The sequence below is a fragment of the Ammodytes marinus genome (assembly GCF_949987685.1).
Source record: "Ammodytes marinus genome assembly, chromosome: 11".
Taxonomy (NCBI): Eukaryota; Metazoa; Chordata; class Actinopteri; order Uranoscopiformes; family Ammodytidae; genus Ammodytes; species Ammodytes marinus.
In genome coordinates this window covers 10,866,930-11,118,797 of record NC_137215.1, presented here as the reverse complement: position 1 = coordinate 11,118,797, position 251,868 = coordinate 10,866,930, and the positions used below count along the sequence as shown (strand labels likewise).

At 40.5% G+C, this 251,868-nt stretch overlaps 9 protein-coding genes across 12 annotated transcripts in view; 5 read left to right on the top strand and 4 right to left on the bottom strand.

The window, feature by feature from the left end:
* Positions 1 to 928, bottom strand: part of olig3 (oligodendrocyte transcription factor 3) — a gene marked incomplete at both ends in the record, with an annotated part of 1,944 nt that extends 1,016 nt beyond the window's left edge. Inside the window, one exon of the mRNA XM_080036859.1 lies at positions 846 to 928. Coding sequence (XP_079892985.1) covers positions 846 to 928 — 83 coding nt within the window. The remainder of the gene's footprint in view (positions 1 to 845) is intronic.
* A 15,963-nt stretch (positions 929 to 16,891) lies between these two features.
* LOC307257431 (uncharacterized protein) lies at positions 16,892 to 26,463 on the bottom strand. Of its 2 annotated transcripts, XM_080036661.1 has the most exons (3): positions 26,405 to 26,449; positions 22,976 to 23,082; positions 16,892 to 19,437 (listed from the first exon to the last, which is right to left on the bottom strand). In XM_080036661.1, the coding sequence occupies exon 3, from the start codon at positions 19,329 to 19,331 to the stop codon at positions 18,474 to 18,476; it is 858 nt and encodes a 285-aa protein (XP_079892787.1). In that variant the 5' UTR covers positions 19,332 to 19,437; positions 22,976 to 23,082; positions 26,405 to 26,449; the 3' UTR covers positions 16,892 to 18,473. The 2 variants fall into 2 exon arrangements, with proteins under 2 accessions (XP_079892787.1, XP_079892788.1); XM_080036662.1 differs by lacking the exon at positions 22,976 to 23,082 and having other exon boundaries at positions 26,405 to 26,463.
* An 894-nt stretch (positions 26,464 to 27,357) lies between these two features.
* Positions 27,358 to 50,172, top strand: ifngr1l (interferon gamma receptor 1-like). Of its 2 annotated transcripts, none has more exons than XM_080037435.1 (7): positions 27,358 to 27,559; positions 34,357 to 34,474; positions 38,674 to 38,849; positions 39,659 to 39,870; positions 43,453 to 43,624; positions 44,866 to 44,981; positions 47,866 to 50,172. In XM_080037435.1, the coding sequence occupies exons 1-7, from the start codon at positions 27,427 to 27,429 to the stop codon at positions 48,226 to 48,228; spliced, it is 1,290 nt and encodes a 429-aa protein (XP_079893561.1). In that variant the 5' UTR covers positions 27,358 to 27,426; the 3' UTR covers positions 48,229 to 50,172. The 2 variants fall into 2 exon arrangements, with proteins under 2 accessions (XP_079893561.1, XP_079893560.1); XM_080037434.1 differs by having other exon boundaries at positions 43,450 to 43,624.
* A 5,539-nt stretch (positions 50,173 to 55,711) lies between these two features.
* il22ra2 (interleukin 22 receptor, alpha 2) lies at positions 55,712 to 61,148 on the top strand. Its single transcript, XM_080036409.1, has 6 exons — positions 55,712 to 56,070; positions 56,753 to 56,867; positions 57,505 to 57,701; positions 58,266 to 58,408; positions 58,857 to 59,005; positions 60,238 to 61,148. Exons 1-5 carry the CDS (start codon positions 55,863 to 55,865, stop codon positions 58,995 to 58,997), a joined length of 804 nt encoding a protein of 267 aa, XP_079892535.1. The 5' UTR covers positions 55,712 to 55,862; the 3' UTR covers positions 58,998 to 59,005; positions 60,238 to 61,148.
* A 2,799-nt stretch (positions 61,149 to 63,947) lies between these two features.
* map3k21 (mitogen-activated protein kinase kinase kinase 21) lies at positions 63,948 to 91,394 on the bottom strand (the record flags this gene model as incomplete). The annotated part of the gene is made up of 10 exons (XM_080036257.1): positions 63,948 to 64,711; positions 65,245 to 66,114; positions 66,502 to 66,596; positions 66,907 to 67,057; positions 68,947 to 69,069; positions 69,909 to 70,149; positions 72,377 to 72,552; positions 72,808 to 72,956; positions 73,087 to 73,267; positions 90,596 to 91,394. 10 exons carry the CDS (start codon positions 91,392 to 91,394, stop codon positions 64,338 to 64,340), a joined length of 3,159 nt encoding a protein of 1,052 aa, XP_079892383.1. The 3' UTR covers positions 63,948 to 64,337.
* A 3,805-nt stretch (positions 91,395 to 95,199) lies between these two features.
* Positions 95,200 to 130,836, top strand: pcnx2 (pecanex 2; the record flags this gene model as incomplete). 2 transcript variants are annotated; one of them, XM_080036519.1, is made up of 40 exons in its annotated part: positions 95,200 to 95,352; positions 96,869 to 97,071; positions 98,605 to 98,722; positions 98,821 to 98,860; positions 100,395 to 100,891; positions 101,663 to 101,851; positions 102,619 to 103,149; positions 103,633 to 103,807; positions 104,774 to 104,924; positions 105,138 to 105,280; positions 106,153 to 106,231; positions 106,540 to 106,675; positions 106,956 to 107,098; positions 108,231 to 108,384; positions 108,718 to 108,750; positions 109,141 to 109,312; positions 109,420 to 109,530; positions 110,119 to 110,210; positions 110,605 to 110,714; positions 111,127 to 111,235; positions 111,718 to 111,810; positions 111,944 to 112,094; positions 112,679 to 112,820; positions 112,945 to 113,122; positions 113,776 to 113,884; positions 113,997 to 114,126; positions 114,806 to 114,864; positions 115,214 to 115,429; positions 116,144 to 116,397; positions 118,691 to 118,924; positions 119,477 to 119,580; positions 120,256 to 120,400; positions 120,943 to 121,173; positions 121,999 to 122,156; positions 122,428 to 122,544; positions 123,741 to 123,919; positions 124,224 to 124,390; positions 124,495 to 124,569; positions 126,300 to 126,476; positions 130,663 to 130,836. In XM_080036519.1, 40 exons carry the CDS (start codon positions 95,200 to 95,202, stop codon positions 130,834 to 130,836), a joined length of 6,432 nt encoding a protein of 2,143 aa, XP_079892645.1. The 2 variants fall into 2 exon arrangements, with proteins under 2 accessions (XP_079892645.1, XP_079892644.1); XM_080036518.1 differs by having other exon boundaries at positions 101,657 to 101,851.
* Positions 130,837 to 137,305: 6,469 nt separating this feature from the next.
* On the bottom strand, positions 137,306 to 154,167 carry rgs17 (regulator of G protein signaling 17). The gene is made up of 6 exons (XM_080036317.1): positions 154,034 to 154,167; positions 150,301 to 150,651; positions 146,313 to 146,443; positions 140,915 to 140,989; positions 140,576 to 140,807; positions 137,306 to 140,075 (listed from the first exon to the last, which is right to left on the bottom strand). The coding sequence occupies exons 2-6, from the start codon at positions 150,301 to 150,303 to the stop codon at positions 139,887 to 139,889; spliced, it is 630 nt and encodes a 209-aa protein (XP_079892443.1). The 5' UTR covers positions 150,304 to 150,651; positions 154,034 to 154,167; the 3' UTR covers positions 137,306 to 139,886.
* A 55,232-nt stretch (positions 154,168 to 209,399) lies between these two features.
* oprm1 (opioid receptor, mu 1) lies at positions 209,400 to 236,110 on the top strand (the record flags this gene model as incomplete). Its single annotated transcript, XM_080036858.1, has 6 exons — positions 209,400 to 209,514; positions 232,098 to 232,447; positions 233,241 to 233,416; positions 234,080 to 234,258; positions 234,764 to 234,947; positions 236,105 to 236,110. Exons 1-6 carry the CDS (start codon positions 209,402 to 209,404, stop codon positions 236,108 to 236,110), a joined length of 1,008 nt encoding a protein of 335 aa, XP_079892984.1. The 5' UTR covers positions 209,400 to 209,401.
* Positions 236,111 to 244,281: 8,171 nt separating this feature from the next.
* sf3b5 (splicing factor 3b, subunit 5) lies at positions 244,282 to 246,420 on the top strand. The gene is made up of 2 exons (XM_080036318.1): positions 244,282 to 244,377; positions 245,111 to 246,420. The coding sequence occupies exon 2, from the start codon at positions 245,139 to 245,141 to the stop codon at positions 245,397 to 245,399; it is 261 nt and encodes an 86-aa protein (XP_079892444.1). The 5' UTR covers positions 244,282 to 244,377; positions 245,111 to 245,138; the 3' UTR covers positions 245,400 to 246,420.
* The last annotated feature ends 5,448 nt before the right edge of the window (positions 246,421 to 251,868 follow it).

The following is a 251,868-nucleotide window of genomic DNA, read 5'->3' as shown; positions in this document are numbered from 1 at the left end:
TGTATGCCTCCTGTCCAACGCTTCTCTCCTTCTTATAACTTGTGTGTGTGTGTGTGTGTGTGTGTGTGTCTGTGTATATTTGCGCTGAGAAGGACACTGATAGTGGGTATTTATACATGCAGGCAGACAAAAGCGGCTTTCCTATTCATAACGCCTAGTTAGGAGGATGACGCGCCCGTTAGAAAGGGGGCGGTGTGCTTTCACTGTCCCAGTGATCGCGGTGCGCAACCATTCATTACCATTGTCAGGACACTGTTGGGGGGCACAGCGCGCCTCTCTTCTCTTCTCTTCTCTTCTCCTCTCCCTCTCTCCTCCTTCACCCCTTTCTTTTTCTTTCCTTCTCGTGGATCAGAAAGTTTCTCTTCCTCGGAAAATCTGGTCAGTTTAAAGATTACTTTTTTTTAAACGACATTAATTGTAAAGGTTATACCTGTGGTAGAAGTTGTTATTAGGGCCACCTGCACATGATTTTGCAAAAGCCACCGAGACAACATAGTCGTTGTGGCCTGCCTGCCATGCCGTGCGTAATGCGCATTTTACGCACACAATCTTTTCTATAACATCGCGAAATTTATAAATATATATATTCAAAGCTTTTCTCTCACACAGCAGTCCACAGATTGATGATCAAACGCTTCAGGAAGTGGAGAGGTCATGATGTGTTCTCTTGAATACAACTTCATCAGACCCTCACGCGCAGTGTTCACTTTGAACATTGTTTATCCTAACGGACACGGACAGTCACATATTAAAGCAGAGTCTCCGCGGTTCGGCCGTTGGTTGCCTGAGGGAATGAGGAGGAATGGAAAAGGGAAATTACTTTCCCATTCAGCGGCTCTTGGTACTGCGGGGGAGCACGGCCTCCGCTGGGACAGAGGTAACATGCCCGCTCCGACACTCCGGCACTCTGCTGGCCGTATGTCAGCATGTGGGCGTCAGAGGTTGGAGCTTCATGACTTCACATCGCTTCCAAGTTCCATGTTTACTGAAGTTTACTGAAGGAATCATTTTATATTTTATTCTTTTCAGTCTAGTTCTAATCTATTGGATATTTAATAGCTTATAACGGTGATTATTTATTTTACAATTCAATCCCTAAAAATAGATAAATAGAACAAACCCAATTCCAATCAATTATATTCAGGATTCAATGATTTAAAAATGTCTAGATGAAAATCAAAATACCAAACAAAAATAGTACAGTAATAATTCAAGCACTTCCAAACTTACATTCAAAATACTTTATTTCTATATATTCTATACTTTATATCTCTTAAGGTGCAATTTCAGGAAAATGCAAAATATTAATAGCGTTGGTGACGTTTTAAAAAATAAATACAAAACGTCACCTAATCAACTTTTATACATATAATCAGCCATATTCTTATGGCTTATTTTCTAAATTATACAGTTAACCCTTTTATGAAGTTAACACAAAACATTTATCATCATACAACATATCATTTTGATTAGTAAAGGGAACAGAGAGATCTCTATTGGTGTTTAAATATCAGAAGAATACATTAAATTGAGTCAGTCTTGTGTATATTAAGCTGCTGAGAGCGCTCTCTCCACTCTGAAGAGACTACTCCAGATCTGTTTTGTTGAGGTGGAGTGGAGGAACGAGCCACCAACAATAACATGTGGAAACAACTGAAGCCCTTTTCCTCTGACCACCACCTCAGCATCCCTCCATCCCTCCATCCATCCATCTGTCCGTCTGTCTGTCTGCACACCCACCCACCCAGCACTTCAAACCCACATAATAAAGTCTGTTTCAAACTCTCCTCGGTGCTCTATCCTTCGCCAACGGGATCCCCATGGTAGAACAGTAAAAATGTGTATTCACGGCCCTCATTGTTGGCCCAGCAAAAGAGCCCTTCTCATAAAGGTGCTGCCAATGTAAAGAAAAAGCGCCGGGCAGGCTTTGCTCTCTCTTGGTGGCATTTGAAAGTGTAAAGCTTTGAATACCAATTGCTTGAACTGGACATATGTGAATCCGCTGTAAGCCTACTAATCCTGTCCCCAAGTGTTTCTTTGTGTGTATGGGGGCAGCCTCGCACACCCAAGAGAAAGTGTTCCTAATCCGGCCAATGTGGAGGTATGTGTGAATGAGAGGGACATAGGAGAGCACGGAGGAGGTATGTGTGTGTGTGTGTGTGTGTGTGTGTGTGTGTGTCAGGTATCAATTTGCGCAGGATCACATGCTTTTGAATTAGATTATTTTGCTATATTTTTGTATTTTGGGTGTTTTCTGAGTGTGTGTGTGTGTGTCCATCTGAGGAGGCCCCTAGCTCCACACCACCAGGACACTGGTCTAAATGGAGGCAGTTATTCACCGCTCCCTACACTACTGTCGCAGCAGGTTGCCCCTAATGTGCTCTTTTCACTGCGTAAGCTCCTCGCTTTCCTTTCATTCCTCTGCTGGTTTCTTTTTATCTCTCGTCCTCACACACTCTGTCTGGCGAACTGTCTCTTCTCCTTCTTGTCTCTGCCTGCTTCTCCTCTTGCAGCCCTCTCTCTTTTTTTATCTCTCTCTCAAAAGTGGTGCCTCTCACATCAGTATTTTTTCGGGGCAGCAAAAGGACAACTTGAAGTCACTGAGACAATATTGGGTTAACTTTACGCAGTTCCCATTGGAAGAAAACCGCCTAAGACAATGGCTTGTTCTGATTCAGTGTTAGTTTTACATTACGTTTATGTTTTTTATGGCTCTTTTTAAAAGTAAATATTTTTGAATGTGAAGATACACATGCATGTATATATATCACAATATCACTTCATATTGTGTACAACTTACAGTACATGTGTGACAGTTTGATGGTAAGCTTGTTATGTATAACACTTGGTCATTGGCAAAGTTAACCCTAACACAGATGAGTCAGAGTGAGCATTTATTTGGCAAGCTAACTTGAGAGTAAAGCAAAGTCAAGTTGCTTGACTCATTAGAGTCGGAGTAGGCCTAATCTTTTAGGTGTTTTCCTTACTCGTGTGATATAAGGCATTATCCACTGATTAATTGGAAAAAAATAAAAGATCAGAGAAAAAAATTAATAAAAAAAAAAGTAATATGGGGCAGCATAAATGTTTATTATCTGTTTATTGTCTCACAATCCCTCAGATTTGATCTTGTGAGCCATTGGTGAGGTCACTCACGACCCCCAGGTACTGTACAGGTGGATTGCTTTGTGGCACAACACAGAAAGAGATTTTTTTCAACACACATAGATAAAGTCCTCTTGACAGGATTGGTAAATATTGATGCCAACAATACTTTTAATGTAGAGATGTTTGCCTCATTAATCTGCGTTTTTTACTTCAAGATATCAACAATAACTCCTTATTGCTGGATAACATTTAATCTTATGAACATGACATGCACTTTAGCTTGTTAAACGAGCCACCCAACAAACACACATCGTGTAAAAGTGCACAGCTAACATCAGATTGTAGGCGAGATTGCTGTTAAGCGATTGAACTTCAGCACATAAAACATCATGCAAACTTCCCTGTGATGTTGGTGTGGTTCTAACATAGTGCTCAGTCTGCCAACTGCTGTCAATCAAACACAGACACGCCCCTCTAGTCAGTTGATAAGAATAGGAGAATTTCGGATATTTCTCCATATACTTGTTTTCTTTTTCTTTTTCTTTTTATCAATTCATTTATCAATGAAAAACTATTAACTGTATAATATACTGTATATAAAACACTTGGACTTCATTGTTTGATTTTAATGAAAGTGTTTCTGAAAATAAAGCATAGTTACTGTTGATTCATGTGCTGACTAATGTGTGTTATCTAAGAAAATAGATTAAAAGATATCAGTGAATTCTATAAAATTATTTCTAGTTTTTTATCATAGTTGACGGAATGTTCTAAAAAGTTTACAAGCAATCCGATTTAAATGTTGAGGTCCGTCTGTGTCACAAAAGGTATATAAAGGTATCTATATATTTTATTTTCAAAGGATCCATACATTTAATGTTTAAGTACATCAGAGAAGTGAACTTATGTTCCCCAGAAGCAGCTCATCTCCTCTCTGTCTCTCCCTCCTGGGTGGGCCAGGCCATTAGAGACCCTTTCAATAAGCTCAGGGCAGTAAACGGCCAATGGAGGCGTCCCTCCAGCAGTATGGGAAGACAGTTTTTTTTAGCAGTTGCTCTCTCACTATCATTGTGACACAAACTGTGTCAGTGGAACATCTCTGGTGCTCAACATGAGACAATACACACTTGGGCAAGTGTCAAGGTCAAGCTCACAGAGTGTCACCCATCGGAAAAAAAATCTGTAACTTTATCTGTTACTTTGACAGTAGTAAGGAAACGATTGTCTCGTAAAATCAACCAAAATTGAGGATAGAGTTGGTTCCTAAAATCCCTTTTAAAATCCCCTCCTTTTGTTCCTTTGGCAAAGTAAATGATACTGGGGCTGCTCCCTCACACACACACACACACACACCAATTAACATGTAAAATAGGATTTACATACAGCAGATTAATATAAGAAATGACAAGTTACATGGACCAGATACAGTCAATTTATACATGTTATTAAATACAAATGGTTGTACTAAATCACATGTTCCAGACATTTGTGTCAAATGCATGAATAGACAATGCAAATGAATACATTATTGACTGTGATTTGGTGAAAGGCTATTGAATGTATACACTTAAAAAACGGAAATCTGTCTTGCAACAAAAACCTTGCCTGTTTTCTTGCACAGTGGGGGTTTGTCTTTTGTTATTCCATTGGATGTGGATTGTTCAGTGTGATAAAATGAAATCATACATTCATCATCATACATTACTATAACATCATTGACATTATTGTTTAACTTTATTTGGATTCAGGCTCTGTTTCTTTTAGGATTATTTGAAATATGAATTTTTATTCTGTCATAAAATTATACAGAGCAAGTCTTCAGTATATAATGCAAATTCCACATGTAACTGCTGATCACTACTCCTTCCATTTTGCCGATCAAAGATGCCATCAAACCACAGTTTAAAGTCTCACCGAAAGAGATTTCACAAAGGTTGAAACGTTCGAATGGCAGATGGAAGATTGGAGAGTGAAGCCAAGCAAAAATATTCAGCGTCCGTCCAAAGTAATTCAGAGATTTGTTTTTATTTGAATATAAAAGCTTAATATTTGAAAAGTATGAAGATATACCGCACCTCCAAGGAATGTTTGGGTAACTTTACAAAGCCTTATTTTTCCGTCTTGGGTTAAAGAGAATATCAATAAGATCTCTGTCTTTCTCGTTCCCGATTTGTGAAAAGTAAACAAACCTTCAAATTATAGCAAGCCTTTAATTAAGGAGACGATCAAACAATTAAAAGCTCGTTAATTACAGGCCTCACGACTATCTCCGCCAGCATGAATATTGAGGTCCTAATTAATATTTTTGCGGCTGTTTTGTTCTTGGAAGACATTGGCGTTAATTAGGCAAAAAAAAACAAGTCAAATTAACATTTCAGTAATGAAGAAACATACCTTCATGTTAGTTCTCTCTGTCTGAACGCGCTCTGATACAAATGTGGCGTCTCAAAGCTTTGTGAAGCATGTTGATGATGAGTTCTATCAAACGGAAAGCAATGGAGTTTTCTGCCCTGGATTTTTCATTCCGATGCACAACTGCTCAAGGTGTTTATTTTCTTGATTGTCGTTTAAAAATATATATATATTCACTGATGTGTGAAAAGTCACAATTTAGTTTTGAATCTTTACTTTGGATCCAGATTCCAGGTCAGATTTGACACCATTCGGTCAAAGGAAAAATGTTACCTAAATTATTTTCCCTTCATTCTTAAAGTGAGTCCTTGAAGGCATAGACTTGTTCACTTTTTTTTGCCGGGAAGTAAGAGGGCAACTAGGTAACTTTTTGCACTTCTTTTTTGTTAGGATTGCATTGAAATGTTCATTGGTAAGCTTTATGGTGCTGGTAGGCAGATTCTGTTACCTTAGGACAATATCAGTTTCCTGTATGTATGCTAAGCTAACTGGCAATCCATTTCCACATTATGTCAAACTATTTCTCTCAGTATTTCCTCACGGTGGTCATCAGTCATCTTCCTCCTTCTCGTTAGAGTCACTCAGACACACACACACACACACACACACACACACACACACACACACACACACACACACACACACACACACACACACACACACACACACACCAGCACTTTACCAGACTCCGGCCCAGCCCACCAGCTTTTGCAACAAGGTTCTCCTTTTAACAGTCCCTTTCAGTGTGGGATAATCGGACACCTCCCATCGCCCTCCTTTCAGCTCAGCCCCCTCTCCTCCCCATACTGCTCCCTGTGTCACTTTGTGTCCGCTTCGCCCCCTCGCAATGGGTTCACATGACCAGAAAATGAAGCAGGGGTCTCTGCAAGTGGAGAATGAAAGCGGGTATGTTTGTGTGTGTTTGAGAGAAAGAGAGAGAGAGGGAGAGAGATTAACATGGATTTAAACTGGTCTGATGGAATAAGGGGCGGGTGAGCGGCATTACATGTAGAGAGCAAAGTCTGGATCAGGTCTGGCTGGCCTGTGTGTGTGTGTGTGTGTGTGTGTGTGTGTGTGTGTGTGTGTGTGTGTGTGTGTGTGTGTGTGTGTGTGTGTGTGTGTGTGTGTGTGTGTGTGTGTGTGTGTGTGAGAGAGAGAGAGTTTGTGAGTGTGTGTGTGTGTGTGTGTGTGTGTGTGTGTGTGTGTGAGAGAGAGAGAGAGTTTGTGAGTGTGTGTGTGTGTGTGTGTGTGTGTGTGTGGCTGACTGATTACTGTTCATCCAGCTAAATCTTATTGTTTACAAGATCATCACACACTCATGGATTGTAAACATGCACCTTCACCATTGTAGTACACGCATACAAACATACAGTATGTGTGTAGGACCCGAGACACACACACACATATTCCATCAGTCGGAGGCCTAGCTCCTGTTAGAGAGATTATCACTTCATTAACCGCTAATGAAACAACAATTCAGACGGATCTCCTCTGGCGCTCTGTGCCCACTCTCAGATCATCTCCATAAGAGGGGCAATAAAACCTAAACGGTCCATGCTTCTTGGTTATTTTAGTCGATAGTCTGGACTGACTTTAGCCAACAACAAAGTGTAGATAGAGCATGGCACAGCGGGTTGGGCAAAACATTAAATGTGACAGGACAGAAACATTGATTAAGGACCGGTTGTTTTATTGTTGAGGGTGAAACTGACAAGGGAAGATGTTAATGAATTAGCTTATTTGTTGTCTTATTTTACATGTATGAATTTCCTGCGTTCTATTCAAATTGGAAATGCACATACAAAGATGTCTCTCAACCTCTTTAAATGAAATGAAATGCTATGTGATAAGATGTAATATTTAACCATTGCATAACCTTTACATTTAGCCATCACTATTTTTTTTCAAACCACGAAGATTTATCAAATGCTGCTCATGAAGACTTCAGAAATCCAAATCAATAATCAATTATCCAGAAAAGGCCTCTTTACATTTTCCCCAAATGCACTGATGGTGAGAAGGGAACACAACTGGTGAAACGTCATCTGCAAAGGAATTGAAGCACAGCTCTGTGTTGATGGGACAGTGCTGCTGATGAGGCTGAAATGAATGCTCAGGTCAGTGATGGATATATCACCAACATGGCTGCTCCAGAAAGAGCTCAAATGAATGAATAGCTCTATGAATAGCAATAATAACAATCACGTAGAACAGGACATACATACTGTACATATATGCACAAAATGACTACTCACGCAGGCCATGCAAAAACACATGCTTTATCTTTTCCTGTTCCTAATCGGCAAGTCTCCTTTTTATGTGAGGAAGAGTTATGTTGTTCAGTCCCTCTCTGGGATTTTTAACTTTGTTTATGAGCTGTTACATCTGATAGAACGATAAACATGTAGTCTTTAAGCTGGATTGATGTGCAGATATCCCGCCTACACACAAAATCCATAAAACACTGCAATATTAAAGATCCTTGTGAAACTTGTTGAAATTTGACAGAATAAACTTTTTCAGCTAGCGGCTGCAACGTACACAATCTTTCCTCTGCACTTTGCATTTACATGGAGGATTAAAAAGACAAGAGAAATTGGGGCCAAATCTTCACTGAATGATGCGCTTCTTTTGCACAGCAGCAACACTTCTTGCAATCACTTTGTTGTTAACGTTAAGATTGTGGCAGAAAGAGCTGTAATGCACATGTACTGTAGATAAAAGGCTAGTAGGAACTCCATGTATATACCGTATACATATATATATACATTAAAGCGTGTAACATTTTCTTGAATAATTTTTTCAACAGTTGACCTTTTGTTCAAACCATTTAAAAGGTCATTACTTAATGGTCGTTGCGTGTCAGAACTGAACCCAGGCCTTCTTTCTTCTGGGCTGGAAGGATGAAATGAATCGTCTGCATATTCTATTGCTCTGAGAGAAAGTTTACGGTGTGAGAGAAAAAGAGATGGAGAGAGTGAACACACATCATCTGTGCTGTGCCTCTTTGCCTTGTGACATCAGTTTGCTCCTGTGTACAGCAGCTTTATATTTATGTGTCTGCTCAGGCACACTTTCCTGTCCATGTTTGAAGGCACGTGTGGCATGTGTATGTGTGTTTTGAATAGCAATAATAAAAACCACACCAGCACAGGCCACATTTTTCAAGTTTGTTTGACGCATTTAAAATGCTAATAACCCGTTTATTATGTGCTACATCAAATGCAAATGCTCTGTTTTACTGCCGTGAAGTTGGGCCGACGTTAACATTTGCATATCTTATGTCTGTCTCCTTAGCATGCACGGAGGAACTGGATAGCGGGCAGACTCCCAATAAATAACATTAACAGGCGCGTTTGATAAACAAGCTCCGTTGATGCTGCTATTAGGGACTGCAGAGCCATAGCCCGCTCAAATGTAGGTGTGTGACACCGCAGCATATGGTGTGCAAATTCCCCCAAATCAACCTAACGCCAACGCTATCTGGAAATGTCAGGGAGAGCAGACGGATTGAAAAAACATCGCTTTAACGGCAGACGCTTTACGATGTTGAGAAAATGCTGCAGAGGAATTTGCCTCTTTAAGACCAACTGCCGGCTGGTGCTCCATGTTTGTGTGTGTGTGTGTGAGTGTGTGTGTGTGTGTGTGTGTGTGTGTGTGTGTGTGTGTGTGTGTGTGTGTGTGTGTGTGTGTGTGTGTGTGTGTGTGTTTGAATGAAAGAGACAGCAGTTAAAGACCATAGTTCAAATTCTAATTGTAAATGAAGAACTTACTCTGGTTTAATGATTGTTTCACTTTTTAGTCTTAATCACCTTCAGGCTATATTCAGAAAGCCACTAAGACGTGAAGTAAACATTCCATAAAGAAAGTCGTATATTCTCATTACAGCAGCTCTGACTGCAGCAATTCATTGGGAATATGAGATGGGACACAATTGACTGTGGAATGAGGCATGTTGGCAGGTGTTTTCTGATGTGTGTTAGACACTGACAAAGTGTTTTAAAGAGACACACAGCTAAACGTTGGCTTTATGTCTCTACAAAATAGTCAAACATGAGCAGAAGTGCATCACAGCAGCAACAGAATAGTCCTACAATATACTGTAGTATAAAGCAAGATGGTCCCTGTGGGTACGATTATAGGTTGGACTGATAAATACCTAAAGCTGCGATACTACCAATTCTACAGAGATCTTTGTTTATCCACTAATGTTGTGTGCATCAATGCAACCAGCACCAAGTTGGTTCACACACAAAAAACATTTGTTATCTACCTTCGTAGAAATACTTTTGATTGTGTTATTTACAACTTGAAAGAAAGTAAAACGAAAGGATGTTTGGCAAAGGGTTTCGATTTTCAGAAGAAGCATATTAACGATGCCTTCACTTGAAAAATAATGGCGTATTGTCTTCCCTTACATGTCGGCACATTAGCAGCCTTCAATCATAAATTGGCTTTGATATTACTGGTTCTGTGTTTGTATTTCTTGGTAGTGGATAGGACCAAATATGGTGGTATCTCTTACCTAATTCCTGGGGTGCCGCTAAGCGTCCAACAACACATTTTCTGTTGCACCATCATTTATACAATATTTTTTAAACTTAATTTAACATGCTGCATGCTTAAAGGCCTACTTCACCGGTTGGAATATGAAGGTGTATTGAACTCGGAGATTCTGTGACATCTCACAGACATCTCTTTCTGTGACATCACAGAAAGAGAAATGTAGGGTTAGACAGTGAGACCATAAAACACTCTTTCTGCCTTTTCTCAGGCTAGGATGATCCGATTTCAATTTCTTTTGCACATTTATACTTCATAGGATCTCCGAGTTCAATACACCTTCATATTCCAACCGGGGAAGTAGGCCTTTAATTAGCAATAGTACTGATGCCTCTGTTGGCAATCCCCTACCTTAGTGTTTTACGAACAAAATCTCCAAGAAAAAAAAGAGCGTGTTTTAGAGGATGCATTTAGTTCAGTCAATCCGAACTTAAATTGTCTAAATCAAGTGCTTTGTAAGTATTAGTTATATGTTTGTGAATTCTTTTAAAACCAAAAAATATGTGTATAGTAAATATCAGAATAGTGGTTTAGCATGATAAAACCTACGTAGTCATTGATTTAACCTGATAGTTGGATGGAAACCCATTTGTCTTTTTCAGTGCCGTGCCATTGTGTAAGTATGTCATTTTAACTGTGTTAGGATAGTCTCTCTTTAACCCAACATTCTCCTCTCGTTTCTCCCTGCACCTCCTCTCTCTCTCTCTCTCTCTCTCTCTCTCTCTCTCTCTTCTTTGTTGAAGAGGCCACTTGTGACGAGACGCTATAGCGTTCACTTGTTTCTCCATTAGTCCTCACTGTAAACCCAAGCACTCCGGATGAGTGTCAGCAACACACCACAAACAAACGCTGAAGTGTAGATCCTAATGCTCTCTTTCTGTGATTCTCTCCTTCCTCTGTACAGCCTAGTGCCCAATAATCTCTCCTCCTCCCCCCCCCTCTCTCTCTCTCTCTCTCTCTCTCTCTCTCTCTCTCCCAGCTCCTAATCCGCTCCACAGCCGTGAAAACTTCCCATGGGAGAGAGATGACCCGTTCTAATGGGTGGAGGCAACCACCCACACACACAGCCGTGGAGGGTCCAGCCAAACTGACACACACACACACACACACACACACACACACACACACACACACACACACACACACACACACACGAAATTTGCTTGGTTTATCTAGATTACCCAAATAAGATGTACCGAGCTGGAAACACACTACTTGATTTAAACCCCCATGATAAACCTTAACAACTGATCTTCAAGGTTCTGTAAGTGTGGTCTTGTCTGGCACTGAAACTATTAGTTGATAAATTGGCAGAAAACTAATCACCAAACATTTTGATAATCAATAACTGGTAAGTATATGTTTCCAGTTTCAAAATTGTAAGAAGAGTTCTGCTCTTCCCTGATTTCTATCCTTGTAGATTGCTTGTCTCTAGGTTTTAGGACAGCTAGAGTAAAGGCAATGGTTGAAACTGTGGTATATTCAGTTTCTTCATTCCTGTTAACTACATAAACATGAACACAGCAGCAGCATTACATATGAGAAGGCTCAGGCAAAGATCTGTTTGGCCCTTGTGTGGTTATTTATCAAAGCATCATGTACAACAGAGTGACAAAGAGTTTTTGCATGTTGGCTTTTGCTATTTAATAAAAAAATTTAAAAAACATCCAAATGGAGAGTTTCATCTAATCGTACATCTAAACAAAACTAAAAAGGCAAACTTATCAGGTTTCTGTGGCCTAAAGACATTGTAGTCCTACAGAGTCAACAAATATCAATGGAGCAGATCTCTAGGAGAGTGAGTCAGAACAGCTGTCTTGGTGAGCTGAGTGTGTGCAGGTGTTGAGCTCTCACTGGGATCGTTCAGCCATTTTCCTGCTGGTTCCTGTTCACTTGTTTATTGGACCGCTTAAAGGACCATACAGCTGGTTTTCTGAATGTTGTTGGCCAGTTGCGTATGTATTGCATATGTTTTACATCCCCGGCGCTGACCACTTGCCAAAGCACGGCACAAGTTTTAAACTCTGATCTTAGTCGATAGTTATAGCTCTAAACTACAAAGGTTTTGGATGCAAAACTTATGCCAGAGAAGCGATCCATCACAATAAAAATGTGTCCCCCTTGATTATTGTTGTCAAATGGTAGCTGAATATAAAATGCTATGCTTCACTTTTTGTGAAAATAAGTGAATATCTCTCCTCAAGATCCTCTACCTGTAGGACTACATACTGTGTGTGTGTGTGTGTGTGTGTGTGTGTGTGTGTGTGTGTGTGTGTGTGTGTGTGTGTGTGTGTGTGTGTGTGTGTGTTTGTGTGCACTTTTTTTTCTCAAAAATCTTCTGCTCTGGTTGCACAACAAGGGTAAAATATATGAGATGATACATCTTCCCAACAATTACATGTTTTGCCAGATAAACTGTTTTTTTGTGCATGATGATTGAGGTAATGCATTTAGTACGGGCCGAATAGCACATTCAATCTCTATCTGTGCATTTTTAACCTTGTGCTGCTGCAGCTTTCACGCTTAATGTGATTACATTCAAGACTTCAAAATTGTTAGGGAGCAGATTTAGACATGTTAAACTGTAAACTGACATAATGAGATGCATGCCTGAAAGGAGATTGTACAAACACATTAGTGTATTGTATTAGGATGGTGTTAATCACTAATCAATTATGAAAATCCCCCCAAAAATGCATAATGACCGTCTACCATCTACTGCCCTGACACACACACGCACACACACACACACACACACACACACACACACACACACACACACACACACACACGTAAAATACCCCTACTAGTTAGTGACACAGCCATGCTATTATAGCATTTCCTCTAGACCAGCTCCTTTGGTCCTGCTTCAACAGATGGGTCCCTGGAAAGGCCTGCAAGGTGGTGGTGTTGTGTGTGTGTGTGTGGGGGTGGGGGGGGGGGGGGGGGAAGAGGGGGTATGGGAGTTGAAAGGGGATGGAGGGAGGTAGCTGGGGGGTTGGCACCCTCTAGGAGGACTGAAGGGGGTGCAGGGTGGGTGAGGAGGGGAGGAGACATATGTCCACAGCACTGGCCCCTGCTGACGGACTGTCTCTGCAGGCTGCCTGGTTGCTGGCTCACTGTCACACACACACACACACACACACACACACACACGCACGCACGCACGCACGCACGCACACACACACACACACACACACACACGGAATAACTTGTTTTTGTCACTAAGGTGGACATTACTCTGGCTTGCATTTATTCACTGGATATAACATGTAAAACATAGTCCTAACTGTAACCACAAACCAAATCTTTATTCTAAAATGTTTCAGTTTACCTCGTAGGGACCAGGTGTGTGACTCTGTGAGTACATTTTTGTTCCAACAATGTGAGTAATATAATGTATATTCACACACACACACACACACACACACACACACACACACACACACACACACACACACACACACACACACACACACGCACACACACACACACGCAGTACAGCTCCTCTCCCTCTCCATCTGCACCCAAAAGACCCACGCGCCCCGACAATGAGGTGACCATGTCACTGCCTGAGCTGAAGCAGAGGGATGGAGAGAGAGGGAGAGAGAGATGCAAGACGAGAGGGGATAGAGAAGAGGGAGGGGACGAGGGAGGGACACATTAACAAGCTATAATCTCAACTGCCTTATCCATAATGCATTGTGTGGGCCAATTTACATGGTGCTGGTCCCTCTGGGAGAAAGGAGATCATCCATCACATTACTTTATGAGCTCCCTCACACTCTCTCACAGATGCACACAGACACACACAGACACACACACACAAACACACACAAACACACACACACACAGAGACACACACACAGACACAGACACAGACACACACACACACACACACACACACACACACACACACACACACATCATTATTTGTCGCTGCCTGTCCATCTTTCTCGCTCCCTCTGTTTTGTGGGCCTGTTTTGTCATGGTTGTTGTTTCAAACTGCTGCTGCCTCTATAAAACAACTCCAGACCGGGTCGTGGTGTGCACACTGTGACATTTTTTTGTGTTCTGTTTTTTAACACACAGACACAGTAGTTTATTTAAAAAGATGCATCCGCCCCGTTGTTCAGCAGGAGTCACAGAGGAGTTTAGAGACAGAGGATTTGGGTAAATGATGCAAATCTGATGCTGAGCTTTGTTTTCCGAAGTAAACGTTCTTTTTTTTGTGTTCAAACGAAAAATTCTCACAACTTTAAATCCACAAAGTGTCATTAATTCATGTTTCTTTTTTTTTTGTCAAAATGAACATACAATTAGTTGTTAGTTAGAGGGGATTTGAGGAGATTTAAAACAAAGTGTACACATATAAACAGAAACCTATTTATGATTGTTTTAATGAAATTATGTCAAACTTTTCCTCGGCCCACTGTGTGTATATTATGTATTTAATTAAGTAAACATTTCAGACCGGAAATAATCATGGCTATTTGCAAAGGGGGAAAAGCACTTTTTTCCTGTGCTTTGTATTCAATCCAAACGTATATGTTCGGTGAAACGTTTGAACTGGAAATATCAAGTGATCAAACACTTCTCAGTGCATGATCAAAATGTTGATTGTTTCTCTTTAAAAGTCAGTTTAAGCTGATTCTAGTTTCATTTAATTGAAGTGCATTTTTAAAGGACCAGTTACATACCAGTTACTGAATATTTTAGAAACTTAAATCAGTATTTTAACTATAGTTCAAAATATGTCACAGTCGTGTAAGATGGAAAACAACTCGGACAAAAATCAATCATTTGTACTGTATTAGTGATTTTCAAAGTTAATGTCTCACATTTTACTTACAAATGAGCAGAAGATTGAAACTTCAGGCTTCAATAAAAATAACAATAATTTAGACCTTAATGTGATTATTGCCAGAACCTTCAATAAATAGTAAATAATAAAAACAGAAATAACTCAGAAATAACAAGAAATAACTCGAAATAAGATATTTCTTACTTCTGACTACCATTTCATTTTTATATGTTTCTGATTTCTTGATTAGGATAGTAGTTGAATGTGAGAATTTTTTTTTTTGCCATGTCTTATTTATAGCCCGAGTATTAACCAAAATCATCTCGAACTGTCAATTTACAGGACAAGGTTTTACCTGGGTCCAGCAGAGTCACAATAACATTGTCCTGTGTGCTGTGTTCTTGTTTTCCTATTACGAGCTTTTAGACTGCTGTCTGCGGACCCTGACAGTATGACCCCAGGCATGTTGTCCAGCACACAAAATCACGATGCTCAAAGTTTTCACATGCACATTGCAATACCGAAGGTGACCACCAGGGGGCCAATACTTCTCACACACATAGCGGTGGATTGGATCTCCCAGACCCACCAACTGGCTTTTCGATGGCCTGCTCCTGGCCCGAGATCTGACCTTTCAGATGTGATGATGAGTCACTAACAGAATCACCAGGCTGTACATTTAGATTGGCTATTTTTCTGCACAAACTTAACATTTTCCTATGCCATTAATATTATTTTTTCTTGTCGCATAAAATTACAATAACATTTATATGACAAAGGAAATCAATAAGTTGCCTTAATTTATTCATCTCATTCAAACAATAATAGTGATATAATTACTCTATAAGAAAATAAATATAGTCTTACAATGTTCGAGGGAAATTATTTCCAGTACAGATCTTAAAAAATAGGCTACATTAAAATTCCCATATAACCGAGTTTAATGTGAATATTTTGTGTTTGTGTCTGGTTGGATCAACTCAAGTCACCCGTGTAGGCTATGTGTCAGTGTGAAGTTAATTGTTGGCCACCTTTTAGCCACACACATGCACGCGCGCACACAAACACAACAGATCCATCAGGCTCCGCATTCACCCTGAGAATAAAAAGAGCTGTAATTGCAATCATATATGTGGAGCCTCAGCACTGCGCGCCATACCGCACCATTAGGATCACAAATAAGTAATAATTTGCTAATGACAACATTATGTTGAGTCAGTTTAGGGGCAATTAAAGTGAGTGATATTTACATATGCCCAATGAATCACCGAGCGTGGCAGTTCGGGCGGACTCTAATGAATATTCATCCAGGCATTTCTCCCCTGCGCGCTGCAGTTTATAAACTGAATTATGGCTGATTTGCCCTTTTAAAAAATGAACATGGGCGCATCTCCCACAAGGAGGCGGCGAACAATAACGTCTGATTATAAAAATGTTTTACTGCTAAACTGCCGGTAAGGAGAAGGCAGCAGCGTGGTTAAAGACTAAAGGGTGCAGAGGAGGGGGAGAGTCCACCTAAAATCAATCCAATGTAGTCTCGGCTTGTTGTTGTCCACCTTTTTTAGACTGACATAAATATTTACAGAGTGCATTCAGAGGTCTCTATACATCACGAGTATCAGACGGACACATGTAATTGATTTGTTTTTTACTGGGGGTAGTTTGTCTTCAGATTATCCCAAGTGGAGGTCATGGTTCACACCGACCTATAAGCTTGATTTCCATAAGGAGAGCGGGCCGTTCGGCTGCTGCCTCCCCCACCGCCGGCGGTGATTTCCCCGGTAATTGCCCCCCGTGTGTGTCGGGGTGGGCGCTGACCTCTCAGGTGCAGGATCAACAGGCGACATCAGTTTGCATTCACGGGGCGGTTAACAAGATGGGCTGCATGTTTATCATGCAAATAAGCAGCTCCCTGGCAGGTGTCATCACGCACTAAACACACACGAGACGTGCACGCGCGCCTGCTGACAAATGTATCCACAGACCTGACACATGCTGCGGTCGTTCCCTTTTAATGGCTAGTTGTGTTGTGTATTATAACAAGCAACAATTGAACAACAACAGAAAATACATTACAATTGTTGAACACACCTCAAGAAGGTGACCTTGGGTTTGTTTCCCACTTATTACAGAGCTGTGGATACCTCATGATGTAAATGTAAAATCTAAATTATAAACTATCGTATGTCCATAATATACAACTGCATCCTCATCCTCACACATATGGCTAGCTATAAAGGATATTTTTGACACAATTTTTTTGTAGAATTTTTCCGGATGTGTTTTTTTTATATTGTCTGATTCTAGTTGGTGATTTAATTTGGACAAATCAAGCAGAGAAACAAATGATATAAAATATAAACACATAATTGAATTAATACAAAATATAAGAATATCAAACATTATCTTAGAAATTCACAAGCCATGAACGATAATTGTATTTCTGCTTTTGTTGTAAACAATTGAAAGCAATGATAATTTACATTGTTCATTTAATTTGTTCAAACAAATAAATACAAGGCCATACGTAACGTTATTAATGCCTAACAATGGTAGGCTACCTCAATAAAGAATACCATTGCTCACAAGCCTTAAAGTGCTGAGATGCGTCATAATACATTTGTTAAATTTAAAGTATAATGTATTCTTTAAACATGTAGACTTAACTCAAAAAGAAAAGAAGAAAACAACCTTTGTTTCCTAGTACTGTCATGTATCTAGTCCTTCCTCAACACCTCAACAGTCTGCTTCGCACTCTTTGACCCAAATGTATCTGCTGCCATCTTGTGGTTCAATTTGGAAAGTAAACGTTTATTTGGGAATACCACTTGTATCACTAATAACAATGCACTGCAATTTGTAGATCTCAAAGGAGGAAGTCAGTTTGGATTTTACACACCAAAATAAATGCCAAAGCAGAGCTGGGAGGACGCCATGTTGCAACAAATTGCAAATGAGTGCATTGTCCTCAATGTCCTGCCTCTAACGTCTATCCTTTGAGTAAACTCTGTTTCTCAGCAAAGACTATTGACTATTGATTTAGGATGAACAGTGTTTGGGCTGTTTTGGTCCCTCAGAGGGTTTTTCATTAGTTGAAATGTCTTATCTAACATAATGATATACAGATGTGCAAAGTGTGTAGGCCACTTGGGGAACTAATGATTAAAGCAATTGGACAATAAACCAGCAGGTTTCGTCATGTGTATAAAATGTGTACTTTCAGAAAAGAGTGGTTTGCATCTTTGTCATTGTTTATTTGTGTTCTCTCTTACAGTTTTATAAGCCACCTTTACCGAGTAGCTCTGATTTAAACCTTGGTTAAAGGATTGTTTTTCCTCTCAAATGTCTGATTGAATGATTTGTAAACAAATTACCTTTTTATCACCCATAGTTAATATCATATTCTTACTGCCAAAATGTAAATCAGAGGTTTTAGTCTTGCAACAAAAAAAGACTCACAATTAGTACATTTGACCCCCAATTCTCAATCTCTATGAAGCATGAGAGTGATTGTTTGCAGGTCCTGGAACACTTGATAATTTTAAATGTTTTTCCTTCCCATACTCCTCAAAGGAGTAACTTTGGTTCAGTACACAAAGCTGACATATATGACGGACGTCTCTTGTAACTTTGGCAGGTGGAGGTCAGGGAAGGGCAGTACGCCATTGTTGTCTATGTGTGTCTGGACTGTGTACGCTTTGACCGCTGCCCCCCACTGCAGCACAGAGCTCTGGATGATTCCCAGCCGGGCCTGTTCGTGGTACTCTGCTCCCAGCTCTCTGTCCAGGAAGATGTCTTGGATCTGATGGGCCGAGGAGGACAAATCCAAGGAATCTCTGTTCAGGTCTGCGATCAGGTCCAGGTTTGTGTCTCTGTCTCTGTTGTTGTATCTATCGATGTCCAGGTGAGCACCGTTATCTTCGGGGTCTGGGTCCGTGTTTGAGTCCGTGTTTGGAGAGGGGTGGAGCGGCCTCTGCTGCACGGTCACCACCGTTAGCCTCTCCAGGTGCTTGACGGCAAAATGCTCCTCCACAGTAGAAGAAGAAGAAGAAGAAGAAGAAGAAGAAGTAGAAGAAGAAGAAGAAGAAGAAGAAGAAGAAGGTGTGCCGGTTCCTGATTGGCTGGGCCCACAGTGGATCAGGGTGAGGTGCCTGACCTCCGAGTTGTTGAGCAGACGTGACACGTTCAAGGGCGACGTGAACCAAACGGTCAGACGTCTGGGGAAAACGGGGGACGCCGCAGAGTGTGACTTCGGTGTGGGGAGCTGGACACATCCATAGTCTGTGAGCGAAGAGAAGCTGCAGGGCTGCGGGTCCCGGCTGCAGGTGTAGTAAGAGAGGCTGTTTTGGGTCACATAAGCCAGCTGGAGGTCAGAGCGCTGCAGAGCCACAGACACATACAGCAGCACGCAGAGCAGAGGAGAAGGAGGGCTGAACGCAGGCATCACTGCTGCTGCTGGAGGACACTCTCAGGAAGCATGTTGACTGGGGAGGAAGTGCTGCTCGGATGTGGCTGTTGGGGTGGAGCATCCAGGTTGTTTGTACCTGAGCCTAGAAGAAAGATCAGAGACAAGTAAAGATAGATTTTTTTTACGTTGCAGGAAATGATATGCACGCATTGGGTAACATGAGCTAGAGTATATTAGGGGTTGAGTCGATGATTCCGAGATTCTTGTTCTCTAGCTGTTTTTTTTGTTGGGATCAGAGAATGTCTTCTTATGACCCAATACCTGTCCATGATGTGTGTGTACTAAGGGGTTTACTGTTTACATGCTAGTCTGCAGAGCCTTGACCGTGTACTGACATTTGATTTATTATAATCTTTTTTAACATATCTTTTGTTTCTTCTACGGAAACATCTACGGTGTGAATCTGAATAATACATCGGGAAGATCTGTATGTATGTGGACATGTGTGGATGTATGTATGTGTGTATATGTATGTATAGGTATATATATATATATATATATATATATATATATAGGTATATATATATATATATATATATATATATATGTATGTATATACATGTGTATGTGTTTAGGTGTGTATGCATGTAGGTATGCGTAGATATATAGGCTACTGAGTGTATGCAACGATTCCCCCTTTGGGTGTTATAAATTGCCTTGTGACAATAAAAAATATATAAAAAAAAGGAAAAATACACACTATAGCTCTAATGGATACCTCTATGATCAAACCGCTAAACTCAGGACCATGTGTGTCCAAAGGCAATTAGAGGTGGGAGGATAACTATAGACCTTTCACCAGTGAGAACTAATGCCACATCATTTATACTCTATTGCAGAAATGCAATGACATGCAATTTCCAATGCAAAGGTACAAAAAAGGTGCAAAGGTGCAGCAAAAAAATAAACTTAAAGCATCTCAAGTAAATTAAAATATGCAGAATATCCTCTCCCAGGGTTTTATATTTTAATATTAAAGGGAACCTTATAGTCAGAAAAAAATGGACGAAAATAAGACTTAGGCTGAGTCAGACAGTGTCTTCCAGACGGCAACTTTTTTATGTAAAGATGCTGACCATATTATGTGCCCAGAGAATTCACCAGTGTTTTCGTTGCCGCTGTTTAAATTCCTCAAATAGAAGAAATTATTATAGGAACTGAATGAGGTCATCAGCAGTCACTTGACAAGTATTGTAGCTTATTAACTGACCTCAGAACTGTTTTACCTAAATTACACCAGCATCTCCAGACCCATGCCCACCAGTGGAAAACAAAACCGTGTTTGTGAGCATTCTTGGCTCATAGCCTGCCCCCCGCCTCCCACTTTGGAAAATCTGACCACATTTCCCTGTTTCTCTTGGCAGTTTTCTTCCTGCTGATTGAAAGGTTGAAAACATCAGGATAAACGGATTAAGTGTGGACAGATGAGGCGACAGCACCTCTATAGGGGAGTGTTCTGAGTGCACAGACTGGCATGTACTCAGAGAGACAAACCATTAAATACGATACAATATACTTTATTGTGTTTATTGAAAATCGTCTCGGATTCAAAAGCTGCGGACATCAATAAATGTTCTGACGGTTACACAAACAAAAAAACAAACAACAAATCAACAACCCAGATTAATAGGTTGTGTGTGTGTGTGTGTGTGTGTGTGTGTGTGTGTGTGTGTGTGTGTGTGTGTGTGTGTGTGTGTGTGCGTGTGTGTGTGTGTGTGTGTGTGCGCGTGTGCCGGCGTGTCAGTAAATATATGCATGTGTACGAATACGGGTGCAATTATGTGTATATACTATATTGTTGTGATTTAATGCTTCATTTTGTAATTAAATATGTATGATGTTATGTGTATGTATTGTGTGTTTTGTGTGGACCCCAGTTAGAGTAGCTGACTGCTGCAGCATCAGCGAATGGGGATCCTTTCAATAAACAATAATAAACAATAAACAACAACAATACAGCCCCAACTGTACCAATCACAACACTAAGTTGCACATGAAGTATTGCACACATCCCGTAGCAAAACAAATAAAATTGCACGTTACACAGATGCCACCATCCAGGAGAACGACACCCTTCTACACACCATCAGTGGCATCATGTGTCAGCAAATATGTTAATGATATGGTGATCCCAAAACCATTGCATCATTCCCCAACCAGAAAGCCTGGATAACGGGAGTGGTGAGGTTCCTGTCCATATAACCAAAACAAATTATGGCTTTCTGTCCAGTGACAAGGAAGAATACGGCAGTGCCAGAGCGAGACCGATAGGTATAGCATCGAGGAGGCAGAGCAGACACATCAACACCGACCACACCAAAGGCATGTGGCAGGCCATGAGCTCAACAACTTTTAACGCTTGCTCTGATCGACTCGACTACACAAGAAAGACTAGCGATCAGACACTCACATAAATCATTCGGATGAATTCCTATTCAAGCCACAGCTGCAATACCAAACGTCCGCTTTTAATGTGTTATGTGAAATACTTTTTCTTCCAGTTTGAATCCTGAGTCCTGTTTAAGCATTGACAGATTGTTTTGAACTACTTTCATTGGCTTTTTTCTTGGCAGATGTTTGACATTTGTTCATGGCTCAATTATGAAAGCTCTTGTTTTTAAGTACATCAGCCAAGACCTCCAGCTGTATAGGAGGACACTGACCTGTTAGCACAGAGTTGTCATCATTCAGACTGCCTGTTTGTGTTGTGAGGCTCTCTAATGCCTTCATGGGCCTGAACTTGTTATTCCGCCCTCTGTGTGTTTAGTGTAAATGTTTTTCTTCTCATGTCTTCATGTTAATGTTTGACCCTCTTGCATCCACACTGAGAAGTAAATATCATCAGCAGGAGACTTTCAGTGCCAGGGGAAGGAACTACGAGTACTGCAAAGAAAGAAGTATGTACTTAAGATAATTAACTTGAGTATTTCCTTTTTTATTTATGCAAATTTTCTGTGCTTTAGTCCACCGTTGACAGCTGAAGATACAAGTAATTTTGCAGAATTTGACACATATGCAACCAAAAGTTTTCAAAATAGTACAAAAAAATTAATTTTTAATAAAATCAGCTCATCTTTCACTTTTGATACCTAATATACATTGTGGTGATATTACTAATGCACTCTCACTGAAGCACGTTTTAGAATGCGGGACTTTGTCAAGTTTGTATTCATATATTTTGGTAAATTGCACTCCCCAGTATTGTTGGACTGACAGTTTAAAAGAAAACATCAAAATTGATACTGCAGAACCAGATTGACAGTCTTTTTTTATTCCTCTTGAAATAAAGGAACATATTCTGCTCACCATTGCATTCAAGGGGTGACTTTTTAGTTTAAGATTCATGTTTTGGTAGTATACAGTAAGGTTTTGAATGCATGGACTTTACTTTTAATAAAAGTATTTTGACATTGAAGTATTATTGTGTGTTACTTTTACTTACACAAAGGATTCTGAATACTTATCCCACCAGTATTGATTCAAATTAAAATGCATGGGGGTCATGTAAACTAACCAAGCCCTTGTTTAGTTCAGGTTCAACTTTCATGCAGTTGTTATTGGAGTAAAATGCTCTGAGGTCACTCCCCTGTGTGTTCCTCACCCAATAAGTATATTCTTACCAAGACGTGACGAGAGGGGATGTGGACACATTTACAGCTGGTTTGGATCTGTACTTTGTCACATACACACTTACTCACACACGCAGTCTGTGATGGGTGTGTACATCCTGTAATACAGAAAGAATACATGGTTTATAGCCTACACTGAATTTCACACACACACATTAAAACGTTTTATTTGTAGAGATCGCTTGAGATTCCAGGGAAAATATTGTTTTGTAATCTTGGCTTTTACGAAGGTCTGGGTAACTTTACTGGCTTTGGTTGTAATATCAGGCCAGAAACAAGACATTTCCGCCTCAGTTTGAAGCTCAGACAGAGTTGACCGCTAGATTCTTCCTTTGGCCTTGTGTGAAATTACACAGAAGTGAACTATCATCTACACTGCAGTTTATTTAAACATCCGGTTTCCCTTTTTTTTTTCTTGAAGTTTAGAAAATGTTCTTATAGGCTACAACGTTTCCCGGCAATGTTATACGTTCTCTGTAACAGTTTGTTTCAGCTGTTCATTGAACCTCTCCGATGTTTACACTGAGAGAAATATTCAAACCCAAGCTGGACGTAATGGGTTTTCATGGCTGCACCACTCCCTGAAATGGAAACATTGTCGATGGCGTGTGCATAATTTTTACAAAAACACAAAAAAAGTAAAAGAAAGAAGAACCATGCTGGTATATTTGAAACATCGGTATTTTCACTGGAATTTGAAACACAGTTTTGTGGGTTTGAACATTGTTTGGCTGCGCTGCATATGTACTCACTGACCCATCAGCGGGTTGGTGAGGTTTAAACAGGGGCATTTATGGTTCTTCTAGGGAGTTTTGTTTTTTGCTTGCTAAAAAAAACATATCCCACTGTAGAAAAAATACTTAAAGAGGGAATGTTAGATTAACTATTTTAAATGACTACAATTAAGCTATCAGACTCATAGGATGAAGCCGTTTTATATGCATCAACTGTGCAGGATGAGTCCAATGAAAGTCTTCAGTTTTCTTATTGCGAAAAATCCCACAAAAAGGCCAAAACATCAAGAAAATTGAGCCTACGAAAATGCGAGTGCAGGAACTACACTGTAAACAATTGCTGTAAATTTACAGCAGGATTTCAACAGCATTTACCTGTTATTTATAAAAACAGCATTTAACTGTTAAAATAAAAGGCAGTCTGTTAAATTACAGTCCTTTGCTGTTATTTTACGGAACGGTAATGTTTTTCAAAAATACTGAACTTTCCTGTTAATTTACCATCAAACTTGGAAGGGACAACTTGACATGAGCTGCCTGCACATGTGAAGCTTATACAGTTTTCTTCATTAATCCTCATCCATCCACATCTTAACTAATAAGTGTTGTTTACTGTATATCCTCTGGTTAAGTTTACTTAAAGTTGAGTTATATCTACTTGGAAATGGAAATTGCAGTTAACGTAATTAAACCAAGTTAGTCTTACTAAACTGAAGAGTTGTGTTTACTCAGTAGAATTAAGGAAACGGATTGCCTTAGATAAATCAAGTAAGCACAACAAAGTGTATTGTAGAGACGCCCCCTTTCCCACAATGACTTGCACTGGACTAAACGTTTGTTATGTTGCTATTTGCACCCTCAGTAAAGGGGATGTTTAATTCCATTAACTCACTATGCATTTTGTTTAAATAAAACATTTCTGTGTGAACTAACTGTTATTTTTGGTTATAACAAACGGTTTGTGGAAATCTTAAACAAGATCCCTAGTTCAACTAAGGAGACAATTTACAATAGAAATTAATCATTCCATTGAACTTAATATATTGTAAAAAGTGTCTTGAAGTAACAAGCAGAAGCTGCTCTCTGTGTTTAGCATTTGAACAAATAGGGGACATAGTAAATTTACATATGGAATGAAACACATCTGCCCAATGAAATATAACATCCCCTTCACTCACGGTGCAAACAACATAACAAACATTTAGTCCAGGTTCATCCCTTTTTTCGTTAACAGTATAATCCTGTCAATTTTAGTGACAGTCAAATAATGTTAATTTAACAGTAAGAAAATGGCAACCCTGCTGCCAGTTGATTACTGTTTTTACTGAAAAAACAGGTTCATACAGTTTTCTTCATTAACAGCATAATCCTGTCAATTTTATTGACAGTCATATAATGTTAATTTAACAGTAAGAAAATGGCAACCCTGCTGCCAGTTGATTAATGTTTTTTTACGGGGAAATTTCTTACAGTGTAGTTGTGGTTTTGGCAGGCCAATTCAGGAAGCCTCACCCGGCACTGGGCAGCCTGTAAAATCCTTACTATGTTATGTCACCAGTCTTTATGCTATAACCTTCGAGCTAACAGGCTTGTTGTCTGTAGCTTCAGAGAGATGATACCAATCTTCTTATAATCTCAGCAAGAAATACAAGAAGAATATTTCAACAATTGCCGAGCCACACTTTTAATAACATCTTAGTTTTCTGTAAAAACAAATACTGTCGATCATGGCCTCCCTCCCATACTCAGTTAGACTATTCTAAGCTCATGCACTTCTCCTCAAATGGCAACACTCAACCTTACATGACACTTTTTTTTCAAAGTAATAGTTCACTTTGAGATGGAAGGCATGAAGCTAAAGCTGATATAAGTTTGTTACTCTTGAAAAAAGCATAAAGCATGAATAATACTGTTATGTTGTAATTCCAACTAAACGGGCAGATAGGTAGATGAGGAAGAAGCTGACAGGCAGTTAATGAATCAGAGTGTATGAAAACATACAGTATTTTAGAAGTTTAATTCGGTTGACAGATCAAGTCCAGTCTCTAGCAGATCACCTCACTGATAACATATTCAAATGGACAGAAAGAGTAAGAATTAAGTTGGCTTTTTCCCTCAGGCCCCAACACTAATAACTCCTCACTCCCTTATGACAAGAGTACATTTCTATCTCATATTTATTTCTCTGTTCGGGCTGTAAAGGCTCTCCACCCACAAGGACTTCAAACGAATTGTCTGACCTCATATCTGGCTGAGCTATGAATCACATGAAGCACTTGGACTCACGCGGTGACTCAAAGCTCAAGTATTAGGTTATTCAATCATCGGTTTGGGGCATGCCTGGGTGAAGTTTGCACCGTTAAAAAACGCAGCAAGTTTTCCCCCAACTTCTACACTCTCATTTCTTCGTGGGAGAAAAAGCAGAAGTTCAAGGATGCCAAGTGACATCCTGCAGTGAAGCAAAGGATCCGTCAGCAGCTGTTTATCTGTGAACGCTTTTTACAGTTTTCCATCCAGACAGATTTTGCTATCATTACATAACACATACACAGGAATGCACAAGCTCTGTAATGTGATACAAGAAAACAGGCATACATTTGAACAGCTGTTCAAGAACACTAAATGGTCTCTAATGCTATAGTACACAGATGATACGTTTACCGGTTTTGCTGGTGTGTTAACTCACCCCAAGTTGCTGCTGCTGAGGAGCTGATGTGTGTGAGAGCGTCAGTTTGAGGCTGGGATGGGGAGGAAAAAATCCCACATCCAGTTGACGTCAGGATGGGGGAAGTATATATGGGCCCATCCCACAGAGGAAACTGTAACTCACATCAAGAGCGGGCTTCAGCTTTAAGTAGGCTACTGTGTACAGACACACTGTTTTTGTTCAGCAGAGGATCCCACAGGTGGTCTAGTGTTTCAATGGGCCATTTATTTGGTCAAAACAGTAGCCTAGCTTATATTTAGACCCAAAGATATACTTTAGGTCTTTTTGTTTTTTAAAGCAGTATTTACATTGGCATAGGTATGCTCATGATGACAACACAGCCAAAAGTAAGAAATATTGGCATTTTGTTAATAGTATGCTACCCTTTTTATTAAAAAAAAACATAGTCTAATTATGTGCAGGCCTATGTGAAAGTCACTTTTAGGACTACCACAATAACAGCACAGAATTTAAGTAAGTGATCTACTGTTAAAGGTAACACAATAGTTTATTAATCTAATAAAAGCATCAATATCTTTCCTGGTAGGATAAGGAGTTATTTTTCATGGTATTTTTAGGGAGAAATGAAGGACTGATGTAATTTCCCGTAACGTGACATGCATGGACACCAGCCAACATCTGATGCTTTCAAGTGCTATTGGACATGTGTAGACTCAAGCTTGAAAGCATGACGCCTAAATAGACTGAACCACGCTCTTGAAACATACTGTAGGCCCTATCCTTAGTGACAACTCTGTGATAATGCTGTATATAATTTTTTTTTAGCTTGTTGTTGGTTTTGTTTTTCTGCTCGCATAGGTTGTGTCGCACGGTTATGGACAGTAATTCGGCCTCTGCATCACAAGGAAGTTTCGATATAACGACGTTTTGTGAAGGCAGCATAGGGGGCGTCACTCAAGGATGTACGCGAAACCAGCCAGCCGCTGGCTTTGGGAGACGGGCTGACGTTGTTCTCCTGCTTCTTCGCAATGAAACGCTAGATGAATAACGAACGATATCCCTTTGATATAAACTTTGTAAAAAAGGAAGAAGGAAAAAAAGCAAACGTCATGGCTTCGGCAGGATTTTATCCCATTTTTCTCTTTCTGGGTTTACAGTGCGTTGCAGCCTATGGTAAGAAGAAGAAGCTACGTTACTACTATTCGTGCATTACCTAACTTCACTTTTTGCCATTTTATATATTTCTTTATAGGTCCATGTTTTATATACTTAATATTAGCCTAGGTCAACACGTTTTTCCTCACAAAATGACAAATGCAGGGCAGGCTGAGCGTCCGGGTCCGGGTAGAGTTCAGATGACGACGTAGTAGGCTACCTCTGGAAAACACGGTGAATCCCGGTTAACTAACTAGGGAGTGGGGACTTTTCCCTTTGATTTTATCAACACGTGGGCCGACTCTTTCATGGAAGTGGAGCAGTTTGATACACGAATAATGTCGTGTCATTGGTAACCTTTTTTATAGATTTTCTACTGCTAGAAGTAGCCTAGCTGCTATTGTGAAGCTAAGGTGGCCCACAATTTCATTACAGTAGGGCAGGCCTGAGCATGTACACAACTAGCCTATACACAACTTTATGATGTTCTGGAAAATCTCTTGAAATGGGACCCTGGATCCGCCTTGATCATGATACATGATCGTAAATAAACATCTTGATGATGGGTAAATGGCCTAGGCATATTGGTAATCACAATTATGGGTAATTCACATTCTGTTGTTTCTTTCATTCTGCACTTCCTCTTTGTACTTTCCAATTTTACACAATTTTCTATTTGAACCCAGTGTGATGAATGTCTGCAGAGTGGTCCAGTCACGATAGGCTTTATATTAGTAGCACATGTAGGGATCAAAACCCTGCAGAAGCCAAACATAGATAAATACTTGGGAATAGAATGTTGAGGGGGCTACTATGTTGCACCTGCACATGTTTATTTCTTTTTGGAAAAGGATGAAAATGGCTGGGATACAGCTCTATCTTTTTTCATTCATTGGACACTTAAGACACAGAGAAGACCATTTACAAGGGTGGGTCAGGAGGGTGCATTTGAGTGCACCGTAGCCAAGACAATCTTCAGACAATATCTTAATGGCATTCTCCTTACATCATCCTCTCAGACTTGATGTCGTGCCCTGGCCAGACTTATGTTATGCGCTATTGCCCTTTTAGTATGACTGTTGTTGATGGACGGCGCTAATGAGTGACCCTTTTTTGGAACGTAACCAAACAATATTTGTGGAAATAAAGAGACATTAAGTGAAAGCCTTTTGATCGTCTTCAGTCAGAGACACACATATTTGATGAAGCTTCAAACACATGGTATTAATGCACACAGACAGACTGCATCAAAATACGCTGACAGTGTGGATATGTGGTCACCGGGCCTTTGACAGCACACAAATGTGCGTTCTCGAGCTTCTCAGATTGCTTTATGCTTGTCTAATAACAACACTGCAACTATATTTCTTGAAATTCCAACACAATTACAGGAGGCAAACACAATTACAGGATGCCATGCAACAGTAAACATGTATATCCATCTCTAATATGGAGATGGCTGAATCAATATTTGTGTAGCTCAATGTTTCCGGTGTACTGCAGCAGCGCTCACAATTTCCCCACACATGAAGTGAAATGTGTGGAGGGGAATTGAGATCCCTTGAGAAGTAGCCCGGCCCCCTTAGTACATTTTTTTTGTCTCTCTGCTGAACTGCCGTTCTTCTAATCTGATGTTGTGTGTTGTTGTGTGACTCATTCCTGTTATGTCCGAACTTGGAATTATACAGACTCAGTGGGAAATCACTGACTTCCCCCTGTGACACATTTGAGTGATTTGCAGTTTATAAACTTCATCACCATCCGGTCATTCATTAGACATGATACTGTCTATGTATCGTGGCGAAGGTGACACTGTATCCAGTGTATTTTGGCAGAATCCCATATTGGTTTCAGCCAGGAAATCTAATTCCAGTAAAGAGTATTGTGTCAATCTGTTGTGTGGCACAGAGACCAGAGTAAGTACAGTACAGACATATTGTATTGACTGTATTCCCCTGAAGCCATGAGTCACTGAAATACAATTGCACAATTTGTCACTATAACTGCTGGGGCTTTCCTACAAAAATATAGGCGTCACCTCACCTTTTATAGTTTGCTTTCATTTATACCTTTTAGTGATAGATTTTCCCATTCAAAGTGTCACGTCTTTCTGAATATCTCACCACTCACTAATATCTCACCACAGTGCTTATTGTGGAGACGCTTAGCGTGAGAAATCAATGGAAAATCAACCAAGCACATATTGGACAGTTAACACAAAATAAAATGTCTTCTATTCAATTGATTCAAGTAAAATGCAAGCTCAAGCTGCAAGCATTGCAAAGTTGAAGCTTTTCAGTTGTATGTATCAGATACGTATGTCATCTCACAGTTGTTATGCGGGCAGGTGGGACGAGCCAGTGACAAAATACCTTCTTCCTTAACCCTTGTGTAGTCTCAACATTCTGTATACTCCCCTGGTCCTAATTGTCAAACATTACCCACTTTAATTAACCCCTATAGAGCATCTTAATTTGATTTTAAATCCCAAATCTATTTAGTAGGAATACAAGTCTGTTATTCAGCACACACTTGGTTAATATCTGGGGTTTTTCCTCATCATTGTGCAGAAAGACTGCATTTAATCAGTTAAATCATCTCTCATAAATGTTTTATTTAGTCCTGTGTAGAGGTTTATTATTAAATCTTTTATAGCCTATGACAGCATTACCAATCTCCAAACAATTCGTTCACAAATTTCTTTTTCGTCTGGGTGCTTGAGTCATGTTTGAGGTCATGGAGAGGAGATGCTGCACCTGCACAAGGGGTGGGTGGGTGGGGTGTGTGTGTGTGTGTGTGTGTGTGTGTGTGTGTGTGTGTGTGTGTGTGTGTGTGTGTGTGTGTGTGTGTGTGTGTGTGTGTGTGTGTGTGTGTGTGTGTGTGTGTGTGTGTGTGTGTGTGTGTGTGTGTGTGTGTGTGTGTGTGTGTGTGTGTGTGTGTGTGTGTGTGTGTGTGTGTGTGTGTTGTACAGCTTTCATGGAAATAATAACAAAGACAATTATTTACTTTTTAGATTTTTTTTAAATAAAGTCTTTAAATTTCACGTTAAAGAAAATATCATTTAAGGGGTATTGGTCTCTGCTCTTAAACATAGTGGGTCATTTTTGACCCATAAGTCAACACAAGACTTTTTCACTGCAGACTTTTTGGCCCCTTTAATCATGTCTGCCTGCCATTCCAGTGAGCTACTTCTGGCGCTTTGGCGACGTGCATTCCGTCTCACTGTGACACTTACTGGAACTGAGCTGTATTTATTTGTTTGTTTGTTTCTGTGTTTTTACAGCTGAGACAAAGTCAAAAAGTCTGGTGAGAAAAAGGGCAATATAAGAGGCCTGGATTTAGACTTAATGAAATGCAGCCATGTTGTTGTTATTACTTATGTGTATGCAAAAAGCCTGCAGTCTGCTGTGAGAAACCTCTATATCGCTCAGTTAAAACATCTGAGACACTGCAGAGACAGGAAAGTGTGGTCAAATGGTTGATGCATGATTTTACAATTTACTTTGAAGTCTTAAGTTTTTTTTAATGTTCTGTGTGAACGGTGTATGTCCACATCTTTATCGTCCTCTCTTTATTTTTTCTTTCTTTTCTGCATTTTGACGTGACTGTCAGAGGCTGTGGTTGATTTCAATTCTCAGTCTGGCTGCAAACTAGTAGGCCTATAGCGAGAGATCTTTGCACTTCTTGTTTGATAAGAGAAAAAAATCAAACGCGCAACAATAAATCATTACAAACATCATCGTTAACTTCTTGTACTTGCATGATACTACTTGTTTTTTTCTTTGTACAGACTTATTGCATTGACGTTGGACATACTTTCACATCCTGAATGTTCTGCCGCCTCTCTCTGAGCACGTTCATGTATTGGTTTATGAACTCATTTGGAAAGTGTCTTGTGTTACAGTACACACCAGTCCCTGTTAACTCCGATAGCATCTACTCTCTCTTCCTGCTTCTGAAAGAGCTATTTTGCTTAGTATGCACAATATCTGCTAAAGTTGCTCCTGTTTTCTGTCTTCGTCATGTGACACTTAACTGTGTGCTTCACTCTTATGGACTTTATCAACATATTACTTCATCAGGGTTGACCTCCTTCCCCAACCTTTTAAATTGTTTGATTGGAATCAGTCTCCCAATTTAAAATGAGCTGGGCAAATGGATGATAAAAAAAAGGAAGAAAAGGAACAAGCTTGTCAATTTATAGATAGTTTTGCTTGATTCAAAGTTGTGCAATAATGTTGAAAGTCTATGCTGTAAATCTTTAAGCAAGCTAGTAAAGTATTTGTAAATTCTTTCACAGATTATATTTATGAAGTCAAACTAATTTGGGTATGTTCCACGAGTGCCCCTTGTCAATATAGTCAAGATCTTCCGCACTTTCTTTTTGTGTTAAAAAAAAACATGGTGTGTGTGTGCGTGTGCGTGTGCGTGTGTGTGTGTGTCTGAAGCTATACTTTGTGGTGACATCCCTCAGCGACCAACTTTACAGTTGTGGTTATCACTTCTTTTACAATACGTATGCTTCCATCTGTGATTTCACTCACTCTTCACACCTCTCAATTTTGTTTTCGAGCCTCCGTTCGTGTGGGTTGTTGGTTCACAGAGGAAACGAAAGCCAATGTGTACTCAAGTTTTTATTTTTTTCATAAGCTGTATCATAAACATATTGGAGGGTGTGTTTTGAAACTTTTTTTTTATTGTCTTAAAGTTCCCGTCTTTCTTTTTCTTAAACATGCAAGAATTCTGCCTTATATGTTCGACCAGTCTGAGCTGGTGGACTCATTAAACCAACCTCCAAAATTGGTTGAGACAGAGAGATTTGAAATGAGAGCAAACCAAATATTTGCTAACCAAATACTGTTGTTTTGAATATCTTTGAAACTAGAAATTTGATATAAATTGGAGCCCTTTTTGGAGAATTTATATTTCATGTTTTTTTTTTTTAAAGAGGACCTATGATGCTTTTTGACTTTTATGACCTATAAACGTTGTTATGATGATTCATAGTCATGCTTAACCATACTAAATTATCAAATAATGACTTACATGCATTTCGACGTATTCCCTGCTGACCGTCTGGGGTGTCTGTGCAGAGCACTAAACACTATTCTAGCCAGTCGAGAAGTCACGTCTTCAAAGCGGTCTACCCTTTCATAATTGGTGACGTCGCATAAAAATTGGTGATGTGACCACGCGGATGTTTCCATGTATGGTAATGCTGTCACTTCCCTGTTCGCGTCTGCCTCGCGCCCTTATAGGTCCATGCTCGCGCTTCCCGCCACTGAAAGTGTTTCGGAAGCCAATCACAGCGGAGTGGGGTTTGCAGGAGGGGGGGAGGGTAGCGGAGATGGCCGATGCACAGGCGGAGGGAGCGGAGATTGCCGAAGCACACACACTCAAGTGTTGACAGGATGTGCTGGATCGCCAAAATAAGAGAAAGAGCTTCCCGAAAATCTACATAGTTTTTTGTGATGTGATTCGTGTCAGGTTGCTCTATAGCAGTGTAAAACAAGAAATTAAGACCAGAAAAGTAGTATAATAGGTCCTCTTTAAGAATGAAGAAAACTCAGAGCAAGCACAGGAAGCACTGGTGTGTGCATACGTGCGTCTCTTTGTGTACTTGTGTTGTGTGGACACAGTTACTGTGTGCGCAATGCCGTGACGGCAGGGTTGTGTAAACGTGCACTGGATGAGAAACAATGATTGTGATGAATATCTACGGAGCTAATCCTCCCCTGCTGTTAATATGTTTGGGTCTTGTTGTAATGCTGCTGAACATGAATACAACTTTGACCGTCTCAGGCGAGGATCAGTTACCAAGAGGGTAAAAGGAGAATGGCTTTGTGCTCTGCTATTGCTGCTTTGGATTTGAGGAAGCATGTGCACTTTAAAAAAAAAAAAAATCAGTGTCACAAGAGACATTACATCATGTTTGTGGCAGATCAATTTAAGAAAATCTGTTTTATATCAGGAATGAAGCTGCCATTTTGCCATTCATATCCATTGTATCTGCGCTTTGCCTGCACGGAAAGCTGAAATATTTGATTGATTGATTGATTGTCTTTATTTCGAACATGCAATAAAAAAATAGATGAATAAATAACAAACAAACAAAAGCAAAACAAAGAAATAGAATTAAAAAAAAACCAAAAGAAAAACAGACATGCTCGAAAGGGGGTAGGAGGAAGTAAAAAACTTATCTAGTCCTACCCCTTAACAGATCAATTTTGCTTGGATAGATTATGTTATTAGCATGTCAGTATAATAAAAAGCTATAATAATGCATATATACATGAGTACCGAATCATTTTGTGCATATATATATATATATATATATATATACACATACATATTACACACACACATATACATATATATAATAAACAATCATATATATATATATACTATAAACTATTTATATTACATTATAAATACCCATACATGTATATTGTAAGTTACTATACATATATAAATATTACAAATATAAATACAAATACCATGTATTCTACAAAACTACAGTCTACATATGTCCATGTTATAAAGGCTTTTCTAAATTTCTGTACTTTGTGAAGAAAGCTGAAATATTTCTTTATACTTTAGAGTTATGTAGGCTACTCTGTCTGTGTGTGTGAGAAACATATTGACCCACTGAAAAAGATTCACCAGGAGTATGTTGTGTAACAGTCCCCTCTTGTGGATAATATGTGGTACTGAAAAATACCCAGCCTCCTGGACTAGAATCTTAATTATATAGAGTGTAGAATTTGAACTCTTTAGAATATCTTCATTGTGACATCTGTGTCTTGTTTCCACAGTGGAGCCACCAACCAACGTGAGCCTTCACTGCCACAACATGCACAACATGCTGAAGTGGAGCTACGCCCGACCCTCGCCGGGGCTCAGGTTCAGAGTGAATATCCAACCATATTCAAGGTTAGATATTAACCTATTGTCTATTTCTCTTTGTACACAAAACCTCCTGAATATCGGTGCTTGCCAGCTTAAAATTATACTGTTTTAAGAATGATCTCTGCTTTTAAAATGCACACACAGCATCCAGTCAGTTGTAACACTATGGGCCGGTTTCACAGACAGGGCCTAGATTAAGCCAGGAGTAGGCCTTAATGTGGACTAGTTAAACTGGGATGTTTAAATCACTTTCATGGATATGGCTTAACCCTTGGGTATCCTTAACTTTTACTACGCCTTGGTTACCTTAGAGGACAAAAACGTCCTCTCCCTATAAACTGCCATAAAAACATTATACATTAATATTTTTTTCTACTTTTTTTTTTACAAACCTTTTATCTCACTTGACCTCTTCACATATATATCAAATATTCATTCATTTGTAATTGCTTTTAACCCTTTACATGCAAGTTTATGTGACGACGTGAGCCATTTTTATTTAAAAAAAACACAATAATTGAAAAATTTCTCATATAATAGATGCAAAGTGGATTTTTTTGAGTGGGATAATTAGACTCTAGGATATGTTAATGATTTGCAATAAAACTGCTTTTGATATATGTTTAGTATTTGTGCAGTCACAGATGCAAATAAATACTCCCTCTCATGACCTTAGAGGACAAAAACGTCCTCTCCCTATAAACTGCCATAAAAACATTATACATTAATATTTTTTTCTACTTTTTTTTTTACAAACCTTTTATCCCACTTGACCTCTTCACATACATATCAAATATTCATTAATTTGTAATTGCTTTTAACCCTTTACATGCAAGCTTATGTGATGACGTGAGCCATTTTTATTTAAAAAAAACACAATAATTGAAAAATTTCTCATATAATAGATGCAAAGTGGATTTTTTTGAGTGGGATAATTAGACTCTAGGATATGTTAATGATTTGCAATAAAACTGCTTTTGATATATGTTTAGTATTTGTGCAGTCACAGATGCAAATAAATACTCCCTCTCATGACCTTAGAGGACAAAAACGTCCTCTCCCTATAAACTGCCATAAAAACATTATATATTAATATTTTTTTCTACTTTTTTTTTTTAAAACCTTTTATCCCACTTGACCTCTTCACATACATATCAAATATTCATTCATTTGTAATTGCTTTTAACCCTTTACATGCAAGCTTATGTGATGACGTGAGCCATTTTTATTAAAAAAAAACACAATAATTGAAAAATGTCTCATATAATAGATGCAAAGTGGATTTTTTTGAGTGGGATAATTAGACTCTAGGATATGTTAATGATTTGCAATAAAACTGCTTTTGATACATGTTTAGTATTTGTGCAGTCACAGATGCAAATAAGTACTCCCTCTCATCCTCTCCCTATAAACTGCCCTAAACACATTATACAGTAATATTTTTTTCTACTTTTTTTTTAAAACCTTTTATCCCACTTGACCTCTTTACATACATATCAAATATTAATTCATTGTTAGTTGCTTTTGACCTTTTAATTCCAGTTTCTTTGATGATGTCAACAAAGTAAAAAAGTAAACCTGCAGCCACCTGAAAACCCACAAATTGCACATTACAGCTGCACACATATGCATACGCACAAAGACACACACACATACACACACAGTAATTTCACAACACACACACAGACACAACCCTAAGGTATCCATATGGATCCACACTTTCCATTAATTTCTCATATTTCTTATGTTTAGGCCTGCAACTCTAAAAAATTACAAAAAAGTACAAAAATGGTTTTAGGGAGCATATTTGATCCTCAAAAAAAACTGGAGGAAATAAATGATTGAGCTAGATAGGGCTAAAAAAGCAATTTTGGTGTCTTAAGTGTTGGATTATTGCCTAATATCATCACATTTACATGTGTTTGTCATCATGGCTATGGTTTGAAAAAATAAAGTTTAAATTGGGCCATTTTTTCCATACACGTTTGAGTTTGTAAAGTTTGGCTGTGTGTACACAAACACACACATTATATTTTCTCAATACACACATATGCACCACACACTAACATCCCTACCATCACACTCACACCATTTAGGTTGAATTTTTTTTTCTATTGCACTGTGGGGGGCAGGACCGAAAACCTGGAAAATTGCTTGTAATTCAACCCTATGCCAAATATAGGGAAATGGCTCAAAATTTTGATGGTGTTGAAAATGATCAATTTTGATGCTTTGTGTCTAGGATGAAAGCATAAAATCATTGAAAAAAATATTTTATGCTGTAATGACAGCAGGATCAAATTGGTGAAAAAAGGCCATTTTGAATGGGAGTCAATAGGGGACAAAAACGTCCTTAGGGAGCTGAGAGGAACAAAAAAGTGTACAGCCTTTATAATAGATGGTACAAAGTTGCTGAGTAGAAATAAACAAAATATTTGAAAAAAAAAATCCCTGGCCAAAAATATTTCAGCTAACATAAGCACAGCCAAAGTTATACACAAAAAAGAGCGTAAAAAAAGTGCGAAAGGACAAAAACGTCCCCAAGAGCACCAAAGGGTTAAGTTTGGTTTAGTTAGTCTGAAGTATGAAGTCCTGGAGTAAGGTAAATGAGCCTGATTGTAAACACCTGCCCATGAGCACATGCTGCTGGTCCAACGGTGATCATAAAAACCCGGAGTGGAGCAGAAACACCATTGCTTGTGAGAAAAAACAATGGCAGAGGCTAAAAAAATCCCGTCAATAAACTTTAATGAATTTGAAAAAAATATCTTAAAAAAAAAATTGTTTGAAACCATCTGGTTATTGAATCTAAAAGCTATACTGCTGGGACTGAGCAAATAAATAGTTGGGCCGCAATTTGCAACAAATTCAATTAATGAAAATGTTACTAAGACACCAACTTCAGGTTATCTTCATTATTATCGGTATTTCACATCTTTCTCATTTATAATTTTGACATTATATTTAATGATATCTGCACTGATAGACTCTGTGGAAAACCCGAAGAGCTTGCCACAACCTTTCTGTAAAGGACAAAAAAGATAACGTTGCATGAAAGTTAGCATGAGAATTCCATGAACAGAAAATGCAATATCTGAAGGAAGTATGACATGAAAGTGAAAATTCTACAGGTGGAATTGGACATTATTTAACCTTTATTTTACCAGGCAAAATTGCTTGAGATGACCTCTTTTCCGAGCAAGGCCTGGCCAAAATGGCAGCAGCTAGAATGAATGAAATATAAGACAAACATAAGAAGAAAGCACAGACATGAGAAAACTGAGACAAATATATTCCAGTGGGTGAAGAAGAAGAACAATTTTGAGGCAATGATAAAATACTATTCAGTGAAACATTGACACACTCAAAAATTTGCTATTTAAAAAAAACATGTGAGTCGAGTTTTAAAATCATTCATAGTGATGAGTTCCTGGAATTTGAGTGTATGACATGAAGTTGGAAGAGAGAGCTTTGATTCAAACAAGATACAGTACTGAGACAATTGTGATTACTAATCACAGTGAAGATATAAGTAGAAAATAAAAGGTGTTTGTGTTGTGTTTTGTCATTTTGTTATTCATGTGTGTCAGTATTTTAAATCACAACAACCACATTTGAAAAAATAATTGTTTTAGACACTCATTTTATTATGCTGAATACATCTTCAATTTAAATGCATCCATCTAATAAGCTCAAGCAAAGTTTTTATTTCCAGTGCATTTTCCATATTGAAAGCGGTCTCGAAATGGAAGTTCATCAAATAAATGTTTTGGATAAGACCTATCCACAAGTACTCTTCTGGCTGGCCTCTGCAGTGGGAGTTGGTCTTCATTTAGATATTCCAAGCCTTGTCTGTGAAACTGGCCCTATATTTAAAAAAAAAAACATTTCTCCAAATTACTTCATAGCCCTAGAACAGGCCTTGGTTCAAAATCTTTTTAAAGCATTTCTTGACGATTTACACACATGTACATCAAGCTTAAAACGACTTAAAACGTTGTTATGTGTATAGTTGTAGTCCCTAGTGTGGGTCCATTTCCAAAAAAGCTGATATTACATTTCCTCTAATGCAACAGAAAACATTCTCTCATTCCACCTTGGCTTCCTTGTTAACCCCAATGCTGTTTTCCCAAACACCTGCAGTTTGAAAAGCAGTCTTTCTGTTCATTCTTCAAGCCCAAGGTGATATTAACAGCTTTCTCTTGTGTTCTCTTTGCCCTCAGTCGTGGTAAGGAGGTTTGGGTGGACCCGCCAGCTCTACACGCTGACCTGTCACATCTCACGGTCGAGAGTGATGACTACGTTGTTTCTGTAACTGCTGTGATGGGACAGAATGAGTCTAAAGCTGGTCAAAGCATCATTTTCAGCTATTTAAAGGACACTCTGGCAGACAAGAAATGTGAGTAGCGAGTACAATGCGAATGCGAGAACATTTCACTGGGTAAAGCTGTGGAGCAAATGCTGTTTTTCCTTGTTTTAAGAGGGACATGCATAAAATATCCTGCAATGTGACACATTAATACACTGGAGATATATTTTTTTAGGGGCGACTGTGGCTCAGGTGGTTAAGCGGGTTGGCCAACGATCCAAGGGTTGGCGGTTCAATCCCCGCCCGGCCACCTGTGTCATGGTTGTTGTGTCCTTGGGCAAGACACTTCACCCACCTTGCCCTGTGTGAATGTGTATGATTGCTGTATGTTTGAGGTGGTGGTCGGAGGGGCCGTTGGCGCTGAATGGCAGCCACGCTTCCGTCAGTCTGCCCCAGGGCAGCTGTGGCTACTCTCGTAGTTTACCACCACCGGTATGACTGAGTGTGAACGAATTGAACCAGGAAAATGTAAAGCGTCTTTGAGTGCCTAGGCAATAAAGCGCTATATAAAACCTATCAATTATATGCTATGAGCCATGATAACATGGATGTAGACAACATGTTTGTAAAAGTTTCATGAGGAGGACAAATATTTTGATGCAATTTTTTTAGGCCTTGTGGACGCAATGCATTTTAGTGAGGACCTATGACTTTTAGCATTGATTGTGACTTATAAATGTCCAAATCCGATGACTTTAGCCCAAGTTTCTAACCAAGTTATTCAGACTATAAAATGTGGTAGTTGTTAGAGGTTAGCTGTTCATCATCGCAGTGTGTCTCAGTGTCTGACATTAAGAAGATTCAACTTGTGATAATGCCACGTCCATGTCGGTTTCCAGGTTTCATGGACCTCCCGTCAGTTAACGTCACGATCCAAAGAAATGAACTCATCCTGTTCCAGTTCACACATCCCTGGTTGTTGTACGAGGGACAGTTAGCTGATGAAGGTCCAGACAGTCCCACATCTCGGGAGAAGAGAAGCCACCACCCAACCCCCGAACTAATGGGCGAGCTCCCTGTATTCAGCTACGAGGTTAAGATCTTGAACCAGGTCAGACTGCACACACACTCATGCCTTTTAAAGTTTGTTATGACATTTATGAAACAATCAGTTCCCCCATGTGATAATTACCAAGTCAAACAATAATGAAATTTATAGTTGGTTTATTTAAAGGTGCTGTAAGCGGAATGGTTCTTTTAGCTAACTTCCTGTCAGTTACTGCAGTTAGCAATCCCCTCGCTCGTCCCTACGTCACCACATTAATGCACTGCGGTCTTCAAGCAGCAAGTTATCTAGCATCATCTCAGATCCATAAGTGTGATTAAAAACCATCAAAATTGGGAAGGATTTTTACCTGCTCCGCCATTGTAGGCGCATAAACATCCACCCATCTGTCGCTCTGGCGTGCACCGGCAGTGAGACCATGAGTGAGACGGGTGTCGGTTTGTAGCGTTCTCTCTTGTGATTGGATATTAAATTCGGGATCCCTGAAAAGTTTATTAGCCGATTACATGCAGAGCAGCTGACTGAGAAATCGGCTTTATAAAACGCGCACATTATCTAAGTGATCACTGTATGAAAGAGCGATTTAACACTTATATTAACATAAAAAAAACGCTTAATTCACCTTTAAGGTAGAAAACACTACTACACACAAAGAGTTAAAGGGGACATATTATGAAAAACAAAACATTGCAGGTGTTTGGGCACCCTTTTAGGTTATTGGGGTCTCTACCAGCACACACAAGCTTCAAAAAAACAAATGTGTCAGTTTCTTCAGGGATGCTTTTTTAGAAAAAAGGGGGATTTGAAGGTTTCTTCCAAAAAACACAGACTGGTGACGAAACCGGTCGGTTTTCATTACCATAAATACTCCCACGGGAAAGCTTACCAGAAACTCGGTAGTTGATTGGCAAATCAAGACGCCCCGTTGGTAATCACACACAGCTGAGCCTCCACTTGCTCATGCAACAACAGAGGAGAAGCAAGCTGCAGTGTTAGCTCATCCTCAAGCTACCATCACACCCCAGCCTCGAAGCAGACCGGGGCTGAATGGATTTTTTGTTTGGCTATGCCCAGCAAAGATTGGCAATCTAGTGTGATCTGCTGTTATACTGGAGTGTGGAGGAGATTGTGCCTGGAAGACTGAGAGACACCATCTCTCCTCTGGAAATGTAAGTAGTCCTATTTAAAAACAAATCTGTCCGTTTATGAGTTCAATGTGTGTAATGTGCTTTAATTTATCCCTCCTATAATAACCAACGCCGACTGAAACGAGAGAATGTCTCTGGGTTAAGTAGTTAGCGTTAGCGTTAGCGCCCGTTAGCTTTTATGCTAACGGTTAGATCTGTGAGTCTGTCCGTGACAGCCCCTGTGTGAAAACAAACAGACGGTGAAACCGTATGGTGTGTTGGAAACTGAAGAGTATTTGTTTTTTGTTGACAGTGTGTAGTTATGCAAGCAGTCGTGGTACATGCAGCAGTAGGCCTATTACATCTCCAGTGTCATATAATAGACAGGAATAGCCTACTGTAAGTTGCCTCTGCTGCTGTTTGTTTCCAGTCCATTATATTTCAAAAAGCACACAGTATCACTCAGAACCCGTTTCTTCTTGAGCAAGGGCTATACTGAACTTATTAGTGGCCCATCTTATTTAATAATGGAAGAAAAAATATATTTTCATTAGTTTGTAGCTTTGCCATAACTACAGATGTATCATGTATGTAGGCTACACATGATGTAACATTGAATGTGCCATGTTTTACAGCTATCTGGGTGACCTGACGGAGCGTTGACCCACAAGGACCGTCACACTATCTGTTCCATCAGAGGACTGTTCACTGGGTGGAACAGGTGGTCTTCTTCAGGGCCCACCAGCAACAACTGGACAGTTACATACAATATGGCTTTGCTTCTGTTTGAATTATGTACACTTTATATTTCCATTTCACTGGCTATGAATAAACTGCTTTATTTTTAAGTATGGTTTTGGTCATTTTAAAATGTAATGATACTGTTTTATAAGAAATCTTCAGAGAGATAAAGGGTTGAATTAAAAAACGTATAAGTCAATGCATGTAGATCGGTCTGAAAACTAGTCCAACATCCTGACTATGAAAATGTGAGTTTCAAGTAATCCTTTACTACACGGAGCAAACAGTGACAGTAAGCAACACAATACATGTTTTAACAGTAAAACTTTATTCTAAATGAGTGATCACAATACAAATGATACATTACCTACTAGATATTGAAAGGGTGTCAGATAATTTGCAGCTCTGACTGTAATTGTTTCTATATATTTTTTTTTTACAAAAGATAATGTCTTTCCAGTGGATCTTGACATGATACATTCCTTTCCTGCCACGTTACTGTACATTTACAGCATGGCTTCACAACCAAAGTTTTTTCACTCCACTGGGTTGTAGATCATTCCCCAGTTTAACCTGTAGAGACATACATACAACGTTGCATGTTACAAGTTTAGAGAGTTTATTCATAAATACTTAGCTCATATTCTGTTACTGACTGTGACATATTTAAACTGTATTTACCTGAGGATAATGTCAGGGAAACCAGAAATCTTGATGCAATTTTCACAGTTTTCAGCTCAGACTCCTGCCTGACCAGGTTCAGTTGTAAAGCTTTTGGTTTAGAAGTGATAAGTGTGCTGATATTTGCTGTAGAAATGAAGGTAAACATGGTAACATCGATCTCCATGCTGCATTGGCCAAAAGTAAACAAAACTGACAGCTGGGCGTGTGCCATGCCCATATAGGTAGGTATAGAGTAAATGAGCAGGGCGGTGCATGCACGCCCATGTAGATAGGAGGGGGGTAGATGTCAAAACCAAATTTTTTAGGGAGAGGCCAAAAAAGGCCTGAAAAGGCAATGAAGAAATGGGCATTGGTAGAAAACTAATGGGCTTTTTGTACAATAGACCATTAAAACCTTTTCTAGTAGACCTCGGAAATACACATTTAAACCCGAGTTTTTGCATAATATGTCCCCTTTAAGTGTCTGGGACACAGGCCTAATTGAAACACTCGCTAAAGAGCTGACGAGCGTATGAATGCTGTTGGACACATTTATGGAGTGCAACTAATGTTAGTTGGAAAATATTTAAGTGTGTGGGACACATCAGTGACACACACATAGTTAAGTGTCTGAAACAACTTCTTGAAAACTTGAATATTGTGTCAACTGCTATTTAATTGCCAACTCTCATCTACAATCGAATTTGGTGAAAGACACTTCAGTCCGTACAGACACGGATGTGATCAGCCAACATGATGTCTAATTGAAGCTTATCGTTAATCTTGATGTATTTTCTATGTTTTTAGTCATTCTTAAATGCAATTTTGAATGTCTAATCTTGATGTATTTTATTATTTATGTAAATCACTTTGAATGGCCTTGTGTCTGGATTGTGCTATATAAATAAACTTGCCTTGCATTACTTTTGATCTAGTATTTTTTTTAAGACAAAGTACAACCCCTTACCATTATACGGTCGCAGTACTGTGCTCTCATATTCCCTATCATTTTCTCAACATGTGTGTACAAATCACTATGAAATGATGTTGAGAAGGTAGGAGGAGCCTCACACTCTATCATTGTGTATCTCAGAAGATGCGACACCAGGACTTTGAGTGTGTGGACAGCATATGTGAGGAGAAGCTCGCGGTGGATGCTACACAGCAGAAACACTGTCTGAAGATCTCGGGTGAGATTGACGGAATATCAGTTAAAGCCACAAAGGAGCACTGCGCCGTGCCACTGATTACTACTACTCCACCAAACAGTTGAGTGAATTTATTTATCTATTTTTGTAAGTGGTATCTCAGACATCAAGTGAAATGTAGTTAAACCAGTGGTTCCGCCATCTTTTGTGAATAAAGGGAAAAAAAACTCCTTACCCTGAACACAGTTTAAAGCCACTTCGAGTAACATGGCACGTTGGCGTCCCCTTTGGACAAAAGCGGTAGTATTTTTACCACGCCCACTGTCGCAAAGCTGTTTTCTAGCTCGTGCCAGGCGTGCGAGTGTGAACTGAGAAGGGCGCAATGTAGTGCATGTCCGTGTGTTGAAAGTGTGAGGACTCTTTTCGGCTCTATGAGAGTGGTTTTGACACTGCATCAACTAATGCCAGTCAGTGCTACACACACCTGATTGCAATGAGTTGATGCAGCAGCGTCACCTAACTACTCTCTCTCACGGAGCTGAAAGATTACGTGTCCTCACAGAAAGTGAATGAACGAGAGACGGCAGTTAGTATGGATCACGATGAGGTAATGTGTTTGTGTTGTTGATGTAAATAATGACTATTTCAGATAATGGTTATCTGATGATGGTGAAGCAAAGCAAACTTTGTGTTAGTACCAACCGCTCATTCATTTAGGAGTAAACACTGCAGTCTAGTTTCGCTCTCGAGAAATTGTATACACATTGCTTGGCAACGCCCTGATCCCGCCTGTAGCCTATATCACTCTCCCTTTTAGCTTTTCTTCATTGCATTCTCTTTTTTTTCTTTGATGGTTCAGCCCCGTTATCAGTCATTATGACGACAAATAACTGTCTCAAACAAGGCTCCCGCTCCCCTTCCCTCACCTGGAGGGATAGGCTTCTCAAATCGCGTTGCAGCGCCACACTGAAATCTGCGACCAATACGGATATGTGACCATAGAGCCTGCACGAGCAAACCGAAAATCGGACTGGGTGTGCGACCAGACCAAAAGCAGTAATACAAACTATATAAAAATGTCTTTCTTTGCACTGATGGTCTCGTTTGCTGTTAAAGGTAATTTATGATTATGAGAGGAAACATGAGGCTGTTTAAAATATATTTAAATGTTACTCGTAGCCGCTTTAAGGCAAAATTAGCAATGTTCCTTAAAATGAATACAATGAAGAGCAACTTGTGATTTTCACTATGTCACACATTTACAAGTAATGCCTTTCTCATTAATGACAAGCATTCTCCAAAATGCATGGCTATTTGTCGGGCTGTAAATGTATTAATTGGTACATGTATTTTTTTCCTAGATAACGTCTACATCTACATTGTGGTGGCGCTGTTGGCCTTGTGTGCACTTGCTGCCGTCCTACTCGTGGTGTACAGATGTATTACAAATCCCTCCACTTCGTTACCACGGCCTTTGGTATGTTCATCCTGCCAACTCGGGACCTATTCGTTGTGCCTCATTTTAATACCAAACTTCCTTATTCATTTGATATGTGCCCCCACTGCAGTAATCCTGGACACCCACAGGGTCCTTACAGTATTAAAAAAAGTATTGAAATAATATTCTCACCGTCAAAAGTATTGAACTTCCTTACTAGTGTATATATATATATATATATATATATATATATATATATATATATAATATGAATATGAGACAGTAGATCAACATTTAAGCTTTCATTTCCAGGTATTTGCATCTGAATCTGATACACAACTGAGAAGATAGAAGTTTTTGTAAAGGAACACCACATTTTTAGGTGAGCAAAAGTATTGGAACAGATAGACTTAAAGTAAGTTAACGTGAATAAGACTTAATATGTTGTTGCAAATCCTTCGCTTGCAATAACTGCATTAAGCCTGTGAACCATTGACATAACAAAACTTTTGCATTCTTCTTTTGTGATGCTTTTCCAGGCCTTTACCGCAGCCTCATTCAGTTGCTGTTTGTTTTGGGGGGTTACACCCTTCAGTCTCCTCTTTAGCAGGTAAAATGCATGCTCTATAGGGTTTAAGTCTGGAGATTGACTTGGCCAGTCTAAAACTTTCCATTTCTTGCCCCTGATGAACTCCTTTGTTGTTTTTGCAGTTTTTTTGGATCGTTATCTTGCTGCATGATGAAGGGCCTTCCAATCAGTTTGGTTGCATCTTTCTTTAAATTGTCAGACAGAATGTTCCTGTAGACTTCTAAGTTCATTTTGCTGCTTCTATCATGTGTTACTGTGTTGTTGTCAAGATGAACCTTTACCAAAGTGATGGAAAGGCTAAAGTTTGGAGAAAGAAAGGATCTGCTCATGACCCCAAACATACAAGCTCATCTGTGAAACACGGTGGAGGCAATGTCATGGCTTGGGCTTGCATGGCTTCTTCTCGGATGGGCTCATTAATCTTCATTGATGATGTAACACATGATGGCAACAGCAAAATGAACTCAGAAGTTTACACAAACATTTTGTCTGCCAATCTAAAGAAAGATGCAACCAAACTGATTGGAAGATCCTTCATAATGCAGCAAGATAATGACCCAAAACACACTGCAAAAACAACAAAGGAGTTAATCAGGGTCAATAAATGGAAGGTTTTAGACTGGTCAAGTCAATCTCCAGACTTAAACCCTATAGAGCAGGGGTGTCCAAACTTTTTTCACTGAGGGCCACATACAGAAAAATCTACGAAGGGCCGGGCCACTTTGCAAAAATAACACATTTATCAAGAAATGTAGCTGCTATGATGTTTAGTTTCATAGCGTGTTCGTAAATTGTAATCCTTCTTCACGGCAACACTTTGCTTGCACATTAAACAGATACATTCCCCCTCTTGTTAAATGCCATTGATACACCCAGTATTTTCTACTTTTGCGTCCAATGTCCAGCTGGGTGAAAATAGCATACGGCATACCCCCCGACCCCCCTCCAAGGGGGCCCGGGGGGTATGCCCCCCCGGGAGATTTTTTAAAAGTTTTTAAAGTGAAATGCATGAATCTGGTGCACTTTGAGAGGGAAATTAAGAGGCTAAAGCTGAAGAATTTTGTATGAAAAAAATGGAGACACTGTGTCGGATGAATTAAAAGCTATTGGAGAAGGACACATGGATTTTCCATAATAATATTAATTTAAAATAAAATATTATGCAGGGTCCTCTGGGATGGGCTTGGTGCTCTTTTTCTTTTATGGGACATATTTCTCTGTAATATAACGAGTGCATTTAAATTATTTAAAAATTAAAAGGGCCATATTACATTATATTTTTAAAATGTTCCACGGGCCAATCAATCAGTTTTGACACCCCTGCACTAGTGGGTTAACTAAGACATGCAAAAAAAAAAAAAAAAAAAAAATCTTTTTTCTTTTTTTTTTTTTTTTTTTCAAAGGGCCATATTACATTATATTTTTAAAATCGGCCGCGGGCCAGTAAAAAGCGGGCCGCGGGCCGCAGTTGGCCCGCGGGCCGTAGTTTGGACACCCCTGCTATAGAGCAAGCATTTTACCTGCTAAAGAGGAGACTGAAGAGAGTAAACAAAAAGCAACTGAATAAGGCTGCGGTGAAAGCCTGGAAAAGCATCAAAAATGAGGATTCAAAAGTTTTGTGATGTCAATGGGTCAGAGGCTTGATGCAGTTATTGCAAGCGAAGGCTTTGCAACAAAATATTAAGTCTTATTCACTTCAATGTATTTTAAGTCTATCTATTCCAATACTTTTGCTCAACTAAAAATGTGGTGTTCCTTTACAAAAACTTCTATCTTCTCAGTTGTGTATCGGATCCAGATGCAAATACCTGGAAATGAAAGCTTAAATGTTGATCTACTGTCTCATATTCATATTTTGGTGTCAAACCCAAATGTTTTCAGTCTACAGCAAAACTAAAGGAATTGGCCTCACTGTTCCGATACTTATGGAGGGGACTGTATATATATATATATATATATATTATATTTCTTAAATTTCTTTTGATTACCCCTTTGAAGGATAAAATAAATACTTGGAATACTTGGTTTCGTTAGGCGACAAATAGGCACTGTTTTGATTTTGTTATAAGGAGTATAGACACACTTCACAAAGCTATTTGTTAGTTTATAAATGTGAGTGTATTAATGTGAGTTTATAAAACATTTTCTTTATTAAAAGTCCCCTTTTAAAATGCATCAGAATTTCCATTATATCCTTCCTACTTTGGCCTCGATGTTGGCATTCAATTTAATTTTGAGTGGCATTAAATAGTTAATAAAAAGTCTTACATTTAACTTGGATATAGCACTGAGGTTACCTTTATAATCTAACGGCTCCTCTTTGTGTCTCTGAAGACTTTCGGGAAAACAGTGAAGCAGTGGACGTTGGGAGTGGTTCATGAGCAGGTCTTCGTGCCTGTAGTGGAGGAGCCTAACTCCCCCACACCTCTGCTGCCCACCACAGAAGATCTCACACCTGCTGAGGACCACTCTACTGAGCTCGACTGTCGTTTGCCCATCGGGGTTTCAATGGAGGACGAAGGCATGTGTGAAGACGAGGAGTTAGGGGATGATACAGGGAGTGGGTACATGCCCGGCAGAAACCTGGAGGAAGATGTGACGTTGTCCGCTGGCGACGCCCCCTCCGGTTACGAGAAACGCGAGATTGTGATTGTGGAGTTAGCACCGGACGAACCAGTCGAGGGCTACCGCGGCTGAAGGTGGAACTGGCAAAACCCTTTAACAATCTAAAATAATTAAATGATATTAGGTCAATCTCGCAATCACCGTTCATTAATACTGAGAACGAAGTCAAAAGAAATCTCAAAAGCAACTTGCAGGGGAACTGCAAGTAAAGGATTGCCAGTGATCCTGTTTGGGTTCTTCTTTCCTTTTCAGACCAAGTAAAAGCGGAATCAGCAACGTCCCTCATGTTACTGCATTTTAACTTCAGTTCAAGTTTTCACAAAGCGAAATCAATAAGCAGTGTTTGTAAAATAAGCCTTTGTGCAAAGCAATGACAACTAGACAGTTACACCAGTCGAATGGCGTTCCATTTGTAACATAAAATAGATTGAAGTCATTTCAAAATGAAAGTGTAGTGATGTTGTCCATCTATTAAGCCTCAAGCTTTCAATTGATTCTGCTGCAGTCACATAGCCTGGCATTCCCAGACCTGCCACTAGGCGCTGACAAATTAAATTTGCGCCTCTATCGTTCAAGATATCAGGGTCTGGATTTCCAGGCTAGCAGTCACACACTTTGCACACTGAATGAACAGTGCAAGGAAGCTTTTTTGAAATAAGTGTATTCAACCGCCATATGAGAAGTGTACATACTGAGTTCCAGCATGGGGTGTTGAGGTAGCTACTGTCTGGATATTCAGCCATTTGTTATTGGAGTATGAACAAATAGGTGGCCTGGCTGAGTACAATTAAGCATTGTTTCTCTGCAGAAAAAAAACTAGAAGCTCCCACCTTGAGACACATCACATCTTACCTTGACTATTGCTCTTATTTACATTTTTTTTAACTGTAATTTTAACTGTTGCCAAAAAAAACCTTCATCTGTTACCTGGTCGCTTCATCGTGTAGTCTAAAGACTCAGCTCTCAGTTACTTTGCTCTGGGGTCAAACTGCTAAATTGTCTTTTGATATATTATGTCTTTTGAAAATCATAAATGTCATCTTGCTTATTTGCACTTAATCGCACCTTAAAGTCGCGGTGAAAAGAATTTGGTGAGGTGACATATTTCTGATTGAAATTATGATTTTGGTCGTTCCTTCAGATTTGTGTTGCTGTCAAAACACGGAACAATAACGATCTGAGGAGGATTGTTTGAGAAGAACGACAGAGAAATTGATTAAATTGTTTATCGTAAATGCAATCAAAAATGTAAATATTTCGCTCTGCTTGCTGCTGCAATCTTACATTCAAGTGCAGTAATGGAATGGGTGGGGTATTTTTACCCCTTAATTTGATGATTTATAAGGAATGATTTGGTGATAACAACTGGGTAAAAGGATTAGAATCAGCATTGCATAAAATGCATTAACTGCAATCCTAGAACTTTTCTCATGAAATGAGAGGCGATATTGCACTGAAGGATAATGTGACGTGGCGTATGTTACCTTACATTGTCTGTGAGACTTTTTTTATTGTGCCTATGACCTTCATACTCATACAAGGTCAGTTTTTGTGTTGATACATATGGTTAATTGATGTTTTACTTTTAAACTTTTGTTTTGAATAACAAATCAAAGAAATGTAAAGTTGATGTGATGCATCTCATCTGACAGTGCTGAGTTCACAGTATGAATACACTGCCTGATATGAATAAGTAACATTTCTCTAAATGCTGAAGAATAGGAATCTGCTGCTTTTCCTTTTCAGTCCACTCGTTTCAAAAGGGAAAATACCTTTTGTAATCTTCAGTTGGACTGTTTGTCTGGGAGTTATAAGGATGTTTAACTATGTTTTTAATGTTTGAATTTAAATATAGATCATTTAACTCAAGCACTTCTAATCCCGTCCTGCTGTTCATAACTCTTTGCCTCTCTTACGTCTGTGCCGTGACCTACATTTACTGTGTATACCACTACTGTCCTTTATTTTCTTATGTCATGTTTTTGTAACATAACACTGTTTCAATAAATGTGTAAATGTGTATATTCTGCCTCCCTCTGCTCTTATCCTTTTCTGAGGAAGGATGTGGTTAGAAACAAGAAGGGATGTTGTGAGTATCCCCAATTGTATGTATTGTGTTCACAAACGTACTGTATGTGAAATGAAATGTTACCCATTATAGGTAGGGAAGTTGGCATTTAGCTGTAGTCAAACAGTGGCTGCTTAACTGCACTGATACCAATATTTAAATCATCACAGGCCTGTCACATGTACCATGACATTTAAGCAATTCCCGTTGCTCCTTCCGCTTAAACCATGTGCGTTGATTGACGAGGGGGACCTCTATTGTGTGTGTGCGTGTTTTTGCATAGGTGTCTTTAAAGTTTCCTTCCTCTTTGCTGCGTGTGTAGGGATACCTTTTTTGTTTTGTTTCCAGTAACAGTCGATAGCAGACATCACTATTAGGTGAACGGATTCTTGGTATCTCTCTGGTTTGCAGGTAGAAGAGCTCAGGGTTTCTGGTAATCAACAGCAGTTCCCCCTCATTTTATTTGGTCCCTTAACTAAAAGCTAAATATCTTAATCATGTATCCATTACTTTTTAGCAATTTTAATGTTAATTCACTTAGCGTTTTACCACTACTTTCTATTTTAACCATTTACTGTACACAATACTTTAAGCTATAATTTTCAAAATGTTCCCTTATTTCACCACATTATTATTATTATTATTATTATTATTATTATTTTTAAATTTATACATTTTTAGCTCTACTACGATTATTTAAAGTGGAGTCAACGATTCCGGAGAATGCTTGTTGTCAAAATCAGAGGAATATCTTCTCACGACCTGTCAGTACTGTGTGCGCTGGAAAACAAATCTGGTGTTCATTCACAGCATACACTCTGTAAATTGGTACTGTATGTAAACAAAGAGTAGCCTATGTAAACCAAGGGGGCCCACCTTAACTAGCAAATATGCCAGTTTACAGAGCCATGGCTTTGTATTATCACAGGATTTATTTTTTTCGGCGAGCACAGCACACACAGTACGGACAGGTAGCGGATGTGAGGAAATATTCACGGATTTTGACAAAGTGATTTTGACAACAAGCATTCTCCAGAATTGCTGACTCCACCTTTAACTGTCTATTCCAACCATGTATCCATTACTTTGGGATAACGTTTGGACTTTGACCTCTCACTTTGTTTTTCTTTCTGGTTTTGAAGGACAGTCAGTGTGTGAGTGAGAGAGAGAAGGGTATGAAGCTTTGACATTGCTGTCATGTGATATCCTTTTTTGTTGTAGTAGTAGAAGGGCTTAACACCAATATATAATCTCAGCTTCTGTAAATATTTATAAAGCCATTAACAATATGAACATGAAGTACAAAAGAGAAGTAGATAAGTTGTCAGCCCTCCTCCTTTCCCTGCCACACATGCTGCTTTTTGTGATACATTGTGCAACACGTTTCCAGTACACTATTGATGTTTCCAGTGACATGTTTAGACAGGTGCTAGTGGTCACTCACATCACTGGTTCCAGTAACACATGCAGTGTGCTAATCCTTCAAACTGGCACAGAACAAACTAGACATGGTTCACGCAGAAAGGAAAGACAAAGGAGGAACAAGTCAAATGAATGATGGCTGAATTCCATATTAGGCCAGGCAAAGTAACCCATTTTTGGGCCAAAAAACCGACAAATTGTAAAATAATTTTTTTCAGCTCAGATCATTTCTATGAGGTGTCCAGAACAACATACTAAAAGTCCTAAGAAATCCTAGTTGAGGAAATATGTTTAATTCTCATCAATCCGAGGTGTGTGCCAATAAGGCGAGACACCAATAAATCCCAATAGGGCTATTTTTTTCCTTTAGTCCTATCAAAATTAAACTTTACACAATGAAAGTATCCATGATAATGAAAACATTTTGTATTACAAGTTTCTTTGAAAATTAATTTTAATATGCAAATGAGCTATACACTAATCGTACATGCCCAAAATAAACCCAAATAGGCTTAATTTTTTCCTTTACTCCTACCACAATAAAACTTTACATAGTAAAAGTATACTAGAAAAGTAACTTTTTTTGTATTACAAGTTTCTTTTTAAATTAATTTGAATATGCACATGAGCTCCACACTTATTGAATATCCAATCATCCTACTGCCAATGGGTGATGGCAATGCTGCTTTTAGACTGGCCTCAAACCTGAAAAACTGCCTGGCTTACCTGCCAGGGGTATAACAGGTGCCTCTCATGAATTAGATTTGTCTCTTCAAATGCCACTGCACGCAATTTGATAGCACTACAACCAATCAGAGCAATGAACAATGTGACGTATTAAGCCCCGTTCGTTTAGCGAACAGCGGGATTAACTGTTAAATTTTACTTTTGCCGTGGTCGTCTGCAAAACCGAACATTCCACTTACTTGCTAATGAAAGATTTGAGTGCCGTCTTCCAAATCGTTAAGGGTCGAGGCCAAAGCCATCTCAAACTCAAACAACATATCCGCAGCCATCTTTGATGTTTACTATCACGGCTTCGACGGCGCACTGTCGTCATCCGTTTACGTCCGCCCCAGAGCACCATACATAGGGCTCTGGCCCGCCCATATCAGATAGAACCAATTGAAATGTAGCTCAGGATTTCTTGACATATTTAATGAGCTTCAATGGAGAGTGCCCAGACCAACAGGCGCAGCACATTTAATTTGCCAGCGCCTAGTGGCAGGTCTGGATTTACAGGCTAGTGCCATTCCCTTTCCTATGCCAGATGTAGAATCACAGCCTGAAATGGCATGGAGAAAGAGGAGATTGTCACGCACCTTGGGACCAAGTAACTCCTTTGTCTACTTTATGCACCATATCCGTCTTGTTTTTGTTGCTTTCTTTGGTTCTTGTGCCATAAACAGCTTGTGTGCATTCAGATCAGCATGATGCAACAAGAGTACTAACAGGTCTGTGTCATCACCTACTGAGACTGTGTCTTTTGTTCTGGCAGAGGCAATGGCAGTTTGGACAATGAGCACATCTGCATCGTGCTTTGCATGGTTTGTGAAACACCATTTTTATCTTACAAGTTTCTTTGAAAATGTATTTTAATATGCAAATGAGCTATACACTTATCAAATATAGGCTACCCAAAATATATCCGCATAGGCTTAATTTTTTCCTTTAAAGATCCAAGTGACTGCTGCAGATATTGCTGCGGTTGGTCGCATACACATTCAGTACTTTATGATTCCTCCCATACGTGAACCTATTGAGTATCAGCCACTGGCTCTGTTGCCAGCAGATAACAAAACATTACAGCTGGATGTTTTGTGGAAGACAACCCTCCTCCTTCACTCTCAAAGGCCATCATGGTCTGGTATGATGCAGATCCTGCATCTTCTAGATGAACACCCTGGGAGAGCTTCAGTAACATTCCTTCCAATGATTGATCTTGATACCAGTGATGAATCCTGCATATACTCAACATTGAGGTTTGTGGCAACTCAAGCTCTGCAGCATGATGTGACCCCTGTTCTGACGTTCGACCAACCCCTTCTGGAAAGCCTTGACCATTATAAGTTAACTTCTAATACAAATGTTTTACTTTTCATTTAGACTTTCATTGTGTAAAGTTTTAATGTGGTAGGAGTAAAGGTAAAAATTAAGCCTATGCGGATAGCCTATATTTGATAAGTGTATAGCTCATTTGTATATTAAAATTCATTTTCAAAGAAACTTGTAAGACAAAAAATGGTGTTTCACAAACCATGCAAAGCTGATGCAGATGTGCTCATTGTCCAAACTGCCATTGCCTCTGTCAGAACAAAAGACACAGTCTCAGTAGGTGATGACACAGACTTGTTAGTACTCTTGTTGCAAGTCTGATCTGTGGCAAGTCTGACCTGCATGGGTTCAGTTTGGTGAGCCTACACTGACCTGGTTTGATCTCTGTTTTATCTAATGCCACCCAATTTCTTCCCTAAAGATCTCTCATTACATTGGTCCATTTCATCACTCAATTTGGCCCACCTGATTATGTTTACCTGCTATTGAGCAGGTAAACATAACCCTGAGCTGCATTGGTTAAATTGTTAACCAATGCAGCTCAGGGTTCACAAACTTTTGCACATACAAAAGTTGGCAAATAATTTTTTTTAATCTGTTTTAACAATTGATTTCTGGAAAATAAAAATGTTGAATTGATAAACAAAAATCTGTTATTTCATATAAAAATACTGGTATTGATAAATAAAATTCATAAAGGCTCAAGGGGTTCACATACTTTCAAGCAGCACTGTATGGTGCATAAAGTAGACAAAGGAGTTACTTGGTCCCAAGGTGTGTGACAATCTCCTCTTTATCCATTCCATTTCAGTCTCGTCTATTTGGCATAGGAAAGGGAATGGCACTGAAAAAAGTAAAAAAATTACACTAGCTAGTCTAAAAGCAGTATTGCCATCACCCATTGGCAGTAGGATGATTGGATATTCAATAACTGGAGCTCATGTGCATATTCAAATGCATTTAAAAATAAACTTGTAATACAAAAAAAGTTACTTTTCTAGTATACTTTTACTATGTAAAGTTTTATTGTGGTAGGAGTAAAGGAAAAAATTAAGCCTATTTGGGTTGATTTTGGGCATGTTCGATTAGTGTATAGCTCATTTGCATATTAAAATTAATTTTCAAAGAAACTTGTAATACAACATTTTTTAATTATCATGGATACTTTCATTGTGTAAAGTTTAATTTTGATAGGACTAAAGGAAAAAAATAGCCCTATTGGGATTTATTGGTGTCTCGCCTTATTGGCACACACCTTGGATTGATGAGAATTAAACATATTTCCTCAACTAGGATTTCTTAGGACTTTTAGTATGTTGTTCTGGACACCTCATAGAAATGATCTGAGCTGAAAAAAATTCTTTTACAATTTGTCTGTCGTAAAATGCTATTTTGCCTGGACTATATAGCTGCTTTAGGTGCAGGGTCCTGGTGTTGTTTGGCACACACAGCTTTCTTGGACAATTGGATCGAAAATTTGATCCATGGTTAATGTGAAACAGGCTTTTTGTGACATTATTTTACATGTGCCCTTTACAACTCCTTAGTCCTGAGAGGAGAAAAACGAGTATACTTAAAAGTATGAAGGAGCTTATTTTGCTCTCAGGTTTTCCTGGAGAGCTTTGTGTCAGTATGGGCAAAAAGCAACTTGCACTTTTTATTTGCACTGCACAAAAAAGTGCCGAGAGTAGCATGACAAGAAAAGTGCAATCTGTAATTCTTATGGATTTACAAAAAAGGCTTGCTTTGTTTGTAGGATCCCATATGAATTCAATATGTGGCCCCTGTTTTGTTTTTTTTACTCGCCAACTTTAATTAATTTTTTAAAGGTATGCCACTGTGTTGCGTGCCTACAATCCATAACAATTATACCTGACAGGGCTCTTTATTTATTTATTTCATTTATCTGTCAAACGCCTGATGATGGGAGCAACAGCCAAACAGTAACTCTTTCAGCTCCAACACTTCCAAACAAATTGAATGTTGGGAAACGGAAGGTAGAGTATTTCTTGTAACTGATGAGTCATTGGATGCATGATCATGTGTAGTTTTAAGTGTCAATACAGATAAGACTGGAACATAGGTTACATACGTCAATGTTTTGAAATGACACGTGTCAGTTGCACAAAAATGTACTTCTGCTGTATAATGACTTGAACTAATGCATCATGGAAGTAAATGGGGAAGTGGATGCATGTTAAAGGCGGCAGTTGTTATGTGCAGCATCAGTCCAGTCAGCGTGGCTTGTTGTGTATGTGTTTGTGTGGGCCCTGTCTGTCTGTCTGTCTCACAAAGTATCATCACCATGACCTGTCTGCTGCTCGGAGCCGTGCTGCTGGGGAACTTGGGTGTCTGTGTCACCGAGCAAGGTAAGCTATATTGATTGATTTAATGTCAAAGCCAGACTGATTTAGTTCAATCCAGTGTTTACTTAAATCTGCAAATTCTCTCTTAAGATCCCTGTGTTGAGTTTAAACCATCAAAACAAAGTTTTCTTTGCTTCAATTTATAGGTGACCAACTTATTACAAAACCTAATACACTAGATTATACAATAAAAGGCGACAGAACATGAGATTCAACAGAATGGGTGTCAATTAAGTTCTAAATGGTGTTAGATGTAGCATAATAGATTATACATTTTGTCTGTCCGTGAATCATTCTAAGACATCAGTAAACATGTGTAAAGCGTCAGTAATTGTCAATCACCAAAAGAAATTCTACATTTATATTACTCTTAGCCATGACCCAGGAGACAATGATATCTGTGGTCAGGTCTCAAACAGAGCAGTGAGAGTCGGTAAAACAAATTCTGAGTTGTCTAGGAACTAAATTCACTGCCAGGTTAAAAGAGAAAGACACAACCATGGTTTTCAGGAACAGTACCACACACTGATGACACTGCATTTTCAAAGTTTTTCTAAGAAGGGAAATAATTGAATTGTATCTATTTAAAGATACAGTACATCGCTTTTTTTGAAATAATTTTAATTGACGCTGTTATCTACTTGCAAACCACTACGTCATCAATAACTTCCTCCTTTTTTTCCAGTGATGCTCGCTCCACCCACCCACATCAGGTTTGACTCTGTGGATTATAAAAACATCCTGCGCTGGACTCCACTCACCAACAGCACCTCACTGCAGTACTACGTCCAGTGGAAGATGTGAGACATTACACACACACACACACACACACACAAATGGACATATTTTTTTTTCTTAGTTGATGAATGAATTATCTGAAGATTAATTTAAAAAGATAAGAGTTGTTTAAACAGTATACTCTTATTATCCAGATAAATAAATATATAAAAACAAAAGAGAAAGTGGCAGATTTCAAAACTTTTCTTGTTTAAACCTCTGCAGAAAAAGAAAAGAAAAAGAGAAAAATGTTTTTCTAACTAGTGATTAAGAATTTAAGTGTTAAAAACATCTACCCGTAAATTTATCTTGATGCTCATACTTTTGTACTTTTTACCCGACGTAAAATATATTTTTGAATATAGGACCATTACTTGTAACAAAGTAATTCCACGCTGTGCTCTTCCTACTTTTTCCAAAGTAGCAGATCTTACTACTTTTTCTTCCACTGCTGCTACTAACTGTGATCCCTGTTGTACAACGTGAAATGTCAAATCAACACAGTTTTTTAAATTATATATAGAAAAAATCTGAAGCCCCGCTCTGTCTGTCTGTCTGTCTGTCTGTCTGTCTGTCTGTCTGTCTGTCTGTCTGTCTGTCTGTCTGTCTGTCTGTCTGTCTGTCTGTCTGTCTGTCTGTCTGTCTGTCTCTCCTCCTTAGTTATGGTGAGCCTGAGTGGCTGGATGTGGCCGGCTGTCAGGGGATCCATAAGCACCACTGTGACCTCAGTGGCGTGACGTCTGTCCCCAGAGAATGGTACTATGCCAGGGTGCACACCTCCTCTTCCTCCTCCTCCCCCCCACCCTCCAGCAAGTCAGCCTGGGCCCTGTCCCCCAGATTCAGTCCGCGCTGGGACAGTAAGTCTTTCCCCCTGAACTGATGCAGCGACAGATACACACAGACCAGTACACAACCTGGAGGGAGACACTGATAGAAACTAGCTTGGTAATAACACTTTACAATAATGGTGCATTATGTTTGTTAACTAATGCTGTATTAAGCATCAACTAAGCAGTTATTAGCGGTTACTTAATGCTGAGTTAATGTTTAATAAGCTTTAAATAAGCATTTCCCAGCAGTTCATTATTGTACCCTTATTGTAAAGTGTTACCATGAGCTCTTTATTTAGAACTACCAGGGAAGTCCAATATGTGACTCTGAGAGAGGAGACAGAAGAACATCACAGCAATGTCATTCTAACTGTTCCTATAGTACAAGTTCTCATGTGTTGTTTGTTTTGACTGTGCTACACGTATTATAGTGCAAGGTTCAACTTCCTCCTTTAAGTTCAAAACAACTACAAACTACACACACACACCTACGCTTCCTCTCGTTTTTATTTGTTCTTTGTTGTGACTTTTATTGTGTGCTTTGTCATTGTGCGAAAAACAAACACATAAGCAAGAACCTCTCGTCTGCAGCCAAAATCAGTGCTCCGTTACTGAGGCTGAACGTGACAGAGAAAGGGATTGTGGTCCGAGTGAAGCCCCCCAGACTGCTCCTCCGCAAGATGCACAGTAGTCTGCACTACAAGATCTACCTCACACACACCGGCGGAGAGGAGGTACACACATAGAATTGTATTGTATTGTTATTATCCTTTTATTGCACACAAGCCATAGGACATGCCACCCTGTGTTTCGCTGAACATGTTAATGAAAACCAATGAATCGTGTTCAGTTACTGCACCTGCAATAAATGAAATCGACGAAACGATATGCACTTTCGGCATAAAAAAAAAAATCCTGAAGCCTGGAATAAATCCAATTAATTATAAACCAATCACATTTGAACAACAGCATCGACCGATACGAGATAGAAGAGGAAGACGGGGAGGAGGCAGAAGAGGAAGAGCAGAAGAAGAACTGCAACGAAGAACAAACAAAACAGAACAAATACAAACTTACCTCTTTGTTTAACCACAAGTCTTTCATTTCTTCAATATCATCTTTTGAAGTGTTGTTTTCATCCACATATCCTCTCCTGACTGATTTTTTTTTTGTCTTCTTCAGAAGGCATTTGAGATCAACAACAAGCAGATCCTGAGAGACCTGAAGCACAAGGCTGAATACTGCCTCCAAGCCCAGATCACGCTCCCTCTCCAGGCCAAGAGCAGCGCCCGCAGCCCTGTCACATGTGTCACTACACTCTGATCACACAGGTACTACCAACATGATGCAAATATTAATATCCAGTGGTGGAAAAGGGTATTAGGAGCCTTAAGTAACAGCACTAATACCACACTGTGAGGAAACAAGACAAGACACATTTGTAAAAGTACGATTATCAAAATGTCCTTAAAGTATCAAAAGTGGAAGTGCTCATTGTGCTGTAAAATGTTCCTGTCAGTGTTTTTATGATCACACATGATGATTGTGGATTAATATTATCGCCACATTCATGAGTTGAACGCATTTTTACTTGTTTTAATTCCTTAATAAACCGTTGAGTAGTTTATTCCACAGCTAGGCAACATATTCCCCAAAATCATAATGTGTTTTTTTGCTGACTGTCCTGTGAGAACCACTGAGTATATATCTAAATAGTCTTTCATGAGGAAAAAAGGCTCTTTGATGATGACATTTCCCATTTTTTTTCTTCTTTTTTTAATGAATAGTTTATTTGGTTTGAACACTTCATCCATCAGTTTATCAGAAAAAACTCCTCCCTCCCCCTAAATCTGGTGTCAATACACAGCTTAGGCCCTAGGCTTTGTACACCTGTGTGCAAACAAAGGGTATGTAACCAAAGGGGGCCCATCATAACTAGCAACATACCTGTTTACAGAGCCTATAGGCTGTGTATTAAAACTTGATTTTCTTTTCCTGCACGCACACACAGTAGACTACGGACAGGTAGCAGATCGTAAGGAGGAGATATTCACTGATTTTGCCCAAAAATTATTTTGACAAAGAAACATTCTACAGAATCACTGACTCCACCTTTAAGAAAGTAAAGTGAGGCAACTGGGGTGCAGATCACTGATGAAGAAAACGCAGCATCCTGCCATGAGAATAATAGGCTGTGTGTAACAAGTGTGTGATTTGCTGTGTGTGCTGCACTCAGACCAGGTGGCCGGGCGGTATCGTTAGCCAGTGACAGGTAAACCCCTCTGTTGTAACAAAAGATTATATCCAATGAGAAGTCACGTATCGACTGTCGCAGAACAATCGCCTGTGGCAGCGAGACAGAAAGAGGGAGGGACAATGAAACTCCTCGAGGAAAAGAGGTTTCTCCACAATGACTATAATTACCTCCGCTCACCCCACCCTGTAGCACTATTTTTAGACCTGAGACAGAGGTGCAGGAGGGTAGCAATGTAATCCTGGTCAATTCCTGTGTACTGGTCATTAATCTTCCATTGTCTTTTTTACTTCTCCTCTCTGGCTGTAGACAAACTCCACCAACATGCTGCACTGAACAAGCTGAGTTGTTGTTCAGCTTCAATCATCCATCGCTACCTCGACGGCCTCAAATCTCCGTGCCAATAAAAAAAAAGGGATGCACTTTATTATGAAAAGCATTAAGGGTCTGAAATGTGCTTTGAATGGTGAAGGGACAGCTTTCCCTTCAAAGCACAAGAAAGATTGTCTTGAATGAGTTCAGCCTCCAGGACACTGTAACTCCACTGATTCACTCAAGAAGACCTTATTTTATTCTTGAAGGTTTATTAAATATGACAAAATAATCCTAGTTAACATTTTTTTTTTTACTTAGTCAGTAATACGTTCACTCTAAAAAAACACTTCAAGCACAGTGAAGTTGAGCCTTTTTCAATTTGAATGTATGTTTCCAGCTGACTTTAGTAGCCATGTGATATGAAAATGAGGGACTTACACGAACTGAAACACTATTATCTTTGGCTTTGTAGCAGTTTTAGTTAGTAATCATCATAACATTTTTCTTTGTTTACTGAGAACACTAAAGGGATATCAATCATGCTTGAATTATATTCATCACTCCTTATGTAATGTTACAGGTCCCATTAAGTGTGTCAGGTACATGACCATGAGTGTAACCTGTCCTATATGCAGATTTTGTGCAGGATCAAATGTATGTTGCATTAGGCATGGACATATAAAGAAATATATAAGGTAACATCATTTGGCCACAGTTTGTATTCCAATCCACCCAGGAGGACCAGTGAAATTCCTCTGAACTTTTAGCAGAGGGCTTCCTTTAGACTTAGAACAACTGAACCAATATATCACAGGAGCTTTACTTTGCAAGCAGTGAGTTTACAATGTTTAGATGCACAGCTTCGAGAATGTATAGTGCCAAATGTATTTGTTGCAAGTGTTGTATTACAAATAAAAGCCACAGACGCAGTTTATTCTGATTCATTGTCTCATGGGTTTTAGATCAGAGGTTTAAAATCCAAATGGTATTACATTTTTTTATCGTCAACCAAAGGATGTACAAAGTAACTTGTAATGGAAGAGTTCACTTTGTGGTATTATTACTTTAATGTTATTTCAATGACGTAATGTTGCTTGAAATTGTAAAAAAATATATACATATGTTTTAAAATCCATGAAATCATTTTGACAGCCTGAAAAAAAAGAAAAAGGCAACATTATTCTTGATTTCAACTTTATTCAAAATGTTGATAAACTTGATACTTTTGATCAATCAGGCGTGAAATAACCAATACTGTAATGATAAAAAATAAAAGGTTCACTGAACACATGTACTCAAAGCTAAAACTTTCAGAGGTGTTGAGTGATTTCAAAAGGAAAAGTCTTGTTTTGATCAGTAGATGATGGGAACGAGCGCTGCAATGCACTGCGCCTCTTGAGGTTGTTTGTGAAAGTTTTTCGTACCGAGTAGATTTCTCTGTAAGAACACCTCACTAGCAGCTAGTTCATTTAGTGGTTTTGGTCCTGTAGAGAGGGAGAGAGGCCTTAGTGCAGCTAGAGCTGAATTTGGTCCCACAGCCAGGAGCCTGAATGCACCGTATTGATAACTCAGATCACAAATATTTTTTCGCTGCAGTTGCGTCAAATGTAGTGGAATGTTTATTTGTCGAGTCGTACTGTAGTTGACCGTAATACACAAAACCTTTTGTTTTAACTACCACGCCAAAATAGTTTGACTGTGGACGACCAACGGCAGACTTCGGCTTCAAACTGAAATACAATATTTTAAAGGCGGAATGAACAGCACCAGTGCATTATGGTATATACAGGTTAACCCCTTAATTCATACAAAAAGTGTAAATCCAGTGATATCTTGGCTTGTAATCGGCACCTTTAAAACCGCTCCATGATTAGCAAGGCCTTTTACAGTGTTGGTTTGTCAGTGGTCATAAAACACACAGAACATTGGGATTCTTCACATTCTAAAATCATCATAAGATGCCACAGTGGTATACACATCAGGAAACACAATTATATATTTACACCATTTGGGAGTCCTTATCCTGGCCATACATGAGCCTGTGTATTCGTCCTTTAAAAAGAAGGTGGGACACGTTTTCTAATGCACTTTTCAAAAAGCATACTGAAGTAAGACAGTAATAAAAAGTTTGGGGGGAAGGGGGAGGGGGATATAATCATAATTCAACAATTAAAAGTGGATGTTAAGGTAATTTGTTGGACTTTTAGAGAGCAGGTCCGGGAGTGACCATGGAAGTAGGTAAGTTAAATTCCTGCATAGCCAGACCTCGGTACTGACAAGTATACAGAGGTCCAAAGGAAATGTGTTATCCTGAGGAAAGCCATTCAACTGGCTTTAAATCTACAGTATAGTAACGAAAGAGTAAACTGTCGCTGTCTTGACTCTTCAGCCAAAACCCTGCTCTCAAATGTCTTAAGCTTGGCGAGATGGACATGTGGCTACATGGGGATAACATTTGCTTGTTACATGAAAAGAGAAAGCAACCAAAGAGTCTAGGCAGGAAAAAAACAAACAAATGTCAGACCTATTAGACATAACAGGGCAATTAGGTATATTCAACAATTAAAAGGCAATGGGGGGTTCAAATCTGAGTTGACTAATCAAGTCGGAGTTGAGCTTTAAAAAAAAGCAAATTTTGTTTGCATAAGTTAGAAAATAGTGTGCGCATGATAATAAAAATGAGAGCTTGAAGTCGACATAATGAGAGACTTTAGGATTTGAAGGCACAGGGTCTGTGTGGTTTACAGTATTGCTTCAATATTCTGACCTGTATCATAATATAAAAATCATCATTCTGTGTGGTCACTCCCAGGCTGTGTATTAATCCTTTCACGACTTAAACCTCAACTGATTCTGTGTCATTACAGTTTCAGCCAATCAGCTGACGTCAAGGGGATTAGATTATAAACTCATTGCTTTGGGGCCAGGTTTTCCTGACATGAATGTGACACTCTGCCGCAGTGTGCAGAGTATAGAAGAGATTAACCAAAAAAGGGTTTCTATAAATACTCATAAAAACAATCCATACATGACCACAAAAGCCATATTAAATTGAATCCAATTGTTAATTGACAGGGTTCCATGTTTTCTTGGTTGGACTTTCTGTGTTTTCCTACCAGCATCTCTAAAAAAAAAATCTTCAAGGCATTCTGAGAGGAGACATATTTGAATATCTGCTACGATGCAACGTGTAACCCGTCCCTAGAACACAAACTGTACTACTGTCATAATACAGCATATATGCAATACAAAACAACTGCCAGCATTTAGGCTGATAATAGGATAAAAAGAAATATTTACAAACAAAGCATTATCCTTTTTTTTGTTCTTTGTTCAACATTTTAAGGGTACACGCATGCATGATTCTCGATAAAAGTCGAAAAAAATAATAATCTAAAAGCGTGATCGCACAATCTGACATGGAATGTATGTCCTGCTGGTTGCTAAGGTAAGGTCAAGTCTCTTCATATTAAATTACCTATAAAAATATATATATAAATAAAAAGGTGAGGGTATTGTGTTGCGAAAGCTGCAGCAGCGGTCAACGTTGAGCTGCACCGACAAAACGAGAGAGTAACAAAAAGGGAGAGAGGGAAAGAGAGAGAGATGAGCGAATATAGATGGCAGTCGAGCACCAAGGCATATGCAGGAGAGCTTCTGATCCAGCTCTGGAATGTTCTGCTCAAATTTTGGAACTATGTGTATCTGTGTGTGTGTGTGTGTGTGTGTGTGTGTGTGTGTGTGTGTGTGTGTGTGTGTGTGTGTGTTCTAGAATGACACAAGGCAGTGTGTAGAAAGAAGGACAAGGCTGCAACGTCTAAGACCCCTGTGACACAGACATCTCATAGAAGTCTCACACTTGGTTACGTACCAGAAACACTGTCATCACTATGTTGTAGAACTAAGACAAAGCAGGTTCCATGTTTTAGTTATTTTTCTTTTTTTAAAGTAATATTTAAAAAAAAGAAAGAAAGAAGGCAGCCCGGTTCTAAACCCTCCAGGAGCTTTGGGCCAAAAGAACTCTCTCTGTATGTTCTGAAAGGCTCTAGATTTGACTAGGATGAACTATGAGCACGCCCACGACAGGTTGACTTCTAAGAGAGGAACCCTTTCTCCAGCTCAAAGACAGAGGGCCTCCCCGGGGAGCTCTGTATGCGGCAGAGCGGCACGGTGCAGTCTCTCTTCTGGCCCTCTGTGTCCATGTCCAGCAGGGAGCAGCCCATCCCCACCACATCATCAGAGGTCAGCACCACACTCAGGTTCTGTGCTGCCTTTTCTCCAGAGTAGTGGCCCAGGGAGTAGCTCTTGTTGCGTCCCCGCAGCAGGGCCCAGGCGTGGGGCTTGGCCCGGAAGGACACGGGCCGTGGTCTGGTGAAGGGCTCTCCTCCGGCCAAGGGCTTCTCTCTGTTCTTCTCTCTCTCCTGCTTCTTCTGCGTGGCTGGAGGAGGCAGGGTGGGTGCGCCGTTGGCTGGGAAAAACAAGACAGGGGAGATGAACATTTGGATGGTACTTTTTTTTCTTTAAGACCGTATCCACCCGATTTCTTCCCTTCCCCTTGGTTTTGCATCACTCACTAGACCAATATAGTTTTTTTGGGGCAGATGCCGATTCAGATATTAGGGGGTACAATTCCGATAGCCGATATATCAGCTGATTACATTTGTATTTAAAAAAAATATATGTAAAAATAATCTTATTTTTTCCTAGATAGAAAGATAGAAATTAAAGGAAAAACGTTGTACTTTTTAAGAAAATTTTCTTTCAAACATTGGTGCAAGACCTTTGTCTTAATTGGCCAAAAAATCATGTAAAATCGAATCATTCAAAAATGTATTTTTGAAGATCAGACATAAAGAATGAATATTTAAAAATGTACATTATTTCTCAGTTAAAACCAAGTTACCAGTTACACTTCATAAGGAGAAATAAAAGTGTTAACATCGGCGTCTATCGGACAACTTTTAAACCTGCCAGCAGACTAATCAGTCATGCTCTACTGACCATTGTTGTTGCTGGTGTATTTCTTCCTGCGCAGACGTGTTCCCGTGTTGTGGTTGCTCTTGTCTGGTGGCTGGCTTTGGGTTTGCACTGGCGTTAGCGTGTTAGCTGCAGTCTTGTTACTCTGTCCTTCAGTAGATGCTGCTGCTGGGCCCGGTCTGGGCGGCTCTGTGAGATGATTGACAGCCACCAGGTCAGCCTTGGCTGGGCCCGGGTCTGACACGGCCGCCTCAGACTGTACCAGACACTTGGTGGATTTGCATTCCATGATGGCTGACATGGAGATGAGATTGACAGGTTGGGAGGAGGTGGAGGAGGAGGAGGAGGAGGGGGAGGTGTGGTTTAACGGGAACGCCTCCTCTTTGCGTGGAGGGCGTCCAGTCGGCGGCGGTGGGGAGGTGCTGCGGCGGAATCGGGTGGCACGCTGAAACAGGCCCTCCTTCTTCTTCTTCTCTTTCTCCTCGCGCTGGGGCGGCTCACAGTCCTCCCCCGAGGTCTTGAGCGCCTCCCTGATGTCGTAACCGAGCACCACCGAAGCCAGCAGAGAGCCGCAGCCGTACAGTGCCGAGTCGGTCTTGCGGCCGGCTGACGCGCGCTTGAGGCTGTTGGTGGGGGTGTGCTGTGGGGTGGTGGAGGAGGAGGAGGTGGATGTGTTAGTGTTGGGGTCCTCTGGGCTCTCTGCTGGGGGGCCGCCCTGACCCGCTGTCCCCCCTATCCCCCCGGCCTCTCCCACCGCGGGGCTCTGAGGCTGCTGCTGCTCGTCCCTCCACAGAGGTAGATCGATGTACACCTGGTTGGGGAACTTGAGCTGCTTTGGCTTGGAGCTGCTGTCAGGACATTCCTGGGAGTATGGCTCGTCTTTACCGGCCCCTGCTAAAAAATAGAGAGAGAAAAAAAAGTTGAAATCCAGCGTTATCAGCAAAACACCGATGGACCGATGTACAAACAAGCCCGTCCTTCTCTGTCCCCTATACAAGCATCACTTGGTTATCTAAGAGTAGCTGCCACTTGACAATGAATTATTTTGCGTTTGTTTGATAAACCTGGAGTGTGAATAAAGGAAACGTAAACTAGCACTAAAAAAAACTGAGATTTTAAAACCTGCTGTGCCAAACAACACAAGTTAGTCACTTAAACAAACTGTCCATAACAAATGCTTGGCAAATGTCCACAATGATCTCTCAAATAAGTAAATACAAAAGATCATTACATCAATTCAAAATTCAAAACCTGCACCACCACAACGGATTTCCAGCTCACCTTGTTCAGCAAACAGTGCAGAGAGGGGGACAGACTTCTGCGACTTGACCAAACTGGTGGACCAGGGGTTATTGCCGTCTGACAGAGGACGCACTCTGAAAACAACAGATCAGAAAACATGACATTTCAGTGAGTGTGTGTGTGTGTGTGTGTGTGTGTGTGTGTGTGGGGGGGGGGGGATGGGTGATGGGGTATTTTAGTTGGAAACCTATTTCAAAGGAAAGTTTAATCGTTAACTATTATGGTTGGGGTTAGATTTAACTTTGGTTGGCTATAGGGGCCAGGGAATGAATAGTCACAATGAGGGTTCTCACAAGTACAGTAGTGTGTGTGTGTGTGTGTGTGTGTGTGTGTGTGTGTGTGTGTGTGTGTGTGTGTGTGTGTGTGTGTGTCTGGGCACAGTACCTCTCAGCAACAGCAGGCCTTTCTTTGCTCTGTGCTGAACTGGGGCCCCAGGTTCTTCCTTTCTTCTTGATTCCCTTTTTCACGTCATCAAACTCCTCTGGCCTGCAGAGGGTGCTGCGGCCCCATGTACGGTTGCTCTCATCTTGAGTCACTGTTAACACAGAGGCCACAAGTGTTAGCACAGACTTAAACAACTGCAGCTGTCCAAGCTTTTGTCTGGAATCTACTGTAGACAGTTAAGTAAAATAATAGAAGCCATTATGTAATGTGTAAAATCCCAGTGTAAACTCTCTGTAGGCCAATTTTTTTAAGTTCGCCTCTCTCTCCAGCTATGAAATCAAAGAGTTGTTAAAAAGTCCCAAAAATATATACATATAAGCCGAGTTTTATTCAGGAAGATTCAGAGTGAATTTTGGACAAACTTTTTAAACCCTTGCCCATGTAAAATCCAAAAGCTAAATAAATACGTAGACACCAAATAACAGTTGTTAAAAAAAGCTCTTTAGGAGTGGGTCAGTCACTGTGAAGTTGTTATGAAGGTGTGAAGGACAGCAGAGTCCACCAAACACATCAGGGCAACAGACTAGGGCCAACATTTAAGAAACTAGGAAAATATTTTCATTAGCAGCCAATTATTTAAGCCCAAATCTGTGGCATGAACCTCATCATGTGCCAGTCCCTCCTTTGATCTAAGGTGAAGTAGAGTACCTGTGAAGCAAACACCAAAGCTTTGTTATAATCCTCACCAGCACATACAATCCCCACAGACGGCAAGCTGTTAGACATCAAACCCTTTCAATTATCAAAGTTAGCCAACCATCCCCATAGTGTAGTCAACACCCATGCTGCCCTGTTGGCAGTCAATAGCTTGCCTTTGCTCCTGAGCCCACAGTAGCCTGTGAACTCGCTGGTCAGATCCACATCCTGTTGGTAAACATGCAAACTGTCCCTCCGTATATGGGACGTCACTGAGAAGGGAAACATATATGTTATCGCTAACCCAACATGAGCGATATGATTCAAGTCATGTAGTTAACAGGCTCCCAGCTCTGCCCTGCTGTGAAACAGACCATTGAATACAGGACCTTAACAACAAAGACGTTTTGTTTCATTTGCCTCAGCAGACCTGAATAGAATACCTTTTTAGTATTATATACCTGCCTCAAAATTTGCCCTTTGAGATTGAGTACAGAATACACAATATTGACTTGCAAATGTAGTGGATTCAAGTGTGCATGGAAAAGTAAAACTAGAACTGAGAAGTATGTATGGGGATATATTTAAGAGCATGAATGAACTAACCCTAACCCTATTTTCACTGGTATTGTGATGGGCATTGCATGTATCTATCTAGTTTTTAAATATAAGACAAGAACATGTACCGATTGTGAAAAATACATTTTCCGGGACAAAATAACTCACTCTCTATTTAGGAAAGTCTAATGGCTGTTAAAAAATCTGAAGCCGTTTTTCCATAACAAGTGTAGCGAGTGGTTTTCTCTGCATGGATTAAATCCATGTTGAAACGTTTGATCCATAATCAGGTAACTTTCTCTGGGGAACATATCACCTTGCCATACCTTGCACCTCTCCCTTGGATTTAAAGACCATTTTGCATAACTTTGATCACTGTCAATCACTTTCATCAGGGCTGATCGTGACACATGCTGGGATTCTGAGCAATAATCTGCACCCTCAGTCTAAAAATCAGGATCTCCCGTTAATGCTCAAGAGGAATTTGTTCCGGTTATTGCAGGGGCGTCGGTGTGTGACTAATAACATTATCAAACTGTTCAAACAACTGGCAGACCGCTTGTGCTTCTAGAGCTTTTGTTCACACGGCTCTTGTCATTGTCAATAACGCTGTTCCCATGAGACGATGGGATTTCTTCAGATTTATAATATTTCTTAAGTAAGCAGATTTGATTTATAATCCGACCAAGAAATACAACTGGACAAGTACTGACCGCAAGAATACTGACAAAGAAGTGGAGCAGGCCTCACATTAATATGAAAAGAATTCAAATAAAATGAACTTACGCTGAATGGCTCGTAGTCGGGGGATGAGTGTGGGACTGCTGGGAGGAGAGGAGCTGGTGCTGTGAAGACTTCGCCTCTTGTCCATGGAGGGCGACGCCTGCACTGTGATCTTGTGCTGGAAGTCTTTAACATGCACATAGATACATTAAGAGAGTTCACACAACAATATTTATATCCTTCGTAAAATGTTCCCCACACAATGCAGATGTTACACCACTGGAACAAACAATATACAGGCACACACTATACACCTTTTTTTTTAAACATATTTGATGATTTTAGAGTGCCAATTTTTCATGAAATTACTCGACAGATCTCTGAAACACAATGAAACAATGGAAAGGTTGTTTAGAACTGGATGTGTGAAGCGTTGCTAAGCCTTGATAAGAAGACAAGATTCTGAATTCTATAAATATGGATTAAAAATCACTATACTACTTTTTATTCCTGGAAAAATCCACTATGTTTTGTTAAGGATTAAGAATTATTATTATTTTTTGTATACAAATGTCTGATAATAGGATTTTCTTTCGCCCCTTTGTATTGTCGTTTTAAAAAGGACAGCAATATACACTGCATTCCTGATAGGACTTGTTTGACTTTGAGGTGTTGCATAGTTGTACGCATGAAACAATTACTAAAACTGAATTCATTCATTATTGACAGCATGAGCCACTTGATAGTGTGGTGTGTGGAAAACATGATTCCTCCAGTTCTGGAATTGACTTTGATTTTTAAGGAAATTAAACACAACAAATTTAAATAGTCACTAAGGAAGGCTTTAACACTGTCCTTTTAAAACAGTGCTTTTCATTGTTTGTAAATATTACTGTATCATGTCTGTTGACTTGTTTCATTGTTTTTCTGACCTTTGACTTTTTATCGAAATAAAAAACACATTTTCAATTTCAATTAAATTTCAGATACAAAGCAGAGTCCACCCATGTGTTAGGAGGAGTCACCTGAGGGCAGGCTGATGCGGTTTCCATCCTTCAGTTTAAGGCGGGAGCGTTTGAATTTGCCTTTCCTCTTCTTGACGTTGGGCTTGTCTTTGTTGAGCTGGAAGATGAGGATGTTGAGCTCTCTCTCCAACACGTTGATCTCGCGCTCGGCCAGCTGCTGCTCGCGGCGCTTCAGCAGCTCCTCCTGAGACTTCTGCTGCAGCGTGGCCCGCGTCAGCTCCTCCTCTCTGGAACGCAGCTCCTAGGAGCAACCAGGGGAGACAAGATGTTTGCTCAGACTATGGGCTGCTGTGGCGAAGTGGGTAGGCCCTCAACTACAGGGTTGGTGGTTCGATCCCCCATCCCCACCGCCACATGTCGAAGTGTCCCTGAGCAAGACACTTACTGAACCCTAAATTGCTCCCCCATAGTTAGCCTGCTATCGGCGTATGAATGTGTGCGCGAATGGACTCGTGGGAATGGGAACAGGGCTGTGTTCGAAACGGCCCTCCTATATACTACATACTGTCTACTTAACGATCGATTGTGTATGCGAGGTTCGTCGGACCGTTTACACTGAAGTATACAGAAGCAATACAGAATTTACGAAAGACATATTGATGTCAAAATGAGTATCCGGACACAGCCTGTAAATGCCGGAGAAGGTATGATGATGTGCATGCGTTTTTGTTATCTTGAACACCACTACATTGGCAAAGCAGAGAAAGTGAAATATTTTGGTTTCGACTTTATTGACACCCTTCAGACACCTTTTCTTTTAAAGGGGAACTCTGATTTGACTCAAGTCCATTCACTGGTCTTTGGGAGTTACTAATGCTAAAACAAGTTGTATCGAGTCTTCTGCAGCTGCTAAAGATGGAGCCTTATGAAGTCTGATCAATTGCCTTAAGTGATGACACTTGAGTGTGTGGGCGTCAAGTTAGAATGAAGTGAACAGATCTCTGTAGCCATTTCTATTGTCTGCTTGAGGCAGACGATATCTCTGGTTCTGCTGCGTGATTTTTTTTTCTAGCCAACTGGATAGCTATTTGACTGCAAGGTCATTTTACAGTGATGTTTCTGCTTTACATTTGAGCTTATTGTCAACATTTCCCTTCTAATGAACAGTAGCTGTCCTACACACACGGTCAAGTTAGATATTAAGGTATAGAAACTATTCTCTTTTAGGACACAGAAGAAAAAGCATTGCATAAAGACAAATGGATAGAACTACATCTTATAATTCCCTTCATATCACAGAAAGACATCCATAATGCGTATATTAGATAACTGTGTATAATGAGTTAGATTCCGGAGATTACTGCCTGCTGCTTCAGGCCGTTACATTGAGTAAGCCATGGGCGGAGACACGACTGTTTAGCTTTTCTTCATTCGCTCTATTTTCTCTTTAATTGCTCTCAGCTGAGTAATAATAATCCTTACTGGATGACTTCCATAAAGCAGCTTTACAGTCAAGCCGTTTCAGCCACCCACCTAGACACAGATTACTGTGGGATGTTTACAGGAAATCTGCTGACGTTGTGGCTAATTCTATAAGTAAGCTTGTGAAATCTGCGATGGGAAAATGTTAGCTAACGCTCAAGCTACATTACTGTTCTTTATTCTCTTGATTTATGAAAGATTTGTAGACGGCGCAAACTGTGCAGGGTTTTGTCACAATGCAGCCGTGCAGATTGTACCAATTTTCTAAGTGAATTATCTGGATGATTGGAAGTTGCACAACACAGGGGTACGTACTAAAAACTTTCATACTTTTCTTAGCAGTAGAATCAACAACTGAAACATTTCTTGGGCGCTTCCTGGGATTTTTCTGGGCTCCTTCGCCCAGTATTGGGGTGGCCATATATATAGTTTGTAAACGCTGCCATACTGGGAAATACAGAGATAGTTTTGTGGAGCTTAATCAACTTTATGTCAGCTTGTTTGGCGATGGCGTGAACGTAACAGAAATTATTTTTTATGAAAAAGTTACGCACTATAGCTTTAAAAACAAACAACAACAAAAAACACCTTTTTCAGTATACATGTCAATCAGTTCACCATTTGTTGACAAAGCTCTCTGTGTGCTGATACTGCTGTTTCTACAAACACTAATTAACCCCCCTCTCTAAGCCAGCAACGGGAGCCTTTTACAGGAAGCAGATTAAGGTCTTAACAAGGGGAAGTTCTCCAAAGCACCTCTGAATTAATCGCTCGTTTTGTTAAACGTGCGATTAGCTTGTCCGCTGAAAGTAACCAATTACCCTTTTTTTTGTCCGTTAAAGCTGCTGCCCCTATGCGATTGGGCAAATCTTAATAATGGAATACGTACACAAGCATCCTCCGTTGAAAGAAAAGAGAAGGAAATAGTGCATGCATGAAGGTAAGGAGGTTTGTTATATGGACTGTAGGTCATGTTTCCAACTTTCTGCACTGTGTGTGACAGAGGAGAGGGAGTTAAGCATCTGACCATCTAGCAGCCCCTTTACCTTCTCTTTGCTCCTGAGCTCATCAAACATCTCCTGGATCTCCACACGCCAGTCGTCCTGCATGCTGTGGAAGGAGTCCTGAGGCATGGTGGCCATCACCGCCTCCTCGATGGCCGACAGCTGCTCCAGGATGCAGGAGAAGGAGGGACGCACGTGGGGGTCCTGGTCCCAGCACTCTGGATACACACAAGACGGGTTAAGGGTTTTCTCAAAGTAGAAAAAGCTTTGTTTATGTCATTTAGGAGAGACTGAACACAAATTCCATGTTATGCTTTACTGTTATGTTTAATTAAAGAATAAGGAGTTTTGTAAAGTCTGATGCTTTACAAAAGTTGTTTTTTTGGTTGCAGATTTGACTGTCCTGTTTGTAATGTAATGTCATATGTAATATGTTATGCTCTTGTCTGTTGATCCTTCTCCTGTTAATTTACCTTCCATGAGCTTGGCGAAGGGTTCAGGGCAAGTGGAGGGGATCGGTAGGGTTAGTTTATTGACGGCCACACCGTAAGCAACAGCCAGGCCGTCTATTCCCCGGTATGGAACCTCCCCGGTTAAAAGCTCCCACAGCAACACACCATAGCTGGTTGATGGAATGAAAAGAGAAAGGACAAGAAAGAATTTTTTTATAACAAATGATGAAGGAATAATGTCAGTCAAATGAGTGAGAGTAGATGTTGTATTATTTGGTCTGTGTGTGTTATTTGTCATACCCCCAGACGTCACTGCCTTTGGAGAAGAGTGATGACTTGATGACCTCGGGGGCCATCCAGGAGTAGGTGCCCGCGGCGGACATTTTTGTGGTTTTGTGCCACTCCCTGGCCAGGCCGAAATCTGTGATCTTCAAGGTCTTCCTACAGATGTCGTCATTCTCAATCGTTTCAAATAATAAAACTGAAAAAAAGGAAAAGGGGAGGAGGAGAGAGGGGGGTTGTTATAGATAAGAGTGACATGAAGGCATAAAATAAGGTAAATAAAGCTAAGTTTCACAGACAAACATTGGACCTCATAAGTGAAAAATAAAGAGGGCCAAGAGTGTGAAAGGAGTGCGTTTTTAACATGGCGGAAAGTGTGTATCAAGCGACGAGTGATTGAAAGAAAAAGGAAAAGTGGAACGACAGGATTGGGAAGAGAGTTATAGATGTAAGGAAGAATAGAAGCCAGTGAAAGAGAAAAGGGAGATACAAAGAGTGGGGGGGACACAGATCAGGGGGACTGTGTGTGCAGGTGAGGAGATGATAGTTGATATTCAACAGGGCCAACAGAGGTATGCAGGCCATGTATTACTGTAGAAACACAAGGTTGACAGCACCACAAAGCCCTTGTCCTCAGGTCCTAAAAACTGTTCAACACATTAAAAGACAGCCGGAACCCTCGAAAAACCCACATGTAACACAACACCACCAGGCCTGAGAGTTCTGCCACAGTGAAGCCACAACCAAAACCCACTGACATTTTAAGTCAAGATCCACACAAAGCCAATCATGTGCTGAATTAAAAATCCATTTAATAATGTTACATCAAATGTGTCAAATCCATATATTTTCTTATATAATAATTTGGTAATCATATATTTTCCAGACCTGTTCCATTCTAAATATTATTAACCAAGTCATGTATGGGTAAAAATGTTCTCTTGCTAAAATTATCATTGTCATTATTGATGAATTAATCTGCCTATTGTTGTAATTTGTTCAATAAAAACAAAAATAATCCAATCATTTTTGAATGTTGTACTTTCTTGTTTTGTCTGACAAACAGTCAAAAAAAATTATATATATATTTGATTATCAATGAGTTACTGATTAATTGTGGAACATGTGCTAAGACAAAATAGCAAAACAGGAAAAACCAGCAACAGAAACTTAAAAACAATATGCCCTCAGATAACAGTAAAAACGGGTTCTATCATTATTACATACATAAATCAACCCGCCATTCAGCGCATTTGAGGTTTTTGAAACTTTGCCAGCCACGACCAGGGAGCAGTAACATCTTTTTACCGTGCAATCTTACTTTTACAAAAATCATAAACTCCTCTCCAATGTATTCTGATCCACCACCTGCCAAATACTTCCGTTATCTCTTTGACAACTAGAAGCAGCCTATTCCATCAAGTGCTGTATCAACAGCCAAGGCAGACTCTCTGATCTTTTCATCTTCTTGGGTATTATTTTCCAACATTTGTTTTCTGCCTCTGCCAAGTTCTCCTCACATTGCAAACTTTCCTTTGTCTCTCATTATTTACATGCAGTCCTACCACTACAGGTGAACGTTAACATGTCTTATCAGCTGTGTTTTATCTACAGAATGTTAAATCCAGCAAATACACTAAGACCTAAGGGTCTAAATGTCCCTTTTGGTGATTTGACTTAAGCAGCAAGGATGAATACAACAACTAAAGTGTATCACTGGCATCAAAAACTTGGTGGTTATATTCCCATGGCGAACAAAAGGATGTAATGATAAGACATTGGAGTTTCTTCACTCACTGTGTCACTGTGTGAACAGTGGAAAAAGTTCTGTGGTTTAAAGGCTATTTGTTTACCAGAGGCTCTCTGATGTCAGCTCCAAGCTGAATGAAGTAGATGCAGTGTATTATCACACACTGACCTTGGACTTACTCCTCCACACAGCAGCACCAAACTAAAACCTGCCAAGACACACGCACGCACAAACAAGCCTTTGCCTCCATTCTCAATCACAGTCATTTACCCATAATACACTTGTGTTTCCTTTTGTAACCAAGTGAGACACAGATGGCGTTTGTTTAACTACAGTAAGCAAACTGATATTCAATGCTACATAAGAATACTTTGTAAGCAGTTACAGAACAAATGTGTTCAGACTGGAACATATCTACTGAAAGATGTAGGAGGGGTGGGAAGAGGGATTTTTGTTGACTTCAGAGACATATCAGACTTGGAGACCTTGGGACTATGAAAATATACAATTTTTTCCTTTTTACATAATGTTTAAGTTGCATATATGATTGATTCCATTGTCAAAGTCTTTAAAAATGCACTGGCTGGTTCAAGCTTCTAAACTTTTTTATTTTACGTGATGATAAACTTTAATAACTCTAAGCGTCTTAAGATTGTTAGTCAGACAGAACAAACTTTGATCAACTTGGGTGTGAGGAACTTGTGCTGTTCACTATTTGCAGTATTTTGTAGAGCAAACAAACGACTAATCTATAATGAAAAGAAATACCTTGCAGGCCATTATGCAATTCAACACAAACAACACATGTAGGCTCTTTCTTTAAACTTCATCAGCGCGTGGTGTAGTGGTTAGAGCGTCCCCCCATGAGGGTCAGTCCTCGCAGCAGACCCGTTCAAATCTGACCCACTCTGCAGTCTCCACATGTCATTCCCCTCTCTGCTCCATTTCAGCGTTGTCTTTCTGCATTATAACATTTAAATATAGCATTGAAAATGCCCCAAAAAATTATCTTTAAAAAAAGAAAGAAGAAAAAAGTTCTGCGTGAAGTGGCATGATCAATGCATACAGCGGCATGACCATATAGACAGGTCCGGCTGACTGTAATGTCATTGTGAGCCAGTCAACAAAAAAAAAACTTGTGCAGAGCCAACCAAAACAGTCTGCAAGGCTCACTCGAAAATGTGCGTACCTCATTATTTGACTTTCCAACATCGTAACATTATTTACAGTGGCTTGCAAAAGTATTCATACCCCTTGAAATGTTCTACATTTTGTCACATTACAACCACATACGTACATTTATTTTATTGGGATTTTATGTGATACACCAACACAAAGTGGCACGCCATTGTGAAGTGGAATGAAAATTAAACGTGGTTTAAAAAAAATAAAAAAACTGAAAAGTGTGGCGTGCAAAAGTATTTAGCCCCCTGAGTCAATGCTTTGTAGAACCACCTATTGCTGCCATTACAGCTGCACATCTATTGGAGTATTTCTCTACAAGCTTTGCACATCTACAGACTGATATGTATTACCCATTCTTCTTTGCAAAATAGCTTGAACTACAGATTCAGCATCAGATTGGATGGAGAGCGTCTGTGAACAGCAATTTTCATGTCTTTCTCAATATTCTCAATTGTTTTTAGGTCTGGACTTTGACTGGGCCATTCTAACACATACCTATGCTTTGATTTAAACCATTTCATAGTAGATCTGGCTGTATGTTTAGGGTAGTTGTCCTTCTGGAAGGTCAACCTACACCCAGTCTCAAGTCTTTTGCAGACTCTTACAGGTTTTCTGCCCTGTATTTGGCTCCATCCATCTTCCCATCAACTCTAACCAGCTTCGCTGTACCTGCTGAAGAAAAGCATCCCCATAGCATGATGCTGCCGCCACCATGTTTCACAGTAGGGATGGTGTGTTCAGGGTGATAGTTTTCCACCAGACATTGCATTTTGCATTAAGGCCAAAAACTTCAATTTTGATCTCATCTGAACAGAGCACCTTACTCCAACCCTTGCCAAAAGCCATGCATAGTCAGAAGAGACCAAACGTGAAGTTGTTGGCCTGAATGTAAAATGCAATGTGTGGCGGAAACTAACACTACAAACCACCCTATACACACCATCACCACAGTGAAACATGGTGGTGGCAGCATCATGCTATGGGGATGCTTTTCTTCAGCAGGTACAGGGAAGCTGGTTAGAGTTGATGGGAAGATAGATGGAGCCAAATACAGGGCAGAAAACCTGTTAGAGTCTGCAAAAGACTTGAGACTGGGTGTAGGTTGACCTTCCAGAAGGACAACTACCCTAAACATACAGCCAGATCTACTATGAAATGGTTTAAATCAAAGCATAGGTATGTGTTAGAATGGCCCAGTCAAAGTCCAGACCTAAAAACAATTGAGATTATTGAGAAAGACTTAAAATTGCTGTTGACAGACACTCTCCATCCAATCTGATGCTGAATCTGAACCTTGAGCTATTTTGCAAAGAGGAATGGACAAAATATATCAGTCTGTAGATGGGCAAAGCTGGTGGAGAAATACTCCAATAGATTTGCAGCTGTAATGGCAGCGATAGGTGGTTCTACAGTGCGTTCCAAATTATTATGCAAATGATATTTTTCTCAGATTTTCCTAAATAGTCGATGCAAATGACAGTCAGTATCATTTTCAAGTCATCAACCGTTAGAGTATGATTCAAATGTTATTGAACAAACCTCCCAATGACAACAGTATTTTTTTCAAAAATAAAAAACTCAAAATGCACCGTTCCAAATTATTATGCACAACAGAGTTTCAACCTATAAAATGTTTCAAAACATTTTATAGGTTGTAAAGAACTAAAAATGGTGATTTGTTGAATTTGCAGAATGTGAAAGACTGTTTGAAAATTAGTCTTCATGTATTTCTGAGCCCAGTGCAACTGTTTCTGCTTGTGAGCATTGTTTAGGGGTGGCCGAATAATAGGTTGATGCACAACTGCAAACCTCTGGAGGATCCTACACCTTGAGGTTCGCGGGACTCCAGAGGCACCAGCGGCTTCAAATACCTGTCTGCTGCTCTGTAACGGCATTTTAGCAGCTGCTCTCCTAATCCGATGAATTTGTCTGGCAGAAACCTTCCTCATTATGCCTTTATCTGCACAAACCTGTGTGTGCTCTGAATCAGCCACAAATCTCTTCACAGTACGATGATCACGCTTAAGTTTCCGTGAAATATCTAAGGTTTTCATACCTTGTCCAAGGTATTGCACGATTTGACGCTTTTCAGCAGCAGAGAGATCCTTTTTCCTTCCCATATTGCTTGAAACATGTGGCCTTCTTAATAATGTGGAACGTCCTTCTTAAGTAGTTTTTCCTTTGATTGGGCTCACATGGCAAACTAATTATCACAGGTGTATGAGATTAATTTAAATGATCCAAGGCGTCCTGAGACACAATATCATACATGAGTTTAATTGAAAAACTAAAAATTCAATGTTTTTGACACTTCAATCCAATTTGCATAATAATTTGGAACACGGCGTACAAAGCATTGACTCAGGGGGCTGAATACTTTTGCACGCCAAACTTTTCAGCTTTTTTTATAAAAAAAAAAAAATGAAAACCACGTTTCATTTTCATTCCACTTCACAATGTTGCGCCACTTTGTGTTGGTTTATCACATAAAAGGGTATGAATACTTTTGCAAGCCACTGTATAGGTCGGATAAAAGGAATAAGTATTTTGTCTTCTTTGTCAAAAAGTGACAATTTTACTTCAACTATCAACCCACCGAATGAATTAACACACAAAACACATGAAAAGCGAATGTCTCCTTATTTTATGACAAGCCAATTTCTCCCTTTTTTCTGCACTGAAGACACTGCAGCATTTCAACCGTAGTGTTTGACTCCTAGTCTCCACTAATAACATGGGGAATCTGTGCCATTACTAGCCCAGGGCACAGAGGGGATCCTCTACCCAGGCCACAACAATGGGAATTCCATTACAAACAGGTTTCACTAGACCAGTGATATACTCCTACTTCCTGTTGTCAAGTCTTCTCTTAGTGATTCCATAGATTCCTCCCAGCAGGCTCTGTAGGTTTATAATGACTTATGATGGGTTGGTTACACAACCTAGAAGAACAGTGGTTTTGGGATAAACCCTGTCTGCCTTGATTGGCCTATAGAGTATCATGCCAAATACTTTCTTTGTGGCTTCATGGTACTTCAGTGTCAGCCCTCTAGAAATAACAGATAAAAGACCAAGCTCCTGTCTACATGACTCCACGCTGACGTTATGCCACCAAAACACCTTTCAACTTCAGCCCGCCATTTTGAGTCCATTGTACAGCACCACCAACAACTTCTGAAGGGAACCTTACTCCACACGTCTTGAATTCCAACGTTGTAAATGACAAGAATTGCTATACAATACAAGCAGTCTTAACCAATCAGAATCAGAATTTGTTTATTGCCAGGCACGTTGACTTGGACACATACAAGTGTTTTGCATAAGGCAAGTAGATTAACGTAAAATATACGTTAATCTGCATAGTGCAAAATATTATGAATAATATGAGCAGTTATATTTTCTTTAAGATAAAAAACAAACAAAAAAAAAACAGCCAGGCATCCATGTGCGGCACCATGTTGGAATCCAATCTAATTACGAGATACTGGCTTATAATAACATAAAGGTTGTAAAGATGAGACTGACTGATGTCTCACCTCTAGCAGCACATGCTTTGAAATCCACCTCCATGACCTTTTCACCCTGTTCTTATTTCTAAGGTTTTCAAAGAAAGGTTCATCTCAGCAGCTCAATGAGTAGCTCCATATCATAATGTATCCCTGACCTACAGGAAAAAGCTGCATGTTAAAAATGTTTTAGTTATAAGCTTTTAAGCTTTGAAACATCGCACTTAAATTTTACGTCTGTAACCAGGTAATAATGCAGAAAACCCTGCAACTTTGTCAAGGGGATAGGCGATACAACTACAGTATTACAATGGTTATCTCTGTCTATTCTTTTTATAGAAATTTAACAATTTAAAGATGAAAGTTTGATATCACAAAACCACCTGTACACCGAGAGAGGAGGGTCCTGCCGCTAACGCTAATGCACCTTAACTGGTAGTATCCACCTACCAATAAACAGAATTACATGAAAAGCCAATCTGTGGCAGGAATGGATAGGAGGCTTGTCTGACGGGATTGTAATCGAAGCAGAATACACAGGCATGCAAACTCATAAGCCATGAAAAAGGTGAGAAGTCCGAAAACAAACACCGGTAGGGGGGTCTGGATGTTAATCTGCAGTGACAATCCGCCAACCGCGGCCGTTAACCAGCATGCGCATAAATCAATGCAAATGGCTGTAAAACAACGGTTGGCAAACTCTGTGAATGTATTTAAAAAGTGATTCACATAAACCGAGTAGGCACTAGGGTTGCCACCTTGGATTTAGGAAAAAAAGGGACACTTGATGTTTGGGGCGGAGGGCTCGGCCATTATTAGGCTACCAGTTCAGACTGACCAGTGTAATGACCTATAATAACCATAAACATCTACAGTGCTTTTTACAGTAGGATATATAAGGAGACTGAGGTGGGAACCCTGTACCTTGTAGGGGGGTCCGGGGGAATGCTCCCCCGGAAGAAAAAAATGCAACCTTTTAAAGTAAAATTCATCAATCTGGTGTACTTTGAGAAGAAAATTGCTGGGCCCATTATCTCATAATCCGTATATGAACCAAATGGTTTCCACAATCTTTTTTTCTATTTTCGCAGGGAGCATGCACAAGCATTATTTATTAAAAAAAAAAAAAAAAAAAAAAAAGAAAAGTGGGGGCCCCACACTGGGTCTTGAAACGGGCCCCGAGATCGTTGAGACCGCCCCTGCCCGCTGCACTTTCTCTCTGCCCGGCCCCGCTCGCCCCTCCATTGAGAATGCATTAGTTGGCGCAACAAACGCCTCGGCCCGTGTGAAACGGCCTTAACTAGGCTACTGAACGAAGGAAACAGCTGGTGAAAAAAAGAGAACAATTCTGGGAAAAACGGGACGGGTGGCAACACTAGTAGGCACATTAACACGGTAAAATAATAATACTGCGGCTGCTTGAACGCTCCGATGACTCGGAGAGAATTTTTTTTTAACTTCCCTACAGACGCTCTGACTGACTGATGTCACCGCCCCTCAATGACAAACACTGTTCCTGATTGGCCAAATGACCGTCAAAGCTCATATGATAGGAGTTAACATCCGTCAATCATAGTTTGTCACTATGGTCACTCCATGTCCATGCTCCGCTCCACACACACACAGTGCTGGCCATCAGACCCCCCCCCCCCCCCCTCCCCTCCAAAAAATATTTTCTCAACGGATCTCCACGAATCACATAGATGGCCAATTTCGATTCCAAAACGGCGAATTTCGCCGAAAGGTGACGAGTTTGCATGCCTGAATACAGATAAAGCTACAGCTAGAAGCAGGAGGAAGCCATTATCAACAAGAAGAAAAGGTCACTTAATTCAAATAATTTGCAGATATTTTGGAATTTTACCATTCCACAAAACACAGAGCAGTGTGCACACTGCAAACTGTGGCTAAGATATGCACCAGCTACAATGGGCAACACCACAAACCGGTTTCGTAATCTAAAACAATATAACCCGTCAGAACACAGAGAGTCTGAAATGATTGTCCAAAACAAGTGTTGTTAGTGGACCTTCGACAATTAACTGTCTGGTTTCTACAAATATATACATATATATATTTTACTGTAAAAACATTTTAGGCTATAAGCCAAAATCCATATTCATGTCCACTACCTTCAAAATCTCATACATAAAGCAGAATAAGATACTCTGCTTGACTTGTATTTGGGGTCATCCTAAAAGTTGAGCCCCAGGCCAAACCCCACCCTACACTGAAACATAGATCCAGAGACTGTCTTTCAGTATAGTTAGCAAACTTAAAGCCTTAACATCTGAGCTAATGTGCAAAATGAGGCTGTGGATAAGTCAGTCTTGAGTATTGTTTTGCTCCTACAGACAATCTACAGCCTGTGTGTATCGGATATGTTTACCAAGGGGAGGTGGGGTAATTTTAACCTAATTATTATTTGTGCTTGTGATTTTGATCCAGACTAAATACAACATGCCAGTAAAAACAAGATTATAGTAGGAAAAGTAATGAATCCTACATCCTTAAATCTGTAATCTGCCGTACTTGAGTTACGTTGTTGTTTCCAGTGGCTGTACAATTAGGGTGTATTCACACATGCTGTGTTTAGTTCGGTTGAAACGAACTCAGGTGCACTTCCACCTTCGGTGCGCATCTTTCAGACAGGTGTGAATACAGCAATCGCACTCGGGGGCGGACCAAACAAACGCTCCGAGACCCAGCTGAAGAGGTAGTCTCGATGCGCTTCGAAACGAACTCTGCTGCAGTTCGTTTGTGGTGTGAATTTGGCCGGACTCGATCCGACCCAATTGCAGGAAGCACTGCGCCTTTTCTTTCTTTTATTTTTTAATAAATCGCCATCAGCTTCACATCATGGGAAAGTGTTGTTGTCGCCATTGTTAGGAAGATTAGTTGTGGTTTGACCGGGAGCCCCGAGCGAAAATATTACATTTGATAATGACGCGTGCGGCGTACACATGCTGATATGTTCAGCGATCAGATGGAGAGGAGCGTCTCCCGTAGCCTACAGTGCCAACAGGTTCACGCTGCGCTTTGCATGAAGTGTGTGTTTTTATTGTTCTTCCCAACGGGACCGTCAATACTGTCCCCGTGTCAGTTTGGTGCTGAACTGCGCCGAACTGACACCCAGCTGATACACAGCTTAATCAGCTGTGTTTCAGTTTGAGCCTATTCTTCACGCGAGCCGCGCGTCCAGCAGCAAAAATACAGTAAAAATTATGTTTCACATCGTAGGCTAGAAGCCACATAATGTGGCATTGTCATAGGGCTACATATTATAACCATATGAAACAACAATAATTTGATGTTTTTCTTCTTTATTTATAGGCTAGATGTAGGCATTTTTATTATTTTTAGCCCCATATTATATCAATGATAAATTCGCAGTTTTTACTTCGTTCTTCCTGCTTCTCTCCACCCCAGAATGTCTGTCCAATGAATGAATGACCTCAGATCACGTGTGGTTTTGCTTCGTAATGCTGGTTCACTTGCAAAAGGGGCAATATGAAAGTGGACCACATCAAAAAAAAAAAATCCAAATTCTATTTGGTCTGGACCAAAGCAAGTGAACTAACGGACTTTCCATGTGTGAATACACCCTTAATTGCAGGCGCTTCTGGACCAGAGTTTCTTTCAAAACCGAACATAATTGACTGTATGAAGTCAGTAGATTGGCAGTTCCTACCTGCACAACGTTTTTAGTGTGTCTTCTGGTCCACCATTGTGACCCAGAAGTTATGAGAAGTACAGACAGAGTGTCTGTATCGTTACAGCAGTGGGCACTCGGCAGTGACAACACTTGCACAGGCATGCCGGCTGTGTTCTGAACTGAAGCTCCTATGTCCCGAGTACAAGAGAACGCACTGCTGCAGCGCTGGAAGGTCAAACATGAGCACTCCAATAGTATAACAGGGCAAGCAGTAAATACAGACCCTTTCATCAGTTCCTTTAACTCACTATTTGATATATAGGAACTTAACAGACAATAAACTAGATGGAAATCGTACAGAAAACATCAGCTACAACATCAACATAACAGCTGGTACTAGGGTCATTTCCATGGGCGAAGCAACTTAACTTCAGCCTGGGTGAACCCAGTCTAGTCTGCCCGTGTTTTGATTATGCCCTGCAGAATCGTCTGGAACCAACCACTGTTTGGCCCAATTTACTTCCTTCGAAAGCTTTTAGCACCAATCACAAACGGGCTTCCTCCCAACGCGCTAGAGGCGGGCTTAACACGATGAAGACAGTGAAGCGACAGCGAGCAGCTTTTTGTTTTAAGGGATTTAAACAGCAAGAGTCTTTTCCGTCTGTTTTTTCCATAAACAAAGGAAAAACAAATCTTAACTTCTCAACCAAAGTCTAGCACCGAAATATTTTGCAAGGATACCTTGAATTCCTATAATTAACACATGCAGCTGTGTGTAGCCTCCAACTATGTCATTATTACTGTTGGATTATTAGGTGTGCCAGCTGCAAATGTTATGACAATATGTGAAACCTGTTTGGTGTTTTAATAAAGATTGAATGGAACATATTCTCCATTTTCTGCTTATTTTCAGGCTGATTTACTATCTGTTCCTCACATCTTGAATTGGTCATCAATTTTAGCTCAGACCGACTACTTCTAGTGATTTTTCTCAGTCTATATTTTCTCACCCTTTAGAAAAGAAAATGTTTTGAAGTGGACAACAGTGCACTGCAACTGGAGATGGCTATGCCTCCAAGGCAGACCCCACCCTCAGCCAAACCCCTTTTTAATTCCCCTTCCCAACAGTGGATCTTCAGGCAGCCCATCTTTCATGGTGGAACAGTGGGGACATCAGAAGCAGAGCTGCTGCCTTCAAAGTAGGTCCCACGCTTCTTCCCATTGCTCCCCCCCCCCTCTCAAGGTAAAATAAAAAAAAATGTTTGGGACAAACATGACTTTTTCATGACTTTTTCTTCTCTCTTCAACAAACGTAAAATAGCTAAAGTTTTACTCTCTGCAACTCTGAAGCAGCTGAAATTTCACAAACAGGTGATAAATTAAAATTACAGTCTTATAAAAAGACATGGATGCACAGTTGCAGGAAACATTCAATTAGTCTATTTTAAGTAAATCTGTATTAGAATTATATTTTTCACTTTTGGGGTTTTCCTGACTTAAATTGTCATATGTTTTTATCACAGTTTTCTCAATCCATAAAGGATTATATGCATGTTGAAGTATGTACAGTTAAGTAGGGAGGAGTAGCAAGACTGAGAAACGAACCAAAGCAAGTTACATCTTTTAAATTTCTCTTTTTCCCTGTAGCATCAGTGCTGTGAGAATGCATGCTTCTCAGACATGATGTTAACAATTAAATACAACTTTCAAATGTGTTAAATGGTAATCTGATACTAATGCAGTCCACTTTCAGCACAATCCTTGGGCTTTCGTTAGTTTTTTGAGTGGCATATCTAAACAATGATGGAACACATTTACTGTAAAGTGCAGCCTACTAACTTGACGTGGCAGTATTTTCTTAACTGTGCCAACAGACTAAACATTCCCCGACTGGTCTGTCTCTCACTGTTGAAATGAGAGTACCCCCAGGCATTCTGGTGGATGGGAAAAGGATCAGGGCTAATGGCTGGCTAAATCCATCCATCATGGTCACGTCTCTCCGGGCCACTTGCTCTTTGTCTGTCCTCTTCCTTCCCTAGTTTGGGGCAGTTACGGCTTGAATTAGCCCATAACAAGGCTCATTTAAACATAACAAATGTTAAAGGTGTACAGCTAGTACTTTTTGCTGTATTAGCATCTATCAATGTGCTAGGGAGCTGTGGAGGGGATTGGCTGATACAGAAGGCAGCTCTTCTCAGCTGTGGACCTTTTTCCTTTCACCCTGCCCTGCAACAATAGGTGCAGTCAGGGAGAGGTCATAAAAAACACAGTGAAAGCATCTCCACTCCTCCTCTCTCCCCTCTGCCCATTCTCTTGTCAGAGAAAAGACAGGCAGTAACTGTCTGTGTGTCACCAGGGGTAATTGTGGGAAGCCTGAGAAAAGTTGCACTGTGACACTTAGTCAAGCTTTGGTAACTTTTCCTCCTACGATTCTACTGATTCCCAAAGTAGAGCAATAAAACAGAAATATTACAGTAGGGGGAAAAGGATTCTCTTTAGGGATATTTTTTCAGAGCTTTATCAAGACTAACTGTTTTCTCTCCTGTGCTTTGCTAATTTTGAGCTAGTACTGAAAACAGGGTTCAAGAGGTGCTATTTTGCAATAATGTTGCCACTCAAGTGGGTCACATGGAAACCCAAAAATGTAAGATAACTGCATCTGTCAGGCAATATGAAATGGAAGATGCAACTACGCTAAGAGTCTGTCTATAACTTCTATCTTTTGAATTCATATTTCAATAGCACTTTGGCTGACCCTTCGCTCTGACCCTAACCCTAACCCCTCAGAGGGGATATATATTTCTTTATTATAAAATGAATTTTGAGTTTACAAAAGAAACCTAAACTTAACTTGTCATCTGCACATGCCATAGGACTCCACACTGGTTGCTGCGACTACCAGGATAAAATAGTGTCCTTAGTTGGCGTCATTGTCATCCTTTTAAAATCTTGAATTAACAAATGTTCTCTCCGCGTTTGACTTTTTTGTCTTGTGTACTAAATTCAGAGCAAGGATATGAAAGGAAATCCTCTAGGTGCTTTATAACTTTTTCCAGTCTTCAGTTATGCAGAATGATGTGTTTGCAGAGAGAGAGAAGAGAGCAAGGGAGAAAGAGAGAGGGAAACAGGGACGGTGTGATGAAGTCTAACAATAGCTTTAGATTGATGGGAGAATGCTGTTGCACACGCTCCGAACGGAACTGCCATCAGTTTCAGTGGCGTTCAAGCACACATTCCTGGCATACCATTGCACACACCAAGATGTGAAAGTTAATGTGGGTTATGCATGCTGGCTCAGGGCCAGGTTTCAGTAAGTTTTCTTTCTCTGATCTACTGGCTCTATGATTAACTACCAGTCCTAGTCCATTAAATCAAAGTTGATGAAAGATGGAAAAGACAGAAATGGTCAAACAAATAATGTAAATAATAAGTCTAGCTTTGATTGCTGCACAACATGTCTGTGTCAATATACTGTGTGTTGCTTGCACAGCTAAATGTATCAAACAGTGGATATTGGTTGTATATTGGATATAAGGTTGTGATGTGTTCTGTTGCTCTGCATGGAATGTACACTGTCTTGAAAATGATGTTTGTATTGCTCTCTTCAATGCGCTGTTTGTCATCGCCTCACTGGTTTTAAAACATTTTGCCAAAGGCCTGTTGTTGAAAATTTGCCAGCTGGCTAACCCCGGCATATTTACAGAAAAATATATGAATATGTGAAATGAAAGAAATGGAAAACATCAAACCCCCTTAAAGCCTGTTATCAACAAATCCCAAAGAACACCTCAATGATGAACACATGTCTCCTATAGTACTAACAAGTATTGTCTGCATTGGCAGAGCCTGATGTAAGTTAAGCATCTATGCCTCTGTTGAAAGTTAAAAACAATTAAAAACACATAAGAGCCAGGCTTTTGCATCTAGGGAACAAATTAATTACAATGAACACTGCAAGTGTTGTTTATTCCTCTTAGCTTATTATAGTCAAATAAGCAAAGCTGTGTAAACAACATGAAACCACAACTCTAGGCATGCTCAGTGACGTCTGCCTGTCATGGAGCCACTATCAAAACAAGCTACATTGCTCATGCTTATTCCAACGAGTGAATGTCAATGTAACAGTATTAGTAAACAGTGTTTTCTGCATGTCATTGGAGCTCTATGGCAAAGGCAGATTACATTCTTGATTTGGTTTGACATATGCTGGTGAATATTGAGAAATAGCTACTCCAGTGTTATTCTTAAAAGTTGGACATTTGTGTAGGCCAAGAAGAAGACATGAATAATAATAAAGGGAAAAAGGGGGCAAAAAGGAACGACGCATGGAAGGTAAGTAAGGAGAAAAATAACAAAGTAGGAAGGGAAACCCCCTCAGTTTGTGGCAATAAAAGAGTACCGCTGCTCTCTGGGAGATTAAATATGAACGGAACAAAACAAAACGAGGGCTTTGAGACCCTCCGAGTCCTAGCCATTCTTCTGGCCACAGTAGCCTAGCAACCGCTGCTTGACCAGTCCATTGTGCAAACGTATGTTAAGCTTTTATCCCTCATTAGCAACATTCCTCCCTGCAGGCTGGGATTTTACAGATTAGGTTGAAAAACACAAAAGAGATTGGACAAATCTTGCTGACTTCCAACATATTACTTTACAGGCTAATCATTGATCAAATAGCTGTATTTGTCTGTGTGGAGCATGTACTGCGAGTTGATAAATGGCTGGCCAAATAGTAGTTGAGTGAAGTTGAAGAAGTTTTGTTCTATATTATGTACCTGTCTATGTCCTGGTTTTATAAGGGGAGAACACTGGAGTGAAACAACATAACGATATGTACCAAGAGAAGACAAGCCGCCACACCAACAGAGGTTTTCCTTATTAATTATTAAAAAAGGGACAGATTGTTGATTAACAACCACTTATTTCAATGTAACAATTTTCTTTTGACCCCCTGTGAGGATAATTCTCACTCATTTGATCCTTTTAGACTGACTAACGCACACTAAGACAAACACTATAACAGATGCTACAACTTCTCTCTTAAGCTGCATAATTCTAGGTTGTTACTGGGAAAACAACCCAAAACACACCACAGGATGCCATTCGTGTTTAGGAGAGAGTCCTTTGTGAACTCACTGCCCTGGTTCAAGGCAAACACATGCTGCCTAGTTCATTCTCTGTTTATTTAGATAAGTCTGTATATTGACTGCAGATGCTCAGACTTCTGACCCTGGGACAATTTACCTGCAACTAGCAGTGCTGTTACAAATGCCAAGAGGTTAAATTGAATGTTTTTGTTGGTCACAAGCCTACAATCTTTGTGTAAAATGTATTTCATTAGAGCCCAGAACTGCACTACTAGACACATTGTGAAGTGTGTCTATTAAGTTTAGTTTTAAACCCCCACCCTTTTTACTTAAAGTTTAGGCTGTCTCTATGTCACAGTGAAGTGGCAGGACAAACAGTGACTTGTGTTTGCAGCACTGAGCCCGTTCGGGGGATTGTTTGTGTATGTTCTCCAAACATCCGATTAGCTCAACCAGTCTAAACAGCAGTTAAATCCTCTCTTTCCATCTGCCCTATAATTAACATCTTCTATAAGACTACATTTAGGGTTGGGCTCTTCCACTATGTTCATCACATGGCATCAGGGGCTAAATAAACACATACAAATGCATTATTTAAAAGTATTGCTTTTGAATAGTTTGAAAAATCCATCATCCCCCAGAGACAGAAGGACTCATTGTCCACATTCAAAAGTATGTGCACATTTAAAAAAACATTAATTGGGTTTAATTTTGCGCAGAAAAAAACAAACATCAACTACAAGCATTGTTTAACTCCATTACTGTATTCTGCATTATTGACATAAGGTCTGGATGGGTTTTTGGATTTACTGCAATGTACTGTTACCATTTTCTTGGCTTCATAGATACTTGTGAGGGTTGACAATATACCTTTTAGCCATGTGTGTCCACTATTCCTCCTTCTTATTTGCTGAATTTTTAGCCATGTATAAAAGGTCATGTTCCCAGGGAATATGTGTGTAGGACCGGACTGCACATGTGTTTCATTGTTCATCGACACAAGGCCCTGCTCTTTGAACATTTGACATGTTTTGTTTATATTCACACATTTACTCTCACAGCTGGAGATAAACAGACATCAGTCCGCCTAGAGCTGCTCCCCACAAGGCCCCAGGTTGATAAGAGCCTCTGATCACAAAAGAAAGTAATGGTATTTGGAGTCATATAACACACATAAACACACCTGAGTTGAGGTGGGCAAACTCTGTAAGTGGGTATATGACTCAGACTCTTTTTTTCTCATCAAGTCTCGTCCATTCATTATTCAGTCCTGGGAAACTAAGTTTGCTGGCCTGTTGTCAATTACAAGTCCATGAAGGAAATAGCACAGACAGTTGTTGGCCTACTGAACTGAACCAAGTTCCAACAACATGACCTTGCTATAACTAAGTTGCCAACAAAAGTCTCAATCTAATTTATTTTTCCAAACATGAATGCTTGTAGCAATCTGAAAACTATTCAGACAACCCCTTCTAAATAAGCAACTCCTGCCTGACAAAAAAAACTCCAGAGTGAATATTTGTTTCTGTTATTATACTGTGACTGATAGGTCAGTCTGACTTCGTCTTACCCCATGACCTCTGGTATTAGCTCTGGTTGGACGAGCGCATGGCCTGACAGTGTGGGCCGAGTGTGTCTGGTTGTGTTTGGTAAATCACTGACTTTATTTGAACAACATTTCAGCTTGGCATGGGGAAGGGGGCTGGGAAGGGGTGTGTGTTTTAAAGGATGGGGGGGAGGTGAGAGGGGGGGGTGAGAGCAGGGGAGGGAGGCAGGGCAGCCCAGCTGAGCAAACTTTGACTTTATTTCACATCCTCTCGATGGTATCCCCCACCACTGCATACAACCACAGACCTTTTAAAGCTCCAGGCCTGAGTAAAGGGCAGAGCTGTTGTAAAGTAGATGTGAATTTATGAGTATTCAGCAACCCCGGTTATGCAAAAATTACAAACTATGCTTTCCTGATAACCTATAAGCATGAGGTAAACATTTCCCAATGCCACTAATATGATGTTAAAAAAAATCGGTCTGTGTGACAGGTGTACACATGTGGATGGAGAGATTGTCTAGACTAAATTAATCTTAAACTAAATTCCTTTTTTAGAAGAGGTTACAACCGACCTGAAAATGCCTAATAGTCCTACTTAATAAAGGAGAATGGGCTGCATGTACAAAAGGTGGATCTCGTGGGGACTTTCTCCAAAAGTTAGTGTTCATCTAAATTTCTCTGTCCCAAGCGCGCGCGCGCGCACACACACACACACACACACACACACACACACACACACACACACACACACACACACACACACACAAACACACACACACAATTTCAATCTTTGCTTACTGTTGCAAGACTTTAGGTCCCGATGGATAATGGGTACCACGGCCTTCTCGTGTAGGTAGTGCATCCCGCGTGCGATCTGTACGGCCCAATTCACCAGGATGTGTGGAGGGATGCGCCTTCCGGTCAACGCCCGGTTCAGTGTCCCGCCTCGGGCATACTCCATGACCAGGCACAGGTTGGGCTCCTCCAAACACACTCCCTCCAGCTTAATAATGTTGGGATGCAGCAGCATGGAGAAAAGCTTCGCCTCCTGTCTAACACCGCCGGCGGTAGCCGTTATGTCCTCGTCTGGGTCTTGCCGAGCCGCCTTCACTGCGACCTCCTGATCGTTCCATGTGCCCCGGTAAACTTTGCCAAATCCGCCCACGCCTATGATCTCCTCTAGTACCAGTTCACTGAAGGGGATATTGATGGGCGAGCTCGGGACCCGCTCGGGTACCCCCACCACCACCGACCCACTCGTAGCGGGGAGACGGTAGATAGCGGGCTGGTAGGTGACATAGTTGGAGGGGAAGATCCCGACCCGGTGGTTGATTTTACCCGTCCACCAACCCTCGTCTCCGGAGATTGCTACGTCCTTGGACAGGACCTCCACCACGTCCCCTAGCCGGAGGCTGAGCTCGTCCTCGCCGCTTGCCTCGTAGTCATAAGCGGCTGTCCACAGGGACCGAGTGGGGCACAGCGGGGCAGAATGAGCCCACGCCCGCCCTGTAGGGGAATCTGTCCATGCATGCTCCCCGGTCTCACAGCCGCCCGGCCGCCCTTCACCGTTTGGGAAAGCGGCCTGCGAGACATCCATTTCTCGGTGGCCGTGGCGGCACCATAGGGTGCAGAGCTTTTAGAGCAAAAATTATAGAAAAAACTTTAAACCCGTGGGGGACAATTTTTTGAAATCCTCATGCTGTCACATCCACGAGACACGCAAGTGGGAACAGAGGGGGTTTCCCTGCTGCGTAACACCGTGTCCAAAGTCCTGCGAGAGAGTGTGTCTACCAGCCTGGATCCACGTCGCCACTCCAGCAAAACTGTATGAGGGTCAACAGGTTGTTGCAGGGTAACTGCGCTTCGCCGAAATACTTTTTTTTTGCTAATGTCACCACTCTATGGACTGGCGGTTAAATAGCACTATAAAGTTTCGGTTATTTCCCAAATAATCTTAAATAATCTCAGTTAGGAGAGAAGCATCAGTCCACAATATAGTCTCTGCTCCTGCTCCATGCTAACGTGGACAAGCTAAAGTTAGCTAACTACCGATGGAGCTAAGTTACCAAGTAGTCGCAGGTGCCGCTTGGAGGTGCACCTGCCCCGTCCGCTCGAACCAGACACCGCGAGGCTCCGTGGGACAAGTTTCTCTCCGACATTCGCCAGTAAAAAGCTCATGTAGTCACCGGAACTCGGAATATGAAGCTCACTTTCTCGTTTATGGACTTTTAACAGGAATTTCTGCTAGCGGGTTAGCTTAGCATAGGTCAGCCCGTTGACTGGTAAGGCTGTCCGAGGAAAAAAAGTTGCTCCTCACAGCTTTTAAGATCGGTTATTCCCAAAGTGTATTTCTCCCCCGGAGAAGCGATGAACAGCTGACGGTGGAGCGTTCAAAAAGCACATCAGACATCCTGGACTTCAACGCAGCAACACGGGAATAAAAAAGATACACGTGAAGGAAAAAAAAATACGTCAACTTTAATAAAAACAACCCCCCAGTTAAAGTAGTCGCCCAGACCAACTCGGACCCAGCAGTGGCTGAGCGGAGGAGTATCTGGGGGACACTGCTCTCGCTGCTGGCTATGCTGCTCTCTGATTGGTGGATTGTCTGACATGTGACCGCAGCAGCAGGGAGGGGGGAGTAAAGGGGGGTGAAGAGGGAGGAGCCACCATAGGAATGTGTGAGGATAGCGCGCCTTCAGGGAAATGATGGGAATAGTGGACCACATAGGATAGCACGCACAGTGTTTGTTTGGGAAGCTACATGGAAAGCATAGCTTTGCAAACTACCAAAAACTTCACACTGAAATGAGTTGAACTAAAGGGAACTCTAGGGACTCCGAGTCCTTACTCTGGAAACCTTTGTTCAAATTAGTAAAATTACAATAGGCTACACAAATAGCAAAATATTAAGAAGGTCTCATGCCAGCAAAAAAATGCCACTGAGTTTATTGCATCTCAGGTCTGTAGCCAGCCATACCTAAACCAAAAATAACATTTAAATAACATTAGGTAATAACAAATAAAAACTAAAACATGTAAAACAATTAGAATTTTTTTTTTCATAGGTGCAGACAATCTGGCTTCCTGGAAGTTGAATAGCTCTGAAATCTAAACATGTCCTAAATAAAACAGTCCCATCTGGACTTTTATAAAGAACACATTGGAAGCAATGTAAAATTTGTGTTGTACACAAATCTGGATTGTCTAATATCTGGGGCTCGAAAGGGGTTCAATAAGAGAAGCAATGGTCAAATTCAAATTCTTCTTACTCCTTTCAGAACACCAAATGTGAACAAAAGAGTGATTTTACTGTTTGAAGGCCTGGCTAATAACTATAACTGCTATAGCACTTCTACTGTAATGGTGTTGTAGCTAAAGGCTCAAAACAAAAGAAGATACACAAATATAGGGGGAGATAGATAGATAGATAGATAGATAGATAGATAGATAGATAGATAGATAGATAGATAGATAGATAGATAGATAGATAGATAGATAGATAGATAGATAGATAGATAGATAGATAGATAGATAGATAGATAGATAGAGAGAGAGAGAGAGAGAGAGAGAGCGAGCGAGAGAGAGAGATATAGATAGATAGATAGATAGATAGATAGATAGATAGATAGATAGATAGATAGATAGATAGATAGATAGATAGATAGATAGATAGATAGATAGATAGATAGATAGATTATTTCAGATGCAAATAATCAACCATCAAAAGTATACTCCTACTTTAATAGGCTAATAATAATGCAATAGGGGAGAACGGGGTAATTTGTCACATGGGTTGGATGTCACATTTGTTATATCTCGCCACCAGAGCGCGCTAGCTCTGAAATGTTGATATAAAAAAGGTCCAGAATTGGGATCAGAGGTCACATACATAGACTTCCTTGGAGTTAGACTGCTGCATTTCAGGTGAGAGGATGTTTTGTGTTTTTCATGTCAAATTCAAAATATTTTGCTTCTCAGTATTTTTCTTCTAGGCTTTTACACAATGGGTTTATAACAAAACACTTGTTACCCTCAGAAAGTGTGAAGGGTAAACTATAGTTTAGATTGTGGTTAGCAAGCTAATTAGTTGTCAGATGGTTGTTGGCCTTGATGCTAGCAAGAAATTCAAGTTGGGGTTGGTCGTCAAATTTTTTGGGGGGTTGGTTGTCACATGTTATCTCAAGGCTGCAGCCAGAAAAGGAACCCAATAACGAAAGAAATGGTCCAGCTGTATCCTCACTGACACCCCAGAGAAGGAAAGAATAGAGCAGGAAAAGGCAGCTAGCAAGCAAAAGAAAAAAGGGCAACACAATCAAAACAACCCAGTGCATCCCAAACTAGACCAGCTGCCAAGGCTACAGAACGTTATGTAGGCCTATTTGTCAACTTGACAATGCAATTAAACATTCAAATTTGGTTCTGCCTCCTTGCCTTCTTTTTAAGATTTTTCCCATTAAGATAACATTGTGACAAACAACCCCATAGTGTGTGACAACCGACCCCTTGATGGGGTTGGTTGTCACAATGTGTCAGAGTGTCTTTGATGGTAAATTACTTCTTCATTACAATAAGTTGGAAAAAAAGAGAGACACACATTTCTAGCCAACACCTTAAGCTTCAATTTAATGTAGGAATGGCTATTGACAGATGTTTTGGTGATGAGCAATTCTCACTAGAGTAAAAAGTGTGCCTACTTACCCCGTTCTCCCCTAATAACGATACAATGATATTTCCCTAGGCCTTTATATTAATGAGCGTTTCGTTATGGATTATGTTCTAGCCATTCCAACCGCATAGCCTAGTCAACAACACGCACACGCACACACACACACACACACACACACACACACACACACACACACACACACACACACACACACACACACACACACACACACACACACACACACACACACATCTATAGGTCAACATTGTGTCCTGATTGTATGAGTGAGTTTGCCTGTAAAACCGCTTGGCTGCGTGGGTAGCCTGCGCACATGAACACTGAAGGTGGGCATCGTATAATAGGAGAGGATGGAGACGGAGGGAGGCAGAGAGGGGGAGTGACAGGGGAGGAGGGGAGGCGGTCAGAGCTGCGCATCTGTACAGGCAGCGAGAGAAGGAGAGGGAGAAGGAGACGAGGAGCAGGACAACATGAGGACCGCGGCAGCAGCAATGGACGAATCGACTCTGGGATGGGAAAAGGCAGCAGACGAGAGGAAGACAACGCCGAGGAAGACCGACAAGGCATGAGAGAGAAGGCTCCCGATACGTGCTACATCGCCCCAACATGGAGGCGTAGCGACAGTTGCATGCATTAAGAAGAGATCACTTCATTGTAGCCTAGCAGCCGCGGCAGCCCCATCCCGTCCGTCCAACCTGAGCGGAGAGGAGCAGAGATGGTCTCCCAGGTTGTGCAGACCCTGCGTCAGGGAGTCTGGGCATCTCTGACCGGGGGCTGGTACCACGACCCGGACCAGAACAAATTCAACAACTCCTGCCACCTCTATCTGTGGATATTTCTCCTCATGTTGCCCTTGTCTCTCCATCTGGTGAGTTTATTTGATTTTTTTAAATGTATTTAGGCTATTAAGGGAACATGACGTTCAAGGCCGCGAAGGGGGTGTGAGGTGCACGCAGGTAGGCTATACCCTATAACGTTTTCTTGTTTTTCTTGCGTCCTTATAAAACCTTTCTTGGATAATCCCCCTGCTGCTCTGCGAGAATCTTACACCCTTCATTGTCTGCTTGCCACAGAAGGAGATTCTAGGCTATAAAGAAAACTGCACTGTCGCAGTGTTTTTCATGTTATGCGGTGACGGAACGCATGGCTGCTCCAGGATGTGGCAGTGGGAGAGCCATGAAGGCGTGATACTGTGGTTCACTAATATTTTACATCATGTCATGGCCTTTGAAATAGGTGCATTTCAAAACAGGCTGCATTAGTCCTATAGTGATAGCCTGTTATCCTGAATGGAGGAATTCCATTTGGGATTTGTTACAGCCCTGTACAGTAGATCATAAAAATAATACAGCAGGATGGTGGCACGAATACCTGACGGAGTTGCTCATAGGTCAAACACCTTGACCTTAGCTGTGATGAAGTAGCTTATGTCACAAGTCTCATTCCTCTTGAAACTAAAAGATGGTGTCACCACAGCCATTTTCAGGTCTCAACACACTAAACCAGAGCTAACTGTGTGGCCAATGTGTGATCAGATTAACCCCAAATTAGCTTTCCAGGAAAGAGTTTTTAAGGCAAAGTGTAGCATAATGTGACTGGAGTGTGATGGCTCAGAAGCCTGCCACTAAAGCTATATCAGACTCTGGTTGCCAACAGTGTTGACACTCTGTTTGGAAACACAAACTACTCCCCCACGCAGAAACACCACACAAAGCTTTCCCAGGAGAGATGTTTCAAATTTCAAGATTATAAGCATTTTCATCCGAAGGTCGCACACAACACACACACACACACAGTGCATGGTAAACAAGGGCAGAAAGTAAGAATCAAAGGTAAGCACAAATTACACTATGGGCTATACATTTAGACAATTTGCAGACATACATGAGGATCCATATCCAACACAGCAAGACATTTTCTCCCAGCCCAGCATTACTCATATATCAGCATGATGCAGACGCTTTTGTCTTTAATCTTCCTGTTCTTTTGCCATGTGCCATTTTACTCCCCTGGGGATCAATACACTTCATTAATCCACCAGTTAACCAATTGAGTTCCTGTTGTTCACTGAGCTCGTAATGCACTCGGCAAACAGCGTGGCTGCGGGACTTATTCTTTGCAGTAGGGTGTGTAATAATACACATATTCGTACCAGACCTTCACAATACAGGCCGTACCGTACCGAACTGTACCGTGCCATACTGCAATTGTAATTTTAGTGTGTAAATAGCGTCAAGGTGACTTTTGTGTACTGTTACACCCCTACTTTGCAGAATTTTTCCAATCCACATTCAAAAAGATAAGAAGACATACTGTAGTTAGTGCTTTTTCAGAGTGAGGCATATACTGGTGATGATGCAGCTCTTCTCCTCTGGTCCCCACAGGCCCTGCCCCCTACCACCATGGCACTGAGCATCTATTGCACCTCCATCACCGTCTTCTTCATCCTCATCAAGCTGGCCAACTATCGGCTGCACCTGATGTTTGATGAGGGAGAGGCAGTGGTCCGCAGCAGCCTCTCGGACCTCAGCAAGGCTCCGGAGAAGAAAAGCAACGCCTCCGACTCCTGCCTGCCCGCCAGCATCAGGTAAACCCCTCTCCCAAATTCAGTGGGATTTCTAGAGATGCACCGATCCACTATTTTTCAGTCTGTTCCAATTCCGATATCTGAGTTTTTGGATATCGGCCGATACTGTCTGATATCATAATTATTATACATTTCTTTGTCGGTGCTGATGTTATGTGTTAGGTTAGGAAGGATTATGCAACACAGCAATAATTTAAAAGAGGAACAAATATACAATTATGAATAAAGGTTTATCTTAACTGCTTTGGACGTTTTGAATACAGAACTCAACTTTTGAATTGCTAAATTATTTTAAATGTGCGCTATATCACATAGCAATAGTCTTTAAATTTAAGATTATTTCGTAGTAAAAACAATTTAGATTTATCAAAATGAAACTAAATAAAACGTTGTCAGTCCTATAGATAGATTGCAGCCATACCGGAAGTGATACCGATATTGGATCGGATCGGTCCCATCCCTGAAGTAGCTGAAAAGTTCTGGCTGAAAAAGACTGAATACAGTATGTGGTCTCAGCTCTTTCAGTGTGTTAGAGGCCATAAAGAGAGATCTGCAGTTAAAACTGTTTCTCTGACAGCGTAACTGAAAATATATTGAGTTAAGAGTAAAAGCTGGGGTATGTGATTTCTGATTGGTCAAAGTTAACATGAGCTGAACACATTGACCAATCAGAGCGAGGCTCCGATTCTCTGTTCTTATTGGCTGTTGGGACTGTCCATTCACTTTGGAACGACTTTGCTGGTGTAGAGCTTATCAGGGAGGGACCATAGGGGAGGGACCAAAGAGAACAAGTGGAGTGGTTGAGGTATTTGGATTCGAATCTCTATCCCATCTGCCATTTTCTCCCAAAATCCTGCACCCCAGCTTTAACGGCTTAATCATGACAAAAATGTATAACCAGAGAATATTTTCTTTAACATGATAATTAAGATTCCCCTAGAAAGATACTGCAAATACCACAAACTATTTAATTTTTGCTGCTTGTGTTTCAAGCTGCTACTATGCTAGGTTAGTCATTAAAAAAATCTAGGCCAGAGGGCTATATCCCTAATGATACAACTTAATTATTACCATGGAATTGTACATTTAGGCCCGCGGCCTCCTTTTAGAATAATGCCACTAATACTAAGTATAACCACTGTGATGGACACCCTCTTTCTTTACAAGTCACCTATTCTTCTCAGTCCTCTCTTTCGTCAAGATCAGATTGGTTTCACGATCAAATATCTCAAAGTGGGATAAACACTTTATCGTGGTCTGCACAAGATAAACCCATCTCTTCATGTTCTCTATATGACTGTGTTTTTGAAAAAAAAATTCTTTAAAATCTTTGAAGGGCTTGTAGTGATAAAACCAAAAAGAAATCCAGCCACAAAACACACATATTTTTAGTGCTTTTTCATCTTAATAAATGAGTGTATTTTAGTGTTTAAAACACCAGAAGCTTGGATGACTGATTATTATACAACCATAGAAGTCTCCACATCACTTCGTTCTCGCCATTTTCATTTCTCTTCTCTTTCGCCCCAACAGGAAGAGCAGCACAGTGCCGGACAGCGTTGCCATGACGATGTTGGGTAGGAAGCGTCCCAGTCCGGTGATCCAGGTGACAGTGAAACAGACTGAAACCGACCCGGGACTGATCGGGGTGGTGAGTGGCAATTTAAAGGCACAGTACAATTAACACCGCACTGACCTGTACGATGTCCTGTTTCCAATCCCATGTCTCTGAATTTGACTCTGTTATAGGACTGTTCCAAGTCAGACGAAGGGTCGAAGACCGTTGAAGGTAATGTTGATCTTTGTTTGGGGTTAACTGTGATATGGATGGTTAACTATCAAAGGAAAATTCTGGATGAATGGGAGGAGAAAAATAAGAAATGCTGATGAACAAATTGGGCAATTGGGGAAGTTTGATGAGTATGAACATGATGTGAATCCTATGAAGCAACAATTCATGTCTTCACTGTCACATTGGGTCAGTTTCATAAAGATTTACTATAGCTTAGAACTAACCAATAGAAACTTTGCATATCTTTGTTTGTAGTATAATTTGAAATCGCAAATGTAATCAAAATGTAGTCTATGTTTTATGATTCTGGGTACTCAATTAGGGGTTGCCATATCTAAAGTCAGAGAGATAATTTTTTTAGTTTTTTGAAGCATACCAAATTTTCTGTAAGTGGAGCAAATTCATTGTTATGGACATTTTAAGTTTGATACAGTCGTTTTTCTTGTGATTAAAGGGAATTAATGTTCTTTGATGGAAAATATGGAATAAGCATTAGAATGCGTTTTTTGTGCTATAGGAAGGTTTGCCATTGATTCAAAAGAGCTAAGGTTGATTTGTAGAGGTACTGGTCTGGTACTTGAATGCAAGACAAAACAGAGTTGGATTTAAAGAAACACATGGGAATAAAGCTTACAGTGGGTTGTGACTGATGATGGGAGGAACATAAGTATTGTGTAGTTTAGTTTTTGGAACAACATAGAGTCAACAGAAATGGGCCATTGACATTGGTGAAGTCAGTTTGGCTGCTGAAACTCCCTATAACCTGCAGAGATATTGCTTTTAGCCTCACACCAAGGTACCAACGTAATGGTACATGAAGCTGTTTTCTTATCAGTTGACTTAAAGATGACCCCTAGTGATTCTTGGGGGGATCCTAAAATGACACATGGTGATAAGTGATAAGTACACACTTAAAGAACGAACACAGGTTGTTGAAAGACAGCAGCTATACATATAACCACAGGTCAGCATCAATCCATCTCTTGTTATTGTAGCCACTAGGGCTTGTGTGTGTAGTTTGGGGGAAGCAAGTGTTCTGTGTGGTGTATTGACAGAATCAGTCTTTGCTGGAAGCCAACTCTTGTTCCTCCTCCCTAATCGACGACTTCCTTTTCTGCGAACACAGTGTTGTTGTAAATGTGCTCAGACAAGCGCAGAAAATAGCAGGGCAGCAAACAAGACCAGCTGACTGCTTCCAGTAAATGCATGATGACCTAATGCACTGGTCATTAGTCAAAACAGTCAGCTTGCTGAAGAAAGGCAGAGAAACACTATATTACATTGATTGTATTGTATTAATCGTATGACAATTCATTGTACATTTCTAAGACAATATTGGTACTTGTTTTTAATAGCAGCAGGATCAGGTCATTGTATTGCAACAATTACATGTCACTGGCCATTATGGCTAATCTTGCGCGTAGTCACGGCTGCCAAATAAGAGGCTAATATTTTCATGGCAGGTTTTTTCCCAATAAGAGCAGCTTTATTATGATTTTATTTTTTAAATGTGTATTTCTTTTCATTCCAGGACAGGGTGAGATTGCTGCAGAGGAGAGGCCTGTGGAGGGAGGCCTAAACCAAAGCCCTGAACCTTCTCCAGATGACCTCTCCAGCCCCAATCCAGACCAGGCCGCCCCGCTGCTGCAGGCCCAGCAGAGGCCCCCATCCCGGGCCGAGAGAGAAAAGATGCGGCCCAGGTCTGCCAGTGGCACGGGGAAAATGGATGCAGAAGTAATTGAAACTGGAGCCATGAAAGGAGGAGTGGACATTCAGAGGTCTTTGGCTGGGACAGACAGAGAGACAGAGAGAGAGACAGAGCAGGACATGACAGAGAAGGAAAAAGACAACGAGGAGAAAGAGACGAGGGACACGGAAACGGCCGATGAAGGTCTTCCTCCCTCCAAGGGAAGCGAAGATGTGAGCGAGGAGGAGAGTGAGGGGCAGAAAGAGTCCCCGGATGACAACAATAACTCACTGGAGACTCCCCAGGATGATTTCATCGACATCCCAGAGACTCCTGCCCTGGTAGGGTCTCACATATACAGTACATAAAACTAGACTATATTTATTATGTTTGGGAGGTATTAAAACCTCCTACAAGGAACTTTTAAATGTTTATGAAAGTCAACAATTTTTCTATGATGATCATAAATTAACTATAACAGCAATCGAGATAAGCGAAAACAACCTTTTTTATGCAGTTAATATAAATGCCTTTGCACGGTTCTGATTTTTCCCTGGAACTTTGACAAACCACATCCTGTGTTTATGAAAGGTACTAAATCAAAGTTAACTTTGCTTGACCGTTGTCATAGTACCATTATTAAAGGTGGAGTCAGCGACTCAGGATTGCGCTTGTTGTCAAAATCACTTTTTGTCAACATCTGTGAATATCTCTTCATGATCTGAACACACAGTATGGACAGGTTGTAGATCGTGAGGAGATACTCACTGATTATGAAAAAAATTGATTTTGACAACAAGCAAGGAATCAAGGAATCACTGACTGCACCTAACAATCTTACATAGTCACACATAAGTGCATTACCTCATCGCAACGCATCTGTATTCTCTCTTCATGGACATATTAACTTGCTTCCTAAACTCACTGCCATCACCTGCCTGGGTGGTGGTGTCGTAACAACACTACCGCCTTTGTCCAAAGGTGGCGCTGGAATCTACAAAAACTGAAAGCTCCTCGCAAGCGATCAAACTATCTTTGCATCGTGATTATTTTGAACGTTCTTGCGAGCTCTTCACTCTATCTGTCTCCTTTGTGTTGTTTGTCAGGTGGAGCAGTTGGAGGAACTGTACTGTTCTGATGAGATTGAAGTGGTTTTGGTGGACACCTCCGGTCCCGGGCCTGTGTCAGCTCGCCTGGACGACAGCGACACAGTCAAGATCATCATCACCATGAGCTGCGACCCTCAGACCGCTGCTCAGCTAGAGGAGAGCGTCAAACAAAGCCTGCTGGAGAACGCACAGGTAAAGAGTTCTGTTGGACCTGGAAACGCCTTTATACCTCATATCATCATATCATATCAACATGTCTGACATGATATTTAAGGCGAGACACTGCAGGCGAATAAGGTCAAAATGTGTTACTTACAGAATCATCTTGGAACCGTTGCCAGTTGATTTCTTGCATTAAAACAAAAATCTATTTTTTCAGATATGTTTGAATAAATATGCAAAACTGGCAATATCTATCATGTATACATTTGTTTAAATCTTTATATAATTTTTACAACATATTAGGGTTCAAAGTACAATGTTTTTACATAACAGATTTTGGATGCAGTTGAAATAATTTACTAAGCACAGGTCTTAAAAATGCATTTTCGTCATGTTTTTAAGAACAAAATGTACCATAAATCAGACAATCAACAACATATGACCAAATTCTTCTTAAGTAACCTTCATAATAGTGCTAAGAATGACTATGGAAAGTTTAGTTGATGTAAGAAGTGATTTAGAAGTTGAGATTTTTAGTGAGTTTTGAAAAGGTTCAGATAATGGCTGTTGAAAATGGTTGTATAGGAGAAATATACAGACGTAGTAAAATAAACACCTAAATGTGCATTTTGGTCCTTTTGTTTATATGAAAGAAGACTGAAGCGAAAATAGCCAACATTTCTCAAAATTGACCAGTGCTTAAAAAAACAAAATTTCTTTCTTAAGTTCATGTCTCTATAAGACAGATGTATGGTGTGTGTGTGTGTGTGTAACATGTCTTGATGTGTCCTTACCAGGCCCAGAAGGATGCGGGAGAGTGTCACATCAAGATCCCCGTCATCACCTTCGACTCGCCCGAGGAGGAGGAGAAGCTTGAGTCTGAGGAGGGAGACCAAGTAGTAGAAGAAGAAGAAGAAGAAGAAGAAGAAGTGCTGTCTGCCTCGGAGGACGACCCCACGCTGAAACAGCAGCAGACGACCACCACCAGCCAGAGCGAAGAGTTCCACCTGTGTAGAGAAACAACCAGCTCGGAGTTCACAGCACCAGAGTGTCCCGAAGAAGAACAAGACCAGGAACACTTTGATGATGACAGCGCGCCGCCCAGCCCGCTGCTGACCAATGACAACAGCTCGTCGGGTATCGATGTCCACTCCCACCGAGATGACACTGACCCTCTGGTTGAAGCCAACGTGGACTCACAGGGTTTTCTGCGTCTGCCACCAGCGTTCGGCCGCTACGGGCCCGGGGGAAGGACTCACATCCGGGGCCTGAGCATGGACAGTGGGAAAGACGCCGTGCTGCTGCTTTCAGACCGCTCACACAACACAGTACGTTGGCATTGCTGCAGCTGTGCTTTAACAAAAATGTTTTAAAGGTGCTACGAGGAACTTTTTAAATATTTTTGAAACAGTCTAATTTTTCCTCTGATGATTATAAATGACGTCTAACAGCAAAACGAGACCAGAGCAGTGCAGAGAATGCTATTTTTATATAGTTTTTCTTAATGCCCTCCTTTGTCATGGGTATACCCTCACCCAGGAACAACAGCTGGCATAGTAGAAACACTACCGCTTTTGTCCAAAGGGGCCGCTAGAATTAGCACAAACTGAAAGTTTTTCGGAGCACCTTTGATGAACATGTTAAAATAATCCAAACACAAACTAAAGTGTATAAGCAAAAAAAGAGGGATCCTTAGCAACATACAGTATAAGCAACAGATAAGTAACTCAAATAATATAGATTTGGTGTCTTTATCCCAGTTATCGCCATCCATCTGTCCATGCAAAACCTTTTTTGTCTCTTTTAATCAGACCACCATGACTAGCTCCAAATCAGATCTGGAAGCAAAGGAGGGCCAGATTCCCAACGAATCCAACTTCCTGGAGTTTGTGTCCCTGTTGGGTTCCCTCAGCATCAGAGCGGGAGCGGCCGGCTCACAGGAAGACAAAGAGGAAGCCGCAGAGGAGGGCGTATCTCAGAAAGACGGTGTGTTTCTTAACCTCCACCTCCTCTACCTTTTAAAGAATCAGAGTTAATGCAGATTTATATACATGAATGCAGACACGAATGCAATGTCAGCATTGTTTTTTTGTGATTCATTACATTCATACTTGTTCTTGGTGCATGGTCACACAGCTATAAAAGGTTAAAGCTCCATTCCATACTAATACTATCCTAATCTACATGTGATTTTATAATGAATCCATTTTAACAATGTCAATTTAAATGCGTTTTTAGCCACATTGTGCTCTAAATATGTTTAGCAGGGACCGCTCAGTTACTCATGTGAGTCAAGCCACTTAGGTTATATGGGCACGTGGACTTTTTAAAACTTTATATGTATTTTTTGTAGTGTTGAAATGGTTAATACTCGCGTTTTCGCAAGTTTTGACCACTTGGAACAAACTCAGAGCACGTAATCACAGCATTTTGCTATTAAGATATAATGGTGAACAACAAACAAGTGACAGTAGATGCGAACAGAAGACACGGCCATGTGTCAACAAATGTGTTTCATCACCTGATGAATAACACTCTCCTTTTGGTCTCCACCGAACCCTCAGGGAGATATGTATTTCACCTCCTCCTTCTGTTATAGTATCAGAGTTAATGCATCATTTTATACATAAATGCATACACGAATGCAATGTCAGCATTGTTTTTTGTGACCCGGGTGGCACAGTCAGCTGTTAGGTGTGGGGCAGGTAGCATACAGAGCTTTTTATGTGAAAATAGCTGCCCCTGCTCGCTGATGAGATGGCACTCTCCATAGAGCTGGTGGGAACTGCACAGTTAGCTGATCATTCTCTGTGGGTTCATCGCTATGAGCAACTCATTGCAACGTTAACAAAGAAATATTCTTTCAGTTTAGTTTAGTTTAGTTTAGTTTTAGCTTTAAAGACATGGGACAAGGGTAACATTTCTGTTCATTTCCACTTGATGTGTTTGCAGAGAATCTGAGTGCAGCCTCCAGAGCGGAAGAGACTATAACAGAGAGCAACGCGGACAAAAAAACAGAGAGACCCAAGCCCCCTAGCAGTCTGCCTACCGACACACGGCAGGCCATACCGCCCACACGAATCCCTATAGTCTCCCCTGACAGGTACACACGCCCAAACACTCACATGCTTCACACAACAAAAATATATGCTCTCAGCTGAAACTACTCTCACACACACACACACACACACACACACACACACACACACACACACACACACACACACACACACACACACACACACACACACACACACACACACACACACACACACATTAAGCCATACTTACACACACTTGTGTTTCCTTTCTGCAGTCCACAAACGGACAGAGAGAAGGATCCAGACTACGATTCCCTGCCCTCACAAACCTCCCAGTCCGAGAGCTCCATGCTGCAGGTCATCTGCAGACCAGAGGCCACCAACAAAGAAGACGCCTACACCTTCCATACTGTGCACAGTAAGCAGCAAGCCTTGAATAACTCCTCAATGTTTCTTGTATTAAAGTTGGAGTCAGCGATTCTGGAGAATACTTGTTGACAAAATCACTTTTTGTCAAAATCAGTGAATATCTACTCACGATCCGCTACTTGTAAGTACAGTGTATCTGGTGTTAATAAACAGCATAGGCTCTGTTAACTGGTATGTAAACAAAGGTTCTGTAAACAAAGGAGGCCCACCGTAGCTAGCAACATGCCCGTTCACAAGCATGTAATTCATTAATTCAGTTTCTAAGCTGTGAATTAACACTGGATTATGTTTCATCGCACACACAGGATGAACAAGCAGTGGATCGTATGGAAATATTCACTGATTTTGATAAAAACTAATTTGACAACAAGCTTTCTCCAGAATCACTGACTGGGATTTTTTTCATGCTGGAAACAAACTTCAGTCCAAGTCAACAATGAGGTGCTGTCAATACAGTCAGTCACCCAAATATTCACCCAGATATCGAATAATATTTTAACCTTTTTTCAGCAAACATACCATGTGTGTTTGCAGGCTCCACTGGCAGCTGCAAAGCTCATACATCTGCCAGATTGAATGAATTTTTTTCTGGAATGGCTCCAAGATGTTCAGCTGCTTAGCTACAGACTCAGATGTCCCTCTGTAATGAACGTTATAGACTTAAAGGTGGAGTCAGTGATTCTGGAGAACGCAACAAACATTTAAGGTTGTCGATCGTGAGGAGATATTCACTGATTTTGACAAAAGTGATTTTGACAACAAGCATTCTCCAGAATGACTGTCTTCACCTTTAACTACTCATCAGCCGGATATACGTTACCGGACATTTATGTATCTGTGTGTTTATGTTTGCCTCACCAGGAGACAGGCCTCGTAAGCTGTACGCAGAGAGAGCTCTCAACCTGCCGCTAGGAGCAGAGCTCATCACGGGCAACATGTGGTACTGCTGTCAAGTCTTTATTTCACTCTCTTCCTCTCCCTCCTCTTCATCTCCACCTCTACCTGCAACAAGATTTTTTCTTTCTTTTCCTGCATGTTCCTCTTCATCTCACCTTATTGCCTTCTTCCATCTCCACTCCTAAAGCATTATCATCACCTTTACGATCTGGTTTGATTGACATTAGCCTGTTGTGTGTGTGTGTGTGTGTGTGTGTGTGTGTGTGTGTGTGTGTGTGTGTGTGTGTGTGTGTGTGTGTGTGTGTGTGTGTGTGCTTGTGTGTGTGTGTGTGTGTGTGTGTGTGTCTTCAGTGACCTGCTGTCAACTTCTTCCAACTCCGAGTGTCAAGACGGCCTGGCGGGCGGTCACACTGACTGCCCTTTCCAGAGACGCATCATCCCCGCACACAGGCTCCGGCCAAGAAGGACGCACCCTGAGATCTTCCAGGTGTCTGTCCATCTGCTTTCACCTTTTTTTCTTTCGTGTTTTGCCTACCAATTTGATTCTCTCGATATGCTAAGACTGAAGAAAGAAAAAGATTTGAAGCTGTACATATGAAAGAGAGGGTGGTGTCTAGGATGTTACAATTGAAAAAAGAAACATCATTTTGTCCTTGTGTGTAATTTGCAGTTGAATTCATTGTGGGTATAACTTGTTTGTGTGTGTGTGTGTGTGTGTGTGTGTGTGTGTGTGTGTGTGTGTGTGTGTGTGTGTGTGTGTTTGTCAGGAAGAGGACTCTTTGGACGAGTCGTCAGAGACTTCCACTCAGGAGAAACCGACCAGAAAGATTTATTACAAACTCAAACTGTTTCCTGGGAGGTGGATCAACATTTTATATGACCGACTCACCCTCCTTGCCCTTTTGGACAGGTAATACGCACACACACACACACACACACACACACACACACACACACACACACACACACACACACACACACACACACACACACACACACACACACACACACACACTATTTAGATTTGACAATGGTACAATATTTTGATTAGTAAACTGGATTTTTCCCCCCAATTTTATACCATTCCATGTTCGTGCTGTCAGTGGTTAACATGATTTTCCGATGAAAAAGCTGAATTTACTTAGGCTTAGTTTAATTTAATTGGGCTTAGAAAAAACGATTTAATTTTTTTATTTAACCTTTATTTAACCAGGTAAAAACCTATTGAGATTAAAAATCTCTTTTTCAAAGGTGACCTGGCCAAGACAGGCAGCAGCACAATGAACCACAGTTACAGACAAACAATTACAGACAAACACACAGGGACCAAATTAAAATAGCACTAAAAAATGTAAAGCAAATCAATTCACACTGCAACAATTATTTAAAACACTGACATCTTAGGGAGTCTAGCTCAATTTCCTTCATTTTCGACTTAAAGGCGTTCAACGAAAATAATTCAACACGTCCTAAGTCTCTCTGCAGCGTATTCCACACAGTGGGGGCAGAGTATACAAAAGCCTTTTTACCCTGTTCTGTCCGTACATTGGGGACAGAAAGCAACACCAAGTCCTGTGAACGTAAAAAGTGTGGACCAGCACTTTTCCGCATAATAAGGGAGCATACATAGCTAGGTAGCACACCAAGTATTGCCTTATAAATAAATGTGCAATAGTGACTGAGCCTACGAGTGGACAAAGCAGGCCATCCTACCCGAGAGTACAACTGGCAGTGGCGAGTCCGAGCCTTACAGTTTGTGATGAATCTCAGGGATGAATGGTACGCTGAGTAAATCATATTAAGACACTGAACAGAGGTATGCATATATAACAAATCACCATAGTCCAGAACAGATAAAAAAGTAGCAGCCACCAGTCGCTTTTTTACATTGAAAGAGAAACACATCTTATTTAGAAAATAAACTATAAACCTTCAGTACATCTTACAGTATCTTTCCTTCCATTAATGTCATTTTATTGTTGGTACATTGTATATAAACACTACTTTGACATTCTCGTTTGTCTTTCTATGTGTACGTATAGAAACCAGGATCTTCTGGAGAACCTAGTAGCAGTCCTCATGGCCTTCATGGTTTCTTTCCTGGGATTTGTGCTTCTCAACGACGGCTGCTTCAAAGACTTCTGGGTCTTCCAATTCTGCCTGGTCATTGCCAGCTGCCAGTACTCATTACTGAAGGTAAAAAAAATAAGAAAATAAGAAAACGAAATCTCGGAGCTAGGAAGGAGGTGGATAATACCTAAACTTTACCTCCTGTTTGCAGCCAATAAATGATAAGCCGTGTAACCATGGCTTTGAACAGTTTACCTGAATATTTACTGTTGACCTGTTTGGACCGAACTGTGAGGAAAAATCAAAGCTAAGGATTGAATGATATGTGAGCTGAGTATGTGCACCACATTGACGTAATATACGGGAAAAAGTAAAACCGACCTTGTATTTGCCGCTTCTTATTTTTATCTACAAATGGATGGTGATTCAATATTGTCCCCTCTGTGTTTTGTTTTCCAGAGTGTTCAACCAGATGCAGCTTCACCAACACATGTGAGTTTGATGTTACTTTGTAACCGAGTCTCAGAAGAGTAAAGGCAAAACAAAACAAAAGGATTCTTCTTTAATAAAAAATACTTCTACAGCAATATCTTCCCTGTTGGTCAGTTAGAGCTTGTTCTTTTTTTACTGATGCATGTTGTCAGTCTTTTGCATATGATTTCATGGATTTGAAAACAGTTCCCTTTTCCCAATTAAACATTTTGCTGCGCTACTTAACCTGACCCAAACTTTCTACCAGTGTTTGTGACTGTGATTCCCACAGATATTAGTTTGGCAGATAATGACATAGTGAACTGCTGCATCATCCTTACCTGTGTGTGTGTGTGTGTGTGTGTGTGTGTGTGTGTGTGTGTGTGTTCATGTGTGTGTGTGTTTCTCCAGGGTCACAACCAGCTTGTGGCCTATAGCCGAGCGGCGTACTTCTGTATCTTCTGCACTCTGATCTGGCTGTTGGAGCAGCTGCTGAGGAGGAAGGACCTGCCCGTCTTCACCCTGTACGGAGTCACCATAGTCTGCCACGACGCGCTGCACTTCCTAAGGGACCTGCTAGTGGGTAGGGAAGAACACATTGCTATTGTTTATGATATGGCTTTTTTGTTATTCCCTGTTCAAAACATTCAGATACTAAGAGGTGTCTTCTGTTTGATTGCGTAAAAACAGGTTTTACCTACTGCTTCCCCATCACTTTCCTGGTGGGCCTCTTCCCTCAGATCAACACCTTCACCATCTACCTGCTGGAGCAGATTGACATGCACCTCTTTGGAGGGACAGGTTAGTACACCACAGCATTAAGTATGCATCTTTTTACATTGTCTTTATATGAGTCATGTTTATGTGTTGATGTGTTGATGCTACTCGACGTGCCTTTTTATTGTTCATCAGGGACAAATGACGTGTATTGAATTGAATTGAATGAATGGAGATCGTGCGTGGATGCTAATTATTAGATTTATTTTGTTATTTCTGTAAACTCTGAATGGCTCTGGCTTGAGTGCAGTGTGTGTAATTCGTATTCAAAGCCTAAAGCAACTTGATCGCATTCATTTTAAGTTTTTATCTATAACATCAAATAACTGAGAACAATCAACAACAAAAAACTTCTTAAGCTACTCAGAAAAAAAGTGAAATGTCCAAAACTCTTCAATGTCTATAATTGTGTGTTTATTTGTAAACACCAATTGCTTTCAGTAATAAAAAGCTGACTAATAAAATACAATATTCAGGGCCTTTAATTAACTGTGAATCTTATTGATTTAAAAAAAAAACTAAACGTTTACAGATTTACAGTACACGCTTAGCTTTGTTTATCATTTGTTTAGTTCTACCACATTAATTTCCCCCCACTTTTTGTGTCTCAAGCTGCCACCAGTCTGGTCTCTGCGGTCTACAGCATCCTACGCAGTCTGTTAACTGTGTCTCTGCTCTATGGATTCTGCTTCGGAGCGCTCAAGGTAAAAAATGAACCAGCTATTAAACAAAACAGAGCATAGGTTGGAGATGTGAATACAGCCTCCTTTTCTTCTGCTCGCATCCTTTCCTCAGAGCTAAGAAGTGAAAATGTGCTCATTCGCTTAGTTATAAATAGCAGGCAGCCAGTCGATGCGCTGCTAGTCATCCTTAAAAAAAAACGACTACAAGCTTTTAAGATGTGAAAATCTGAGCAGCTGACTCCGGCTGTGAAGCCGCTTGATGGTGTGATTCATACCGGTGTGTGTGTATGTGTGTGTGTGTGTGTGTGTGTGTGTGTGTGTGTGTGTGTGTGTGTGTGTGTGTGTGTGTGTGTGTGTGTGTGTGTGTGTGTGTGTGTGTGTGTGTGTGTGTGTGTGTGTGTGTGTGTGATTACAGGAGCCGTGGGACGAGCAGCACACCCCAGCACTGTTTTCTGGTTTCTGTGGCCTTCTGGTGGTCTTTTCCTACCACCTCAGTCGTCAGAGCAGTGACCCCACTGTACTAATGTGAGTACCAGCAGTGTGTGTGTGTGTGTGTGTGTGTGTGTGTGTGTGTGTGTGTGTGTGTGTGTTTGTGTGTGTGTGTGCTTGTGTTTGCATGCACACACTTAATTCCATGTAATTGTCTTTATACTGTATTAGAGATTAGGGAAATTTATGGAAAAAAGAGAGCAGAATATATCGGCATGAAGTACTGAATGGAAATATGGTGGATTACTATATTCTACAATCAATGAAACATTTTTACACTTTATTACAAGATGAGGTATTTTCACTCAAGTAAATTGTGACTAAAAAAAGTAGTTTCAAACACATTTTATCAAGTTGTCAGTTGTATTAAAGTTTGTAAAAAAATAAAAATAAAAAAATCAACACATACGATCATATCATTGTACGGATGTGCCGTTTTCCTTAACAGGTCTCTGATCAAGTCAAAGATAATGCCCGCTTTGGTGGAGAGTGAGGAAGAGGAGGAGGAAGACACGGAGAGCAAAGACCCGCTGCCTGAGAAACTGCAGAACTCCATGGTGACTAAACATGATTATGTAGACAAAATATGCAAAGTTCGATCAATAATGTTCTCATTGGGAAAAATGATGAGTACTGGTTCATTTTATTATGATCTATTTTGAGGATTTAGCTCTTTTCCAGTGTTCATTTGACCCCTGTGAGCATTCTATGCACCGTTTTATCTTATTGTTTTGTATTGCAGCAAACCCAGAGCCACATTAGCTCATGTGAGCTCACAATATTACATACAGCTTATCATATACAGGGAATTATGCATCATAGGTAACAAGGCCCCTACCGCCTTTTTAGACTATTAACAGGAAGTGTAAAGCTCTTAACTTTTCTCCAGCTACTGCCTTTTTGAGCTTTAAACATTGAAGGCTAAAAGAGATTAGCCACACATAATCACACACCTTAACTAGTCTGGTTAATAAATGCGTTATTCATACAGTTTGGATTATCATTGACTGCAGCTTGTTCTCTCCTTTGTTTTATGCAGAAGGAGATTCTGTTGTCTGATGTGGTGGTGTGCTCTGTTGCCTACATACTCACCTTCGCCCTCACTGCGAGCACCGTGTTTCTGTCGCTCAAGGTGAGATTCTACAATTCGTCCCCTTTCTGTGCGCTGCCATCTACACTTTTTGCTGGAATGCTGACTCCAGTGTTTTGGGTCTAATATTTCGTTTTCATCCTCTCTCCTTTGTGATGTATTGACCTGTGTCCAGCCCTTTGTCACCATTGTGCTGTACGCTCTGGCGGGGACAGTGGGCTTTGTAACCCACTACCTCATCCCCCAGCTGAGGAAGCATCACCCTTGGTTGTGGATCTCCCATCCGGTCCTCAAGACCAAGGAGTACCACCAATTTGAACCCAGAGGTCAGCATGCTTATTTCCTTTTAGCAGCGCAGTGTGGATCTATAGGGAGGGCAAGGGTCACTTTGTAGGTCCGCCACTTTGGCCCGGACTGAAATAACTATCAGGCTAAACTAAGTTGGTGAACATGGTAAACATTTGACCTGCTTGCATTGTCATTGTGAGCATGTTAGCACGCTGATATTAGCATTTAGCTCAAAACACTGCTGTGCCCAAGTAAAGCCTTGGTGGGCAGCTAGCGTGGCTTTAGACTCTGTCTGATAATAAGGCCACCAAGTGATGGCGAGTTATCATGTTGCACCACACACTGATGAAAATGCCATCACATTTAGCCAAAACTTCAAATCTCACTGAGATCTTATCAGTAGTTTTTGAAATATTCAGTTGACTAATAAGCAATGAGGCTAAAAAACCTGGCCTCCTTGACATGACCATCTTGTCTTCAAGTTCACAACGTTTCAGTGTCATTTCCATTACTAAACAGCCATTAATAACAAACAAAAACTTCTACAAACCCTGGCCTAAACTAGGTCTCTGTGTGCTTCAGAAAGCTGTGATTCTGATCTGCTTGTGGTCTTGTGTTACAGAAGACGCGGTGCTGATGTGGTTTGAGCGACTGTACGTGGGGCTCCTGTGCTTTGAGAAGTATGTGGTGTACCCCGCCATCGTACTGAGCGCGCTCACCAATGACGGCTTCGCCCTCAGTCACCGCAAGAAACTGGGAATCCAGTGAGTGGACACATGAAACCACACAGACACACAGCAACACCCCACGCGTACCATTTAAAGATGTCTGCAGTGTCAGTCTGAACATCAGAGTGCGTTTTGTAAAGTCTTTCCTCTACCTTCTCAGCTGTGATGTTCTCCTGACGACGGTTGCTGGACTGAAACTCCTGCGTACATCCTTCTGCGACCCCAGCTTCCAGTTCCTCACCCTGCTCTTCACTCTGGTCTTTTTCCATTTCGACTGTCCACACTTCTCAGAGAGCTTCCTGCTGGACTTCTTTATCATGTCTATTGTTTTCCACAAGGTGAGAGACAAAGGGTTTCGTATGTGAATACATTAGTGTGCAGATAGATAGATAGATAGAGATGTATCTAAAAGATAGATTGATTTAGAGGCATGTGATGCCTAATGGATACAGAGACCAATAGATGTCAACTAATAAAGTTGTGGAGTAGATAGTCTCACACAGCCACACCAAACCACAGCACGTAGTATGGTCCGGCAGCACGCTATATTATTTCTGAGACTGGGGATGTGCCGTGTAGGCAGCAAGGTCTGTTTTACAGTCTATTAGCTACATTATATACTATTGATCACCTACAAAAGCCCTAATATGTCATCCTTGTTGAATACCTCTACTTGCAATACCAAAGCAGTGATAAAGCTCAGTAATGAAAACTGTCTGCCATTGTGAGCTGGCTAAAAAGCAACCGAACCCTATTTTCTTTTTACTTTGTATTGGTGACACGATTTTATTTTTTTGTGTATTTATGTGTGTTGAACTAGCAAAGCCGACTGTTGACAGAATTAGGGTATAATGTAACTGTTGGAAAACATGAATGATGACACTGCCTTTTGTCTGTGGTTAGTTGAGTTAAGTGACAGACTCTTAACAGCAAATATTACAGTATTCATTTGATACAACTACTGCTTGGTTTTGTTGTTGTTTCTGTCCAGATGCGTGAGCTGTTGCTGAAGCTCCACTTCATCCTGGTTTACATCGCTCCCTGGCAGATCGCCTGGGGCAGCGCTTTCCATGCCTTTGCTCAGCCGTTTGCTGTGCCTCGTATCCTTCCTCTAAGGCCTGTGTGTGTGTGTGTGTGTGTGTGTGTGTGTGGATGTTAGTCTGATCAGCTTACCAGCTTTTCTTTCCTTAACTGATGTGTGTGTGTCTCCAGACTCAGCCATGCTGCTGCTGCAGACTCTACTCACCACCGTCTTCTACACACCACTGGCTCCCTTCCTCGGCAGCGCCATCTTCATTTCCGCTTACCCGCGACCAATCAAGTTCTGGGAACGAAACTACAAGTAAGGCCACATACAAAGGGAGTGAGTGAGTGAGAGTAAACAGCCTAGAGGTGTGTGGGGCAATCATTTGCTCATGTGTGAGCAAATGATTCATCACTATGGGCATGAGTACGGTAGTTAATGTTGACACAGTCCCGAACTAGCATAAATACTCAATAGCGCACCAAGTTTTCTTAAATTAATTTCACAGCTCAAAATAGTCCCAAACTATTGCACCATTTCATCTCCCTCCATATCTCGCTCACCCTTATGCAACGTTACCCCTCTGTTCCCTCTTACTTATTGATGTGAGACTGTTTGTGTGTCAGCTCTCTGAAAGCACACTCCAGAAATACTCCTGCACCTCTCTGTTGTGTGCAGACTTCAGTGAGTTCACATGGAGAAGTTTGGGACTATATTTAGACGCTGTTGTTTGTGTAAGAGCAGAAGGTCAGGGCATTCACATATATATGGCCATCCTCTCTTTCTGGAGACAGATCAATGTGATTTTAGACAGTAGTTGTCTGGATTGAAAATTATCTTTATGTCACAGTGTCTGTGGAGGTGTTTTTTATGGTACATTTTACAACGGTAATACAGTCCACAAAGGATTTGAAGTTTATTTTACATAAAAAATACTTCGGAATGCTTTACAGGCTTATTTTATGGTTTTTACTGTCTTGTCACCCGTCCCTTGCAGTACAAAGCGTATCGACAACTCAAACAGCAGACTGGTGTCCCAAGTGGATAAGGAGACAGGTGCGTTCTTTCTAACTACACTCACATCAGTAACATGCTGCATCTTTTCTTGAAACCTTTTCAAATCGAGCAGTCCTTTAAAAGATTATATTTAAAACTCTTGAAAAAATTAGGATTACTATTTGTGTGATAATTTATTTCTTAAATATCTCCATTGTGACAATATTGTAAAGACAAGATCAAAGCAGTTTTTCTTTGTGTTCTTAGCACTGAAGGTATAAATTAACGTGTAGTGTAGAATCAATAAGGGAAGAGAAGCAGCCAAACCACAAGTACTTTTTAGCTCTGTTTTAATCCTTTGTTGGCACCTATCCCATCTATCTGCCTGCCTGTACGCTGTCTCTCGCAGGGTGTGACGACAGCAACCTAAACTCCATCTTTTACGAGTACCTGACGCGCTCTCTACAGCACTCCCTCTGTGGCGACCTCATGCTGGGTCGCTGGGGCAACTACAGCGCCGGAGACTGTTTCATCCTGGCGTCTGACTACCTCAACGCCCTGGTCCACCTCATCGAGATCGGCAACGGCCTTGTCACTTTCCAGCTGAGGGGCCTGGAGTTCAGAGGTACAAGTTTGTACCGTCTCTACAAATCTACCCATCTCTCTCTCTCCCTCTCTCTCTCTCTCTCTCTCTGAATGAGTCACAAGCTAACTTAACTAAAGGTATTAATTAAAGGTAGAGTCAGCAATTCAACATTTATTTGTGTCCAAATCAGTGAATATCGCCTCACGATCTGCTACCTGTCCATACTGTGCACTGAAAAAAACAAACAAGTGTGCAAAGCCTAGGCAGATGTAAAGAGGCATGCTGCTAGCCACAGTGGGCCCCTTTTGTTTACATACCCTATGTTTACATACCAGTTTGCAGAGCCTAGGCTATGTATATACACCAGATGTTTTCCAACCTAGGAATTACTGCCTATTCATTTAGTGCTCCACATTCATGGAATACCCTGCAAAGCAATTTAAAAATGACTCCTCGTCCTACTCTTGCTATGTGTATAACTATGGTTTCTGAATTTTACACATCTCACTGTAACTGTTTTAATTGAATTTCTTGCCCTTTCATTAGTTAACCCAATTTTGTACTTTTTTCTTTATATCTCCGTTTTCCTTTGTCCATTATTTCTTATGCTTGTTTTATTGTGTTCATTGTATTTCTTCTTGCTTGTCGTCACTGTAAATGAGGGCCACCCTTAGTGTCTCACCAGTTGAAATAAAGGTCATAGAATTGAATTGAATCTAATTGACTGCTCCCCTCCATCCCTGTCCACTGCAGGTACATACTGCCAGCAGCGAGAGGTGGAGGCCATCACAGAGGGCGTGGAGGAGGATGACGCGTGCTGCTGCTGTGAGCCGGGTCACTTGCCCCACATGTTGTCATGCAACGCGGCCTTCAACCTGCGCTGGCTGGCCTGGGAGGTGACCGCCACCAAGTACCTGCTGGAGGGATACAGCATCAGCGAGAACAACGCCGCCACCATGCTGCAAGTCTATGATCTCCGGAAGCTGCTCATCACATACTACCTAAAGGTATGCTGCTTCATACACTCAACAAAAATATAAACGCAACACTTTTGTTTTTGCTCCCATTTTTCATGAGATGGACTTAAATATCTAAAATTAATTCCAGATACACAATTGTACCATTTCTCTCAAACATTGTTCACAAATCTGTCTAAATGTGTGATAGTGAGCACTTCTGCTTTGCTGAGATAATCCATCCCACCTCACAGGTGTGCCACATCAAGATGCTGATCTGACATCATGATTAGTGCACAGGTATGCCTTAGACTGTCCACAATAAAAGGCCACTCTGAAATGTGCATTGTTTTGCTTTATTGGGGGTCTGGGGACTCAGAACCAGTCAGTATCTGGTGTGACCACCATTTGCCTCATGCAGTGCAACACATCTTCTTCGCATAGAGTTTATCAGATTGTCAATTGTGGCCTGTGGAATGTTGGTCCACTCCTCTTCAATGGCTGTGCGAAGTTGCTGGAGACGGCTTATGGTGGAGAAATGAACATTCAATGCACGAGCAACAGATCTGGTTGACATTCCTGCTGTCAGCATGCCAATTGCACGCTCCCTCAATGCTTGTGGCATCTGTGGCATTTTGCTGTGAGACAAAACTGCACATTTCAGGGTGGCCTTTTATTGTGGACAGTCTAAGGCACACCTGTGCACTAATCATGATGTCAGATCAGCATCTTGATGTGGCATACCTGTGAGGTGGGATGGATTATCTCAGCAAAGCAGAAGTGCTCACTATCACACATTTAGACAGATTTGTGAACAATGTTTGAGAGAAATGGTACAATTGTGTATCTGGAATGAATTTTAGATCTTTAAGTCCATCTCATGAAAAATGGGAGCAAAAACAAAAGTGTTGCGTTTATATTTTTGTTGAGTGTATACAGTATGTGTGCATATAATGGCTATAGTGTGTATTTTCTGTCGCCCCCCTTGAGGAATTCTGTCAGCAAGCGACCACTCACTGCAGAGAAACATATGGACTCACTATTTTTTCTCTTCCGGTCAGAACAGCTGATCATACTCCTCCTGTTATCTCTCTTCTGTTCATTGATTTTAAGAGTCACTGTTATGTAGAAGTACCTACCCAAGTGCAGCTTTAATAATGCATCAACCCCTTGACATATTCGATCACCTTCTCTTCAGGGGCTGAGTGGAAATGGTATATTCCACTTGTCTCAACAGGCTTTTAAAGATTCCCTGGCCAACAGGTTAAACGGTTTGATTGGCAGATAAACGCTTATGTTATGCATTAATTATTATTACAAACGGCAGCCAGCCAAAAGTAACCGGAGGAGCCATTTATTTTTACTTTAGCTTTCCTTCTTTTAGAATGTCTGATTTTAGTCTTCCATACCCCAAAATTCATCCGATAAGATTGTTTATTTGTCATATGCACGCAGTCATTGGCAATGAGATGAGTCTCTGGCTCCCTCCAACAATGCAATATAAAAGAAGAAAATGTAGAAACACACCCTGAGACCTAAATAAACACAAAAGTAATGTGCAGACATACGACATATAGTGCAGATACAAATGTAAGTGTAAAGATATGGGGTGACATACTGTAAATATAAAGTAAAATGCAAAAACATGTAATGTTGACAAAATAGAATACTGTACATGTTAATACAAATAAAATAATAAGACAATAATAATAACCTTCCTAAGGAAATATAGTAATTAACTGTACATCATGGAATAGAATAATTTGAAACAAAAACTGTATATATGATATGTGCTGATGTGAATTATGAGTTATGAGTGGTTAGCATTATAAATATGTACTTATACATATACATAGTAGTTGCATAAACTGGTGGAGGTCGTTCAGAAAAAGCAACATGCAGAAACTAAATGTATATAGGCGTATAATGATGTCATGAGACTGCTCCTGAAACTGCAGGAAAAGATGGTGTAGTGCAAGCCAGATGTTTGTAAATGTTGGTGTGCCTAACTGTCCTGCCATTACAAGAAATATCATATATATCAATTTATGTGCATGTCGGTAGTTTCGGAAAACTGTATTGTTCAGGTTTCAGTCCACCCTGGGTTGAGCTCGGTCAGGTTTTCATCCAGATTGTGGAGACATGGGCGCTCCTGTTTGTATACTGCAGGTGATGGTTGATGACCTTCTAAATATATATAAATTGTACAATATATGTGTATTGTTATATTTCTGTATATTTAACATTTGTGTACTGTGCAATGGGCCATCCATTGTGTCCTGAATGAAGTCATTATTATTATATTAGTATACAGTATATTTCTTTCTTTCCCCTGTCCCCTCAGAGTATCATCTACTACCTGATCCACTCTCCCAAGCTGTCCACCTGGCTGAAGGATGCTGCCATCCAGGAGGCGCTGCAGTCCTACACCAAGTGGCACCACATCGAGAGAGACCCTCAGGTCTTCAGCGTGAAAATCGATGAAGACTATGTGCACTGTCTGCAGGGGGTGACGCGCGCCAGCTTCTGTAACGTCTACCTGGAGTGGGTCCAGCACTGCGCCGGCAAGATGGAGGAGGTATGTTTAAAGTTCACTTAAAGATTATTCTATCAAACTGCATTATGGGTAAGAGCAGCTGGGGGGAATTGTCTGTTTGTGCTGTTTTATCGGGCTGCAACTTATTATTTTTATTTTCGTTCAGTATTAAAATTCCTTATTTTGTCCTAACAACGATCCAAAACCTTAAATACTCTGTTTATTTTCAGAAAGTTAGGGAAACATTAGGGAGACATTTTTATATTTGAGAAAAGCGACAGTAAATGTATGACATTATTTCATATTAAATGATTTATCACTAAATACTGTAAATCTTTAATCTGCTAATTGATTTTTTGTCAATACACAATTTATTTCAGCTCTACTGTTTTTATGTATTCAGGAATGTGAAATGGGCAAAAGGAGAGAAAAGAAATTGCATCACAATAATAAAATAATATTACACCTCCTTTTAAAGTTGCAAATTGTCACACATAAAACATTTGATCACTTCATATAAATGCAGATATTTCTTATAAAATCTGTGGACCATAAGCCAGTTCATGCTTGCCTTCTCTTTGTGTTTGTGTCCAGCCTGTAGACAGTGATGAAGACTCTCCATTGGTGACTCTGTGTTACGCTCTCTCCGTCCTCGGCAGGAGGTCCCTCGGCACAGCATCACACAACATGTCCAACAGGTAAACCCTGTTCAAGCAAAAATCGAGACATCAGTAAATTAATGCACGGACTGAAAAAACTCTTTGAAATGTAATAGATCACGAGGACATGTAAACTCTCATTTGACTTAAAAAAAAATATATATATATATATTTCTAACTTCAGTTTTTTTTAAAAATTATATATAAGTGGCCTTATTGTTTTAATTGTGTTTTTATGCAATGTTCCCTTTTGTCTAAAGTGCTTCTTCAGCAGATAACTAAATATATCTTGTTCCTGATGTCATACAAATTGTAAAGCCCTTTGAGACTAGTTTGAGATTTTTTGATTAACAAAAATAAATAAATAAAATATAACCAGGAAAATATCCAAATGTTCTTCTGCAGTCATGATTACATTTAGACGTTGAATAGATAGTTTGAAGGTCAGTTTCTTGTTTTTTAATTGCATTTTTTACACATAATTGTAAATTTTAACTGTTTGCAAAGGAGCTGAAAAATAGGTTGTGTAAAAACAGTAGCATCAGATATTTACTTGCAGTTTGACCAATACACCATAAGGGGGCATTGACAGCTAAATCTTTAACCATACACATACATTCGAACACATTTCTGTCACTGCACTCGTGACGTTTTGTCTAAGAATACTTTTTAGCTGCACAATCTCTCTTTCTTTCTCTCTCTTGCTCCGTGAAGTCTGGAATCCTTTCTGTACGGTTTCAACACCCTGTTTAAAGGGGACTTCCGCATCGCCACCAAAGACGAGTGGGTTTTCGCTGACCTGGACCTCCTGCAGAAGGTGGTGGCTCCCGCAGTCAGAATGAGTCTCAAACTGCATCAGGTGAAGTGTACTATGCTTTTGTTGCTGGGAATGAAAAAAATACTTCCTGTCTGTTCGATGCAGTCAAAGCTACAGTGCGTAACTTTTTTCATATAAATTAATGTCGGTTACATACAAGCAATAGCCAAACAAGTTTATCAAGCCTATCAGCTCCACAAAACTATCTCTGTATATATATATATATATATGGCTGCAATTAAAAACTGGTGTTGTCCCCCCACACTGGCGCAGGAGTTCAGAAAAAAATTGCCAAGAAGCGCACAAGAAATATTTAAGTTGTAGAAGTAATAAAATCCACGCCTGATCACCAAATCATGTACATGCACTAACAGTGTTGATGTAATCACTCAGAAATCCTCATGGAGGAAACTGAAGTTACGCACTGTAGCTTTAAATTAGCTAAGTCTACTTTCCTTTTTTGATTTTTGCATCATATAACATTTTCTAAAAAAAGTATTTTCGCATCGGCCTTTTTTTTCTCATGCCCCTTACAATCTGATCCAATTCTACTTTGCTCTTTCATTCAATTCCTGCCCTTCCAGGATCACTTCACCTGCCTGGAGGAGACGGAGGAGGCGTCCATCTTGTACGAAGCCATCACCAACTACCGCAGCAGCCTGGTCATCTGCCACGAGAGCGACCCGGCGTGGCGCAAGGCGGTGCTGTCTAGCCGCGACACGCTGCTCACACTCAGGCACATGATCGACGACGGAACAGATGAATACAAGATCATCATGCTGTACAAACGCCACCTCAGCTTCAAGGTCATCAAGGTGAGGGAGGTGTTGACGTGTCCGGGGGGGGGGGGGATCCTATGTGCCGTTACCATGTCCCTCTAAGGAGAACTAACAAATACGCCAAATCCTTTATTCCTTCAGCGTATAAGTTATTAAACTCATACGGTAGTCATTTCAAATAACATTAGCCCATTACTTTTTTTGCCAGTTCCTTTTAATTGATAATACATGTAACAATGTCTATTCATTATCTATTTTATCTCTATTGATTTTACCATATGAACTTAATATGAGCCAGATACCATATGAGCTTAATCTCAAAGATGTCAGACTATTCTATCGTGTGAATGTGTATGACTGCTGTATGTTTGAGGTGGTGGTCGGAGGGGCCGTAGGCGCTGAATGGCAGCTTCCGTCAGTCTGCCCCAGGGCAGCTGTGGCTACTATGGTAGTTTACCACCACCAGTATGACTGTGTGTGAATGAATGGAACCTGGAACCCTGTAAAGCATATTTGAGTGCCTTGAAAAGCGCTATATAAATCCAATCCATTATTATTATTCTTTCAAATAATTTTTTCTTCAATGTTTGTGCAACACAAAAATAGCCCTGTTTATCTGTATGGGTTTCTAATCTTTCTCTAAGTAGGTAACTTTAGTAGAATTGAGATTTTTGTGCAATCAAATGTTTTGCCAGTCACCCTAGGAAGGCCATTGTAATTTTTTTTTTTTTGCCAATGGAGGAGGAAAAACATGAATAGTTCTTTTTCCGATATTTATGTTATTTCTCTTCCCTTCCTTGTTTAACTTCAAGCCTCCTGGATATAATCTGATCCTTTTTTTGTCTGGGCGGTTCCACACAGATCAATAAGGAGTGTGTGCGAGGTCTGTGGGCAGGCCAACAGCAGGAGCTGGTGTTTTTACGCAACCGAAACCCCGAACGAGGCAGCATCCAGAACTCCAAGCAGGCGCTGAGGAATATGGTCAACTCATCGTGCGACCAGCCACTGGGCTACCCCATGTATGTGTGTTTGATTCACTGCTATGCTACTGCCACATTGTCAGGACCAGATGGGTAAAGCATGGGGGCTAACAACATCACAAGGTTTTTAGGAGTGAATTCAAAGGTTTTGCATTAATGAAAAATGTCTTTGTGTTGTCGCCCGCTTCACGTTTGCAGCCTGCATGCTTTAGAAACTGTTTTGATTGAGGGATTTAACTTGACAATTTTACCTGTCTGCAGGTGTGCCTTGTTGTTGATGTTTTTTGCTTTTCTTTGTTTGTTTTTTTAGGTATGTATCACCACTAACGACATCATACGCGGGAACACACCGTACGCTCCGCAGCATTGGAGGAGGGGCTTTAAGTCTGGATGCCATTCGTTCATGGCTCTGCTCTAAATGGTTAAGGTACGTGCATATTTAAAAAAATATTTATATACTGTATAAATATCACATTATTTTCCCACATTCTAGTGTTTCATTTGTTTGGTATCATTCAGTGCACTGCATACTTGGAGTAAAAAATAAAACAACTTTTTACAAGCCTCAGAGGCCATATGTAATCGATTTCGGTTGAGGTTTATCGCCAATAATGTCCTTTTGTCTTGTACAAATACCGTTAAATGTGAGAAAAAGGTTGGAGTTGCTAAATAACACTGCAATATAATCTACTTTGCAGCAAACACTCCTGCGAAATAGATTGAATTAGGTTGAGTAACTGCAGAGTTTTCCAGCACACAGCGCAGTGCACAGTGTGCTCCTCACATCCACAGTTATCAGTTATCATCCACTTAGTTCAGCTGATAAAACAATGAAGTATGTTTTTTGAGCTATTAAAGGGGCTCTGAAAAAATCTGATTTGGGTTCAGATGATGTGCAACAGATTTTTTTTGGGAGTATGAGATGATGGTTACTCCACAGTGTTAACTTATTCAGTAAAAGTCGGCCAACTTCATGTCATTTTAAATGCATGTACAGGGTCAGCGGGAGTGCACACTCTTGGGAGAAGGGAAAAGCATTCCCTCATCTCTCCCTCTCTTTTGTTTCTCAATCGCACATTACCTTGAGCATAGCTTATCATAAAAGGCTCTGCATTAACCTCTGCAGGTCAGCTAATGTGCGGTGTGTCTTAAAGACCATGTGGCTTTCTCTTAAGCCTCTTAAGGGGGGTGAAAATTTCCCTTTCAGATTAGATTAGATTGTTAATCCTGTTTCAGTTAAAGTTGTCTCCTTAATTTTGCTAAGTAGCTAAGGAGCCAAGGAGATTGACTGTGCCGTGCCTCGTCAGCCAGAACACATTTAACTCATTTAAGAGGAAGACTGCACTGGTGTGTGTCACATACGCTAGCACAGTTACGTTACATCTTTCTGAGTGGAAGTTCATGTGTGTGTGTGTGTGTGTGTGTGTGTGTGTGTGTGTGTGTGTGTGTGTGTGGCTGTTTGTGTGTGTGTGTGTGTGTGTGTGTGTGTGTGTGTGTGTGTGTACTCATCCATCTTGAATATTCAGGCTTGCTTCACTTTTGATGGCCTTTTATGGGTCCCTTGCACTGATTCGGGCATGAATAAATAAATCAGAGCTGTGTGTGTGTGTGTGTGTTCTGCAGGGTGCGTAAGGACAACCTGACCAGCTGTAACAGTGGTGTGAACATGGAGGATGTGGACTGCGGTGCAGGTGGTTCATCCTCGCTGAGCAACAACCGGCCGTCCTCCGTCACATCCAACAGTCTGAGCCTCTACCAGCACAGAGCCAGGACCACACACAGCCGCAGACACCACAACGCAGGTACACACACACACACACACACACACACACACACACACAACTGTGTCCTTGACAAGTTTGAAATCTTAGTTGCTATTGCTTGACTTGGTCTGGTATGACCAGTAGTTTGTATTTACTAACCTTAACAGCGGTACAGCGGTTCCACAGGTTTGCTTTTAGTTTTGTGTTATCACTGTTTTATTTTTTTTTATACGGGACTCAAAGAGGACCACATGAATGTCTTTTAACAAGAGATTTATTAGCTTTGTTTTTCTTCTTTTAGATTATAAAAGTGTATTTGTGTTTGTCTGTGTGTTTTCTGCAGCCAGGAGAGAGTACCGCAGTCGGTCGGTGCAGCCTCAGAGTCAGCGTCCCCCCGTCACTAGCCAATCAGGGCCCATTCTGGACTCAGGCTCCACCCACGGGCTTGTCCAGCGTCTGTCCAACAGCCAGCTGTCCTTCAACACTTCCATAGCCTCCATATTCTCCCAGGTATACACAGAAACACAACATGCAGCCTATACCTTGCTAACCTGTACATCCTTAAGTGTGTTTTTTATTTTTACTAAGAGAATAAATATTTTCTCGCTCTACAGGTCCCTCGTCTGTCAGGGGCCGGTGGGATCAGCTCTCAGCTCCAGGCCGCGCAGCATCAGCAGCGCTCCAGCCAGGTACGAGCCAAAGCACTGCAACACCTTTGACGAATGAACATCTAAGGTCCTGTTCACACCTAATAGTTTGCTTCTTTGGTGCGCACCAGTTTAAAGCGGATACATTGTTTAGTTTTTTAGATGGTTTGGGATTGCGTTCACAAAGGCCAAACTCAAACGGACTATGCACTGTAAACAAAAGTCACGTGCACGGAAATGCTGATACAGTTTGGGGATTTCTACCATCGCCTACATTCAGGGCTGTACGCTTATTTTCTAAAGTGGTAGCACTGGTGCTAGCAAGCAAAAAAATTCAGTAGCACAAAAATAAATTTGGTAGCACACAAAGTATGATCGAAAACTTGCATGACCCTAACCCTTGCATTTAGCTCTAATTACCTTTGAGCATGTCATCTTGGTTTTATTTGAGATTCTCAATGAATATGATATCCTAGTGTGCAGTAATAATTGTAGAAAAATGAATAGGGGTGCACTGATTGCAATTTAGAAAAAAGAGTCTAACCTACCAATGGCAATTTTTTTGCTGATTCAGAATTATTTCCCCCCCATAGAACTATAAAATAATGTCTATACCTATATATTTTTATAAACATATCATTATTATATTAGGCTAATAATAACAAACATTTTTAGAACATTTCATTCTTTTAATGAAAACCATACTTTAAAACATTGAACATATAGCCTATTAAATAAATTAGTAAACATAGTTATACAATTTAGGCCAAGTTAAATAGGTTGTGTCAATCTTTGTTTAAATCATAGATAGTTACTGCTGTTAACTGCTTTCTTTATAGGTCCATGGTTGACTGCAGGGCTGAGAAGCGCTAACTTCCTGTTCTTACCTGCTTCAAAATAAGAGTCAACTCGCATTTGGCTAGTAACCAACTTTTATTGTGAAGGCACACAGGAAATGTTCTGTTTGCACACGCACTAACTTGACTGCGTTAATGTAAAGAGAGCCGTCTCCTTCCTGTTTTTAACCGTTGGTGAAGTTAGACACTATAATCGCCGCACAAGCACAAATCCCGAGCACTCATCTTTCACCAGCCAAAGTGGAGGGTAGACTTAATAACTTACTCGCCTAAGACTACATTCACCCGCATTTGGAGAGTGTTAATGTAGAGCCCTCTAAGCAGTATTGTGCAACACTCCTCTGTGTCTCAGACGGACAGCATCTGCTCATTAGCACTGGTGCGACTGGACTTGTATTCATCATCGCACGTGATCAATTTCAGTAGCAAATGCGATCAAAACTGTCGCACTGTACAGCCCTGCCTACATTACAGAGGATCGGATGGTTATTTTCATGATTAATGTCTTAATAGCCAGAAAAATGTAGTGCTACTTTCCTCTGTCAGCCCATGTTACAATAGCAACAGACTGTAGCGGGCGTAGCATATAAATAACTTAAAAACACGTGTATTAATGAAATACATTATGCAAAAGACAGCGAAATGATGATAATTGCTGATGGGGTTCACAACAGAGATGATCCGCTCCCGAGTTCACTTCTAAACTTAAGTGCGCACCAGTCTGGGACTGCTTTCAAACCAACCCAAATGAACCGCACCGGGGGCTTAAACGCTCTAGGGTTCGTTTCAACCGCACTAAACAAAGCTGGTGTGAACACGGGCTAAGGTCTTGAAGGCAGGACTTTTAGTAGAAGTGGATTATTCTTTCCACAGTATGGTATTAGTACTTATTAGTGCAATATGCCTTTCCCCCAGGTCTCCTCATCTTCGTCCACACTCAGCCTGCTGTTTGGGAAGCGTAGTTTCTCCAGTGGCCTGGTCATCTCGGGCCTGTCTGCTGCTGAAGGGGGAAACACCACAGACACACAGTCCTCATCCAGCGTCAACATCGCCATGGGGCCCTCACACAGGTCCAGCAGCAGGGCCACACAGGTAGACACGCCAAACCCCCATAATAGTTCAAGATAACAGTGAGATACTGTTTTTTTTTTCATCATTGCATTCGTAATAATAATCTAAGGTAATATACAGTATATTAGTATAACAGTCGCACTGGCTTTTTTCATGCATTTTCGATCAAAATGTATAAAAAAACAGTTAAAAAAAGAATATACATATATAAAATTAGGGCTGTCAAACGATTACAATTTTTAATCAGATTAATCACAGGATTCTGTGGTTTAATTTTAGCATTCGAAATATGCCCGAAAAATTCGAATTTTCTCTGTATATTGTTGTATGAACAGAAAGATAAAGGACAGAAGGTGGATATGTACATAGTACATTTAAAATTTGTATTTTTATTAATTGAAAATCCAAATGATGGTTTTAATACTGAAAATAAATTTAAATCAAACTAAAATATACCTACCACACCATAATTCAATTGGTCTGCCTCTTTACTATGTCTTTGGGCAAATATAGGCTATATACAGTGTCGTGCGAAAGTTTGTGAACCCCTTGAGCCTTTTGGAATTTTATTTATTTTAACCATTATTAATACATTTTTTTCAATACCAGTATTTTTCATATGAAATAACAGATGTTTGTTTATCAATTCAACATTTTTCTTTTCCAGAAATCAATTGTTAAAATAGATAAAACAAATTATTTGACAAATGTTGTATGTGCAAAAGTTTGTGAACCCTAAGCTGCATTGCTTAAATCGAGCAAGGTAAACACAATCAGGTGGGCCAAACTGATTGATGAAATACAGGTCAGACATGCTCAAAGGGGAAACAATCTCAGAGGATCTCAGGAATAGAGTTTTGATGTTGCACATTTGTCTGGGGACAGCTATACATTCGTATAAAAAAGTTTGAGCTCCATCGGCCCACCGTGAGGCAAATCATCTACAAATGGAGAGCTTTAAGAGTGACTTAACATCTGCCTAGAAGTGGACTTCCTTCAAAAATATCTTCAAGCACCACAAGAAAAGGGATTTTTCAGGTAAAAGCCAACCCACACATTACATCTGGAGATTTGCAGACCATTTGCCATCACCATTCTTCACTTGGGAGAAGGTTCTGTTGGTGGTAGGCAGAGTTGCGTTTTTGCCCAAACATGGCGGTTTTGGTTATGACCAAACAGATCAATTTTGGACTAATCTGTCCACAGAATAAGACTTCAGGTATCTCCAGGTGCTCTCTGGCAAAGCTGTGACAAGCAGTTTTGTTCTTTTTTGAGAGCAGAGGCTTCTTCAGCAACCCTCCCCTGAAAGCCATGTTGACTGAGTTTTCTTCTTATTGTGGAACCATGCACATCTGTCCCAGATGTTGCAAGAGAGGTCTGTAAATCACTAGATGTAATGTTTGGGTTGGCTTTTAACTAAAAAAATACTTTTCTTGTGGCGCTTGAAGATATTTTTGAAGGAAGTTCACTTCTAGGCAGATGTTCAGTCACTCTTAAAGCTCTCCATTTGTAGATGATTTGCCTCACGGTGGACCGATGGAGCTCAAACTTTTTTTGAATTAATTTATAGCTGTCCCCAGACAAATGTGCAGCATCACAACTCTATTCCTGAGATCTCCTGAGATTTTTTTTTCCCTTTTAGCATGTCTGACCTGTATGGGTTCAGTTTGGTGGGCCTAAACTGACCTGGTTTTATCCGTGTTTTATCTAGTGGCGCCCAATTTCTTCCCTAAAGATCTCTCATTACATTGGTCTATTTCATCAATCAATTTGGCCCACCTGATTGTGTTTACCTTGCTCGATTTAAGCAATGCAGCTTAGGGTTCACAAACTTTTGCACATACAACATTTGTCAAATAATTTGTTTTATCTATTTTAACAATTGATTTCTGGAAAAGAAAAATGTTGAATTGATAAACAAACATCTGTTATTTCATATAAAAAATACTGGTATTGAAAAAAATGAATTAATAATGGTTAAAATAAATAAAATTCCAAAAGGCTCAAGGGGTTCACAAACTTTCGCACGACACTGTATAATGGCATTTATTTGGTGAATCTATAGGTTGTGCATTCTTGAATATAACTTGATTACAGTTAACGCTGTGTGTGTGTGTGTGTGTGTGTGTGTTTGTACGTGCGAACACGTACTAGGGGACTGTTAATTTGTGCCAGGAAGCCGACGTTATGTTGATGTCTGATCACACACACCTCTGAAAACTGCAGACGTTTGTGTCCTCGCGGGCTCTGAACAGAGCGAACGATGTTGCTCCTCCTGTTGCTCCCGACATCAACTGCCAGCCGCGGCAGTTGATTTTATATACTATCTATGCCCCAGACACAGACGTGGCCGTTAGCAGTTTAAAGCACGGCATGGGCTAGCATGCTGTTATGTTTGGCCGCGCGCAGCTACTGATCCTGGGTCAGCCACAACGTTAGAGTGACTGTAGTACAGAGCCGGTGGGATGCATGTGGCGGATCATTCTGCACATGCGTTAATTGCGTTAAAAAGATGAACGCGTTAATTCCAGAAATTAATCACCCTGCGTTAACGCGTTAATTTTGACAGCCCTAAAAAAAATATAGGGGAGAACGGGGGAATCTGAGGCATCGGGTAATGTGAGCCACCCCCTGTATCTAGGCAACGGAAAACATTTGTGGTCATGTGAGATATATGTTTTCAAGCCCCTCTCATTTCCCCATGGCCCTGAAAGAGAGGACCTCATGGTGCTGTGGTAAGCATGTTTTTTTTCACCAAAATAGGTATTTTGCATGTAAAAGTACATTTTCTTGCTGTCAACTTAATCAACTGTTGTGCCAAAGCAAATGTATTAACGTAGAAAAACTTATATCATACATGTTGATGAACTACCAACATATGAAACCATGTGATGCTGATAACTGAAGATTAGCTTGAAATGCTGAGAGAGTTAGTTTGTTCTCAAATTGTGGTGGTGGGGGAAAGTGAGCCAAATGCTGTGGAGGAAAGTGAGCCACTGTCTCACTTTCCCCTACCATGAGGCACAAGTTAAGTTTAGTCTTAAACATATTTTAGTGTAATATTACATGACATATGTTTCATTTTAATGTCATACACATTGAAGAAAAGCCATCATGCCAAGGAAATACACCAGGAAGACGACCTGGGGCAACCACACGGAAAGAGCACCTTCTCATCTTTCCCTGTAACCTTCAGGGCTGGAATGTAGAGTAGGCCTAGTTGTAGAGTATGACAGGCTGATGTTATAATCCAGTTGGGTCTTCTCCTGTGTTCTGAGTCCCAGGCTGTTCTCGCTGGTTCTGATTTTCCTATGCTTTGACCCCCAGACACTAGCTGGCTCCAAGGGTCCTGTGTTCTGACCCCCAGACTGTGTTCTAATCTAACTGGTTCTATCTTTCATTTGAATCTTATTAAAACCTTTTGAATTATAATATGTTGTATTTGATTTTGTTCAGAGTTACTTTCAAGTGTTTAGAAAATTTGCTTTGCTTAATTGACCAAACCCCATCATTCTTTTACTAGTCTGACATTAGTTCAGGAATGTGTGGCTAGCTTTCAGGATGCAATATGTGTTGTTATGGTAGTTCCAGAGTGGAAAAAGTAAGTGGATCAGTTTACCCCACAGCTGGGGTAAAGTGAGCCACATGACAACTTTTTTTAAAACAATCATATTTTCACTGCCCTTTGTCTTAAACAAATTCTGCTAATGCCCATTTCAAGGAAACATCCTGAATTAATGGGAAATGTGTAAATTTGAGTGATAAATAATTTTAGCTTGCTTAGAGGGGAGCAAATGTAAAAAGTGTCTCAGATTACCCCGTTCTCCCCTATGTATAAAAATAGGAGAAATTCATTGCTTGATTCTTTTGTAAAATAATACTTTTTCAATGTGGTATTGTTACTTTTTCTTACTTAAGTAAAGGATCTGAATAGCCTACTTCATCCAACACTGCGTGGCTCCTGCAGCGTATTCATAGCGTCATCTGAAAATGTTTGCATTAAAATCAATTTAAATAGAGAGGATAAGCTGTACATAAAAAAATCTTATCAAACTACTGTAGCTAATTAATATAATTAATTTTGTACTGTTGGGGGGAGGAATCCTGCTGTATTTAACTTTACTTGGGATGCAACACTGTGCTGGTAACACACAAGGAATATTGAACTGACTTGCCTCTGCTCTGCCTATTCCTTTTCCTCTCTCAGTGGACGTCAGAGCCATACGAGAGTATAGACGCGTCCTATTCCCCCGTAGCCATCACGGTGAAAGATGGCGCGCAGTCAGGTGACCGAGGCTGCAGCCAGGGCTTAGACGAGACCCAGGAAGACTCAGCATCTGCCTCAACAGCTCCGGAGGCAACGGATCAAAAGACTGTTTGAGAGCCGGAATATGCACACACACACACCCACACACAAGAGTGCCCATACACATGCCCGTATACAGAGAGGACTGTATGAAAAGATACACATATACAAACACACATACAGAGGATTGTATGAGAGAGCACCCATGCACACCAACCTGCCTCCTGTCCCGTCCTCAGCATGTGGTCTCACCCTGTTGTCTGAATGTAAAACAAGTTTGAAAACATCATCTCGGATCCGGTTTATGAAATTAAAGACGTTTTTAAATGAGGCTGCCTCTTTTTTACCTCTTCCCATGTCACCTATGGTTAACAGGTTTTCTGTGTGTGGATGATGCCTTATTCGGTTCATGTAGGCAAAATACAAAAGGCGTTTCGTTAGTTTTTTTCTTTTGAAAGACTTAAAGTCTGGCAAGACTTGTTCTAGTTATTATTATTATTTCAAATCATACAATGAAGTTTCCATCAATTTTTTAATGAACAATGCTTTATATGTTTCCACTTTCCACAAACTTTGGTGGATGATCCAAGTATAGTTTGAGGTCAGTAGGCTATGTGTTTTCCATACGAGACCATTTGTTGCACCAGTCAGCATTTCGGGCTCCTGGCCTCCTCTAAACACTTGTCCATTAGGCAAAGGAAATGGGCTGCTTGACAGTACTTACCTATGATTTTACGATGCGGCTGACTGAAACTGAAAGACAATTCAAAAAACAAACGTGCTCCCACAGGCCTGTAGAATAAAACTCTGGAGGAACTATAAATGTATCATGATTATTTGTTTATCTAAGAATATGTTTGAGACGCAATTTGTTTAAATTTAACTAAGGTCCAAAAGAATAACAAATATAGGTTTCAGATCCGTGTATAATCCACTCGAAAAATGAAAAAAACAAGTCAATTTTACGAGCCACATGCAAAGCTTTGGTATTCCCCATCCCCTGCTGTGAAGGTTATACCATTAACAGGGTTTAAACAACAGTAGCCTTATATACGCAATACTAATAATAAAATCTACATCCATCAAATATTTCACCAAAAACACAAATATAGCGTAAAACTATTTTTGGAAGAAATTGCTGAGGAAATGTGGAAACCTTTCTGTTCGGAGAATGTCTCATGAATAAATGTAAAAAAAATAAAATAAAAAAAATGTATATCTGCTTGTTATCTCCAACATCTCTAGTCAAAAGAAAGACACCATCACAATTGGCAAAAATCTATTAAGTATTTATTGTAAGTAGTTATACATTTAGATTTATTTCTCTAGCAGCACTATTTAAATTACAGATATTGAAGGGCAGTTATCATAGATTTTTCTCTTAATGCAAGATGTCATTGTGTAAACAAAGACAGAGACTGAACTGTAGATCAAGATGTAGCACAACTGAACACACTGTTGACAGGATGGTAACTCATATCACGTTCAAATGCTGATGAACTTCTGAGATAAAAAAAACAAAAAAACAATAGTTGATTTTGTTCAAATAAATTAAAAACAGTACAATAAAAGGAAAAAACCCATAACTGTCAACAACTTTTTTTGTGTGTGTGAAACAGTTACAAGTTTCAGTGGTATCTGATGTGGTTGCTTGTATTCCACATCAGCCCCGCTTCAAAATGCTGCAGTGCCTGTTTTACAAAGTCTTCAGGCCTGTTGGTTACAAAGAAGTCGTTTACAACTGTGTGTGTGATTCAGGGAAAGCTGGCACAAACCCAAGACAGCAATGTGAAAAGACAAAGAACCAAAAAAATTCATTTTTTCATAAAGAACATTTTAAGTCCAACAGAACATGTGATTTTATATTCCAAAAGTTCCTTTGACCCCTTTACATTGAAACAAAGAGAAAGGTAGATTATAATTTTGGCAAACACTTTATCCACCAAAGAAGCATTGCTGTACTGACTGGAACATTGCATTGGACAATGTGTCAGATTTGACCTTGTTTTTCCTTCGTTTTTTAAAATATATTTTACATAGCTCAACAATTTTTTTTAAATGTTTCAAAGGACTAATCTGACAGGTGGGAAATACGCTAATTCGCTTGCCAAGAGTTAGATGTGAGTTAGAAGTTAAGAGACAACTCTAATTTAGTTTTTTGATAAATATAAAGCTTGAGCAAGAGGCCCGGAAAGTACATTATTACCCCAGAAATGGCAAACTGTTTTTGAACGTCTCTGCACATGTTAACAAAAGGTGAGTCTTTGAGAAAAAAAAGAAAGAAATAAAAAAAAAAACACTATTTTTAAACTAGACTTGGGTGTAATTATCTATTTTAAAGTTGATTCTACTGCCCTTGGTGAAAACTGCAGTCACATCTGTATTGTACTATCATGCAGAGAATTGCAGATACCAACATAAGTTTCTTACAATGTACAAATTCCCCAACGCTAAGTGCTGATAAACTTGTACTAGCACTGTCTTGAAGTAAAGATTTTTAACACCAGGCAAGATGACACAAGTCCCTTCTGCACTGTTCTACAAAAGATGATGTTATTTCGCCAAGGTTGGGTGGAAAGGTCCTTTTTAATGCTACAATTAAGGGATCGCTGCATCTCAGGCGCTTCAGACAGAATTTACTGATTGATTGATCAAAGTCATGCCGTAAAGCAATCAGATCCTTGGGCAGCACGACCCCGCGGGTTACGGACACAGTGCTCTGAGCTGAGAGGAAGTTGAACTCCTCCCACTGTCACTAGCTGCTGTATGAAAGTAGCTGTCATTTTGAATCTGAAAAACTAGAGGTCACTTTTGCATTGTGTGGCAAGATCATAGGCTAGGCTCTGCAGGAGAATTTCATTTACTCCACACAGCCTCATTGACCATCAGTAAAATGTCACCAGCCTCCATGTAAATAAGACAGTCAGGTTCTCAGTCATCGTCAAAAGTTGTCAAGCAACCAGTGAAAAATAGTCCAAAGTTGAGCTCAACTGACCAAACTCTATGATTTAAAAAGCACGCTGCACCAGCACCCTCCAGGTAAAATTGCTCTGCAAATCATGCACAGTAGAAGTAACCAACCATGGTCGATATTTGTTAAGAGGGTCGTTTAGTCATTCTAGCAATTCATAAGACACTCAAAACAAGAATTAGGAACCCATAACTGTCAATATTAGTGAAACATACTACAATAAAAATATGAACCTCTCAAAAGAGTTTCTGATATTCTTAATTGTCTGCATACTGCAGTACTTGAATACATACTCATACAGTATCATGTATAGCAAATAACTGAATTATTTCATTTAATTAGCAAAAAATTCATGCTGAATAGAAAAAAATCTCACTTTTTCTTTAATCGTTTAAAGTGACCATTAAAATTATTTGTATTTTTATTTTCAACTGCGGATCATTTTTCAACCACTGTGATCTATCTACAAAGGCATGACAATAACCAAGAGGCTTAGGCATCTAAATCAATAAAGAGAAAAGTGATTGCCTAAAAATGGTTGAAATCCAACTTCAACCGGTACCCGCACATATGGACTCTTTCATTAAGTACAGTAGCACAAACAAACAACCCTGAAAGAGGTCAAGAGACAATGTGAGGGGGGACAAACTGTGTGGTTTTTGATGTAAAACAAGAGGTAGTCTCCGCTCTAAATGAATAGCAATGATGAACCCCAAAGCAAAAAGTGTCTCAAAAGAGCTGAGTGAATTGCTGTATAACTAACAGTTGACTTTTCTTACATCTGGAATTGGAGTATTAGAATATAAAAAAATAAATACTCAAAAGAACACTTCTGCTGATGTGTTTATGCATCAACGCTACTATCAACACAGTGACTGGATGTGGCTACAAATGAAACGAGGAGGAATAGAAAAATAAGTATATGTTGTTTGCTGATGACATGGCACTGCACTCTTTTAATTACAGATTCACAACAGCAGTCCAGTGTCAACTTATAAACAACAGACAGATTATCACAATAAAATGTAAATTACTTAATGGAAATATTTTTTATTTTATTTTATGAATGAATGTACATCTCAAAAGGCAGAAACCATTAATGACTCGGGGTTGTTTCCAGGGTGTGCTTCAACTCAGCCCTATTGAAGTGAGACTGCACAACTTCTGAATGAAGAAAAGGTGGATGCACAGTCTCTTGAACTCTAGCGGACTCAAATTCATGAGCAGTAAAACACAGCTTTTAACGGAGAATAGCTCAATTTGATATACTGAAAAGGTTTTGTTTTTGGCGTTGCAGCCATACTTGGTGACCACTAGCTTGTGGTGGCTAATGTTAGCTTATGCTAGTAAACTAACTGGCATTAACAACTCGACTCGTTTACTCGTGCTACTTGTACATGTTATCATGTGCCCTTATCCCTCAACTGCAAAATTGACATTTGTTTGGCAAAAAGTTAGACCTAAATATGGTACTCTTAGTCTTGATTTAAAAATGACCAAACGTAAAAATGAAGAAATGTACAAGGACAAGCCCTCATGCCCCGGATACCTTATTTACTTTACAGACCGGGGACTGAAAACCAAAAGTCATGATGAGGTCACGCCTTAAAAAAACAAAGTTTCCCCATCAATTAGGAACTACTGCACAGGGTCAGCTACAAGTGAAGTAGCCAGAAAGATTAGTTTGATTCAGTCAGTAAACTTTATAGCGAGTCAGTTGAATTCCAGTTGTCTACATCATCTTACCAAGATTCCAGCACACAGCCACATGTCAGACAAAAACACATTTATTTGTTTTCAGCAAGGATTCTTTTTTTTTCATCACGAAGGCATATACTTTTTTCTCTGTATATTATTTGATAGATATATATATATACAGTACATACACACACACACACGCGTATGTATTTGTGTATGTATGTGTGTATATATATAAAATGTTAATATATAATATTTATACGAAATAAAAATAAGCGTACATTTTTTGCTGAATAAGATTGAAGAATATCAGCAAAGGGCAATGTAAACCATGGTCCATCTAAAACAGCTGAAAGTCGCGGTAGTTCGCCCTTTCCCAACTCACCCACAGTAACAGATTTGCATAGGCAAAAATGGGATTAGCCCTTAGACAGTGGATTCCTGAATTCTTTACAGAGATGCAAAATCTAGTTCAGCTCAACACAATTTAAAACAAAACATACATACATACTTACAAAACGAACAAACAAAAAATAATAATGTGGACTAGGTCAAGCTCTCTTTAACCTCTGGTCATATACATAGTAATTTTTCTGTGCACATTTTTTTGTTTACAGTGTTAGGCTTCAAGTAGATCTAAAAACAATGTGTACATCGACAACTAGATGTGAAATAAATTAACCAACATGAGAGGTAGTGAAAAGCCTACAGAGACGTTTGTTGTTTTTTTATACAAAGAAAAAAAAAGAAACGTGTCAGTAAGGCCGATGCTTCGCAAACCTCCTCCACCCCATCAGGACACTTCAGCTCTCAACCTTTTTTTTCAGTCAATAAAACCACAGCCATGTTTCAAAAACCCACTCACATGGTGCCCATGAAAATGTAAAAGACAAAAAAAAAAAAAAAAAATCAGCGATGACACATCACTTCACATCAACATTGCTTTTAAAATCCACATTTGAAATGCAGTTATTAAAAATAAACAAACGTGTACTTTACCTCTCCTCCTCCCAACTGTGTAAAAGTCACAATAAATTAAGAGGAAAGGACGTCGGCAGAAAAAAAAGCGGGTTTCTGCTTGGTCTGTCCTCCCTGAAAACCCTGTAAAGTGCTAACAGAGTCAGCACAGGGCAGAGCCAGAGCCTCACGCCAGCCACAAACCTGCCGGCTTCTCCGCTCACACTAATGACAGTTTCTACAAGTATTTTATTAAGGTACACACATCTCACAATTTATAAATGTAAACTTGGTTTAACTGCACCGTGATTTCATGATCTGGTTCTTGGTGAAACATTCTGGCGTTGATTACTGTATAGACTCAGCGACAAGGAAACAAAGCTGTATTGTACAGAAAAGAAGGTTTTGTCTGCAAGACAGCTTTGTCAGAGACAGTCATCCTTTTTCTACCGAGTCATAAAAGTTACAGCGTTGCCCAAATGCAACTTTTAAAATGCTTACGTTTTCCTGGAAATTATACTGTTCCAAGGAGTGAGTGTGAAAATTGACCCTTCAGCATCAGGATTGCTCAATTACTGTGTGTATTCCTCTGCTTCTGATCAACTGAGCACATGTATGCAAAGCTCTTCATTAAAGTAGCTAAGCAATATCAATCAAGTCCTTATGGGTATTAATGTGTATTCTGTGTGTGAGTACTGTATTGCCACAGGTTAGATATAATATATTCTGAACAAAGAACACTGAAAATATTTTGGCTGATTATTGGTTTAGACTTGCCTTCTTGACTTTACAGTGTCAATTCAACTGAACTGAAACAACTGAAAGCTGAATCCAGTAAGCATTATCTAACACAAGCAAGTGAAAATAAGTCTGGAGGAGAACTCAATATCCCATGACTCCATGGAGTCCTTTCCATTTAGGCTCTAGCAGAGGACTTGAATATATATATATATTTTTTTTTAAGATAATGTAACTTTCTGGTTTCTTATATAATTCATATTGCGAAAGTAAACCAGAGGGAGATTGTTTTTCTTGAGAAATCCTACAGAATATTTTGAGTATATATCAACTGTGTCATGTTTAGTCATTTATAATCCAAAACCAATCTAACATAGTGGGACACAACTTAAAATAGACTCCTATCTATATTCACAAACTAAATCCAATTGCACTTCAATAGTCTGCTAGATACCCTGCACCGTCTACTCTTTAATTGAATGTAGACCAAACTTGGCACGTGAACTTCAGGTAGTTTAAGGAGGCGGCAACGTGGATGCCTACATTTATTAGTGAGGAGTGGCACTGTTGCATTGACACTTAAAGACTGAACCAAACCAAACCAAGAGGTCTGTGATCCATCATATAATCAATATACCTGGAGGCCCAGTTATTTTATAAAGGAAAGAAAGAAAGAAAAGAATAGCATATACTGCAATCATGCACTTTCTACTGCACATCCACAGGCCAGGAACAGAGTTCATGTTCAATGTTTACATCATCAAAAAACTAAATGTCCTTTTAGATACTAAAAAAAATGTTAATGGGGACATTTGGCAAGAACCCTTTTCAAAGTTATTTTTAAATTTTTCTGTTAAGTGTGTAACTGTACCATACGCACACACACACACACACACACACACACACACACACACACACACACACACACACATTAGCCATTATCATAGCATGCTGTCAAAGTCAGATTAGAAAAAACAAACCAGAGTGTGAGGACTGGCAGTGGGGTACAGGATTAGCATGACTAGCACAAGCATGCTAACTGTTTGCCTACACTACAACATGCTGAAACCTAGTTAGCACGTAGCATGACAACGCAAACGTCCCCGCTAGCCCGCTACGTTAGGATGTTGGCATTATCACACCAACCCTCGTCACTAGCTCTGGTAAAAAAATGTTTTGAGTTAGCAGAACCTAACTGAAGGACCACCATACACTCCTCCAGCCTCGTGTTCTGGAGAAACAGACAAAATGGCCGCGAATGCAGCCTGGTGACAAGTCACATCTTAGATTTCTTTACAGCATCTTTGACATCGTGTTTGGCAGCCGGGTCACATATCTGAAGTGCGGACAGTAATGTTAAACCTACAGCATCTAAAGCCGAAGCCAAGCTGAACCAGCTTTCCCATAATGTACAATTCACTTAAAAACACTAAAACGGTAAACCCTCTTTTTCTCATCAAGAACTTCCAAAATGGTGAACATTTGGATTCAATGTGGGGTTGTTCTTTTATTTTCTCCAGCTGTGTCCCCCTCCCTCCCCACATTGGGCACCTGTGCTTGTCAGGCTGTGATGGTCTGAGTTGAAGGGAGGATGAGGAGGCGGAGGGATAAAAGATGGGAGGGAGGGAATTGTTCGACAAACTGTAGTTGCTTTCCAGAAAAAATCTCTGGCAACGCTTTTGCCGCCTTTCCTTCCACATAAAGGCATTGTGATTTTCTCAGGGGAGAGATTTTTTTGTTTGTTTATATTTCATGAGTAATAGTCATAGATGTAGCTGCCCAACCACAATTCTAGCCCTTACTTCTCCCAGTTAAAGAATCCTAAAGAAAGAAAGTGCTTGGACGGACGGACAGATGGACAGGTGGATGGACGGGAAGGTGTTGCTGCTGCCCTTACTGCAGAAGCCGTCAAATCTCCTCAATAAAAAAAAACTGCAGTTAGCTTTAAAATGGCAGAGGTGTACTTTTTTTCCCTTCAGTGAACATAAACAGCCAGACAGAGAGACAGGTCCCCCCTGTCTTCTTAATACATCTCAATATTCAAATCAACGGTTGCAGTCCGCGGCTAACATCGTCAAGCTACTGTAGAGAGACAGAGTTACATGCACAGCCTTCTGCTGGCTGAACGGATAGAGACGGGCAAACTCCCACCAACAACTGGGTATCATGTTTGAACAATCAAGAAATGAAAAACAAAAATGTATCACATCTGAGGAATGGGACAGAAGTGGAAAAACAAAGGAACAATCTGAAAGTAAATAAGAGAATATTGAAGTGAGGGTAGAAAGCATGAGGTCTAAATATTACAGTACAGGAACAGTTGGCTTGTCCTCTTTTGTCTCTCTCTCTTTCTCTGTCCCCATCGCCTGAGGAGTCCTGGTCCACAGTTAACCAACAGCTGGCCGTCCGGTTGGCCATTTCAACCAATAGCTGACATGTGTGGTTGGCCACTCACAGCCGTTACAAACAGCACAAACTGTGAGCATCAATCACAATCACTGGCCAGCATTAATGGTCTTAAATTGACCAATAACCAACCAGCAAAGGCCGACGTTGCTCCAGTGCAGAACTGGATAAAAACTGCTTTAAAAAATATTAATAAAAACAAAGAAAAATTAAAAACAGCTATCTTTGATGTCATTCAGTCTTTTCAATCAAAAAAGAGTGAGAGATTTTTTTTTCCAAACCCGACTTCTGGCACCATAGTAGTATTTGAAGTTTAAGTAGTAGTCTCGTTGGCGATGAGGGAGGGTGGAGGGCTCTAGGTGTCGAGGCAGGTGCGCCTCCTGTTGGCCAGGAGGTCTCTGTAAACGGAGGAGTTGAGGAAACGCGGGTAGGAGTCGCGATGCATCAGGGTGTAGATCTGGAACTGGGCCTCCTCGTACATCAGGTTGCTGGGCTCCGTCAGGGTCTGGTTTATTCCTTCTCTGACCCGCGAGTCCAGACTCACCTGGGGTTTGGGAATGGAGAGTCCGTTAATAAAGAATGGTGTGGTGTATGGAGTACCAGACTGGGCTATCTTAAGACATCAGAGTGAATCCACAGGATGTTGTGAGGCTTTACTTTTATTATTAGCCCTGCTATACTTTAAGCTCAAAGCTAATTTCAGCATGAAAATGACAACGCTGAGGGTTATTGTTAAGTGTGTTCAAAATGTTAGTATAAAATCTAGGCATATTAACATTTGATTATTAGGTAAAATACATTTTCCTTTTAAAACATGGCTGATTGTAATGTTTTTAGTTTTGCAGTTAATTGGTGATAAACTTAGGTATTGGACTATTTTAAAATTTGACACAATGATGGCGCTGGATGGGAAAGTAAGGAGATTAATAAAGTTATTGCAATTCATCCTGATGCCTCAGACATTTTATTCAGAACCACAAGTGTCAACCTCATGGGTGACACTAGAAGAAAAGACAGAGGGGAAAAAAAGCTGGTAGTCGGTACCTCTTTGGGTGATAATATGGACACGTAGTCTTCGTATATGATCCTAGACTTCTCTTCCACCACTGAGGGATCCGTCTCCTTTTTAATTTCCTCACAAGCCAACCAGAACAGCAGGTTGTCCTCGCTGTACTCGGAGCGCAGGAACTCGCGGAACACCTCCCGGCCCTCCAATGAGCGAAGCATCATCTCAAAACTCCGAGCCCACGACAGCACCTCATCTAGAGTGGGTTGTCTACAGTCGGGGGATACATGTGCGTGAGATCAACAGAGACACGCAAACTTGCAATCATACTGACACAAACAGGAAAGTGATCGAGGGAGGGGCCTGGTTAGACTCACTGTTCATCTCCAGCTTCAATACTGTCCATCTTAGTACAGGTCTGTCGTTCACTCCTCTCAAGTCTGTCTTCATTCCTGGAATAGACAAAATAAAATGTTCAAATGACTGGAGGTTTCTGGTGGCAGTTTAAATGGAAACATTTGAATCATCATTGCATTCATTTGAAGATGGAGAGCTCCATTTACATATCAGTATTAGTTTTTTCATTTAAATGTATTTTAAATTAATTTCAATGAATAAACCTAATTCCGATATACCTGGATATAAATTGGAAACTAAGGTTGTTTTAGTAGGCTGATACAATATATTGATTCTGATCAATAAGGGAAGTATAAAACATGTTTCATGTCACCGTTTAGACCTTGGTCAATGGAACCCCGACATAGTAAGGCATGCACTAAGTATGAATCAGTGGACCAGCTACTGTAGCAGTCTATTGTCGCTGAAGGAGTTTGTCAAAGTCTGACAAAATGACTCAAGTGAGATCACGCTGTTGAGTTTGCATTATGGGAAATGTAGGACCCATCATTTTTGGGAGTTTGACAAACAATTAAGACCGAGACTGAGAATAGCTTCAGCCTCTGCTGCTTCACTTGTGGGTCCATTCTTTAGTCTCCCAACTTCATGAAAGTGCTACATTTTTGGAGCACCCCTTGAAATAATTCACCACCTTATGCAGTCCGTCATGAAAAAATAAATGACTGATGGAAAATGAGTCAGCAACTTAATAATTGAATTGCCCGAGTAATTCTTCAAGCATATTACAAACATTATCTAGATACAGATTTTCACTTTTGAGGATTTATTGCTAATGTGAACATATTTTGGTTCTGGACAAAACAACCAATTTGAAGACTTCTACTTTGGCTTTAGGAAATTGGATTTTTTTCTTTTTCAGCTTTTAATTACACTGGGAAGCATCAGCATTCAGCCATTGAAAGTAAATGTTGCCACACATTCAAAAGGAAACAAAACAATAAAGCTTCAGTTGGAGATGTTATGTACACATTCGAAAAACACACACGGTAGCCTCTCTGTCTTATCGGTCTATTTTTAGTCCCACCGTGGAGGATCTTTCCTTCCTCTTGCTGTCTCTTGTCAAAGTCCCCATTGTGCGGCAGTAATGGGCTAAGCCAGGGCCCCCCAGCGCCCTCACAATACGGCTAAATATACAGGCTGTTCTTCACAGCTGTTTTGCATGTGATGTGGGGATAGAAATAGAGGAATCCCAGTTAGATAAGGGCCTTGTGTAAGCGCGGGTGAGGAGGAGTTTGAGGGCGTTAGAAAGTCAAAGAGACAGACAAACTAAATGCAACAGTTAGCCGCGATCCAGGAATACTAGTACTCGACTCGTACACACTCACCCTCAGTCTCTAAAACTTCACCCCATCATCAGCCAAGATCTCCTTTTACTCACACAAGATTTTTGCCAAATGGCTCAGCATGACACTGATCACAGTAAAAAATATAATATATATTTAACAGAGAACATTCAGTGATTTACATGTAAGCTTAGCTGTGTGACACAAACTTGCACCAAAAAAGGCAAATTACGTCTCCCAGCCTTGACACTTATATTCCAGCCTTATTCAGGTGATCCGACGCCAGCATTTCATTGAAACACACTCACACACACACCCCCCCTCCCCCAGTCCACAAGCTGCCGCCACTTCAGATGTAGTGGTGTGAAAGAAGCAGGACATTCACCATTCACTGCTGGAAAACAATGTTTCATTCACTGATCTGCAGCCGCAGAGAGGGCCGCTGCACTCACTGCCTCGGCTGCCTTGCTCAGCGGCAATCTGGCGCCATACGTCTTGTGCAAATGTATAAGTTTCAGGTGCGAGGGTAAGAATAAAAGATGCAACTAATAATTATTTCGGGGTCCATCCAAAGTAATAGAAAAATAAATAATCAACATACAGTGCCTGTAAAGTTCGCAAGCCATCTTTTGTTTGCTTAATCTTACAAACACAAATGTTAAAACGAGAAATGTTTTTGTCCCCTGCATCTCCTCCAAGACAGTCGCATGGAGGGGGCCTAGGGGGGTTAGGGTTAGGTAATAGGGGTAATAAGATGACAACCCATCCTGTCTCTCTGCCCCACAAGACACAGAGCAAATGCATTACACTGTCACTCCCCTAAAATCCAAAAGGCATGTCACAGGGCTTGTGAGCCTCAGTATAGCTGCTTTAGAGTGAAGGGGAACCCCTACCAGTACAGTGAAACACCTACAATAATACGTATACTCCCATAATAACTTTGCACACACATCTTTACTAGGGCCCGACCGATATATCGGCCGGCCGATTTAATCGGACGATTATAGCACATCTCCGAAAAATCGGCATCGGCAAAATGGCAGATTTTTTGCCGTTTAAAAAAAAAAATTCTGCAATCATGCTGAGTGAGATGCATTGCTGCCTTATAGCATATTAACAGCAGCAGCAGGTGTGTTGTAATACATTGGATTAATTCACACTTGACAGTTCCCCCTGACACCAATATCAGAGTCATTGGTCATCTTTTGACTGTTAATAGTAGTTGATATTACTATAGTTATTATATAGAATTTATATAGTGCTTTATTGGAGATCATTCAAAGACACTTTATATCAAACATATAGAAAATCATACTTATAGAAAAAGAAAACAAAATACAGACAAATTAAAGATAAGGTTTGGAGTGGAGTCCGGTGTAATTATGCTTTCTGAAAGAGGTGAGTTTTGAGTTGACTTTTGATTGAGTTTATTTAGTCTGAGATGCTGATGTTTGGAGGGAGGGACTTCCAGAGGGTTGGGTGCAGTTACATAAAATGCTTAATGTCTGAGTTTAAAAATGCGTCATGTCACTTTAGTTATATTTGTAACACTTCATTTTTTTTTAGATAATGCATATTTCAATAAATAAAAAGTTCCTGTACACCTATTGACAGTAACAAGTATTTATATATATTTAATGGTTCAAAAAAGTAAATGTTTTCAATATATATTTATGGGATTTAAAAAAATAATAATATTGGCCGATTTAATCGTTATCGTAATTTTTCTCAGAAAATAATCGGCATCGGCACCCAAAAATCCATATCGGTCGGGCCCTAATCTTTACCACAGCCAAGCTGATGGTGCAGGAACCGTCTCGTTACAAACATTCTGCAAAATGTTACCGCATTTCCACCGCAGGAACTTTCCCCAGGAACCAGGAACCTATGGAGGAACTCTGTGTGGAACCAGGGTCTAAATCTAGTCTCTAAGTAAGTACTTTAAAAAAAGGTTCAGGAAATTTGGGGCGGAGGCTGCAGTACTGAAAAATTCTGATTGTTGACAAGACAAGGACAAAGACAAATGGAAATGTGCTAATGACAGGGACATTTTCGTGTTACCCCCCAACAGTGTACACAACCAAGGTGAGACAGAATAACAAAGACTGAAGCACCTACAAGAAAAAAAGCAACTTGTGTCTTCTTCATGGAACTCCTATCATTTTGAAGCTGATAAGAGGAAGCCCTTGAATTGAATTTAGGATTTTAGACAAAATAAATAAAATTGACATGACTTTACAGCTGAATTAATCTATGAAAACTTTTCAAAAATGAATTGGTTTGTAGAAACATTGACTGGCCCCAAGGCACTGGATCAGGCACCAGATCTGTGTATGTATTTGTGTTTTTCAGTCAACACAAAGCAGAGCCGGCTCAAGCCTTCATGGGGCCCTAAGCGAAATATGATTAGGGGGCCCCTCTCCATTATTAGCGCTGCTGAAACTATAGATCTTTGTTAAATATCATTCACACACCCATTGTTTTCCGTTAGTGCCTCCACTGTGCAGCTGTACGAAAATATTAGACAGGCGAGATTCAGACCCTCCTAGGGGGGTCCGGGGATATGCCCCCCCGGAGATTTTTTTAACCTTTTTAAAGTGAAATGCAGGAATCTGGTGCACTTTAAGAGGACAATTAAGAGGCTGAATCTGAGAAATTTTGTGTGAACAAATAATTTGGAGACACTGGGTCAGATGAATTAGAAGCTATTGAAGAAAGACACATGGATTTTCAATAAAAATATGAATATAAAATAAAATATTATGGAGGGTCCTCTGGGTTGGGCTTGGAGCTCTTTTTCTTTTACGGGACATATTTCTCTGTAATATAATGAATGCATTTAAATGCTGTGAGAGGAACGAAGCAGAATAACTCTGTTGTCCAGCTACTCTATCTTTATTTCCACAGATGAGGCTGAAATAGGCTATAGACTATACACAGTGCATGGGCAACTGAAGACAGCCCCATTTCCAATTGTTTTTAAATAAACTCAATACACACTGTGCTAGGTCGTGAACGTGACATGATCAGATAATTTCGGGATTACCTCCCAGATGAACTGATTACATTTTTAGGCTATTGATTATCTAGACCAAAACATTGTATTCCTTTTTTTGTATGATAACTTACATTTGCATAATATGATGTTTTTTTTGGAGGGCCCCCCTGGCGGTCGGAGGCCCTATGCGACCGCTTAGTTCGCTTATGCCTCGGGCCGGCTCGGACACAAAGTTTAGGCAACAGGATAAAGGTCGCTTATTTTATGATTATATAGGATAAATTCAGACATTGCTTTGATTGGATGATTGTAAAGCTCTTCATACAGTGGATATATCCTCTATTAATTATCAAAAATGTACATTAATCTATACAAACAGTGGCAGATTATTAGGGCTGTGTAAAAAATCGATATCACGATACTTAGTTTCGCGATATCAGTATCGATTTTTATAGCTAAAAATTTATTTTTTATGATTTTATTTTTATTTTTTTATGGCTTTATTGATAGTGCAGAGGGACATATATGAAATGGGGCAGAGAGGGAATGAAATGCAGAGAACAATCACAGGTCAGATTCAAACCCATGTCTGCTGTCAGGCCTGAGCCTTTAGGATACTGACTATTGAAGTTAGATCAATTTTGTAAAGGAAGTTGTGAATTAAATAGTTTTGACTTCATTTGTCTGTGCAATTATCAATATATTGTGCTGTTATGTTTGACAAGGCAACTTGTTTATGGAATATCGCAATATATCGCGATATATCAAGATACGCAATATATCGTGATATATCGTATCGTGACCAGTGTATCGTGATATGTATCGTATCGCGAAGTCCTTGACGATACCCAGCCCTACAGATTATCATGTTGACTTTAAACTCTGTGCTCCGAGTGTTCTTTGCGGTGAAATATTGACTTTGTTTTACGAGGGAGTTCTTTACGAGAGTACTCTTGTTTATCACCCAACAAAATGTCTAATGAAAAGCGCAAAGTTGCGCATTGGGACAGCCAAACTCTGCAGAGACTGAGTGTATGGCACAGTATAACAATGTATGTAATGTAGTTATTTTCTTACCAGAGACATTTGCAGCAGCCGCTCCAGCAGAGGCAGCAGGCCGGGGGTCGGGGCTGACCGGGGGCCTGGGGTGGGGCCTCGATGTGTGCAGCCTGCCTTTTTCTCATCTCCACTCCACTCACACTCCGGGGCTTCACAATGGATTCACACAGGAAATAAACAGTTAAATACCCAACTCAAAACCGATGACATTATAACAGTGTCCAGTTTCAAATAGACTTTTTTTCCACCAGCAATATATATTTTTACATGAGGGGGAAATTAAATAAACAAAATGACTTAAAGTGTGTGTGTGTGTGTGTGTGTGTGTGTGTGTGTGTGTGTGTGTGTGTGTGTGTGTGTACTTGCACAGGCATATTTGAGAGGACCAGTTTTAGCTTTTAACCATCGGAGTGGGGTAATTTTTGTAAAGTGGGGACATTTTGCCTTGTCCTCACTTCTTCAAAGGCCTGTTTGAGGGTTAAAACTAGGTCTTAAGGTTCAGGGGCCTGTTTCAGGTAGCTGGTTTTGAGGCAACCCAGAGTTTGTTCGCTCTGAGTTGGTGGAAACTCTGGGTTTTCCGTTTCAGGTAGCAGGTTCAGTGCAACCGAGAGTCAGTTACTGCGGCAACATACGCCGTGGGTCTAACCTGCTGGATAGGTGGTTAGACCTACCCGAGTTTGTTTTCACTTTACGCTGCAGCTCCGACTGAAGAAAGAGTGTCACTGTCACACGCGTCCCTGTACAGTTTGAAGCAAAAACACTCCATAGAAATCTCCATCGGGATGTTTTTATCATTTCCTGATGATTTTACGTTTGACCAATCATTTATCTGATCAGTAGCCTTGTTCTCAGCCCTCGGTCCGTTCATATAGGCGGCCACCTTACACATCGTGACATGCTCTACATTCAGATTAATAAACCTATTTGTAGCCTATTGTATGTTTTTTAACGTCTGTGCCACTGAACAGATTTATGTCAGGTGGATTCATGTAACGCTGCGGCTGCACGCGATCGTTGTAGTTCACTTGTGCGATCCTAAAGTCACAGACAAGCCTCGTTAAATAGCCTAATATGAATATAAAAATTATATAATAATTTAAACTGTGATCACTTGAGGAAAATGGATCTGGTAATAAATCAATCAGGCTCTTCAATGGAAACTGTCACCAAATGTGTCTTGACGTTAATGTAGCCTATTTCACTCCCCATTTAAAAGAAGCGACAGTCTGTTCTGTTTACTGCACAGTAGGCTTTAGGCACTGTCAGCAATGCTGTGTCGCGCCAGCTTTATTACTTTACAGCTGATATGCGTAACTTTTTAAAATAGACTATGGCTTCTCATACGGAAGCGAAATGATTATCTTGACAAAAAATGTTTGCTCTGTTTCTTTTCTGAATTGCCGAGGAGATTAGATCAGAGTTATGAGACAATATCCCGTTAATTCTTCTCCATAGGCTACCATAAGCTCATTCGTTAATATTTCTAACTCTAGTGGGAGGAGCGGAGATTTCTTTTTTTCTTTTTTGAGAAGTGGAGAAGTGGGAGGATCAATCATTTGTTTCTTCTGTTTCCATGGTGAATCATGTTATCAGCGATCCATTGACGATGGCTTTTATGCACACGCTCCACCCAGAGTGAACACGCTCAGAGTTGATAAACCCAACGCTGATCCACTGTTCTGAAACCGAAAACCCAGAGTTGCTTATCAACCCTGCGCTCTGAGTTTACCAACTCAGAGCGCAGGGTTAAACCCAGAGTATGTAAAACCAGCTACCTGAAATAGGCCCCAGGTTAGATTTAAGTTTAGGCTAGAGTAAGTGCAATGTTTGGGGTTAGGCATTCGTTTTGATGGTTAGTGTAAGGAGCTAGGGAATGCATTATGTCAATTAGTGTCCCCACAAAGATAGAAGTACAAAAATGTGTGTGTGTGTGTGTGTGTGTGTGTGTGTGTGTGTGTGTGTGTGTGTGTGTGTGTGTGTGTGTGTGTGTGTGTGTGTGTGTGTGTGTGTGTGTGTGTGTGTGCATGCGTGTGTGTGTGTGTGCGAGTGTGTAGTATTTGCGTAAAAGAGAGAGAGAGAGAGAGAGTGAGAGAGAGAGAGAGGGAGCACTCATGCGGGACAGAGAGGATTCCCTTCCTTGTACGGTAAGAGGGTTTCGGGCATGAAGCCAAGTCTTTCACTTGGCTTTGACAGACACTGCAAATACATTTCAATGGTCACAGACACAGACGAGTAAACAGATTCTGCACATCATTAGCACAAGTGTGCAATAAATAGACAAATTCATGCACACTTGTAAACACCGCTGTGCCTATATTCCTTTCCTTTTTGGCCTGTTTCGCACTGAGTGCAAGAGAAGAGAAAAAGGGCTAGTATTGTTCTTTATGAGTAAAATATGCACAGAATCTGTTTTAGTTTTATAAAATGTAACCAATATAAGTGTGCACCTATGTAGCCCCAATCTGTTCTCCTTTAAAGCCACTGCGCCCGGTCATGGCCTGCGGTTTTCTATGGCCTTTACAAAAAGCTTTGAAGGTGCTTGTGCCAGTGGCTTCGGCCTTGCAGGTACCACCGGTGTGAAGAGCCACTCAAACATCACACAAGAGAGAGAGAAAACTTGCACTTTTGAACGCTTAAGGCTACTTAACTCTAAATAAAATCACCACTCTAAGAACTCAATCTAATACCGGAGATAATAACTCTAGGTCATGTTATTTTTCCATCTTATCTCATGATATAACACTCAGGCAGGCTTCTTCTGAGCTAAAATAGGACAGGAAAACCTTTATCCCACAGTGTGGCACAGTTAAAACCCAACTATATCAAACATTAAATAGATGAGAACGCTTACCTCGGAAGTCATGGTTCAAATTAAATAGCTCATTTAACACTTAGTAATCCAAATAAAATAGCCGTGCTCCGGTACCAACAGAGGAGCCTTCTTCTTTCTGCTTTTTCGTACCCTCTGCTTTGCACACACAACATACACATGATTTACTTCAATCAGGCTACATGGCAGGTAAGGTGGAGACGACCTGCCTCATATGCAAATGTCGGCGCCTGGCCGGTGGAGTGGCCATCAGTTATTCAGCGGCCGAGGCAGCGTCGGTGGAAAAAGAGGCTGCTAGATGCAAACGACAGCAAGGACACGGCTTTGTTCTAAACCCGGAGAAGGAGGCCGCATTGACGGTTCATGCAAATACAGAGTGGAAATACAAATACGCTGGGATGAAACAAATCACTTGTTTGACGTTTTTTTTCTTTGTATAATTTTAAATGAAACCACCATATCACCAAAAGCAATCCATTCCCCCAGCTCTACTTTGAAGCTTCACCAATCAGGTTTTTCGACCAAAGGATGCGCCTTAGATAATATGAAGAGATTGGTTATAGAGTAACTACACACAGGCTAAAAGTCCTATATTGTTGCGTACTGCCGCTGTTATGTGGGATACTGCCAGTGTTGCCAGATGAGAAATGACAAAAAGTCGCCCAATTAGAGCGCAAAATTGGCACAATCGTCACCGGAGTCCCCCAATGTTTAGATTTTCATTTTGGAGAGAATATTTCGAGAGTTGGATATGAGCCTACATATCAGTCAAATTAAATGATTGTATATAGAGATTTTTTTTTTTGCTTCTGTAAGTTTTTTAAATACTTCATTATGTTTCGAATCTTCCATTATATCAACCGATATAAACTTGTAAAAGTCTCTTTTTCAAAGAGATATTAGTCTTGGCTGTATTAACAATTTAACCGATTGTTAAATACTGAGTAGTGGAGAAGGGGTAGGATTAAATAAAATTATGCTTCCTCCAATTACTTTTCGGACATGTTAAGTTGTTTTGTTGTTGTTTTTGCTTTTGAGTTTGTTCTCTTAGCTTGTATTGTATTATTTTACATGTTTGAAATAAAGACTGTGACGAGATTTAGTAACAATGTCTCCTTCGGCTACTACTAACACCTGCACAGCATCACAATCACAGCGGACAGCAGTCAAACTTACCATTAATTAGTTAGTTGGTAACAGGTGAGAGAGAGTAGTCATGGCGTGAGGTAATAGGTTGCTGGGCGATAGTAGGCTGGTGGCTGATGGACTGACTGGGCGTCTGTTGGACTTTGCTGGAGGGTTTTTTTCAGCACAGGGAAGAGAGGTTAGTGGTCTCAGCATCCCTAACCGACAGGCACAGAGAGGGACACCAGAGCCGAGGTCAAAAGTACTGGTAACTTCTTCCCGTTTCTGTATTTCACACGCTCCTGCTTTTTCACTCGCCGTCGCCTAGCAGGCTTCGTCAGATCTCGGTGCAAGGCTCATTTATGGACTGGAGACTGGCAGGGAGCGGTGGACGTGCAGCATCTGAAAAAACAAAAAACAGTTGAAAATCACATCGTAATAATTTTATTCACACAGTAAAAAAAAAAGTTGTAATAATATTACATATTTGATAAGAGAATCCTACATTTGTTTTGTTTTATGACCAGAATTGTGACTCATACTGTAAATATACTGAGCGGGACACGCTAAGAGTTGAAAAGCGAAACTGTCAGCGCTCTCTTGTGGACAAACTATGCAATGGCCACAATGCTTGGTCATCAGTTAAAGGTGGAGCGAAGAATTTTGGATAATGCTGGTTGTCGAAATAATTTTTTATATAATAAGTGAATATCTCCTCAATGTCCACTAGCAGTCCGTACTGTGTGAGGGCTAAAATGAATAAAGTATTAATAAATAGCTTAGATTCTGTAAACTGGTATGGTGCTAGCTACAGTGGGCCCCCTTTTTTGACATACAAAGGGTGAGTGAGTAATCCTGGAGAATGCTAGTTGTGAAAATAATTTTTTGTCAAATAAGTGAATATCTCCTCAAAACGTCCACCAGCGGTACTTTGTGCGCGCCAAAATGAATACAGTGTTAATACACAGCCTAGACTCTGTAAACTGGTATGTTGCTAGTAGTTACGGTGGGCCCGTTTTATTCCTGCTTGTCAATATTTGGTGCTTTTCTGTTTTGTAATACTATCATTACAAATTTAATATCTTCAGGGTTTTTTTCAAGTTATTTTTTGAGATGTTTCCATATGCTCCGGAAAACAGTATAATCCAATCAACTGAAATCTAAAAGGGACACATTGCAGGCTCTACAATGTCTCTAAACTATCTAGGACAGGTATTTTGCTTTTCCGATTTTTGACGCAAATCTTTTGTTCATTGCTAACGAGATAACAGTGATGAGTTTGAGGGAAGCGGTCAAAGTAAGACAAACCAAATCAGGAAATGAACCAATTGCAGTGAATGATGGATGATGCTGGCTGCCGTCATGGTTACATTTCGTTTGAAGCACTCATCGCGAGAAGGATTGAGCCAATCATTGGTGCCACAACCCGACACTTAATCACAGTCAGAAGAAGGACTGTATGGAGCCTTAAGGCTGTGGAGCCAACAACTTGCTCATTCAGAAGAGCAGCTTAGAAGTATTCACATGTTGAACTCAACACTGAAGACTCTGTATGCCATGAATGAAGTATCTTCTCTGGTCTGTTGCAACTATGCGACTAAAAATAGCAAGTAACAGACACCAGAGAGAATAATCTCTTAATAACTGACTGATATTCAAAATTACTGTCCTATACTTTTACTTGAATTTCATATACTTTCCCTGCGTTCCAAATCGCATACTCTTTATTTTTTCTATTCTACATACTACATCTGACAATAAAAATAATCTTGTTAGGATGCAGTAGGCATACACTTGGGACATACTTTTATTTATTTATTTCATCATAACATTGCGCCTTGATCTTGCCTCTTGCTTTTTTATCCATCGCATCCCCGTTTGTTTTCATATGGAGGCTCCGTCGATGTGACGTCACTTCCGGTGCGCACTGGATTGTGGGTCAGAATTGCCCAAATAGGATGCTGTTTTCAACACTAAAAATCCCGGCCGGATGTAGTAGACATCCGGGTATTTCTAACCATACTAAATCTGGCCACAAAAATCGGCACATCCTAAATATTGTTTCTACCATACTAAATAGTAGATATAGTATATTGGAATGCAGGGTTTGTCTTGCCTAAAGTGAAAGAAGCTAAGAATTCACATTTAGTATGAGACAGTGTGCCGTCTCAATAGTGCTCTACTGTAAAACTATTCCCTTTCGTGAGAGATGCTTCCATATCTGCTCATGCCAGTTCAAGCTGGTTTGACAACAAAAGTGTTTCTGGTACATTAAAGAGACTATGAAGAAGGATGATTTTGCATAGATGTGTGTGTGTGTGTGTGTGTGCAAAGTTAAAGCTTTTGTGTTTGTACATGGCAGAGGTTTTTAGCCGCCTGCTCCCCAGGAAGAAAATGGCCACAGAGTAACTTTGGTGAAACGCTACCCTAGAGAGGACTACCAAAATGTTCATGAGCCGGAAGAGCTTCGTAATTATAATAATAAGAGTAAAATAAACTTTGAATAAAAATAAAGCTTCTAATTTGTGAATATGTTCTGCTTGTACGTCAAAAGATTGGAACAGTGTTCACTGTTCACTGCCTGACATTTCATTTTGTATGCCAAAACATAGTTGAACTAACAATAATGTAACACAACATCATCTGGTTACTGTCACAATATTGTTAGTCATAATAATAGCGATAATAAGGATCATTGTTGATCATGATCAATAATGCAAGTGTTCATTATTGGCAGCTCCCTCCCTACACTGAACCAGGAACTAGCCTACTGTTTCTGACTTCTAATCCATTCAATCATTATTGATGTAAATGTAGTCCACATTACATCACATATCAACAGATCATGTCAACTCTGCAGTTTTGAACTCGAAAAATGAGGGACAATCATTTTAGTGTTGGTTAAAGCTAACTCTGCCCAATTACACACTCAGAAAAAAATAGATTTATCTTGACTTGAAATATATCCACCCCTATAAGCAAATAACATCCACCCTCAATCATGTTAAAACGTCTCCTGGTTGTCTGTATTGCCTGCCTGAATGCAAATGCAGAGTAAACGCTGAGTGAGGTGAATGAGGAAGTCTCCCAGGAAACACGACCTGAGCTCCTCTGTTCTGACTCAACACACACACCCATGGGAAACTGCAGTGTGGGCGCTCACTGCTCCCTCAGCTGACATGATCACTTTCCGAGGAAAATGGGGCTTTAACTAAGTCAAAGCAGTGGCCTAATGAACTTTAGACTGATTAAGTTAACAGGATAGTTCGTGCCGTGGCGAAGGTTGTCGCAGCACCGGATCGGTTGCATGATCTGCCTGAAGGCCCGTACATGTCTTCAGGCAGGCTCATCGCCCGGACCCTGCTCTATAGTCTCTCCCTCTGTGCACTGGCGCTGCTGCTGCCTAGGCTGGCGGCTCTTGCTGTTTAGCATGGTTTCGCTCCTGCAGCTTTCCGAACCATCTGAGCCCCCGTGCCGCTGCAGGTCCGAGCTCAGATCCCCTACTATCCGGATGAATTGACACATGTAAAAATAGCTGATAATAGAGACAGATAGAGAGAGGGGGACGCACGGTGCTGCCTGCCTGTCGCACCGAAATTTTTCAGAAATCAAACACAACCCACTTTCTGCTCGCTAGCGTTAGCCGCCTGCCTGAGATCCGCTATCTCTGGCAGGGAGAGGAGGAGGAGGAGGTGGCAGCTGAGCAGCAGCAGCAGCTAGCTCCGTGCTAATGTCAGCTAGCCAGCCCGTGTGTTGCATTAGCGCAGAACAAACAGCGGCTTACCCCTTTCCCGTTGTGCTGTCAGAGTCCTAGGGCGACAGGTGTGGAAACGCGACGCTCCGATTCTTATTTAGCGACATCGTAAATTGGAATCCTGCGGTGTAATGTCCATCGCCGCTATTTTTTCTGCCATCCGCCCCACTTCAGCACCGATCGCCGCCGAGCCCCTGGATGCACTGCGCATGCGCGCTGCCACCGCTGCTCTGTGGCTGCAGTCTGCGAGAAGATGCACCGCCGAGGCAGATAATAGTCCGTAAATTACACACCGCAGGGTCACACTCATATGTCACATTACATCGCACAACTTCTCAACTATTTCGCTCCATAACACAGCGTATTCTTAGAAAACACCACTGCATTGAGTGTATTACATTTCCACGACACAAATCTAATCCCTGAAAAGTAGCCTAATCCTTCAAATAGGTTATAGAGAAAGATAATCTATGTGAGGTGGTAATAGAGCTAAAACAGCCACTATACTAGGCCTATTCATATTATAGGAAATCTATTCTAAAATTATTATAAATCAGTAAAGAATAAATATGCGCCTATAGGCCTACTCACAGTGTCAGAGCAATTTATGTAGTCTAATAAATTGCAAAGACACGTATAGGCCTACATTACTGAAGTATAGTAATTGTGTGTGAATGTCCTTTTCTTTAATACAGTGTGTCACTTTTGGGTCATTTTAAAACAGGGCTCCTGGCTCCATGCATGGGGCCCATGGATGACAACAAAGTCAGATGGACTCATACGCCTGTGTTCTGAATGCAGTTGAATCAGAATTAAATCAAAATTACAGAGACTGATTACAAAAAACATGTTATCCATAATATGTTCTGAATTGGCAATCATTCAGTCCGAGGTCAAGCAGCAAAACCTTTAAATGATTGATTTTAAAGCGACAGGAACACACTGTAAAATGGAATGAGTAATACATTAAAATGCATTTGAAAATTTGCAGGGAACATTTGAATCAGTGACTCTAATTTTTCTTTTGATGAGATTTTTCGCAGAATGAATATGCATTTCATGCAGCCTCTGTGATGATGACTGTTCAAACTATATTTTCCTACCATTAACACAGGGGGGCACCAAAACTCTGCTCTCTCTCTCTCTCTCTCTCTCTCTCTCCCTCCCTCTGAAACACACACACACACACACACACACACACACACACACACACACACACACACACACACACGCACACACACACATACACACACACGGCTGTTTCGCTGCAGCAGTGTCTAATCTGCAAATTTTTTGATTTAACATTCTGTGAAACAAATTATCAAGAACAATACCACGGCTACAGTGGAAATTAGAGGCTTTCAACTGACAAAGAACATCTTTCTTGTTCAAAAACAACAGATTTGGACGCATAAAGTCAGTCGTCTCCTAGTTTAGTGCTTTTCAAAGCACTTTACAAGGCAGAACTTTTTAATAACAACTTGGAAGTATTGAAGCACTGTGTGAAGATTGAACTGGAATGATGGCTGCGCATTTACCTGCATCTTTATGAATCTGGCGCACTCAATTTGCACATTTGAGAGGAGGGACTGCGAGACTAGAAGGAGGATGATGAAATGACCTGGATCAACTCCTTTTTTCTATATGCTCAGGCTGAGGCTGAGGCTGAGGGGTGTTGCTATTTGCATTTGAAAAGGTCAGAAGCTACTAAAGCAAGATTCTGCTTCATTGCGTGTTTCAAACATGGAGCAACGAGTTCTCTGGCTGAGGGGTAAAAACAAACATAGAAGAAAATCATTCTGTGCATCCAAATTTGTTTGCTCTGCTTTTGCAGTGGATTGCAAAACCATTAGTGAGTGTTGATGTTTGTTTAGGAGAAAAGATTAAGGGCCCACAATGCTTCAGGAGATGCTTGTCAGATGGTTGGGCAGCTTTGACCCAAAACCCCCTCGCCCCTCAACTTTTTTCATTTTTCCAAACATGACAGTCTGACATTACAGTTTTTCTCAGTTGCTTTGGTGCTTTTCTCAGATCAGAATTAACTATTAGTTCAACCTCCGCAACATTTAGTCATTTGAGCACATCTTAGTAGCAATTTCTCCTTCCTCTGAACAAATTGCAAATGCTTTTGGACATGTATCAGTTGCTTTCATACAATTCTCTGCTGTTTTATAACATTGTCATTTGCTTATGTCATGTCAGTCAAAATGAACTATACTTATGGATGCTGAATAGTCGTTCCCAATAAAACTAATAGTCTTCATTTCATTGCTTGAGTCATTACATACAAAATTGTTGAACTAGTTATCAAATTCTGTCAAGCACATTTTATACCTTTCTTTATAATTTTTTCCTGGAAATGTCTCCTAAATTGAACAATTGCTCTCAGGTGGACTTCAGCTTTCACTCACGAGGATAATAGATGTAGATGAAAATATGTGGCCAGACAGACAGGAACGTCTGGATGTGCCAGAAGGATTTACCTATATGTTCAGTTACAATATGTCCTGTTATATTGTTCCCATTTGTGCACAACTCTACCAAAAGGGTGTTTTTTTATGTTTGTTCTAAATAAGTAACTGAAGTGTATTTTTCTTTTGCACAATGCTGTAGAATTGCAAAGAGCATATACAGTAAAAATGTGAAACATACGTATTCAGTGTCTTGTACTCACTTACTCCCCTAACTACAGCAATATGTAACTTTACTGTAGTTTTCAAATGGCTGTACAAGTAGTGTATAGTGCTGTCTTGAGCATTTTCAGGTAGTGTCACCGAGTTCTGAACTTTTTTTTGCATTGAAAAAACACTGAGAAAATAAACTGTCATAATGAAAACATGACAAAGCCATTTGACTATCTTGTTCATAAACAATGGTGTCAAGACTTCTCATTTTGATGACACTGGCAGTTTCATTGACATGAATACTTGCTTTTGAGGAATAGACTATCCATTTTGAGCAAGTGACGTAATTTTGCAGGTTATCCACTAGGTTTTGCAGTTTGCACTAATTGTTTTGAGAAATGCACTAACTGCTGTGCAAATGTTAATAGCGATGTGAGAAAAGCACCAAAGCGACTGAGAAAAACTGTAAGACCCACGTTAATTGGCTACGTGTGTGTGTCTTTTTTTTTTAACCAAATCTCATAGCAATTCTTCTGATAATACAATTATGATACACCCACAGGGAATGAACAACGTTATGTGGCAAATCATCTGGTAGATGGTGATCTGATGATTTGTTTAACTTAAAACGTTGGCCCTCTGGAGGGCAGGCACTACGTGAATAGTAGTACCACCGTACAAAATTGCATGGCAATCCGGCCAGCAGTTGCTGAGATATTTCAGCAATTGGCCAAAGCCGTATATCAACTGACAGGCTGGCATCTCCATCCCTAGAGCCAGGCTGCTAGCCAGCGTGGCTATAAAATAGAACTTGTGTCTCCTCTATCAGACCTCAACCTGCAGACCTTAATACAGATCCCTGCTCCAAGACGTGTATGTGGAGTTATCTCTCATCCTGCAGCCATTGTGTTTGTGTGAGTTATCGAGCCAAGCTCAGACAGCCACATGGAGCTTTTTCTAGACTTAGTTTAGTCTGAAGGCTGTTTGTTAGGCCAATATGTGTGTGTGTGTGTGTGTGTGTGTGTGTGTGTGTGTGTGCGTGTGTGTGTGTGTGTGTGTGTGAGAAGGATCAGTGAGATACAGAGAGGACGAGGAAAAAAGGAGGTGAGAGACTTTCAGATAGCCAGACTGGTACCATGAATGCACATTTAAAAGATGTAACGCATTTCAACAGCCGCAAGTCCTGGTTTCTTCTGCTTTTTTTAACTGGTTGAGTCCAAGTCCTGAACACAATTAAGGGACTTAATTGGCCTTAAGGTAAATCTAGATTGAGATCGAAGGAATTCAAAATAGGAGGGGACCTGCAGTAAAACACCTGTAGGAATGCTCTAAAAATCTGTCCAACAGTATATGCCACTTAATTTAAATTCAATGCAGTTGTCAGGTCTTTTTCCTTTGCACTTCTCAGCACCGAGATATGAGAATATTTAGATTTTTTTTCTCACTTTTGGATATTCACTTGCAATAGAAAATGTATGAAAAAGAATATGATGGCGGTTAACTAAGAGCTGCCTCTCATCAAATCTATTACATTCAAAGGGCTCTGTTCAGTAATGAATTCAATAGTCACTATGTAGTCCTTTTCCATGGTGATGGATTTGAAGCCTGCCTGGGTGAATGTGAAGTTTATGTTTCTTTCATGAGACGGGTGGATAATTTAAGACTTTATCCTCTGTCTGCCCACTATCAAGCTGGAAAACTGCAGTTTTTCTTAAAGGCAATTTTGAGTCTCACAGACTGCACTCTTACGTAAGCCCTTTTCACTATTTCTATAGTCATAGTCTCAGTTGTGTCTTACCATCTCCAAACTCAAATATATGCTGTTTATGAGGCCTTACAAATAGTGCTTTCAACTGAACAGACCCTTGTTCATCTTTTTAGCAGCACTTTGGTTCTTTTTACGTCAGTCAGTCGATGACTTTGCTCCAGCCTGAATCATCTCAACAACTATCACATGGACTGCCACTATCACATGGACTGCCGCTGAATGATATTAGTGTTTCCCAGACAATGTATCATAAAATCATAAAAAAATATCAGATGAAGGTAATTTCTGTCAAAATCAGCTTTATCAAAACTCAATTTGTCAAATCTAAGTGTATTTATACCAACTACATACAAACATACACCCAGGAACAACAGGATAGCCTATACTTTTAATGGCCTTGTGTCTGAATTGCGCTAAATAAACTTGCCTTGTCTCGCATGAACTTAGTTTTCCCCAACAAACTGACCAGAAATGTCTCATTCAGTGTCCTCAGAGATCAATTAAACACATGTTCACCCTCCAGCCTTTAGCATCCTTTCATCCACAGTTCTCTGCATGACATGTTTGGTTTAAAGACTGGAAAATCGACTTCCCCAAGAGATGAATACTCTTTTCATACATGTATCTGTCCATTCCTTGAGGCTACAGCACTGCCAAGACGCAGTGAGCCTATAGATTTGCATAAAGACTGGAAACAGGGGGAAACAACTAGTCTGGCAAGAACTTTAGTCTATTTCCATACCTGTTGAACAATTCCTTTAAAATAAGCCTCTCAACAACATGAGCTTGAAAAGTAGACCTTTTAAGTTAAGTTTCTCAGATTTCATTCCAAATACTTTTAGGCAACACTTTACAATAAGGGTACATTGATTAACAGTTAGTTAATGCTTAGTTAATGCTATAAACAGTGAGTTAATCTGTAGTTAATGCTTGGTTATTAACGGTTAGTTCATTTGCGTTTAACATTATTTTTGCTTAATTCACCATTGCTTTATTAAGCATTAACTAAGCATAATGCTTAGTTAATGCGTAGTTAATGATACATTCAGCAGTTATTAAGTGTTTTGTAAATGCTTAGTTAAGGCTAATTAAGCATTATCTAAGCATTAACTATCAGTTAATGAGTGTATCTTTATTGTAAAGCGGTACCTAATTTTACAATTGGTTTGTCATTTCCTTTAACTTATTACACATTTTCCCCCATTGAAGAGTTTTCTGGTTTTCCTCCTTAGAATGGAGGGTCTAAAGGCCAGGACACACTAGTCCGACTACCCGAAAATGGAGACTGCCGATTCAGGGAGCTCCAGTCTTCCCGTCGCGGCCGAAAAAGTGCAAAGAACACACCAAACCGACTGCTGACTTTCCGTACACTCTGCGCTTGCGCGGGACGTAATGTCTCCATAACAGCAGGCGGCGCTAATCAGTATTGTGGCCCGAAAAAATACGGAAGCCGGAAATGATGGAACGGCTCTCTAGACCATAAACATAGATAGAAATACGTATTTATATTTATGTACCATAAAGAGCACCATTTTTAGCGAGTGTCGTGCATGGTGTCGAGCAGTCAACAAGGGTTGATGCAAGTGAGTACTCGCTGAACGAAACAAACAAACACATTAAAACGATGGCTAACTGTTGTTAGCTGTTTGTGCTACCCGCCTCACTTCCAGGCTTCACTGATTCGCTAGCCCTCCACAAATGAAATTGCTCCAACTGAAAGACTGCCCGCCACCGATTGAACATAATCGGCTCAAAAGAAGCTCTACGACATCTACGACGACCGATTTCACGGCACACACCAAACAGATTCGTGTCCCCGCCCCCTCCCGACTCTACGACGGCGATTATCGGGCCGGTGTGTCCTGACCTTAAGAGGTTGTCAAAATGTTGCACATATTGAGACAAATTTGTGATTTGGGGTAACATGAATCACATTGATTTGACTTGAGTTACGACCTTTGGAGGACCCTATGCAATCCTTCGATTTTTCAGCAGCACTTTTTTATAGGGATTTCATGTCATGTTGCAAATGTGGATGGGGGGCCATTCATCTTGTGTTCTGCCTGCAGCTCTCCTGCCTGAATTAATCACAACATAGATCATATTCAGTGCTAAAAACACCGGAAGAGAACAGTGCTGCAAAAAAAAGTATTCTCTAGTGTTCTTTTTGAGCCATTTTTACTGATATCTTTTTTATTTTTTCAACCAACTGATCTCCCCTGTGTGTTTTAAAGTGTAATTTCATTGCAGTGCATCTCCACAAAGATATTTGGAATCTGGATAAAAGACACTCGAATTGGCTTAAGCATAATCCTTTCATGAAACTGAAAAGGCATGAAGAAAAACGTGAAAATACAGATTTTTCCTTCTGTATCTCAGGATCTTTCTCATAGTCGACTTAAAACAGCAAATACAAGAAAACACCCATGTGTGTGTGTGTGTGTGTGTTTGTGTGTTTTAAAACATTTCTCAGATGTTTAAAATGTCAACTCTGTCAGAAGCAGGTGTGTGTCACATCCTGTGCAAAGTAATGAGGACAGAAGAGTGCTCTTATGCCTCTGCTCACCAGCTACTTCAAGAAAAAAGAATAATTTAAAAGCAAATTTTGATCAACAATTTTGTTCCGCTTTTCATTTTGAGTGACGTATGAATGCTGCTGCGAGTGGCAAAAGCTCCACACAAATAACAAAGATTCCATTTATAACAAAGTCATCACTGTGTCATCATCATCACTGGGAAATATCAAGTCTTTGAAGGTGTTTGTGTGTGTGTGGGGAGGGGGGGGGGATGCATCCTAAGGCCATGCATTAGGCATGAAAGGAGAGACACCATCAGCTGATAAACATGCATGTGTAATCCACTTGTGTGTTAAAGATTACATGTTTGGAGAATGTTAGTTTCATGATCCTGCTTGGGCATCAGGCCCTTGTGTTGTTTTTTCCCCTTTACCCTTGTCTGTAGCTGTATCCCGTTACAGAGACCGCATCCTTGGAAGGACGCGGTCTCGCGGTCTATGAAGGCTATAGCCTGTGGAGGCCGATTCGAAGGCCGAACCAGGGCCGAACGAGCGTTGTTAAATGGGACGGTCTCCGAAGGTCTCCGTTTACGAGCATTTCCGGTTTGCGTAACAAGCCGTTACCTTGCGTGACGACACGCCGCTCCTGTGCTGCCTAGCAACCCTGATAGCTGCCAACGGAAACAGCCTTGTCAGCAGAGGAAAAAAGAAAAAGAAGTTGCCTACCAGACGAAAAGAAAAAAAAGTACAAGAAAAAAAGAAAGGAAGATAAAAGTTAAGAAGATGGAGTAACACGTTGCTGTTTTGTTATTTTTTATTTTATTGTATGCCATCTCTGAAAAAAACGCAATGAATCATGGGATATGTTGGGCTGCGAAGGATAGATCTGATGCAGCCTTCAAAACCGTGAAACGAAGGCTGCATTTCTCGGCCGCATATGAGGAGCCTTGCAAATGGAACAACCTTTGCGCGCCACTATGACGCAATCGGTCTTCAAATGCAGCCTTCGTAGACCGCAACCCCTGTATTGAGATTCACCCTGTGTTCTGGTGTAATTGCATGGTTGGAGTCAGGTGTGCTGGAGTCAGTTACCAGCATTCACAGCTGCCATCAATCAACAATCAACTGCTCTTCATATACCCGGCCCTGCCTTCCAGACACTGCCAGATTGTAAACTCTGTTACCCAGTCAGTAACTCTCAAGCCACCTAGACCTTTTGTAGTTCCGCCTGCATTTAGCTTGTTGCTAAATTCTGTTCTTTTTTGCCACAGTCTCCCAGCCTGACTCCTGCCACCAGCTCCAGCCCTCGTCAGCCAGCTCTCCCTCCCTGGACCCCTCTGCCTGCCTGCTCTTGCCTGCCTCTGCTCGTCTCCCCGGATTCTCCCCTTGGCACTTCCCCTGGACCCCCATGCCTGTCAGCCACTCCAGAGCCCGGCCCAAAACCCCAGATTCCTTCTAAATAAACCCTCTTAAACTGGTACTGTCTCTGCGCCTGTGTCCTCTCTGTCCAGCCGTTACAGTCAGGAAGCATGTCTCTAAAAGCGTGCAGGGAGCTTGGTGCAATTTTGAATGGGATAATAACAAATGTTAAAATCCTCCAGCACAAAAAGGTTAATCAAAGGAATCCAATCAGTTTGGAGCATTTGAATGGGAAAAATAATAAACTCTGCAAGGTTGAAGTTGTGTTGGAGGAGGCTGACAAGGACACATGTGTCGGTCAAATAGGATGAAAAGCACTCATCTGGAACAACAACCCCCCCACACCACACACACACACACACACACACACACACACCACCACCTTAATGCTGCTACCAATGACGTGTAACCCTTTATGTTTCCATGACTACGTTCATGTCTATACCAGCAACATATCAGTAAATGAATATTCAACCCAAAAGACTCTATTGCAGTGCTGGTTTTCAGATTAATGTTGGCTAAACATCAAAATAATATTTATTAGGGTACATTTGTATTAATTATATATACAGTGTGGATATATCATGTCATTACGTTGGAGGAGGAAGTGCATCTCTGTCCCAGCCTCACCATGTCAGTGACCACTGAATCTGATTTATTTTAGTTGCCAGGATTCTTTTGTCGATTGCAGCTTGTGGTCACTGAGAGCTGTTTTCTATCTTTGACAGGAGATATCCTGCCAACTGATACTTGTACTAATCTGTTTTATGAATACCAATGCCATCAAATCTTTCTTGTTACATTAATTGAGCACATTTTCTTCAGCGATAGTTTGAAAAAAAATTGAAACCATGAACAAAGGAGGGCTTACTATGTATTTCTCCATTTGATACAAGGACATTTCTATAATTAGACTCTCTATGAAACCTATATTTAGAGAGCCCTGTTTAGAAAACTACCCGTCCCGTTTGGGAGCATAAAAAAACACATTCTTTCTGTCTGAATTCTCAATTGAAAACAACAACAGGTCAGTTTATCTTCTGTTGTATTTCATACCAGCAGCTCAGAGTGTACTGTATATATTATGGTATAGTAGTACAGTATTAGTATAGTATTATGGTATAAGGCTAGCTGAAAATAAACGTTCCGAAGATTAGTGGGATCTTTTGTGATGTGAGGCTTTCCTGCTTGGTTGTGATACTGTATATGATAGAGTTTGAGTTAGGCTAATTGCTTGACTTGCCTGGTTAATGATCTGGAAAAACTTTGATTTATTCTTAACAGAATAGGCTCAAGCTGACACACAGCTGATTTAGCCGTGTGTCAGCTGGGTGTCAGTTCGGCGTGGGTCAGCTCCAAACTGACACGGGGATAGTATTGACGGTCCCGTAACATGGGAAGCAAAATAAAAACACGGACTTCATACAAAGCGCAGCGTGAACCTGTAGTCACTGTGCCGGAGACGCTCCCCTCTCCTTCATCTGATTGCTGAACACATCAGCATGTTTACGTGTTCAAATGTAATATATTCGCTCGGGGCTCCCGGTCAAACCACAACTAATCTTCCTAACAATGGCGACAACAACATGTTCCCATAATGTGAAGCTGACGGCGATTTATTAAAAAAGAAAAGGGACAGTGCTTCCTGCAATTGGGTCGGATCGAGTCCAGACAAATTCACACCACAAACGAACTGCAGCAGAGTGCGTATGGAAGCGCATCGAGACCACCTCTTCAGCTGGGTCTCGGAGCGCTTGTTTGGTTCGCCCCGGAGTGCGATTGCTGTATTCTCACCTGCCTGAAAGATGCGCACCGAAGGCGGAAGTGCATCTGAGTTCGTTTCAACCGAACTAAACACGGCATGTGTGAATACAGCCTAAGTGTGGAAGTAAAAATGTATGTACTTGTGTGGATATAACACCCCTTGGCACAGCTGATGTTAGTGGTAAAGAGGAGGGGGTTAATCACTTTAGTGATCATGCTCAGGGACTTTCAGTGGCAGCACAGATACAGTATAATGGAAACAAATAACCTTTTAACATTTCTGTTACCCCTAAAGATCTAAAGTCTTCCGAGACTGCAGTGTATCAATATTTCAACTATTTTTTTTAAAGCCCCTAGAGGAAACAGAAGATTGTATTCCAGTTGTAAGTCTTCTCATTACCACACAACAAGCTATCCATTAGTTTACTTTCAGCTTGGCTTATCTGGGAACACTTATGCAAGGGCACGGTTACCAGCCCTTTTGCTATCGCCTCTGCTCAACTGTTACGCCGGCGCAGGTCTCTGTGATAAGCATCCCCACTCTGTAATTAAAAAGCCTAATTAAAAGCAGAAGGATGATCTTCCTAAGTCCCATCTGCCTACACAGAGCCGAGGGAGGGAGCGGAGACGCAGTCAGAGAGAAAGCTCTTGTGGCGAGGCGGTCGGCAGCGTTTATAGACTGACGTTCCACCGGGAGTCTGCAGTCGAGGCGGAACAGAGTCGATAGCTGTCATCTCCACTGCCTCTGTGTTCACAAGGAACAGGGGCCCTAATGCCTCGTTTCCACCGAGCAGAGCGGGTCGGATCGGAGCGGTTCGGTCCGGGTAGTTTGGCTTTTCATTTGCCAAAAGTTGGGTAGGGTACGGTTTAAGCGCACCTAACCGCTCTGAGCCGCTCCCGATCTCAGTACTCCTCCGTAGGGGTACTAGCGGCCTGAAAGCGGGCCGAAAATGCATGAGAAGGCGGAGCTACACACTGCCGTCATTTGATTGGTCGAAAGAATCATTTCCGCCATGTGTAGATCTCGGCAAGAGTGAAGAGAGTCTTGTGTTTTGGCGAAAATGTGAGCACAGCTCTGTTTATTGTGTGGTGTTTTTCCTCGTCAATAAATTAATCAGTTGGTTACACTGTGTCCCATAGTCACGTATGCCGCAGCCAGCACTGTTTGTTCGCTCACTGTCTCTATGAGTTGCGCCGAGCGGTCTCTGTGTGTTTACGCCATAGATAGTAAAATACACGCTCACAACAACACGGGGGGAATAAATAAAGAAGCGGCTGGTTTGAATCATTTCCGCCGTTTGTAGTCACCTCGGCTAGAGTGAAGAGAGTTTTGGCGAAAATGTGAGCGCGGCACTGTATTGTGTGGTGTTTTTCCTCGTCATTAAATGAATCAGTTGGCTACACTGTGTCCCACTGCTACGATGTCACGTAGCTGCCGCAGCCAGTGCTGTTCGCTCACTGTCTCTATCAGTTGCACCGAGCCGTCTCTGTGCTCACAACACGGGGGAATAAATAAAGAAGCGGCTGGTTTGACCAAGCAAAAACAAGAGACCGCTGGCTTGACCACAGTTGTTCCCACAGCCCGATAGTTTGACCCACATTCTGGCGGCGGCTATCGCAGTCCAGCCTAAACCCCGCCCTACCAGTAAAGGTAGGGTCGGCGGTGGAAACAACACCGAGATTCTTAAAAGTGAGCTGTCCCGCTCTGAGCCGCTCCGATCCGACCCGCTCTACTCGGTGGAAACGAGGCATAACACACAACCTAACTACTTCACATCTCCTGCAAAGGAAGTTTTCAGGTGGATTTTTTCCCCCTAGACTGTAATAGAAACCCGCAGCAGCCTGAGAAGAAACAGAGAAGGATTGGGGATGATTACATTGTGTTTTTGAGGGGTCAGTGCTAACCAGCAAATACAAAGTAAATACTATTACAAGTTTGTCAACAAACACATCAAATGGAGCCCTTTTATTTGCATATAAAAGTGTCAGTATCTACTCCTCTTAATGGTATATAAGCTGTAGGTAATGGCTTTACTAATGGGTACTAAAGAACCGAGCAATGCTTTGCAGATTAGTACTAGAATAAAAAGAAAAATATGTTTGGGTTTGTTTCTTTGCCTGTTATCACGGCTCCTGCAGCATGGGAGCAGCATTTATAATATATCGTAGACTTGTTATATTATCGAAAAAACCTATAAACTTCTTTAATTACAGAGAACTTATTTGCTGACGGAATTCACAAAATGTGAAAAACTTGCGATTCTTTATAAATGACATCGTTAACACATTAAACTTCTACATTTGTAATTACAGCCATGAAAATAATCACTGGTCAGAGTATTAAAATGTCCATGGCAATGAATTATTGACGGCCCTAACAGTCAGTTTTATTTTATTGAAGAAACTGGGGTAAAGAAGAGGATAATAGGGAGAGCATTGCTGAAAATCTTCCTGTGAAATATTAATGCAGTGTTCGCCTGAAATGTGCTGCTTGATGCATCTCTCTAGTATATCAACAAGTGTTGTCCCATCATGTGCTCCCTTCCAGCTCCCTCTGTGGGCAGCCCGTTGCCTTCCATGTTTGTTTGTGTTTTTTTTGCTAAAGGACACTTTTGCAGAGTCATTGCGAACCGGTTGTTCAAGGTGTTTGTTGAGTGCATTTACTCGTAAGTTTAATAGAGCAGAATATCCTTTATTGTCATCTTACAAGTAGGCCTACAAAGAGATTCAGTGTGCAACTTCTCTTTGTTTGTCAATGGTAGTAAAAAAAAAAAACATTGCTACCATAAAATATAACACAATAAAAACAATGCAAATGGGACTTAAAACAGTAAAAACAATAAAAAGAAAAAGTACGTATTTAATGCTCCATCACTGTCAAATAACAATCAGTGCAAGTTGGTGGAAACAGTCTTTATCTGTATTTTTTACATTATTTTACATTCTTATTATTCTTTTACAAATACCCTTACCTTTTATATCCGAGATGGATTTTTCTTCCACAATCATCTTCTCTTCTGCACTGACATATCCATTTACTGTAACCCATGTCGCATTCTTTTAACTTCCCTCTGAAAATATACCGGTGGTGTAGAGGTAGAGAGAGACCCAATGTAACTGATTCTCTGTCAAAAGCAGGAGGGATTTTTTGGTTTTGATCATATCTCAGATTTGCACAAATGTAATTTAATAGAATAAAAGTTCTGGCATGAGGCTGATTTGTATCCCTACCATTTGTTTTTAGGATCAATTCGATTGTACGTATTGCTGGAGGTGTAATGTGTGTTCCTAAACAAACAAAGATAGTGATGAAAGTGTGCTGCTTACCTTCAACTGCACGAATGAGCAGGCAAAAACACTCATTAAATATCAGTAATAGCAGAAGCAAAAACAGAAGCCCTTATTATTGTTTGTGTGTGTGTGTGTGTGGGGTGTGTGTGTGTGTGTGTGTGTGTGTGTGTGTGTGTGTGTGTGTGTGTGCACGAGCGTGCATGTGTGTGTGTGTGTGTGTGTATGTGTGTATGTGTGTTTTTCATCAATAACATGACTCAGCATCCTTTGGGTTTTATAACCCTCATCTCTTCGGCTTGACTGCATAGGTGATTAGATACTTCCTGAAGCTGTCTTCCTGGAACACTGTGAGTGTGTATGTGTGTGTACTTGTATTACTCATGTTGTGAGGACATAAGTCTGTTTAAGGTCACATCGTTGGTAGGGGAGAACGGGGTAAGTAGGCACACTTTTTACTCTAGTGAGAATTGCTCATCACCAAAACATCTTTCAATAGTCATTCCTACATTAAATTGAAGCTTAAGGTGTTGGCTTGAAATGTGTACCCCTCACTTTTTCTATCTTATTGTAATAAAGAAGAAATTAATCATCAAAGACACCCTTACACATTGTGACAACCAACCCCATCAAGGGGTCGGTTGTCACACACTATGGGGTTGTTTGTCACAATGTTATCTTAATGGGAATAATCATAAAAAGAAGGAAAGAAAGTAGAACTAAATTTGAACATTTAATTGCATTGTCAAGTTGACAAATAGGCCTACATAACTTACTGTAGCCTTGGCAACTGGTCTAGTTTGGGATGCACTGGGTTGTTTTGATTTTGTTGCCCTTTTTTCTTTTGCATGCTAGCTGCCTTTTCCTGCTCTATTTTTTCCTTCTCTGGGGTGTCAGTGAGGATACAGTTTGACAATTTCTTTAATTATTGGGTTCCTTTTCTGGCTGTAGCCTTTGGATAACATGTGTATACCCCTCAGGTCAATGAATCGACCCCTTTGTTATTTTCTTTACTTATGACATATTGCAGGATGTCCATCCCGGGAGAGGGATCCCTTACTGAGTAAAAATTTAGAAATCTCAGGGAGATTTGATAGAGTAAGGCTTACTCTATCAAATCTCCCTGAGATTTCTAAATTTTTCTTATCCCGATAAAGGGTTTTTACTGGGAGTTTTTTCTCAGCCGAGCTAAGGGTCTAAGGGCAGGGTGTCATACTGTATGGAATGTAAAGCCCACTGAGGCAAATGTCTATTTGTGATATTGGGCTATACAAATAAAACTGATTCGATTTGATTTGATTAAGGTGAGGGCTTGGTTTAGCAGTAGTTGGCTTGGGTTAGTCTCAAGGAAATGCTATACTGTGTCCTCAGAAGAGATGAAAATGTATATATCTACTCATGGATTTGAAATTGACTTCTCCACCATTAAGCTCAATATCTCTTCTCAGTGTCAGCTCCAGTCAGCCACAGGAAAAACAAACGTGTTGACGGTTCTGTCAAAATGAGATGAGATGTTAAGTTAAGTTATCTTTATTTGTCAGTTGTACACGAGGCACATTGAAATTCGTCTTTTCGCATATCCCCTCTCAAGTTACCACACTTCGGTCAGAGCGCAGGGTCAGCCGCAGTACAGCGCCCCTGGAGCAGTTTTGGGGTTAAGTGTCTTGCTCAAGGACACAATGGTAGAGATGGTGGGCACCGTAGACACAATACCAGCCTCTGCTAGTTTTACAACTTACACCCTCCTGTCCGGTGCCGGGGATCGAACCAGCGACCTCATGGTTACTGGTCGGCCACCTTACCTCTAGGCCATCCTACCACCCCAACTGTTGACAGTTCCTCCTTTAGGCTTTAGAGAGGGTGGGGTGTAGCCTGGTCCAACCAGACCATCGTACTTCATTTCATTTTTACAGAAGGTCTGGAAGTGCTGTAATTGGCAAACGTTCATTCACTTGGAGGCGGGTGTCTGTCAAAGTTTAAAACTATTGGATCTGCCCAGTGCCACTCTGGATTAGCCAACCAATCGCATCACGTTTGGTCGTCACGTGTGTCATGAGCCGGCTTCTGGCGGTGCGTTCCAGTTGGACAGGGAACTCAGAAATTTCCGACTTCACTACATATTGTAGTCTATGAATCTACCGGTACCTGGCAACAGTAACTTGTTAGAGCCTAACGTTTAGTTATTTGGACGAGAAAGGTTTTAGGCGTCCATACTTTCGCGAGCAGATGCACTGGAACACAGACAGGTCGGAACTCGGAAATACCAAGTCGGAAATCTCCTTCTTCCGAGTATAAAGGAACGCATCATTCAACTGAAACTGGAGCGCGACTTCGACGTCATCGTTCTCAGTCACTCGCTCTGTTCAATGATTGGACGATTGTAGATTCTCCGGTAAAACTGGGAAATGCACTGTACACCCAGACTGACTACTGAAGGGAAAATGAAAATGAGTGCTCTCTCTTAATCCGTGTACCTTCCGTTCAATCCATATCCGTTTGGAAATCAAAACACGAAAAACGAAAAGTGACCTGTTTTTTTGATAATCATCCTCTCATCTACATCATATATTATACTAAAACACGTTTTTATCCATTTTTAATCACAATTTATGACCAGGATATCAAATATGAGAATAATGGCCTAAATGTCGATTTTGAAAAATACATGTTTCAATTTAGTTAAAGAAGTGCGTGCGCACGCGCGTGTGTGTGTGCGCGTGCCCAGAGGCGAACTTAACCATTGCGCAAAGGTAGGCAATTGCCTTGGGTCTCATAATCGTCTGATAAATGTTTGTTTTACTCTTCATTCATTAATCACCGATTACGTGCGGACGTCAGCATCGCACTGGGAACTGAAGGACACATCCTACATTATTGATAATGTTATTGATACTCGTGATCAGCTGAGGCATAAGCCCCAGTGCAGACAGCTGAAAGCATTTTTATTGGTTAGGTCCACGAGTGAAAATTGCGTCTGAGGCGATCGTCGTCTCTGTCTCTCTTTTTTCCCTGTCTTCACTTCACTTGTCGAGTCAAAGTGGGCAATCACCCAGTTTAAGGGCGCGCGCGCGCGTCTGTGTGTGTGTGTGTGTGTGTGTGTGTGTGTGTGTGTGTGTGTGTGTGTGTGTGTGTGTGTGTGTGTGTGTCGAGGAAAGAAGAAACTTGTCTAGGCTATATTTTGTCCACGTTTAGGCTATATAGGCTATCTGAATTGAGCTTTTTGTAAAATAAGGCTCTTGATGTCAGCCAGCCAAAATGTGTTTCCCCTCTCAATAAAGATTAAACATTTGGTGGTTTGTCTCGTTTTGATCTGGATCAACAGCTGTATGTCTGTCGCTGTTTAGATCATGCCTCGTTTCCTCTGAGCAGCACAGTTCGGTTCGGCACGGTTCGGCAGGGTTACCCTACTAGATCTGCCATGCGTTTCCACTACCGACAAGAGGATTTAGCCTACTTAAAAGACGGAGATAGCCACGGTCAGAAAACAGTCTATGGGTCAGAGCCATCACGGGGGTGGCCGCACATAGCTCGTGGCATTGTGGCAGCGGGACACAGTTTAAACCGCTGACTAATATAAATTATTATTTGGAACTTCAAAAATGAAAATGCACATTTCTTACATTTTCTGTTTGTCTCCTTTCCCACTTTCGTATGTAAAGGGCGACATGGAAAATAAAAAATAAGAAATGGCAATCAATTCATGTTTTACAGGCATATTTTGAATAAAACAGTCCGTTTTTTATTTTTTTTAAATGAAACAAATAATTAAAAAATGAAATCAAACAGTTTTTTTCGTTTTTCGTGTTTTGATTTCCAAACGGATATGGATTGAATGGAAGGTACACGGATTTCTCTTCCTCTATAGCTTTTTTAAAATATGTTTTTCCGTTCTACTGTCATCCTTCAGACACCAAGAGCCTAATGGTGGAAAATGGATGTGTTCCTTACAAATGATGTCTGGTCCTGTAATTTGATCAAAAGGACATGGTGATAGGCTTTCACACTCATCTCAAACCCTGCATGATGTACACCCAACAACATTAATTAGATTGTTCCAGGAAAAGGAAGATGCCACTTTTACCACTTTTTTGTTATTTTTTTATAGCACGAGTGAATAGTCTCAGTATCACAGAGAAGATAATAATTTGTTTACATGTATATGTACACCTATATTTCTTATCTTTGCCGACAAAGCCCTAAGCTCGACCCTCATTTTGTATAAACTTATTTTTATTTTATATGACAAAACATGTAAGCAAAAGTTGGTGAGAGAGGCAGTAAAGTTGTTGGACAGAAAAAAACATTGAGCTGCAGCTTGAAAAGCACAATTAATTTATTTTCATACTATTTTAAGCCCTGGTTAAATGTTGTGGAAATATGATGATATGTTTTTGATATCATCAGGTTTTATTTAGCCCCCTCATACTAGTCAGGCTTCCATGTTTATTGATAAACAGTCGTTTATCGTACGCTAATTTCTGCCCAAACTAGGAATTTGGCAGCATATTGATTGTGAATGCAGAGTGGTTTACAAATGTTTTAGAATATTTCAGCAAAAAAAGTCTGTATTAATCAACACATTCACACATTGTCCAGAATTCACACATCCTTCATATCAGCAGCGCAAATACTTATTTATCAAACATCATAAATGCAATCAAAAAATTGGGAGTCGAATAAGTGCACTTTCAGTTTAGCAGTTTGCTGGCTTGAAAATGGCTAAACCAATAATACTTTGGACAGCGAATATGCAAATATAGGTCAGTGTGCACTTGTCACCACAGCAACAAGCTAATTTATCCTCTTATTTTTTTCTTTTTGTGTTTCCTTGTATGAGAGTAATTGGTTCGATGTAATCTACTAAACTAATGTAAAAAAAATATGTTTCTGAAAATGCGGTCAAAGTCATGATAAAATATATTTCAAGAGGTGAAATGTTCAAGAGCTCAACTGTTTTGTAATTAATTCAGCTTGAAGAAAAAAGCAACAAATCAAAGCCGGTGCGTACTTAACTATAGTCCAACTTCCTTGTGCATTTTCTAAAGGAAGCACTCAGTGATGTGATCAAAAGGACTGCACCTTTCACAATACTCTTCAGTGCTAGATGTTCAATCCCATACAGTGTGTGATCAGAAAGTGAAAAGGAACATCTTGCTATAAAATTATGTCTGTTCCCATGGCTGAACTTCAAAGATGCTCCATTACTGTATAAGAACAACGCTCTGTTTCCAAAGAAATATATCCTTTTCATTGCAAATAAACATTAAATAATATGCAAGCTTTGATAAAGATGGTACATCAAAAGAGTTGATGTATATATTATTCATCTTAATGGAGGGAACCCACTCAGACAAACTGTTCCAGCTGCTGTTGTCTGGTAGACGCTACCGCAGCATCCGGTCTCACAAGAACAGACTCAGGGACAGTTTCATCCCACAGGGCATAAGACAGCTGAACTCCTGAGCTACTTAGCTCATCACTATGCCACTTTATAACATGCCACTTTATAACAGTCAACGTCTGGATTAATATGTCTGTTTACATTTTAAGTCTCACTTTCATTATTGTGTTTCTCATATACTTTTACTTTTTATTATTATTTATATTATTATTGTTGTTATCTTTATTATTATTCAAGTCTCAGCTTTCAGACTTGTGTTTCTCTTATGCTTTTACTTTTTCTTTATATTACACTGTTGAAGGAGCCCAAGACTAAAGAATTTCATTGCCAGCAACTGCTCTGTAATTGTTGCGCATATGACAATAAACAAACTTGAATCTTGTACTACTGCAATAATACATAGAACAACAGCTGTAAAGCTGCAGTACATACTACAACAATATTTGTAGCCTGTTTTTTTATTCAATACAATAATGCAAAATGCGAAACGAAAAAGAACTGTGGACAAAATTTGCTTTCAAAGTAAAGTTATACAAAAATTACTGTTGGTTGTAATACAGTATTATTCCATTGAAGTATCCTATTGATAAACTTAACCACAGACAGGACAACATAGTCAAGAAAGTTTTTCTTCATATAGCCGGGTTACAGTTTTTGCCGAATGCTTACACTCATGTTGCAGACTTTGGCCCACTGTGTCAAAACTTAACACACAGGCCGAATAGGACAAAGCACATGGAGATAAACTTCTAACCTATACGGCAAAATGAAACTCTTGAAACAAAACCTAACAATCCCATTTCAAAACAGTTTTTAGCATCAAAACAATACACACATGCACTTTTGAATTACTCTTTCCTAGCAGCAACAACACACAGATGTGCTTTATGCAAAACACAGCTGTATTCAGTACTTTGGATGGTTTTTGACTTTAAAAGTCTCATACAGATTTTTTTTTGTGAAAGATTGATCCACTACAGTTGATCTAGACACATGAAAACAAAATGTAAACGCTTCAGATTTTTTATTTTATTTTGTCATTTCAGGTTTTTGCTAAAGTAAAAAAAGAAATGGTACAACTAGAATATTCTACAAAACATAGTGTTCTAAGGGAATGATTGGAAGACATTTAGGCTATGAATCCTGTCTCCTGTTGGCATCTGGCCACATCACCTCATCCACGTCATAGGCAATGTCCTTCCTTGCCAAGCAACGGAGGAAATATCGCCTTGCGTGCCGTATCCAACCTTTTGCAGAATTTTTTGGAAAGATTGATCCACTATATTTTCAATTAGAAAAGAAAACAAGTTTATATTGCAATTTCATGGTTTTGGCCAACAAAAGAAAAAAACAACAAATAGGTAGGATCGCAGTTCAACAAGCAATTCAGTGTGTCACTATGAACTCTGAAACAATTACAGTAAAAAAAAGATGTGTTGTAAGGAATGGGGCGAGTGGATTATGAATCCTTTGGATACCGCCTCCCGTTTGTGTCTGGCTACATCGCCTCATCGACATCACATGCAATGTTATCCTTTGAGAAGCAACAGCAAAAATATTCCTGATATCCAGTCTAAATGTCCTAATTATGGAGCTATTGTGTTGTTGGGCTGGAATCTCAGACCAGCCTCCTATATTGTTAGGCCATGATCTATAACATGTTCCACTATAGTGACCCTGTCTCCGTCTGTTGTCCTTTGTCATCGTCCTCCTGACGCTCTCTCTTGTCCTCTTCCCCTGACTCTTACTGTCTCACAAAGCAGCTGAGCTCACCTGAGGTCTATGTGTAATGCTAAGGCTCACACTGATTGGTATTATATTAGCTTTATTTTTTATTTTTCATGTGTGTGAATCTGTGTGCTTTTCCAATTTTAGTTGTGTTTTGTATTTTAAATAGATGTGTTTTCCAAAGGATTGCAGGTGATTTCCTTTTTGACCAATGTGTCTTATGTAAAACACTGTGTGTAGTGTTTTGCAAAAAGTGTGTTGGAGAATTTCAAACACAGTGCAAAGCACTTATTGTGTTTGTAGGGTTGGTGCTTGTGTTTAGGGCATGGTCACCAAAGTTAGAGGTTGTGATGCTTTGGGCCTAGCAACCACTATTAGTGTGTAAGCATTAGGCAAAAACTGTAATAGCAACAAATAGTAATTTGCCTCCGGGGGCAATGTAGTTGGTTTTAAAAAATGAGTAATCATTTTTGTCGGATAACTGAGTATCAAGGATTCAAAACTATGACACTGATTTTTTGTCGTTTGGTGCATCGTGGGAGTGAGTGCAGCAGTGCATTCAAAATTACATGAGACCTTCCTCATAATGTCCATGCAGCAAGAAAAGAAAAAAGAAAAAGAAAAGACAGATGAGGTGACAAAGTAATATAGTCTGATAAAGAACTGTGAGGATTTGGGGCACCCTTAGCTCAGTTGGTACGGTGTCCCCCCCATGGGCCTCGGCCAGCAGCGGACCCGGGTTCGATTCCAGCCCGTGGTCGTTCTCTGCATGTCACTCCCCTCTTTGCCCCATTTCAAATTTGTCTCTACACTATCAATAAAGCATAAAAATGCCAAAAAAAATCTTAAAAAAATTGCATTTGAAATTGACTTCTCCACCATTAAGCTCAATATCTCTTCTCAGTGTCAGCTCCAGTCAGCCACAGGAAAAACAAACGTGTTGACGGTTCTGTCAAAATGAGATGAGATGTTGGCAGTTCCTCCTTTAGGCTGTGTGTGTGTGTGTGTGTGTGTGTGTGTGTGTGTGTGTGTGTGTGTGTGTGTGTGTGTGTGTGTGTAAAAGACGAAAACGCCTGGGAGATAGGCTATGTTTCCATGGATACAAAAGCATACAATTCCAAAGGGTTGCTTTGACTGGACATAGGTATGTCTAATTATCTGAAGGGTTATGATTTCACAAAGCAGAGAACAGTATTATGATTAGACTACATATAGGGATATTGGGGCCCAGATGGGAGCTGGGGAGAAGAGTTTAAAACTGTGTAAGACTCCGGCTAAATTGAGCCAAGCAGCAAATTAAATCATGCGGACAAACAGTCATGAATCTGATCACATTTGTCGACATATGTTCATTAATGCCTCTGAAAACCTTTTCTAGAAAAGTAAAAAATCAAAATATGATAGCAATATATATATATATATATATATATATATATATATATATATATATATATATATATATATATATATATATATATATATATATTAGAGGTGGGCATAGATTAATTTTTTTAATCTAGATTAATCTAGATTAATTTTGAAATTAATCTAGATTAATCTAGATTAAAATGGCTCATTTGAATTCATTCATAATATGTGTGTGCTCCCTAAATAATTACTCAAAGTAAGTCTTTGAGAACGTGTTTCTCAAGCCAGGTGGCGCATCAGACCAGGGGCTCATCTCCTGTTTCCAACATGCATCACAAACTGCTTGAGGAAGCTGTTCTACTATGATAATTGGTGATGAAAATAAATAATGTTCAACAAGATGTACTTGTGTTTACAAACTGTTTATTCAGTTAAACATGAACTTTGAACTGTAGGCCATAAGAGGTAACGATGAATTGTTTAGGGCTGCAACTAACGATTATTTCAATAATCGATTAATCGGTTGATTATTTTTTCGATTAATCGATGAATCGGATAAAAAAAATAAACATTTGTAAATGCTGCATCTTTATTCAAAAACTGAACATTACTTCAAATTCACAGTGCACACTGAAGTGTCAAAACACCAGGTTATTGCTCCAACGTCCCGGAACTATTAAAAGTAATATTAAATTATAAAAAATTAATAATAAACTTAACTGGGATAACACAAAAAAAAACATACAATGTATGATATACATTTATACAGTATAAGGGATGTCCATGGTAAACCAGTCAACCGATAATATTTTTAACCGGTAAATACTAACGGTTAAAAAAATTAAATCATCTTAATTTCTCTCAGATGACAGGAGAGTTAATTTGTATTGATATTGATACCATTTTCAAGACTCCTTAACGATCCAAGTCTTTATTGATATCAAAATTGATAATTTTCTATTATTTTGTTGAAATAGAACTTGTATTATTGCTTTAATTGCTGATATGATCATAGCTCTAGATAGGACATTAAACAGGTCATAATTCCATTCCATCTTTACTATCTATTTTATCTTGCTGGGAAAACAAGTTTCGCCAAAATCTCAAATTTCTTTTTTTTTGTGTTGCATTTGAACACATCAATCATATTACTGAGCCGGCCTGAACACATCACAGTTGACATGTTTGCTACTTTTTTTAAGCTAACTAGCTTTATATCCTTCCGATTTTAACATGGATTTAAAATCTGGATCACTATTTTTAACTGACGGGACTTTCTACACCGTTCGGTTGTATGATTACTGCCGCTGCATTGAATGACTGTTGATGCGCCGATGCCGATTCTCCGAGCACGTCTGCACACCGTCTGCAGCAGCAGCTGACAGAGTTTTTTTGGACTAGACGGATACTGAGTTGATGGAGTTTTTTTTAACCCAAAGAAAGCAAAGGTACAACACTTTTATATAGGCCTGCAGTCCAGTGTTAGATATGACCAAAATACAAGCTGTGGCCGCTCACACTATAGCTTTCCCGCACGTGAAGCGAGCCTTCACGTGCGGAAGGGGGTTCACCCCGACGGCGAACAGCATCTCCCCTGAGCCGAACAGGAGGTGGAATTAAGAGATTAACGGCGATATTTTTTTTATCGCCCGATAAGAGTCTGGCGTTAACGCAGCCGTTAACGCCGTTATCGGCCCACCACTAATATATATCCTCTTCCCTGTAATACAATAATCATAACTGGCTCTTTTTCAATTTTCCCTATAGGTCTTCTGGCTCAATATAGGCTCCTAATCTTTGAAGACCCAGAACAACATTATTTAAAAAAATAAACAATTGACTGGCTCATTATAGGCCCCTAACCTTAGTAGGTAGGGGGGGGGGCATACAGAGATCTGGCACCAGTACATTTTTGGTATTTTTTAAATTACATTGTTTGTGGCTACGAAGAGCAGGGGCCTATATTGAGGTATACTGTATTTAAAAAAATATAAAATAAATAAAAAAGACTTCACAGAGAGATTTTTTAAACCTGTAAATTTTTTCTTTCTGCTTTTTGGTAATTCTGTGTCCCCAAATGATTCCATAAAATAGTACTAAATAGCTCACATAGGACACAGCTGATTAGCCTTAGTATTCTTCTCAAAATGCACCAGATTGATACATTTTACTTTAAAAGTTTCAAATTTTTCTTCCAGGGGGGGCATGCCCCCGGATACCCCTAAAAGGCCCTGAGTATTACCTTAAAATGATTTGTTTATTAATCAAAAGAAATATTACACGTCAAACTCACTCGGTTACCGGAGCCTCTATATCTTATTGCAATGAGCCTTTGAAGACTAACATTCATGCACACAGAGAGTAGTTTGTTCATACTAACGATCACATTCGTCTACATCTATTCCCGAGAGACTAAGGGTGTATTCACACATGCCGTGTTTAGTTCGGTTGAAACGAACTCAGGTGCACTTCCACCTTTGGTGCGCATCTTTCAGACATGTGTGAATACAGCAATCGCACTCGGGGGCGGACCAAACAAACGATCCGAGACCAAGCTGAAGAGGTAGTCTCGATGCGGTTCCATACGCACTCTGCTGCAGTTCGTTTGTGGTGTGAATTTGTCCGGACTCGATCCGACCCAATTGCAGGAAGCACTGTGCCTTTTCTTTTTTAATAAATCACCGTCAGCTTCACATTATGGGAAAGTGTTGCCGTTGTTGGGAAGATTAGTTGTGGTTTGACCGGGAGCCCGAGCAAATATATTACATTTGATAGACAGGACGTGTAAACATGCTGATGTGTTCAGCGATCAGATGAAGGAGAGGGGAGCGTCTCCCGCACAGTGCCAACAGGTTCACGCTGCGCATTGTATGAAGTGCGTGTTTTTATTTTGCTTCCCATGTTACGGGACCGTCAATACTATCCCCGTGTCAGTTTGGAGCAGAGCTGCGCCGAACTCACACAAAGCTGACACACGGCTATATCAGCTGTGTGTCAGCATGAGCCTATTTCCTCGCGAGCCGTGCGTCCAGCAGCAAAAATACAGTACATATTATGTTTCACATCGTAGGCTACAAGCCACATCATTGACACAGGCCTACATATTATAACCATATGAAACAACAATAATTTTATGTTTTTTTATTTTATTTATAGGCTAGATGTAGGCCTATTTATTTATTATTTTTAACCCTATATCGTATCAGTTATATATTTCGCAGTTTTCACTTCGTGCTTCCTGCTTCTCTCCACCCCAGAATGTCTGTCCAATGAATGAATGACCTCAGATCACGTGTGGTTTTGCTTCGTAATGCTGGTTCACTTGCAAAAGGGGCAATATGAAAGTGGACCACACCAAAAGAAAAAAATCTAAACTCTATTTGGTCTGGACCAAAGCAAGTGAACTAGCGGACCTTCCCAGTGTGAATACACCCTAACTGTACACTAACACTCAAGGCTGTGCACCCAAGACAACCACACAGGTGATTTTACTCTCACATGATGATTAGAGCTATTCTCAGGTCTGTTTGTGCATGACACTGTGCATTTGTGTATCCAGTAATTTCTGTCTTGGTTATCCCCGGATAATTGATGACAATACATGATTGTGAAGTGAAGGGAAAAGCAGACACCTCATTACAACCTCTCTCGAGGACTGCAAATTAAATTTGACCCACACATGAGACCAACTAGTCTCCTTTAACTAAAAGACAACGTTGACATAATATTGAAAGAAACTTATTGAACGATATTGATATTGAATTAATTAGTTCATTCATCTGTACTTTAATGGAAAGGCTATAACTCCATGTTACTCCGCTACTCCACTCCACTGTCAATCAAAACAAAAGTTAAGAATATCAAATGATAAATTGCTCGAACGTCTATTTCTACTATTTATCTTGTCATCATTGCAGTGAAAGGTCATAGTTGCCATCGTTCCAGAGTTGAATAATCTGTGAGTCTTTCTCATGTCTGTATTCTTCACATTGTAGAAAGACACCCACTCAATGCCCATTCAAAGTATAAAGTCACAATCAGAAAAAACTTGAGTGTTCAATTATGGAAATCTTAACACAGGGCGTTTTAACATGGTGTAATAAACAACTCAACATAGCCATCCAGACAATACTGTTTTTAAGAATTTCTACAATATATAATAAATGCTAAAATAAAAAAGCAAAGTGTTTTTGCTTTTTTTTACTGTGTCCTCTTCCCTGTAATACAATAATCATAACTGGCTCTTTTTCAATGTTCCCTATAGTTCTCCCAAGTGGCCACCACTGTGATTTTAATTAGCTTTATTTTGAGTAAAGAATATCTCTATTTGTCTAGAGAGCTTTTCTGATTGAAGCAACATCTAAGTGCTCTGTGAGGTTTTACACAACAAAACAAATCGATCAGCATTTGTGGTGGAGCTTAAACTTTATATCCATAATTGTAAGTGCTTCTTACTGGGATCACAGAATAGTGTAAAGTAGCATACTTCTATTATTGTGTGGGTGAGGGCAGAGAGTGACAAGAAGGTAAGACCTTTTTCTGCATCCTCTTGGTTGAGTTTGAATGCCAACTGACAATAGACTTCTTCTTATTGCCTCAACTCAGAGTCATTCACTGGTAAAGGTTACCAACGCTCCGGCTCAACAAAGGTGCTATTCAATCCCTTGGAGGAAAGAGAATGTGATTGAAATGGAATGCAAATGAATCAACACATGGGTGCAACAGATTGGCTTCCCAGAATATATTTATAAACCCTGATTATCAATCTCTTACCTTTGTTAAATACAGATAGGAGACCGTGGCGTTATTCAGGGGGAAATACAATTTGCAAAACGCAGATAGAAAGAATGTGCTTTGGATGTTAAATGTTCATGAACATTTTAAGTGAAAAAAGAAAACCCACATCCTACCGACTGGGGTCAATTTGACCCTGAAGGGAAAACTTTCGTCATATCTCACAGGTGCTTTACTCTATCATTCCAGTTTTTCTTGACTTTGTCAATACATGTGGCACCAAGGACTTCATATAATTTTTTTCTGATTCCCTTTTTTTTGTGCTTTTAAAAATACGAATGTACCGGCTCAATTTGACCCCAGTCAAACTCGCCCAATTCCGCCTATTTTTTATAGATAGAACCATTTATTAAGGTCATGTTGGCCATGGATCCTAATTTAAAGTCTCACACACCATCAGGGGGGTTAAAGTAACTGTCAGTACCTTCAAGCAGACAGACACAATTCAGCTGACAGTGCGATGTTTGCTCCTCGTGTCACATGACGGTTTGAACTGTGCATAGCATATAGACCATTCATTTTACATTTTGAACAAATTGAACGTTTAAATAAGATTTACATTAATTCAGTCTTCATATTGACAGGGGATCATACTGAAACCTAGTAGTGATCCAAGCGAGATTTTATTGGCGTATGATTTCTGGATGTTTCCAATCACGTATCTGCCTCGTTGCCAATGCAAATGTCCTATCAGCGATTGTACTGTATAAAAACATCACTATGACAACTCAATTGTGGCCGTGACTGCTTTTTTTTTTTTTTTTTTTTCATCCGCGAGTGTTTTTTTCCTCCGCCGTCTCTCGGCTCGTTACTCAGTATGGCAGTGAAGTTAGTTTTATGTTGGCCATTTGACATTCGCGCTTCTTCGCTCCGGGTGGGTAAACCTATCGAATATTCAAATTCAAACTAACTTCACCGCGGTCACACAGCTCATTAGCTAACGGTGAGATTAGCGAACGGTGCTTTTAGTAAAGAGAAAAATCATGGCGTGCTCCAAACTTGACAAAAAGCGAAAAGTGGATTCCGAAAATCGTGAGTTTAAAACAGAATGGACCGACAAATATGCATTTGTGCTGCCTGTGGGGAGCACGAAACCAATGTGTTTAATCTGTAATGAGACAGTTGCCCTTGTCAAAAGTGGAAACGTAAAACGTCATTATGAAACAAAGCATGGCCACTTCGAGCAGAACTATCCACAAAACTCCGAGGTAAGGACCACAAAAATAAGCCAAATGCAAGCATCATACCAAGCAACACGCACTATGATAGTCAGGTCAGCCACACAGCAGGAGCGTGGGACTGAAGCCTCACTGCGAGTGGCATGGGTCTTAGGCAAGCACAAAAAACCATTCAGTGACGCAGAAATCGTGAAGGAGTGTATGAATGAAGTAGCAACCGCTCTGTTTGAGGGAACTCAAATAGATGACATCATACAAAAAATAAATCAAATACCACTTTCTGATGCCACTGCAGCAAGACGCACTGAAGTCCTTGCTGATGATTTATTGGACCAAATGAAATCTGCTGTTAAAAAGGCTAAATGCATTTAATTGGCTTTGGATGAATCTACAGACAACACAGATAATGCCCAACTTCTGGTGTTTGTCAGATTTTTTGATGAAGAGAAGGGGGAATTCTTCGAAGTTATTTTAGGCCTCACAAACCTTCATGGGCATACAAGAGGGGAGGACATTTACGAAGCAGTGATGGAGATGTTGAAAGACAGAGAGATAGACCTGAAGCATGTTGTTTCTGTTGCAACTGATGGAGCCCCAAGTATGACTGGGAGAGAGAAGGGATTGGTGGCCCGCTTAAAAGCTCATCACCCTGACCTCTTAGCATGCCACTGTGTTATTCACCAGATGGTTTTGTGTGCCAGCCTTGGAAAGGAGTACTCAGAAATCATGACAACAGTAATGAGACTTGTACATTTTTTGAAGGCATCATCTGCTCTGCAGCATCGTTTGCTGCGCACATTCCTCACAGAGGTTAATGCAGAATTTGATGAATTGCTTTTACACAACAATGTCAGGTGGCTCAGCAAAGGCAAAGTGCTGGAGCGATTTTGGACACTACGGAAAGACCTAGAAACGTTTCTGTTGAATCAGAAGAGTCCAAAAGCAAAACCATTTCTGGAATTCCTGCAAAACAAGGAACAAATGGAAATTGCTGCATTTCTATCAGACATCACTTGCCATCTCAATGATCTGAATTTGACACTCCAGGGCAAAAATAACACAGTGTGTAACCTCATGTCATCTATCCGTGCTTTTCAAAGGAAACTGGAAATATTCAAAAGTGACATACAGGAGGAGGGCCTGCTTCACTTCCCAAAACTGAAAAGTCAAGCTTCAGCAACACAGCATCACAGTCACGTGGAATTCCTGGACAAATTGATTGAAAATTTTGAAACCCGGTTTGGAGATTTCCCTCTGGGAAAACAGGTCTTACTGTGCATTGAAAATCCATTCCTGGTGAAAAATATCAAATAATTCTCGAATGAAGCCCTGAAGATCTGCCCATGGGCTAGTGCTGCTTCTCTTCAATCAGAGCTGATTGAGCTTCAGGAAAACCTTGCACTGCAGGAATCTCTGTGTGACCCTGCAACCTTTTGGACGAAGATGGTCCCTGCAGCATGTGTCCCCGTCTTGCAGAAAATGGCCCTGAACATTCTGACCATCTTCCCTTCTACATACTCTTGTGAGTCAGCCTTTTCAACGATGACTGCAGTGAAGAACAAATACAGGAGCACACTCACTAATGAACACTTACACCAGTGTCTACGCCTGGCCCTCACTCGTTTTGTGCCCAGATTTAAAAAACTGGTGGTGGCACAAAAACAGTGTCACTTTTCACACTGATGTGGACAGAACACGTCATCCTTTGTGCATAGTTCAAATGTTCTTTGTGGATTTACTGCCTTTTATTTTGTTCGGAGTTCTAATTTTGGAATTACACCGTCACTGTTCCGGACCCCGGACAAGTTCGAAATTTGGTAAGTGGACCTTTTGAGTTTTTAATTGAGGACCCCTGGTCTAGGACATAAGTAGACCTCAGAAAACAAAGGCCTAATGTGTTCTGAACATTTCCATATGAAACACTTTGGTATAATTGATCTTCTTGCACATTTGAAATAGGTATTTATAGAAGTATGTAAAATCGGAGAAAATACCCCTAGACCTCAGAGGGTTGAATTAACTGAAGCCTCGAGTTTATAGAGCAGGATTTTATGCTTTTTAGCGCTCCCTCCCAGACATCGTCAGCTATTCCAATGTTTAAGTCTTTTTCCCAGGCTTGCTTTATTTTTAAAGTAGATTTGTCCCTCGTCACAAAAGATGAAATCAGGTTTTTAGCTTCTGGTGAGCCCAGTAAAATTTTGGACAATGAGTCATCTGCGGGCAGGGATTCAAAGGATGGTATATCTGTCTGACATAATTCCTTAACTGTAGATACCTGAAGAATTGAGCTTTCGACAGTGAAAACTTTAATACTAGCTGATCAAATGAAGCAAAGTGACCATTTATATAAAGGTCCTGAACTGTTACTATTCCCTTCCGACTCCAATCTCTGAATCTGTGAACGATGGGGGGAAGGCATGGTTTAGCCAGATTGGGGCATGCATGGTCGTGCTCGATAGTTCACAGGCCTTCCTAATTTGGTTCCAAATTCTCTGACCGTTGGACAAGGTAAAGTGGTCACCTCTAAAGGAGGCAGGCGGTCTGGGAGAAGAGAAAAGGAGGGCAGTGAGAGAAGTTTTTGGGGCCAAGCTTTTTTCAATTGCCAACCAGGGGGGCAGATCAGGTCTAAAGGTGCGAACACACCAAACGCGTTGGGTGCGGTGGCCATCGCGCCCAACGCATCTGATCTGGCGCTTGGTTATTTTGTGTCAAAAAATTGTTCAACGTGCCCAACGCTTCGCAGCTAGTCTCTCCCCCCATATATTTATTCCCCTAATCAACCATGGCTGCGATCAGACCCGACCCGACACAACAGCGATCATGTCCACACAAAAACAACAACACGGCCAACAATTGTGCCAAAAGACAAATAAACAGCAACTGAACGGAACAAATAGCCTTAAAACAGCATTGCAGATTCACGCCACTCGGAAATGAACACAAACAGCAAGGCAGCACCATACCAAACACATTTACAGCAGCATTGTGTGCAGGGCAGTAGAAAATAAAGGCAAGTAGCCTACATTACCCTACCTGGCTGTGACGGGACCGTGGCTGGCGTAGATATAGGCATAAACACCGGTGCTTTGCGGCTGTACTCGTTATGAAAGTTCCCCGGACGTAGCCGTTATGTTTGGGTTCATTATATGGAGGTGGTGGCCGCACACAACTGGGTGAGTTAACTAACGCTATCCGACCGGTGCTAACTTGGTTTATCGGCTAAAGCACAGCCGCACATATTCACTGAATTAACCAGGAAGCCCATTCTCCTGGCTCACTTTCCCCACGTCTTCTAACCCAACCCCGGGCGGCTTCATATCACCAGCCAGCCGCAAATACATTTCGTCCTCGGTGTTTCTCAGCCTCTGTGTTGTCCTCCCACCGTGCCGATGTCCGTGACGTCGGGTCAAGCTCACCGCTGACTGGCCAACGCGACTATACGTCACGCGATGGAGCGTTAAAAGTTAAATTTTTTGAACTCGCGCGTTGGTGCGATGGTACGGTGACGCTTTGGTAACGCGGCTACCGCGCCCAAAGCACCGCGTTACCGCGGCTAACGCATCATCGCGCCTAAACCAATGGTTCCCTATGCAAAAATAGGATTTTTCAACGCCGCCACCACACCCAACGCGTTGGTGTGTTCGCACCTTAATGCCTTTTTCATATGTAAATTACCAATACACCATCACTCTAGTATTGGCAGCCCAGTAATAATGTAAAAAACATGGTAACCCCAGTCCGCCATGCTCCCTGGGTTTCTGAAGATGGGCTTCTGAGATCCTATGTGCTTTATATCCACAAATGAAAGTCATTATAATAGAATCAATTGACTTAAAGTAAGATTTAGGAATATGAATTGGCACATTCTGAAATAGATACAGAAATCTCGGCAGGGAGACCATCTTTACTGCGTTCATACGGCCAATAAGGGAGATCGGTAGTGTTCTCCATTTCTCTATGTTCTCCTTTAGTTTGTTCAATCTTTCCGTAAAATTTTACTTAAAAAGTGTCTTTGGGTTTTAAGATAATTTAATGCCCAGGTACTTTATACTGACCAGATTTGTTTTAAACTGCGTATTGGCTAAGAATGTTGGGTCCAGATCTGCTGTTAAAGACAATAGTTCACTTTTTTGCCAGTTTATGGTGTAACCCGAGACGTCACCAAAATAATTAATTAGCTGGAGTAGGTGGGGGATGGAATTCTCGGGGTCGGCTACAACGAGGGCGATGTCATCTGCATACAGAGAGATCTTATGGTCCATCCCACCTTGTGATATTGGCTTTATAAGTGTGTGCCCTCTTATGCTAATAGCCAGGGGCTCGATGGCCAACGCAAAGAGGAGCGGCGAGAGGGTGCAACCCTGGCGCGTGCCCCTCTGAAGGGCACGCGCCCTGGTTTGTTAAAATGGAGGTGGTGGGATGGGCATATATTAAACGCACCCAGGAAATGAAAGGTGCCCCAAGACCGAACTCCTCCAGCACCTTGAGCAAGTACCCCCATTCAACCTGGTCGAAAGCCTTTTCGGCGTCCAGACACAGAACTGCTTGTTTGGAAGAGCTGTCGAATTTGTTATACATAATATTTAGGACTCTCCTAACATTAAAAAATTAAAACCTATTGGGGATGTACCCGGTCTGATCTGTGTGAATAATGGATTCTATAGATTTGTTTAGTCTATTTGCCAGAATTTTGGGTGATAATATTTGAAACACTTGTTTCTGTGTGCTTAATATGAAGCAGGAGCCGTTGGCTTAAAAACTGGCATGGTTTTATAATATTATTAAAGTTTTCAATAATCAGTTGTGATTTTGATTTGATTTGATATAACAGCCTTTTATTTTTTTCTTGTGATAACTTGGGAATTGACCTATTATCCCTAGGTAACAGCATTCAAAAATAATTGCAAGCACGGCTTCCATACAGGTGAATCGAGTATCTAAGACAAATAATAGACAACATAGTTAGAAGCTATCTTAAATTAATGCATAAAATACATCTAAAATTATTAAGATTAGAATCATGTAAGGTGTGGGGGTATGAACAGGTGGGATTTATGTATACAGTAGATATACCACCTGTAAATACATAAATGTTTGTAACAACAAAACAGATGTAAACATAATGACAATGTACTGAGGTTAAGAGTTGAGCAGTCTAATGGCCTGTGGGATGAAGCGGTCCCTGAGCCTGGTGGTGCAGGACTGTCAGCCAGACGGCAGCAGGCACAACAGTTTGTTGCTCAGGTGATGGATGGTAGCTTCATGCTGGTGATGTGCTGAGCAGTTTTTAACCACTGCTGTATAGTTTTACATCTTTATACTGGAGACCTTAGAGTTTCCTGATCGCACAAAAACAAAAAGGTCATCTCATTATTTCTAATATTCAGGTTCTCCAAGATTATCTTGTGATTTCGAGACAACAGCTTTTTGTTTTCACCAGATAATGGCTCAATTTACCAATATTCACGAGATTGCAGCGTTAAAAAAAAAAGATTGCATGCACATGCAGAGTAAAACAAACTGTTGTTGCACATCTTCTTGTGATGATGTTGGTGTGGTGAGTCATGGTCTTGCTAATATGAATAATATTTTAAAAAGTGAACAAGCGTTCCCAAAATGTCAAACTATTTCAAGCTTCCCCTTCGAAGAGGGCATCGCCTCAACTTTGAGAGCAACACCAAAAGTGTTTGCACAGGGGCGTCAATAAATTGTTGGTAAATTGGTTGTAAAACAAACTCTTCTAACCACAACCAAGTTGGCTTGCCGCTGAACACTTCACCACTTTTTATATGCAAGCATTTCTAAAAAACAATGTTTTTTACATTGTTATTAAACCTAATGAATAGACAGATGAACATAATGATTGCCGGAAACTGACTTTTTTGGTTGTTCAGGACCCCTCGAGCTTTAGAATTCTGCTTTTGAGTATATTTCAAAGATTTATTTATTTTTGCATAATATCTGCAACACAATTGTGTGGAGATGCGGAACATTACTTTGGAAAGTAGACCAGACCGTGGCTAAATTGCTCATAGAGGAGTCCAGTTTTCTAAAATCATTTTGAGAAGCATTTTTCAAATATATAAGCCTGTAAAGAAGTCCATCTGGGGTCTGTATTATGTGCGGAAACTGCCCGTCGCTGCTCGACAACCCCAACATTCAACTGAATTATACAATGAACACTAATGAAATTATGAGATTCTAAAAAGTTGATATTAATAAACCACGTCATTCCTTCCCCTGGGACAGAGCCTGGTCACGTCTGGGAGGACGACCGGACTCTCTTAAAGGTTATTATTTGACACTCATTAAGTGTAATTACACTAATTCAGGATATGGTGAGCCTTGTTTGCATGAGTTTGTCTGAGTGTGTGTGTCTGGCTTCAAGCAAATGTCAGACAGCTAACTATATACTGTCCAGTCTTAAGTGTGAAAAAACGAACAAGGATACCAGACATGTGAGTAACTCTGATGCTAAACAGAAAAGATAACAATGAGGGAACAATTATGTATGTTTGACACTGTTTGTACTTGGAGTCAAGAAGGCCTGGCCAATTGAAAGCTCTGTCACTGGGTGCATTGCTTTGAGTGACTGGAAGACAGACATCAAAGAAGCAACATGAAAAGCTGAGAAGAAAATGCCAGAAACTCAAATAATGAGTGGAGACTGCGAACGGATAAAGGTCAGATTTCAGTCAGTAAATGTTATTACGGATGTGAGAACCAAAGGCTTATAGTCCTAAACTTTGGCTTTTGACGCCTTCAAAGAATAGTAGTTTCCCACTTGATTTTTTTTCCAATAATTCAAACATTTGATAAAGCAATCTGACCAGGTGTTAATCCGTTTTCCTACATGAGCATACACAGTCCCTGTGTTACGAATCACATACTTTCTACTATATAGTATGCAGAAAAAAGATTTAGGATGTCCCTATTCTTGTGGCCAGATTTATGGTTAGAAGTACCCGGATGTTAGCCTGGCATTCCCAGACCTGCCACTAGGCGCTGGCAAATTAAATTTGCTGCGCGTGTTGGTCTGGACACGCTCCGTTGAAGCTTTATCAAGAAGACCAGAAATCTGGGCTCACGTTTCAATTGGTTCTATCTAATATGGGCGCGCCAGAGCCCTTTATATGGTGCTCTGGGGAGGACGTAACCGGAGGACGACAGTGACGTGCATGCGACGTCGAAGCCGTGATAGTAAACATCAAATATGGCTGCGGATATGTTGTGTGAGTTTGAGACTGCTTTGGCCTCGACCCTTAACGATTTGGAAGACGGCACTCAAATCTTTCATTAGCAAGTAAGTGGAATGTTCTATTTTGCCGACCGACAACGGCAAACGTTTAATTTAACAGTTTAACAGCTGTTCGCTTAACGAAAGGGGCTTACGTTGCCTTGTGCATCGCTCTGATTGGTTGTAGTGCTATCCAACTGCGTGCAGTGGCATTTGAAATGCACGAGTAGGAGCCGCCCCTTGAGTTGGAAATTACTAATGATCGTGGCCAGACCCTCTATCGTTCAAGATATCAGGGTCTGGATTTCCAGGCTACCCGGATGTCCTACTTCATCCGAAAACTGCATCCTATTTGGGCGATTCTGACCCACAATCCGGTGCGCACGTGAAGTGACGTCACATCGACGAAGCCTCCATATGAAAACAAACGGGGATGCGACGGATATAAAAGCAAGAGGCAAGATCAAGGCGCAATGTTATGATGAAATAGAAGAGTAAAAGTCTGTCCCAATAGTATGCCTACCGCATCTTAACTAGATTATTTTTATCGTCGTATGTAGTGTGTAGAATAGAAAAAAGAAAGAGTATGCAATTCGGAACGCAGGGATTATTTGAAGTTTGAATTGTGGTGTCACGCGTCTGCTGGGTCAAACTGGGTTTCCTCTAACAGGGAAGTGAGTGAAGTCACCTCACATCTGCCTTGTGGGGTTTCTTTCACCACGTTCCTCATCCTCCGTTTTTTTTCCTTAACTAGAGCTTCTGGGCATATAGCTGAGAGGCACAGGGCTGAACAGAAGTCATGGGGAGAATACTGAAATGCTGAAGTGCTTCCATGCAGTGATGGCATGAATATAGAGATGGGTGCATGAGGTAGAGGAGAGAATAGTACGGGATGGATTGATTGAGGTACAAACTGATGGTGTAACTGTGAAACAGTGTGGAAGTGAAGCCCTGCTTGTTTCTCTCATTGAAGGTTCACAGCGAGTTCAACTAGAGACTTAAAAACAAGTAGGCCTACGCCATGTTTCATCAATACAAAGCAACTAATTATGTGTTTCTTTTCTCAAATCTCCATCTTAATTCATAATTCATCTCAAAGATTAATACAGATCCTATTACACATTTTACAATTGTACCCTGTTCTTTGAGCACACATATAATCCAATAGATTCTACAAATAGCCATAAACATTTTGGTGAATAGTATGACAGTGATCAGTTCGAAGACACACAACTCTGCCTGAAGATGTTTCTTTGGTAGAAAACAATGGCTTCAAGTTTCCCAATAAAAAGCATTTGTTAAATGAATATTGTTTCATAAAAACACATCAAAATCAGTTCTCAGATTCATAATCTGCTGGCAAAGCCTTCATCAATAACGATGTCTGTGTTTGTGTGTTTGTGTGCAGACGAGGTGAACCTAGCCATAGGCAAACGTAGGCAATTGCCTTGGTTTCCGGACTACAATGGGCCCCATAATCAATACAATTATTTTAAATATTTTTTTACTGTTCATTCATTAATCAGCGATCGCATCGGGTGCTGAGGGACACTCTTTCGGCTTTACGCCCGTGATCAGCTGCTGAGGTCCGACTGGGCTTTTCTCCTGAACAGTCCCAGTGACTACATGTCTGCGCAAAGTTGACATAGCTGCTACTTATTGTTATGCCCTCCTTGTAGAAAGTTCTTATGTGTTTGTATGAGTCAAGGATCACACCGAGTTTAAACGACTGCATTTAATCAAAGCATTCAAAAACTGCGCTCCAATCATGGCTCCGATCATTGACGGCTCCGATGCAGTAACAAACAGGAGGTAAAAGTGAACTAGCCCAACGGGCATTCTGATTGGATGAGGCAACACAGTACGGTGGCTCCGGTGGCTCATAATGAACAAACTGCATATAATTTAACCAAATGCTAATGTAGACGTTAGCACACTTCCGAAATGACAGCAGAAGCTGTTGGTTTTACCGCTCTCAAATTAAGCAACCAATCACCGCTAACCGAAACACAACCCACGACAACCAACAGGAGGCAAAGCCAATCACAAAATACATAAGGCGGGACTATAAAGAGGCAACGCATTAACCCTTTCTCGTCGTTGTCATATCCTTCTCATATTGGCGTGGACAATTTCAGCACATTTGAATATTGGTATGGACACGTCCACACCGTCCATACGCAATTTTACGCCCATGTCGCTGGGGTATCTGCATAAACAACCCCTAAAGGTGAGAACACACCGGGCGCGTTGGGTGTGGTGGGCGCGTTGAAAAATCCTATTTTTGCATAGGGAACCATTGGTTGGGGCGCGAGGATCCGTTGGCCGCGGCAAAGCGTTGCTTTGGGCGCTTTGGGCGCGTTGCCAAAGCGTCACCGCGCCGGCAAAGCGTCAAAAAGCGTCACCGCGCCGGCAAAGCGTCAAAAAAAAGATGAAAATATTGAACTTTCAATGCTCCGGCGCGTGACGTTTAGCCGCGTTGGCCAATCAGCGGTGAGCTTGACCCTACGTCACTGGCAGAGAGCCGGAGGACAGAAAAATCTGAGACAAAATGGAGGCGCAAATAATCACCGCTGTGTGTGCGAGACCGTGACAACACAGAGGCAAACACCGAGTAGGAAATGTATTTATGGCTGGCTGCCTGGTGCTGTATGAAGCCGCTCGGGGTTACAAGACGTGGGGAAAGTGAACCAGGAGCAAATAATCACCGCTGTGTGTGCGAGACTGTATAAACACCGTGGAGGAAATGCGGCTGGCTGGTGATATGAAGCCGCTCGGGTGGAGAAAGTGAGCCAGGAGAATGGGCTTCCTGGTTAATTCAGTGAATATGTGTGGCTGTGCTTAAGCCGATAAACCAAGTTAGCACCGGTCGGATAGCGTTAGCTAACTCACCCGGCTGTGTGCGGCCACCACCTCCATATAATGAACCCAAACATAACGGCTAAATCCGGGGAACTTTCACAACGAGTACAGCGAAGCACCGGTGTTTATGCCTGCCCTATAGGCTATCTACGCCAGCCACGGTCCCGTCACAGCCAGGTAATGTAGGCTACTTGCCTTTATTTTCTACTGCCCTGTGCACAATGCTGCTGTAAATGTGTTTGGTATGGTGCGGCCTTGCTGTTTGTGTTCATTTCCGAGTGGCGTGAATCTGCAATGCTGTTTTAAGGCTATTCGTTCCGTTCACTTGCTGTTTATTTGTTTTTTGGCACAATTGTTGGCCGTGTAGAAGTTGTTTTTGTGTGGACATGAACGCTGTTGTGTCGGGTCGGATCTGATCGCAGCCATGGTTGATTAGGGGAATAAATATATCGGGGGAGACTAGCTGCGTAGCTCCGTTCCTCGGACTCCCACAAAAGATAGAGCGCAGCGATGGGGATTATCTCAGCCATGGTTGATCAGCAATAGAAAAAGCAGGGGAAAATAAGTTTTGGGCGGGCTCATCTACGTAGGCCATGACGTAGGCGCGTTGCTTTTGGGCGCGTTGGACAATTTTTTGACACAAAATGACCACGCGCCAGATCGGGCGCGTTGGTCGCTTTGGCCCAAAGCGCCAACGCGCCCGGTGTGTTCTCAGCTTAGAGGATTCACAAGCTAATTCAAACTGATCCCGTCATCCTGTTGACTACTTACATTTGGACAACTTTTGTATTACAAAGAAACCATTTTTTGGATAAAACACTGTGCACAAGCTTGGTGATTTAATTTTTTCACATTCCCCTCTTCCTGCACGGGTCTGAACCTCCCATAGAAAACGACACAGGAATGGCTGTTGCAGTATACTATTTTTGGAGATTCATTTCCTTTGTTGACCTCTTTGTGCATTAGATAGAGTAAAACAAAACATCTTCAGTGTCCCCAGTTGCCATTGATGTGTAGTGTAGCTATACTTACAACTGTTTCCATTTATCTGCGGCCAAGGCTGCCTCCTTTGTAATGTGCCACCTTTACTGGCTTAGAGTTATTTCACAGTTTGTGTTTCATCAACCCTAGAGTTGTATGGCAATGCACGTCAAATACATTATGACAAGCAGCCATCCTTCCATGAAAAAAGAGGCATTATTTAATCCTTTAGGAGAGACTACACACTTCTCTGCTGAGGTTTCTGAGTTACGACACCGGTGAGATATGAGCGAACAGACAAATGCTTCTCTCACTTTAGGGTGAGGCGAGTAGAACATAAAAAATGAAAGGCAGTGGCAGTTTCACCAAATGGAATTCAACACATTCATCAAGGAAGCGGGATTTATCAAGGCCACCATCACTTCAAAAAGAGGGGCGGGGAGCCACAATGACACTAATAGTAGCCTATTGGCAGTTTATTGAAAAGGCAAACCTTGACTCACGCAGAGTGACTTAAAGGTGAACACTTCTTCCTGGAGTGGTTTCACAGCCCCATGTAAAAACAGATGCTTTGCAATCCATGATCTCAGTGTTACGCTTTTTTAACAAGAAGAAACGAGTGGGATCTGACCTTGAGGTATACTCAATACAACAGATGCAATGCTAAAAACAATATGAGGGTAATATACCATAAGCATTGCATCACAAGAGCATTACCACCCACCAAATAAAATGTTAACACAAAGCTTCCCCAAAGAACAAGAAACCTCTTCTCCAGTCAAATGCACAAGAGCACTAGCCTGGAAATCCAGACCTGCTGCTGGCCAACTTAAATTTACTCAGCGTGTTAGTCTGAACACGATCCACTGGAGCCCATATGTCGGAAAATTCTGACTTACCAATCAAATCGTTCGATCAGATATGTCAGAGCCCTGGGCGGACGTAACCGGATGACGACAGTGCTGGGCATGAAAACAACAAAGATGGGTGCAGATACGTTGTTTGAGTTTGAAAAGACTTTGGCCTCGACATTTAACGATTTGGAAGACGGCACTCAAATCTTTCATTAGCAAGAAAGACGAATGTTCTGTTTTGCCGACCGACCACGGCAAAAGTTTAATTTACCAGGTGAGCCCGCTGTTCGCTAAATGATCAGGGCTTAATATGTCACCTTGTTCCTTGCTCTCATTGGTTGTAGTGCTATCCTTTGCTTGCAGTGGTATTTGAAATGGACGTGTAGGTGCCGCCACTTGAGTTTGGAAGGTATGTTGATCATGGCCAGACCCTATATTGTTCTAGATGTGGGTCTGGATTTCCAGGCTACAAGACCACCAAATCTTGATACATGTGTGGTTGTACACACTGCACCACAATAATCTATTTGAATTATTATTTTGAGTAAATATTTCCAAGCATCACTCATTGATTTGTTTGGCCTCTCTTGTTCAACAGAAAAGGCCACAAATACAAACATACTAACATTGTGTGCAAAGGTATCAGCAAACACATTGTGCAGATAGGCAGTAACATTGGCATTCATTTAGCGGTTGTGTTTCTGTCCACATGATTAAGTCGAAAAATCCCTATTCTTTTAGCTTGGTGTTTGGTCCCCACCAACTCCTGAGCTGCGGAACTGAAAGTACCTCAAATTCAGACAAATCAGATTGAGTCTTTAAGATAATAAAACATTTGAGTTCAAATAAACCCAGTCAAGGGTTGTGAATGTTAAAGTAAGTGAGCTGTATATAGAGTGTTAAAGTGAACTTAACTGGTGCTGTATTGAAGTGAGTCCAGTACATTGAGGTTAAACTGCATTTAACAGAGTTCAATAGGAGCAATGTGCTGAATGATCTCTGGCTTCACTTTAGTCGAAGCACTTTACTGAAGGAAAAAAGAGGAAAAGCAACATGTGTCCCTTGAGTTGCCCTTCCTGTAATCCTCGCTTTGTTTGACAATGTTTACACAACAGAAAGATAGACACTGTATACAGCAGGCCAATGTAGCCCGGCTTCCTCTGGGGAAAAAAAGAACTACCTGTTTGATGTTCGTTTATACTTGTTGGAAGTACAGATGAGCTGGTGTTCATACATAACATAAACATAATCAATAATCATGCATAGCCATGGTTTGATGTTTTGTGCAAATTCTCTGAGGCTGTTCTTGAGAGAGTGGTCGTGCAAAAAACACAAGGTATGTAGGGTTAAAAGTTACCTACTACATTTTTTCCCATTACAAATATTTCTTACCTTTTAGGAATGTCAGTATCATGGCTTTGGGGATGGCAGTGTCAATCCTTTGGTAAGTAGGACCCGTTTGGTCCAGCCCGAAATATATCAACGACATGGAGTTGAAGGGTACATCGTCTTCAGAGGAAGAATCTCAATGATTCTGGTGATCTCCTAAGTCTTGCTGTAGGGCCACCATCTTTTGGATGAATCGGCACAACATTTTGTACAGACATAAATGTTCCCCTCAGAATGAATTATAATACTGGTTTAGGACCAAAAACCTGAAAAACTAACGACACTCATGAACCCATGAACCTCAGCTGTTCTTTACCTTTAGGGGTAATTAGCAGAGGTTAGTATGCCTAATTAAGATGGTGAACATGGTTAACACTACGTATATCTGTTAAACATGTTGCCATTGTGATTGTAAACATGTTAGCATGTTGAGCATTGGCATCACCTATTGTGCTTTTCTGTCTTTTCTGAATGATGTCAGAATGTCGGATGATGTCAAAGAATCAAATAATGCGGTATGCGCATTTGGACGTGAGCCTGCAGGTTGTTTTGGTTTCTTAAGATTTTCTTTTTTGGCATTTTTATGTTTTATTGATAGTGTAGAGACGGGACAGAGAGGGGAGTGACATGCAGAGAACGACCGCAGGCTGGAATCGAACCCAGGTCCGCTGCTGGCCGAGCCCCGTGTTTTGGTTTCAACATCAAAAACAAAGACCTGAAAATAAATGTAATATGCCTTCTTTAAAGAGTTACCATCTGACTCAGAGGCATGCTGAAGCTAAAAGCCAATGAGACAGGGAAAAGGTACTATACCAATTCCAAAACCACTAAAAATAAGTACATTTATTAATATATTTTATTTAAAGAATAAATTAATTTATTATTTATCTTTTGGCGTTCAAATTTTTTTACCACCATCATTATTTCATGGAAGCCTTGCTCATATTATGCTTGTCACATATTTAATCATCAGTGCAATTAATGTCAATTTCTTGTCTCCCTCTCTTTGAAGAGTGTTAAATATTCCGTCAGAGTGATGATCCATAAATCTGTTGAAGTAGAGGGGGAGGGAGGGAAGCTGCCTGAGGCCAAGAGACTGATGGACAGACATCTAAAGGACTTATTAATTGTCATCAATTTACTCATCTTACACACTGCTATGTCAAAGTCGTGACAAGCCTTTTTTGGGGTCCGGATACATTAAATTAACAAAAAAGAGAAATCAATACATAAATAGTATACACAGTGAAACTTCAATATCTACTTTATTATTTCACTACGATTTATAAACTTTTCAGGGACCCCACTACTGATAACCAATCAGAAGAAAGAAGGCTACAAACCGGCACCCGTCTCACTGCCAGTGCACGTGCAGAGCGACAGATGGGTGAATATGTATGCGCCTACAATGGCGGAGCAGGTAAAAATCCTTCCCAATGTCTGTTTTGATGGTTTTTATCATGTTTTATCACACTTATGGATCTGAGATGATGCTAGATAACTCACTGCTTGAAGACCACAGTGCATTAATGTGGTGACGAGGGAGGGGAACTGACAGGAAGTTAGCTAAACTGACCATTCCGCTTACTGAACCTTTAAATAATGTTATGAAGTGCAAAATTGTCATTCAGTGTAATGATCCAGACTTCAATTTGACTATTACATCTTTTAATAATATATAAAATACCAAACAAAATTACATTTTAACTTTCTTGGCACATTTTTATGTGTGTTGGGATTGAGATATTAAAAGGACATTGAGTTATTGTTATGTTTTGATATTGATATCATTAGGGGACTTTTGTCCCAAATAGTCGATTAGAGGTCATTCATTGCAATGAGATCAAGAAGCCATTTTGAAATCACATCATATAGTCGTAGTGTCATCTTCACTATTCCAAATCAGCTCTTTTATGGTTACAATTAAGATGATGTAACAAAAAACTCTCTTAACGGTTGTTTCTCTAATTCTCCAGCTATCATTAAGCGAGGAGCTGAAACGAATGCTAATGCTATCGTTTTCAAATATAATTGTGCAATCACTGCAATAATCTCTTTGAGCAGCAAATAAATTCATTGTCACTTTTTTGCCCTTGGTGCTGCATTAAGGCTGCAGAGTAAAAACTGTAGATAATTAAAACTATAATCCACTTTTCCAGCCCAGTTAACCACAAAGTATTTTCCATAAACATATCTTCCCTAACCTTCCTCTGCATGTTTTTTGGGGCAGAATATTTCCCTAAAATGATGCTTTGATTTGAACATCAGTGGAAAATGAGTAAGGCCACAGCACCATTAAGCTGTCAACATGATGTGTTAGTTGCGTCACTTATATACGAAAAACCATGCAGGAAACACTGCAGTATTCAGAATTTTAAATTGTTTAAATATTTTTTTGGTGCCTTATAGGTTGAAAAGCCACTGATTCCTCCATGCTGGCTGGTACATTCATGACCATTGTTCCTCTGTGTCAGTGCTGTGTGTCTTTGTCAGTAGCAATCATGATTTTCAACTCTGTTCCTCTTGACCTACTAAATAAATCATCATGTCTTTTTGACACAGTTTGGGGACAAAAGAGAGATATAAAGTGTGGCGCTTTCGAACAGCTGCCAAATGTTTCTATTTGGCATATAGGGTTGAATTAATTTTTCACAAAGGGTCTGTTTTGTTTTATTCTTTGTGTTCTGCTTCTATAAAGCTTGTCTCGAGCCTGATGCTGCCATGAAAGGAAAATCTTTTACTGTCTAAACATTAATTGTGATGCTTTGTCGTCATTTGGAACAAGCACGCAATACAGTTGAGACATTGTTCTGACTGCAGTGTGTTAGTCACTTCAGATAATATCACGGTTAGCATGCAGACTGCACATGCCTCATGGCTCAAGACGGTTGTATAAAACGTCCCCACGTGAAACAGATTTCAATAAACAGCCAGCTATGAGGAATAAACATTTTCCACGTGTAAACAGTATTGTTAGAGGAAACAGGGGACAAGGGAGGCAGTGAGGCCAGTTAGGGGAACTGGGGCCGTATTCACAAAACATTTTAAGGCTAACGCGCCCCACACACATCCTACCTCTACTGCGCGTCTACCTCGCGTCTGCGTCTGACTTTTGGTCACAGACTGTGAAATCAACGTAGAGCGAGCACACATCCAACCTCAGACGCACTGCTGAGGCGCGTCGGAGGCACGTCTGCAGCGACGCTCCCCTTCACCTCAGGAGGCTCGCCTATTTTTTTTCTGAGAGCAGCGCGTCTCTCTCGCGTCTCTGTGCTTTAACTGATAGAGAAATACTCTGCTGACAGTCACACCAGCAGCATTCACTCTAGTTACACGTTTACCCGGTGTGTTTATTTCAAAATAAAACATCCCTCAGTCGTATACGCGAATAATCCCTTTATTTCACGATTTAATTGTGCAATCAAAATCCGAGGGATTTAAAACCTAATTTTCAATTAGTTCTGGCATTTCATTTTTGGATAAATGATACATATAGAGATCCAATATAGTGAAGAAATAAAAAAGATCATGATGAGCGCAACAGTTTTCCGTTGCTCTATCTGTGTCTACGGCCTTCTTCTTCCCCGACCACACCCCCCTCTCTCTCTCCCGTATAAATCAGTAAAGTGATTTTTGAAATACTCTGCTGAGAGTCATATTGACTTCATACTGGCAGCTTTCGCTGTAGTTTCACCATTTCCTGGTGTGTCCCCTTCAAAATAAAACTTCCAACAAGCGAAAATATGGCAAAAAAAAAGAAAAAAAATGGCAATGGGGCGCACGGATTACTGTCCAGACTCAATATAAATCATATGCATCATAGATGACATGAAAGAACTTCATTTTTAATGGGAATTATCTATGAAAACTCTATGTAGAAAGATAGGGCTTTTAGAAGCAGCGCTGCAGCAGCAGCTGCTGAGACGTTGCATGTGTGTCCGAGAAAAGTCCGAGAGAGGCAGCAGTAAGGTAACGCAACGCGCTCCAGAGGTAGACGCAGGATGTGTGTGGGGCGCGTAAGAGTAGGTCCTAACGTGCTGATTTAGGAGTAACTTTCAAAAATAAGGGGCGTTTCACTCCTAATTTTAGGACTCCTAACTTTTTAAGATAAGTGTAATTCACAGCATTTTAGCGCTAAAACTAGCTCCTAAATCTATGAAAAGTCCTCGAGAGGACTCCTAAGTCACTAAGAGTAAATCACAGACACTTGATGGCATTTTGGAGAGATTTAATGCTAGTGAGCTTTACAAAAGGTACCTTAATAGCTGTAAGGGTTTAATGATCTTAGTAAAGCTATGTTTAGAAAGTATAGACACATTTATATTTAGTATATTTATATAAAAAATTATGTATTAAGTTCCTTTTCCTGCAGTTGCTTTGGGCTTACGATGCACTGAAAGTTACTGTTGGTGTCACGTTTGGGTTTAATTTGTTACTAGAGTAGGCCCATATGTGGCGCTTCCATCTCCTCCATTCCACAGGTCCGCTACTGTATAGTTGCGTGTCTCGCCTTTTTCCTTCCACATGCACTTTACGATTTCGCCAGTTGTTGTTTCTAAATTGCGAATTTCCTGGTTTGTCGCTGTCTGACTATTGCGGCATATAGTCCGCTGTTGAGGGAAATACAGTGAGAGTGCATGGCGTGCAGCTGTTCAATGAGGATATTTTTTCCGATTCAAATCATTGTAACATTTTAAATGAATAGACCTATGTGGCGCTATTGTAGGTTAATTGTGAACGAATGTGTGGGAAACCCTGCAGTATCTTGGTTTCATGTTAAATCAGTGTCACTTGTCATTAATTGTATATAAAAACTCTTCACTTTAATACAGCGACACGATATGGATATCTCCCACAGTGTTTCTATCATAAACTCACTCTTAGCTCTCATTCCCTCTCAGCCAATCACTGATGAACATGACATCATCCATAGCAACAGGGTCAACACCGCCCTCTATTCTTAGCTTAGGAGTCCCTCCCATTCCTTAGTAAAAGTTGATCTTATCAGCTTTGTGAATAGGTTTTAAGAAATTACTCCTTACTAAGAACTTTTAGTGCTCCTTAGGAGTACTCTTAGCGCTAAGATAAAATGTTTTGTGAATACGGCCCCTGATGATTTGTCTGTTCTTCTGTGTTTGGTGCCTCGCTCAAGATTTTCCAATGCTGTGGCCAGTTGGGGATATTTGGTGCCATGTACAGATTGTCAGTGCTATGGGATTGTTCTATGCATGGACGTCGATTTGGCTAAACAAGTGGGGGGGGACAAACAGGCATTCTGGAGTGCATTTTCAAAAGTGGGGGGGACAATTGATGATAATGATATTATATAGTACTGTTTATGCCTAGACTGCTTTGTTTTTTGTGGGCGGGCTTTCCGCACCGAGCAGGTAGGCCAGGTGTGTGTTTATCATGATGAAAACTAAATGTCAAGGGAAAGAGGCGGTGGTTTAAAAAAGTATTTCGACCGCTTATTAAGTTCACTCGTTGCTTAAAATGGCTTATTCGTTTCCCAGTATATTTTACTTTATTTATAAGACAGTTTTGTTCTTTTGAGTTGTAAAATAAAGGCAATAATTTTTTGAAGTCGCGAGTGCTCGGAGATTTTTGGAAGCTAGTCGAGCTGACCTCGCCTTCTTTACCCACGGCTGTACCCAAACAAAGAACAGCCGAGACGATGATACTGTCATACTTCAGAATGTATAACAGGTTTCAACATGTGAAAATAAAGTGACAGCTGCGCTAACTTGATCAAGTAGCCTAAGGTCAATATTTTTACAGTCGTGAATGATGATGCTGTATTATTCTAGTACTTGTTAAACATGAAGGCTATTGCACCCAGATTACCCACGCGCAAAAGTAAAGCTGCGTGTGTGTGTGTCCTTGATTAATGCGCGTACATAAATTGCAAACTGCGCGCTTACAGATGCCACCGCAGGCTTAATATTCACCATTTGCTTAGCTCTATTGATAATGATAAAGAGAAGCTTTATTTAAACACTGTCCATGTGACGGTGGTGATTGATTCATTGTAACTTTGTTTGCTAGATAGAATCTCACAGAGGGAAGCGGCTGTCTCCCCTCACATTAAGGCTACATTTTCTCTATAGGCACGCAGTCAGTCTTGCGACACAGTGCTGTGTTCTAATTAAAACCCGACAGGAATAAGTTGGCTACAATTGCCCCGCACGGCCACCGAATAGTCGAATCTCTGGACTGAAAAGCATATCTGAAAAGACAGATCGGGCATCACTGGAGCTTCTCCCCGCTGGGAGAGCCAGCGAGTCGGGCAGGGCTGGAGCGGCTCTGCCCCCAGCTACGGCGCATGAACCACCGAAACAAGGATAGGCGGCGGCCAATCACGGTCTCGCGCGCGCGCACAGAGAGAGAGAGAGAGAGAGAGAGACACCTTGACGCTGTGTTTTAATACGGCTGGACGCACTCCATGTCCGGCTTAAAAAGTGGGGGGGGGGGACAAAATGAGTCTTGACGAAAAGTGGGGGGCACATGTACCCCCCATCCCCCCCGTAATCGACGTCTATGGTTCTATGTATAAAAAGCAAATGTATGATCTACAAATAAAGAACCAGCACCAATTATTATTGGGTATTCTTGCTATGTCTGTGAATGTGAGCATTTCCAAATAAATTAATAAAGAAACACATTGATGTGCATCAAAGATACATGTTCACTTTAGACTTTATCTTACCTTTTTTATTTATTTTATCTTAACTGCCGCCCGCCTCACGAAAAAGAAGATGGCCATTCTGAGAGAAGAGAAGAGATGTGACAGGAAACAAGGGACCTTGTCGCAGTGTCACATGAAAAGGAAGTGGGGAGATGGGGCATTTATTGCAGTTGGTTTTAGCTTTAAGGATAAAACAAAACGAATAATGAAATCACTTTGATTCCAAACTTTGGTGGTTATATCTCTTTGTTGTGCAGGCGGGTGATGTGCTTTGAATTTTCAACTGGAAGTCGCTTCAAGGAAACATATCCAATTTGCTTTGAAACAATAATCTAATTGATACACAAACAAAGACCAACATGTACTCTTGGAGCCTCATGGGGATAACTTCAAGTCTGTAGCTGAATATTTAACAGAGTACATTATCTTCTATGTAGATAACCCCATCCCCAACAGGACAGTAAGATGTTTCCCAAATAATTGGTCACCAGAGACCTGATGGAGCTGCTGAATAAAAAGAAGAGAGCATATGGGATGGCGATGAGGGAATTACTGAAGAGTGAGTCGAATGAGCCGAAAGTGAGACTGAGCGATAGCACGGAAACAGCTGGAGAGTATTAGCTCCAGTAAAACAACTTGCAGGATGCGGGTTAAGGAATGAAAAAGACCACTGACTTCAAGGTGAAGGAGGATCAGGCTGAGGGAAGAATCGAAAGAGCCTAAATGAGCTGAACGTATTTTTACACTTCCACCCAAGTCAGTAGACATCCTGCCTTATTCCAGTACCAAAGAAGTATTCTCTATCGGCCCTGAGCGACTAGATTGGTTGCTCCAACAACCTACATCATGAAAGTCCTGGACAGACTGATATTGGCCCAAAAGACTTCAGGTGACCTCTCTGGACCCGCTGCAGTTTTCCCATTGCCCTGCAGTTTGAGTATAAGATGTCATACTCTACCTGATTCAGCAAGCCCACTCTCACCTGAACAACGCAGGCAGCACTGTGAGGATCATGTTCTTTAAATTTTCCAGTGCCTATATCATGATCCAGCAAAAGATGCATGTCCGAGCCAGTGGTTAGCAGCACACGAGCACCATAGGAGACGGTAATATCACCTTTCCTCTTCACCCTGCCTCAGACTTCCAATATAACTTGGGAGTGCAACATACTAGACTGGAAATGCAACACAGTAGGTGTTTAAAGGACGTGACTACAGCTATTTGTTGAGGCAGCAGCATCAGAATAAGTAACATAGAAGGCTGGCTCTTTGCTGGGGACTGCTCTACAGCGTCTTGAGTTGTTTGTGGAGAAGGATGGATAATGGATAGCATTACACACCCCCTATACAGCCTGCTGGTCAGACAGCACAGCTCCTTAAGATCCTCTGTCCCTTCTGTGCCAGAGAGAACAATCATTCACTGAGTGAATATGGACAATACACATTTTTTATTAATGCTTCCATTCTGTGTTTTGATGTGAATTATAATTATTATTGCCGCTGCATCACTGCAATGTACTTTCAAGGTTAAATAAAGTATGTGTTACGGCTGGACAGGGAGGACACAGGCGCGGAGACAGTACCAGTTTAAGAATGTTTATTTAGAAAGAATCAGCTGGGGGTTCGGGCCGTGATCCGGGGAAATCCTACTGTCCTGGGGGGGATCCAGGGGGAGAGCAACGGAGAATGTCCAGGGGATTGAGCGAGAGCAGGCTAGAGCAGGCGGGCAGAGGGGTCCGGGAAGAAGTGCTGGCTGGTGCAGGTTGGAGCCGGTGGTTGGAGTCACGCCGGGAGAGCTGAGGCAGAGAGAACAGGAATTAGGATGAGGCAAAATGCAAACAGAGCAGCAAACAGGTAGGTAAGCTAGGAAGAGCGACTGACTGTGAGGAACTGAGACTACAATCTGGCAGTGTCTGGAAGGTCGGGCCGGGTATATGAAGAGCGGTTGATTAGTGATTGCTGGCAGCTGTGAGTGCTTCACCTGACTCCAATGGTGCCTCTATCTATCTATCTATCTATCTATCTATCTATCTATCTATCTATCTATCTATCTATCTATCTATCTATCTATCTATCTATCTATCTATCTATCTATCTATCTATCTATCTATCTATCTATCTATCTATCTATCTATCTATCTATCTACCTATCCATCCATCCATCCATATATCCTCACCCTTAAAGCCTCTGTGAAATGTTATGTTCATCATGAAAATCTATTATTACACTCTCAACAATTTAATCTCTCGTCAAAATAGATGGCCTATGTCAAACAAAACTCACATTCCCATTATGTGCATTAAAAGAGGTATTAGTCATAATCCTGTGTCCTCTTTGCAGTGGCCCTGAAGCAGTACTATACCCAGGGTTTGAAAAATGCCGAGGACTCTTATGAAAAAACAAAACTTATAAATGCCCTTGAAACATTCTGAATATATTTATTTTTGCAATTTCGTCCTTCACATTTATTTTTTCTAATCCCTATTCATTCCTCTCACTATTACTATTGCACATTCATCTTTGAGCGTATCCTCTAGGTTCTGAAGAGTATGCCAGCCCTCATGTTTGGACATATTAATAATACATTTAATTACATGTTTTAGTTTCCATTTAATTCACAACATAATGGTCTCAATGCTATTTAAAAGGCCCTCTACACATAACCTGGACTTCAATTCAGCTTTAGAAATGTTTGGTCTCAAAATACTGAAATTAAGAAGAGAAATTAAGAACTTTACATTTTACACTTTACAATTCCCAGGAACAAAGACAAAACATCAGGTTTCCTCAAGGGTAAAGTGGGGCCCTGATATTAAGTGATCCCTTGACTATTAGAACAAAAATTCCTCACTCTATTGAAGCATGAACTAAAGCTAACATGAGCCGGCAGTCATAGTTAGACAAAGTGGATATCTCCAAGAGGTGGGTTCACGCCAAAAGTCGTTGAAAAGCAGTGTTCTTCAAGTACCTGGATGATGCCCTCAAAACGGCCGAACTGTTGAGTGTGGACTTTTCGGACACTCAACGCAATCAATCGCCGCCATCTTGTCTACGTAGAGGAAAAACACTACCCGCTGGGATTATCATGGGGATCAAGAATAGGGCTCAATGCAGGGCCTGCCGGAACTTTGTTTTCCGGAATTTCTGAGATAAGGTTGACGAGAAAAATTAAATAAACAGGAAAATAAATAGCTGTCAAAAAGGGTCGTCATTTCCTATAGCGACAGCTTTCCTATAAAAGCCGCTAAGAGGCTTAGGTGGGCTCCAGGCAGTTACGCGTCAATGAATCCAAGTCCGGTGATGAAAGTTTGAGAATGTAATAAATGAAGGCAGAATAACAACTGATTAATGAAAACATTGAGAGGGTATTGAAAACAAATAAATAAAAGATAAAGTGTGGTTACTGACGGTTGTTTAACGATAGTTTGACGGTTGCTTGACGGTAAACAGAAAATATAATCAGGTGCGCCACTAACCCCCTTTGTCTCTTAACCCCCACCCGCCACAAGTGCCCAGGTATATAGATTAAACCACACCCATGTGTCAATCAAACGGAAGTGACATAAACCAAAACAGTGTGTGTAACTTTTCACAATAAACACATAGAACAAATGTGCATTTTGGCCCCTACAATTCCGGTAAGTGTACAGAAGCAGTGTGTGATTTTAGACTGCACTACCCTGGGGAAATGAGTACACTGATCAAGTGAGTACATAGTGCACTCACAGCAGTGCACAATTTTAGACACAGGGACAGTCTGCTTGGTACCAAAGTTCCAAGCAGACAGCAGTTGTATTGAGATGGACTGGAATCTAAATCTTTTCCTTGAAGTTTAACGAACATCCTTGCCCTGTTCTTGTTAATAGAGACTCTAGCTCCGTCTTGCACCAATGAATCATATACGTACCTATCAGCACAAAACACAGCCGAGCTGAACACTGACCTTATTCTAAAGGTTGCTCAGCCATAAGCCACAGAATTTAATTTACTGTAAAATATCAAGCCAAGACGAAAAAGGCAATATTTTTTTATGGGCCCCCAACAGTGGCAGTAATGTCACATTGCAACTAAATTAAACCCCCCGGTGCTTATTTGAAACATCTCTTTGCACTTTAACTGATACAGTTATCTTTCTCTATCAGTAGATGCTCCTTTGATTTTATTAATCTAAATCACATATACAATTAGCTGTGTTTTTATATTTATTTTGTAGATATTCTTGATGAAAGCGCCAGTAAAAACAAACTTCCGACAATGACTTTGAGTACAAGTTACGCTCATGTTAAATAATGTTTTTACTCCAAACAGGCCTCCAGCACGTTTAGTAAATTATCTCTGCCCATTCCATCCTCTGTGAAGCCGTAATGAGACAAGCAGAGACATTATCTTGATTAAAATCAATTCCTATTGGATTACACTGTGCTACATTCCCCCGCTTGGCTTCACTGATTACAGCACAACACTGGAAAACAGAAATCAGAAGTGAGGAGACTCATCAAAGTGCTGCATGTTCATGCCTGGACAACGTGACAGGTACTCCCCAGAGTCCTCATCACCATTACTGTCCTTGGATCTTACTCAGGGCACACACTGCTGTCTCTGTTTCATTATCCAACAGGTTCTACACTCTCCAAACTATCACTGAATACGTTAACATGCACACAGCATATTCCGGCTAAGGTCCATATTCTGAATAAGACAATATTTAAAAGAAGGTGAAACTTCTGTTACCTGTCAATGTCTATTATATTTATATACAGTATATATACATTTTACATGATCCGAACCATCACTGTGTGGCTGGTTGTTTCACTCAATAGAAAGGGCATCAAGAGGTGGGTGCTTTCACTTACACTTAGGGAAGAAGCTGATTGTACAATTAATCCAATGTCAGAATCAGGAACTTAAAGCTGGGGTATATGATTTCTGATTGGTCAAAGTTAACATGAGCTGACACTTTGACCAATCAGAGCGACGCTCCGATTCGATGTTCTTATTGGCTGTTGGGACTGTCCATTCACTTTGGCACGACGTTGTTGGTGTAGAGCGTGTCAGGGAGGGGCCATTTTCTCCCCAAATCCTCCACCTCAGCTTTAACGGTGGACTCAGTGACTCTGTTGAAAATCAGGTTTTGTCAAAATCCGTGAATGTAAACAAAGTAAACCAAGGGGGCCCAACGTAGCTGACAACATGCCAGTTTACAGAGGATAGGGTTTGTATTAACTCATGATTTGTTCTCAGCGCACACACACTCGACAGGTAGCGGATCGTGAGGATTGTACACAGGGCCGCCGCTCCCTATACGCAGAGTACGCAGACTGCGTAGGGCACCAAGTTCCTGGGGGGGCACCCCAAAAAAAAATATATATATATATTTTTTTTTTTTTTTTTTTTTTTAATTAAAAAGGAAAAAGAGATGGTCCGGGGGCCCCCCAAAATATATATATTTTTTTAAAGTTCATGATAATCATTACATTACAAAAAATATATAAATTAGTTATGAACAGGCCCATCGTTGTTTTTTCTTAATTGTGTAACCTATCCAGGGGTGGATTACTGCACAGGCACACCGGGCACAGGCCCAGGGGCCCAAGGGCTCAGGGGGGCCCTTAGCCAGAGATACTGATAGTAACTTTTCATGTTGCATAGTCAAAGAGCTCAGTCACTGATGTCAATAACAGGGTCCAAAAAGGAATAGCCTAAATATAAATACTCATTAAAATGTAACAAGATAGAAATCATCATGGGCCCCTCAACTAGTAGGGGAGAAATACAAAAGCAAGTTAACAACAGCACTAGTAGCTCTGTCTAAGGGGGTTGAAGGCCCCCTCACACATACACAAATAAACTTTATATGTGTGAATTCTAAATTGTTCATATCCACCCTTTATCTGTTGAAATGGGCCCCTCCATCATAGAACATGGGTCTGCAGACCAATCTACTGTTTTTACAGTTGCAGAGTAAAGAGTGCTACCTGTTTAAGAAAAATCTGAAAAAGAATGTTCCTTCTGCATCTCAGGATTTGATATCTCTCTAGTCTCTAAAATTTCCTCACAAAGTGCACCAGATTGATGCATTTTACTTAAAAAAGGTAAAAAAATTCCACCCACCCCCCAACAAGGTACAGGGTCCCTCCAACAATACCCCAAAATCCCGTGGGAAACACTGACTTCCTTAATATGTTTTTGCCATTAATTGTATGTATCCGTGTAGAAAATTCAGTGTACCTGACTGGATAGGGACAAGTGGGGGGCCCTTTAAGAGTGTAAGCCCAGGGGCCCATTATCTCATAATCAGTCTATGATCCTATCACTCAATTCCTTTGCAAAGGCAGTTTTTTCACAAGTTAAGCTGTTCTTTCTGTTAGTAAATGCTGGCAAATGTGCCAAAAAGCAGTCGCAGAGATCTTGCAAGGGCAAAAAAATTTCGCTCGCGCCCTGCGGACGCGAGCTTCTGGGTGTTTTTTTTTCGGGGGGGGGGGGGGGGGGGGCATCACTGACAATTTCTGCTTAGGGCACCCAAAAGTGTAGCAGCGGCCCTGATTGTACATATGATTTTGACAACAAGCATTCTCCAGAATCGCTGACTCCACCTTTTGAAAGAATGACAGGACCAAGCATGATTAAAGATGGAAGGGAAAAAAAACGTTTTTTTACCCAGACATTTCATAATAACACACTTGAGAGCTGTAATCGCAATACAGTATAGTGAAACTGTGAAACCGTGCTATGTTTGCTTAAGGTGAAAGGAAGGAGAAGTAAAGGAGGAAAGAAGGAATAATTTGGAAGAAAAAAAGGAAAAAATATGAAATAAGGGAGGAAATAGATAAAAGGAAGAAAAGCAGCTAAAGGATGGCAAAGAAGAAAGGGCGATGAAAGAAAGAAATTGATGGATGAACATAAAGAGGAAATCAATTTTATTGCAAGTGCATGTAAAAACAAGCAAGAAAAAAAGAAAAGGTGGAAGCTAATAGGAAGGGAACACGGGAAAGGGAAGGACAAAAGGAAAGAAAAAAATTAAGGAATAAACAAAGCTGGGGGGGGGGTATGAAAAAGAGGAGGAAGGAAAGAGAGGAAGGAACCAAGGGAGAAAGAACAGGGAGCGAACTAATTTATTTTCACACCGTCGCTCCTGTTTCGTGCTGTGTGCCGCGCGAGGGTCGTCTGTGCGCTCACTACATCACACACGCGGCCACATTCTTCAACACTGGTGACATTTAAGCGTTTTTCCGGCGGTCTGTATAGCCTATTCGTCCCACCGCCCGAAACACAGCGCTTCTGCAAACACCCGGCGGGGCATCACAGGCACTGAGTCCACATAGGGCACTGGTGAGAAGGCGTAAAAGACCCGCGCAACACATTTAACTACACCTACACTCATCGAGCGAGGACCATGGAGAGCGCAAGCAACGGCTCGGAGGTGGATTACTACCGGAGCCAAATCCCCAACAGCAGCTTCTGTCGGAACTTCAGCGAAGGCGACAACATCACGAGCTTCGCGGAGGCGCAAAGGTGCAAGGCGGAACGCGGACTGACCGGCGGCATGGAAGACGACACTAACCCTGTTATCATAGCGATTGTCATCACCGCTCTCTACTCCATCGTGTGTGTGGTGGGATTGGTTGGAAACGTGCTGGTCATGTATATCATCGTCAGGTAAGACAGGAAAGTATACACTAGGCTACTCACACAACAAACGCTGATATGTGTGGATGTGTTTTCGCAGGTATAGTCTCTTACACTTTTTTAAACAGACTACCATTTGCTACCTTTAACTCACTCTATGGCAACCTGCTGCTGCATTAACCTCACTGTTCATGTGTGATGAGTGTGTGTGTGTGTGTGTGCGTGTGTGTGTGTGTGTGTGTGTGTGTGTGTGTGTGTGTGTGTGTGTGTGTGTGTGTGTGTGTGTGTGTGTGTGTGTGAGCCCGGGTGAGCCACCAAGTGTGTTGACAGCGCTGCCGTTCGTGCGTAAAAATGCCTCCAACTGCGCACCAAGTCTCTCCTCTCAAGCGCTAAAAAGCAATCCGAGCGAGGGAATTAAATGGGCTATAGCACCGCCACAAAACTCTCTTCCTCTTTTATACAGCCAAAACCAATATCAAAAACAACTGTGGAATAATATGTGTTTTGCATAAAGACACAACACATATTTGCTCTGTGTCTCTCATTCACATCACCATTACAAAACTGTGAAATTGCACTGATGCTGCATATCTCTCCCTGCTGAGGTGCCGAACAAAAGCATTATGCGCCATGGAATATGTCAGATGCTGCTGTCTTAATATGCATAGCGGTTCAGTGTCTTCTGTGTGTGGCTGTTCTTATTCTGTTTCATGGAAATGTGTCAGCAATACAGCTGATGTGGTTAAAGTTGTTGCTTTAGACGCAACTCCAGCATCTGTGGTTCAAAACAAAATGATGAGTGGTGATGAGTATTGTTTGGTCTTAAAAACTTAGGAGAAAAGCATAAGACTTTGTGTTCCAATATGTCTCCCACCTCCTTTTTACTGTAAATCTAGGCCATTCTCAAGCCAGATCTGTTTGTCCATGTTACATATGAACATATCATTAATGGCAAATTAGTTTCAAACAAATGGTCTAACTCATTACAAGGAGATTTTTGTTCTATTCCCTTTATTCACCCGTCACAAGGAGTAAAGGGTAATCACACACGATGAATGGGGCACAAATGGAAAATGTCAAGGCCACCTACTCTTTCTGAATAGGTGAGACTTCAGAACTCACTCTACAGAGATCAATGTTTTACGCACTTACTTTTTTTTTGTCTTTTTCTTTCCCAATGGACAAATTGACGATTGATCAGCGTTAGGAAGGTCTTTTGGTTTAAAAGTGTAACACGAGCTGAATGTTTTCCATTTTCATTCACTGATTTGAATAGAATGAGTCAATCTGAACATAAAAGCACTTTTGTGTATTGCATTTTAGTTACATAATAACTTTGGAAATGACCCATTGCTCTAATCAGCCCGAATGAGGTGGATTCTATTGATAAGACGATATCACTGGCAGCCTTTACAGGTCAGCGATTTTGGAGAATAGTTGATGTCAAAATCACTTTTTGGGAAAATCTGTGAATATCTCCTCACAATCCGCTACCTAGGGTATGTAAACAAAGGGGACCCACAGTAGTTAAAAACAACATAGGAGAGAAAGGGGTAATGTGAGACACTTTTTACATTTGTTCCCCTCTAAGCGAGCTAAAATGATTTATCAGTCAAATGTACACATTTCCCATTAATTCAGGATGTTTCCTAGAAATGGGCATTAGAAGAATTTATACAAGACAAAGGGCAGTGAAAATATGATTGTTTTAAAAAAAAGTTGTCTTTTCCCCAGCTGTGGGGTAAACTGAGACAGACCAGAGAAATCAAGGGGGTAAACTGATCCACTTACTTTTTCCACTCTGAAACTACCATAACAACACATGTTGTAACAGTGAGAATCCTAACAGCTAGCTTGAAAATAAAATATTCCAAAACTAATGTCGGACTAGTAACAGAATCATGGGGTTTGGTCAATTAAGCGAAACATTTTTCTAAACACTTGAAAGTAACTCTGATCAAATACAACATATAATTCATATTCAATAATTAACATTCAAATGACAGATAGAACCAGTAAGATTAAAACACAGTCTGTGGGTCAGAACACAGGACCCTTAGAGTCAGCTAGTGTCTGGGGGTCAGAGCTAAGAACAATCAGAACCAGCTACAGCCTGGGACTCAGAACACAGGACTAGACCCATTTGTCATTTTCCATCTTTTCCTTGCTACCTCAATTATAATGGATTTAATAAAAGAGGACACAGACACTGTCTCACTTTACCCCACAGCATTTGTCTCACTTTACCCCACTGCCGCAATTTGAGAAAAAACTACCTCTCTCAGCAATTCAGGCTAATCTTCAGTTATCATCATCACATGGTTTCATATGTTGGTATCAACATGTATAGAAGTTTTTTCTACCTGAATCAATTTGCTTTGGCACAACAATCGATTAAGTTGTCAGCAAGAGAAGTTACTTTTACATGCAAAAAAGAGATTTTTGTGAAACAAAATCACCATGAGGTCCTCTCTTTCATGGCCGAGTGGAAATGAGAGGGGCTTGAAAACAGATATCTCACATGACCAAAAATGTGTTCCATTGCCTAGATACAGGGGGTGTCTCACATTACCCGATGCCTCACATTCCCCCGTTCTCCCCTACCTGTTTACAGAGACTAGGCTGTGTATGAACACTGGATTTTTTTTTACAGTTCACACACAATACAGTCAGGTAGCGGATTGTGAGGAGTTATTCACCTTTAATTATAAAAACGGACATTTACGTTAGTTAAATTCTACCTGGCCGATACTACGTCTTTCCAGATAATGCTCTTTCAGGTGATAAAAGTCACTAGATTGGTGAGTTAGGTGGAGGTGGAAAAAATAGCTGAGAGACGGTCTGGTTGAAGAGCTGGAACGGAGTTGGAGGGTGAAGTGAGAAAGGTGAAGGTCATCTAACTTCATTTTTTCCACCTAGTGATTACTCACTTGGAATGAGTGGAGGATGTGCCTGGGCTGAATTTGTCAGAAAGGTGCTGCAATTACTTTTTATTTACTCCTCCATTACTGCCATGACATACGATATCGTTGTTGCACCTATAATTCTCCTCACTTCTCGGCTGCTGTTTCCAGGGCAGATGCATCATGAAGCGAATGATTTGCCAGACTGCACACAACATCATCCCCTTCAGTCCGAGTGCTTCCCCAAATAGATCCTTTTTTTATGCTAAAGAATACACTAATCTCTTCAGGATGTTTTATGAATCTATGCCACTCATTGAGCTCTATCCCATTCTTTCCTATTGTAATATAGTGTGAATACTTTTACTTCTATAGTCTCCACAAAATCCTGGGTCCTCCAGAAAGGATTTGTTAAGATTGAAACCTCATCAGTCATACATCTCATCTGCTCCTCTATTTCACAAACTCCAGATTTTTTACTATTCACGACAATATTCCTGAGAGATGATGCCTAAAAGACCATTAAACTAGTGATTCATAACTGCCCTGTTGACCATCGATCCATGTTTTATCTGTTTCACTCATACTGACAATAGTATCATACTCTGGCTCAGAGGTTTAAATAACAATATCTCACAAATATGCTTCTTTCACTCCTGACCCCACTTTTACGGCAACAACATGGAGTGGAATTTGAACAGAGGGCACCAAGCAGCAAGTTAAATCACTCTCTGACATACTGTATTTGTTATACACCAGCATTTGTCTGATGACGGGATCTATGTATGTGGCTGTCTGGCAGGGCACAAGGGCGTTTTATGACGTATGAGTTGGTGTACAAGCTTGCATTATGTATTCCAAACAACTTTGTCTCTGAAGCGAATGAAGGATGTGAGGAGTGTGTGTATATGGGCAGCTGTGCATGGTTGTGAGCACGTTTGTGACCGAGAAAAGTTTCACTGTTTTATGCAACTTTTTGAGCTCGACTAATGAGACTTCACGGGGAATTGGGAGAAAGGTATGGGCTATTTATCATTCCTGTGGAACAACAGTCCATCAGGGTCAATAACATTCATCAACCTATTTGTTTGTCTCTCTACCGCAGCCTGGCTTTTGGTCTCTTTTCAATATCTGTCGGCTAGAGTGAAGAGCCATTTATCTAAGGATGCAGAGTGGCTATTTACTTGTGAATGGAGATGTAGGCTTGGACTCTCATTCCGTACTTTATGGTCATGGCCTTGAATGCAATTTTGCTCGATTAAATGGAGACAGCATGAGAGGATGAGAGATGTTTCTGGCCCTAACTGTATGAGTGATGCAAACCCTAAAAGCCATAAAGCATTTCTCTCTCACCCATTATCTCCCTGTCCCTTTGTACCTGTCTGGCCCCCCTGGTCTGTTTGCTACACACTCACCACGTCTACAAACTTCTTGTGAGCAAACAAACACTAACCAGAGATCTGCACGCTTAACCGAAAGAACAGAAGCAATGGCTTTCCAAAAGGAATATGCCGCCAGTGCAGAGTGCTTCCTGTTGCCATGGAAACACTGGGAGGCGTTTAGAGCATGATGAGTGCTAAATGACTCCAACATCTCCCTGAACCTCTGTCTCCATCCCCCCACCCAGCAGCTACAATGACCTGGTTGGTCGCATTTGGCAGCCATAGCTTTTTACAAAAACTTTTGGATTGTTTTTATTTTTTTCGCCAAAGCCTGGATGCAACAACCTGCCGTCACTTTGTACCGCATGTAACTGTACGGAAGACTATATGGGCCATTGTCTAAATAAACTTGTCCCTAATAATTCCATATAGGAGTACAATTAATGTAACCTCATGTAATACTGTTGCTTCTTCACATAAGGCAAAGTTTTCCATGGCCCTGCTCTCTAATGTCTCTCTCTAAACATCTGTGTCCCTGCTGTTTATCTGAGAGTGAGAGTTTGAAGCCAGTCGCATGAAATATGATGTTATGACGAGAGTAAACACAAACTGGTCCGCAAGACTAATGTCATAGATCCTCCCTAATGTTTGCCTCTAACGGGTTTTCTTGTAGCGTCTGCTGCCCAACTTGACAAATAGTCTCAGGCTGTTTTTTCCAACAACCGACCTGCAGTCTTTATAAGTTATTGCTCTCCAAAAAGGCTTGGAACTTGCATTCATAGGATGGTCTCATGTTTGTCCAAGACTATCTTAAAACAATAGTGACATACCCAAGTGTACATTAAAACCGTATTGGTCGCTTGAATTGTTAGTTTTTTGGGTCGCTTCCGATAGCGATTTCAATTAAAGTGATGCTCCAAATTCCTCCTTTTCTTGCGTGCTAAAGTTCAGCTATAATTAACTCAAGGCAAAGGTCTGAGAGGAAAAAAACAACAAGTGGGTGCCAATTTTATGTGTGTGTGTGCAGCTCTGACTACGGTATGCACGCGGGAGAGTAAAGGAGAAGACGCAAGTTGACATTGAACTAGTGGCGATAATAAACACATTGCTGGCCCAGGCAAGTTTCACTAAGTTCACAGAAGCTCCACACTGTTTCTGTCTTCGACCTTTGGAGAAATGTATTTAGTCGTTTTAAGGGGAAAACACATTGTATTTATTATTTCAACTATTGAGTTATTTTTCTAACAGCATGCTAGTGTAGGCCTACAAGTTTTATTTTCTGAATTTTCAATGCTGCTTTATTTTTATGTTTTGAATTGGGAAATACAAGTTACAAAACAACCAATAACCTCTGTATTTAAAAAGAAATCAAGCAACCATATGATATATAACCATTAATTAATTGCAGGCTATCGAATCAAAGTAGGCCTATTGTCCACAATAATCGCACAACAGCCCCCCATCCAAAAAGGAACTTTAAAAAGTTGAATTTGCACTTTGATGTGCACACACATGTTAAGTGTATGGTCCATTATTTGTATTTTGTGTGTCTGCATATTATTGCTCCAAAACAGAAGTTTTCTTTATTAGGGGGCCAAGCCCGAGAAGGGCCTGGGACCGCGTTTTGCAGAGCAACGCGGTTCCATAGCCCTGCTGGGCAGGGAACCCTATTGTTTTTGCTGGGATTATTATTCTCCGTGTAAAAGTGGTGCTGCAGCCCAAACCATAAAGGGTTGGGACATGCCACTTGCATGGCTTATCCAGGTCCATCCAAGGAACGCAGACAGTAGACAAAAAAAATCAGACATGCCGGCCACTAGGTGGCGCTACAAAAAAGGAAAACATCACGTGTATAACTTCCACACCGAAAGTCCGACAGTCAAAAACGTTATATCCACAGATGCCCACAAGTCAGCTGCATCTTTTGAGATAGGCCACGCCCATTTGCGTATATATAGATTTTTTGCTACGTTGCAAAAACTGTCAGTCACCAAAACATACTCCTCCTACAGTTTTCGCCCGATTTGGACGAAACCAAAAGCAGTATGCTCTACCCACTCCCACGAGCAAAAGTTGAATAAAGAATTTTTCTACGACCATCGGAAGACCAAATGGTAGCGATTTAAAGATTCGATTTTTCAATTTGGAACATTTCTTCTTCTTTTTATTTAAAATGGTGCTGCAGCCCAAACCGTAAAGGGTTGGGACATGCCACTTGCATCACTAGATCCAGGTCCGTGCCTGGTACACAGTCAAAAGAATTCAGACATGCCAACCACTGGGTGGCGCTACAACAAAGGAAAACGCGTTTGGGGCTATAACTCCCACACCGAAAGTCCGACAGTCAAAAACTGTATATCCACAGATGCACACAAGTCAGATGCATTTTTTGAGATAGGCCACGACCATTTGCGTATCTCTACGTCGCAAAAACTGTGTCAGTCACCAAAACATACTCCTCCTACAGTTTTCGCCCGATTTGGACGAAACCAAAAGCATTATACTCTACCGACTCCCACGAGCAAAAGTTGGTCAAATAATTTTTCTACGACCATCGTAAGACCAAACGGTAGCGCTTTAAAGATTTGCGCATTAGCTACCTTGTACCAAACTACTCCTAAATCCAAAACGATTCATCCTATCAACACCAAACTTCACACATGTGTTTGGTTGGTTCCACATTTTCGTTAAATTGCTCCAAAAGGGGGCGCCAAAAACACAAAAAGTATACATCTCCTTATCCGCTTGAGCGATTTTTTTGCCTTTTGGTCTATAACTCCCAGACCGAACTACCCACGTTCAAAAACTTTACATCCCCGGATTCCGTGAAGCGAGGGGCCGGCGCCGCGGACGACGACGCCCGATCCCGAGTCACGTGGGAGGCTTGGCCCCCGTTCACAACTGCTTGCAGTTCTAGTTGTATTTTGAACTGTCTCTATGTTTGCACAACATTTGTAACTGCACATAGCATACACAATTGCACAACTGTAAGGTCGGTTTATTTCTCTAGTGCGTATTGGCATCTTTGAGCAAAATACCACCAAAATGTTCGACGCGGCACGTTGCACCACGCCTCCTGTATCCCTGGGCATTGACCACCTTGACTAAGACATTTCCTGGGGGAAACACTGAGAACCCATTGTTCATTGAAGCACAAAGAAGGAACGGCGTGTGAAAAAGACCGATGGGATTTTTTCCTGAGGAATGATAACAGCATAGGCTTAACCTTTGATGTACACACAGAAACATCAGCTTTGCTTTGAGATATAGACTTAAAAGAATGTGAACAAAAGCCAATCCTTTACCCATAAAGCCTCACATTATGCAAAACAGAGGATCTGATGTTTAGAGGCACTGGGTTTAAATTATATAGATTGTTCGAATGACTATGTTTAGCTCCTTTAATGAACAGCAAGTGATTTGTGTTGGATGAAGGTGAATGGCTTCCACCCTCATTTTAACACAATTTGGTCACTGGGTATGCATACTATTTTATTTCATCAATAAATAAAAAGAAGAAAAAAAGTCAGCCCCTGAATAGATCTTGATCGTCTGTCAAAATATACCTTTTCATGTGTGTTCATGAGGATCCTAATGCGTGAAAGATGACTTCACGCTGTTAACACATATTGGTTGAGAGAGTGCAGGAGCATATGTGAGCTCTGAAGCCCCAACCTGCCCACAAATACTTACTGTATGTCTATCTGAATAGAATTCCACTGAGTGTGCATGCTACATCCTTCTCTTACCCCTTCACAGTCTGTAAACATTTCTTACGCGGCGTTGAACTCAGTTTTTCCTTTTTTATTTTTTTTACTTTTTTACAGCTGTATGGCGCCTTACGTGCAGCCATTGTGTACTGTGGACTTATGATAAGCGGACAGCTTGATAATTGCCGCTCGCAAGTGGATTTTTTTGCTGCACTTTGTTTGCTTTAGAATAAAATGACAAAGTCACTTGGCCCAGAGTGAGCCAAATTGACCGTGAAAGAAAGCTGTCTGAATTTCAAACACCTTTATAATTTTCAGTGCAACACAGTAAAACAGCTCAGTGTGAGACCTAGGGAGAATGGAATACTTCATGCTGCTGCTCTAGTCTTCACGCAATGGGGTGGTAGGCTGCCTTCTTGCTAGGGAGAAAATTAAGTGTGTGTGTGTGTGTGTGTGTGTGTGTGTGTGTGTGTGTGTGTGTGTGTGTGTGTGTGTGTGTGTGTGTGTGTGTGTGTGTGTGTGTGTGTGTGTGTGTGTGTGTGTGTGTGTGTGAGAGAGAGAGTGGGGGGGGTGGGGTGTGGGTGTAATGAAAAATGTGTCTGGTAGTCTAGAATCAATAGGACCTGCACTGTTTAAGGACCAAAGACAGAAAATTAAAATAAAATGCCATAGTTCAGGTTGTAAATTAGACAGACCTTGCTGGTGGAGACTGAAGATTTAACAGGGGTCGTAATATCTTCTGAGGTATAAATCAATTTCCAAAAAAGGTATTATTTGAAGTGTGAGTGTTGTGAAGAGTGTGAGAATGAAGGATCAATGATTCGCTAAAGTGGCCTGTACAGAATACATATTGTATTGTCTCTTTCTCTACTAGATGATTGAAGGGAGCTCTTTGCTCCTTTGTCCATCTGTCAATTACAAAATGACTGCTTCCCTTATTGTTTTCTTTATACTGAAAATGACAGTTTCTGTAAAGCACATCTTTATCATTCCAGCCTAGCATTTCAATGTACCAGAGGTGTTTGTTCTACAAAATCAAATTTGACGATTCTGTTACACCCCCTGTGTATTGCTGCAATGTATGAAGCCTTCTGAAGCTTGTCACTTTGTTTTCCGAAATGGCTTATTGTTGCAAAAGGGGTGAGGAGGAGCAAACAAAACAAACCATAAAGGTCAACCCATGTCCTCATCTGAAGTAAAACTGGCTGCAGTTTGAGATCGGTCAAACCTTTTTCCTGCTGTGCACGGCAGTTGCACTCAACAGATTGAAGACAGAGGCCGTGAGCACACGGAGACCCTTTGTAGGAGGTCCACAGTAATGTTCCTAAGTGACACACTAATAACCTCTCAAGCGGTTTGTCCTGAATTGGCTCCTTATTTCCTTGTTGTCATATTACCAGAGACGGAAAAAACTGTTATGGGTGAGAATCACAAAGGAGGTGGGCAGCTATTGTCAAGCTCTTGAGCAGAACTCAATGCAGTGGTTGATGAATGCATGTTTATTTCATTGTGATCTAGATAATCCCATTTAGAAGCTGTATAAGTGATTTGCAAACTAAATTCAATCATCTCTCAAGTAGGCCAAGTTTGAGTACTGGTGTTTTTCATCGAAAGATGAAAAATGGTATCCGAAATTATTCATTTATGGGTTTTCGGTTTTGTGAGTTTTTTTTTTCTCCTTGTTTACTTTAATTTCCCAGACAAGTTGATAACACTTTCAGCCATCTTTATACGCACAGTTCACATTCCTACTGCTAATTTTCTACGGTTTACACGCTCAGGTATGTGACACTGCAAATTGCTAAATCTCATAAGACACAAAGTGAAGGCTGCATTTGACGTGAGACAGTTAAGATTGCTTTGGGTGTCACGGGTCGGTGCTATGTTACGGAAGCACACATCTCAAGGTGATGCCTTTTCTGTTAATTGGACTGAATAGAAAGAGAGCTATTGATTTGTCTGTGTTTGAGTGTCACTTCTTGTCCATAGATGATTTGTGTCAATTAGTAGGCATTTTCTTACTACCTCTTTCCTTAGCCTTTGGTTGGAGAGGGTTGTGTTACACCCCAATGGATGACTGTGGATCAATTGTACATCTGCTGAGTTTACGCCCTGCAGAGTTCGTCTTTGTGTGTCCATGGATATTGATCTCACTGCGTCAATTCCAGTCAGTCAGGAGCGATGCAATGTGTCATTGTTGATGGATGTTTTTGTCAAATGTTTAAGTGACATAATTGATGCGAAGGATGTAGAGAGGAGTAGCATTTCTCCGACTGCACCGCAATGCATTTTTCCATTTACAAAGGCAACAGCGTACGTGTTGGGATGTAATGAAGGAAGGTCATATCTGGATCTTATGGAGGGCAAAGGAATACACTGGTAGGAACCTGTTCAGGTGTAATAAGAAGGAGCTTTCTTCTTCTTCTTCTTCTTCTTGTGCACCCTCCTATTTGTACCTCAAAAGTAGTTTGTATCCCAAGTGATCTAAATGTATCATTAACACAGAAAACGGAACTGATTCCATAACCATTATGGTTAAAACCCGGCCCTGCTTAACCTGACAGAAGAATTTTATTTCAATCTCTGACATTAGCTCACCATGCTAATGCAAGACACTGGCTACATGCGACACAGTGAACGGCACACGCAGAGTGAGTAAGAGAACATTTTGAAAGAAGAATAACATTTAAAATGGAATCATTATACACAGAGCAACCCCGGATGAGACCAGGGCAGGTTTCATTTATTTATATTATCATTTTACTATTTTTCTAACCAATGCACTCCCTATTTGACCATGCTTGTTTTATGTTGGTATTTGTATGTTTATGCACTACTCTTCTGTCTGTTGTGGAGAGGTGTTGCTTCCATGTGACAGACCTAGTTTGTCAGGCGCCGTTGGGTTCTGTCCCCCTGCAAATCTCGCCCACCTCTGCACACAGGCATCCTGACAAACAGACAGAGAGTCACTAATGCAACAACAACAACAATACAACCCCACTGGCTTCCCACTGCATATACAAGTGTTTGTTTGATGTAACCGAGGAAGAAATGCCATAGCTGTCTGAGAGTACAGTTTGATACTATACGTTTTGTATTGCTGTTGTGAGGAATGCTGATTATATATGTATGTGTTGGAACTGGGATGTGCAACATTTTAACACACTGAGACAAAAGGAAATATGTACAAAGTCTTGAAGGAGGGTTTTGAGCAGATTGACAAGAACGCTCCCATAATGATTTTCAAATGGAATAGACCCTCTCAAAAATCTCCGGATTGGCTAAGTTCAAAATAGTTGGAAGTTGTCATTGGTGATCGCTTGAAACCACACTTACTGCATGGTGAAAGACTACAGCTTTTGTCTTTCTGTATACAAAAAAAAATGTATTCCTTCATGCAATGAATAAAGAACACAACTTAGTGGAAAGGAAGATTCTGAGAAGTTGGATACTTGAGTTCTGGTTGGTGTGTGACTGTCTCTATAACAATGAATGCATCACCTCAGGATCTCTTTGTGTCGGCCCTCAGCTTGTTAAGCAACACATCTGTTACAAGCTGTCTCTAGGCAACCGGCTCCGCCTAGCTGTTCATCTCTCTGATTTCTGTGTGTGTGTGTGTGTGTGTGTGTGTGTTTTACACATCTGTATGTCTGTGTGTATACGAGTCAGATGTATTTTAATAGGTTTTAATGGCAACTTCTCATGGAGCTTGTACACCTGACATCCGTCATAGTGATGGCTCTGCTTAAACATAGCCTGATGTATCTATGTTTTCAATCATGAAATGCTGTCATAGCAAGATCATTTCAAACCAAATATTCAGTGTACAAATAACTATCACCTATCAAGAGTTTCTATGACAACATTGTTTTTGTTATGATAAAAAGCTGAAAGCATCTAATGAGGTAACTAGCTCGGACGTGGCAGTGTCGCTTAACGACTGAAAAGCCCTGAATGTCTCTTTGCAGGTCTCCTAATGGGTTCTCATCACAGTCTAAAAATCCAGTTTCAGAGAAATGGGATTCTACGCAATCACTCAACATGGTGCCCAATGAATCCTTCCTAATGCTACCCGATTACCTCATTATGTGTTTTCATTCCATGCTTTCTTCATTTCTTTTTTCATTCAAGGGGCTCACTAATATCAAGTCAAGCTTGTCAGCATTAGCTTTAAAACACACTATTGGCAATGCTTTAAAACCAAGCTGAGCCGTCACTGGAAGTGGCATATTAAGTCATAGTTTGGCAAACCCATATGCTTCTGCCAGGTGGGAAGATGAAACCTTTAAAATCAACTTCTATTTCCACATGAGTGACTTGAAAAAGATCACCACAAAATGAACACCACTGCTTCAACTTGTTGGCTGCTACATTCAGAGAACAAGGTAAGCAAAAAAGATAAATAAACTTTTATTTGCTGTTACCTTTATAGTGGTTCCATTCCAGAGCTACAATAAATAACCATCAAACTCTCAGCCGTTTTCACTCTCATTCTCCACCTTTGCATGTTTTAACACAAAAAGGAACGACCGAAAGGCAATTTGACTTCCTAGTTGAGTTCCTTTGAAGCTCTTAAGTCAAAAAGGTTTTAACTCCAATAATTCGCTGTGTTTTTGGCAAATTTCTTCAGCCCAAATTTCTTTACAAGTTTACTTTGGCTCACCTAGCCTTGTATCATGTTGTTTGAGAGTTCAGTGTGAGCGTCTGTACTGAACAGTTCTATACAAACCAACCAGCACTTTAATAGTAACTGCTCTTTCTCACTTCAGCTTTACAACTACTCAAGTATTGTTGCATCGAGCCACCCACGAGCATTTAAAGTGTCATTCACCGTATACTGTATAGAAGTATTTCTAAGAACCTTCTTTACTAGTGTCAGAATAAGTGCTCTTGTCTCAATTGGTCTCTAATGGCCACCACAGCCAATAGCTAGGGGTCCATTTACCTACGTAAAAGCCTGTACTGGGATCTGTTTCCCCCTCCATATTGCTGGGTGTGCCTGTCGTGTAATATATTCCATTTACTGAAATGATTGCCAAGACATTTATAAAAAATATTAAATTATTTGGGATCACTTTTTCTTCTTGTTACATGAGGGACATATGGGTTGCAAATATGTTAACACCAATAAAGCACTAAGTATCCACTGTTATGTAGACAGGAAAGATAAGTCACTTATCAATCTAATTGCCTATGCGGCCTGGTAAGTATTTTATTGTTTCGTTTTATTTAATGTTCTTTTTCTCAGTTCTGCGATCATGTTGTCATATAAGTCATACATCTAATGCATCAAAACAATAAAAAAAAAAAAACCTGTAGTTTGACCCTAAAGCTGGGGTGGAGGATTTGGGGAGAAAATGGCAGTTGGAATAGAGATTCGAATCCAAATAACTCAACCGCTCCACTTGTTCTCTTTGGTCCCTCCCTGACACGCTCTACACCAACAAAGTCGTGCCAAAGTGAATGGACAGTCCCAACAGCCAATAAGAACAGAGAATCGGAGCCTCACTCTGATTGGTCAAAGTGTACAGCTCATGTTAACTTTGACCAATCAGAAATCATATACCCCAGCTTTAACACAACTGATTTTCATCATCGTCACATTCTTATCGTAAAACTCACAGTAGATGTTTTAAAGCTCATATTTTATCTAAATTAAAGTTAAAAAAAATTTCTTTATTTAACTTTTCCGGCAGCATAATCGACTCCTTCTCTGTCCATACGCACGCTTAGTATGTATGCTAAGGTATCGTTAAAAGTATTTTAGCTATACAACTACACAGCGGAAAACTCTCTTATTAATGAATTCTTTGTTTATGGGCTAGCAGCTCCATGAATGGCAATGTTGGTCCCCCAGTCTGAAATATCTTAGTTGGGTTGCCGTGGAATCTTCTTCTGACTTTCATGAAGCCGAGATGAGGATTTCAATCAAGAGAGACTTCATGAACCAAAGGTGTAAAGAATGAACAATTAATTTATTGAAATGTGCTGAAGATATTAGAAGAGTCTTTGACAATTAGACCCCATCGTGAAGTCTTTTGAAGGGGGCAGCAAGATCCTAGGCGGAGAAGAATACCCTTATGGAACCTAGACACTTGTGGCGGTGAAGAGCTGAAGGTCTGGATGATGCTGATGATGATGTGATGAGGACTGGAGGTGAATGGGGTGGAGGAGGGTTGCATCCATTATTGAAATTGCATCGATCAATGAAATGACAACTGACAGCAAGGAGAGGACGGTTTTAAACGTTTGACAGGAACAAGGCGATTGGCTCACAGATGTTAAGGTGAATATGATAGGTTTAAGCCAAGAGAGAACCACCCATAATCAGCTGATTTAGCTGAAGCAGAAACTAAGCGAGAGCGTGAACGGAACTAAGGGAGGAATCTGTAATAAAGAACACTGTGCAGATGGTCTAAGCTAAGCTTCATTAACTGAATTACAACTCAGACTTTTTCTTCTAGCTCCACCATCGGGTTCACATTTCCAGTGTGAAAAGCCTCCAATTGGAAATGCGTGGTGCTCTAATCATCATTTGTATTTGTCCAGTGAAATACCGCTAGACATCGATGGTCCCCAGAGTGTGACTGCTAACGACTGCAGTGACCCCCTGACCTTTCCACCGTAACTCCGTGAAAAATAAATTCAATATGACGGATCCTTTGGTGTCAGTCACTAGGGTATAATGATAATGTTAAAAGATTAACGTTAACGTTATAAACTTACCAAGGTCTTGATATTTGGTCATACTGTTTATACCATGGTGACTATCCCTTAATAATAAATATATCTGGGTGATTGCGGGACATGTTGCAAATCAATAAGCAGGATTGGATTTTTATATCATCAATGTGATGTACCATGATTTTTCAGTTATTTAATAAGCTGATCAGTTTCTCGATATACATTTTGTATACTGTGATTGATATTTGTATCGTTATTAAACACTCCGAATATAAAGTAAAAGCACAGACAATTCTCAATAAGCTATCAGAGAAAACAGATGCCCACCGGTCAGACATACACACAGGCCCTGTGCACCCTAGCAATCCATCTTGCACCGCACACTGTGCATGGATAGTGTTATTGGTCTGAGCCAGAGTCATACAGATGTCTGTTCACATGAGCAGCCACTGTTTCTGCAACCAGGACATAATGGTTTATCTGCATCCAGCAGCAGCCCGTGAATCATACTCAAGGCTTTGCGTACACTGGCCAGCGTCACCAGCAAGTGATGAAGTATGTTTACTTTGGTGTGTAACAAAAATCATAAAAATGTTAAAGCGTTGGTTCCATGCTGTTGACCACAAGTGTGTAGGCGTCATTTTGACATTTGTTGAAATAGGGTTTAAACACTGTTAGGATTCACTACTGGCTTTTTAACCGACATACGTACTCTATATAGACTGCTGCTTAAAGCCCCTATAAATTGGGCCGTTAGTTGCATTACAGATTACCATCTGAAAATAGTTAGGCATTACATCAATCCATATTACATATATTGAAATTCAAGTTTGATAAACTTTACAGAAATTCAGTTAAGATGAGGCGGGCTAAACTGTGGTTCCAATGACACATTTAGTATTTGAACCAATCACAGCAGTTCTCTGCCCAAGCATTCTAAATAAAAACAGTGACTGTTGTTGCCATGGAGGCCGTTTTATACATACCGTTTTATACAGACACGCCCACAGAGTCCTGTCAAACGATGTAGACAGTAAAAAAGCTATTATTTTAACTAAGTTTTATAATATTTATGAACATTTATTTTCAATCTGATTTTTGTAAAAGCGTATGAAGCCCTCCATTAATATAATATTAAGATTTTTATTATTGTAGACTCATTTTCCAGAGGCTTTAAGGGAGGCTTCAAATGCCCAGTAAAGTTATAGGCTACATCTCTTAATATCTGTTATCCTTCCAAAATTATTCATTTGACACATTTAAGGGCTTTGTTGGGGTACAAAAACACAGAGGAAATGGTTGCTTGAGAGCAATTCAAAATGAGCTGGGCATTGGCTGAAAACTATAATTAATCCAATTTAAATTGTAAAAAGTATTTTTTTTTCTGTCTTACAAATGAATAGCCGCAATCATGTTGAGTTTTATGACTGTGCTGTTAACTAAATAAACAAAACCGAATACGCCTTGTGTTTATCTATCCAGATTTAGTGTTCCCCTTTGAAGCTGTAGCCCTTGAATTATAGACGCGTGGAGGGAATGTTTCCTGGCTGAGGTTGAACCCATCAGACAGAATCAGCTAGTGGGGATGAAAGAACTGAACAGATAAATGGAAAGGCACATTCAATTGTTCAATCAAAGCTCCCTTCCTGGCCTGTTTGACCACAAAATATATAAAATCAAATGGCACGACAAATGTTTACTCTTGAGTGGTGTTTCAGCATTATTATCGTCTTCCTCTTATGTTATTCTAATCACACCTGCCATCGCGATCTCACCCCCTGCCTGGTCATGGTTGTTGCGATGGTGAAGCACAATCCTCAAATGTGAAAACACTTTGCATCTGCTTAACATTCAGGCACATTAGAACGGCTTCGTGCTGCGTACTATATTCATGAACCGAGGACATGTGGTGTGGCCAGAATGCATTTTTTTCCTCCGGGCCTAGTAGTCCCACGTGTATTCACATCAGTCACTGACTCAGTGTTTCTTTAATCGAGCAAGAAGCAAACAAGAATCGAGCATTATTGGCAGACAGAAATACTTGTTATTCAATAGCTGGGGTCAAGAGGGTCCATCCCAATTACGTAGACAGCACATGCTATTCTTTGAGCTTTAGTGGAGAGCATGGCTCAGCTGCCCTGAAGTGGATTCAGTTTCCCTATTCCCAATTACTACTGCATAAGAAAGCAACACTCAACAAAGTGTATACGTATGTATACATACTGTATATTTACTCCAATGTACATTATTTATGGCAAAGCACAAATCAGACGCTTGCCAGGCATTCTACTTGGAAGCCAAATGTTCCTCTACTTTCTAGATTTTGTAATCTAGTTAAGATGGATGTCACTTGCGATTTCGATTAGCCATAGAGGTACTGTAGGCGGGTGTTCAGATAGGAATTGTTAGAGATGTCCTTGCAGCCAAAAGTGCATGATTCATTTATTTCTTCTTAAACTTATCCTAAGCGTCGTACCCGGTTATGTAAGTAGACATGGGCAAGGCAAATTTTGAACTTCGAAGTTAAAAACACAAAAAAATAATAAATAATTTATCACACAGATGCAAGAGGTTTGTTTCTCTTCCTGTCCATGATAAGCTGAATATTTTCCGCAAAATGTTTTCGGTCTGTTGACTGACTTTTAATGAGAATATTTCAATATCTTTTGTTCATGTGAAATAAAGCTTCAATCTTCTTGTCAAAGTGAGAAACCACAAGTGGGAGATCTGTATCCCCTTAATGAATTATACTAATTAAATCAATTCTGCCGACATGAAAATCAATCAAATATTTTCTTAAGCATACATCTCCGTCTTAACCAACCTGAGCTCTGGGTCTCTTTTCAACTTGTGTCTTGTGTTGTTTATTTGTTTGGCATTAGACCTCCATCAAGACATTCCATAACTAATTGTTAATATTAAGTATCCTCTCAATTATAGATGGTCCTTGCTTTGGATAAATGGGTGGATCCATAATTTACCATGCAGCTGATTACATTAGACAATAATAATCCATCATCTTAAAGGGGGTATCTTCTGAACTTACCTTATCACGCCCACCTCTGCCCAAATCAATACTCTGATCAACGTCAGTGGTAAAAATCAGAAGAATCATGACAAATTGAATATCTGTTTCTGTGTTTCTACATTACAGTTGTAGCGACAGAGAAGTCACATTGGTGAGCCAGCTCGTGGATGATGTAATTTTATTTTCAATAATTTGTCATTCTGCGCCGATACAATATGATTTGGGGGTTTCAGTCAGAGTAGGGGTAAAACCATTGTATCATAGTTATCATATTAAACATTTTGCCAAAGCTCTGTTGAATTTGTGCATATTAAAACAACCAATCCTCAACTTGTTTTATGTAAATGTATTCAAATGGGTAAATTACCCCGGGTTTGCCGACACTGGTGTTCGTGTAAAAAGGGTTTGGTGATTGTTTAAATAAAGCATCATCGGTTGACAGTCTGTGAGATAAGCCTCTCTCTATGTTTCGACTGGGAGCAGGAGTGATTTGTAAAGTCTATTTATCATCGGAATCTTCTCAGGCATTATTTACTATTATTGTCCAATGTTATGGCTCTTGCTCTTGCTAATTGAGATCCCAATTAATCAAATCAAAAGCAAAGACGGATGAGAAATAGGTGGACGGAGAAGGCGTCTCTCTGCCCCAGGTGGGAACCAAATGATGGAAGGATTTTAATTTTTCATGTTTACCCTGAAAGGACTGTTTCGGGCCATTTCAAGGTCCATTGTTGCACTTATGTATGCCGTCCTCTGTGCTTCAATGTTCCAGGAAACAATCGATCAAGGCAGTTTGGAAGCAAATTGAACAATTTATGTTGTCGAGTGTTGTTTATTCACCGAGGCGGAATAATGGAGTTTTACTCTTGGCAGACGGTAATCTTCTGTCAGTTCTCCCTCTGGCTTCACTATCATTCTTCTCCTCCTGTCAATGTCAATCGGTAGTGGTCTGTTGACTGAGTTATAATGAGAGCAAGACAATGTTTTTATCATCTGTCTATGTGAAATGAACAGAGCTTCGATTTACTTGTCAGTGAGAAACCACCGGCAGGAGATCTGTATCCCCTTATTGAATGATACTAATCAAATAATTGCTGGCGGCCTGGATATTCATTTTACACTTGTAAAGTAATAATGTGTTTCCACTCCATAGATTGTGTGACTTCATGTTGTCAATTAATACAACAGATTCATGCTGCACAGCTCAGAGAGGTGAATTGAAATGAATGACATACCTGTTTGTTTTGCTCTTTTCCAAGAAACATCACCTGCGTGCACAGGCCATCCTGCTTCTCAGAAACTATGTTAGTGGTAACCACCTGAATTGACCCTGCGTTCCAAATCACATTTCTTTTTACTACACTACATATTAAAGTACAGAAGAGTTTTAGGGCCACATAAGAGAAAAAAAATCAGATGAAGATTTTTTTTCTTCATTATGTTGAGAAATGTCAAGAATAAAGAGGAACACTCCAAAATGCCATTGGATTTAGTGGGGCATCTGTGTATTTTCAGCATACTACGATTGACCTGCATGTATTGGGACATCCTAAATCTTTTTCTGGCATACTAAATAGTATGGAAGTATGGGTATTGGAACGCAGGGTAAGTTTTTCAATCAACAGAACAGACTGCAAAACATTGGCAAATATAACTTTGGATTAGGCTTTCAATAACACACTTCAATGCATTCTTGTGTTTAAAACAGGTTGTTTGCTTTTAATTGCTAATACAGTTAAATTAGATAGCCATGCTTCTAAAATAAGATTGGTGCTAGATAGAAATATGATTACCTATGTACGATTGAATTAGCATTAAGAGGCATTGAAATAATTCAGTGAATACATTACGTTGAACTACAGGGTTTACCCCTCGCTTTTGGAATATTAAAAAAATGATCAGTATTAATCCTTATTACAAAATTTGACCAGTCACAGTTCCAAGCAGTGATGGAAAACAGTCGTAAATGTCACCTTGATGAGTTGACATTGTAAAACAAAAGTTGCACAATGAACAAACCAGCTATACTATGCCCTACTCTGACCTGCTGCATATCAGTGGATTCACGGTAATCTGTCTCTATCACCTCAGCCACTTTTTAGCGAGCATGGATAGGGAGAACTCTCAGTGGCACTATCGCCAAAGTAGCCCCCATCACAGAGGCTGTGAGTCTCATCAAGTCTGGAGCTGAGCAAACCTACATTATGTAAGGAGCCAGTCCATGGAGTTTCAAGAGGAAATAGTGTGGGTTCTCCTTTGCTTTAAGAAAAATTACTCGCTAATGGTCATTTTCAAGTTACAATCACTCTATTTTGGTATTAGCTGATGACTCTTTAAATTCTCAGGGGAAAAGATTGGGTCAGCCTATGTTCCACTTTCCATACTTGCCATGGCAACTGCCACTACAATCGGGAGGGAGGACGTGCGAAACACACCACAGAGTCTCAGCTATTTGATAAAGACTGATAAAAAACCTTGCAATATTATTTGATCAAAACATATTGCCAATAAATGGTTGATATATGCTTGACCAAACCTCAAGGGCGAAGGATATCTTAAAGCTGAAACTCATTAATAAAACACTTCATTGAGTTAATGTGGACGAGATGAGGCCATTAACCTCTTTACATTGTGCTGGCTCAGACACACGACACAGCTATCATCGGCCGCCACAGTAACGACCGTCTCAAAGTCAATAAGGGGGATGTTGGAAAATGACATTCCGCTCCACTACTCAGCCTAGTGTGACAGCTTTCGCTTGGTCTCTAGGCGTCTGGTCGGTCCCTGTGCAAATAAAGCCTGAAATAACAAACAGGGTAAGCTGCCCATGTTAAAGTTAATCAGACTTTAATGGACTAACTGTCATTCTCTGGTTGTTCAGAGGATTTGGGATTATTGTGGAGAGAGCCAGAAAATAACAGAAGTAAATTACCTCGCAAGTACAAACACAGTTGGGGTTGAGTTAAGTGAAGGCCAGGGGGTGTAGTGCATCACTGTCCCTTTTGGTTTACAGATTAATTCAATAGAATTGAAAATAGCAGCAAGACCATCGTAATACAATTTTAGAAACACTATCTGTGCAAAACTTTTTTTTTATGAAACATGTTGTTATTGCAACTTCCTATTTTTTTTACACTTGTTTTATGTTTCACTGATTGAACAAGATAAAAGTTCTTAGTTAGTTAGATAGCTCCAGAAGTGCTGGTAAATCTGTTTTGTAACAATTTTAAATTATCTGGTGTGTGTGTGTGTGTGTGTGTGTGTGTGTGTGTGTGTGTGTGTGTGTGTGTGTGTGTGTGTGTATAAGAGGTAGGTGGATGGTTATAGAATCAATGAGAAGCAAGGTAAAGAGGAGAGAGTCAGGGGTAAGGGAGGAAAGAAAAGGGACGATCAAAGTGAAGAAAATGGAAGTGTGTGTGTGTGTGTGTGTGTGTGTGTGTGTGTGTGTGTGTGTGTGTGTGTGTGTGTGTGTGTGTGTGTGTGTGTGTGTCTGTGTCACTCCTATATTCTAACTAATTATGAGAGCAGAATTTCAGATTAAGAATCTAATTCCTGGATTTAGCTTCATTATCACTTCATTATTTGGGCTTATTAGCTCTTGATAGTGCCATGCCACTATGCGGAGCTCTGTAATAGCTAGCAGGCATATTATCCTCAAAGGGAGGCTTCTCGCATTTAATATTATAAACGAACTAAAGCCACTTGATCACGGTGCCATACTTCAGTCAGACTTGTCAAACAGGAGCTGCAGGATGTGGCTAAACATTTACCTCCATTCAAACTGTATGATGATGGTTGTTTTCTAACATATTTCATTTGGGTGTTTGGTTGAAGATGTACAAGGTAAATTATTTCATGACGTATTCCAGCTACACCCTCACCTCCGTGCAACCTCGAAAAAGTCGTAACATTTCCTTTCTGACAAGAGCTCGTAACAGTTTTCACTTTGATCACCTTTATTCAAATGATGAGAAGATTATAAAGATTGTGCGGGAAGTTAACTTTTGAATAGACTTCTTAATCATGTCAGTAAAAATTGTGAAAAGTGGACTGTTTTTATTTAATTCTCCAGTCCTGTGTCCCAACATAAAAAAAAGCTGTGCCAAATTATTGGCACAGCAATAGTTGTAGAAAATATTTTGGGATATTAATTATACAAATGAAATTCACAAAAAAATTAACAAACATCATTTAGATGTCATTAGACATCTGTGCACATAAAGGTTATGTCGAACTTTGAACAGTATGCACTATATAAACAGGGACACATGATTATATAGAGGCAAGGGCTATACTCCTGTGTTCAGCCTCTTTAAAACTGAGCCATTACAACTGATTAAACCAGAGGTTTGCTATTATAAAAGGAGCTAGTAGCTGACGCATGGGGCCTGAATTATTCAAGAAACGTCCCTGGAGACTCAGCTGCTCATGCAGCACTTTATTCTATGATTGCAACTTACCTGGAATAATAGAGCATGTTGGCTGTATTCCAATTCTGCCAATGGTGTTAAAACGACAGGACTTCAATGATTGAGGCTTTTCTTATGCAGGAACAAACTAGATGACATTTAAATAATAGTATTGCAGTATTTTTATGTCCTTTGAAGGATATACATTTTGGAACGTTATGGACAATTTCTAGGTAGTTGCAAGTACGGGTCAGTGGTTCAAAGACACAAAGACCCATTTACTTTATTTGTTGATATGTACAGACCAGTGCCCCAGGCATATTAAGAAGTTTTTGGGGTTTAAGAAATATACAGATTGGTTCAAGCCACAAAGGAACACTTTGTTTCGTGCCCAGAGTAGGCTGTGGAGCAAATTGAAATTTGCTAGCGGCGAGTCTGGATTTTCAGGGTACCCCTGGGGCCAATGGTAACATAGTAAATCCATTCTCTCTGTGCAGATACACTAAAATGAAGACAGCCACCAACATCTACATCTTCAACCTGGCTCTAGCCGACACCTTGGTCACCAGCACGCTACCGTTCCAGAGCGTCAACTACCTAATGGGGACCTGGCCGTTTGGAGACATGCTGTGTAAGATGGTGATGTCCATCGACTACTACAACATGTTCATCTCCATCTTCACACTCACCACCATGAGCATTGACCGCTACGTGGCAGTGTGCCACCCGGTCAAGGCGCTGGACTTCAGGACACCGCGAAACGCCAAGATTGTCAACGTCTGCAACTGGATTTTGTCCTCTGCCATCGGGCTGCCCGTCATGTTCATGGCCTCCACCGCCGTCACTCGTAAGCATGGTTTTCAGTACATCTCTGCACAGTTTGCTTCAACACATTTATTGAGGCTTATTAGAAAGACTCAGACTTGTGTGTGTGTTCCTTGTGTTGTTTGATGATAAAACAGCGATGAACGAAAGAGGGTATCATTTTGTCTAGATACAAAAACTATATGGTAGACACATACTTTACATATATACATACACATTATCTTATAGTAACATCATTGATGACTTACTGAGCTTATTTCCATGTACTAACTAGCCAACTTTTTAGACAGACTGTTCTTATACTATGTCTCAAAGGATCCCAATCAATAGGGATTTAAAGTTTCAATTAAAACTACTAGAAGAAAGGAGAGGAACATTACGACAGACGAAACAAACAAAGGCCTACAAACAGAAACAAGCATTGATGCTGAAGCTATTTGTCGGTTAATCCATCTGGCAATCAACAGGAAAGAGAACATGTATTGTTCCAGCCTCTTAAATGTGAAGATTTGCTGCTTTTTCATGTTTTATTTTGGAAAGTTGATCGAAACAAGCTAATTAAATACATTACCGTTTTTACTAACACAATTGATCAATTAATCATCAAAATAATGAAAGATAATTAAAAAGAATTAAAATGATTATTCCTTGTATCCCTGAATACTATTAGTACACATGTACAACACTGCATTTTGTTGCTGTTTGTCCAACCAGAAGAAAGCACACAAAAAAAGACTTTGCAAGTCACTAATAGCCTACCTGTTCCTCTATTTACCTGTAAGCGTATCATATCATTGTCTCCTCACCCTGTACAGCCTCTACTATTGTTGACTGCAAGCTGATTTTCCCCCACCCCTCCTGGTACTGGGACACCCTGCTGAAGATCTGCGTCTTCATCTTTGCCTTCATCATGCCCGTCCTCATCATCACCGTCTGCTATGGCCTCATGATCCTGCGGCTCAAGAGTGTGCGCATGCTGTCGGGCTCCGCGGTAAGAAACAAAACCTATTTTCTTTTACAAACATGAGCTGAATTACTATTATTAGTGCCTTTGTACTTTAAATGAGATGTAAATGGGAGTTTTAGAATTCAAGCATTGGAGAACATTTTGCGAAATTATAAACCGTTGGGTCTATTGATTACATTTCCTGCGATAGTTGCTGAATAATTCATTGCTAATATTTTTCAGAATAATGGAGCACAACAGAGGGCTGATCAGAGTGTGCATGTAAATTCAAGTGCACTCTTTGCTTTCAAGATAATTAGGGAACATCCACTTAAGCCTGAGATTGCATTCATATCTTAATTAATTACAGTAGAAAGTGAAATGACCCTTCAACAATCATGTCACTCTCTCAGTATTTGAGAAATGGTGCCAGACACCAGCTGGAAAACATATGCACATTTTGTAAACAATAATTTACAGCAGATACAGATGAAGTCTTAGTGGTTGTTGATATGATTTGAACCACCACCATTTTCTTCACTTTGATCGTCCCTTTTCTTTCGTCCCTTACACCTGACTCTCTCCTCTTTACCTTGCTTCTTATTGATTCTATAACCATCCACCTACCTCTTATACACACACAAACACACACACATGAACACACACACACACACACACACACACACACATACACACACAAACACACAGGAGAAGGACAGGAACCTGCGTAGGATCACTCGCATGGTCCTGGTGGTGGTGGCTGTCTTCATCGTGTGCTGGACGCCTATCCACATCTTTGTCATCATCACAGCTCTGATCAATATCCCCAGCTCCACACTGCAGACTATTACCTGGCACTTCTGCATCGCCCTGGGTTACACCAACAGGTAGGCACCCGGCGGGGGCAAAATACATTGAAACTTTTAGTGCTCAAATAACGGTATATATTAATTTAGTAAGACTGATCAAATAAATGACAGAGATGTATTACTCTGTTTCCTGTCCAGGGACTACAGATGAAAATTAGCTTATAGCTAAATCTGGTACTGCTTATGTGCTGTGCATTGTCCCTGTTAAATAAACAAATAAATAAATAAATCATTGGGTATTATTTTTTTTATTTTTACGGTTGTCAATCAGCATTTCATGTTTATGTGTGTGCGTATTTTTCTTATTGGTGACTGAGGCACTTGCAGTCGCTCTCCTGCAATCACACACAAGGAATATTAATCTCAAATAGATTGTATCAGTGAAATGTAATAAGTCTGGAGGTGCTATCGGAAAGCCTGGTTCAATGAAGATAACAGGAAGAGCTTATGAAAGGAGAAAATGCGTTTTGTTAGTTCAATATAAGTACAAACTGTATAAAAGTCTTGTTTTTGCCCCCTGCAGTAGTCTGAACCCGGTTCTATATGGCTACCTGGATGAAAACTTTAAGCGTTGTTTCCGCGAGTTCTGCACCCCGAGTCCCTCCGTGTTGGAGATGCAGAACTCGTCCAGGACCGGAGCCACTAGCCGCAAGCTCCCACAGCGCGAACACAACACTGCAAACACTGGAGAGAGGTCCAATCAACAGGTAGATGTTGTCTATGTGCATGCATAGCAGTACACAAATATGCTTAAAGGAACAGATCAACATTATGTGGACAATGGTTAAATAAGAAAATGTACGCTACTTTCTTGTCTGTACAGCAAATATGATGCCGGTGTTGCACCGAAAGTTGTGACCTGTCAGAATATGTGACCCTAGAGGGCGCCGTTCTTATTTCTTAACTGATTTCAATAGACTGTATATAAGTTATAACAACCCAGTCTCACAGTGAAATGTTTTACTAATTATGTTGGTCCACAGCTGAAAACATAGTTTCACAATTGAGAGACTTTTTGTTTGCTTCCAATTTAAAATGATTGAACAGTGGAAAAAGTATAGCCTACACATTTCACTCTGATGGGTAACTAGGTTGGTTATTCGACTTTAAAAAACAAACAAACAATCTGACCATTTCAGTGCCAATTTTGAGAAACTTCTACGATTTGCGCAATGGACCAACGTTTTTACATTGCTTATATTTCACTATGAGACTGGGTTAATCAATAAGACCACGCCCTCTAGGGTCACATATTATGACAGGTCACAGCTTTCGGTGCAACACCGGGTTAGCTTTAGCTTAGCATACGACTGTTACGCGCTCCCACCTCTCTCAGGTGTTCTGGGGCCTGATTGGGGGCAGGTGCTCCTGCTCCCACGGAGCTTAAAGGCGTGGCCTGGGCGGCTGGCTCGCTCTCTCACTCCACGCGAGCTGCTCTCGCCCTGCTGACCTGCACCATGCTGCTGCTGCTTTCTGTATTATGATTTAGTTAATGGAGGGCTGTTAGGTTGTGTTCTTTTGTTTTGATCGTAGTTTTAGAGGGGCCAGGGTATAGTTTAGTTGGAGGAAGACCTGGGCAATAACGCAGTCCAACTGTGGCTGTCCCAGGCTTCCTCCCATTTTCCTTTTCTTTTATAGCCCTCCGGTTGAGTTGAGTTGTGGGATTGATTTAATAAACAACCTTATGGTTTAAACATTGATTCATAGTTTTGTCTGGTTTATTTAATGTTTACTGGCCGGTTAACGAGCCTGGTATGGCCGGCCGTAACAACGACATTGCCACAGAAGTCACTTCCTGGCCACCATATAGAAACATTAACACCACTTCTCTCTTTTGTCTCTTTTGTCTCTCCTGTCTCCGCAGGTATGACTAGCCCTGGAGGGGTCTTCGGTGGACTCTCGCTGTAGTGGCGGCGTTGCCAACGACGATCTCAACTCAGAGGTCACCCAGGTTACCACCGGGCTCTGACCAGACACACACAAACCGCACATACATCTAAACAAGATAAGAGATGACACAGTGTCTCAATAGCACAGACCATTTTGAAGATGCGTGGCTAGCTTCACTACAGTGCTGCATCGGTTTCACTAATTATTGCATTGCCGTGCAAGGGTTTTTACCTTCGCTGGAACAGATACAGAAATGGGTCAGGCTATAGGCTAAACAGAAAAGCAAGCATCATCAGAATACCTTGGTGAAGTTGTTGTGGCACTAAAGTGTGCATTAATGAACACTATTACAACTTTAAAACATCTCTATCTAGTTTTTATCATAATCATTATTATGAAAATATAGATTATACAATTATAATAGATTATTCAGATTATTAAAATTATTAATTATTAATTAGAAAATAGATTATTTGTTCATTTGTCCGCGAGTGAGAGGACTTTGAGTAAGAAAGTGTATGTATGCAGGCTTTGGAAAATGTGTATTTATGGCTGTTAGGATGATATAGAATCTGATATGTTTTTTGAATGGTGTTACTGTAAGCCCCTTGTTGTCATGTATTACCACATCTGTCCTTTATGTCTTCATCTATCATTATTTGGTTTGTGTAAAGATGTTTTGTACCTTGTTGCTGGACTTTACATTCAATATACATACAGTAGTACGGCTCTGTATGTTCATTTCTGCTGAATAAAAAAAACTTGAATGTACGGATGGGAACACAGCTGTTTTTATCCCCCTTGGATCCTTCTGCTGAACTGTGGATCCCCTCTCAACGAGCAAAAGACGACGCATCACATCAGTGTATTTACTCAGTGCACAGAGAGTGCTATTGCGGACATATGGTGTATGATTAACCACAGCGTACAACGACCATTACATGTATGGGTTCAGACAGGGTCATGAAAGACAATTGAGCCAAGCAAGATTGTACATCAGTTGTAATATTTAGTATTTGCCTGAGCTTACGTGCTATGCTGTGTGCTATATACTGTACTTGCCAGTTGCCTTCACAGTAGCTCTACTCAATATTCTGTGTGCCAGTATTTATTTTTTATCAATCCGTAAGGATGAACATGATTGTATTGATCTCACGTGTAAAACATAAATAAATATTGCAGCTACTCTTTGTTGCTTTTTTTAATAAAGATAAAATCGAGAATTTGGACCAGCAAGTCATTGTGCTTCTAGATATAACTTTTGTATTGAATCTGCCTTGTTAACTGTAGAGATGTATAATATTAATCAGCGTGTGTGTGAAACTTTGAATTTCAAATCTAAAAAAAAAATGTATTCAGAGCGTAACTTTATGGATTGTTTCATATATTTGTTTGACTGAAAACATATGTATGACGGTACAGTCAGACCATCTTTGGTATCACTGCTTTGCTTTTGGTAACTTTTGAAAGATTATGCGGTAGATTGTAATTGTTTCCAGTCTTTACCACCAGTTTAAAACAACAACAACAACATGTGGCCAACAAATAAAGTATTACTTATTATTACAGAAACAGCAGCCGTATTGAACTAGGATGGCATGTTTAATGTCCCATACTGTTTGTTGTACACCAAAATGTGCAATATGTTTTAACTTGACACACACTTCATGGGCACAAAACAAACGAGAGTTGAGGAGCCAAGTGTCACCTTTGTGTGTCTCTGTTATGCAGTGTCTGTAATGGTATTTATATTTATTCAGAATGAGGTGAAGAAAATTAATATTGCCTACTGTACATCATAAATTGTCTAGTACAAAATAAATGGCATTACTGTTCTATAAATAATACAGATTTTGCCGTAGGCTACTCTTGGTGCCATACAGAAAATACTATTGAAGGTTTAAATAAATTCAATTAATCTTATGATTAAACTTGCTGTCTTTTTTGGCCATTAGCTTGTTTACACCACTTGTATTGCAGTCTTGAAATGGCATTTCTTGTAATCTAATGTACGGGCGATCTTTTCTACTTCTGTACCATGCTTACATCGAGTTAACCAGTGCATTGTCAATGGAATAAAATGTGATTCTGAATCTCACTGTATGCCTTTCTCTTCTTGCATCTGAATAAAGTATCATGTGCATTGTCTCGTCTGTTCTTTATTCAAACACAAGTATCTTATTATTGTGTATATACAATTGTATCTTCATCTCTTTCCATAGTTTCCTCCTCCCCACCCTCTGCTTTGTATATTTATATTTGTGTTACTGGGCTGCGTAATTTAAAAAAATAAATAAAAAAGACTCAACCAGTATGTCTTGCATTCTCAAAATGGAAACAAAACATTGCTTTATTTCTTTGTTCACTCAGATACAAGGAGTAAAAATTATTCAACAATACAAATGAAATATGAGGAAATGTGGACTCATCATTCCAAAATATATTGTTTGGGGCCGGGGCAGACATTACTCAAATCCAAAAACAATCAAGAGCTTTTCCCCTATAAATCACTTGGTACCTCCTACAAGTACAATTTGTAACCAAATATTTGCTTTGTGATAAAAAAAAAATATTATCACTGTTACGTCTGATAACCATATTTCAGCAATATGTCGAATGTGTGCAAATGTGTTTGGAATCATTTCAGTAAAAGAACAGATGTAATATTAACAATGGCTCGGTTCCAATTTAACTGTCCTAGAAGGCCATACCAGCAAGCCAGCATTGCTTAAGGTCCAAACACATGTTTGACAAGATAAATGTCCAATATGTCTTCGAAGAAGAAATTGGTTATCTTTTTTACAATTTCCCTCATGGGAAACCCCTTTAAAACAGCAGAAAGGTTGACGTGTTGAGGTCTGACCGACAGAGTTACTGTATGTGCACTCAATGGGTATGGGTTTTAATCTTCCATCATTTTATGCAGAATGCATGATGAAAAATTAGGTAATATACTGCTTCGTTTTGAGCAATTCTGCATTCTGTCTTCTATTAAATGTCATGCTTTTAATCTTAGAAGAAATATAATGAAGTGTATTATTCTCAATTATGAGGTCTGGTTATGGTGAATTTCATTTTCAGCCCTCTGCTCCTGCCCCCTTGCTCAGCGAATGGCCACTCGCTTGAAATTTGACATGTGTGCTACCAAGCTTATTACCAAGTGTTAAATGTTAAGTGAAAAAAGTGATAAGACAAACAGACCTGTTCCCAAACCCATTTCATTTTTTTAATCACAAAAGGATTGGGATGGCCTTGATTACAGCAAGGTAAGCTTTGATTCTTTAATCACGTAAAAAGTAAGTGATTTACAGAGGCTATTGCCAAACGGTAAGGAAGGTTTGAGCTGTTGCTGCAAATTCCCAATTCAGACTGAATCTAAAATGAAAATGTTCAAAACGTAATGTGTGAGCATTATCTGCCCACACTTTTTCTGAGGTCTCAGAGGCGTCAGTCTGTTAACATGTAAAGTGAGCATGAGGTGTTTACAGTGGTGTCCGTGTGAGAAAACACCATCATCAGCACCGCCGTCCCGAGTGTGTGGGCGTGTTTGGTGACATGACATGTGTGTTTGGTGACATGACATGTGTGTCTGCGTACGCGCCTTCAACTCCATGGGGTCATGTTTGGGGCTGTCTGAGAGCCAGGCTTTATCTTATTGGAGTTGACAGCGCGGTTAGCCCTGTCAAAGCCATGATTATCAGGCGTCTCATTCAGATGCTGTGATGTTGTGGAGCAGCCCTTGTCTGTCCAGTAAAGCTGAACAACCAAACCAAAGTCAAATAACCCATCGTCTTAAGGAGAAAAATGATCTGTATGAGAAGATTGAAGAGCATTGATTCTCAATAGGTTGTTTTGCATATAAAATAACTGATAAGTCAACATCCAGTTAATATTTTCTCTAAATTGGACATACTGTAGGCCAGTGGTTCTCAATTATTTTCTGTCATACCCGAGATAACTTCTGCAGCAACTTAAAAAAAAATCGAAGTTCAGTTTATTAGCTCAATTTGTAACATTTAAAGAAGACTACTCAGTCTGTGTGAATCTCAGGACAGAGAAACAAGAGCAAATGATTCACTGAGGTTTGCATTTCATTCAAAACTATTTTAAACTGTAAACATAGTCAAGGTGGTGTTTTTTTATTATTATAGGCCAATATGCCTTCTGTGATGCGATAACCAATAATTAATTAATGTTATTATTAGTCTACTTGCTTGATTTCTTTTTAAATAGCATACAGACACTTGGAGACATTGTGTGGACATTTATTTACTGCAAATCGCGGCCTTTCGCGCGGTTATGACCATACACAAGCACACATTTTTTTTTTCTTTTTTGGTCAGTTGAAAATCAAGGCCACAACTCATGTTTTATCTGCTACAAGTAGCTTTGCTGAGTTCATTACCAAAGCCTTGAGTACACAGGCGCTTAACTGACCGTAGCATGCGATCAATGGAGAAAATAATGAGTCTTTAACAGCAAATAAAGCTAAACCCCTGAACAGCAGGTGCAAGAATGAGTGAAATTGTATGTCCAGAGCTCTGTCAAATTCGATTTAAGCCCATTTTCTCTGGCCTTGATACCCCAGCGACTCAGCACTGTCATAGAGCGGTCTACTTTCCTCAGGCTATTTCACACCTTGATGAATTGCTAACCATCTTTCATCGTCTGCCCGAGATGAACGTTGCATTTTGCTGGTGTGTGATTCACGGCACATCAGTAAGGGTGAGAGGCAGACACTAGAAGGAAGAATCTCAGGTGTGGGAATGGAAAATAAAAGTCACTGGGGGAAAAAAAAGGAGCCAGTTGGACGAGCTAATGTTTCAGAAACCGATTGAGTGGGACAGACCACTGAGTCCTGTAAAGCTGCCATCGGAAACCTCATTACTTTGCCCTGCTGATGAGCCAGACATAGCCTACAGCATCAGCAAAAACTGGCAGGTTGACAGGCGACCAATGAGGCGCCTCGGTTTTGTCAATCGTCCAAACTATAGCCGTTGCTGTAACAACCCCACGGAGTGTCGTTTGTTTTTTATTTCCTCTCTCCATTTTACCTCCGACGCCTGGTGGTTGGTGGAACAAGCTCCCTCTTAGTCAGTAGGTTTTAAATCACTGGAAATATCGCTGACTCTGCAATCGCTCTCAGCAGGACGGTGATGCACAGGAGCCATCCAGTCGGGCTACATTCCCATCCATCCACCTGATTGCATCACCCTTCCTTCCTGCTAGTGGTGCTTTGCTTTGCAGTTCCCAGGTCTGCCCAATAAAAAGATTGGCTTTGAAAGTTTAATTATCTTGCCTGTGACTGTTTTTCTTTTTTACCATTGGTGTAGCACTGCAAAAAGTGCCATAAATCGTACCCTTTGTGCTTGCTGTCAGAGTGCAGAAATGAAAAACGTTGAGGAAGATAATGAGTAGCCGACTAAATCTCTGTCGCATTCATACAACAGGCCAGCACAAGTGACCCCCTCAATGCATTACAAACACTTCTTCACAGACCTTGGAGCGGACACACACTCAAGAACCTTGCAAGGTGCATTTTACACATATTCTCTCTGTAATACCATACACGCCTAGCCTGGAAATCCAGACCCTGATATCTTGAATGATAGAGGGTTTGGCCACGATCAATAGTAATTTCCAACTCAAGGGGCGGCTCCTACTCGTGCTTTTCAAATGCCACTGCACGTAGTTGGATAGCACTACAACTAATCAGAGCGATGCACAAGGTGACGTAAGCCCTGTTCGTTTAGCGAACAGCTGTTAAACTGTTAAATTAAACGTTTGCCTTATATTTGGAGCTTGATCCATACGACTAAAGGTCATGATATATGATAAGCCTCAATGTGGGGCTGCAGTTTTTAAATGTTCTTACTTAGCTTGTCTCTCTCACATTTATATAAGTTAATTCTTTAAAAATGGATTTTCCCATAATGAAAATATACACAAGTTAGTTGCGCTGATTTTAAAACCACCTGACTAAATTTTCCATTTATAACACAGTTTAATACATGAGATTCTATGCTCACTTTATGCTGAATTTCATGCTTGCTGCCTATGCATTTAGGGAACACAGAGGCATATTTATTCATGGTCAGCAGACCTGCTGAGTACTGACTAACAGTTAATAGGAATTCAATACTCTGAAGTGTACCAAACACTGTATCCATATTCCCAGTAATTAGTATCAAATGTCATGGTAATTTGATAAAATTTACAGTTACATATCAGTTCCTTTCTGGAAAAGTGGAGGACTTGTGAAACGCTTCTGTACTATTTGCATGAAAACTTGTCTAGGAATTGCGGCCTTATATTGTTTACTATTTGTTTTTCTTTTCAATAATATCCCCACATGGCTCATTAATTAAAATGTGTAGCCTACTACTTAATATACAAAGTGTTGAGTGCTGTGCTTACAGACTCAGATGCAATGAAAACTCAGGAAAGAAGGCCTGTCAACGACGGTCACCATCAAACATAGGCCTACACACAGATAATGGGAAAGGAATTGCATAATGTAAGCGCCCCAATTATATTCCTTTAAGTGGATGTCAAGTGAGAGAATAATTACATGACACTTACAATTGTATCATTTTTCTCGTTCTGATGCAAATGCCACATGTGCTCAACTGACTCCTCGACAACCCTCATTGTTGTTGTCTGTTAAGGGGTACTAGATACGTTTTTTAACTTCCTCCTACCCCCTTTCGAGCATGTAGAAAGTGTCTGTTTTTTTAATTCTATTTTTTTTTTTGCTTTTTGTTTGTTTTTTATTTATTCATCTATTAATATTCAAACTTGTTTTTTTTTTTTTTTGCTTGCATGTTCGAAATAAAGACAATCAAATCAAATTGTTCCTGCAGCTTCTCTCAAGACAAGAGGACTGGTGGTAGTCCAGTTTCACCCCCCTTACCACACTGAGCTCCTTACTTATCCTATTTGTTCTCATACAACAATGAAGGGTGTTGTCATATACCACAAGCATAAAAAGCACGGCAGCTAATCAAGGCCCACAAGCTTATGTTTATAGTAAATGAAATAAGGACAATATTGCAGCTCCACCTGTGTGAGTATGTTATACCCTCCCTCCCAGTTCCAATTTCACTGAAAACTTGGATGATTCTTTTCAGTTTGCTTGTTTTTTTCTATAAATCACAGGCTGAGCACATAAAAACAGAAACAGCAAAACCACATCTTTGGACAATTTTCCCACATGTTGCTTATCCTGTAAAAGCTCAGGCAGTTTATCAACTTGTGTGTCTTGTTGGAAAAGTCAATTTTCCATGTACAAATTGCTAAAGCAAACAACTAGAAAAACACCTTTAAATATTTCATTGTGGCTCTATCTAACAAAGGCAGTTACATAAGGCGGCAAAAAGGTTACCATGTTTTAATGTTATCTGAATGTGTGCACCCAGACAACACTCATATCTCTGATGTTAGTGTTCTCCTGAGGGCAGCACTACCCAGCTGTTACTATGACAATTGCTTTCTCCTTCCATCTGCTCTCTCTCTCTATCCCTCTCCCTCTCTCCACATCTCTTTGTAATGAAATAACAAACAAAAAAACGTTATTAGAAAAATGAAATTGAAAAAAGCCAAGAGTGGCCATGGCAGGACAATTTTTATTAGTCTATTTTCTGTATTCTCAAGGTAAATATCCAATAACAGAGCCTTTTTTCAAGAGATCACAGGTTATTTATCTCGTTTTCAGGGATATTCACAGATTTTGAGAAGAAAAGTGATTTTGACACTATAGGCTTTCTCCAGAATTGATGACTCTTTAAATGAGGCTCCACTTATCAGCACAGCACTCAAACAATCAGGACCAAACAAGTCTAAGAAAAAGTAGGCTACATGAAAAAGTGGACATCTCCTTTAAAATACAGATTTTCAGAAGAAAAACAACAACAAGAATTTGACATCTTAAGATCAAAAAGCCTATGTACCGGGGTGCAAAACCCCACCGGGAAATGAAGAAGTTTCGTCTGCTAACTCTTCTGATAATATCCACTCAGTTATTATGAATCATTCATTTAACAGTTTACAACCATGTAGGCTATTAGTACAGGCGCAGCTGATCGTGCCAAGGAAGCATGTTTGAATTCCACCCTTTGTTTCTCCTCGGTTCATTCTACGAGTGGAACCTACCGGAAGTTGCAATCCCATTCCTCTGCGACGAGATATCAACAGGACGTTTTCGTTAGCCTTGTGTGCTTCGTTCTACAACTCATTACATTTTGTCGAGTGAGTATTTTTTTGCCATGAAATGTTTGTTATCAGCAAGAAACAGATATTTAACCTAAAGAGCCGTTTAAGTGACGCTTCGATGGCTCATTTTGCTAACATCAGCCAGCTAACCTCACGTTACTTTTAGCCACAAAGCTAGTTCGCCTGCTAACTGTTTGTATAATATAGTTCCATGGTTTGTGAACGCGCGAGGGAGCTTGTTACTATTATTTCACGATTTATTGAGCAATTAACAGTCTCACGAGCAGGTTAAATGGTTATTAAACAAAAACTCACCTAGTCAAACGTTGCTGTTTCTGTTTAAAACTGATTTAACTCACAGGATTTCGTTTATCTGTACACATCCAATTTAATTAAGCAGTATTACCTTGTGGTCACCACACAGGATGACTGGATTTTATTAATTAGATTCATGTTAAAGTTGATATTCCCACCCTTATCTGGACAATAATATTGATAATGTAGGATAATGTTAAACAGCAAGGTATGATCATAGACTATAAAGGAGGGCTTCTTTTTAAATGTGTTATACAGTCCATGGATCCAATTTGGATTAGTTGTTTTTGTACATACTAAAATGGCAGAAACTGTAACAACTGAATGTCCCTCTGGGGATCAATTAAGTATTTATTTATAGTTTACATGGCTCAAATTCATGTCTGCCTCCATGTGAATTTTTCTTCAATTGCAATATGTTAAACGGACTATTGTTTTGTCGTTCTTTGTCCAGGGCCTTTGAGACTCCCATCGCTGCCACCATGACGGACAGATACAACATCCACAGTCAGCTGGAGCATCTCCAGTCTAAGTACATCGGCACCGGACACGCCGACACCAGCAAGTGGGAATGGCTGGTCAACCAGCACAGAGACTCTTACTGCTCCTACATGGGACATTTTGACCTGCTCAACTACTTCTCCGTGGCTGAGAACGAGAGCAAAGCGCGTGTCCGCTTCAACCTGATGGAGAAGATGCTTCAACCATGTGGACCACCGGGAGACAAACCCGACGACGCTTAGACTACACTGGTGTGAGCTGCGGAAGTCTTTTTTACAGGATACTTTTTTTAGGATTTTTCTTTCTCCTTTCAACTAAATTTTTCTGACAAACATATTCAATGTTTTTCTCCTCTGAAATCTCTGACCGTAAAAGTTTGACTGTTGTTCTAGCCTTGTATGACCCACATAACATAAGATCTGTGTACATTGTTCTGTTGTCATCTGGATAACTGAGAAACATTGCCTGTTGTCCTGTAGCACCCTGCCACTTTCAGGGAAATGGGCTGTGACGGTTCAAAGAAAGAGAGCTTAAGGATTTCAAAATTCCTAAAGATAATGGAAAACGTGTGCTAAATGGTGTACCATCATCTGTCTATTATTTGTATTGAGTGGAGCTGTTATCTTGATTAAAATTTCTGTTTTGATTTGATTTAAAATGTTTTCTTTGTTGGCATGTTCAGTCACAGCAAGACTGCATTTACAAACTTGAGGTTTGATGGTTCATGGGTCACATTATTCAACAGGCCTTAGCTCACTCATTAATTTCACTTAGCTCACCCATTTGTTTTTAAAGGTGAAGTGAGCGATATATTTCTGTTAATATACGCGTTAAATCACTCTATATTCATACAGTGATCATATAGTGTGCACGCTTCATAACACAGGTCTCTTAGTCACCCACGCTGCTTGTAATAAAAATAAACTTTTTGGGTATCCCACGACCTGATATCCAATCAGCAGAGAGAACGCTAGAAACTGGCCCGTCTCACTGTCGGTGTACGCGCAGAGAGCGACAGATGGGTGAATGTTTATGCGCCTGCAATGGCGGAACAGTTGAAAAACCTACCCAATGTCTGTTTTGATGGTTTTTATCATGTTTAGTCACACTTACGGATCTGAGATGATGCTAGATGACTCGCTGCTTGAAGACCGCAGTGCATTATGTGGTGACGTAGGGACGAGGGAGGGGACTGCTCACTGCAGTCACTCACAGGAAGATAGCTAAAAGTACCATTTCCCTTACTGAACCTTTAATGTTTTTTTTATTACATTTTTTATTATTTATAAGAATTTAGTCATTTCTCGTACCAGGCTTCAAAAAAAGATGGTGGATAATTTTAAATATAACCATTAAAAGTGACTTGGTAAACCATAAAACCTCTCTTTCAGCTTCTCTTAGTCTGTAGTGCTACATGAGAGATGAGCACCATTCTTCCAAAAATGTCTCCATTTGCTTTTTTTAACTTCCTTGAGTGTTTAGTGAGGTTGAAAACTGGTGATAGCGAATAACATACGAATACGTGTTATTCATACCTCAAATCATGCCGTCACCTCTCATCCTATACGGAAGCAATTTTTAGATTTTCCCACATATTCAAGGTTTTCCTTTTATTAGTGTGTCTGTATAGTCTATCACTGACATTAAGATAAATAGGAAAGTTCGGGCAGTACTTTGCGTACACAGTAAGTCAGTTTCCTTGATCAAAATTGGGCACTGATCAATTGCATTGACATTTTAGAATTTTGAATTTAATTTAAATTTTTTTACTATAATCCTCTACAGTTGTTTGAGGTCAGTTTGGAAAATGTGAACTGCAAGCCTGAACATTAATGACCTCCATTACAAGTGAGCTGCATGTAGCACTGCACTGAGGTGTATACATTATGTTAAGCCTTGCAGATTCAGCTAACTGTTGTCCACCTACACAGTCTCACACTCAGGCACACACACTTTGCACCCAATCATCTGCCCACACATTTGAGTGCACACAGATCAGCTATGTCTGACTGCACGATGAACAACCTGGTCTTAAAAGGCTGTGTTTCCGATTGTCAAGTACATACCATCGCCATGTGAGATGTACCCCCTCTTATATAGACGGAAGTAACTTCACTCCAGTCAAGGGGGGGGAGGGGGGATCTGAAAGCATCGTTTGAAAAGGCTGCTTATTCTTTTATCAAGTTCACAGTTGATAGATCTAAAAAAATAATAATAATACCAGTCTTTTTGTTGTTGCAAATCTGGAGAGCACTTGTTGTCAAAATCAGTAAATACTTCCTCACGATCCGCTACCTCTTTACTGTGTGTGTGTGTGCTGAAAACAAATTCTGGTGTTAATAAACAGCCTAAGATCAGTTAACTGGTAGGTATATTAGCCTAAGATGTGTATTTTCACTGGATTTTTTTTCAGCACACACACAGTACTGATAGGTAGCAGACCGCGAGGAGATATTCACTGATTTTGACACGTGTTATCTCCACCAAGTAGGCTACTTGCAATCTAATTTCAGAGTGCAAATCACTTCTTCTCTAGTGGCATTTAACCCAGCTCAGTGTAGACATTAAGGAAATTATTCCAGTCTTGAATTTGAATCAGTGCCTTTGATCTGATGAGGAGTGTCTGTTTAATTTGCTAATAACCACCAGAAGATGGCCTTTTAAAATGGAAAATCGCATCAAGGTGGAATAGGTGCAGTGACTCCCAACAGGCTCTTGTGTGCATGGGCTAAAACAGGCAGCAGGCGGCACATACAAAGTGTGAGAGAAAAGAACCTTTGACTTGCTGACTTCAGGTGATTTATCAAAAGCAAGCTGCCAGGCCAAATCCACACGGGCAAACGCTGACACTCGGTGGGAGAGGAGGATGCTGTGCAATGACTCATGGTTGGACTGAGAGACGGGTCAGTGGGTGCCAAGGAAGCTCTTGTGTGGAGCATCACGTCTGGGGAGAGTTTCTTGGTAGGGTAAGCCCTCGCCATCTGTCCACACTGTGAGAATCGTGAAGGCGGCACTGCCAGCTCAGGCAAGAAAACAACGTGAGGTGTGCGCCAGTGTGCCACACACACGCACGCGCACGCACACCCACACACACACAAACACAGACACATAGAAAAACACTTATCAGTATGAGTTGTTTTCTGTGAGACAAAAGCACAACTGGGTTGCTGCTCTGTTTCCAGCTACATCAGTGAAGGAGTCCATCCTCTTTAATGGCAGGACGGTTGCAGGTGGGTGTGCTTTAATTATAGGCTCTGAAAACAACTTTGCAGGTGAGGCACTCTTTTTTTCCTTATTATTTTTCTCTAGAGAATAAATCACCGGCTGGAGGTATAATTGCAATGCTGCAGCACCTGCGATTTCCATCTCGTGAAAAGGTTTGGTCATTATCGCAAGGTTGGCTAAGAAACACACACAAGAACACATAATACACAACCACATACAAGTCAACCTTTTATTTTCAGGGTGAAAAATGTTTTGATTCCGTTCTGTAAATTGATAATCACAGATATGTGTGGCGAATGAAGAAATTGAATACATACAAGTACTTCTAGATGGACACACTAATATTCATAAGGCTATTCGTGTTTTATATAACAAATCAATAATACACAGGTTGTGATCCCTCTCTGCATTTTAAGCCCATAACCCCATGTGACCTGGAGGTATAAAGGGATCTAAGGATGACATTACGGTCCAGACTGAAACATCTCGCCAACTGTCTGACAGGTTGACCATCGAATCTTTCTAGTATAAGCCCCTTGAGGACAAATCCTAATTATTGTGCTGAAACCATTTTAATGGGGATGTGAAAAATAGACAATAAATGTCTCCAAAAAAATATTTTATCTAATGACATTCCCAGTGGCCTCTCATACCTTTTACCATTTACCAAACGTTATGCATGCTAACACACTAAACTATGGTATGCTGCTCAAAATGTATTTGTGTTCTTCTTCTGAGTTTTTGGTAATAGCAGCTGCAAGAGAGAAATATGTGTGCTCACTTTATCCAGGCTTCAATTACAAAGTTTGAGGTGTGAGTCATAAGAGATGGATCATTCTCAAAGAATTCAGTTTTTATACTGCAATTGTAATGATCTTGGATATTCCTCACCTCATTTCACTTTGTGTTTCAAATCTCCAAAGGTACCAAACGCTTAATTAAGACTTTTTCGAAGCGGCTCAACTACGTGCTTTAGGTCAGTACACACACAGTTCTGCTCACATGTCTCACAGCCCGACACCCACTGATTCCATCTAATCAGCCATTAGCAGCTCATTATCACCTCACAGTAGTTTGATATGGGAAGCGATGAGTTCTATTCCCTCACATGTTAACCCTTAAAAGGGCTAAGACGTTCTAATGAGTTTGTAAACCGCAGTAGAACAGGGCCATGGATATTTGCAGTTCTTAAATGCTGCCTGATACAACAGGTCTCTCTTCAGAATGAGACCCAGTGTCTCAATGACCGGTGTAAATAAATGTTATATAATATTTAAACAATATATACATTGAACAGGATCTTTTAATGATTCCTTGGTCTTTTTTCTGTGTTCATGCCGGTATGAGCGACCCATTTGGCCGTGCAGTACATATCCGCTCTCCTCTCTCATAATTACACAGGAACCTCAGGCAAACAGTGAATAGGTCATGGAGGCAAAATTCACCCTTGTCAAATATGAGTGCTCCCACCATCCAATTATATTTGCCTTTCTCTGCCACCCACCTCTTTTAACCAGCTATCCACCATAACTCCTCTTCTCACCTATGGCCAAATTACTCTTACTGAACAAAGACCTTTTCATAAAAAATGTCATAAAAAGATTTTTCTCACTTTCCCCCATTGTTAATCTTGAATTCAAGTCAATTTGAAAAGTGGTATGACTAATGTTATGTGAACAGAAAGACAGAGTGGGAAAAAAAATTCTTATAAATTGCACTTTTTGTAACATCTCCGGTTATTAGACTGATGATTAATATTCAGCTTTTTACTATTTGGTAATTGACCCGCATAACAGCCGAGACCTCCAGGCCGTGTGCCAGGATCAGGGACAAAACTACCCTCCCATGCTGCCTGAGATACTTCTTTAATGTGAAAAAGTGTGTATGTGTAAGTGTCTGTGAGGGCGCATGTGTGCATTTGACAAATAGTTTGACCTTTGGGGATAAAAAGTGATTTTTGGAGGAGACTGGTTGTTTTTTCACACTTTTAAAAAAGGGCTTGGTTTGAATTTATGGTTAAGGTTTTAAGACAGTGATGGAAAAATAAAATCTGCCCATGGTGCTAGAGTAAAGTTAGACAAGAAAGAGGTGAGGATTTAGGAGTCAGAGAGAGAGAGAGAGAGAGAGAGAGAGAGAGAGAGAGAGAGAGAGAGAGCAGGAGGTTTAGTATCACTGTGGTCCGGGAAGTATCTTTCAGATATACAGTATGCACCAGCTGTGACAGCTTCATGAAACCACTGTCAGGATATTACATAAATACATATAGGCTACACTGAACAAAGGAGCTGCACAGTAGTCAAGTACATATGCGTGTTGTAAAATCAATGGCATCAGGTTAAAGGAAAATACCTTTTTTGGGGTTGAACATCCGCTGGTGACTCAAGTGTTTGGCTGTCTCTCATTTCCTGCCATATCTGTCCCCGTAACCTCTTTCCAAATCTTCCCTTCTTCCCCCATCTAAAGAACCAACTCCATTACGCCCACACATCCTCTTTAAAAGCTGACAGGCTCGTTCTCTGGATGAGGCAGAATAGATAGGAATGAAATTGGATACTTTCATGGCCATTGGCATAGAAGCCTCCAACATTATAAAAACAAAGAAGAAAAAAAGCAACACGCAGTCTTAAGACCACTAAGTCCAATGTGCAAGAAATAAAGATAGTTACAGTTAATAGGAAACAACATTGACACTAGTGACCATCATCTGGAATAGTAAACAGAAATCTATTCGGCAAAATGTAGTTTTAATGGCAGGACAGAGCAGCAGTGAGGTTCATCTCTCTGTCTGATTGTGTTTTCATATTTCAGATTGAAGAGGCATTTCAATATCGAGTCCCTCTTTGGGAAGCAGCCGTTCAGAGTTACTGGAATCGTCTTATTGCATTTGTCAAATTAAACTGATGTGTATTCCTTGCTATTGGTTTTACTTTGTAGGCAGGCAGAGCCATAAGTGGGAAAAGAGGGGAGGATAAACCTGAGACCAATGTTGATGCTGTTGTTTTTTTGACTGCAGTAGCCTCTACAGTCTACACTTTTTCACATCAATTTGGACTTGACAAAGAGAGTGACAGACTGCAGTCTACACCGTACTAAGTAATAACATTAGCTAACATTAGTACTACGTTAACACTCACAATTTAGCTGGTTGGCATGCCTACATTTGCTCATTCACACTTAACACAGTCTTGTTTTATATTTTATATTTATTGCAATATTTTTGTATGTATAGTATTTTTGTATGTATATTGTTTATGAACCTTCTATTGTGTCCTGAATAAAGCCATTAATAATCTATATAACTATAGCCGATGCTGATGGCAGGTATTAAATCACCAACCAAATTATTCTAAGAAAAAGTGACCTGATGATAGATGAAAACTTCTTGTTGTTACAATTCATCTTGAGGAGGAAATGAATGTCTCTACCAGATGTAATGACAATCCTCCATCAAATAGTTGTAGGGACATACTGTTCTAAATTGCCAAT

Coding starts and splice junctions, on each gene's coding strand:
- ifngr1l (XM_080037434.1), top strand. CDS start 27,427: ATGAATAACGAACGATATCCCTTTGATATAAACTTTGTAAAAAAGGAA. Junction 27,560..34,356: donor ACAGTGCGTTGCAGCCTATG/GTAAGAAGAAGA, acceptor TTGTTTCCACAG/TGGAGCCACCAACCAACGTG. Junction 44,982..47,865: donor CTTCGTTACCACGGCCTTTG/GTATGTTCATCC, acceptor GTGTCTCTGAAG/ACTTTCGGGAAAACAGTGAA.
- LOC307257431 (XM_080036662.1), bottom strand. CDS start 19,331: ATGCCTGCGTTCAGCCCTCCTTCTCCTCTGCTCTGCGTGCTGCTGTAT.
- sf3b5 (XM_080036318.1), top strand. CDS start 245,139: ATGACGGACAGATACAACATCCACAGTCAGCTGGAGCATCTCCAGTCT.
- rgs17 (XM_080036317.1), bottom strand. Junction 140,808..140,914: donor ATTGAAGCTGGAGATGAACA/GTGAGTCTAACC, acceptor CCCCGACTGTAG/ACAACCCACTCTAGATGAGG. Junction 140,076..140,575: donor CCATATTATCACCCAAAGAG/GTACCGACTACC, acceptor CCCAAACCCCAG/GTGAGTCTGGACTCGCGGGT.
- il22ra2 (XM_080036409.1), top strand. CDS start 55,863: ATGCATCATGGAAGTAAATGGGGAAGTGGATGCATGTTAAAGGCGGCA. Junction 56,071..56,752: donor TGTCTGTGTCACCGAGCAAG/GTAAGCTATATT, acceptor CTTTTTTTCCAG/TGATGCTCGCTCCACCCACC. Junction 57,702..58,265: donor ATTCAGTCCGCGCTGGGACA/GTAAGTCTTTCC, acceptor TCTCGTCTGCAG/CCAAAATCAGTGCTCCGTTA.